This window comes from Grus americana, chromosome 3, assembly GCF_028858705.1.
Source record: "Grus americana isolate bGruAme1 chromosome 3, bGruAme1.mat, whole genome shotgun sequence".
In the NCBI taxonomy this organism is placed as follows: Eukaryota; Metazoa; Chordata; class Aves; order Gruiformes; family Gruidae; genus Grus; species Grus americana.
In genome coordinates this window covers 119,800,955-120,050,364 of record NC_072854.1, presented here as the reverse complement: position 1 = coordinate 120,050,364, position 249,410 = coordinate 119,800,955, and the positions used below count along the sequence as shown (strand labels likewise).

Here is a 249,410-nt window from a genome sequence, read left to right as displayed (position 1 = left end):
CAAAAATGCACCAAATGAAGCTGGAGTTGCTCCTGACAGCACATAGTGTAGGGTAGTGATTTCTTCTGCGCATCCATATCCGTGGCACAGCTTTCTGCCAGGCTGTGCTCTCTTGACTCTGGAGACAGAAAATTGTGCCATCATCTCCATCAGAGCAGTCTCAGGACCAAAATCAGACCTAAACATCTGTATTTGCCAAAAAAGAAAAAAATTAGTAAGTAATAAGCTCAGTTTTTCTTTCCAGGCAGGGCCCCGATATACAGAGCCCATACCAGGGAAGTAGGGCCATATAAATAACATAGGTAGAAAAGAAACGTTAAGTCAGAAATAAAGACTTATGGGTAAATTAAGAAAGAAAACAGCTTCAAGCCTGTCATTTTCAACAAAGAGGTGCTAAGATATGTAATAGTGAAAGAAGGGGCTCTGAAGCAGCAGCCTGAAATTCAACAATTTCTGTGGGAGTACAGCCTGAGCTCTTAGCTCTTGCTGGCTCCGCTTGAGGAGCGTATGTTCAGGCGTTCACTGCCATTTAGGAGAGCTCCCTTTCCCCAAATGCCAGGAGGCATCCCCTGACAGCAGAGATATAAAAAAACCAAAAAGCAAACAAAAATTCCCTCAACCTTCACACACCCCCCAAACTATATTCCTGGAATGTGCAGAAATTACTGTGACTCCCTGCTCACCCTCAGGGAAACAAACAGGATCTCTGGATAAGCACTGGATTTGGTCATGCAGGGATGCAAGGACATAACGCACACCACAATCTGCACTTCCCCAGAGATGCACTCATCAGGATTTGTTTTAGAAGTCACTCATACAGACTAGGGGCTCTGCTTGTCTTGGCACATCAGCTCTTTGCTTTCAGTGCTGGCTCTCCCAGGCACCACGTCTACTTGTGTCGTTGTAGCCTCTGCAGACAGAAGGCTGAAGAGCAAGTCCAGCAGTGCACTCCACGGCTTTCTGCTGCTGCCTTTTCCTGGAGGGCTGCAGTCATCAGATATGAATGGAGACGGGTGGCTCTGCACACCCTGGCTTGACCTCCTCTGAACTCTGTGCACCACATGCCATCCAGTGGACCGCTAGCCATTAAGGGCTGAGCTGAAAATGCTGAAGCAAAATTTGTTAATGCAGCTCTTCAGGGAAGTGCTGGATTAGCCCAGATTAGCAGCTGAGATTGTGGTTGCACATAATGAATAATGTAAAATGGTCTTGTTGTTGTAAATCTGATGTACTACCACATGACTACAGCTGCAGGCACAGCTAGGAATAAAACAGAGTGGATTCAGTTAGAGGGAGGATAAAAACCCACAACAAACAAAAAAAGAATTTCATATACTTCCCAACATGCACTGTAAAATATTGCTTATTCCAATGATATTTAAAACAAAACAATACAGCAATTTCAGCGTGGGAAGCGAAACAGAGTTCACCACTTACAAATAGGGGAAACCATTTTCCTTTGCCTTTCTGTTCACAGTTACACAACTCAGGAAACACCGTATGAGCCTCCAGGAACAGCAATCAGCTATAGCCACCCTTGAAGAGATACTGAAGATACAGCCTAATCATTTTCCATTTAAACAAAAATGCTTTCAGCTAATAAGATTAGTCTATGCATTTTGATAACATGCTTCCTTTCAGACTTAGGTCTTCTATCAACTTAAATGAACCCAACTGCCAATTAAACAACCAGCACAGACGTTCATCAGCCAGCAAGAATAAATATGGGAAAATTAACCACCAGGAAAAAGAAAAGACAGGACAGCTAATGTTTTCCAAACAAACATAAATGAGATTAATTTAGACTGAAATGTGGTCAACATCGTCTTTAGCTATTACACATAGAACCATTCATATTTGGAGAATATGAACCCACAGTCCAGTGATATCAGACATTGCTTACCACAGGCAAACTTCACATGAGCAAGTGCTAACTGATGTAAAACTACATGAGGAATAATTTGTCTAGGGTGACTAGATAAAATGGCAAAGGCATCTGGATACCCTGCGTAGTCAGTGAAGGTAAAAATCGTGTGACTTCAGTGTTCATTCAGAGAAGAGCCCTTCCTTTCTACTCACAGTTTTGCTAGACAGATCAGTCGCAGGGAGCTCCCCAGTTGCTGATCACTACCAAGATTTCCATTCCTGTGCAACCTTATAAAGGATCTTGCCAAACCACAGCCACCAGTTCCTCTACAGCGTATGCTTTAGGTCTGCCGCTGTCTGGGTTTAGGTTGAGACACAGAACTGAACATACATTAATATCGCTTATGCATTATGTGTTGTCAAAGGAGAGAAGATAGACATCCATCTTCATCTTCTGTGATGCTGCTGCACTATCCGGCAGCAGGAAAAGTGAGAACCTGCTGTGTGTTTGCCAGAAATAAGTGGCAAGGCTTTAGGGGAAGGTACTAAAAGGGTTCTAGCCCTTCTGGAGAGAGATTCCTCTGTGAAAAGGATGCACACCCTCCACCAGGAAATTCACTTACTGATCTCACCGGACTCAAAACTTTTCCTGCTCTTTCAGCACTTATATTCAGCCCCTAGATGAGATACACAGACTGAGACTCCACTGCCAGCCACATGCACACATCATTCTTCTATTCCTTTGTGTTATACAATTTACTACTAACACCAGTCGTTTAGATAAGATCAGTTTGTGGATGAAGAACAGCCAAAATATCTGAGGCTGGTGGGAAGAATATAGAAATAAAAAGACTTGGGGCACTTCATTGTAATGGGAGAGATCAGTGGAGAATCCAAGAGAGACTCCAGAGATTTCATCCCACCCAATGATTTAGACTTGATCACATCCTTCGTAGTATGTTTACACACATTACCTGGCACAGTACTATGACAGAAGCATAACTTGATAGAAACAAACTAATGGCTAACTAGCATGGGGAACACTGCCAGCATCAACACGGCAGTTGTTAAGCAGCCAGGAGGCTGGTTCAACAGCAATAAACCAACAGTCCTATATTGCTATCTCATATCTGTGATAGTTTTGGCACATGCAAGGCACTACCAAAAAACCCCAAAACAACAACAACAAAAATCAAAGGGAAAAGAAAATGCTCAACAGCCCAAGCAAAACAAAGTCTTCATATCTAAGTAAATTGTGATACTAAACTGGTTTTCCCCACTCCTTCAAAACCATGATTTGTTTTTTGCCTTTTAAATTGGCTGATTTCAGAAGAAAATAATTTATATTTTTCAAAGTAAGCTTCATCCCCTGTATGCGTATGGAAGAGGAAATAGAAAGTATTATTAATGCTGCTCAGTTCAGAACCTAGATATTCATCTGAAAAAAAGAATAGTACTTTGATTGAGAAAAGATTTATGAACAAGCAAATCAAATGGCACGGAAGTTGCCTAGAAATGAATGCTGCAGCATTTTATATTGCAGCATTCTGAGCTGCCTATGAGCTCTGTACATTTGGGTGATTTTCATTGAAATTCAGTGCACTACATTGCAGGCAGGGAAGGCTGCCAACGATTTTATTTTTAAGATGCAGCAGCTACATGACCCATTTATGCCTTCAACAACTAGCAACTTCTCCCTCAAAAGAAAAAAAAAATAAAATCAACCAGTCCAGATTCGAGTACCTGTCCTGTGTTTTGCTTTCTACCCTTGCCACATAGATGATGTGGAAAAGCAGCAAGGATTGACAGCAGACAGCTACTGAGATCTAGCTGTTTTCCTTCTTCGTTCTTATGTTTTTAATCTCCTTGTGTCCAGAAGAAAAAGTGAAAGACTATGAAAGAATCTACTTTATTAATTGCCAAATAAATTAGCATATGCCTATTATTTGATAGGGCCCTAACAAAACCAGAAATCTTGTCAGACAGCATCAGGATAACAATGGCATTCACCATCCCCTCCAAAATGGCAGGGTCCTCTTCTACTCCCGTACCTCCCAGTTACTGCTTTGGCTGCACGTCAGTCAGCTAGTCCTCTCACTGCAGAGGTGGCAGAGGTCTCAGGAGCCCATTATTTATATAACACTACAGTGGAGGAGAACAGACTGTTCCTCAGGCTTCCTATGGCTCACACTTCCAGGAAGAATTGTACTCACTGCCCACGGGAAAGAAAAAAGGTGGCTTGTCCAATTCCTCAAGCTGGGATGGACATGGCAAAGTCAGAAAACGCAAGGGCTGGGGGTGGAAAAAAAAAATTAGCCCCCCTCAGCTACATGACCAACTGTGCTATGGGAAAGTATGTCTCACTACGCACGTCAATGGGGAAAGCAAAAGTGCTCCTTATGCACCTCTGGGACAAAATTCATCATGACTCCCCACTTGAGTCCCCTAGCACATACACTAATCTAACCCACATTTTTAAAACCAATATTAGTCATGTCAAACCTTTACTCCCCCTCCAATGCCCACACACTCCCCTCTCTTGTAATAAGGTAGACCAAAAGACCTTTTTTATAGTTAGTTTTTCACCCGCTTGGAAACTGTCAGATATATATTTTCAAGCTCCTCTGCACTGCAAGCAGTAAACATGGATTTTTTTTTTTTATTATTATTACTACTACTTTTTTTTTTAAACTTAAAACTGGGACTCCAAGTATTTGTAACTGCAGGAAGAAGCAAAGCTCACAAAAGTTTTTGCAGGAAGCGCAGGTATACATATTTCCACTACTTCAGGACAGAAATCTCAAGAGTTAAACTTTGTGTGTCTGCCAAGTTAAAGCATTCTATCTGATTATTTAACACTGCAGTGGAGAAGTACTCCAAGTCTTCCTAGACAAGAAGAGTGGACACTTGCACCATGATTTACAAGGCATTAACCAGATACACAGCAAAATTCCTGCTGCCAAAGGTGGAACGGCTTGTGGCTATTTATGCACGCTCTAAAACCCCAGAAGACACTCTCGATCAGTAAGTGGGCATGAATGTAAGAGCATCTTAGCAGAAATTAAGGTTACAGATTATCCCAAAACTAGGTATTTGCGTCAGTTTTCTTGCTGCACGACACAGAGCTAAGCCTTATTTATGACCAAATATGTCAAAAGTAATATCACATTTTGGACCAGGTTAACAAGAGAGTACTTATTTGATTTTCTATTGTACTCTACTTCTGTAGAGATGATTTGGACTCAAGTTGAGATTAATACTTCATGATTGCCGCTTCTCTTGACTAGAGCTCCAAGCAAAAAACATTTATATACATACATATACATGCACATATATGAAAGCGTATTAAAACATAAAAATTAGGAAGGCCGTTGCAGTGTCTGACTTCCCAGGAATACATTTAGCTGATGTTGTGAAAACTGACAGGACAACACGAAACAAGGCTAAAGTAAAGCAGTCCAACAGAAACAGAGGGAACCCTCCTAGCTGAAAAGAATCTGACTTAATTCACTTGTTAATTCTTGGAGGTTACTTTGGATCTTTACCATTAGTTCCTATCATTTAAGCAACTAGGCTTGCTTGCCTTTTTTTTTTGTTTGTTTAAAAAAAATCTGAGAGTACAGGAACTATGATTTTTGTTTGTTTGTTTGATTCCAAGAGGGAACTTTCTTAAGGAATAGTAAAACATCTCACCCAAACTCACAAATTTCCCAGTGTCCTGATACAGATCTCAGAGACTCAGTGTTCATTCTCTATCCTTACTCTCAGGGCAGTCTTATGCTCAGAGGCCTTCTGGTCCACAGTCTACAGCTGCAGTTGTGAAAAGCCCCTTACTGCCTCAAATGTTGCTATGTATGAAATGAAAACTGCCTGTATGCTATTTCCCTACCAGACTTTTCCAGCAACTTTCTACTGTGTTTGCCACTGCAGTGGTTCAGAAGCAGCCTTCCTAGGAGCAACAATATACATGCACAATGGGCATCTGAGAATCCAGATAGACTGAACATGACTTGAAGCAGTTCCTTAAAAAGATCAAGGGACATAAAGATCAGTACAACAGGGCTTGGACTAATAATAGTCAATCCACTACTGGGATGAAGTGAATCAGCTCTTCAGAGAGCTCTAAATTTTTTCAGGCTTTCTATACCGCTGAATGCCTTTCACAAAGTCAGAACAAGGCAAGGAGAAAAAGGAGGACACTGACTTTGGATTCAGGATAGGAACTACCAAAGACCCGAAATACAGACAAAATACCTTAGTCACTTTAGAGGAAAAAGCCCAAAAACCTATAGGATGTAAAAATATGTGCCTAAATTCACAAGGTTACTGACAAAGAGGAGTATTTTAAGCCTTTCAAGTAAAATTTTCCAATCTGGACAGAAAGCAGAAGCAACATAGGCAACCAGTTGTAAGAAATAGACTGAAGAATACTCAACAGCCATTTCCCCAACAAATCAATAGGCCTGAAATCCCGGTAATTTATTATGATTGCCCATGAGTTTTTGTGTTCCTGGGGATGCAAGCCAAGGAATTTTGGGGTCTTTGTGCACAGCAACCTGAAAAAGCATCCCCTCTCTGTTTGTAAGACAGTGCTTGCTCTTCTTATTTGCTGTTTTGAGATGGAAGAAGGCAAAGAAAAAGAATGGCATAGACTGCAGCACAAATTATTTCGGTATAGTCTCCAGCAAACAAAACCATCCTTGCTTCGGCTGGCTAAGCCTAGAAATCTCTTGATCAACTGCTGGACCAAACGCACTAAGGAGTCCTTTGAATGGCAAAACTAAGACAATTCTGTGTCCTGTGATCTCTGACTATTCCTTCCATTTCTGTACAACTCTGTTCTCCACAAGTTTCGTGCTTGCCTTTTAAACAGAATTATACCAAGACTTTCCATTAACTTCAAATATACCTATGAAGTATGCTTTAAAAAAAGAAAAAAATCCTTGTAATTGTTATATAACAACTTAAGGCAGCCACTTAATACTCTTATTGAGTAACCTTTAATTTAATGAGCCCATTTCAAGTGTCTAAACACTGAAATTACAGAGCACCAGTTCTTTTCCTCAAAAACCCTGCAGTAATCCTATTTTCATCACATCCTTGGGTGATCAAGTAATGTTTCATTATATGTTAACCTAAAACACACTCTGAAAAGGGAAAAGATCACAAAGCAATAGTCTCAAATGGATTCAATCAAGTTCCTGCAGTGAAACTAGTTTAGTTAATGATTACTTTAATCTTACCCATGTTTCCTTCCATGTTAAACATTCATTTGCTCTATGCTACTAAAACAACAACAACAAAAAGGGCTTTGGCATTTTGGTTTACTTTTTCTTTTCTTCTTTGTGCAAAACTCCCCTATTTTCATTACAAGAACTCTTCAGTAACAAAAATACATTTTATTCCCAAGAAGGCTTTCTTTTAGCAAGTAGATTATACACTACAGCATTGAATTCTGAAAGCTGGTTGAATAGGTTACCTCTATAAATTATGCCTTTAAGATTCCCATATTCAATTAACCAAGCAGGTGGAATGAGATAGCCAGGTAAAATGTAAAGACACCTCTTTTCTTTTTTTTTTGTAAAGAAAAACTGCTGACACATTACACCAATACAGAAGACATCCAAACACTGGATCAGCTACAGAGATAAGATGTCCTGGGATCACTGGAAAATATGAAGTGCATACAAAGAACGCATGCAAAAAATTGGAGTGCTTTTTTTTAGAGGAAACTCTGTTGTCTGGTCCAGCTAGCTGTAAGAGAACTGATAAAAAGCAGCAGGGACAGCCCATCAGGAAGCAAAGAGGCTGGGAGAACACAGGAAGCCAACTAACTACTAATAGCCAACACCTTCCCATTCACAGTAAACTGAGGACATGCACTAGCTTGTGCAGAGCTCAGAGCTCACATCATGTAATCAAAATATATCAGAACCAAGAGGACTGCCTAGACATGAATTACAAAAATACAATGACTAGCGTAGCTCTGGGCCAGCCACAGAAGTGCAGAAACACTCCTGCTGTTGAGTCACAGCAACAGGGAGTTGTGAGTAGGTGTGAAGCAGATAGAAAACCACAAACCTACCACAGGATGATGATTTTCAGAGATGACTAGTGATTTTTGCTATTAAACAGTTTATAAGTGACCAGTAAAAAAATTTCAATGCTGCCATTTCTTTTAAAAAGATAATGCTTGGCACCTTTTGGAGATCAGGTCCCTTTGGCTGTGGTAGGTGACTAAAATCTCAGTCACTCTACCTGTGCAATACAGGAGGTCAAGATGACTCAACATGAGGTGTCTTACAGGACTTACAGCTCATGACCAGCCACTTCCTTTGTGATATGCAAATTTCAGTGTTGAACCACAGTAGCAAGTACCTATCGAAGTGATCCCAGACTTTTTGTACCATTGAAGGATCCATTTTAAAACAGAAAACAAATTATGGGTTAGATGAAGAGGATTTGCTTGAGTCACGGCAATGCCACGTAGCAAGATACTGCTTGCTGCATGTTACATGGCACTGCTCCAAGACTATATGATTACCTTTCACATGACAGAGGCATTGAACACCCATGTAACTTAGTCTTCTGAAGGCCACGACACTCTTGGCTGTGCAATGAAAATAGGTACCAACAGGGAACCTGAAAAAAGTAGTTTTCTCAATTTCTCCAAGTACACAAACCACACCTATGGCTTTTTGCTGCCAGAGATGATTCCTGCTAATCCCACCAAAATTAGGACAGACCAACAGGTGAATCTAGCAAATATATTAGAAAATAAAATAATTGGATCAGGACATTTTCAGACAGTTCACGATGCATTTGCTTGGATAAGGAAAGTGAGTTTAAAATTTTGTCTTAAAAAATAGAAATCCTGAGACATAGTCATGGCCAGATATGAAGGGGAAACTGATGCTTTTGGTAGAAGATGATTTATATATTGCTTTTTTTTTTTTTTAAGTTGAACTCATTAGATACTTATTTTAGATTTAAAACTTACTGTACAGACCAAAAGAAATAGTTCCTGGCATCCCAAAGCAAAAGACTAGCTTGAGGTTTTTAATAAAGATGGAACTCATACCACAGTCATTATGCAAAGAGCTACTTGCATTTATCCTGAATACATTGGTACACTGGAAAATTCAAACCAACCTGGCTCTTGAGCTTTTCTGCCTTTAAAATCACAGAAAAAGGTTGCGTTTTGATAGGTCTCAGAAGAATAGTAGCATCTGGATACGCTCTGCATGACTTCGCATATTACTTTTACCCACTGAAAATGCAAAAAGACTAGACATTTCATATAACGCTTTTCAGCCATCAAGACTTGTTGGATACTAGGATTGTTGAAACATATAGCATAACAGTACCTCCTAAACAGAGGTATTTATTAAAGAAAATGGTTATAAATATAGATCCAAATAAACAGCTTTCAGTGTGAAAAACCCTCCAGCTTTAGCTCCTTTGTTTACCCCATCTAGCTCTTCCTTAGAGCACAGTGTACCACACGGATAGCTAATGGCTGAACATTAATGCAGATTATTACAGAGCACCAATATTGTTAGCTTAAGACTGATTTTATACTTTCCCCTATTGCTGACTGCTCTGGCTTCCCTTTTCTAAAAACAATCCTTGGCCATCATGTCCTGCCCCTAATGTTACTTTTAGTGTGCTGGCTACTTTTCTCTAACTTAATCCATTTCACATCAAAAAACCAAGCAAAGCCAAAAAAACCCACCAGGGAACCCCCAAACCCAAACCATTGTTTATTCCAAAGGGGATAATGAGAAAGAGGAAGGATAGATCAACTGCTGGCATGAGCAATGGCTTAAAGATATCTTTTCAATGAGCGGACATAGCACAGTGGCTAAGGTTAGCACCCCCAACTGGCTGACCCACATCTACTACGCCATGGACTGAAACATCTATGAATTAGCTATTGAAATCCTCAATCTATAGCGCAGTATCGTGTTAGCGTCAATCACTGATGGGCATTAAAAGGTAGCAGGTTAAACAGCTGGAGTTCAGAAATGAAAGCACAGGGACTAGGTGTTTTGCTATTCCCACTCATCCACCAGCACCAAAACATATAGAGAATCCAAGTTCAACAGCTTGTTTTTTTAAAAAGATTTGCCATGAGTCTTGCATATCTCACTTGCCAGTTTTGTGAACTAATATAAGCAACATTGCAGTGTTTCACTGGTGTATTGCGAGTGGGGGAGGAATACTGCTAAGGCCCGAGCTGCTCTGGAAATAGACATGTCCAATACCAAAAGAAATGTAAAATGTACATTTGCAACCCAACTTTATCACCATTCCAAATTTTACAAGCATTTTGTGCAAATTAAACCAAAGGATTCGAAGTGTCTGCCTTACCACAGCAGCCTGACTGCAGTCCCGTGACATGCTGCAGCAAGCCAGAGTAATTGATGACTTAGACTTATCATAGCAACCAATTTTATTTTATTTTTATTTTATTTTGCTAAAACAGGATTGGGTTTGGAAGGATTGGACACCTGCCACTTTCTCTCTCCTTCACTTATTGCCCATCTGCAGCTGACAAAAGTGTTAAAGTATACAAATAACAGAAGGAAGAAAAGCAGCAAAAGCAGAGAAGCAGATCTTTTCTTTGATTTGCATAGTTACTCCAGACAAAAATTCAGCAAAAGGCACAGATTTCCTCTCTCATGCTTCTTTCCCTCGTCCAACAATTTGCCAAAAAGCTACTTCTAGCAGAATGGAGCTTCTCATCCTTTATATCAAGGACATCTCAAAGGTTTCAATCTTTAGTGCAACGTGAACTTCAGTATTAACTTCACACTCAGGTATAGGAGAACTGATATGCGTAGAGCTGCAAAATCCCAAACATCCAGATCAGATGAATGCTTTTTAATTTATAAGGATGTGGATGTAAAGCAGAACATCTCAGGCCCTCTGTTGACAAGACATGAGTTTAGGACTCATAAGACAAATGATCAAATACCACCTCTTCTGACCTAAGGTGTGACCAACTGCATCTTAGATTGGGCCTCCTCTTCTAATCTATCTGGAAGCTGCATCTCTCTACACTCACTCTGTTGTAAGGATTATCTAATAAAGTGAGCTTAACTCTGCCCTTTATTTTATATACAGGCAGTTCTGACTGAAGAACAAGTTAGGTTGTTTTAAACAGAAACAGGAAATATACATGGGGTTTTTTCCTCTCAAAATATTCAGCCTGGTAGTTAAGGCACTTCCACGGACTATTGGATGCTGCTACACAGCACAAGGATTTTAATTAGATTCTGAGGTGAATGTCCTCATCAGTAAATTAACGACTACACCCAAGTGGGTCTCTCCTAACTTCCTTCATCCCCATTTAAAAAACACCCAACCACTAAATAGGGCTTATTTTACTGTATTTATCATAACTTTGGACTTACTTCCTGTAGCGAAGTCCCCACTGTATATTGAAAGATCTGTTAAATTCACCTTGTGGTCTCTTACTACTGGCACTTACATTATGAATAATTCAGGGCTGCTCCTGCCGCAGAGGACAGTACTCCATCATGGGTGGTTTGTTTTGCAGGTGTATTTTTGAAGCTGTGTTTTGCATGCTTGTAACAAGTTAGCACATTGATTTACACAGAGCAACGTGACCATTTTGGCATCAGGAACCTAAACCATCTTAAATACTTGCTATTACAGAAGAGCTAACCAGTCCGGCATACATTTACTATAAAATAAGTTTTCTAAGCAACTTCACCTGTAAATCTTTTGCATTCAGCACTATGACTGTTATCATCTGATTCCGAGAGCTACCGAAGAGAGAGCATTCAGCATGGGTGGGCAGAACAACAAGGACACCTAGAGAATTCAAGAATATAACACGCACATCTTTCCGATTTCTTTCCCTGCTGTCACACGCTAAGCATGTTTGGATCATAAGCTCAGCCTTCCTGCTCTGTCCCCAAAGTGGGTAAAAGCGACCTCTATGACCTCATGGTTCTTATGACCAAAGCAGAGCCTAAAAATCTCTCGCTAAAGCATGACCCAGGGCCTCAGAGACAGTTCATACAAACACTTTTGTATGCCAGCCTACCATTTCAGTATTTTCACCATGGCTTTTAGGTACTGGTATTAGTCAGAACTAGCCCAAGCAAGGCTCAGCCCTACACATACTCCTTCGCAGATCTGAAATCTCAGTTGAGCACTTGCTTGCTTTGTCCTCTTATTTTCTTTTGAGCCAGGATTTTAAATAGTTGCTCCAAATATACACATATCTAAAGAAACACATATTTAGGTATAACTGAGAAATAGTCCTGATAGCATCTATTAAAACTGACAATCCAGATGCAGCCTGACCCAGAAAGCCCTTAAATTGCTGATTGCTAGAAACTAAGAGGTCAGTCCAGAAGAATTCTTGCTACTCTTCCCTCAGCACTTAAAGGCCACTGTAAAGAATAAAGATAATTGTATCTCATCTGAGAGTGTGCCTACTTTGTCTCATCTCCAGTCATACCTTTTGAGGACAGGGACTATCTTTTTGGTCTGTACCTTGCTTTGTGCCTTCTGAACTCAAACAGCGTCAAGGAACAGACCACATGGTGGTAAGGAAGTGTCAGACTTTTCCACACTCCCAGGACAAAGAACAGACAAAAATCACCTTGACATTCCTAAGATCTGAGCCAAATTTTGAGTATTTCCCTTTTTAAAAGTTGGAATAAAATCAGATTTACAGTTTTACCATACAAGTCACTATAATCCCCCAATTAAAAATAAAAAAAGGAAGCAAAAAAAAGCTTAATCAAATGAAAAACAAATACATTAGTTTTCCAAAAGACCAGAATATCAGCAACTCCAGCTCTTGCAAGCTAAGCTGAGCACACAGCACTATGACAATATCCTCCTGGCACATTGTTTAAGGCCAAAAGAAACCAGTAAGTGTTTGTGCAAGCTCTGGGAACACAGCAGTTCCTGCATCTACCGTCTGGCTGAAACTGAGAATCTCTTTGGAAGATACTCTTCAAAAAATCTCTAGGTTCGCCATCAAGGTCTGCACAGAGAGCACAATCTGCCGTACTCTGATGATAACAAGAACCACACAGAACTACAACTGTCTTCAGATTCATCACATGAAGAAGATTCTGTTGAGATAATTTCTTAAACATGATTTATTATCAAACTGCCCCCAAGGATTCTGCCAGGAAGAGGCTGAAGCACAGAGTTTCGGCTTCTGGATGTTTCCTCATGGCAAAAAGTTCATTATCTAAGTGACTTCCCCATAAAGATAAACATCACGTTCAGCTGGACTTCTACTGATAGTCAGATCCCTGGGCAGGACCAATCATTTTTTTCTTAACTATGACAGCTATAAAGAGTACGCCTGTGTAGGAATTTAGACCAGTTCTTGATTAAACATTACTGAATGCAAGTGACAAGCATATCGGACATAGTTTGCCACTCTTTACCAAATAAAGTTTAAGCTTACATACGCAACGCACTGATTTTCTGTTCGGCTTTTCTTTCCACTAAATGCACAGTAAAGACCATAGCGTACTTGTGTCACAAACTATTCTATGTCTTTATTACCTGGAAATATCTATCTAATTCTCTATTCAGTAGCCTTTCTACACAATTATGATAAAATTGAGTGTGTTCTTTCGCCTTGTACAGAAATAATCTTTTGGCCTGTGGCTCCAAATCCACTTGCTCCTCTGCATTTCTTGGCTGTTTTTAAAACTGTGCCTATTACATCTACGAAATTGATTCTGGGCCTTACAATTATGGCTAAGTTTGCTAGTCACTATGCCTACTCATCATTTAGGCTGGCAAATATTCTTTATCTGGAGCTACAAATATAAATACAGATAAGGAAGAAAGACTTGCAATTCTAGCAGCAGCAAGCCAGTGATGAATTGAAAGCAAAACTCATAGTAAACCAGGCAGCCTTGCCACAAGGTCTTACAGCAGAACAAAGAAATATATGACTTCCAAAGCAGATTTGCACATTTATTTTGAATCCTTTAGTATCACCTGCCTGGTACCTTGCAACAAACTTACCAAATCATCCTGGCAAATAAACTCCTATTTCCTAAAAATATAAGTAGTCCTTCTAAGGTTGGTAGGTATATTCAAGAGAGGTTAATATTAACCTGTTAGAAACGCAATTACCTGCGACATCTTTTAGTACGCAAAGCTTCAAACAAAATGTCTGTCACCAAAACGTAAACTCACCTCTGCTTTATCTCAAAGGTGGAACTATTCCTAGCAAAGCTTGATGAAATGTTAAGCCTTGTTTTTTTTGTTCAGTTCACATGGACACCTCTTGGAGACTCAGCGTGTCATAGCTAAAATTATGCCCCCAAAATTTTCAGATACTGCTCACAGGCACTTTAAGGAACTGTGAAGAACCACTCAAGGAATTCCCCCTCCCCCCAAAAATCCTGTCTAATGCCCAAGAGTAATTTTCTTACAATTATTTTTTAAAAATGGTAAGTTCAGGTCTTTTCAATCACTTCATGTTATTGTGGATTTAAACGAGGAAACAAAAAAAGTGAGAAGACAACTGAGTTCTTTCCTTCCCACCCCTCTCAAAATAATCACAAGATTTAAAAAAAAAATAGAGTTTAAGGGTGGAAGGGAAAAATCAGTTATTTAAAATATGAAGAACTAGTAACAGAATTCAGATTGCACACTTACCACAGCAGAGGCTGTACATGCTTGCAAAGCTTTTAAAACAGCAGAACTTCTAATATTACTAAGATTCAATTCTCAGGAAAAAACTAGTAACTGAGGATTGAACTTACAGGTAAACAGAAAAATTTATACTTTTGTGTAGTGCCAAAGATATCTACAAGTCCTCAGCTTTTGTCTTCTGTAACAACACAGGCCCATTATGTCTAGTTTTTTTTAAAACAGAATGATGTGGGGCTATAGTGTTATTAAAAAAAAGCCAAAAGACCCCAAACCTCACCACAATTCTTTTCCTGTAAAGTACATTTTGATATTGTAATTTTTTTTTTCCTTCCCCCAACATAAGTACAACTCCATCTTCCTTCCCTTAACTCAAGCACTAGATTCAGATGTAGTCCTGGGTGACATTATGCCTAAAAGTGTTTTAAGCAACAAAGAATGACCTGTAAAACAGAAAAAACTTGGGTTTTACTCTTGATGTCTTTAGAGCCATTAGTAAAGCAGGCTTTAGATCCCTACCAGCTTACAAAATCAAACCAACCAAACCAGCCACACACTGAAAACCACATTGTCAAGATTACACTGAGCACTCACAGCATCTACTATGGAATTTGCAGACACTTGTGATCCTCTAACTCTGTGTTGCAGGAAACTATATTTTGCCAGCTCACCATAAGATTTTTGGCCTATATTTCACAGCACATACTACATATAAAGTCATACAAGATGTGCATACTTAAATCAGCACTACTTCAAGAAACTTAAGACTTTCATTCTGGGCTTCTATACATACAAATTTATAATAAAGTTAGCAATTGTAACGACCAAACGAAGAACACTGAAACAAACTACTCATTCAAACTATTTGCTGTGGTTTGCTTAAAAAGTTAATTTCATCCTGAACTTAAGAACTGTAATAATGCAATACTAAAGCAATTGCTTAGAACAATTCATCCATGCAACTGTGTATTTTTCTCAGTTAATAACTCTATTGTCTTAAACATAAGCCATGCGTTAGAGAAAGGTATGTGTTGCTACTCATTGCCCATATCTCTTCGTAAACTGGTTCCACACCATGCCAACATGGAGGCAGTCCAGAAACAGAGTGTTTCTCTAGTGGGTAAAACAGCAATCCATGGTTAACCTCAGAAATTCTGTAATGCGTTGTATCTATTCCTTAACATGCACTATATTAAACATAAGAAATAGTGTCAGGCACGATTTATTCATGTACAGGAACAAATTCTTCTCCGGCCCACATAGAGAGAGACTGGAGTGACATCTGCTGTTTCGCATGCAGTTTTCGGAACAAGATTTTTCATTTAGCAGCCATTTTGATTGAACAGATGCAATGGATCTCCTTAACACCTAAAACCAGGACACATGTGCACTCATGCTTCTCTCAGAATGTTGCTATTCTGTTGAACACTGATATAAAGAAGTCCTTGAGGAGATTTTACATTCAGATAGACATCAAGTGCATACAGCTTTTCTTATTTGACACTATAATAGTTCAGTGCTCAAAGGAGGATTTTACACAGCAATTTTCATTATTAAAAATCTAAACTAATTTCTCTGCTGCTTTTCTTTGGAGATGAATACTTTATTTGGAAAGGCCTGCACCATACTGATTAAAAAAAAAAAGATGACTGGATTATTCAACGCAGGGTTTCAATATTCTACTTTCTCAGCATTTTGTATTATATTCTTCTAATTGCCAACACATATAAAACAGTTTATTTCAAAGGCAAGAGACAGCAGGGACATCTTCAACTGTCTTAGCTACTGCCTGATTAATCATGTTTCAGCTGAGAGCAACTTTTAATTAGAAATGTTCCCAGCTGGGGAACATTAACACATTTGAGTGGCCAGACCAAACACTTCAGTGCCTGTGTATAACACTGAAAAAAGCTAATTTATGGACAAATCCATGTTTACAACTAAAACTTCACAACAGGACGGTACAATACCTGACTCAGCAAAGGTATCTGGGCCAAACACAAAGCATGGAAGTCAGTGCAACGCTGATCACAGAACTACATGACGCTGAAGCAATACAGGGACAGACTGTTTCAGGAGACACTTTCTAGAATAATGATTTTAAATACCCAAAAAGAACTCAGGTACAAATTAAAAATCCAATTTTCCTTTTCTGACCCCAAAAAAGAAGAAAAACAGGAGACCAGGGTTAAGACACGTAAAACTAAGTGAATAATTTGTCCTACCTTTGTTAGTTACAGAAGAAATATTTGCTTATTTGCTTAAAAATGAAGTGATGGAAAGCAAAAATGAAAAAAAAGGCTGGCTTAGACAGCCACGCCACACACATCTCCCTTTTTAGTAGGTACAGTGCTGGTGCAAAGGAGATATAGAAAATTCACTTTTTGGAGTCACCTCGTGGATTGCAACACTCACATGATGGCAGAAATGCCGGGGGTCAATCCTCTGTCTGTACCACATACACGCTTACATCCTCAGACCACGCTTAGGGAGGCTTTTACGGGCACGGTGGTCTTCCCATCTGAACTCCAACCAGGGAGCCTCACATGAAGCAGTTCTTGGGCCATTCCCCTCCTCAAAGATACTGGGACACCATCTCAGCCTTCCCAGAAAACGCTTGTTTCAGGAAGCTCCTCAGTCCTGAAGCACACCTTTGAAGCCTGGTTTCTCCACAGGTAGGTCCCAGTGATCTGCCTCTTAAGGAAGCATGGCACCCTGTCACACCTGTCTCAGATAACAGCCATCAGCAACCACACCTTTACACCATCTGCATCCAAGAGAAGCTGGGCTTTTCTTCACCCTTATTGCCTGTTTTTTTGAGGTCAGCCCTCTTGGCTGGTTGATCTCTAGGAGTGGCACATGTCCCTCCCAAAGCGCTCACCCCACAAGCAAAATCTCTTTTTCCCAGCACCTCCTCTAGGATTAGGCTTTGTTAACATCTCCTTGGCTCTTCCCCCCCTTCAAATTGCTTTAAAATCAACAGTTTTCCCACATCCTTCAACAACTAAGAAAGGGCTCCCAAGATGGCATCCTGTGAGGTATTTCAGAGGTGGCAGCAGGAGGAGCTGTGGGGAGAGGCCGGTTCTAGCTGGTTCCAGCCAGTTCTGGCAGCTGCACATCAGCCATGCCAGCAGCATCTCTGGATAAACAAATTTAAAAGGGCAAAACAGCAGCAAGGAGTGAGGGGGGAAAGTGAGAGAAACACAGGAAAAAGAGGTTTATCTCTACCCAGGAGGTTTTTCATCTTGTTTTCTCCCTCTGTCCTGTTGAGGCAGGGAGGGAACGAGCAGCTGGGTGGGCACCTGGCAGCAGGCCACAGGCAAACCCACAGACATTCACCTCCAAAAGCACACTTGGAATCTAATAAAACATACCAGAAACCCTAAGACAAACCCTGCTAGAGCTTAGGGTCCTGGCACATGACCAAGGGGTAATAAACGAGGGTGTAACAGCTTTGCTTCTGCCTCTCGGAGTGACCAAGTCTTTCAAGAACTGGAATTACCAGAATCCCTACAATTCCCTGAAAATCGCTCAGCCATCACCCTTGAGTACACACCATCCAGCAGCAGAAGATCCTGTGTAGCCCTCACACAAGTGATGACTCGGAGTCTTTCTGAGCCATCACTACAGACCGGGGAACTCATTTTTCCCTCCAACCTCCCATTTTTACTTTTTTTTACCCAATACAGATCAGACAAACAATATCATAAACCTTAAGGGAGAAGATCCTAAGGGTTGCTTTTAAAGATTAGAGGGAGCTTCTCCACCTGTAGAAAGACTTAATGTTTTATAAAAAGAAAGTTATTGGTAAGGAATAGCTGTTGATGTTGTGGTATGCCACCACACAAATGCTTAACAGACAACACGTAATTGCATTATAATAACAAGCAGCTAGTATTTAATGTGTATTTAACGTGTACCTGAAGAGAGCTGATGTTGTCAGGACAGAAAAATAACAGACACCAGTAATCAGTTCACAGAAGGCAGACAGTACCCAGCCGAGGCCTTCAAGGCACACGCTGAAAGCTTAAAAGGTTTTCATGTGCAAGCAGATTTGAAAGTCCAAGTTTATGAAGATGTTTGTAGTGAGGTATGAAAATAAAATTCTGCTGGAGGTACATCTACAAGATATTTATATATGTTTAATGTAAAACTAGGTCAAGAATAATGGAAGTCAGCACAGTTAAAGATACAAAGTGCCCAGACCGATCCTGGAACCTATTCTGCAATTAATTTTATTGTTTTATTAGTATCTGGACTAATGACACAGTGGCTCTATATATATACGCAGTGACTACACTTCTGCTCCCAGCATAAAGAATAAATCTGTATATACTTTTGAGCTTATAATAGGCATGACAGTGCAATGTATATAGACAAAAAGTAAAGGTATTTCTTAACTGAAAATTTAATATCATGGTGTTACTGGCCAAAAAATTATTTATTAGCACTGCGCAGCTTGTCTCTGCTAACAAACAGGTAGAAATAACTCATATTTACATTTCTGGATAAAAGCTGCTAAGTTCTTGAAATAAACATTGGAATGTGACTAGCAACTGACTTCTTAAAAAGCCTGTCTGCACAGATTTGGACTCAGCCTCTTTGCAATAAAACCAGACTGTTTCTGCATCTTCACAACAGCAGTAAATGCAAATCCAGTTAAAGTTCCTCCTATGACATTGACTGACTCATGGATATTGATTTTTCTGATACTGAAGAGTGTAGTACTTACATGACTCAGTTCACGCAGCACTGCTGAAAATGTGACAAATACTACATTTTGCTACTCAGCACACCAAAATAAGGGCACAAGTAAGATTGGAAAGTTCAGGTTTTGGGTAACGTGAATTGTTTTGTACATGGTCTGCTGTGCTTGTGATATTCCAAACAGTATTTTTCTTACAAGCTTTGACACCAATAAATACTCTCTTCCCTTACTGGAACAGAATCTAACGCTGTAACATCTGGTTAGCCTAATAATACCCACTTCTGAGAAAAATCAGTGTTATGCTACCAATACAGTAAAGTTAGGTTTCCCCAACTCATAAATCTGTTTCTACCCCATTTTCAAGGATTAGCATCGTATGAACATCTGGTCTGAAACACATGCAGAGCACAGGCTCTGAAGACACAGATGACAGTAAGGATTGCTGAGGTGTCTGACAATGCCGCGCCTAAAGTTCAACCATTCCTGCACAGGGCTTTAAGGTCACGTTTCTCTGGGTGTGCGTACTGAAAATGTGAAGCAATAAATTAGGTTATAATTTAGGTTAACATTTCAGAGGAAAACAAAATGCATCCAGGTTCAATATGCAGGGAGAACTGGGGAGTTCTCTAGCAGACTTAAGGACTCTACATAAATCCTGGCCAATGTTCCCTTAATGAAATGCCTGTAATATTTTAGCAAGGATTTGAGTTTGTTTTGAATTATCTATTTCTTTGTTCCTGTGCAGCAAGTAGTTCTTCACTTTACATCTGGATCTTACTTAGATCTCTTCACCCACAAATCTCCATGCCTTAAGAAGAGTTACCATCTTTTGTTCCCATTTTATAGATAGGGAAATAGACAGAAAAAGACTTCGGATATGGCTCAGTGACTACAAATCCACAAATCAGTAACTGAATCAGTGAAAAGCAGGTATTCTGCACTCTTTGCCAGTGTCAAAACAGTAATGTTTAATGATGTGTCTACTTGAAATAGGATGCAATAATAGAAATACTAAAGATCCCTAAATTAATCAGCATTTTCAGGTCTTTTTCACTTTGAAGTTTTAAATACCAAATGGGAACTGAAACACCAAATGAAAAACTGAAATACTGAACTGAGAAGCAACTATATTAAAGTGGCATCTTACTTAAATATGCTGACCTGAGTGATTATACTATCAGCACTTTTTTTTGCTCCTGCTAGGCCTGGAGCACTAACACAGCTGAGAAGGCTGGAGATGAACATTCTTACTTCTTGTGCATTACCAGTAGAATTATTAAAATTTAAATTAATAGCCTCTGAGCAATCTGTGGAAGTCAAGAGACATGACTGAGGTCACGATCAGAAAACACTTGTCTCTTAATACTTGTGTCATGCTAATTTTTCCTACTGAACAAACTTTAAATTCCAAGGGGAACAGGAATAAAACCAAAGCAGCTTCTCAGAGGACTTACAACTGAGGATATTTCATTTTGTCAATTTCATAACACAGGGGGGAAAAAACCCACCATTTTTGCACCAAAATTTATCAGGAAACATGAAAGTTAAAAGTTAGTTTTATATTGCTCTTAGATTGACAGTCAAAATTTTATTTACTTGCATTTTAAACAGTATCCAGAACTGTATTCCTCCTACATTACCCACTACAGGTAGGGTATACTAACCACTAAAGGTTCAGGAACTGTAGCACCACTGAGAACTGAACCCCAACTGCCCACAAACAGCAGTGCCAGCTGCTTGCTTATCCTTTTCAGTCACACTAGGAGACCAAAAAATCATTCTTATTAAAACCATCTATATATGAAACAATCTTTGGTTCAGGTATAAATTTTTACCTGCTCACCAAAAATTAAATTTATTTTTTTCACAATTTTCTAATGTGTGATTTTTCTTAACACTGTGAGGAGGGGGAAGAATAGAATCAGAGCTAACAAAGGTTTTATAGGAGCTCTGAACCGGCCTCCAGATTCCAAGACAAAAGAACACCAGCAACTACTTCTACTTAAATATTGTTTTAATTTTCACTTCACAGCTGTAGTCACTAAACTCAACATTTTTGCACTGCATAACAAGCTGCTATTATAGGAAGTAAAATACTCTAATTCAACACTCTGAGTTAGAGACTCATAATTAGATGAAGTATATTACCCAGAGTCTTCTGTGCCACCATCATTTGGCTTCATTATTCCTGATGTTTTCATATGGTTCATGGTATATGGGAGGATCAAGATATGAAAGCAGCCTTTTTAGTAACCAGCTTTGAACAGCCTCCATCTCAACCCTTGTAACATTCTTCCACAAATTCCCAAAGGATGCCTCATAGCACTGGAGCAATCATTTCAGGTCATAAAAAGATAAAGAACTTTAAATAACTTTTCATTTTTTCCAGTGAGAAAATTATTATTTATGCTCTTAAAATGAAAAAGACTTTGTACAAAAAGTCTGGAAAGATCTGTTTTTAATTACATATTTCAAAACTGAGTTATACAAGACAATTCCACTGCTCATACTCAGTAAATATATATGAAAAACTTAAGAGACAAGGAAACAAATAAGCAGACTAGTCTGTAACTCGGATGTTTTCTGGAAAAGCATGCCAAACAATCTGTCCCTTGTGACTGAAAACAAAGAGGGAGAAGAAAAGGGGGAAAGAAAATGAGTTTAAGCAAGAAACTGTAACACCCCTTTTGATCTTGCATGCAAACTGAAAATGAGAAGAAGTTTCGATCATTCAGTCAACAGCCTTATTTAAAGATCAAAACAAGCCTGAGCAGCTTAAAACTTTACTTCATTAAAAGAAGAGAAGCCACGCACAGTCAAAGAGTTAATTGAATGGTAAGTGGGACGTTCTTTCTTGCAGCTTTGCTGAAACGATAGAAACATCATTATTTATGAACTGTCCTGTATTCTACAGAAGATAATCGAGGTGCACTTTAGAGAGTTTTCTACAGTCTGCCATTTATTTTCAAATCTTCCATTATCTACCCTCCTACCTTAAGATCTCCAGGCTGAGTTTTAATAATTTGCTAAATAAATTACGTAGGAATTAAAATCTTCCAGTCTCTTAGAAACAGAGAGCGCATATAGTACATGGTGACAAGATCTTCAAAACAAAATTCGAAAAGAAGTGGCTCAAGATATTTGCTAAGGAAAGCCTTCTGTTTACCTACAAAATTAAAAATACCAGTGATGAAGTTCTGCTGCAATATAAAAGTGTTAGAATGTGTAAAGCTTTTGCTGAGACTACACAAATTCTAATCTTTAACATATGTTTTCTCAGCAAGTGAATCCATTTTCCCCTTCCTTTGAAGATGCCACAAGAGCTAACAGAAACATCCAAAACTTTGCTTAATGAAGAGGGAATATCATCCAGGGTTCCTTAAATTCAGCACTCATTTACTGAAGGAGAACATTCAAACCTCCCAGGACACAAGAAACAAGTTTTGAAGTGTCATTCGCTCGTTTGAATATGCTAATTTGAATACTCATATGTTACTGTGATTCACTGTATATTTGGCTAATCATTTAACCATCTTAACAAATGTTAAATATTTGAAAATGTGGGAGGGCACAGTAGATTAACAATCAGAAGGGTACTTAATGGCCAACTGTTTGATTTAAAATTTCTGTCTGTTGTCCATTTTCTAACCATTTAAAATATCTTAACATTTTATATATTACCCTGCTTTCAATCAACTATCTTGCCATGCAACACAATTCACATAAGATCAGAGCTAATTTTGATCTTCAATTACGTATGAGAGATCCAAAATCAGATTGGCTGTCTCCAGAGCTACCTGAAGGCCACTACACTTTGCAACAAAACAGTCCAACGTCAGAAAGTCCACGACCTTTACTGAGGGCGCTTCAGGGCAGCCCTGTATAACAGGGGAGCCAAACTGGCCTTGCAAAAGCCTCCAGTTGAGATTCTCAGTGTTACCATTAATTCCACAGCCACATTTTGAAACTAAATCTGACCAATTAGAGACAGAGGGAAAACCTGATGGAACAAACCAACAGTGTCCATAAACCGTGTCTGTAAGTATTTCTCCACCATCATGATTCAGAGAGCAAGCTACAGACTCCAGGGAACGGCAAAAACCATCAGCAACCAATTGGTATTGTGTCCGAGAACAATCCATGTCTTTAAAACTACTGGCGGACAAACTACAACTCTAAAAAAAAATGAAATTAGAACATTAGAACCCTTACAGAAGTAATTTTATACATACATAGTACCGTTGCTTTTTTTTTTTAAACAGATGATTCAAACTTAACTAAGAAAATTGTTCATGTGATGATTATTCCATAATAGGAAAGATTTCTATCGAAGTCAAAGCTGAGTTCTTAATGATTATTTTTCAGCATAAAAATTCTATACTTTTTAAGCATTAAAATAAAAATGCAAGCATTTACTATAATATCTAAAGAAAGATTAAAAAGTACAAATGCAGTATTAACAAGTCTGAAAGATGTAATTAGCACCGAGTCCTTCAAACAGACCCTTTGTTTTATATTAGTAGACATCAAATATGCAACATTAGCCTAGAAACGTGTTTTAACTGCAGCAGTGATTCTACATCATCTTGTTTCCTAAGCATACCAAGCAGCTTTAAAAAAAACCTTATGTGTTACATACCTTATGTCTTATGTATGAAGCCAAGTGAGTTTCTGTACAGCCGCCTCCTAACAATGCCAAAGGTTCCTTGATTGTTAACTGCAGCACATGTTCTGCAGTTTCACAGGCGCGCTGAAAACCGTATGAATTTATCATTAGACCTACCATGATTAATAGGATTTGCCCCCATTGAAAAAGCTACTGGAATAAGACTTTCAGTAGTTTCTGGCACAGACTTCATAAACTTGAATTACACGTGGATATAAAGCTGCTGACTGATTTCTAAAACCATGTTTACTTAATGAGAAATTGTCTTTATTTGTCCACACTCAGCACAGAAAAGCAGAAATTAAAAAAAAGCTGTATTTTATTCCTTCTTTTTACAAGAGGGTTATATATAAAAAGTCAATTAGTATCAATGACATTTCTAGAGCAACTATTCAATGCAAAACTCTGCTTGACTACAATTGCAGGTATTGCTGCTGGCCTTTTGCTAGGCAATTTTTTCTTTATGCTCTCATAGACTAAGTAATGAGAAGAGAAATGTTTATCCAGAACTGGCCTCAAGAACAGGTAGAAAATGTTTCTGTCTCTAAACAACTTCCCATATTAAAATAGAGGCATTAAATGAACACGAGCACTTCAAGGATTTTGAAATTCTGGAAACAAGGGTTTTCTGAATTGCTTTCTTGAAACTGTATACCTAAACTCTAAACTCCATTTATGTACTGAAAAATCACTTCTCTAAAGTCACCGTATCATTATTTCTCCTTACTTTTTTCCACTCAAAATATGACTTTTCAAGAAAGATTTCAAGAAAATTTGCCTACCTTCAATTCATCCCATGCTGTTTCATTTCTGTTACAGAGTATCAAGCTGCAGACAACTGTATCCTTCGGAATTAGATGCACAAAATGTTTTGAAGCAAAACTCTCAATGCTTACATCTTTCAAACTGCCATAACAACTAGGAGACAACAAATGTATGGAAGCTATAGGCTTTGAACCTGTACAATTAAGAAAAGCAGAGAACAGTATGTATTAGCATCATCAGAACAGGTATCTTGCATTTCATAAAGCATGAACTTTCTCCCTCTTGGCTTTTTAAATTAGACATATTCTTCAATACCTAACATTTCAATCTACACAGGAAGTCACAAACAGGAACCAATATATTTTCAAAGTGTGAGACTTAGTGGTAGTTTAAGATAAAAAAAGTAATCGGCTTATTCTCATTAAAGAGTTTGAAAATAATCTACATTTGCAAAGTTACTCTAATTGGATATTCCTCATGCAGTAATCAGTTATCACATTTGCAGTATATCATTAGAGCCTGCAAAAGACCAATCTCACCTTAAAAAATGGTTTTCAGACTGGAAAAGAACAACTCTTGCTCAGCTGCGAAGGCAGGATACAGCCAGAAATAAAAGAATCCTTACTTTGCAATGACACCAACCTAGGTAGGTTTTCATTAGGAGATGAAATTGTTTAGGACAATTGTTTAGTACAGAAAACTTGCTTGTTACCTGTCATCTGACTCAGGGGTTCCATCAGACATAGCCCAGCTCTGTCCAGAGCGATGACATGGTTCTCTTTCAGATACTGTTTCAGAGATGGATGGATAACTTTCTGGCACACTACAAGGCCAACCTCATCACTAACCAGCTGCTTTCCTATATTAAGCAACTGATTCAGCTCCAACATTTCTAGAGAAATTCCGTGATGGACTGTTATAGTTCCTTCCTCAGGGTTGGACAGGTCTCCTGCCATGGACACACAGAAGAGGGCTACCTTGACCAGGTTTGAACAGGTTCTTTTGACAGTAAGCGGGTTTGCCAAATGAATTTCTGTTGTTTCTATGAGTAGTCCAGGAAGAACTGTAGAATCCGCAACTCTTCTACCTTTCACAGGTACTATTACACACTTTCCTAAAACAGCATTAGTCTCAACATGACATGGAACAGTAAACATAAAAGCCTTTAAAATCAGCGTGGTGAGATGATCGACTTCTGGTTTATTAAGCATGCAAGCAGGCTTACTTGTTAATACGCTACGTACCAAACAAAGAAGAGTCTCAACACTGCTAAAATCCACGGAAACTCGGCAACCACAGGCCTCAGATTTGAGGTAGTCCATACACAAACTCAAAAGATGCTTGCTTATTTTAAGGACAGTGCAAGGTGCCACATTTAGGCTTTTAAAGTTTTCAATCAAACTACAGCAAAGAATGGCAGTAAATAAGCCACAGTCACTGAAGCGGGATATATGGTTCTGTACAGAGGCCGTCAAAACACTTAACACAGGATGACTGACAGAAAGACGACCGAGTATAGCTGAGGATTGTGAAGTTGTGCAAACATAGCCTCCCATGCCATTGTGGAGCTGTTTGAGTCTACCAGCAGGACCATAGCAAGATTTTAATATCCCGCTCAGTAGAGACAGTGACTGACTAACTGCATCTTTAGTTAAAGGTTCACTAATAAATAACGGAGGCTTTTTAGCCTCAAGACGAGACATTTTCAGAGTAAGATTTTAATTCCGGCCAACAAAACTGATTTCATTTTGACTTGGATCTATAATTCATAGCATTTTTAAAATTTAAAGTAGTACATTTTAATTCTTTGCAGCTAAGGATTATTATTTTAAATGTGAAACAGTGCATTCCTGTGACAACTCACAATCTAGCTCTTCACATGAGGCTTGCATCCTATTATGAAATTGATATAGGACAACAGCAGTAAGCTATTTCATTCATGACTATCTTTTTTAGCTTCTGAATGTGATCGAACAGATTTTTTTGCAACAAAGTTGACAAGCATGCTTCCAAAATGGACACCTATAAGTGACAGTCCTGCCACAAGCAGAAAGTTCTTTCTACTCCAGCTAGCTTTCCTCATCTCTTCTTCTGTCAACAGCCACAGATGAAAAGCTTCAAAGCTAGTTATACCTGCAATAAAAACCAGAAAGGTATTAGGATAATCTTACGACAATGTTGCATAGCTTGAACTGCTACTTTATTTTCACAAAAAACTCACATAAGGACAAATACCAAACTATAATGCTTTTTAATTAAGAAAACCTATTCATATTATATATACAAGCACATAGCACACAAATTATACATATTTGTTAATAACTTCAATTCTGACCATCAGTTTATATGCTGTTGTACCTGTAGGTCTAAGTAACAGGCCGCTATAAACTGCACTGAAATGTATGAAATTGTTAAAACTATAGTGATGTTAACCTCTTTTTACTCAAGAGCACAAGAACTGAACTACTCAGCGCTGCTTCCCAGGGAACCACTTCAGCAACAAAAGCTCTTCATGTTCAAACAACTTTAAGAAATCTCTGCCTCTTAAAGAAAGGTTTCTCACTTCAGGATGCTCAACATAGAAATTTTTTTCAGTTCTTAAACACTTCAAAACTTAAAGGGATATTTATTTACATTTCTATGTAATCTCTAAGGTATTTAGACTTCTCATACTTAATTTTGTTTGTTTTCTATTACAATTACCATCCCTACTAACAACACAGAATATGTTACTATGTAAAGCCACAATTATTTCTGCGCAGTTCTGAACCTGAACAGATGTTCTGCAGACCCAGTCACAAGAGTTTGACTGTTGCCTTGATGTTATTGGAGTTTGTTGTTAAATATCTTTAAGACCTATCGTATCATCACTTCATTGCTCCTATCACATGGGATTTAGCAGTAGCTTTTGAGATGTATGATGCATTTTTTGGGTCCACGTAACTACCAGGTTAACTCAGTTACAAAATAAAACTCTGGAAGACTAAAGTTAGAGCAGGAATACTGCATCTGTTAGAAAATTCTCATTTAATTGACTCATCTCCTGCCTCAAAGATACAGATACAACTAATTAGGCAACTTACCCACAATACATAGCACTAATGCTATTTTTCTTTATTTTTGTGATCGCTTTGCATCACGTATGTCACAATCCCAGGTTCTGGAACAAAGTCCTGTGTCTTCACTTGGAAAATAGGACTGGACTTGATGTGAAACCACCCCCAGTGCACCAGCCCAAGGCTAGTTCCCATAACAATCAGAACTTTGTAGTCCTTCCAGATGGTTTTAAGACCCATTGCAAACTGGCATCTACCTAGGTAAAGACAATTTATTATTTTAAATGTATTCTAGAAATCCTTTTTTTTCTCTATAATAATAGCACAGAACAGATGAACCTGAATGTTAATATATTTAATTACAGCGCAGCAGATGATTAAAACACAAAATGACACAAGAAATTCTTACTTTGTGAACTTCAAATAAAAAAGGCTATAAAAATAACCTCAATTCAGACATCTTGAAGTGCTAATTGCTGCATTTACTTCAAGCTTTGGCATGCTAAATCTTAAGGCTTTGTTAGTTTGTTATGTTTATCTAATTACAAATGTTACTGCTTTGGATGGTAAATATTTGAAGTCTAAACCAAAGCAGTTTCAAAATACACCTTTTCCCCCCCCACATAGTTAATAAAATTCAATGACTAACCGAGCTCCTAACAGAATATGGAACTTTTAACTTGCAGGCCACACAAGCTGCAGTGCTGCTGACACGGTTTTACGTTGCCCAGAGCAGCAGCTATGTCTCAATACCTTAGCCCTCTCTGCCCTTGATTTTCAGAAACTACAAGGCATCAGTACAAACATAATAAATACATCCTTGTCTAAAAAGAATGCGTAAGCCCCTACTTTCTGTGGAATTTCATTAAGAGTTACCAACTACAGGAGAGAAAAAGATATGTATACTTAGGTTTTGTATCAAAACAACTTCTCGTTTTAAACGGCTACAAAGGTACAACTCAGAGAGTAAATGTTCCTACACCTGACAGGATGAACTACTAACCACCCTCCTACTAGTAGTATCCTACTAACCCCCACCCATCAAGCTGAGGAGATTCCACAGCTTCACACCACTCGGCTTCACAGCAACTCGGCAGCCCCAAGGCCGGCCGGTATAGGCGTGAGGCAGCCGCGCTCCGCCTGGAAGCTGCTGAGGAGACGCTGTAGCGATCGGCCGCGGCCCGGCCCAAGCAGCTCGTCCCCTGGCGGCAGGGACTCCGGTCACACCGCGACACGTTCCCCAGACGACTCCCCCACACCTACCCCCGCGTCCCAGCGACCTTGCGGCGCGGACGCCTGAGGGGGAGGCGGCTCTCCTCGGGCCAGAGGCGGCCGAGGGGGACCGGCACGGCGGGAGGGAGCGGAGTGAGGAAGAGGGACAGCGCACTGGAAGCTCCTCTCCCCTTTCCTCACGCAGCAAGAGGGGGCGGGCAGGCAGGGAAGGGGCTGCCCGGCCACTCCAGCAGCCCTCTCGGCGAGGGGAGGCGAAGGGAGGACTCGGCTGCCCGACCGTCGGTACCTCAGCGGGACGGGCGCGGGGGTCGCGCGCCCTCCCCCGCGCCTTTGAAGCTCCCACCAGCAGGAAGCGGCCTCGCGCAGCCCGGAAGTGCACCTCGAACCCCGCCTCCCCGCTCGCACGGGGCTGAAGCTAGCGCAGGGGGCGTTCTTCCTCTCGCTCGTCATTGGCTTAGCCCCGCGTCACGTGGCAACGAGGTGCGCGCTCTCGTGGGGCCCGAGTACGCCTCAGCCACCCTCGCGCGATTGCCCTGGCGGCCATTTTTCATTTGGGCAGAGTAGGGCTGGCGGCGGCCATTTTGGATAGGGGAGAAGAAGCTCGTGCTCGGCAGCCATCTTACTTGGGGGCAGAGGAGCCGTTAGAACCGTTGGAGGCAGGCGCGGCGCGGGGAGGAGGTACGGCTCGACTATGGCGGCAACCCCGCAGCAGCCCGGCTGGGACCGGGACGCTCTTGGGGGCAGCGGCCGCTCCTCGGTCTTCAGTCTCGCTTTTTTCTCTAGATAAACGTGTGAGGCGGCGTCCCGGGGCAGCTACTGCTGCCGGCCGGCTCCCGCCGCGCCTCCCTCAGGCGCTGCCTCGGCTGGCTCCCTCCCGCGCCGCCCCTCGTGTCAGCACCCCCTCCCGGCCCGCTGAGGTGCGAGCCTCTAAAGCACCCGCCAAGCTTAAAAATATACGTTTATCCCTCTGATTTTTCTTGTTTAGCTCCTGCTGCGGTCACTCCGCGTTACTTCTGCTCGCACCTGTCTGTGCCTTCCTGCAGGCGGACAACGTTGCCCTGACCAAGTTCAAGAAAACTTCTCTGCCTGACCTTCTAAAACTTTTTCTTAGCTCTTAGTCTATTCTGCGCCTTTTCTGTATTCCCTCTTCTCTCCCCCTACTCTGCAGTCGCTGCCAAGAATATCTTGTATTATATTGATGTGTTAACGCATGGGTTTCTTTTTAATTTTGTGTGTAGTTGCAGAGTTTACAACTGTAGCCAAGAGACCTAATCTGCATACAGAAAATATAACAACTATTTTTTTTTAAGTTTGGTGGAACAGCTGAATGGTGGAACAGCTGAATGTCACAAACTTCAAAAAAAAAATGGTATTTAGCAATGCCAGCACCTGTCTGTAATAAGCATACTGATGTTCCTCAGAGTCTCTCATTCCTCTAGTTCTATGCAGTTATGTGGTGAATGGATAACATTTTTGAAAGTGAATTGTGGAACTTTAAAGGGGAATTGGCAGTTTCTGAATGAAGGAGTGTAGGTAACACTCAAGTGGACTTGTGGGAAGAGTAGTTTCTAAAGGTTAAGTGGAGAAATTGGGAACAGTGGGCCTAAAAATCCTGAAATTGCAAAATGTGAAGATTCTGCTATGTCTTTTCAGAACTAGAAATACTTTACTAAATATGTCAGGAGCTAAGTATTACACCGCTTATCCCAAGCATAGAATCAGCTCTCAGAAACTGACTACGAGAGCGCTGAGTCTGGGCTGGACAGCATTTGATAGCTAAGGACTGGAAAGTTCAGGAAAAAAAAAATCTCTTTTGTGTTGTGATAGTTATTTTTGAACCACAAAACTAGTTAATATTATTCTAGACAATTCCTTAATCAGCATTTGTGTTGCCTTTTTCAGGTGCCCACCTCTCCCTGCACGCGGTAAAGGCACCCAAAGATGGGCAGGGTGTGAATAGTTTGCAGCTGTTGCGTTAGAAGCTGTTGTACCTTCAAGTGGGCATGTGTGGCGGGAGTTTTCAGTTTCTTGTTCCTGAAGTAAAAGGAAGCTGCTACTTTGCTAAGGTAAGATGCTGCTCATCAGCTGGCAGAAAATACTTCAGCTCACTCTCGGGAAGGCCATGTTTCCTGGTTTCTCCTCAGTGTCTACCATTTCACTTAACATCAAATTTAGGAAAGAAAGATATTCTGCCACATTATTTTTGAAGTGTGTCTCCCTCTAGCTACAGGAAATCTATGCATTTAATTGTAAATCATGTTTACTTGTACAGTCTGTGTATTAAAAATGTAGATGTTGCAATACTACAAATACCATATCAAAGCTCTCTCTTTTTTAAAATGTGAGATATATAGTGTCTGAGAATTTTTTCTGCCTTCTCTTCACATTTCCTTATGTACAGTTTCCTTTAGAGAGTCACATTAGTTTGCAAGAGATACTGTATTCCATGAAACAGATTCTTGTTACCAAATAGTAGCAATTGTAATAGGTCTGTATTTCTCGTGTTGGTTTTTTTCAACACAGAAAATGGCAAAGTATTTTGGCTTTTTTCTTGTACAATTGATTGGTGTTTTCCCTCATTTTCTGATGTCTTAGTATTGGGTATCTTTTCATACGTGATAGTTCAGTGACTTTCCTGATGGTTCACACATGAGATGTATTCTTTTTTGCTTTCTGAGGATTTGCTTACAGTGATTGTTTGCTGTATTTCCTTTGTCTTGCCTGTATGGTCAGTGTAAAGGATGGGGTAGTCTGTGAACTCCCAAAGTCCTCTTATTCCCATGAAGAGCAAATTGAACCAAAGGTAACTTTTCTTGTTGTTCTCCCCCCCCCCCCCCATTATTTTATAATTTGGATTTGGAGAGGACTTCTGTCTGCCAGCAGTCCTCCTCACATCAGTAGCAGTAGACATGTTGCAACAGTAGTATTCTGGATGGCAAATTGTTATGAAAATGAGGTTGGTGATGCCGGAATTAGTTCAGTTGATTCATCCCTGTGCTTTGTTCTGAAGCAGGACATGAGCATTTGGAGAAGAGATGATGCTCTGACATGTTTTGTTGCAACTTTTATTCATATTATTGCTACTGCAAGGATTAATGATAAAACAGTAGCAAATATTGTTCTTCAGCTCACAGGCCTGCAGCACCACTGTGAATTGTATGCCATACTGAGCTCAAGAATTACGTGCACTCTAGGTAAACTATGTTCTGGAAGCATGAGGCCAAGTACCTTGTGTTCTACCCTATCCCAAGGTACAGGTAATTCCGTGTAAGTGTTAGGTTTGTTTGTTATTGTCGTTGCTGTTGTAGGAGCTCTTAGTTGATGGTGCACTCCACAGCAAATTGTGTTTGCAATTTCCTAACTTCAGGTTATGATTCTACCTGCTCGGCGAAGAGACTGTAGGATTTAACACACTCCTACTTTTTGCTGTTTCTTGCCTACTGTTTTTTCTATTTTTTTTTTTGGTTGGGGGAGGAGGTAGAGGTCATTAGTAAAGCTCTAGATACTAGCCTTTCATTAAAATTAAAACCCCAATCCTGAAATGCTGCTGAGAACTTTTTTTTTTTTTTAAAAGAGAATCAGCTAAGTCATACGTGTACAGGTTCTGTGGTGTTTTGAAAGGGCTGTGATATGTCTTATTATTTGCTTTTTGTTTTTGCATGGTGGGGTGGGTAGTCCTTCCTTGGAGTTCTTGAACACCAAGAATATAATCTTGTGCACTGTTATAAGGAACTGAGAAGCCCAGTTGGTTTTCACTTGGTGGCTGCCATTTCCCTTTAGCATCTCTTCTGACCTAGTTCTAGTAGCTGCTGTTTCAAGAATTTCTGAGTTTTATCTCCTACTTATTCTTCTTGTAGTTGTTCTACTATGTTTACTTCTATAGAGTAGCACCTTACTACCTGACTGAATTGAAATATGATGTCCCAAGTGGTCCAGAGCACTGTTCTTACATTGTGTTTCTCAAAATTGCTATCGGTAAAGTTGACAAAACTTACTCTGATAAGAGAAAAATGTTTCTAGTGCTGTTTTGTGCCAGGGAGAATGATAGTCATGTGGTGCAAGACATGGTATTCCAGCTTCCGTCTGCATGACTGTTACTTGAAAATTCTATTTGCTCTATATAACTTTCTGCTTACTGTTACTGCGCAGCTGATGAAAGCTCTAACTTTGAGCTTTTTCAGAACATAGTTGAAACATTTTATTAACTATATTAAAGTTTATTTTCAGTAGCTACTTGCAGAATGGTTCTCAGTTCAAACTCATTTTAACCTGGTTACAGTAACAACCGTTTTACTTCTCACTGTTTACAATCCTTTTTCCTATTCCTGTTTCTTACTGCTTGGATATTGATATGATCTGTAGAAAAAAAAAAATTGAACTAACTGGGAGTTTTCCTTGAGCTGGTGTATGGAATTGTGCCCTTGTTACTTTCACATTTTCTCATAGTTGTTTTAAAATCCTGGGTCTCAGCATTTGGATATTTGGAATGGAAGCACTGCGTAGAAGTGTTTATTTAGTTCAAAATGATTACTATTGAATCTTAAGATCAAAATTATCTGTGCTATGCTATGTAGTTGTAAAGCGGGTCTTTATCTTGTTTTGCACTTTTTTGATGTTAAATAAGGATAATGATTGCATTTTGAAATGTGTAAGCGTAGTGCCTGACAGAGACACACATCATCAGCTTGACTTGTATCCTGAAATTTTGACAGCTTTATCGCAGTACTTTGCAATAACTTGAAGTACGCAGTGAGAAATGGGTATGTCTTCCTGCATTCTTGCTATTTTCCTATACCATCTCTTACAAAATTGACCAGATTTGTCCATTATTAATCCTTTAGGAAACTTTAGAGTGTAAAATGCAGCTCTGTTGCCAGTGGAGTTTCTGGTATAGTTCGTCTGTTGCAGGCAGCAGCTACTGACACTTGTTTTCTTTCTTAATTTTGAAGCTTGAACTGTATCGTTTGGGTACTCTATCTTCTGCCAGTATACTGAGACCCTTGCTCACCTGGTTTTCTGTCCAGTTCAAGTCTGTTTCTATCCTGTGTGATAACAGAATGTATCTTAATTTTTTTACTCCTGGATTTTTGTAGGTATTAATTTGGTACCATAGGGCCCATTCCATGTATCTTCTGAATCCTGACATTTTGGGCTTAGCTGGAAAGACTTTCATGAATTTATCCTAATTTTCTGCCTTTTGCCAAGTGAACGTTTAGCTCCCATTTATGTGGAGAATGATGAACTTCCTCAATAGTTTCAGTGATGTGACCGTAATTGTTGCAGTTTGGGGAAAAAAACCCAAATGGTTAAAAACCTGAAATCATTATGGAAGGTGATGAGACTTGTGGTTTGGCTTGCAAGCCAACTTGAAGCTTGTAGTCATTTGAATGTTCTTCTAAGGGGCAGGGGGAAAATCTTAGCAATTAATTGAAGGTTTCTTCTTGCACCCAAGGGAGAGTGTGTTTAACTTCCAGCATGAATTAATGCTTCCTGAGTTACTTGGAATGGTCTGAGGCAGCGTTGGGGTCTGTGCAGCTAAATGTACTTCACTCAATATCCCAAATTAAGCAATCTAAATTCTGTTTGGGGTAAATAAGAGGATGTCAAAATTTCACTTTACTTCTGTGCAACCACAGTAATGCTTTATGTGAAGCTATTATTTTGAAAGAGAAACTAGGCCAGGAGCCATATACATAGGGACCAGTGGTTGAGACAATAGTAAAGGAATATTCCAGGCTTAATTTGCTGCTCCTTGAAAGGCTTCTCGAGGATAAGTTAGGTGGGTTTGTCTCTGTCTTAGTACTGGTCTGAAAAATAGTTCTAATTTTGTATTTCATGTGTTGGATGCTAAGTGGCTGAACAGTTATGAGGTTCACTAAAAGAAACCAACACAGGTAGATAAGCAATTCTCCTTTAAATAAGAGTTTTCCTTGGTTTTCTTAGAGTTTGAAGAACAGCAGTAATGGAAAAAAAAAAGAGTAATAGATTTTAAAAATCCTTCTCAGTTGGCATAGAGATCTGAGTTTTTCTCTAGTGCTGATCACTTTTAATTTATATTTTTATAGGACCAGCTTATACAGACCTATCATGGCATCCAACAAATTTGTTATTAAGGTAAGTAGAATGTCATAGCTTTCATTTAAAAAAAAAATCTGTAATACTACTTAGAATGTATGCATGTTGATTTTAAAAGTTAATGATGAAGAGGTGCATCCTTCAGGCTTCTGGTTATAGTAGCGTATTTTGTATCATCAGCTTTTCTCTCTCTTTGGAAGTAAACTTCTTGAATTGCTGCTGTGTCATGGTAGTATGTGTCTGAGGTCAGCTGAAGATTAAATGTGTAACTAAAAGCGATTATTTGTGTAGTTAGAATTAGAAACTACATGAATTCTCAGTAAAACAGTATTTGCTACCTGAAATAAAATTCAGGGTTGATTCTTCTCTTAGTGTAATCTTGCAATATTATTTGTGTACTTCCCAGATAATCTACCAGTTCCTGGTTTGGGGCATAGCAATGTTCTTAAACTGTTTATCACGCTTGACTCTTTATTTGCATCTTTTTTTGCCTCTTTTTGTGTTTTCAGGGATTAGGTGACTTACATACAATAAAATGCTATTGCAGTTTATTTTGCAAACAGTCTTTGACTTTTGGTTATGTATCGGAAGAGTAATGTTTTTCAAAACATTCTGTAATAAACATAGCACTTCATAATTCTTCTACCGTAACTATATCAGCTTATCAATGAATAAAACTAGTTGTTCAGTAAAAATTGTGAAACCTTCTCTTTTGGGCCCTCTCTCTTGTTTCTGTGTTCTTGTATGTCGTGGGTAGTTTAGGTAATGTATACATTTCAAAGTGGTTAGCGCAATATATTATTCTGTTGGAAGTGTTTTTTTCCCAGGAATTTTCTTAACAGAAGAGACTTTTTTCCTCTGTGGATAAGCTTGGGTATTTTGGAAGGCAGCTACAAAAACCTTCCTGACTGATCAGGCTGTGGAAGCTGTTGAAGCTTGGTTTTGTGGGTAACCAACCTGTTCAACAAGCAGACCAAATACTTATTTTTTGTGTGCTGTGTGTTCTTTTTCAAGGAAAATTGCTGTCATTTAGTTGGACGTTTGCTTTAATTTTTTTGCTGTTTAACATGATTGTAAGCCTTAAATTGACAGTATCATGTCTTTACTATTCACTGCTTCTGAATTGATATAGGAGTTAGGAGAAATATCTTTGATTTTGAGCACATTTTAGCTGATAGTCTGAGTCTATATGCCACTGATGTGGGTAGCAACAGGAGCTGAGGCTGAAGGCATTGTTTTTCTCAGCTGAGAAATCTTGATATCATCAATAATGTAAGACAACAAATGGTGTAAGTTGAAATATCTTCACTAGATAAAAAGCCTTCAGATATTTGATTCCTGGTCTGCATTATTACAGCTTGCTGATTCAGCACGGATACTTTACATTCAGCATGTACCCTGGCAATCACCAAGTAGTTTAATCACTGACTATCTGAGCAAATGGATAGGTTCTCATTGACCATGTGTTTGTAGGTAAGCAATATCACAGATAGAACTTTTGAGAGTGTCCATGAGATAAAGCTTTATTTCCTTTCTGATAGTATTTGAGAAATAAGGATAAGTTTTTTGCATGTACTGAATGCTGAAAATTAACTTTGCTTAGACTAAAATGTATCAAATATACAATGTAAATATGTGATAAGTTGATTGGAATTCACTTTGTGCACAGATGTGTAATATTTTCCTTCTTAGATCAGGGATTTTGTACGTGATTATTCTTTCTTTACATTCACTGAATTTGTATTTAATGTGAATATTCCCTTTTTAAAGACTGTTTGACATAATTTTTTCAAGGAAGATGCCTGTGTAGAAGATTCTCAATTAAAAGGCAGAAAATATTCTCTCTCCTCTCTGCAGGGGGAGTATAGAAAATAATATATTCTCACTTTTAGGTTCCTCGTGTTTGAAATTGATAGGAGTATTTTACTGTGTCTGCAAATATTTCATGCGTGCCTCATCTATATTCTTTACTTTTTAAGTTTTCAGATTTTGTGTATGTTAATCTTTTTGGTTATAGAGCAAAAAGTACAGCTTATCAGTCTTTCAAGTCTTATCTGACTGGAACGTAATTAAAAGGAAAACACCTATAATGTGTTTAATGACTTTGTTTCTTAACGACACATATTTTATACGAGAATCTCTGTGCCTCCCATGTAATGGTCAGTTATTTTCAGTAGAGGGAGTAGTTGGCCTATTTTTGAAAGGCGAGCCCCGGCTTGGTTTTATGGGCAATTAAGAGCGATTGAAATAAAATAATTGATGCAGTAAAATAGCTTTAAACCTTAATACAAAACCTACAGTTAGGTCCTAAACACACTTTCTTCACTTGCCAAGTGACTGGATGCCATAGTGTTGTGATGTGCAATAGATAATATTTTATGCAAGTTAATTTGATCATCGATTTTCAATTTTAGGAAATATTGATACTTCATAAAGTGTTGCATGTTAAAATGTCCCCAAATCTGGAAAATAAGACATATGAATTTAATTAAGCCTTCTCTGTGTGTTGCTAAAATATTTTACTGCTGTTCTGAGAAATAAATCTTCACTTTAATTGGTGAGGCTTAAAGCAAAATCATGAACTCTATATGGATTTGAAAAAATATCACTAGGGCCTTGTTTAAAACTTTGGACAAACTAGAAAGAATTGCTCTTCCAGAGTTGTGTAAATTGACTTTATTCGTACCAAACTGCAGAACTAAATATAGTAATTTTTATGGCTGTAATAGAAAAATTTCATTTACTGTTTTCTGCAATTTGTTCATTTTCCAAACACTGAAGACTTTGAGCTATTGAAATGCAGTAACAACTTAACTCAAAGGGAAGCTTTTTTTACTTAGCTGTTTCCTACTTTGAGAAATTAAGAGCTTTGCTCTGTCTCAGATTTGTAGGCCTTTGCTAGTGCATATCTTAGATTAAGATAATTATCGTTTCAGTGTTCCCTCTGGTCATCCAGCACACTCTGCAATAGATTTTTCAGCAGTGTTCCTTGCTATCAATTTAAATTATTGCATGCTGGAAGTGTATAGGAAACTTTTTGGTCTTTGCTACTTCAAACTTTTTTCTTGCTTTAAATTGCAAGTTCCTTTGAAGCAGCAAGCATATTTTCCTGTTTTGTATTGGGAACAAAGATGGAACTACTGGAAATGATTGGACAAAAATGACAGTATGACTGTAATGTGGTCAATTTTCCCCTTCATTTTGCTTGCATGTGTATCCTTTTTTATGTTGGTGTATCTTCATGTAATCATTAAGATACTGATTTATAACCAAAGACATCTTAACATCTATCTTTGCATACTTTAGAAGTGCCCTATGAAAGAAAGTGAGCGTAGAAAGAATGTTGATTATAGGCCCTAACAGAGGTAGAAGGAAATGGAAAGATTTCTTCCTCAGACAATGTACTAGTATGTACTTACAGCGCTGTACAGGACGTTTTAGGATCTGCTCACAGACCTGTAGAAGGTCCTGCTGTCTCTGATGTGGAATACGAAAATAAGCAGCTTGTTTTGAATGGGCCTTGTTTGATATTTCCATGTGTGTTTAAATATGTTACTGGATTTCTAATGCTAAAGCTTCACCATATCTCTGGCCTTTCCAGAGCTTTCTATTTTTTAACTACCATTTGAAATGTAATACAGTGATAGGATGTTGACAAAGATTTCTGTATCAGATATGTCTGTTTGGATGATTCTTGTGTGACATCTAAGTGGGCTAGACAGATTAAAGTTCACATTTCTGTGAAGTGTGTCCATTGAATTAGCTCATCAATATTTCTGTAAATATTTTGCTCTGTGAGAAAGTGGTGTGTTTGCTGCTTCTTGTGAGTTGTTTGTAGAGAAAAAAACTAGGGAGATGAGTAGGTTTTCTTATCTAATTTTTTCATTTTCTGTGATTGCATGTAATGAGTAATGGAGGACAGTAAATGCATTTTACTGCTATATAAAGTCCATAGGTACATAAATGCAGTGCATAGATACGTGAAAGCGAGAATAAGGAATACTGTTTGGTTTAATTTTTTTTGTATGTTGTGACTGCTTAGAGTTACTAGACTGATACCACAGATGCTTTTTTTACATGCGTAGTTTTGAACTTGTTAGCATACTGATTTCTAGTTTGAAAGCTAGAGTGCTTAATTAATAATAAATACAATGTTTTCTGATGTCCATTTCCCTTCCCTATTGCAAAACTAAGACATTTGTATGTGAAATTCCTGTAGTTGGAGTACTTACAAATGTTTCAATGTAAATGTGCTAAGATGAGGTTTTCAGTGATTAAACAGAATTTGTAAAAGTATTTTAAATCTTAAAAGCAAGATACTGGTGTCCTCCAAACTGATTAAAGGTGGTTGAATTTTACGTGTGTTGTGTGTTCTTATATTTGCTTGTTGGGTCTTAAATTAAGAAATAGCTATATTAACCATTAAGTAGTGGTTTTCTAGAGATGAAGTTCTAAAGCAGCATTGCTCAGAACAACTATAAATATAGGTGGTTGAAATTGTTATTATCAAATAGCGTCATACCTTTCACTCAGCTGTGATGTTCATTTCTATATTAATGCATAAAATATGATACTTGTTTAAAAGGGCTTAAAAGTCCTAAGAAGATAAAAAGAGACTGGGGGGAATATGATTTAAATTGGAAGTAGAATCATAGATGGAGGGACATCTATTTAGTTCTCTTTCTTAACTCTGCCTTTAATTCCCAATTTCATGGGACCAGATATGGAATGACTAAAGTGATGAGTAAATAAGTTCCAGAAGAAAGAAAAGAGGAAGTTGGGAGGTAGCGGGGGGGAGGAAAATTAAGTGTGCGATCTAATTCTAAACCTCCTGGAGTCAGTGGAAGTTTCCTCGCTGACCTCGGAGGATTAATTTTCAAGCCTAGGGAAATGATGAGTGGATGAAGAGTTGAGAGATTAAAGTGTTAGCAGAAGGAGAAAGGAATAGGAAGCCAGAGGGATAAACATCAATAGTGGAAACACTGCTTTCACAGGGATCACTTCAAATAAGGAATAAAAGAATGGTTAAACTTGCATTACTTTTTTTTTTTTTGGTAATTCAAATAAATCTGATTAGTTTTAAAAGTACTAGGTGTGCCAGAAAGTTAGGTTTTTGCTAATTGTGAACACTATACTACTGTGGCAGTGATATGGGATTCTAAATACACACCATACCAAGTGATACTAATCTTTTTTTAGACGTAATTAATTCAAAGATGTAATCTCCATGATATTTGCCATATGCCTTATTTCTGACCAGTGCTACCATATCTTACACCTCCACTGTTCTGCCTCTTGGAGATCTTGGTGGTACTGCCTGCTTGACCCCAGAGTCTAGTAGTAAAGGAGGGATGGGAAACTCAGAAGCAGACTTCAATCTCTCCAAGTCCAGCAAAACATCAGGGCTTAGCAGAGATGCTGCATGGGGTCACTGAATGTCTTTAGGTCCTGGGAGAGGCTTCAGCTTGCGCTGTAGGTGAAATTCTTCAATTCTTTCCACTGAGTTCAGATGGAGGTTAGTAGACTGGGAGGTAAAGGGATCCACATTTCATGTAGTACCTGGTAACGAGATGTGCAAACGGTTTAATGATACAGTGATGCAGATTTTGCTCTTTGCGTTAATATCCTGAAAATTTAATATAAAAATTATTGTATTGTTTCGCATAGCCTCTCCCCACCCTGGGTAATGTAGATGGATTCTAATATGTGGAAATCATCTGAGTATTTGATATATGAGTGTGTTCTAACTGGACTGTGGAGTAAAAGGGAGAAGAGAGACTGACGGCACATTTTTATTCTTTCCTTATGTTTCATCCATGTGGTTCACAACTTCCTTAAAAGGCGTCTATTTTAAAAAGCGAAATTATTGCTTAGTTTCAATTCTCAAATAAAAGCTTAGTTTCTGGACATTTTGTGTTCACTGCAGCACTTATTCAACCGTGACTTTGCAGTATTTTTCTTGACTCAATAGCCAAACTCTTCCTTAAATAATGGTACCACAGGACATGGCACCCTATTTCAGTATGTTGCTACAGTCATTGTTAAGCATGAGCACTGATGATGCTCAACTATTGTGAAAACCTGTTAAACTGCTGATAAAATGATGACTCATGGTCACCTGATGAAAACAGCTTCATTACCATGACTCCAGAAACTTTAGATCCCATGTAAGTGTTTCACTTCCCACACTAGTTCTTCTAAAAGAGATGATGATGCAGTTATTTTCTAACAGTTGACAGCTGCTCAATTAAGCTGTGACAATGTGGTTGGCAAAAACTATAAATTCCAGACTTTTTTAATAATAGTTTAAGGAACTAAAAATCTGTGTGAGCTGTGAAGAAGTCACCAACGTTACTCGCAGTGTTACTTGGAGTGTTTTCTAATCAGATTATACATCTTAGATTTCATTTACCACTACTGAATTAAGATCTTTTTATAGTGGATCTAACCCAAACCTCACCGAAGTCAATGGGCTTTGGATCAGAGCCTGTAGGAGTATATTGGCAGCATGCTGTAGCTTAACTAAGGACATACTAATTTATTTCATCAACAGCCTTCCTCAGTTCGATTTATTTGTCTTTTAAAAATGCAGTCTGTGTATAATGTCACTGTCTAAAGGAGTTAGGTTGGAAAAATACTGAAAAGTGACACAGTCAAATAATAAACTATAAATCAGTTTCAATTTCGATATAGAAAGAGTGAAATAAAAACCCTGGTGTTGCCAACTTGTGATTATCCAGGCACTGTGAAAAGATGGATAAAGTGAAAATAGAATTATGAAAAGACATGAAATTGGACTTAAGGTGTGTATGATTCTATGTTATAAAGCAGAGAAAGGTGCTCAACAAGTAACTGAATGTAAGGCAGTCAGGAATGGTACATTCACTCTCAAATAATGATCAGGAGTTCCATGGGTGATTTTTGCCTTACGCTAGTTTCCCTCTTGACTGGAAATATTTCTATTTCTAACTTGAAATGTTGAGAGACACCATGCTTAAGAAAATCAAAATGTTAAGTGATTTCAAATGTGTATGATTTAAACTTTTGCTAGAATGAATAATGTTGGTGTGTGTATGGAACCAATATAAAAATACTCTTCTCTCTTTCTTTTTAAATGGATGTTGACTAAGTAAAATTCATGCTTTAAAATGTAACATGCAGATTCCTATAGGTTTTTTTAGTTATCTCCATTTCTGTTTGGTTTTTCCATTTATTTTCCAGCTGCCTCATTTCAAACTTAGATGATGAACATTATATATTTATTCTGTGCTAAAAACTGAGCCGCATCTAGTGGAAAAAGAATGATCTGATCAGAATTGAATATTAACTTCAGATATGAAGAAAAAGTAGAAACAAGATAAATTTCTTAGATGCTATAATTTCAATTATACAAACTATGTCAAATTACATAAGGGAAAGTCATGGCTTGTTTGTTGGTTTAGTCTCTGAATCCCTCTTCACCATTTTCATTACCACAAGCAGTGTGATAATGAAGGGGCAAAAAGTTGCAGACCGAATAAAGAAATTTAGTAATAATGTCAGAAATACATTTGGAAAATGAACTACAATATGAATTGGTATCTTAATTGACAAAAAAGAATTTTTACTACTGAGGGCAAGTTCTGTAGAGTTTGTCCATATTCTAGTCCTTCTGCTGTTGTGTATTGTACTAAGCTGTTTTTTAACAGACTGTCTACTTTTGCCTTCATGCGATATTGCTTGGCCAAATGAACAGAAAGAATAAACACCTTTATATAATGAATAAAAATCAGATTAGCTGTGTAGGTTCATTTAGTCATACAAAGAAATGGAAAATGAAGATGGATCTTGACAAGCTATGGTGTCTGTACCTTTGCATATCAAGCTAACCAATTTTTTATTTTATGTAGTATTTTCAATGAGGCTTAACACAAAAGACAACTCTACCTTTGCATTACAAAACACTATTTGTAGCTGAGAGATTTTCACTTGGGGAAAATGGGAAAAGAATAGTTTGTGGTCTAGATCATGTGCAGACAGTTTTGAACCAAAATCTTAACTTCAGTGATTCGAGTGCTTCAAGATGATCTTTTCCTGTTGGCTGTGTATGCTTTGCTAGGGAAGTATGGTCAATTTATGAATCTTTAAGAGCAAGTGTCATCTTTCTTGGTTTTGCATTTTCTTCTCTTTTTAACTTCTTTTATTGAGGCTTCTTTGCTGTTTCAGCTAGCTGTGTGTTTTACAGACGCATCCCCTTGCTTGAAATTCTGAATCTACAAGCTTCAGCAAAACAAAGATTTTATTCCTATCTCTGTGTCACTTGCCATGCGCATGTTAAACAGCATTCAAGTGGAGAATGGCTATAAAGATATTACATCAAATGCACATTGAAGAATAGTTAGTTGTTAGTCTTGAGGGAGAGTGAGGAAAAGAACAGAGGTAAGGAAGAATGACATAATATCACTGGTTTCCTCCCAACAAAATGTGACGCAGCCACAGAACGTTTTCTCAGTGTTTTTGTCTTGTTGGTGACTCTGTCCTCGTTTTGCTCTAAAAACCTGTGCAATAACTAAACTAAGTTCTATCCTACGTGCAAGGTTTCCTTTGCATGGCCCTGCTTAGTTTCCAGGAAGTAGTAAGGTGCCTGGCATATCTGACACCGCTCAGCTGGTGAAACAATAGTTTATATACGATACAGTTAAATACAGCCTTTCAAGTTCAAGCCAATATTCTCCTATTTTAAACTCAGAGGGTTGTTTTTGTTCATTGAATATACCAGTGATTTAATAGCACTCATAATTAACCAAATATACACGGCTGCGGTTTATCCTGCTTTGTATCATACAGATAAAGGCAGATAGAAGCGTATAGCTCCAAACGTAAAATATTTCCCGAACTAAAGAGTCAGGAAAGAACTAAGTCTTGGGCCATTAAAGAGGATCTGTTCAATGCCAAGATCCTAGGATTTGACAGTTGGTAAGGTCATGCAACATGTAACTTTCCCTTCTTTATTTTGACATACCTATAGTACAAAAATAGGAAGGAGAGTAATATAAGTAGCACTACTGTAGTGCCATAATAAGGTAATCTTCAGTAATAGAAAACAAGCTTATAAAGAGTTATTCCCTTTGTGATATTGTCTGTAAGTCTCTGGTTCTTATTTTGCTGGGTGTTAAACTGTCATGTAGTCGCAATCCATGTCTTGGCAAATTTACAATTTAGATGATAGGAGTAAGTCTGATGCACCACAAGTTAAAAATGAAGCCCACAATTTAAAAAAGCAATCAACCAGAACATATTCTCGCCTCAAGTGCTGAATACTGAGTGTTTGTAGTATAATATGTGATAGACTGAATAGCAGTGACTGGTGATTAAGTCATCATTGGCTGCCATGAATGTCCCAGCAGAGAGAAATCTTACAGGAGGATTTGGAATAAATCAACAACATTGGTTTATAGATTTCTTCAGAAAATTGTTAATTTTGACATTAGTTTTAAATCTTTGTATGTCAATGTATGTGTCTTTCAGAAAATGGAATCAAATATTTTATTTTGCTTTTATTGTTTGGTGAAAACCGGGTGTGTTTAGAGATGACCTTGAAAGACTTCAGGAAAATGTTAAGGAAAATGTTTCTTTGCCTATATCCCTTCTTCACCCTGATAATTGGCAGGAATTGTCATTTGATTTGCAGAGTGTTTGGAGGATACAACTAGGGGTACTTGCTGATTACGGACTGAAAAGAGATGTAATTACAGATGCCCAGCATATTCTACATAGTTCAGAAAATTCTTGACTAATTTGAAGCCATTTTCTGTAGGGCTATTAGAGATGGTTCATATGTTGTTGTCGTCATTGTTTTACAGAGGCCTACATTAAGCACGTAGGAACTGTTGGGATTTAGTCTGGTTTTGTAAATTCCTATTTGAACTACGATACAAATTTTGGGAGGGAAAAATCCAGTGATGAAGAATACAATTAAAAATATTGTAAGTTCAGAAGTGAAATGATATTCAGGTATTGTTAGAACCTACCTTTTTATTAGAGTATCATTTGCAAGCATTAAGAAATCTCACAGTACTTCAATCTGTACACCTAGAAAGTCACTGAAAGCTCTGTTGTTGGGAGCTAAACTCTTTGTTAGAGAGTCCAGTCCTGGTGGGATACGATTCTTGCACTCTTCCTTTGATGCAAGATGACGTTTGGTGCAGCTGGCCGATGGTATAAAAGCAGCAGGCGCTACGAAGAAGGTGGTGATAACGTTAGCGATGGAGGAAGCTGCTCTCGGGCCCTGAGTAGAGCAGACGGGGACCCCCGCTGGCGCGGGCGGAGCGGGGCGGGGGGAGCCTTCAGCACCAGGCCCGGCTCGGACAGCGGCTCCCCGAGCTGCGCCTCCCGCCCCGCCGGGGCCTGCGTGCGAGGCTTCATCCAGGCCGGCGTCGCTGGCCCCTGTGGATGGACCTGGGAATCGAGCAATGCTGCTGGCTTTCTGCCTCCCCGGGACGGCTCAGCTAACTAGTTCCCCTCTTCAAAGATCCCCTCAAAAAAGCGGCGTTAGTTCGCATCAGTTCTGCCTAGTTACAGAGCCATACTGCTTCCTTTGAGGAAACTCAGAAGAACCCCTTTCAAGGGTCATTTACTGTTTGTTTTTATAGTGAATTACCCTTCATACATATTTCTTTTCTAATGACTTCTTGATCATTTCTCTAATTTGGGAAGTATACTTTTAAAGACTTTTGGTGACATGTTTATTTTTCTTAAATGCTTATGGAACAGAAACACAACCTCCTGAGGCATGTGTGTCCCAAATGGAATTAGAATGGTCCCACAGTGTTAATTCTGTTCATCCATCATATCTCTGACTTTGTATCTTCTAGCTTTAATCCTGTAATTTTAGAGAAGAAACTGTTTTGAAGAACCTTGCTTTCCATGCATGCATTAAAAATATCAGTAGGGTATAAGCATATGGAAAACTTAATAGGATATTTCTCCTTCTCCCTTCACCTTCGCACATATGCAAATGAACATTAGGGTGGGGGGGTGGTAAGGCAAATAGAACTAGAAATGTGTCTGACCTTTTTACACCCATATTCTTGATTATAACTTTGTACTTTCGGTTTGTCTTTTTTCAGTGAGATCTTAGATCTTTCAGCTATGGGTAGTGGGGTGCACAGATGGATGCTGAAAAGATGATGGCCTCTGCTTTTTATTGCTGACTGTGGAAGGAAATATCAATTAGTGTGAAAAATGTTGAGAATTCTTGTATTGAGTGATTGGAGAAAATAGTTTTTATTTATACTCCATACTTGCCTTTTAAAATTGTATGTTTTATTGCTAGACCTAGAATGGGAAGATGAGGCAGTTTGATATGCTTTAGCTATGTCAGTCTTTAGATGTGTGTGAATTGTAAAGCTGCTAATTGATCTCTCTGTGTTGCAGATAGCTTGCATCTGCTTTTCCCTAATGGCTTCACAGTGCTCTCCTTGGTAAACCATGAGAGCAGTAGAGCTTTGTTTTTTTATTTTAAAAAAACAAAATAACCAAAACAGTTACTGGTAGTTGTAGAAGGCTTTCCAGTGATTTCTAAGTAAATTAGCAACAGCAATTTACAGAAAAAAATTGCTAAAAATCAACAAATTAGAGATTTAAGACATTCATGTACTAGAACTGTGCTATAATAGTTACAGTTGTAGTAATAATAGAGTAATTTACTACCTCTTACATGCTAAGAGAATATGAGTGAAGTTACCATACTTCAGAATGTCTTGGTTTTTAACAATGATGTTTGTTATTTTTAATTTCTTGATTTTTTTTCCAAATTCTTTTCTTTTCTAAACAATGTAAAGGGATGAAAAAATAACTTTTGTGAAATACGAGTCCTCTGTTTACTTTTAGGAAAGCTTTGTTTCAATTTATTTATTAATTACTTTTATAAAAGGGGATAAAGATGTAGGTATATGTATGTTGTAATGCTCATTTTAAGAAACTTAAATCTCAATGCTTCCAATATTGGCAGTCTGGCATTCACTGTAAGTATAGTAGGTTATTTCATGCTGTTTCTCTTTATATTCATGGTTACGATACTGAAATGTTAAGACCACACACAGACAACAAGGTCTCTAGCCACTTACGCATGTAAACAGTCTGGCTTTTTACAAAGTGGAAAAATATTTCTTGTGCAGTATTTTAACATGATCAGCATGTTAAAGCTCAATCTGCAACTGTGTCAACATTTCTTTGGCTGTAACCATTAATTCTGTAGCCGCTTGATAATATGTAAAATGTGAAACTGGTTTGTTTACTACTGGGATTTGTCAGCAATTACTGTCTGCATTTAGCTTAGTTCTTTCAAATAGATAATAGATCAAAGAATTATTTTGCATCATCACTCTGGTTTTAGTAAAACAAAGGATTTTTTTTTTTTCCAGCTGGCTTTAGGCTCTTTAAAGGGACATAGGAGCAATAAATTTCATAAATATTGTTCTTGTACCTGTTTGATCTTAGCAGGCAGAGGTACAATACATTAAATAAGAATCTGAACTACTATTTGACGTGAATTTAGCTATAGGACAGGAACGTACACTTCTTTCAGGCCTCAGTTATTGTAAGACCTGGCATGGCTTCAATACAGCTTTTTGTTTTGTCTGTTTTGTTTATTTTTTGTAATTAATGCACGTTTTCAGCATTCTTATTACTGTTAGGACCTGCAAGTGCATTAGTCACGTGTAATATTATTTAAGCACCATAGCATCTTCATCACAAAGAATTGTGAAGACTACAAGTTCTGATAGACTGTTCTTCATTTGTTTATAGTATGGAGCTGATAAGAGTAAGATGGCCTTAGAAGCATCACATCTAGTCAAATAATAATAGAGTTTATATAGTGTCTTCTGTCTCTGTTCTCAAAGTCTTTATTAATATATTTATGAATTTATTTCCAGTGTATCTCTGAGGTTTTACACTTAATAAAAAACCCCAAAAGCTTACTAGGCATATATACAGAACTTTGGTAAAGGATTTGTTTTGTTTACTTAGAAGTAGACTGTATAATTACTAACTGAAACTTGCCACTGCTCCTGAGAAGATTGCTGTTAATTCCGTGATCTCAGGGGCACTTTGTTAAAATATTTCACCTGAGCTTCTCTTATAAGTTTGTACAAATCTAAAGTATTTGTTTTCCTATTTAAGAGATAAAAATAACAGCATAGTGTAGAATGCATACCAATCCATACAACTGCCACTTTAAAAATCTCAGAGCACAGACAGAATTGCAATATGAATGAGCTAAATTATTGAGGGGAAATTGAGTTTTAGGAATAGTCAGCTGATAGAATAAGCTATTATCTGAAACTCTTAAACCCCGTATTTTTAAAGTCACTATTATAAAGTATTTAATAAAAGTGTCACTGTTATTATAGGAGGTTAGTAAAGCTTTCAGATTGCAGATCACTATCTTTTCATTTTTAAGACTTAAATGCTCTCTGCTACTTAAATTCTGTTACCATTACTGAATACCTCTCAGGCCAAATGTTTTGTATGTGCTAAAAATTGAACAAATCTTTTGCCCAGTAAAAACCAAACATACCATTCTCCCAAACAGCATATAAACAAAGAAAATCAAAGTGTTTCATCATTCAGGTTCAGTTGTCTGGACTGGCTTCATTTCCTTTCATGGAGAAATGATAAATATAAATTACAAAGTGAGGCAACACATGATCTTTATCTGTTAGTTAAAACTAAATTCTTGATACCAGTTTTGTTTTCCAAGATTTTAAACATTTAACTTAAATTGTGAATTCTGTGCAAATAATTTTAGTACAGTAATCAGAACAGAATATTTTTCCAGAACCAGTAGATCACATTCTAGGTGCATATTATAGCATAGTAAAGGAGCTCCTCTAAAACTGTTCCTAACCATTTTGGTGTGTCCCCGTCCGTGTGTCCGTCCCGTCCCGTCCCCCCCCCCCCCAGTGTCAACTGACAACATGTTTGGCCTCTTCAATATATATACGCATACTGTATAGTGTTTATATAACATTTCTATATTAATGTATATATTAATACATATATTAAATAAGTTAATTTTTTCTTGCTTTTTCCCTGCAAATGGTAGATTTTGGACATACCTACCAGCTATGTGTTGTAGTCTTTTGAATGGTAACAAATCACAGGCATTAAGAAGTGACAGTAATTGTAAGTTGAGTTTTGTGATAAGTCCTTTGCTATTGCTTTGGAAATCTCCCCACAAGTTATACACATCTGGGAAAAATCAGTTTACATTTATTCAGTAGATTAAATTTTTCATTAAGAAAACCTTCTACTGAGAGTGAATCTCCTGTGATCTTAGTGGCCCCTGCTGGACTGGAGGTTAGAAGGGTGAAGATGGAGTCTGACTAATTTGAAAGCAAAGAAGAGAAAGGGTGGGATGATTGACTTAAAACAAAAAACCCAATAACAACAAAAGGCAAACAAACCAAAAATGGCTGAAGATCCTTATTATTTATGGGGCAGAGACTGGGGTGTGGCTGGCATGAGAATGGGCTACAGGGATTCAGTAGCTTAGGTGAGGAACAGAGACTGACTGTTATGAGAGCAGTGGAGCAGGAATGAGGAGAAAATTAATGATGGACATCAACATTGGAGCAGGGATGTCAAACTAAAAGTTGACCTAAAAGGCTGAATGGAGAGAAGGTTAGGAACAGGGCAATAGTCTCCTGCTTGCTTTTTCTTTTTCCAAAGTATGGAGCAGGGGGAGTCAAACAGGAATTGGTCATGGCTTGATGATGAAATGAGTATTAAGAGTAGTAAAGGATGTTCAAACTCATGGAAAATCTTGAGTGGCAAGATGAATTGGTTGAAAGACTGGGTTTGGCAGCTTGAAATAGGGAAGAGATTAGGAATATCCAGATGCTGGAAAGTGTCATTTTGGGGGGATGATGGCACAATTGTCTGCTTTATAGTCTGTGATCTCCTTTGCACCCTGGAAGGAGACCCTGAGGCTCCTGAAGTGAAAAAAAGTTGCAAAATGTTTTATCCTTCTCCAGTACTAGTCCAAAGAAAGGATGATGGCTTACTGTACATTAATTGTATTGGTTCAATTGGCAGAGACTTCTGTGGTGCTTCCAATCCTGCTAATTTCCTTGTGGGAGTCAACATGTCACCGTATAGCAGATTTTACTTAACCAGTTTTCTGCCTGCCCTTACCAAGGTCATATTCGGAAACTGTTTAACTTAACAAATCTACCTGCGGTCATCTAGGAGCATGTATGATGTCCTTGGCCTTTTTTGAAGTCTTTCTATAGTATATTTTGATTGTGGTTTTGGTATATCACTGTTTCACTGTGTGCATTTTCCTTACAAAGAGATGAACAGTATCTGAGTAAAGCTGGAAAAATAAAGTTCACTTCAGTGTGGTATTCTTACTGAAGCATATCTTTAAAGGTGTACTTAACTGGCATATAGGTAAGCTATTCCAGGAGTCCATTTTTCAAGATTTTGTTAGAAAGATCAGTCCTGTTCTTGAATATGTATCTCCTTGTTACTCCTACTTTTAATCAGTTAATGGAGGATAAAATAAATGTGGATATTCTCCACACCCTCAGTAAAATAGAGTTTTGCTTTACAAAACAAATCAAGCCGCTTTTAAAATAGAATATCTGTATGAATAGATTTTTAAATTTTGATTTTATTATGGTTTTGTCATCTACTGTTATGTAAAAGGTCTAACATTTTATCTAAAAAGTGTATATTTCTCCTAATGGCTTTTAAACACTTGTATATTTGCCTAAATGTTTCAAAAAGGCTCAGTTGATACAATTGAAGATTTTCGTAGGTGGTTATTTTTCATTGTTTTTCTGTAGTATCAAATACAAATTTTTGGTCTGTGAAGGCTTTTTACTGAATACAATCTATTAATGACCTTTTTTTCTAGTCACGCTTATTCAGTTATTCATGACGTATTGTATGATGTCAAGAAGATGTAACTGTTGTTAAGCTCAGGATGACTTTTTATCTATTAATTTTTAGTGTAACTATTTCAGAGTAAGCTTCAGCCTAATGAAGGAAGGTTGAAGACCATATTGAAAACCTTTAAAGCCAGCAAGATTTGGAGCATCTAGCACTCTTATCATGTGGTAATCATTAATATTAATGAATTAAAATGTTTACACACTCTGGTCTCTAGTGTTCTCTTTGATGTTAATTACTTTACAGTAGATCACACAAATTCATTCTTGGTGTCAGACAAGTAAGGAAATATTTCCTCTTCATATAACTGTGTCCCATAGCAACATAGTAGGACCTGTTAGTTGATTTATAACATGTATTTTTGCTGTGTTTGCTATATACAAATTCTTGTCTTTCTGTCTTTTTAAAAAGCTCCGAGTGGACCTTTGTTACTAAGGTCAAGCAAAAAATAATATAAAGATATAAATACATGGCTATATGTAAGTATAATGAAGCTTAACAACATTCTTGGACATATTAAAGCAAAGTTCCTTTTTTTTTTTTTTGTCCTCCTCTTACTAATGCGAATCAGATAAAACGGACAGTGCATTCACTTGTTCCTGTCTCTGTGGTACTCTGCGTTCCTGATATCCAGGAACTGTAATCTGTCATGTGCTGTCATCTCTGTTTCTTCATTCCTTTTAACAAAGACAGTTGTGAGGCTAGCATACTATCAAGTTTTTTAATCAAAAAAATGTTCTGTTGCTTTGCAAGGGGTAATTCCCTATCTATCTCTAATGTAGGGGTTTTTATCCGTTGAAATCCATGGAAAAAATTTAGGGTTTTTTATTTAATTTATAAAGTGTACTCTTTCCTGCATTGGCTCTTTAAAAAGATGCAGACATGTAGGAAGTGAAAACTCAGCCATAGCAGTCTAGCTCTGCAGATATCGTTGAAGATCCTTATTTGGCAAAGTTTTATCAGCCATTGTCTTTGGGAGGCGCTTTTTGCAGCATGTGAGTGTTCATCCTTTGGTTTTGCTCCTGTGACTTTCACACTTAAAATTGTATGACAGCTGTAGCTTTTTTTAAAGCAATGGAATCACGTTATATTAGCAGCATCTATCATCATGTGTTTTAATATAAAGTTTCTGACTACTGGTAGGCATTGCTTAAGTTCTGTGAGAAATGTTATTGCTGTATACAAAGAGGCCTTTACGTCTTGTCAGCCTGTCTTTTTGAACTTTTTGGGTTTCCGATAACATGGGTACAGGTGAATATTGTAACAGGAAGAAAAGAAACTTTCTGACCTGTAATATGATCTGTCTGTTGGAAGAATGCTTCATACTCTGTTTATCTACTGCCCACAGAGGGTAGAACCTTTACACAGGATACTACTGTTGCACTGCCTTTTGAAGAAAGGAGAAGTGTATTCCCTAAAAATGACCCTGAAATTCATGGCTCAATGTCTTGATGCAAGTGGATTTATGCTATTGAAGCTGATTGCAAAGCTTTAAAATGTTAGTGATATGTTTTCTGGGGTTATTATTCATCTTATTCAACTTTTTCTAAAAAATTAATCAGGAATGTGCAGCTTTTACTGGATCTGTTTGTTTTTACATATGGGCAAGTTTAAAGATTCTGAAGGATCTTTACTGTGAGGGTGGTGAGGCACTGGAACAGGTTGCCCAGAGAGGTTGTGGAGGCCCCATCCCTGGAAGTGTTTAAGACCAGGTTGGATGAGGCTTTGGGCAATGTGGTCTAGTGGAGGGTGTCCCTGCCCGCAGCAGGGGGGTTGGAACTAGATGATCTTTGAGGTCCTTTCCAACCCAAACGATTCTATGATTCTATGATATGTTTTGTCTTCAAGTGCAACAAATTGTCTCTAAACATGTGTCTGTAAACCTCTTCTGCACCTATGTAGAGATGTTACAATGTCAGAATTTGGCCTTGTCTTTTAAAATTTGTTCTTTTCTATTGCTGCTACTATTGTTGGTATCCTTTGTTTCTGTAGCTGAGATGGATTTTTTAATGATAATTAAAAAATATTTTTCTTAAGCAGCTGCAACCAGAAATACATATAGGAATCTTTATTTGTTAAAAGGGATTCTGAAAACAATGTAATTAAACATTAAGACTGTAGTCTTAAAAAACTGCTTCTGTATTATGCCAAATTGATCGTTAGTTCTACTGTTTCTATATGAGTAAAAGTGCCATTGGCAGATATGGTTTACATATAGATTCATGGAGAAGTTCTAAAATGTCCAACATTTTCTTGTAATACTAAACTGTAAGGATATTTAAAGCAGTTATTATTTCATTTCCCATGCATATTGAGTGAGAGTGCTTTTTAAAAATCCCTGGATAGCAGACCTAAATACAAATCTTGAAGCATTAAAATGTCAATGGAAAAGACTCTGGCAGGTTACATTTCTTTCATACTTTTGTGTTTCCTTTGAAAGAAAAACTTTCCTAGATGGTCACTGCAGGGTACTGCATGTGACCAGTAATTTTATGTAAGCATTTAAGTTCATAGCCCCTGTCAGAATTCCTTATTTAGGTTTTGGATTCTTTGCAAAGGGTTTTTCATTTTTTTACCACTATCTTTATACTACTAAATGAATGCAAGTTGAGGGTAAGATTAGCAAGGTCATAGTGAAACTTAAAGCATGATGGACAAAGTATACTTACTGAGGTTGGAACTAGAAATAAACACACAAAGGAAAGTATATGACCGTACTGATAGTTATAAATTAAGTGTCAAGGTTTCAAATCTGGGAAAGTATCATCAGAATTTATAAAGTTCTATTTAAATAGTCCATTCTCTGCACTTCAGACATCTGTTACTGGTTATTGTTTGAGTGACCACCATCTACATTATACAAAAAGGAATGTGTTTTTTGTAAGATCTCTGCTAATGTGGCAGATAAAATCCCAGTGTTTGATAGCAGTGCCAAAGGGCAAAGAGGTGCTGAACAATATTCCTCATCTTTACCATAACTTTGCTTCCTGGAAAAACACTCTTTGACAGTGGGAAAATGAAGACCGAGATAAGGAGGGGTGGAAAGAGGCTTGGGAACTGAGAGTGATATAGACCAGAACTGTACTTCAGCAAGCAGGGAAAAAAGTCTTCTCTTATGCTGATGCACGAATAGTTATTTTTTTGTTGATTACAAATTTGAGTTATATCTCCTTGATACGGTAATAAATTAAAAGGACTAGCAAGTTAAGAAACAGTTGTTTATGTTGTCACGTAGTGTAAACTGGGCCTAGTTTTTACAGCTCTGGCAACTCATCATTGACTTTTTTAAAGAAAAATGCACTGGTTTTATTATTGCAAAATGCTGTATCACTCTAAGAATTTCATTTTTCAGAGGAGCAAAATCAAAACTGATAAAAATTATTTACCCCTTGTGGGATATGAAGCAGTCGACAGTGATGGTTTTCCTGGTTTTATTGATTCTGAGCATCAAACTCCAATGCAGCAGGTAGGGATTTGTTGCATGTACACTGTATTTCTTTCCCCCTTACAGAGGTGAGCAGGTAGATACAGGTTATGCAAAATTCGGTGCAGACATGTTAAGTAATTTAGCTTTAGTTTTCCATTTTAACATACTGCTGGATAAGCATACACATTGCAGTTAAGCAAGATTTCATTCAGCTAGGTGACTTCTTAGATGCTTGTTATTGGATGGCATACCTTACTTCACTGAACTGCTTTCTTCTGTCAGTTTTACTATAGCACTTACTCATTTAGAAGATGCATTAAGGAGGAATTGTGACCCTGGCAGGCGCAGAGAAAGTCTTGAATGATGAACTTAAATTCATGAAAAATGTCATGAAGCATGAGGACACCTATGGCAATTTTTTGCGATAGGCTTACTGATAGAGCAAGGAGAAAAAGAATATGATAAATGTAGAAATATATGTATTTTTGTCTATAAAATGATAAAAAGATGTTAAGGGACTGTTTTACACAAGATTATCATCTTAGGTACAGAAGGTGGGTTTTTTTTCCAGCAGTTTGGCTCAGTATGGGGGGAATCTGGGAGACGAGTGAAGGAGAATTAGTCTCCTGAGGGAGAAAGCACTAGCTTGAGCATGATTCTCTCTCTATTTGTACACAACAGGAGAGGGTACTAAGATGCATTTGTAGAGTTTTGCTGTTTACTAAGATGTCGTTAAAAAGCCAACATTTTTGAAACAGATGCATTAACTTTGAAAACTAATTTTCCAGTTTCATAGTGTTCTTAGCTGCAAAAGAAACAATGGGTTTTAATATAGTTGTCTATTTTAGTTAATTGGTACTCTGCACTGGAATAAGTGCACAGAAAGCCAGATTTTAGCATATGCGTGAATAATAAACTTTGGCAAATCTTCTTTTTAAACTGCCCTAGTTCCATGTATTTGAGAGTGCCTTGTATGATAGGACTAGAAAGTTGTCAGATCAATGTCTAACATCTGGCAGGCAAATTAGCACAAACTCCATTAAGGCAAAATGAATGATGTACAGATTTGTGTAGTACATTGGGAAGAGGTCAAAACACCCATTGTAAGGAGAAGTCATGCATCACAGCCTCCTGGCTTCTTTACAGGAACTGGTGAGTATAAGGAACAGGGAAATCTGGTTGCTATAGCCCATTTAGATTCTCTAGAAGTGATTGACAGGGTGTCTCACCAAAGTTGCTTTTAGTGAGCTGAAAAAGAAGGTCCTTACATAGGTTACCTGACTAAAGGATAAAGGAAGATGGAGGCAGTACTGGAGTCGAACAGGGTACTCTGAGGCAGACACCATTTGTATTAACAAATGACCTGGGAAAGGAGCTGAATAACAAAGGCTTACAATGCAGTATTGCAAAAAATCTCAGACCGTTGACTGACAGGTCAATAAAATGACAGATGAATAGGTAAATGCCCTGTGTGTGGGGGTAAGGGAGAACAGTTCCAAACTTAGATGCAGGTGATGGGTCCTGAACACAGGACCACCACACAGGAATGACTTTGTAAAGTTTATATTTTCTGAAAGCATCAGCTTAATTCACAGCAGCATTTTAAAAAGCCAAGTCAATTTGGGGAATTAGTAGAAACATAAGTAATACCATCACTGCGCCATGGTACAAATTAAGGGCACATCTACTTTTTAAACACTACGTATGCTTGTAATTCTCCTTAGTGGAACTAAGGCAGTTAGTGAGAGGTGTGGAACTTCTTCAGTGTAAGGAACAATTTAACACTCTTCAGCCTGGAAGAGAGAAAGCTGGAGGTGGGTGGGGAATAATAGTGGTCTATTAAATCATGGATGGCGGGAAGAGATAATAAGAAATGACTGTTTTAATTTAACAACTGAGGGTATTTAATTAAACCAATATGATAATTTGAAATGAACTAGAAGATATGATTCCTCATGTGCGTGTGATTAGTTTGTGGAACTGCTTGTCACAGGATATTGTGGATGCAAAAATTCATGCAGTTTTATAAACCAGTTTAACAAATTCTGGGAGAAAACGATCACCGATGACTTCTAAATACAGATACAGTCTATGGAATAGAAACCCCCAGAATGTCATGTTGCCGAATGTCTAATACATCTACTAAGGAAAGTATCATAATTTTTTTCTCTTTTTTAACCTTTTCCTGTAAACATCTACTACTAGTTGCTGTCAGAGCATATGGGTCACTGTGGACCTTTGGATTGACCCAATATAACTTTTTATGTAGTTAACATGTACATTTTGTTACATAAAATCAACACTATTTATCATTTTAAATTATTTTAATGTTTTCCACGTGTGTTAGGATTGCTGCTAATTATTGCTGGAACTTGACTTTTATAAACATAATTGTGGGAAATATTTCCCACATATTCCCAATTAGTAACATAATCCATGGGAAATTTGAAAAAATTGGCTTTGAAATTTAAAGCTTCAACTTATTTTAAATGCATTTCCAAATATCAGTTGAAATACTAGGTACTGATAGTCCTTTTTAACACTACTAAAATTATGTCTTTTTTTTCTTTGAGGCAACAGCTTTTTTGATCTCAGTGAAATAGATAAATATTTTTTGAGAATAATTCAGTCCTCCTTGCCATTCCCCCCCTCCCAGCTTTAAAACAGGACTTGCCTGAAATCTTGGGAGCATGTTGTTTCTATTATACTTCATAATAGGTGAAAATGAGCAATGTGTTACCCATACTGTCTGTACATTTTATTAAAAAGAAGTGTTTTCCCTTGGGTTTTCATTACTTGATTGGCGACATTGATAATACCTATCAATGCACTTAGTGTGAAAAAGAATTACAGAAACTGACAAAACCGATTATAGATTAAACTATGTTTGTTTAAAGTATACACAGGTTGTTTCTTTCTGTGTCCATTCAGTGTTTGTTTTCATGTTAAAAACAATCGTGCTTAGTTTGGATTTTCTTTTCCCCTGGTGGAAGAGACCTGAGTTGATTAACTCATTTTTACAAATCTTTAGAAGAAAAATGGTAGGCAACCCTACCCCCCTCCGCCAAAAAAATGAGTTGTAGAAAGAGGAATATTTGCAGAAGGATTCACTTTTTTTTGGTTACAAATCTTTGATGTGCCTGTTAGGTGCATGTAAATCCTCATTAACGTGTGTACAATCTAATGCTGTATGCACCTATGTTCCTTATAGATAGGTGATGTGTTACTGGGGGCCTCCTGAAGGCCCGATGTTAGAACAGAGTCAGGTGTACTTTTTCAGCTGCATCTGATTTAAGTTAAGATCTAGTCATCTGCCACCTGCTTGTCATTGCCCCATTCTCCTACCAGAGGTTGCCACTTCTTAAGTTGCCTAGGAGAGATTTATGAATAGTCACTCCCTATTTATTTCTATCAAACTCAGTAGTTTTTAGTATGCGTTTTAAAACAGATGTTGTATCAAAACTGGTTTAGTTAGGGGACAGTTGTACCTGTTCAGTTTTGGAAGAAGTAAGATGGAGGCAGAATGAGCAAGGACAGAGAAATGGGGAAATAGCTTCCTTAGCAGGTTAAGTTTTATTCTAAGTGGCCTTTCTGGTGACAAACACCTCCACCAGGATCAGTGGTACATTTGCTCCTGTTCCTTTTCTATCCATTTTTCTTTTTATTTTGCACAAAATCTATTTATTATATACTCTGTTCAATGCTAGATGAAAACAATTTTTTCCCTTGGATCTGGAAAAAAAAATATTCCTTTGCTTTCCAGCTGGTAATTCCTTGAGGTTTTTGCAGATCTGTTTCCATTTTGAAATACCATGTATTCTCCATCCATTTGATTCTGCTTTTTCAGCAGTAAGATTTAGAGCTTCACTTGTTCACTTGAAAGGCTCATCTGTTTCTTCCCTTGTACCTTTGTAGATAAAGCATTGATTATTTTGTTGAGCTGTCCTCTGCTTTATGTTGACTGAATATGCTACCACTTAATACAGAAGGATTTTGTCCAAAGGGTGTCACTTTTGTAATACGCCTTTTTGAGAAGTGAATCACTTTTTTTCTTGCATTACTTCTGAAAAAGCTTTCATGCAGTTCTGAAACTTTCCTGGCTTAGCTTTGTTTCAAAGACAAGTTAGTTAAAATGCAGAGTTAAAAAGTACTTCTTTTATGCACTTGGAAAATGTACCAGTTCAACCATTTAAGCAAATTTAACAATACTAAGAAATTTGGCTTGCTAGTCCTTTTTTTGCAATTGAAAAATACTTTTGCTTTATGTATTTGTCTTAAAGTCTGAGCATGTGTAATCAATGTATCTTTAATCTGTTAAATTATTTTGGCATAAAGATTTAACATCTGCAAATATTTTGTATGGAAACATGGACTGCAGATGTTTGGTTTTCTGTTGCCTCCTGCTTCCCACTTAAGTAGCTGCATGCTGCGGTAGGTTACATCTTTGTGAGAGGGAGGGAAGGAAGTAAATTTTAGGGCAGGTGAGACCTTGTCTCTTAGTATATAAAGGAATCGGAGGCTTTGTGAAATAATTGCAAAGTTGGGGAACGTGGAACAGTTTCCTGTGTGGGACCTGCCCTCGCTTCCCCATTCAGTTTTTGTGAGGGAACTCGGCCCATCCCTGCAGCTGTTGTACGATAAACTCAAGAAATATGTTATTGGATGCATCATATGCTTGAGAACTGCTGCTCCCTTCATCTTAGTAATGTGTGTGTTACCTTACCAAACAAACACTGTGGTTTATCTTTTCTTCACCTTACAAGAATATTGTAAATTGTGTTTTCAGTGCTATCCAATGGCTGGATTTATTTCCTCTGACAGAGTTTACATCAAAAAATACTGAGGGTGGTGTCTTTTTACCTTAATTTTTATTGCACTCAATTTTCGAGTCATGACCAGCATATGCAGAAACACATAAAATCAGGTGGTATGTTACTAACCTCCTTAGCCATCCTGTATGGTGGTTCTTTTTTTATGCTTAACAAATACATCAGTAGCTTGCCAATACATACTTGGTGATCAAGTTTGGCTAATTAATATTAAAATACAGCATGTAGAGCATATATGTGAAAACCTGTAAAAATTATTTAATGAGTTAAAGGTCTGAAATGGTCCTCAGGTCTTTTTATTACTGGCTGTAATTTCTTCAGAAAATTACATTGTCTTTTTACTGTTTGTGATTTTTAGGTTTGTTGGAAGCTCTAGTCATCCCTTCTGTTACTTAGCAGGACTTTAAGCAAGCCCTTTGTGTATTATGAACTTTTAATCTTTCTAATTGTTTTAACCAATTGCTAGGCCTGTGATGGTTAGAAATAGCTAAATTTGAAATTCAGTTTACTTACTGTGAGGAAGTATTGAAGAAGCTGATAGTGAAGTAGGTACTTCTTGGATCTACGGTGCGGACATCAAAGGAAGTAATAGTCATTGTTAGGGTTACCAATTGTCAATATGATATATATGATGATACCTATTATTCTAGTATCTGATGATTACAAAATGAATGATTCGGACGTGCAGAGCTCTTTGTATTGGGTGCCTACTAGTTCCTTTGTCTTTCCACATCGGTAAGAATCCAAACTGCACAGGATGTCCCAAATTCCAGTTTAGCACATTAGTGACAAGGCCATTATTCTCATCATGAATCATTCTCATAATACCAAGCTTTTATTGTTGATAGCTTAGGGTGAGAGCTAGGTAAGGTAGCTGTAGTCTTTTTTGCATCCACTTACCAAGGATCAGGTGATGCACAATAACGTGTTATCCTGTGGCACTCCATTGGTGTGTCCAGGCCAGAATAAATGTTCTTAAGATTTACAATTAAGAACTAACTACATTGTGAATATGTTCAGCTATCCAGTAAATGTGGCATCTCACCCTCCTCAAGGTGTCATAAATGCAGTTTGCTACAGAGATTAGTATTTATTCATGGTTTGCTAGCTATGATTTTAAAGCTTCCATAGTTTTTATAATAATATTTTACGACAAAAGGGTGAAAGCAGCTTGTTGGAATCTGAAATTATCTTTCTGTTATCTTGAACAAATACTGTGCTGCTATTTCTGTTTTTCTGGATCAGTGCTGACACAGGCAGGGACATGGTATATATCCTTTCAAAACAATGTTGAGATTGCACTGTTACTTGGAGACTTTGCCCTGAGGAAAAAACTTGTTTTTTGCAATTGTTTGAGCTCCAGCTACATGGCTCCTTTCAATATGTAGGCTACAAATCCTCCTACGAAATTGGGATCAGACCAGCACAGATTGACAACCTAAATTAAGCTTAATTCTCTCATGCAATTTAGGCCTCTTTTTCAACATTCTACCTGATAGAGCAGTTCTCAGAGACCAGTTCAGATGTTTAGATTAACTAATTACAGTTTAGCCTGACTGTGGGTGATGAACTGAAGGGCTCTGTTTGCACTAAAGCATTCTTATGTTGTTAAAACCATGCAGATCCTTTACCTCAACAGATACTTAGGGTGTTCTTGAAGGAGTTGTCTGGATTAATTTATTTAAAGCTGTTGATTTGGGTGGATCTCTCACAATTACGTGCTTTAACAACAGCATATTAGTCCTTAATTTGAAAGTCTCCAGTATCACACGCAGCTCCATCAGATTTGAAACTACTTGGATTTCTTTACATTTTCCTAAGGGTTGAATCATTCACAAGTATTTCTTGTTTTCTTTTCCCCATCATTTCTTAAGTTTAATATCCTGTCCATCTGCATCTTTTAAGAGTCTAAAATACTGCCTTGATGTCGCGTCCTAGTTTCTTGTGTTCTCAAACCATGTTTCTCAAAAGTTTGTGCTAAAGGCTTGTTCTCTGCTTGCACCTCTTTGCTTGGCATGGGAACATCTGAATGTGATCTTAATGCTCCTAGAGCTCATTGATTGAATTTTCAGATAACTACTCCTTTTCTTCTGCTAAAGCACCATAAAATGAAACACTCCTCCCTTTAGGAATTTCTCATACATAAACTATACTCCTAAAAAAGCAAGCCAACCACTTGCAAAAGATTACTTAGATATAACTTGTATTCAGGTTATAAAAGGGGGAATTTCCTCCCTGCTTTTGGAAACTCTGAATGTATTTTAGGTTGTCCAATTCCTGCTGAATCTGTGTATAATTTAGTATAGCTATCTTTGAGGACAGATCTTCAAGTTAGCCCCCCTTATGCCATTGCTGTTGACGTGCTGCTCCCTTTTTACTCTTGCAGAGTGATCCTACAGATTTTTGAAAGCAAGAGACTAAAAAGATCTAGGCGATGTTAGCTGATGGCTATAATCCTTCTTTAACAAGACCAGCTATTTGTCAAAACTGTTCTGCAACTCTAGTAAATCAAATAGAATCCTGTTTGAGATTTCCGAAGAGCAGCCTGGTGGTTTGCTGGACACTCACGAAACTGCAATATACAACCCAGATACTGTAAAGTTTTCTGAAACTTAGCAGAGCTCAGTCTGTTGGCATGAGTTTTGAGTTACTCTTCCAGTTGTGCACATCTTCCATCATTTCCCCTTTTTGTGATTCAAGATCCTGTAGTCCCATTTTGCATCTAGTACAAGCAGCTGCGGATTCCCCAATAATATAGTGAATGGCTCAGTGTTGAGGATGATTTTGGCTTACAACTCATCTCCTCAGAGTCATGCAATATTTATAACAAATGACAAGCTTTGCAAAATTTCCAGACCCAAGCAGTTCTTATCCAGAAAAGAGAAAAGGTCAAAAATGGAATATATTTTTCCCCCCTCCTGACATTTGCTTCTTATTTCTTAAGTATTCTGAAGAATGGACTTATAAAATTGAAGGTTCCTGCTTGTGGCTTCGTTCAGAGCTTTCTCTCTGGTCTGTTCTGCTCTCTTTCTGAATCAGCTGGTGAGAAGTCCTTTTATAATTGCCAGTTCCTCTTGTTAAGTGACCTTCTGATTAATCTCATGACAGTAAAACCAAGGTGAACTGTTGGTTTCTAAACACTCTCCAGAAATTCAAAGTTGAAAAACCATCTTGCTTTGAACAGTAACTAGAGAGGCGCTATTTCTGTGCAACTTGACTGTATGGGGAAGAAAAATAATATCCTTCCTGCCCCCCCCCTTTTTTTTTCCCCCTAGGAGGAAACCCCCCAAAAAAAACCCAAGCCCTGGAGATTCTGGAAAAAATATGTGGAAGAACTATGCACATATCAAATTTTAACTTTATCTACTTAAAAGAATGAGAAATATACAGTGTCAGGTGTCACCAAACCTCCTTTGCCCCCATATAGCCATCAGCAGTGGGAGTGGCAGAAATAGCTATCCTGACTTTCCTGTTTGTGCAAGTTGAGGCATTTGACTACTGGAAAAGTGTGTCCTACGGTTTGGGAAACTCTGTATGTTACCTTGAATCATAATGCTCCTAGATACATTTGTAAATGGAAGGTAAATTAATTTTGTATAATGACAAATATAGCTCCAGTGCTGTATACTCAGTTGCTTAAATCATTTTTGCCTGTTGCTATTGATGTAGAAGAGAAAAAGTAAAAATATTGAACATCATTGGTGCTAAATGTATAAACAAAAGGAAGACGTCATTTTCTTTGGAATCGGAAAGATAAAGGAGGAGAACAATCTTTTGCTTCTAAAAAGCCTAAAAAAGTGAATACATATAGTCCTAATATAGTTGACACAGTGTATAGACCAATGACAATAGATAATTGTACTTAACACTGTAGATGTTTGAACTTGCGCAATTGAATGTAGAACATTTACTGGTTTTTAGAAAGAACTTGGAGAAAGGATGGAATATATTTTCTGTTTTCCTGTTTAATATAAGACATAAGAATTTTTATTTTTATTCCACAAAATCTCTTAGCCGTGCTTTTGCCACCTGGACACTGATGGATACCTCCTATCAATTATGTCTTCGGAAGCCCTTTTCAGCATCATGACACTTTTGAGTCGTCAATGGGATCTAGTCTATTTTTTTTTAACTACTGATATCATCTGAGAGTGGAATAAAATTATTAGTGTAACTAAATATCACACCTTTTCAGGGAAGAGGTAACAGAGAGAAACAGTCCTTATATGCTTAGCCTGGAAAACTAAAGTTTTACAGCGTAGGGCATGCTTGTCTCCCAGTGGAACTGGGAAACATTTCAAAATTATCTTCAATTAAAATTGATTATAAACAAGGCAGGGTTTATAGGGGAAAGGTATTATCTTTCTGTACACCAAATAATATAACTAACTCCCCAAGCTTTTGCTACTGCAAAGACCATTCTGATCTGAAGCATAGGTGGCAAACTTCAAGCTAACTACTACTATTACCTATATTTGCAGCTATCCTTCTGAAAGTGAAAGCATGTGTGACAGTTGCAGCTCGCCTCCTTCCTGCCTGCCCCCAAAAACTAGCCAAACTATTATATGTTTCCTTTTCAACAAAGCATCAATTAATTCTGACCCTACAGCCCGCATCCGTAGAATAATCACAGAGATGGGAAATGCTAATATGTGTCTTGGGAGGCTAGCTCTCCAGTCCTGTCTGGTTTAATGATACAGCACATTTGGAATGATGTAACTGAATACAAACTCACCATGCTTATCCCCAGCATCCCAAGAATTTTTGTTTATAGTGACTCTTGTTATGTGATTTGAAGTGATGCAGTTTAAAGAAATGTGAGTACCCATATAGAAGCACCCTGATTGTAAAGATGAGTATGGCAATAAAAATTATTTGGTTGTGTTTATCTGCTTATTGGGGGATTTAAGATTCTAATCCACCATCTAATATGTACTTATCCTAGGCCAAGGTTTTAACAGGTGATGAGCAGATGATTTTCCTTGACTGACTGGCCACTTCACATTGGTATTCATTCTGTTTATGTTACAAGTCTGGTTATCTTTTACGTTTGCAGAATCTATGAAGTGTTTGATGTATTTGTATAAACAATTTGATTCCTGAAAATATGTTCTGAATTAGATGCCATTACTGTACAACAATACGCTGACAACATTCTGTGATCATTAAAAGCCCTGTGTTTAATGACAGAGTGAATGTTTACTAGACTGTTACAGTAAATATGTTAACATTAAAATACAGCTTGTAAAAATGAAGAGGTTTTGAATTCTAGAATTATGGAGGATATCAAATTGGTGCATCTGTTTGTCTTTAATTTTTCAGTGAAATGTTTTGCTATTAATTCTTGACAAAAGTGTTTCCCATCAAATCAGGTGTTTGGTCTCAGTTTTGACAATCACACTTCAAAATCATTTCCAGTGCAAATTTTGAGATTGAGGTTGAAAACATAAAATTAAAAATTTCTGTTCTTTTTATTTGGCTTTCAGTTACAGTATTTAGGAGACATGAGTAGCTTCTTGCAGCCACAGTGACTGGAAACACTTTATTTCCTCTATAATAAAAGCTAGTATTTTTGTGGAATTATATGTCTTCAGAATAAAAAGTAAAATTATTTATAAACTTTTATAAGATTATCCAATTTTTTAACATAAACAGTGTACCTCTTTCTTCCACTTCCCTCTGTTTCCCACAGTTACTTGTATTGGAATTTAGTCTATACAGAGAACTATTCCTTTGCTGCTGGAGCAGCTAAAGCTGTATTGAGCTGCTTAGTGTAAATATCCTACATAAAGCTGTACCATGTGAGGGCATATAAAGTATAAATACAGGTGTAGAGTATACAAAGTATTGTATAATTGGAGTGTGCAAAGAAGCCTGCATGGGAGCTGTTGCTTATATCATGTTCAGCACTTAAGAAAAAAAAAAAAAAAAAGGGGTGGGAGGTAACGAGACCCAGAAAGATCTGCATTTATACTCTCATACTCCCTATAATCCTCTTTGTCTGTGACAGTTATGTTTCCTTGTGTCCTGTCCCAAGGCTGTTCTAATTGAGTGGCAAACCTGTTGGCTTTTGGATGTTGGAATAGTTCCACGTATGCTGACTACAAGAAGAATGCTCCGAAAATCAGAGGGGTAGAAATCTTCCGTTGGGAAAGCTTGTCTATTACAAGGATTTACGCATTATTCTTATATATTTGTTTTTCTTTGAAGTACTACAAATGTTTGGTCTGTTTGTAATATTCTTAAAATAATTCTGAACTGTTCCATTATATAGTTTCAAAAATGGTTATTTTCTTTTTTTCCAGTTGTTTCTAGACTGGCAAATGAGACAAATATTGCCATTAAAAAAAAAATTACAAACATGATCTCTTCTTGAAAAACAGGTCTATACATTGCAGCTGTATCTATAAAGTTTCTGTAGTCGACAGAAAATGATGCAAACTAACATGTAGCATTTGATAATTTGAATTTTCTTGATGTATCAAATACTTGTTCATTGTTATAAGTGCTGAACCATGAATAACATACTGGCTTTCTCTTTATATTATGCAATGTCTGCTAACTTTGAAGTTTAGTAGTCAACTCAAAAGTTTGCTGGAGCTGACTAATGATTCACTAGAGATTTTTGAGAGATATTTGTCATCAATTTAAAGCTTGGAGAGGTTTGCTATTGCAGCCATCTGGTATTTCTTGGCTCTCTGGAGGAAAGAGAAGCCTTTTGATAAAATAGATCAAAGCATTCTGTTGTTTCAGTGACTGATACCTATAAGTAACTTAGAAGTTTCTCAAACTAGTTGCACAATGCCTGTCTCATTTGTCAAACTTTTGCATTCTAGTTACGATACAATATTGGTCATGAATTATATTTTGATTATACTTAAATCATTATTTAAATACTTCTGTTCATGGATAATTTACAGATCTATGTGGTTTGTAAACCCAGACATTTCTATTTTACCATATATGCTGTCATGATTAATAAAATCGATGCTAAATCTTGTTGTTCGTTGTACTAACTGTATAGGTGAAGGTACTCTCAAAGACCGTACTTCTGCTGTACCATAAACCTAAGATATAGATGTACCCTTTAAACTGTAGGTGATGTTCAACTATAATGTAAAATTAAGTATCATACTATTTCTAGAACTGATTCTGTTAGCAATTGGAATTCTGGCATGGAGTTTGCAGATGTCTGGCAGTGAAAAGCAAGTGTGGAGAGAGAGAGCGGGAGTTAGGACAGGAAGTGTGTGCCGCAACATCCACTTGAAACCAGACCAATCTAACACTGGATTGTACATACGCGTTTGAGATTTGTCTGGAATCAGGATGTTGTTTCTATTCCGTCAGACATTCCACATGTGCAATTGCCATGACTGCACATGTCCAGTCTTCTCAAAGAGTGAGTTTATTGCATCACAAGCGTGGCACAAGCAGCCAAAACAGAATGATGGAAATTGGCTTTTACCTTGCAAGTTGTTTTTAGTTAAAGGATGTCTGAGTGCGATTTGGTGCTGTGTTACAGTAGAAGAAAGGGAAAGCATTAGCTTGTAATGCACCGTACCTCTGCGCATTAAAAAAGGCAATGTTCTTTTGCTAGGGGTGAGTTAGTGCACAGCGGAACTACGGAGACGTGTTTCTGCTGTTCACCCTTCCTTCTTGTAGAAGGTCATTGTAATGACTGATGTACTGACGGAAGAAAATAATTAAACCTCCTATGTCTCACAATCTTCAATTAAAGCCTATCAAGGAATTTCAGAAATAGTTATGTCTTGAGATGTAGCCTGTATCATCCTAACAACTATATATAGTATTTATTAATAGGTTAGCCTTATTATCATTTAACTATTCAGACTACAGTACTGGCTAACTGACAGACGTCAATGAATATTAGGTAGTTACCACAAGTTTTTCAAATTTGCTGTTCTTTACATTAGGTAGTTCTGAGAGAGGAAGAGACTTCTAAAGAGGCTGAGTTTTTAAGAACTAAATTTAAAATGCAAACTAGATAACTAATATGGTACTAAATTCTCAGAATATGGAATGAAGAGAGTTTGGTGAAGGACGCTTGGCATGTTAAAATTTGCTTGAACTCAGATTTAGAAGTGGCATATAGATAGCAGAAGAAAATTCCATGTACTTGTGCTTGTTATCGTTTAAACTTTTCAGTGAACTATCCAAGATAGGTCTGGTGTGCTTGTTTCTCATTAAGCCCACAAACAATGGTAAATTTGTAATTCCATACTGCATAATCTTCTGCAGTTTTATGTTCTGCCTGCTGTATCTCTGAATCAGATGCATATGCTTACCTGATTGTTTACCTCCTTGTCAGCTCAACATGTGCTTCCTAGCAGCCACAGTTGAGCATTTTTTTTCTTCCTTGTTTTGTTTTTTTTTTTTTCCAGTGTGGTAACTTTGCTGTTTTGGTGGATGTTCATATTTTGCCTCAAGGCTCCAGTAAAGACACCAGCTGGTTTTCAGATCATGAGAAAGAGGTACAACAAATATCAATTCTACTTCAAAAGCATGTGGCTGCAGGGAAAAAGTTGGATTGCCTTGAACTGTTCAGAATTTTTCAGTGTTATGAGAATATTGTTAGTTATACCTAACTGTTGATGGTTGCTGTCGGACCCCTAAGTCAACCATATGTGCTTTTTGGGTCACTAATGACTACTTTCAATTTGCCTTTTTAGTAATTAAACTCTGTGTGTGTGCATACATGCATGTGTGTATGCTGGTTTGATTCTTCTGACTTAACTTTTTAAAATTAAAAGATATTTCTCATGAATGTAAATTATTCTGAGCGATGTAAACCAGATTGTGATAGGTATCACTTTTGCAGAGCTGGTTGATTAAATATTTTTCTATTAACTGTTTTTTTCTCATTCTGAGAAGCGTGAATAGTGTTGCATTTAGAGAGTGCAAGAAAACATAACGAGTATGCATGATATACTGTAGTAGAACCATTGTATCTTATGAAAAGAAACTCCCCAACAACAGATGAAATTTTGGAAAATCAGTGCATCAGTGACCAGCAAAATTATGAATGTAACTTTCATCAGATTCTGCATGGTTTCTGCTACAATCTTGTGATGAGTTACTGGTGGTAGTTTTCCCCTGTTTCAGTCTGTGTGTGGGAACTTGAGAAGTTCCCTGTTGAAAATGAATGCAAGACATGTTTCAGATGCCTGTGGACTTTCCCGCAAGTCTCTGTTACCGTAATTTTCAGCAGATAGCTTTCCTAATAATGGCATAATTAACTTGTCACTACAGAGCATCCCTGTATGTCTCAAAGTAATACATTTAAATAAAATTAAAAGAAACAATAAATCAATATCCTGAGGGAGTGAAAGCAGAATATTTACCCACATGTGGTTCATCCAATTTGAGCTTTATTAAGCAGTGAAAGAAGAAAACAGGGGAAATCTTTTAGACTTCTTTTTTCTGACTAAATGAATAGTCATTAACCCTTCTATTTATAACCGGTTTTACTATCCCGGTTATCTGACTTTTAAGTGTTTTCAAAATGTGTTTTGTAAGACTGCCAAAACAAAAGATATGAATTTCAGGAAATTAGATCATGATTGATTTAATAAAGTGGCATGACAGGGCAGCATTCATTACATTTCTGTGACCGCACATTTTGAGTGAAGTACAAAGGTTGCATATTTTGGACAACTGAGAAGTGTGATTCCAATAACTTTACAATTCGCTTCCTGAAAGTCCTATGCAGAGTCTTTGTTAAAGTGGGAAGAAAAAGGTCAGTAAGGTATTATAGGCACATTATGCTTACGTATTTTTTTATGAGAGCTTATACATATTCATCGCAAGCAGTTTTCTACAATTTTGCTGTGTCCAAATTCTGGAAAATCCTAATGCTAGTGCAGTCATCTTTGCTTGTCAGTGGGAAAAAGCAGATGTCTCTTAGGCCCCTTGTAACACAAACACAATTTCTGCTGATCCCCTGCTTACCCTGAGTGAAAGTCAGCGGCTCTCCAGGGGAGCTGGATCCCCCTGGAAGGACGTTAAGTGGGTGCGTGGGCAGAGACATTGCTACGGAAAAGGGGTGCCGTGTAACGGAGCCGCTTGGCAGTGCCTTTGCTGACCATGCCGTCCAAGAGCTGTGCTGGCCTGTCAGCTGCCAGCTCCTGCGAGAACATGGAGCAGGCTAGGAGCTAAATGAGTGCCCATACGTGTGAGGCTGTTGTAAGGAAATAACAGCGCATGTTGTCTAGCTGGGCATTGTAAAGACCACGGTTTGCACGCTGCTGTCACACGTGTTGTATATAGAGTCATCTTGGGATTGCTGCAGGATGCAAATTGAGGCATTAAGGAGCTTCTCTCTCTTTCTGCCCTTCAAATTTCCCTGCCCTTTCTGTCCTATCTCTTTTCCTCTGGAATAGCAAAGTCAAACTTTTATCTTTGTACTTCAAGAAACATTTATTAAACTGATTTCTATTCAGGTCACTACTGTGATCTCTCCGTACAAATATAGAAGGTCTCGGTTACAAGTTCTTTTTAGTGGTGGAAAGTATGTAGGGACAATTCTTTTGAAGACTGCTCTTGTTTATGCTTTCTAAAATATAGGTCTGTATAGTTCTCTGTGGAGAACTATTTAAATAATATTTCCATAAGCATAACAACTAAAATATTTTTCCATGTAAATTAAGAAAGTACATGCTAATCTTTATTGTTGCAGAAGGAACCAAATGCACACTATGTTTCTGCTGCTTTCTAGACCTTTTCATTCTAACCTGAGTGCACAGTCCTGTGAAGGAATGTGTAATGAGATCACTTTAATGAGTTAAACAGAAGAATAAGCAGATATAGTATTTTATAATTGTACTCTTCAAGCAGAAAGGAAAATGTATTTCTTACTGTAAGGAGAAAATACTGTTTGTGGTTGACCAATACATGAGCATTGCTTTCTTTTAGAGCAATACTTTAAGAATTTGTCGTTCTACATATTTTCTAGATTAATCAAAGGTAAATTTCAAGCCAAGATATTTTAGTTTAGATGGTACTAATATAATTTTGTCTATTGTCCAAACACTGTAGAAAGGTAAAATGATATTTTTGTGTGCCACAGAGTATCATTTCTGTGAGCACAGAGTTATGCACAAGGGAAAATGAGAATGCCGAGGGAAAGTCTCAAATATGTGTGTATGTATTAATCTGAAAACTTATTCTGGTATTCTAGAGATTAATTTTATGGTTTTACTCCAGTTTTTTTTTTCTATGGTTATTCTGGCTCAAGGGTTTGTTCTTCTTGAGATGTATGTGGTTTTTATTGTGTTTTGCTGAAGGAAGTATGAGAGACATGAATGATTATGTTTATGAGCAGAAAAATCAAAATGAAATAGTGGAATTAGGTTGCTGCGACCTAATTAGCTCTGAGTCTTTCCCCCCCAAAATTACACTGAATTGAACAAAATATTTCTTGTGGTTTACAAAGATTCTTGCAGAGAAATCTAGACTCTTTCTAGTGGAAGGTGTCCCTGCCCATGGCAGAGGAGTTGGAACTAAATGATCTTTAAGGTCCCTTCCAACCCAAACCATTCTGTGAAATAGTGTGTTGACAATTCCTGGGAGGATTTTTACTAATATTTTGCTTAAATACCTAATGTTATGATATATTTTTAAGACATTTTTTTCTTACGTTGCATACGAATGAAACTAATTTGTTGTTCAAAAATTATTAGTTTTGTAATATATTGTATTTCATCTGCCAAGTTAAGAATTTCATAATGTACCTCCTTTCTTGTTTTGTAGCAAAATTACTTGATTGCCCTTCCTTGTTCCCATTCATTTCCTAAATTATGCATTTCACACATCTGTGTAATACCTCAGTATTTAATTGCAGATAATGTTTTTCCTTTTTATGTGAAAGGGAGTGATTTTTTTATTAATTTCTGTTGTGTGTCTGTGGACATGTATGTAAATTTAGATCTAAATAGGCCAATGGTTACTCTTTCAGGAGGTCTGCATGCTGCTAGAAGAAGTTGTTGCTTCAAGGGTCAAACACTACTTGCAAGCGCCTAAACGTGGTCAATGGAAATCAATGGAACATGCAACATCTGGTCCTTTGTTTCTTACAGGTAAAATAAATTATTTAACTTATTGTGAAATAGAGTAAGATAAAGTATGGTGGTAACTGCTATTTAGTTTTTCCATGAGAAATTTGCCATAGGGAAAGCCAGTAAGCCTGAAATAGCTGGTGTTTGGGTCTGAAATTACTTCAGCTATGTTATTGAAAAAATTAAGTGGGTTTCAATTTTCTATGTCATTGAAAAATGAACATAACACATGTACTATTTGTATGAGAGTCTATCTCTAGAATTAAAAAGAATAAATGGTATAATCCTGGGTCCTCTAGCACTGATGGAAATCTTGCTAGTTTGTTAAGTCTCCTTTCCACTTGAACATGTAGTGTAGAAGTTTTCAGTTTAGGAATAGTATCTTTACTTCTCCCTCTTCGGACAATCTGTTCAGTCTTAAGAAGCTGTTATGATGTGATAAATGGCATTTGTCTTTTCACAGGTGTTGCTGCAGGTTTGGCAGTAGTGTTGATGACCTTGGGAGTAGTAATAGTGCAGAAAAGAAGAGTAGTAAGAGCATTTATAAAAGCAGAATGTTTTTTTTTAATTACTTATTTTTGTTGTGTGTGTATGAGAGTGGTGAGACTCATAGGTGCAATTTCAGTATGTACATGTTTTAAACTGAAGATGATAGGCTATTAAGGCGCTATAGCTTGTGCTTTAATGTTAGATGAGCTTTGGGGCTAAATGGCTTGCCAGTTTTTGCTTAATGGTATTTCACTAGCTGTTCTGCTCATCACGGTGGGTTTTACAGTTGATAGGCTTATTTGTTGGTGTTATATCACACAAGCAATTTATTTTTAAATAGTTCTTAAGAAATAATGACCTTTTTTTATTACCAGCCTGGAGCATGTTATAAACTTGTCACAGCAAAGATAGGCTGCAGTAGCTGTGTTGGCTATGGTTTCTCACATTTCCTTAGATATATTGAAATAGATCTCCACTGAAATATTAATTCCAAAATGAATATAATTGCATACTTACAATATACAAACAGTATACTGATACAAATTTTTTATTTCAGTGTCTGTTATATTAACAGTTTTAATTCTGAACAAATTCTTTGTCTCTGAAAATGTTTTCAGTTATTGAAAAGGTATATTCCTATAGAATTCTAGTTGAAGGTTGCAGTTTTAAACACTATTATCAATAGTAATAGGTGTTTTGGGCAACCTGGTCTGGTGGAAGGTGTCCCTGCCCATGGCAGGGGGGTTGGAACTAGATGATCTTTGAGGTCCCTTCCAACCCAAACCATTCTATGATTTTAATAAAGAAAGCACAGGTTAAATACTGTATGATTGGCTTATTATCGTGAAATTTTAGGCATATATAGGAGCCAGATTGTTATGGCATGACAGGAGGGGTTTTTTCCACTCACAAAACCACAATACCACATAAATAAAAAGTGCTTCAGGACACTAAAGCATTTTGGAACCGTTTTTTTCCTTGCAAGTTGTAACTACATTTTATCCCTTCAAAATATTATTAATGTTTATAAACGCGTGAACTTTCAGATCCCTTTACTTTCCTGGTTTTGAGTGAACAGATAGAATTTTCTTACAGTGAAAGCAGAAAGACATTACAGAGGGTGGGATCAGAATTTCTGAGATTTGTTGAGGTTTTTCTGTGTTTTCTGTTACTGAGTGATATTTGTTATTACTTATTTTTTAAAGTTTCCTGCCTCAGTACAAAGTGGGTTTTCAAAAACAATGATCTTGTAAGATAAAACTGCTGGACATAATAATTGTTTTTATATATGCAGACAGATGCAACACTAATTTCAGGGTGCTTGTGAGATTTTAGGGTCTTATATCTTTTTTTATATCATGAACTTTTCAGTAAAGATACTGGTATGCTGTCCCAGGGTTGTGAACTGATCTTCTGCTTGACTCTTCCTGAAAATTAAAAACTTAAGGATATGCATTTGAGGAGGTCATCCAGTAATACCTGTGACAGTTTTAGATTAAAGAATATTTACTTTGGATGAGGCAGAATTACTGTTCCATCAGTTTTCTGCAGTTAATCTCACTGTCATTAATTAACACTAAAGAAATAAAGGAAGAAAACAGTCTGTGATAACGAACATTCATGTTGAACTTAATTTCCAAATCTATCTCTCTCCTCTCAGCCTGCTTTGCTCAGGGCTGTAATTTGTAAGAAAGGAGTGCTTTGTTCAAGTCCAAGAATCAAGTTTATTCAAGTTACATTCAAGTCTGTTCTTACCTGAGAAGGAAATAACAAAATAGGTGGGTGTTCACTGGAGCAGCTGGGACCTACCTCTGGGACTGACCCTTTTAGGTGAGCCACAGTCTAATAGTCTTTAGCCGTTAGCATCCCTCAAATGTGACTCTAAATCCTTTTGTATTTTGTGTTCCTCTCTAGGATCACAGGTTCTGTTTGCAGAGTACACAGATACATTTTTGTGTTTTTTCACAAACAGATGAAGTGCAAGATAGCCGGCCAGTGTTTAGCTTAGTGTTTTGTAGTATACAAAGAAATGCGCAAGCTTGGTATGTGGCTAACTACGTACACGTACTGTAGGTGCTGCTGGTGAAATGTTTAAGCTTGCAGCTATTGTTGTGTTTGGAGGTTATTAAAAGTTTTTGAGCTTTTCAAACTGAATGTGGTTTCTTTTGCTCAAAGTTACGCAAGTCTGTGTCTTGAGTTTCACTGCTGTAAAAACCCCACTGTTGTAAGGAAGAGTGTATCTACAGAAGGAACATTAAGATGCTTATTAGCTGATTATTTACTACTTCAAGTATCCCCGTCAGCATTTCACCCTATTTGAACTTGCATCTTTTCAGGTAAATTTTAATTAGTTTGCTCTCCACATTGCAGGATGTATTCAAAATTTATTAGAATTATTATTATTAGGCCAGTATCAGTAAGATTTTAGACAACCTCTAATATCAAAGTATGTTGTATTAGGATTTTCTTCAGAAATAGAAGCCAAGCTACTTTAGTTTGAGTGGATCTTGTTCTGCTGTCTAGATCTGTTGAGCAGAGAAGACTGTTGTTAAGCTGGCTACCGTAACTATTTTGAAGAGAAAATTTTCACCTATCACAATTTCTTTTTAGTATTAATGTTATACTATGTTTAATATTATTTAATACCACCTTTCAGTTTTGTGGCACATAATATAAATATCCATGCATGTTACTTGTTAATTTACATTTCTTTTTCATTTAAGTTACACCCACACAGCAGTGTGTGGTGGGTCGCATACCATCTCATTAGGAAATCTGTGGGTGTTAGACACAGGAGAAGAAAGAAAGAAAGAATGGAAAAATGAGAGAAAGTAGCCAAGACAAGCAAGTTCTTCCTATTCTTCCTTCTGTCTGAGCAATTTCCCCACCCCTCCCAAATGGCCGGTAGGAACTATTTGCCAAAGTAAGCTTTAATTTAGTCTTTGGACATAGGCTTTGGTATAAACTCTCCATTTCCTGTGTTTAATTAATGTCCAAACGTGTTTGATTTTGGATTGTTTTATTTTTTTAAGAGAAATTTGAAGTGAGGTAGATTTTCAAGGATTTAATTTTGCCTGCATCCAATCTGCACAGCCAAAATCACACAAGAAGGGCATCGATCAGGTGTGGTTCACTTGCATTATTTGAAGTTCAGTGAATGTAACCCATCCAATAACAAACCCCATGTATTAGTGAACTTCTCTCATTAAAAAACACCCACTACTTCACTTTAGAAATGTATAAGTTAGAACTTAGTTCTTATATATATGCACCATATGTTTTCACTTTGCACCACTCAGTAACACATACTGGTTTTTAGTGATGATGTCAAGCATCTTAGTGTGTCATAATGCTCAACTACTGTAGACTCAAGCAAGTTAAAAGCAGAGCCTGTGTTTTCATGTTCCATAGAAGGTTGGTGGTTTTGATTAAGAGCAATGAGAATTAAGTAACAAGAGGCTACATAGAGGATCAAGTGGAGATATTTAAAACAGGATAATAACAAAGGGAAGACCATGGAAAATTAAGGAAGAAGGCAAAGTTTACATGGGCACAGAGGAAATAAAAAGAAGGATGTGAAAAGAGGAGAGAAAGTTTGGCTGGTAGAAATGTCTATGTTAGAAATGGAAGGAAGAAGATATCTTGTAAACTGACCTTCTTCCCCCTCTTGAGGGAGGAAAAAGTTAACTATGTTTATCCTACAAGTAATTTTCAGATGTTTTCTTGTTGTTTTTCTTGGCTTGAGGGTGAAACATTTTTGCCTTGATTTCAGATCTTTTTATTGTATGGTCTTTTCTACAGTGAAAATAATCAGAGACCATGCTGTCACATGGCACAATGAGCTCCCAGCTTGATTTTATCTGCTTTCTCTGGGATTGTGTATATTTTTTTAATATTTTTAACTTAGTTTTCTAAGGAAATGGGACTTACTGTGATCATGTTTTCTCGGTGTGTGTCTGTCCATCTTTCCCTCTGTCATTTTTTGCAAATGTGATTGAATTTTATTAACAGGTAGAAGTCTCGGACATTAAATTTTCAGACATTGACTTCTGATAAGCTTACTAAAATGAGAAACTGGAAGAAGTACCAGCACTATTATGAATAGTTCAGCCTTACAAAGATCTGGAGTCAAAGTTCACATCTTATGCATTTCTTTTAATACTAAATAAGGAGCCATTTCATAAGAAAATACATTTCTGTTGCTTATGAAACTATTTTTTGGCTCCTATAAGAACACAAAAAATATACAATAAATCATGATGGTAAATATTCCAAACTGTTTTGGCCTTGCATTTTAATTTGATTGTTAGGATGTTTTTAAGGAAAACACCCTTTTCAGACTGCCCTAGTTTGCTTTACGAGTGTTCACTGTTACTGTAGAACGTGAATTGTGTAAGATGTTTGTAGGGTATGTTCCACATTACAATCCTGTAGCAGCAAAACTGATTTATTCCCACCCTCCCAGCTGCTAACTCTTATTCCTCTGCTGTGAAATAGTGTTTTGTTTGGTTTTAACTAGAGTCATTTCACCTATCTTGCTTAAAGAGCAACCCCACAAAAATTTGATGCATGCAACTGGAGGGAAAGTAAGCTATGGCAGATAAGCTACCATAGGGGACTGAGGAGGACAGAAGTCTCTTAAATGAACTTTGATGTTTGCAGTTGCACGTTATAATTTCTGTCTCTCAAAAGAATTATATTGCAGCTTCTTTACAATGGACTCATTTATGATTTGTGGCCAAGTCCTGCAGATCTTTGTGAACTTTAAACTTACATTCATCTGTCTGTGACAAGAGAGCCTCATAGCTCCCTGAAGTATGCAGTAACTTATGCAATAACTTATGAAAAATGTTTTGATTAGTATGTTGTACTTAATATTTCCTGTATTTGCTTTAGATTACTTTTTTCATTTTTTACAGCCAGCTAATGGGGAATAAAGGCATGTTGTTTTCACCAAAACGTGTTTCTTCTAGAAGATCAAGTTTATATATCTGAATTTTTTGGTGTTCTTTTCTCAGGGTAGAGGATATTTGACAAGAACAAAAAAACCCCATACCGATGCGCTGTTTGGGTATTTTCTTTTTAGTGATGGTTTTTTCCTTACCCTAGATTATAATACAACAGAATTGGGAAAAGCTCCAAGAAGGGCAACAAAGATGATCCAAGATGAGGAAATGCACTACAGGGAACGTACAAAATACAGGGAACAGTTAAGTGTGCTAGGAGTCTTCAGCCTGGAAAATATATGAACTAGGGAGAATGCAAGAGAGATCTACAAAATCATTTCTTCTCCCCTTCTCTTCCAATTTGAGAACTAGAGGGCATCAAACGAAGGTATTGGAAGCTCCATGGTAGTTAGCAGAACTGTGGAACTCTTTGCCAAAGGATAATGGGTATAGTAAAAGCTTGTGCTGAGTCTGCAGAACTGGAAGAGAACATGGGAGAGTAATCCAGGGAGGATACAGAATTCACAAATCTCCTTTGGTTCAATAAAGGCCTGAGCTGAGAGTGCTTCGCGGCTGGGAGAGTATTGGGGAAATAACCATGTGCGCTTTGCTCTTGTATTTAGTCTCCCCTTGTAGCCATTGATAGCGGCTTTTACGTGCAAGGCATTTAGCTATATCGACCTTTAATCTTACCCAGTATGGCCTTTCTTATCATCATACTTCTCTGGAAAAAAGCCTGTGCTATAAACTGAAAACTCATTAATATGTCAGAGAGAGTCAGTGTGTTGCAAAGATTGTCAGAGAAAGTTCTGCACTTTCTAGATTGAAGGATCTAACTTGTCTTCCTGTTATTAAACTGGTATTTGCAGAGGTTTTAGCGATTGCTGTCCCTGTCTTACGTGGGGCAGCTGCAGCACCAGGTGGATTGAATGTGTTAGCCTTATTTCTTACCTAGTTGCAGCTCCCATGTGAAGTTATTTATGGCCTTGGATAGGAAATGAAATAGTGTATTTATTTTAAAGATACCCTTAATAAAGTGTTTTATATAGTTAGTATTGTACTGAAAAGAAATATCTTTTATTTTAAAACAACAGCAGAGGTTTTAATTTGGTGTATTTTTGTGAAAAGAAAGAATTTGGTCTTGGTTTTGAAAACAGCCTTGACCTCTAACCTTTAATTAATATCTGCCTTAATTCATTCTGCTTCTTTCTCTTGCTTCCATCTTGTTTCCATATGATTTTTTTCATTTTATGAAAAGAAGAAAATATTATGAAAATTACTCAAGTATGTGTGTGTGGGGAAAAAAAGTGTGGTGCATTCACAAATGCGGTCAGCTACTGTCTCGTATACCTGTATAAACTCCAAAGGTCTTTCTATAGCATCCGAGTAGATCTGCATAGTAATTTTGCTGTTAGTACTTAAGTTTATGCAAACACATGTATTTATGCAAATTAAAAGTTTTATCTTTGGAGTTTTATAGTTAATCAAAAAATCAATATCCTTTAATCGTGTGTATTTAAAATGTAGAATTATGTCTCCTCTTTCAGTTTATCAAAGCTGGCTGGAAGTTAATAGGCAGTTAATATCTATCAGTTAAAAATGAAGTTTAGGATACTAGTTTGATGCAGATGTTGCAAGTTAGGCAAGATGAACCTCACCTTAATTTCTGATTTGATATTCACTTGAGAATATCAAAGTGACTCTCATCTAGGCCAGGGAACATACAGCTACCTTTTGAAAGAGCCCTTAGCATCTGTTTGTCCCAAGTGGGAATTCAGCATTTTTGGAGTTCACACGGAGTGATTTTGAAAATCTGTCCCTAAGCACTTGCCATGTCTTATTTGCCTGATTCTTTTTTATGTCTTTAGGTACTTTTTCCTGTGTGCTCTGTATAGTTTTTTAAAGCTTCTATAGTCACTTGGTAGCAGGAATATGGAGGATAGAATATCAGTGTACAGCTGCTTAGGACCTGTTTAAGCACTAGGTAAAGTTGGAATAGAATAGGTAGCAGATAGGTTTGGGGGTTTTTTTGAGTGCTTGCTGTTTCAGTTGAAATTTTCTGAAGAATAAGTTTGACTTTAAATTATCTTCTCCCATCCTTTATGAAATTGGCAAATAGGACTTCTGCTAGAAGAATTTTATAGATTCCGTGGTCTGCATTTAATGGATGCTCAAATTCCTTGTATTGGAATGTCTAAAATACCAGAGAAGAAATTATTTGGTCAGTATGACAGACCTGACTTTCTTTAGCTGTCTGACCTTTACAAATATGTGTGTGGGATAGCTCAAAGACTGTTTTGCCTGGAATATGCTACAGATAAAGTAGTGAAGGCAATTTAACAAAATATGTGCATTCTGCTGAAGAAAAGTGTTTGCAAATAATGCCTGAATCTGCTCATATCTTTTGCTGACTAAAATTTTAGTGTAGTATGAATATGCCTTTAGGACTTCATTTTTTTTTCAGCTAGAGTACGTATGATTGCATATATCACTTGCTAACATACACAGTGAGTTGTTTAGATGCGTACCAGGTCTGCCTCTCGTGTGTTACGAAAGCCACGCACACAGCATTCCTGTTGTGCTTGTTGTCCATGTGCAGATAATGTTCTGTGTGCAGATAATGCAGATGTGTGTTTGGGACTTCTGAAAGAAACTCTGAAAACCTCTGTGTGTTACTGGGACAGAGGTTCTATGTATTTAGACCTGAATAATCTCGTTGGGCAGTGCTAGGAGTCATGAGGTTGTTGGTATGTTTTAGCAGGCACGTAAGTGTTTACATCAGGACCATTGTCAGCATCTTAGGCTTGAGGGTTTTTGATGTAACTGCATGGGAGGGGGAAAATAGCTTGATTTAGTAAAAAAACCCCAGAAAACCCAAAACCAAACCCTACTATGAAAATATAGATCATGAAAGTGAATAAAAAGGGAAGTATGATTTCTAAGGGAGATGGAAAGACTGTATCTATTTATAAAAAAATTAACTAAGTTTGATAGTTTCTTTTGCCTTTTAAAAAATTAGTTCAACTGTGTATTAAATGAGATGAAAAAAAAGGATTTGATTTTTATTTTGAGATTAAATGTCAGGTTCCTTTAAAAAAAAAAGTACTCTATTAAATGTGTCTAAAGAGAGCAATATTGTTTTGGTTACAATATAAGCAAGAAAGAATAGGGATTTGAAATAAAACCTAAAAGAAATATGATTTCCCTAGAAATGTTTAAAGGAATTTACTTAATTACAACCAGAAGTTTGACCTGGAAGTGTAACGTTTTGACCTTATAGCTGTCTGGTTTCCTAAATGTGTTGTTTTGCTCTCTTTAAACTGTGAGAAAATCTGTTTTACACATCTTTAACCCTTGCATTCCCTACAAGTCTCAATAGAAAAGTCCCCAAACTATCACTAGCAGTCCAAGAAAAACAAAAATTGTCATTACATTTTAAGAAAAAAAAGTCATTATAGGTGTGTGTTGAACATTGAAGTCCTTTCTATTTTCATTATAACTGTAAGTAATTGTGGGTGCAATTTTGTGGTTAAATACAAATTTCTTTTAAACTTTCCATGTTACCATATTACACAATAATACTCTCCTTTGTTATTTGCTCTTGTTTCATTATCATGTGACAAAGGTAGAGAGAAAATACAACTTTTTAAATTGCAAACATTTTTGTGGGTTTGTTTATATTTGGAAAATGTTTATAAGGCTTTACAGAAATCTGTCCAGATAGCCATGGAAGACCAATTCCTGAAAAAAGTTTTATGCATACTTTCTTTGCGTAAGTAGTTCAGTGAGAGCAGTTCTGTGCATTTGATTTACCATTGGGGTACTAGATATATTGTGTTTATTACACACTGAGTATTTCTATTGACTACAAAGGCACAAGTGACAGACCATAAACAAAACTACACCAGCAAAGCTTTGCAGGGCCTGGGCTCTAATTTCTTAAAAATGTATGGATGTAAATAAAAATTTACTAGTACAGCAAATAATAAAGACATTTACTTGAAAAGAGGAGGGGAAAGAAGTCCAGCACAATCTTGAATGTGCGTTGTGGGCACTCTTTTTCTTTTAAGATATTTAGTTTTCTTTTCCTGTGTGTGCCTGCATGTGGGTCATAGGATGTGGGCAATGCCTGTCTGTTCTTTTCTGTTGTCTTCCCATGGCACAAGACAAGCTCATGGTTCTTGAATTTTTGTATAAAAGACCTTAAATTTGGTATTTAGAATTGCAAAAGAGAATGTTCTGTGTACTCTTTTTTTCACTTAGCATCTGTTACACTGATGCCAGAAACTGCAAGATACTGAGCTGCAGAATTCAGGTGGTCCCTTATAACACTGCGCTCAAGTAAGCTAAAATGAGCAGTTTGTTACAAACCATCTTGCAGTCAGTCTCCATCTCTTTGCACCACAACCAGCGCTTGCTTCACTTCTAGAGCTGAGTGGCGCTGATCAGGTGATCACAATCATGGGCTGGTCTTGGTCTTTTTGGTGGTGGTCTCTTTGCATCAGAGCTTGTGAGAGTAGAAAGAGGTGGAGACTTATTTGGAACTAGAGCCTTTCAGCAGCTGATTTAATTACGGTCTATTTGCCAGCATTTAAAAAGAGAAAGTACAGAAGGCTCCACTGTGGTGACTTTCCACCTATTTGCTGTACTCTAGAATTTCCCTATGTTCTGCGTTCTTACAAACCTAAAAGAGTCTGTTATATGAAAAGACAAAAACCCATGAACCTCTGGCGCCACTTGCTTTGTTCAGACAGCAATGTGAAGCACTTGCTGGTTCAAGTCCACACGTGTGTCTTAGAAGTCAATTTCTTTTGAAGTGTCCCCTAGATGATAGGGTAGAAGAAAAAGAGGAGTCATGACCATCAACATCTACCTCTTAGCTGTCACTGGGCTGTCCTAACAGGAGTCCTCAAAAAACAAAGACAAGAACATTTGTTGCTGCTGTATATCAGGATCAGCTTTGAAGAAACTACCTTTTCACGTTCATGCCATCTTTTTAAAGTTCTGCTGAAGATACCTGCTACAAGTTTTTCTTTCCCTCTCGTTGTTTCCCATCATGTCTCCAGTGGCAGACTGTCGGGCTTTTTTCACGAAACCCATAGGTTTTGTAGCTGTGTGATCCACTATATTCCTGACATCTTTTTGCCTAGAGACCTTGTTATTGGTAGAAGATGAAAGTCTTGTCAGCTGTGGGAGCTATAGGGTTAAACCCCTTTCCTCTTGGGGAAGAATTTTTGCAGAAGTTATTTCCTATTGCCAGGAAAAAAATAGAGCCTGGAGACCCCTGAAGGGTTTGACTGACTTTATTTGAAAATCTTTCAGCATCGTAGTATTGGCACCTGCGATTATGTTGTTCTAATGAACAATAAGGGGAATCAGTCATGTCTGTTAAATTCTGAAAGGTTGAGTTCCACGTTTTGGTTGAGTGTTTGTGCTAGAGTAGACTTTGCTTTGTAGAGATTCCTGATATTTAAAATACAAAATCCTCCCTTTCAAGTATTTCATGGCATCAAAAAAATTCATGAAGCTCATGGATATCCTCAAGGAAACAAAACCACAGAGACCGGCTGAAAGGACTTAACCTTTTTGAGAGAGGCATGTGCTTTAAATGTATGTATTCTCTAGTGCCCTGGACATCAAACTTGTCAGCATCACAGCATCTGTGTTTCATTTTAGCTAGAATCTACCTTAACTTTTATCACTGCGAAGAATTCAGTGATGGAAGTAAGTGACATTGCTCCATTTGGATACAGCTGTGTCTGGCCAGTTTGGGGGAGATGCTGAGCTTGATGTGCAAATGGGGCATCAGATAGTTTTTAACTAAGTGGTTCCTTCGTGACTATGCAGCCACTTTGAAAAGACTTTAGATTCTCTCCTCTTCTGCTGACTTGTCAGACAGTGTTTACCACAGGGTTTGTTTTCCAATTCTTTCTGCCTTTTGGCTGGTAGCAACAGATGCCTTTCTCAGCCTTTGTCTCAGTTGTTGGGCTCGTTCCAGTGGTTAAAGAAGTCCAGGCCTGCGGCTTCCTCTGGAATACAGTTTATATGTTCAAAACAGTGAGTATTCATAAATAGCTTTTAGTTCATGTGTTAAAGCCCATCACATGCAATTAATAATATGGTCACTGAGTCCAAGATCAACAAAAGGGTGAAATCAAATCTTGTCTCCTATTAGAAAACAGTTGTCTGCGATAATGGTACACTGACCATCAAATGTATTGCTCTACATTTATCTGCTTGAATGCATTGGCAGGTGGTGCTAGCTATTATGGCTTATACATTATGAATGGGTATTGAGAGACTGGGTCTTAAGCGCTGTTTGCCAGGACTGGATCAGCCTGCCTTTCCATCTCAAGTATTAGTGAGGGGAAGAAGATCTTTGTCCTTCAGAGCTGGTGTGTTCTCAGGACCTCCATCAGGTGCATCATACATGCTTTTCTTCTCAGTTCTTTCCTCCAGAATACCCATGAGAAATAGGTAAAGAAATGCCTTATCCTAGATCCAGTTTGGCCAGTATAGTTCTGATTTCGGAGTAAATTCTGCACCTCTCCTGCTAGAGGAAAGCCCTGCAACCCTGCTCTTGGATTTCATAAAATGGCTCAGTCCAGTTTCACTGTTAATGACTTATATTCTGAAGGTTTTAGACGTGTGCCATGTCTAGCTATCAATGTTCTGATAGCAGAGGGGTTTCTACTAGGCGTATCTCATCCTGTCTTGATTAGATTCATTTAAAAGTTAATATCTGTCTTCCAGTCAGGGACCCTGTTCCCTGACAGGAACTAAATCTTGTCCCCACATCCTTGATGGGACAGATCTCTCACCTATTTGTGTTGGCAACTGGCCTGTGTTCAGAAGATTTAGCAGATAGAAGAATAGCACTAATACTAATGAAATTGTGAAAGAGTAAGGAGGGAAAAAAAAATCAGTAAACTTTTTTTGTCTATGCTTGGTTTAAACTGACTGTGAGGCACCCTGGTAAATGACAGAGGTGAATTACATCATTGAATTTATTTGCAGGTATAAGAGTTTGCAAGATCAGACCCTGAAGCAATGCTCAACCACTCAATACTGCACCCAAGTTGTTTTGTTTTGTTTGGGTTTTTTTCAGTCCATACTTTATGTATATAAATTTAATGGCCTAAATGTTTTTTTCTTCAGTCTTAAACATTTTTTTAAAAGTTTATGGGCTTTATTTTGCGTTGATCAGTACACATTTTCCTGTGTACCTGCTTGTGATTGTCACTTGAAATAATAAAAAAATAAAATTCTTTGAACTGAAGGCAGAATGGATGGAAAGAGTGGATGCCATCCTCAGCTGTTTAAGTAGTTCTGAAACCCACTATTTGGTGTATAAAAATTTGCACTACGTGAAGATGCTTGTTGTCATTAACTATGAAGTTCAGGTTGTGGGGTTTTTTGTGTGTGTGTCTGAGATAATACAGAAATTCTGTACTGATTCCGAATACCTGAAAAGGCTCAGGAAGTCTCGATAGCTTCTTGTATCTGCTGACCTGTGTCTGCTGTCCCTGGTCTATCCTAGACTTTGACTTAAACTTATGTGCAAACATTTGATTTTGACTGAATTAGAAATGGCAACCTACCTTGGAGGACATGCTATGGACACATACGTTTGTTTTGGGGAAGGAAAGCTGTAGGATTACCAGTAGGTTTAGAATAAAAGGTTCCCTTTTTGTTTTGTTTACAAACGATCAGGAATTTGGATTTGGTGGTGAATAATTTTAGGTGAAGAAATATGACTGCTAAAAAACAATGTAATAATATGTCTGTAGAGCACTTTGAAGATGAAAAGCTTTATATACTGTAAACATTATTACTAGTATAGCTTAATCTGTGTGGAATAATTAATCTAGCATAAGCAAAATGTAGATTATTTTTTTAAATGTACAATGTAGTATTTCAGAAAGTCTAATGCACCTATGTATTTACTTTCACGTTGTAACATAAGAAATTCATCCTCTTATTTTTTTAATATCTCTGTGTTGCAATGATTTACTTTGTTGTTACTTTCCAAATGTAGAGGCAGCCTAATCCAGAACATTGCCTGTGAGAAATGTGCAACATCTAGGCTGGGAGGAAAAATAGGTGTGTTTTTTTTAAAGATGGTATAAAAATGCTGTGTGAGGAGAAATAGGTGCCTGTCAGATATGGAGATGTTTGGGGGGCAGTTGGCCTTCTTAGGCTTGTACTGTGCCTTTGGAGAAGACTTGACTGAATTTAGTTACAGAGCCACGCAGGTGCCAGATTGCGCTGGGAAGTGAACACCTGCCAGGCTGCTCCAGATAACTCGGCGGCTCAGAGGCATTTTCCCAGGCTCCCAGATGAATGGTCCGTAATAGCTGTGGGAGAGGGCTTCCCACTGCTCCACGCTCTACCACAGCCTCTTCTTGGCAGCCTTTGGGAAGCACAAGTCAGCTTGGCTGTGACTCCTTTGGAAAACAAGTGTTGCTGGATAGTCTTACAGTAAAGAGTCAGTGTCTGATACTTCCTCTCGGTGTCCTGGGACTATGAAACATAACAAGCAGGGCGAATTACCATTCCCTTAAAAAGCAGCACTCACTGGTACATATTTCAGCTGAAACTGAAGTGTGGCTTTTCTAGAACCACTTTTATTCAGTCACATTTTGGGTTTCAGGGTCTGTGTATTTTGTTGGGTTTGAGGGGTTTTGTTTGTTTCTTTTTGTTTGTTTTTGGAACCTGATGATTTAGGTGCACAGTTTTGAAGTAAGAAAACCAAAACTCCAAATCATTAACAACAGTTTAATTTTTGCTTCTGTGGTGGTGATCTATGAATGGAACTTTGTCTACGTTGCATGATGAAGAAGAAACTGAAGATTGGGCCAAGTGGGTTTGCTGAGCCTAAGATCAGTGAAATTTCTCTCTGTATTACTGGCTGCAAACCAGCGTTTGTAGTTCGAGGTTCAAACTTGTATGGTGTGCTTAAAAGGAATTAGCACTGGATCATTTGGTACAGATCGCTTGTTCTGTCCTTCCAGATATCATGAACAGGAGCTTTGGTCCTTGCTGAGTATACACTGGCCATCTTCCCTGGAGCATAATCCACAGCTTGCCCAAAGCCAACCTTAGTATATGCCAGTATATAAACAGTGTTGATGGTGGACAAGTCTGGAATTGAGAACAGCCTTAGAGTCACACTGAGTAACTAAGTAGAAAGTTTAAGAAGCTGCAAGGGGCATGAGGTTGTCAGAGAAAAAGGTTTTCTTGTGGGGCTTGTTTTTTAGTTTCTTATTTCATGAAGCAGAATGGTTAATTGGATAATATATTTCTCTTGAAGGAAGCAGAAAGAGGATATCACAGTTTTTATAGTTCTGCGGTAACTCTGGCAACTTTAAAACTAGGGAAGTTTTGCAAACTTCAGCTGACTATGGATTAGATCAGATGTCACATACAAGAGAGTTTCAAAATATTTGATGAGTGTAGCTGTGTGATACTTTCAAAATATAGGTATCTTGAATGTAATGCGTCTTAACGTTTTCTCACAGTTTGCAATAAGAAACAGCAAATCATCTGTTCAGGCTTTTTCAGCAAAGTCAAGCAGTAAATAATCATGGCAACTAAAATTATTTTCTAGTGTTAGTCCCTCTGGGCTGAGCTTATTAGCTCAGGTGCAACTCCCTGTGAAGGCTTTATAAGACTTTCAGACTTGAGCTGACACTGCAATAATAGTGTAGAGGTGTCTTGATCTCTTATGTAATTATTTATTTTGTTAGATTTGAGGTAGGTGTTCACTTCCAGAGACCAGTAGCTAGCTGAATCAAGGGCCTTGAAGAGGAATTTGAAATTTTGTTCAGGCCATTAGTCAATCAAATATGATTAAATACTTAACCTCTCAGAGAATACCAGGATAGCAAGAAAAATAAACAGATAGACATGTCACTGATTCATAGAAGAATTTCAGGAATGAAGTATCACGCTTTTCCCTGTGAAAAGTGAAAGATTCACACTTTTTCATTTTAAGTTCCTCTCAAGAAAAATGCATTTAGAATATCCCAGACAAACGGAGGTGGATAGACTCTTTTAATATTTACTCTCTGTTTGAAGATTTGTTTGCAAAGTTGTAACTTTAGGAATGTTACTTTTTCAGTGTTATGGAGGTCACAGTGGAAGGTGCTATTAGCACACTAACAACTTATATGCAGGGCAAATTCTTTGATTTGGCTAACCCTACTAACAAATCTAAAGAATTGTGGATGCCAAACTGGAAATAGCTAAAAGTAATTTTCTTTAATTGTGCTCATAAATATACAGTTAATGAAGCTGGTGGATTACATCCAAATTTTTCTCCAGCGCTCATCATTTTTAAGGGATGGTTCAACTTGTCACATCTTGACTTGATCTCTAAAGGGAAGTCAAATTTTAGGTATCTTCCTGAGGGGAAGGAAAAAAAGATGGCTGATAAATTTCAAAGGGATTGATTGTGATCAATAACTGTAGTTCTTAATGAGAGGTGATGCTGAACAGCACTTGATGGGGAGCTCCCGGAGATCTCCTACAAGTAGGAGAGTTGTAGACTGTGCAGGAGAGGACATGCATTTTGGGGCTTATACTTAGAAATAAGGCATGCCTTGGCACTTGCTCAGTAGAGATTGAGACTGGAACAAACAAGCTTTCCTTATTTCTTTGTAAATGGTTAGATTAGAAGCATTTCTAACTCTTCTGTGGTAATTGCACCTAGGGTATCTGACTGTCTTGGAAGCAGCAATAATTTAAGTATTGCAAAACCCATCAGAGTTAGGGGAAATAACACTAACTCTCTTTTGCACGTTCATTTTAGTGAGGTGTACAGAGAGACTATGGAGGAGGAGTCACAGATGCTAACTTTTTGCAATTTCAGTGGGAGTTAAATTGCTAAATACCTTTATGAATCAAGCCCTAACTGATTTACTCAGGGTCATTTGGGAATTTAAGTAGAACAAAAGTAAAAGCTGATTTCCTTAGCAGTAGTCTAATAGTCTCTTCGCTGTAATAGAATCCTTTCTATCCTTTTCTTATGCTCCTGATGCACAGGGATTTTTGTTGTTCTCAGGAATAGAAACTGAAGAAGCCTCTGTGTATGTTACAGGTATTTGCTGGGTCAGCCAGACTAGCTCTTGTCTACTCATAGATACTGTGGAGTTTAAATGTATGCATTTCTTACTTAATTCAATGGAATTGTAGATAATTAAGACCTTTCGTGTTTGTTTGTGGAAGGGGGGTTTATAGCCAGCATTTTTTCTATCAGCTTTGAATACGTCACCTTTCCCTAGAAGGCAGTTAAGTAAATGGTCATTTGCAGTGTTCTTGTAGAATAAGTATGAAAACACCACGGTGAACAAGACTCGAGCCTGTAGGACTAGTGATCGTGACATTAGGCTACTAAGCAGATGACATCTCTGATCAAGTAATTGATTTAAATTTATTTCTGTGGTTGGATACCAGAACTTGGTGGTTAGTGATTTGTTTAGATTTTCCCTGTTTCAGATACTAATTTCTTGAGACTTCAGTATGAGCAATTTCTTTTTAAAAATATTCCTTTAAAGTTACGTTTTCTTTTGTATTCTTGAGCTGCTGCTGCTTTCTCTCAATCCTGTCTTTGCAGATGCGCAACACTTTGAAACCAGAATGCCCAAGATACCCTTGCACTTATTATTATCCCTTTGTTTTATGTTGCAGCCAAGAGTCTTCACATTACTGCCTACTTTATGAAGAGATGGGTTAATCTCCGTTGTGCTGTAGGGAAACATTATCGTGGTAAGAAATCAGTTTCTTCTAGTGTTACTTAGAATTTTGCATTTGTGGGAGAAAAAAACAGAACATGAACTAATACTTTGTCAGATTTTGGTCTGCTTAATCAAAATTTCTTTCAGAGCTTGGTTTTGGGTTTGTTTTGGTTTTTTTTCAGAGAATGTTTCAAAAAAAAAAAAGTGTTTCTTAACATATGATGGATTTTTTTTTTTAAACTTTATTTTAAATTTGTGTATGCCTTGCCCCAGGGTAATCAGCTAAGCCACACCGAATTCTGTAAGTATGATGGGACTCAGCATTTTACTGAGTCTCTGCAGGGTGAATCAACCAGAGGTTGCAGCATGAATCACTTCATTATTGCTCGAGTGTCTTGTGACATCAACTGTACAGTACAAGTGTATGCAAGAAAAGGCTTTCATTCACCTCAGTGCTATAAAATCTTTATGTAGGGTGATGTCATTGGACCAGATCTTTTTTTCATGTTTTCTCAAGCCAAGATGCTCTGGAAGGAAGTGATATCAATCCTATCCCACCAACAGCAATAAAAAGGAGCTATAACGATCACTGCCTTTTGTGTTAAGCTTTTCGTATTAAAAAAAGCAATATAAATCAATTAAGTGCCTGAAAAAATATAAAATACTTGAATGGATATTTTTAAAGAATTTCTTATTTTTATAGGAATTCATTATAATAACGAATGTTTAAATACCTCTACAAATGCCAACTAGTTGTTTTCTAAGTCCATAATGGTTGAAGAGATTGGAGTGTTGATTTTAAATATTTCATCAAGCTTGTTCTTCCAGCCTCCTGGAAGAAAAGTTAGAATAGAATAGCAGAGTGTCTGCACTGGTATCTCAACATTGGTTTCTGTCTATTAAATTTGAACATTTTTAAAGCCTCAATGAATACCTAAAGACACTTTCATTTTGTTAGCCAGCAAGTGAGATAGTTCTAAAATGTAACAATAAAAATGTCTAACTGGAATGAACTTGACCTACTAGTGCTGCCAAGAAGAGAGGTTCTGATGCTGCAGTCAAAACTTTGCTTCCACATGAAGTTCCTAACAAGAAATAACTTCATTTTGCTGGATTTCACTCCCAATAAATAGCAAAATAAGCACACATCCTCAAAAAAAGAAATAATTTGACACCACTGTTTCCGTTCTGTAAGACACACCTAGGACTTCACAAACAAAAAACAGACGTTGAGCCTAATAGAAGAAGAATCTTGCATACTTTAATTGGTGATACTCACTCAATATCTAAAGTAAACTTACCTAAGAGGCTATTACTGGAACCCCACATAACAAATTCAGTCCTCGCAACAGTTGTCCAGCTTTTCTTTTGTGGCCCATTTGGAAGATGTCCATAGACTGTTCGCAGTTTGAAAGCCATTGTACTAGACCTTTGCGGGTGGCTTTTCAGATCTTGAGGATATGAGCAGAGAAAGAATAGTCTGGACATAAGGCACAGCATGAATACTTCCTCAGATGTGGTTTCACTAACAGAGTTAATATTTCTGAAAGGGTTATGAAAGGCTCATACTCATTATCAAGTTATAGTAGCTTAACAAGCTGTTGTGCCAGTACAGATGCAGCTGAGGTCTCTGTGTATGCTTTTTCAGCCAATGGCAAATGCAAGATAATGTGTTTGAACATCCCCATCTTTCGTTGTAATGACTCTAGAATCACAGCTGGTATGCACTCAAAAAGGTTTGTCAGATACTAATGGAGATATGCTGCTGTTGGTGAAGCAGCAGTAGCTTGTGGAGAGGCAGTCGCCCATATGGATGACCTGATAGTCACTGGCAAATTGTGTGCATAATGCCTATACTTGATTTGTTATGAGGATATATTGTACCAAAAAAATCTTTGAGGTCAACCTCATGTTTTTTCTGCAAGCCTTGTCTCTTTCTTGTCCCAGAAAATAGGGTGCTATGGCTTGTATTTGAGGTATAACTAACTTTAAAAATTAGTAACTTTCTTTTTATGAAACCAAAACAAAAATCAAAACCAAAAAAATCTAAGCTGAAAGTATGAAGCTAATAATCTGATATATAAAATAACAAAATATCCAGCTATGCTTTACATAGCATTGCTAGGTACTGCATAAAACTTTGTCTGGTCTATTCTAATCTGGGAACCCTTCAATTTTTGATTCTTTGTAAATAGAAACTTTGTGTTCACAACAAACCATGTGATCGTGAGAAAAATACGTAATTCAGTAGCAGTTAACCAATTTGTTTAATTACTTCAAAAATCACTGTAGGCAGAGTTTGAAACACATAGCCTTATGCTGAGTTTTTATGCCAAGTCCTGATTGAATATGTCGTGCTGTATTACAAACATAGTTTACAGCTTTTGTGATGAAAAGACTCATCGCCAGAATAGCATAAAAGAAATCACCGTTAAGTGGTTTGTCTGTTGGTTCTGTCTGATGTATTTGTCTAGAAGTGCAGGTGGACTAATGTGCAGCCATGATGATTCTCTTGGGAACTAAACTTACTCTGACTTATTGATTTTTTTGAATGGTTTAAAAAAAAGCAAAACAAAAGGGGAGATGGTATGTTGAAGAGAGTAGTTAAACTAGTGGAGTGCATGAACTGAGTTAGTGTGCAATTTAAAAAATAAATTGTTTACTAAAATAACATATATGTTTTCATTATGTGTGATTTTGAATATGGTTATAATTTTTGTAATCATCTTTTCAATTATTTTTATATAGAGCTACGTGTGTTTCCAGACAAATTTATAGTCTGTGTCAGTAAACTTGAATCTAATCCAGGTGCTTGGACATGTGAAAATGGTGTATTGGTATGTACAAAACCATTCTATAAATTTTCTGGTTTATTTTATAATGGTAAGATGAATGTTTATATGTAGATGTAGTTATTCACATATTTGTGACTGTCATCTTGAACCAGAAAGTCACATTAGCTGTCAGGCTAAAGTATTCAAAAAGACATTCTGAAGCAGACAAAAATGGGAATTTCTGGAAACTCAGCATTTTCTGAGCCACGTAAGGCTCAGAGAAAAAGACCATGTATTAGACAGCTAGGTATGATTTTAGCACCTTGATTTAAGAATCTTTTTTTTTTCCTTTATATTTTGTCCTTGTAACATTTTACTTGCCAAGATTATAATGGGGCAGTTTTTAATGTCTATGGGTTTCTTGTATGTTTTCCTAGCACTCGTTCTGCAAAACAGTTGAAATGGATCAGTGCTAGCCCTGCTGGGAAAAAAAAAATCCCCAAAAATGTATGGAAAAAAAGACACTGGTGTGTAGTTAAATACGATAAACAATTCTACTTAAATATTTCATCCTGAAGGCTTTATCAGGGTCAAAGGCTTATGAATTTTATGCTGCAGTTAACTGCTGATTGTCTCAGGAGTCCTCACATTGACCCAAGTGGCCTGCTGTACGGCAGGCGGTCTGTTCTGTACTCACAGTAAGAGTCAGTGTTGCACGCTGAGGTCTATGTATGTTTTAGTAGTTTATCTTAGATGTATTAAAGTATATTTGACCCTTGGAAAAAGTTCTACTCATTCAACTTAGTATTTTTTTAGTATCAAGCAGGGTGTTTTTATTTTTTATACTAAATGGAGATTTTATTATCTTGATTCCTAGATTGGTAAGTATTCTTAAATGTCAAAGGATCAAGCAAATGTTTTCTCTCTCAGAAAAAAACCAAACAACAAACGCACAACTAACTGCTTTAGAACTACTTTTCTATTTTGAAAATTATTACTTTCTCAGTATTGTCTTGAAAACTACTTAGATGCTTTAAGTAGAAAATCCTGTCTCTGCATTTTGACTGAGAAATAATTTACCTTTTTTTTTTTCTTGTTTAAGTATCTCTTATGAGATATCCAGTTCCCTCATTTGGTATTTTTACCTTTACATAAAATAAAAGATGAGAAAAGTTTTCTTTAGTTTCTTTCAAATGATTGTGTCTGGTAAAGAGAAGGCAAATGAAAAATATAATGTTACGAACTTTAGCTTGACTATTTCAAAATTTAATCTTGATCTATGGAAACTCCTTGTTGCTTAAAAGGGAGTGTAAACAGTTTCATGTTTAAAAAAAGAATACATCTCTTGGTGGGATCATAACTTAATCAGTAATAAAGTCTTGGGAGTTTGCTTTACTTACAGGTGCAATAGGTGTGCATAGAACTGGCTGGAAGAGTCAGAGTAGCATGTTGGTAGGAGAGAATAAGATAACATTATCGCTAAGCCATCTGTCCTGATTTGAAGAACTAACAAGATACGAAGAGACCCTCAGCAGATGTTTTAAAGTATCTTTTTAATTCTTGCCACTGTAATGTAAAGAGTCCATTCCGGACTGTTTTGTTGATCCAGAATTTCTACAGCACATTAGTAATGAATTTGTCATATACTCAGTTCAGTACTTTGCCAAACTGGGGGAGTGTTTGATCGCCACTGAGAGGTAATTTCAAGTTTTTGGCACTGCAGAAGTAAAGGCTGAGGATCTGCACTTTGTGTGTGTGCTTTTCTCTATGCAATTTAGCAGCGAGTATGCTTGAACTCTAAATGAGACTACAGAAGACCACCCAGAAGACCTTTCCGTTGATACACTCCAGTATATTCTGTCATGGGCTAAAAATGAGGCATATGTTTTGTTTTTCTCTATGTTGTTTGGGTTTGAATAATTTCATAACCTTGCGTGCAAGTTCTTTTATATGTTTAATCAGCTCACACCCTTGGTTTTGAGGGCCTATCTGTGTTTTATAAAAGTAGTTGACTATACGTTAATGGAGACTCTGTCACTTTTCAGTGTTGCTTAATGTCACTGTGATTGACTTAGTCAAGACTTAATCTTTTTTTGTTTAAACTGCTTTTATGCTATTTTACGGTTTGGGTCAAGCTTTCATTCCTCAACTTTGTCAAGAAAAGTCAGTCTGAATGCCCTGCTTTCCCATTACTTGGAACCAGTTTTATGTCAGCCTCATACAGACGCATTTCTTTCACTCATTGCAACTCACTCTTCCTTCACCTATCTTCAGCACTTCATTCTTTGCATTTTCACTGCCTTTGGGGCTATTCTCTGTATCTCTGAAATAGGTGGTGACTGAACTAAGAGTTTCAAGGGATGTAGTCAGATATTAAATGAAATTCTTATGTCCTACATCTTGGGAAAGATCAGAAATAGATTGCTTAGGAGAGATTCACAAGCACAAACCTTAGCATCAATTGCTGAGAGAAGCCATTTGAAGCCTTCTGTGATGCATCTTGTAAGATGAAGGAAAAGGTGGCTTAGGCAGTCTCTGTCAAATTAGCTTTAAGCATAAACTAATAAAAGATTTGAGGGCACTTCTAAGGAGTAGAGCTGAAATAGAAGGAAATCTATTGAGATGTACTTTTCTAAGTTCTAAAATCTATTTAGAAACAGGTGTTCCTGCGGTCATATCTAAAAATCAGGCTGCAGACAGTAATAATCATTTTGGAAGAAGGAAAATCTCTATTAAATAAACAGTACAGCAAGTTATTGAAAATACATGAGCACATTGGAAGTCTCAGGGAAAAGATGGAAGAATAGCCTGGCTGATTAATGCCAAGTTTAAACATAAAACCATTGTTTCCTGTTTTGCCAAACTGTGTTTGTAATCTTGAATGGTTTTATCTTGAAAAAGACGACAGTTTTGGGAACATGGCAAAAGAGGAAACCCAGGGAAATATATGAGAGCTCTGGAGAGATTAGTCATCTTTGTCAATGACGACATTTTCTTGATGATTATTATGTAGAGAGCTAAAATGGAAAATTGGAAATGGGTTATCGGAAGAAACAGTGGAAATGGAAATGGGTGGAAGACTTATTGGAGGCTTGTGAGCATTTGAAAATGTGCTAACAATGGAGTATTCATTGATAACCACATCAGCTTTATACTAGAATCTATGAGAGGAAGCGGTTGTAGGGAAAGCATGAAAGAGGTTAAGCTAATGATGATATTAAAGTGGAAATTTGAAATTACTGTTCTTGTGAAATCAGAAAAGAAAGTGGGGAGTAGGAGATCCTGTCTTGATTAAAATGATCTCAGGGTTTCCACTGACTGAGCCTTGTTAAGTTACAGAGAATATTATACAAAAAGAAAGATTCTTTTCCAAACAGAATATTACTCTTAAAAACAAACAAACCTGCATAAGTACACAAGGAGAAGAAAAGTGCTAAAGATATGCCCGGTGCTTTTTAAATCCTCAACAGAGAAGTATAAGCAAACTATTTAATCTTCTTCTTACATTTCTAATTTTATAAATTTTGTCATTGTAATATACTTCAGGTACACTAGAGAATTCTTTTTCTCAAAACTTGTAAGAGCATAAATTACATGATTTGCTTGGATTTTGATTATGCTGGGAAGAGGCTTCTGGTTCTTTCATAAAAACATGCACTTAGCTGTAATCAACAGGAGACTTTACAGTATATGCTGCTGGAATAGTGTGCCTGTTGGAAGGTAGAATGAAAACTTTTTTCAGATAGCAGCAATTTGTAAAGATTAGTAGAATATTTTATGTGGAATTTAGTTATCTTGAATACTTTAAAGACTCTTATTGTTAAGTGATATCATATTGGGTAGGGGAAGAAGGAAACATTGTGAAATTGCACAATTCACATTGTATAAGTGCTAATCTTGGCGTGGAGCTGTGTGTGTATATATACATATATATAATATCACAGTTAAACTACTATAATGGTGGGCTACCACTGAAAAGGTCAGTCCACGTCCCCTCTAGTTCCAGCTACATACTCCTTTCCTTTCTGGTTACAATGGACCAAGTGATTCTTCAGTTGGGAATGAATTAGTTCATTGACTTGATCCAGCAGAAAATGACTTATTTGTGAAGTTTCTCTCTTTTTTGCTGGAGTATTCGTTTCCCGTCACGTCAGTTCACTGAACCATCTCATCCTGTACCCGCACAGATGCCTATTGTGACACAAAAAATGTTGCAGGAGCACGCAGCCAGGGTTTGGATGAAGAGAGGAGGACCACTCCTTTAGGTAGCAGCTGATAGTTACTCTGGTTTGGAAGTAACATTCAAAACACACGTTAATGTTACATTTGTTGTAATACTTGTCTTGTTGATGGGTTCTGATCTCGTTATCCTTTTTTAAATTTCATAAAACCTAGTTTTTATGTGTTTTCACATAATGTGCTTAATTCTTTTCAGTCATTATAGGAAACATAGCTGGAGGAAAACAACTTAATATTAAGCTGTAGTTTGCTAACTGTATCAACAGAGTTCACTACTTTTTTTCAAAAAGATAGAAGTGGGGGGAAACTGCAGACTAATGAACCATCGCCATGTACCACACAGTGGAACAGGTTAAGGAACTGCTTTTCTCTTTGGTGAGTTTTCCCTTTTGACGCTTACAGCTTTGTCAGTTTTTTTTCTACTCATCCTTCATGTTCTGCTGAAGCTGATGTAAGGCTGATTATACTGAAACATGCAGTCCCTCCTGCCTTCTCATCTCTTAGCCATGGATTCTTGTCCTCAGTGTCTGTCAGTATGGGGAGCTGGGTTAATTCATTGATCCCTCTGAAAACAAGGGTGTTTGATTTTTTTGTTTTGTTTTGGGGTTGGTTTTTTTGTTGTTTGCATGGTTAGCTTTCAGCTGGATCACTTAGGTGAGACTCTCAGTGTGTCTGTGTAAGTGCTAGTGTTGATACAGAGACTTGGCAGGACCATATGTTGGGTAAGGGTGAGATTTCCCTTTCAGTGTCAGGATAGCTTTAAATTAGCTTGAATCATAAGACTGCTCTCTCTGACAAACTACATCACGAAGTAATGATACTAATGTCTTTGACTTGCTCATAAAGAGCAATGCTTCAGCAGTTTTACAATATTCCCTTTTGTCCCAGCTGTCTGCCTCCTCTCCTTGGAGATTACCACTCCTATAGCAGAGTTTGCCAAAAGGGCTGTGTGCCCGCATCTCATCTTGCTGTGTATCATGGTCTTGTGGATTCATGCAAACCAAACTTCTCTGGTTTTTAAGCTAGTGCATTGAATTGTGGGTGGGAGCAGCTGGGGCGTGTGTGTGTGCTCCCTTCTGCCAACCTTGCAGTGGGGTAGGAACCTCCTGCAAAAGGGGAGGGGAGGACACCTGAGAGTGGTAATGCGGTGAATTGCCTAAGTGAGATTTGTCTGAACTTGTCTTAGTTTCTTCTTATAGCTTACAAACTGATTTATTTTCTGCACGGCAAAAGCCTAATAGATGTCTGCTGTTTTTTATATTAATGATCCAGAGAAGTAGACAAATGATGAAATGAAATCAGACACAATTATTTCAATTAGTCAAGACTGGAGTAACCTCATAGAGATGGGTAGAGGGGCACTAGGATTGTAAATGAAAATCATCTGTTGATAAATGCGCAGTATTTTTACTGAAAAGAGCAATTACAGTGTTCATGCATAATGCTGAGTGAATTAACTGTACAATCTTTGGAAAAAGGCCAAGATATTGCAACAAGGAACTGATCTAAAAATCTTTCTCCCATAGCATTATTTATCTGAAGAGCAGACAGAATATTAGAGTATATATGGAATGAAATACAAAGACTTAAATTGTCTTAAAGCCAATAGTTGAATACGTCTTCAATAAATGATAATGTACCTCTCATTGTGCAAAATCCAGATGAAGGATAGCAGAAATACAAAAGGTTCTGTAACTGCAGTATAAATGATTAAGCACATAAAATTATTTCCATATGAAGCAATCTTCAAAAAGTAGGGACAAATTGAATAATCTTTTACTGATTTTGGTAGTTACTGCTTATATGAGTGCTCCAGTTGATTTAAATGTAACTACTTAGCAGCGTTCACAAGATCTCATTTGTCAAAGCCTTGTGGTTATTTAAGATATTATCATCTGTCATCATCCTTTCACCTCCCTCATTTTCCTCTCCCCTCTCACTCTCTTGCTGTCACAGCTTATGCTGGTGGTTAATGTGGATTTGAGCTAAGATTCTGGACTTTGCAGTGAATGGATGTTCTTTCCTCTCTGCAGACTTTGAGAGGACGGGCACCTCCAACAAAGGTGCAGGGTGGGAAGGCTGCAGTGACAATGTTTAAAGCTACAGTGAGCTAAAGGTTTTATTTAGCTGATGTGCATCTGTGAGATTTTGATGACTCTAGGACTTTAAAAGGTTTAAATTACTTCAGTTTTTTTATAATAATTCTCTGTATTCCTGTTGGGCAAAGAATATTTGGCAGATTTTTTTTTTTTAAATTGTTTTAAAGAGCAATCTGTTCCTCAGCCTTTGGCAGAAATGTGTTACGACTAATAGGAATTTCATAACTTGACTGAACAGTAAGCTGAAATATGTGATGCTAAAGTTCACAGAAGGATTTTTGAACAATTTGTAATGATTTGAAATTATTTAGAGGGACAAATCCCTAGTGTGAGCTCAGAAATCGTGGGGGCTTTGGTGGTGGTGGTGGTATTTGTTTTGGAAACCAGGCTAAAATATTGACTAAATTGTTGAACAGTAATTATCTCCTGGGCTGTGCAGTTCTGCCTGTTTTACATATTTTGCTTCCGTATATCCAGCAAGATGAAGAGTATTAGTTATTCTTTCCAAGAGCTTTTACAGTTGTTAAACACTATTGTAATTGTATAAAGAGAACAGTTGGGTTTTAAAATTGATGTATTCTTTTCCAGATTTTTTTTCTGTAAGAATTGAAGTTTTAAAGTATATCATAGAATCACAGAATGGTTTGGGTTGGAAGGGACCTCAAAGATCATCTAGTTCCAACCCCCCTGCCATGGGCAGGGACACCCTCCACTAGACCACGTTGCCCAAAGCCCCATCCAGCCTGGTCTTAAACACTTCCAGGGATGGGGCATCCACAGCTTCTCTGGGCAATCTGTTCCAGTGCCTCACCACCCTCACAGTAAAGAATTTCTTTCTAACATCTAACCTAAATCGACCCTCCTTCAGCTTGAACCCATTACCCCTTGTCCTGTCACTACACTCCCTGATAAACAGCCCCTCACCATCTTTCCTGTAAGCCCCCTTCAGGTACTGGAAGGCCGCAATTAGATCTCCCTGGAGCCTTTTCTTCTCCAGGCTGAACAACCCCAACTCTCTCAGCCTGTCCTCATAGAAGAGGTGCTCCAGCCCTCTGATCAGCTTCATGACCCTCTTCTGGACTCGCTCCAACAGCTCTATGTCTCTCTTGTACTGGGGCCCCCAGAGCTGGACGCAGTACTCCAGGTACGGTCTCACAAGAGTGGAGTAGAGGGGCAGAATCACATGAATCATGTTGTAGACATCATGTATGCTAAGTAATATTCTGATAGTCGTTTAGATATCTGTACTGGTTGACTCTGATATACCGTTTAGATTTGGTAGGCAGATGGAGGATCCTCATGTCAGACTGTTAAAAGCTGTAGTAGAGGATTACAGGAATGCCTTGCTTTTCCAGGTACTCATGATGATTGAGTAGTTGATTCCTTCCCTCATGGTTTGTAGGCTGGAGAAAGGGGTCGAGCTCCACATAAAATTCTATCTTCTTATGCTTTAAAGACTTTTTTACAAAATAATACATGTCTATCTTGCATGCGTGTCCTTTTTCGTAACTACTGAAGGGACAACCCTTAAAATTCATGGGAAAGGCTAGCTCTGAGGATGCTAAGATGTTGGTTTTCTTAAAAAAACCAAAAAATCAGCATCAATATGCTTTACACTTTTCTTCAGTGTCATTGAGAGAAGTTACTTTGGTCGAAAAGCTATTGCCTTTTCCTCTGTTTCTTATCAGTGGACATTTTCTGTGAAGATAGAATCTGAGTCTTGTAGCATCAGTGTATAAAATCAGAATGATTAATAGCTCAATTACTTAACATTAATTTTAACGCTTTTGCCTTCAAGCAAATACATGCAGCATGTATCACGTGCTTCTCAGTATGTAAATAAATCGTTTGTTTCAGGAGCACCTTCTGTGGCTTTAAAAAGGGTTATGTATGTTCTTGCTAGCTGTGTTACAGATGTATATCAATTTTTAAAAAGGCCCCCCTGCAACTTTAGGGGTTTTATGAAGTATCACATTTTTATTAGTCTTATGCCATTTACAGCTTATTGGGATTCCTCTGTTTTCTGTTATCTAGCAAGTGTTCAAATGCAAATTTAGGGAACTCTGAATTTCCTGCATTCAGAATAGTCTGGGATTCCTGCTATATGTAAAATACTATTAAAATCCAGACAAAAGACTTCAAAAGCAAGAAGGCATTTTCCTCATAGAAGTCATATGCTTTGAGCTAATCTGATGATGCTCTGGGGACCTTTGGAGTGTTTGGAATTGCCAGGACTTACGTATTGAATGAGAAACCCGGGTTCACACCTTGTATTTTGAGAAAGTGGAATGTGTATCACAGGGGCTTGTAACAGGTTGGGCCAACTCTTGGACTAAATAGTACAGACCATAGGGACTCTTGAGAAGCAAAAACTGAATAGTTAAGAACCATGGTGTCAAATCAAAATTAATTTTGGTAGTAGTTAATGAAGACTGTTTTGATCCAGGAGTTAAATTTTGCTTTCTGTACTAAGCCGTGGGTAGTTCTGCTCCTCGCTGGAGAGACGCAGTTTTCTCTGGTTGTTTCTCCAATTTCAGTCTTGAAAAGAATGCATTTTTTAAAACCACCAGCATTCTTTAAAAAATACCTATTTCAAATGAAAAATCAGTACTCCCAAGTGTAACATGGAATGATCCTTAATGTTCTTTGCTGGAACTGACATATAGAGCAGTACAGTCCATTTTAAAATGTAGAGCAACATTCTGCAAGCCGAGTTGAGGAACTGCATTTCAGGTTGAGAATAATACCCATTTCTGTACTTGGAAAACTTCTGTGAATGTTTTATGATGTGGTTGGAGTTCATAAGTAGAATTGCTAGGACAGATGCATCACTACATTGGGAACGCTGAAGAATTTGCATCGTGAAATTGCGGGAAGCTCTTCCTTCATGTGGGATGGGAGAGGGCAGACTACTAGACCCAAAGTCCTGTGTCCCTCAGTTTTCTATCAGTTAGATTATAGTGTCTGATTCATCCTTCACTGACAAGCCTCCTCGCTTGCTTCAGGAGCCCTTTTCTGTTTTATCCTGACCGACCTCTCTGATCTGCCAGTCATCTATTAGAACAGTTCTGAAACCTGAAGCTTATCTTAAATGGTTGAGCTCATGATACTGCTTAGAGGAACGTTAAGAGAAATCATGCAATTGCAAGCTCACGTAAAGCTCCCCTAAATAACTGTTTCTGTCTGATTTGGTTTACTAATTTTAATTTTATTCACTTGTGTGTGCCTGGGATAATACTTTATTTCATTACTTTGTCTACATTATTATACTGACTCCCTTCTCGTATGCCACTCTGATACTAAATTTGATTTATTGGACCCACTGATGTTTTCTATTAAGTATTTCTGATGCGCAAGTTGAGCCACATTGATAAATGCAATTCAGAAACAATGTCTGGTTTTAATTATGGTTTTTTGTTAACCAGACACAAAGTTAATTATCCCTTAGTGTTACTTTATTGATACGTAAGCATGTGCAACTGTTATCTTGAGCATGGTAGGAGACAACTAGAAAGTATGAAACCAAGAGGTGGGAAAAGGGGGGCAGCATTGTTCACTTCAAGTATTTTTCTTTCAGCCAGCATCCCAAACCCTAGACTGAAAAGAAAAAAAAAAAAAAAAAAAATCAGTATTTGTATGAGTATTCTTAACAGGCTGAAAAGGCCAAACCTTTCACTCTTCTTTAGGATAATGAGTTGTAAAGATCCTTCACAAGTGCACATCGATGAGTAGTTCTTTTACAGGTATTTAATGCTGTACTGCTGAATTGGGCTGTCCTAGAGAGAGCTGCACATGGCAGGCACCAGATTTACATTTTGGAGGGTTTCTTTTTCATTTTGAGTGAGATAGTAAGTTGAGCAAGATAGTAAAAGAATGAATTTTCAATTTGATAAGCCTTAAAGTGAGTATATTGTGTGCCTAACAGGCATGTTTCTCTGTAGGTCTTAATAGAGGGGTTTTTTTCCCAGACATTTCTTTGGATAAGTATTAAAGATCTTAAAATCAGGTTTTGAGAGGCTAGTATTATGAGCAGGTAGGATGGTAAGATTTTGTAAGCTTCATTTCTACAGGCCCTTCTTTTCTGAGTTTTAGTGACAAAAAGGAGCAGGCTTACCCTAGGATTTTAAGAGCACATATTTCTAATAGAACTTGGCAGTTCAAGGGCTAAAGAAGTATTTTAATCTTTTGTGCCCACCCAGTCTCTATACAAATGTAAATATGTCTGTCTTTAACAATTTGCCAAGAAATGTGGTTTTAATTTGTTAGCAGCAATCCCACTCCCTGCAGCTCTTTCAAAGTCAAGTCACAAGTCTGGCGGTGCTTTGACGTTTTTCTCTGTCATGGTGTCATTGTTTATATGATGTCTGCTTCTGCTGTCCTCCTTTTTATGCCTGGAATATTTTTCTTTAATTATTTCACTGCCTAAAAGGAATTTGGGATTACTAGACAGGATGAGAGCAGATTAGCTTTTTTTCTTTCTTTAACAAGTCCTGAAGTTCCCATAGGAAATAAATAGTATTCTCAAAACAGACAGTGGTTTTTATTTTTTTTAATTAACTAAAATTATTAAGTCTAATAAAGAAAATAAAGGAAGTATCACCAATAATGGCTGAGTGTCTTAGTAGTATATGGAGTGCCCATTGTTGTTATTTATGACTCTCTCTGACTTCTATTGTGGACTTATTCCAGCCTTAGGGAGTTTACATCACTCCTAATAGCAAAAGGCTCTCTGGTTCCCACAGAGTCTTTCAAAGACTGACTCATATGCCTTATGTTAATTGTTCAGCTCTCAAAATACAGCACTTACAGGGTGTGGTTCCAAGGGGAAAATCTACTGTACTTAGAGGGCATGTTCAGAAGTGTTTCACATATAAATCATTTTGATTTTTAATTTTTTTAATGCCTTAACCCTTTTCTGTCACTGCTTTATGTGATAAGTTATTAGAAAACAAAATAAAAGGTTGACGACAGCACAGTGAGGGAATCTGTTAGCCCTTCAACTCTGGACCATTAACTCCAGGCTGACTCAACTCACGAGCGACGTGGCTTCGTCATCTCTGCCTCTCTCCAGGGTCTGCTCTTCACACCCTGGCGTGATGGTACGCTCCAGGCAATGATCGTGCACTGTTCACAATCACATGCAAGTTAGAACTGAGGTTTATTGCTTATCTGCAGTAGTGAGTACGTGTGGATGGGAACTGTCCCCAGCCCTCCTCTGGATTTTATCCACAGTGCTCCTTTCCACCCATTGTTTACCACGTCTACAAGAACTACCTTAGCAGACTGGCGATCCTCACCCAGTGTGCTGTGTTGATGTCCTCAGCTGAGGACTGAAGAAGATTTAATAGAATTAGCCTTAACCATAAAGCAGAATAAGGAAAGTTCAAATGCTGCTGCTTGTGCTTCTGCTGTCTGGCTAAGAAAGAGTGCTCTCCAGCTGCTTTGATGCAGAATGATTGTGCAAGATCCTTCAGTCAGAGTTGTGTGAATGTTACTGGAAGTCAGACTAATTTCTAAAGACTTTACAGTTAAGAGTATGCGTCTTCTCTTAAAATTAGCAAAGCTCTTGAGTATCTTAATAATATTCCCTTCTTTAATAGTTTACAAAATATGAAAATGTATTTAGTCAAATTAGGGGAGTCCATACCTCTAACAAGAATAGAAGCAGCAATTAATCCCTCAGATTAAACTAGTTAAGCTTGATTTCTGAGGCTTAAATCACATTGCATGTATGTCCCATGTGTTTTCTGCCTGCTGTAAACACACATGTTGCAGCATTAGTGGACAGAACTTCATGCATCTATCAATACACACAAACATGTTTGCGTAATTTGCCTCTGAAAGGAAGGCTCAAAACAGCTGTAGTTTTTTAAATTGTGGAAATGGCTTTATTTCTTTGCCTGACTACCCATTTTTCTGCTTACAAAACAGGAAGTTGTTTTCACTGGCTTATTCTTCTGGAAAGAGCGGTGAGGTTTACCCCTTCTCCTTTCAAATTGAAATAAAAATGGGCAGGGCTTGGGCTTAATCCCCTGTAAGTGACAGGTTCCTGAGGGGTGTTCCAGGCAGTGGTCATGTACACGCTTTGGCCTTGTGCCTCCGCAGTCTTTCTCTACCTCCTTCAGTTCTTTTTTACTGCCTAGCTTTACTGTGTGGAGCAAGAAAATGGTCTAAATAAGCACTCCCTACGCTTGATGAGCCCCAGTCAGAAGTTGTATCATGCAGGCTGATGAACAACAGTGGTATGAAATAAAAGGAGATGCACAAAGCCTCTTCTTTTCTTGACTTTGCCACATTTTTTCCCCTCTCCTCCATAGCCTCAGAGATAAAACTTTTTTGAAGTATGTGGTAGTTAGTAGTGAAGTCAGCAAATGGCCCTACTCTCATTGAGATTGTTTCATTGTGAAAGGAAATGCTCACAGCTTGAAGAAAAAGAGCATTTTCCTTCCCTCCCTCTCGCCCCAATCTCATATTATATAAAACCATGGTGCTGCTGTTAGCTGAGACCAGAAAGAATTCCCCTGTTGTCCTGTAGTAGCCAACCACTACAAGCTGCGAGCGCTTGAATGTTAGTATTAAAAGTTTTAACCCTTACCTTCTTAAATGAGCAAATAACACTCTGTATATTTTTTTCAAAGTATGGAAAATTATGGGAATTCTTCTGAGAATAAGTGTATAGACCACTGCGCCAGTCAGTCTCTTCAGGAAAAAAAACTGACAAACATGCTCCTGTCTGCAAGAGACATTCCTGGCATTTGTCACAGTTTGAGCCACAAAGATGTCAAATATTTGCCAACAGTTTCCTCAGACGGTTTGGAAAGCTATGTCCTTTACATTGCAGTCTTGTTTGTTTGCGGTATATTTTAGCATAAAAAAAAAATGTTTGTTGGGAGTCTGAAAGGGGAGGGAACTGACTAGACTACCAAATATTAAAAGATTAAAAATAATTCTGTTTCTCTTAGACTGCTCAGATCAAAATAATGAAGAACATCTGTAAGTCTTAGTATTAGAAATGGAGTTTTATGTTGAATAATCATAGCTTGATGTGTCATGTTTTAAACCTGTATTTTCTTTTGGAGCAGAAAGAAGAACTTTCCAGTGGGACGTCTGAATATTTTACTGAGTCTGCTGAGAACAAGAAGCTTAAGATTAGTCTAGATGAGCAGATAAAGCAAGACATCTTGAAAGAAATGTATGTCACTATTCTTTCTAAGGTGTTAAATTTATAATTTGGTAAAATTTGGGTGTAAATAGAATCTAGCTGATGTAACGCAATTTCAAATAACACAAACTCCTTTACAAAATATTGTTTTAAATTACTAAGAGACTACTACTCTAGTGTGGATAAGCACATAAAATGATCGTTGTTGTTTTGTACAGCCTGAAAAAAGCTATTACAACCCACATAGATATCTCACATAGCACTAGGCAGAATCAAAACAGGGTGTTTTTTCCTTGAATGAAGCTCTGAGCCAAAATAAATATGTGATGTTTGAATCTGGTGAAAAACACTTTGCAAACATATTTTTTTTGTTCATTTTGAGAGTCTGCAGCGTACCGCGATATTAGTCTGGATCTTTGGTCACAGTTAAAGAGTGTCCCTGGTGTAGGGGATGGGGAGGGTTAGTTGGTCAGCTGCATGTTTTAGTGGTCCTCTGCTGTACCAGGATGCCATTCTTACTCGCACAAGCTGCCAGTAGCCCCAAATCAACTGTGGAATCGGGGATTTGCTGTGAACTCTTGCAACTTTTCTTTTTACCCATGTTGTCTCATCTGTGTTGTCTTTAGAAATGAGATTAGATTTGGAGGTATGCCAGCTCTGCCTATTTTGGAAGGGCCCTCTTGCTGAAGAGTTAGATATGCCGACCTGGGAACTGCTCGGCAGCAGCAGCAAAAAGCGGTTTCAGCATGGGACAATCCACAGTAATATCTTTAGGCTCAAAATCTTCCATACGCAGCTTCAGTATTTCTGCATAAAGTTCATCTTACAGCCTATGTGAAATTTAGATTTGTAGGTGAGGAGTGTTTATGTACTGACACTCCATCGTGTCCCTTGTGATCCATTTTCCTGTATAATTCCTTTTAGAATATCATCTACTTGCATTACCTAAGTCCTTCCCAGATGAACGGGCTTGATACTAGATGAGTAGTGGTTAACTTTAAAGTAATGCTTTGAAACGTCCTGGGAAAAATTCCAGAGGAACATTCTAAAACAGAGATTAGAAACTCTCACACAGAGATGTGCACACTGCCTCTCCCTGCCTGCCCCCCCTCTAGTCCTCAGATATACATTATGCATGTGAATATATGGGAATGGTTTGAAATCATTTAGGCACTTATGAAATAACTATTTTATCTAGCCAGTTTGGGAAGGAATTTAATATACTTATGCAGTGTTGACCCTTAACATCTGTAATGAATCCAGTTCTGCCTCTTGGAATAGAATGTGAACTCCTTCATGGCTTAGTCATTAATAAATAGGGTTCCCCTAGTGCAGTGGAAAATCAGATGGATAACACTTGATATTATCCACACCAGACAAACAGTACTGCTTGTCAAGATGATATACAGGGGTTTTTACCACATTCAAAAAGAGGGTTGCCCTAGTGGTGCTTCAGAGTTTGTAAGAAGGGCAGATTGAGGTGGTTAAGATTCTTTTTTAATTTAAAATCAAAATTTCTTCTTATTGCAGTGTGAAAAGGACAAAAACAAAGAAAAGTAGCACGAGCAAACCCCAGATCAGCAAGGGCTCCAAGAAAGTGTGTCTTGGCTCAGTGGACTCGCAGAGAGGGAACAGAAAGAACGACTGTCAAACTTCTCTCAGTCCTCAAGCTGAAGCAAAATGTAGGAGTACAGAACAGCTAAAGGATGGCATAAATACAGCTGAGAGCAGCTTGGAGCTTCCTGGTTTAGAGCTGGAAAATTATGTTAATCGGAGACAGCCAGATGATGTTAGCAGCCAGCAAAAATCTCACTCTGTGGAGCGGTTGAAGTCAAGTCTTCTAAGCGAGAACCTTCTTTGTAGCTCTGAGTCAGCACTGCGAGGTCCAAAACAAAGTCAAAAAGTGACCAAAACACAGGCTCAACAAAAGAGCTGTAGTTCAGAAGAAAAGCTGGAGGATTTCAAAAAAGTATCCTCTGAAGGGACTGCTCTAATTCCTGGCAGTTCAGAAATGAGTAAGTGTGATGATGATTATTTAGGTCCATTCCTGGAGGAGAAGACCCCACTGAATTCCAAGCTGTCTTCTAAACAAGACGCGACAAAGACTCTGTCTGATGAGGAGTCACTAACTTTGAGAAGAAACCTCTCCCGGCCTCTTTCTGTGAGGAACAATATAGTGCAGACAAGCCAAAATGAACCAAGCGCAGCCACTGAAGAATTGCCTGTAATGCCATCATCTTATTCAGAACTGCAGCCTGTGTCTTCGGAGAAGCTTATCCAAAAAAGAAAAAAAGAAGTTGAAAGTGGTCTCAGGAAGTTAAAACTGCGAAGGCTTAAGAAGTCGTAAAGTGTGAAATATGACGGTGATGGCATGGGTGGATGAATTTGTGTCTGGAAAGCATATGCAAAAAGTAGGAAGCAATTCAAAATAATAAGCAATGATAAAAATACAAAGTCAAAATTAGATAAAACCTTTTAAAGAAAATTTAGTTAACAAAGTATCTTAGTTATTTGGAACTGTAATTGAAGATAATTCTTTTAAATCTTTAGGAATTAAGCATAAATATTGTACAAACCAGTGTAGTATTTATAGAAAGAAAAATCTCTTATAATATTTACTAAGCAAAATTTTAGATCAACGTATGTTTTAGTACTATTAAAGTCGTATCAGCTGGTGACAGCAAAAGTTAAAACCACTTTTGTGATCTGTTAGCAGCTGCGGTTATTCAGTGTTTCGCTTGTTGCTGAATGCATAGTTTATTTTAGTAAAAATTAATCCTTTCTCTGTGTTAGGAAGTTTATGGTTTATTCACATGATCTTTATAACAGTAAGGCGAATTGAGGTTGTTTCAAATAAATCTTTAACCAGAATTGAATGTTGCTGATAATTTAAGGCTCACCTTTTCAGCGGGTGTTCAAAATAACTATAAATTGCACTTGTGCAAGTTTTGATATGAATGCATGTTTCTAACCCGAGTTGCAGATACAAGTGATCGCGCGTTCAGGCTTTGGAAAAATGAAGGTTGGTTTTATATGTGCAGTCACCTGGATGTGCAAACATTGCTGTTGGGAAAAGTTCATACGCACACATGCATATGCATCTTCATGCATTCCCATTTCAAAATCAGGCTTTGTTTGTCCTTGCAAGGACATCATGCTGGTTTTCAGGTGTTAGCGATACCAGAGTTATTTGTTATTTTACGATAGAGGTAATTATTAATTGTACAGTGCTTTTTAATACTGCTTTTGTAACTTGTATGCTAATGCGCTCAGGAAATGTAACTTTTTATTTTATGCTTATCTTTTTAAAATGTTTAAAATAAAATTATAAGCAATTTTCTTTCATCACTCTCAAAATCAGTGTGACCACAGACATTTTATGTGGAGCAATTTTGAAAAAATCTTACTGGCATATACTTACAACTGCAGATATCCTCATTTAGGTTAATAAGACGACTCACATCCATAAGCATTAGAGTTAGTAGCGTAATTCGAGTCCTTAGGAGAGTTACCAACTCAGCAGTTGACAGCAAGGCGCTGTCAATTGAACAGCATCTTTCTGCTATAAACAACTTCTGCTTTTGCGATAAATCAAAAAGATTCTGCATGCCTGCTAGAAGACGTTTCCCTTTTTTTCTTTCAGCCTGTTTGCGTGATGTTTCTCACAGTGCTTTGCAATAAGGTTGCTAATGCTTACCAATCTTCAGGCTCTGCAAAAAGGTCTTGCCTAGTAACGAGCAAAACCGAGGCTGCAAATGAACCTGGGTTTGGAGGAGGACTTAGCCTGAGGTATGTTTACTGTTGTCTTTTGTATGGGCTCCAGGTACTGGGCCAGGAAGGGAGTAAAAAGCACCTTTTTGATGAACTTACAAGAGGTATAAGGATGTTTAACTATTTCTCAGAAAAAGTAATTAAGATAGAATCGTTTAATAGTTTATATTAAAGTTTTAGCGTATATTTTCTAGACGGCTTTTTCAAGTGCTTACAGTGAACAAGCTAGTAAAAAGTGGTACAAGCCTATATTCTAGACTGCAGTTTTAACTTTCCATTATTTCTACTTCGCTTTTGCTCGGATCTTTGTGAATTTCCCATGATGTTCTTGGGTGTAAGAGATACCTACAGGAGAGGTTTAGAGGATTATGCAGTAACAGACACATGTTGAATTTACAAAATCACTTCAGTTCTTTCCGTTTCATTCTGGTTAGCAAAAAGACCTTATGCTTGCTTTTCCAAACTGGCAAACGCACTGATTGTGTCTGTGAAAATTGTGGATGGTCTTGAGCAAGTACACCCCAAACTACTGCTAAGAGGTTTGGATTCTGCAGCTTCCCTTCTTCTTGCCTTTCTCCTCTCCAAATCCATTTAACTCAAGTATTAGAAACCAGAGGGCAACCACGTACAGTTTTATCATCGCATGCTGTTATTATATATAATAGTTCAACCTTATAATTACAATTCAGTTTTAATCTTAACCGTGTAACATACCTGCATGCACCCTTACAAATGACTGTCACGCACTTATAGGGGGCTTGGGTAGATGAAGTCATTGTCTATGTAGCTAAAATGCTTGATTTTTTCCTTTAGGATATTTTGTTATGTTACAACGCTGTTTCCCATCACCTCACTGATACACGGGAACATCATCCCTTTAAAACAGAGATCTTGTAACAATAGGAAACGTAGGACTAGATGGATGAAAGGTGCTAGAGCCTGGAGATTCAGAACAGATGCGAGTGGACTTTCTCAAAAGTGCATAGTTGCATCATTCTTACTATAATTACTGACTCATTAGGTTCCTAGGCTTTTTGGAAAGACCCTCTGCTTTCTAGCTGCTTTTTTTAGAGCTTAATTACTTTGAAAAGTTGTCTCTTGGATCCTCTCAGAAATGCGGTTATTCCAGGGAAAAAGCTTAGAATTCATGGTCATTTCTGGATTTTAGATGGTGTTGCTGCTCAAAATTGGTCATTCTTTTGTCTTTGCAGCAGGACTATTATAAAAGTTTCCCTTCTGCAACCCTTATGGATGCTTTACGTGATGCTGTGACATCCAGGCTGTGTTGTTACTATATGCCTGTCTTATCTCTCTACTTGAAGCCCAAGATTGTCTTCTCAGCCTTTGCGTGTAGCTATGATCCACCTGCACACAGGTGACTGGCAGAGATGCGGGCTGACAGGCTCTTGAACCACAAACCTGATTTCCTAAATCGGGTTTAGGGGAAGAGAAATGAAACTGGAAACTGAGCTAGAGTAAAACTAGCAGTTTGCAAGTCTTGGCCTTGGCTTTCTATTACGCATTTGTTTCAGAGCAGCATTAGCATACCTTTCTGTTAAAAATAATAACTCCTTAAGGCTCTGTTCTGAAATTGCCATTGAAACACAGAAACTATTTATTTGGTTGGGTTTTTCCTCTTGTGTGTGTGTGTTTGTTCAGTTGTTTCCTTTTTTTTGTTGTTTTCAAAGCTTCTCTGAACTCCTCTGAAATATATGTGGATCTGAGACTGGCTAAAGCCCACAATGCAGAGCTCACACTGAAAATATACGTGATTATCTTAGAGAAATAACTCTCTATTCCAAACCAGCCAGCTGTGGGTTTTGTGTTGGGGTTTGGTTTTGGTTTTTTTTCTTCTGTGAATCATCTGGTTAATTTGGTCTGTGCTGTTTGCTGATAGTGAAACAGTCCTTTCCTAGCCAAACACTTTCTAATGTGTGCAGACTATCATTTCCATTATTCTTTACATCAAAGTAGTTAAAAATATTTGTTTAGTGAATTTTTGTGTGTAATCACACATCAAAAGCTAGACCAGCCTTTTGCATATTTATTTATAAAGAGGAAGCAGGTGGTGTAAAATCTCCCTTGCACAGTGTTGATTGGTAGGAAGGTTTTAACTATTGCAAGAGTTATTTTGAGTAATAAGCTTTGAGCTAGTTCTGATATCATCTGTCAGGTTGTAGTTCTGCATACCAGGGTCTACAGCGTACGTTAGCGTGTTATTAGTTGCATAGCTGCATTTCTGTGTTACGCTCGAATAATTTCAAGAGCACCAGTTTGTAACAAAAGAGGAAAACTTTAAGAGCGAAAACTTCCCTTGCCACAGAAAGTTTTGACCAAGTGAGGTGTTAAGTAGCCTTCCGAAGGCGTTTATTTTGTCAGTGTGAACTTCCTTCCCTGTTGCTGCTCTGCGTGTGAGTCACGTTGCCCGAGTTTTAGTTGACATTTTTATATCGTCACCTCCTTGGCTTTTGATGGGGAAATGGATCCTTTTTAAGGAAAAAGATGGAGGAAATATTTCTTTTGTTTGCAGTTGGAATAGGAAAGATGTAAAATATAGTTAGGCTATCCCAGATGGCATGTTATGGGTAGTTATCTGCCTGTATTGGTATCTAATAGAATGTTTCATATGGTATTAAAAGCCTCTAATGCAGGCTTGAGCAGAGTTAATAGTATCAGGAGTCTTTTAGCCAGCAGTGGGAAGTGTGGGTTGGCCTCAGAAATTAGCTTTCATAAAAGGCACACTCCTCACTTCTTTGCTTTCTGCTTTTTTCTTCTCTAATAAGCGTTAACTAGCATCCAAAAACTTATGTGAACGAGATGATGTGGGCTGGGGGAACAGCAGCACAGCGAGCCTTTCATCCAAGGGATATCAAAGCGTTCTGCAGCTGAACCTGGGAGGGATGACTATGCAGATTTTGAGAGCTGGGACAGCACTGAGGGTAAGCAGTTTCTTCAAGGGAAAGCAAGCTGCTTAAGGAACTCGTACTGCAAATTCTGTCATTGACTCGTTCAGGTATTTTTTAACACAGTTCTTCCATCGTGTTCATCTTCTCCCCACCCCCCCGATAATTAAAATGGAACCTGGTAGCACGTGACCGTGCCCTTTCCGCAGTGGCAATAAGGTGACATTTGTAGATGGAGACTTTTTGTTTGTTCGTTTGGTGTTGGCTATTGCTGAGAAATTATAAAAGACTTGTGAAAATTATGTAGTGTTATGGGGCATTTCAGCTGTAACCTGGAAATTGCCCAAGGAATTAACCTCCTCTGTCCTACCTCCTTTACTCTCCATCTCAAATATTCCAGAGGTAGGAATTGGTTCCTGTGAGAGCAGACAATGCACCTTTTTTGAATAAGAATTTCACTGATTTGCTCCCATTCTGTTAAAGTTAGATACTTCAGTGTAACTGAGACATAGTACCTTGGTAGTAGGAATCGGTAATCTAGCTTCATAACCATTCTACTTGCTGCCAGAACAATTGTCCTTTTGATTTATGCCTTGGATCTTTAAAGAAAAATGTCTTGAGCTATAGTTCTAGAGATGGGCATGCTCCTTTTTAATATTAATATGATCTCATAGCGCTCAAATGAAAAGAATAGAGATTTATTTCTCCACCCTGTAGAGAAACTGATTGAAACAATTTGCACATCACAGAGAAGGTGCTCACTGGAAGATCGGGGCTGGAGCCCCGGTCTGACGCCCTGTCTGATACCACATCGCTCCACTGCTGCCCCGGAGCTAGGTAAGCCATCTGCTCAACCTGCGTCCGGTGGCCAACACACCGTCCAGAGCCTTCACCCCTTTTCTTCTCCTCCTCCTCACCCCCATCACTGCACAGCTATCTTACTGGTTTTCCCCCTCTTTTAGGAACAATAGCTAACCTTAAAAAGCAAACTCTGTGCACAGTGGTAAACAGTAATCAGGATGGCTACTGGTGTCAATACTGAAAAAGAGGAAGTTGAAAAATTCTAAAATATTCTTAAATTCCCTTAGAAAGGGAGGGGGAGCTTACACAATCACTTCCATCTTCTGGGGAGGAAAAGGCTGAATTTGGTACTTCCCTTGTCAGAACTTCTCATCTTTGCATACACGAATAAAAAAGTTAAGGCCTTGCCTCGTGACTGGTTCCGGAGGGACTCTGCAAGGGCTGTAACCCTTGCTGCGCAGGTGTGTCAGCCGGTCTAAGAACAAGTGCTGTTTCTGTGGAAGGGAAAATAGCTTTGTCAGCAAAATTGCTTGAAAATGCTGGTCTCTTGGTTGGGCCCTAAACTGGTTTATGTTACTCGTGAGGCTTCGGATATGCGAGCGCTGGCTGGCTGTCACTTGCTCCCCTTAGCAATGCAGAAACAGCTGTTCCCAAGGCTGCCTTCCCCCCGCCCCGTGACGTGACTGTATTGGTGTTGGGGCTGATGTAAGGTGCACCATCAGCGCCTTTTCGCTAGTTACCTCTACGTCAGATGGGCCCTTTCCATGCGGAGGTGCAGCGGCTTTGATGTGGCTGTGTTCAGCTCGAGTTGAACCAGAGCCAGATCCGACAGGTTCAATTAGCTGTGGGTAGAGCAAAGCTGGGGGTGCTAAGGCGACTCGTTTTATTTGGGGTTGGTTTTTTTTTTTTAAAGCTCCTCTGTGTAAATGGCAGCTGAGGAAGCACCCGTTTTTCAACTCTTAAATGAAGAAGGATCCAAAGAACAAACACCCGCTTAGCAGTGGGAAACCTCTCCTGACTAAACAGGATGTATCTTCCCAGCGTAGTAAACTGAACGGGCAAAGTATGATTTCCACAAAAACAAATGTGCCTTGGTACTCCAGTGGGAAAGCCTTAAACTTCATGTTTCTATTTATTTTCATATAGCAACCCCCAGCTTAGTGGTGGTTCTGGGCTTTGGAAGGCTGTTGTTGTTTTAAATTCACCCGTGTAAATTTTGAAGCTATCATTGAAATACGAGGATATAATTTAAAAATATCACGATAGCAATTTCACTGAATTCTTTTCCTTCCTCCTGTACAACTTCTGTGGCTCTCATTTTATAACCCTGTGAGGCAGCAATGAAATGAGTTATATGGGGAAAAGTAGGTTGTGTATGGAGAAACCCTGCGGTAGTAAAGCCTCTGCACGGTCAATACGGTACTTTGTAGCGCGGGAAGGCTGGAAATGAAATGAATGAATGAATTCTGTGCTCCAGGCTCTGACAAGTAACCTGAGTTTTGCTCTACAATGAGGCTTCAGAGATCTACACAGCTTTGTCGCTATATGGACCGCTGTAATTAGAATTTGCCTCAGTAGGTTTTGAAGTAGCCTGTCAAGTACATGTTCCCAGGAGTAGTAAAGCCGTTTGGTTTTGGTTATTTAACAGATGGCAGACTCAGATTCATTCCTACAAACTCAGGTATATTTCAGTCATTTGGAAGCGGTAGTGGGTTTCTGCAGCATTGCATTTCAGACCTAGGTGAATGGCAGATGTCAGAAGATGGTCAATTCAACATTGACCGTACAGAAAAGTGTGTGGTTCATAGCAGGAGGAAGACCCTGTTATCTGTAAGTGGCTTTTTAGACATGCTGTGTTTGGTTTATTGCGGATTGTAGAAGTCAGGGAACAAAGGGAAGTAAACAGGCATGGGATGTGTTTATTGAGGAATTACTGGAGTGGTCAGATGACGCTAATCTCGTTGGCTTCCCATTCAGCTGGCAGTAGCTGTATTTACTACAAATGAATTATGGGTGAAAAGGCTTAATTTTGCAGTGGGTTGGTTTGAGCTGAAGTAGAAACAGCAGCCTGAAATATTTTATTTCATTTTTTCAATTGAGTTTATTAAATGCTGTTAATTGTTCCTTTGGCATTGTATTAGCGCCTTACCAAAACAAACCTGCAGCTTCATCAGGAAAGTGTGCTAAAATAACCCCCACTTCTGCACATAGCCCCTGCGTGAGGTAAGCATTAAGAGTCATTGTGTCGAATACTTTCAGAGTTTATTTTCTGCTTTACAAAGCACTTTTTGCCCATGAGAAGTCAGTATAAAGTATGGATCCCTTCCCACCCAGGTCAGCAGTTTCTGTCTTGCCTAGCTCCTTCCATGGGGTTACTGGCTGGTGGCAGCTCATTGGCCCACACAAAGTCAACTTGTTGCACAATTCCAGTCACATCCTCCTCCTCCTGGAAGCACAGGGAGGCACTTGAGCCAAAAGCCACCGTGAACAGGGGACGTGCTGCTTTCAGAGCCCTTCGCACTTTGAGATGTGGTATCACCTGACAAAAACCTGACCCCACCAAAATCAGCAGCAGGTCTTAGAAACATAAACTGGGACCTGCCCCTGTTTTTGCACAACTCACTAGTCATGAGGGCCTCCGAGCTCAATAACCTCCACGCTCTTTTGTGTTTTCATACAAAAAATTTAATAAATATTACTTTTCAAGATTTATTGCCAGGAACAACACATCAAAGATGCATTTTCATATAACACTAATATCACAATACAAGGTATCTTCATGATCTCAGTGGTTAACCACCGAGATGACTATGTTTATAAGCCTTTTGATCTTAACGTCGTAATAGCACTTTGATTTCCTCACTTGTTAAGGCGGGCAGTGTAATCTATGGCAAACCTACACAGTGATCTTACTGGACATTCTACTGTTCAAGTATTCAACAACTAGCTTATTAGAATACTCCCTAAATGCAGTAGATTACAAAAAAAAGTCAAATCTACAAGTGGTTCAGTATTACATATTCATGGTGAGAAAAAATAATCAGAATTTACAAAATAAGATTGCTGTGTTTCCAACTTCACACGCTAATTTGATATTTTAATTACATGCAACCACTCACATTTCATCTACATAAAGTAATAGCTCAGTTTTGTTCCCTTAAACTGCTTCTTAGCAGATTATCTGCCTGTCACTCTTTTTTTTTTTTTCAAGTCTAAAGCAGCAAAAAAAAATTTCTAGTCTAATCATCTAAACTGCCTCAGTCAGTACTTACAAATAGTCTTAAAGTGATACTATGGAAGGTGTTTCAAATGTTTGACATTGTACAAAAACCAGCATCAAGGCATGAAAGCCCATCCTATTAAAAATAAACTATTTTAGAACACCTTAGTTTTGGCATATAGGCAACATGTAACAAGAAAATAAATTCAAAATAGAGAAGCCACAAGCTTACAATGCTATCAAAAACCTTCAACTCTAAACACATACATATAAATAAAAAGGAATGATATTTTAAGGCTCTTGATTATTAAGTTAATAAATCAAATATACACAGTGATTAATAAAAAAAAGAATTATTTACATATCTATACAAACTTCTATTTTTGACACATTTTCCTCTTTAAATTCTTCATTTACCAGCAACTGCTGACAAGTTTCCCCCCACCCGCCCCCAACAAAAATACAATAAAAAAATAAATAATAAACTTTTGATAGTTGCTGTGGTTCCGAGCTGCAAAGGCACTTTCAAATACAGAACTAGTTGTACGTCACCATAAAACCAATATACAAAAAACTCAAATTCAATAAATATAAATAAAACGTATTATTCTAAAGAAACTGTATAAATCGGGACATCTGGCAGAAAAAAAATTAACACTAAGGAAGAGTAGTAAGGCTACGTAATACCTTATGAAACGTTTCCATGATGTATCAGCTACGGCTGAATTTACACGAGGGCACTTTTGACTAGTTTTGCATAGATGTGAAATGCAGCACTTGGTATTCCAGCCAACCACAGCAACTATCATTGCCAGTGTAAGCCAGCTTGTCAAAACTTAAATTAACACAGGGATTCTAAGTAAATAATAGCCTTAGACTCAAATATTACACAACAGTTTAAGAACTACAAGCTCTTGAGTGCCTTTATAATGATATTTAAAGGCCCTGCATGGCAGCACCCCGCTGTCTGCTATACAATGTACTCCATTCGGTTTAGGCTTTGTGCACTTTCCAAGTCTCTGTTGTCTTGTTTATTTGTCCAGTTCGGGTGTTTTGTGGGCGTGCTGTTGGGGGGCTTCTCCTCTCTGTCTACCAAAGTGTACGCTGGCTGCTTGGCAAATCGGGCCTTCTGCTGGTGTTTGTCCATGTCATCTTCCTCCACCTCTGAATTGTGTGTCCTTATTTTGGCGATTTTGGAGTTTTTGTTTTCGTAGTCTTTAATGGGGACAGTATTTGCTCCGTGTTTCTCAATGGGGTTTTTTATCTGGTTCAGCTGCTCCCTTACATTGTTGGTAGTGTTGTCATCAGATGCCGTGTGAGTATGGCTGCTCTGCTTTCTGCGCTTCCGAATGCACCAATAAAAAACAGTTACCAGGCAACAAATCCAGGCTACTGTTAGGACCGAGCTCAGCAACGGCACCAAGAAATCTGGAAGAGATGCAAGACCAGTTAACCCCACTGCAAACCATCTGTGCCAGCCTAGGCTTTCTACAGAGAAAACACATTGCAGTTCTTAAGCCTTATTTTTTCTCTGGGGTCTAGACAGTAACGTAAGGAGAATCTCAGCTCTTTTAGAATACAGGGCGTTTACAGTGAGTTTAGGACGGGGGAGTACTGTTTTGAGAGCCCTGGTGGAAAACGGCTTCCTCCTATGCACAGAGCCAGGGCAGCGCTGGCAGCAGTCAGGCAGGCGTCATTACGCTGCCCAGCCGCGGCTCAGAGGGAGCAGCATCTCCTCCCTGAGGGCAGCGGGCCCCATACCCGCTACGGGCGGCTGCTGGTGCTGTGTGGGCACTTCTGACCTTAATCCTCAATTCATCACGTCTGGACAGTGGCATCGCCAGGTAAATACATACATGGGAGCTCTAAGCCAGCTGCTTGCTTGCTTCTTCCTTATTTCTCCATAAGGAGTGCACAAGAGCAGCAGCCCTTTTAACAGGTTTAGGCCGCTGCTTTAGAGCATTTTTGGAACTTTTTTTTGTTTTTAAAAGTAGTAACATCCTGGTGCAAAGCTTCTTTATTGTTCCCAGTTAACAGGGCCAAGAGGCAGAGATTCTGCTACAAATCTCAAAAGCAAGAAAAGCTTCTCCTGCTTTGAAAGGCTACTCTAGTCACAGCCAGCGTACGAGTTCTTGGAGACAAGGAAAAACTCACCTGTTTTGTTTTTCACTGGTCGCCTTTGCACTCTGACTTCCGCGACTGCAGCAATTAGCGTGTTGTTGCCATCACGCTTACTGACAAGGTCAATAATCTTATCTGTGATGTCCTTGATTGGGTTTTCATCTTCTCCTATATCTTCTGCAGACTACAGGAGAAGAAGTTGTACCATTAACACCAAATGCCAGATCTGATGCATGGGTAATTCTGCTATTTATAAGCTTCCATGATTGGTTACGGCTCTCGGTACTTTCAATACTTAAAAACCAAAACAGAAACAAGCAGAAAGCCTAGCTAACAGGCAGAAACCAATAATGCAGCATTTCTGTCCCCATCTTTAAAAAGACAACAAAAACCTCACCCCGGAAGCACTGCTCAAGCGAGTATAACAGAAAAATGTTCTACTCCCCTATTACAGTTGCTACCAGATGGTAGCTTTCGACTGTGTGCATGTAACCAGGGTTTCCTCCCTGTTCTTAAAGTGAATCAGGATGGAAACTAAACCACAAGAAGTGCTGACAAAGCCAGGAGTTATGATTTTTATGAAATCCACATGTTGCACACACATCCAAGCAGTTAACTACTAAGACATTTAAAAATATTCTAGGAATACTTACAATAGCAACATGTATTTCATTATTCGCCAAGTGTGAAGGCTCACAGGTAATATAGATGGAATATTCAACAGAAACATTCTTCAGAATATTCAGATTCCTCAATTCACTGCAAATGTGCTCTGTGGTAAGCCCCTGGAGGATACAAAAAAAAAGTGTTGGGTTTGTTTTTTTTATACATATATATAATGTGCACAGAAACACACAGATACAAGTTATGGGGTTTTTGTTGGGGTTTTTTTTTTGCCCTGAAGTAAGAGTTCTCAAGGGAAGAGGAAGTAAAATTTGCTCCAAACCAGCTTTTGTTCTTCTCCGGACACAAAAGCAGTCTGTACTAATCCTTCTATACCTCCTGTTTTCTTTGATTATAAGAGAGCATCAGCTTTTACTCTACTTTTACCAGTCAAGAGAGTCATTTCATGCTCTGGAAAGCAAGCATGTGTGTGCCACAGCGAGCCATGTTCTGCTACTTACTGGTGCCATCATTTCTTTGTTAAAGGTAAAGGTGATGTTGGCACAGTTATCTTGGTAGTAAGCGTCAGAATTGCATTTGGTCTTCACAGGTTGTTGATTCGAAGGCCAACACTCCCCCACCGCAGCACAAGGGTGAGTGAAACAGTGGTCGTCTTTGACAGGAACACAGGCGTGTCCAGCTGGGCAATCGTTATGACCTTTGGCATGTATGACGCAAGGTCGAGGACCACACCAAACCTAGAAGGGAATAAATACCAGTAAGAAACCACTGGTTACAGGACAGAAGACAGCATAAGCCAAACCACAGCACAGCGTACCTTAGAACAGGTGACTTTTCCATTCAAACACTGACAGGTATTACAGTCGTCATCCCACTTAGCCCCATCTGGCATTACTCGAACACTGGTAATGCAAGGCCTTCCTGTAACTGCAGAGAGATTGAACAGAATTGTAAACTTAGGAGAAAAACAAGTGGAAAAACCCCACCCCTTTCCTAAGTTCATCTAAGCTTAGTGATAAGTTTACTTCTTCAATAAAGAAAGATACTTGCTGTAAAAAAACCCCACCCCCAAAAAACCCCATCCAGTCACAAACCTGTTAACATGCAATTATACAGCTCTAGCTACAAGTCTTATGACCAGCTATGACATCTGGAATACCTTCTTGGCATCCTGGACCACTACGCCCCGGTGGGCAAATGCAACGGTACCCGTTAATTTCGTCTACACACGTAGCTCCAAAGGCACAGGGTGAAGACTGGCATTCATTGATATCTGTGACGGAAAGGAGAAGAAATAAAAAAGTTACTCTAAAGTATCCTTTTGTTTTGTCAGGAAAAAACCCAACAAACACACAACCATATGAGAGATTGGCCTGCTGGAGCTTTATGTTCATTTTCTAGTGTCTGCTCGGAGATAGATTCTTATTAGCAGCACCAGTATAATCTCAGAGCAAGTTCTTTGAAGTTTCTGCTGTGTGGCACTGAAAGATCAAAACCTGACCCCTATGGCTACTTAAGCTTTTCAAGGGCAAGGATGCATTCCTTCTCACACAAACACACTTCCTCTCCTTTGACATACTCCAGTTTTGTCCCCCTACTAGATTCTTCAACTGACGACAAAGTTAAACCCCTTTCCAGTTGCATTGCTGCTATGAAACTTCTGTTTCCATGGCTGTTATTAAAAAAAAAAGTTTTAGTGTCTTCCTACCTGTAATTATTATTAAATTACAGGGAAGTGCATACATCACCTCAGGGCTTGTAGATGGATTATTCATTGACAAGGTTTTTCTGGCTGGCATGCTTTCATCTCGGGCAGAAGTCTATGCCACACAGACACAGGCTAGCTGGGAAGAGTAGCCTGAGGGGTGCTTTGCCCACTCGGCTGAACCAAGAGGTTTCATCTCCAGCGGAAGGGACTATAAGATTTCTTTCCTTTTTAGTGCGATTCCTGCCCTCCCCAGGCACAGATGCAGAAGTCACAGGACATCTATCATTAATCTGATCTACCACTTAATTAAGATGATTGTCTCACTACATGATTTGCGCAAGGAAAAAAAAAAATCAAGGTAGAATGCCATTGAACACTTACTGATCCTGCAGTCAGGACCTGCGAAGCCTGGAGCACATTCACAGCGGTACCAGTTGTCTCCATCCACACAAGTGCCACTATTATAACTAGAAAGAAAAAGTCATTCTACATGTTAACAAAACTACTACAGATAAAAAAAAAAAATCTAGAATTCTAAAACAAACAAACAAAAAAGCAAAGGAGGAAAGATAAACATATTCAACTTACCAAGGATGAGGACTGCAGTCATTTGTGTCTGCAAAACAAAACCAGCCAACATTAAATATGCGGACCTTGGCTAATGCAACTCTACTGTCAGTAAGGAATGACCAAACTTCCCCTAATGCCCAAGTTACACTTAGCTCAACTTTAACAAAAATATGCTGAAATTCTCTACTAAATTGATTCCAGGCTTCTGCCACAAAATTTGTTAACTCCATGGTGGAACACATGTACACAGGAAGAGATCCTTGTAAAGAATCTAACAGGGGAAAAAAAAAAAAAAAAAAAGAGTGGAAGCAGACAGAGCTGCTCGTAGAAAAAGAATGCAGGAGAAAACAAGACAACATCTGTCTCCACTTAGCTCATTTGCAACTTTCTCATGGCCAGGTCAAGGCTCTATCACATAAAGTCATTAAAAACAAAGATTCAGGTGATGCTAAAGCCTACATCAAACAAGCTTTCCCTTCTGGTTTCAATCTTGACTCCAAGGGCAACAGGATGAGCTAATGTTCTCATCACGCAACACTCTGGAAGAGTTCAAGCAGAGACGACTTACTCTGAGTACACGTGGGTCCTTCCCAGCCCTCCTTACAGACGCAAGTAAAAGAATCCCCGCTGACTACGCAGGTACCACCGTTATGACAGGGGTTTGGCAGGCAGCTGCTGTTCCTTGCTGTAACAGAAATGAAATTTGCCGCTAAGTTGTTAGAAAGCCGTCAAAACTGAGCCAAGAGGAAAAACTGAGGTCACGGATTCAGCACTGCATCTGCTTCCTGGTGATTACGCCAAGTATTTACCTATGTTACAAGTGGCTCCTTCCCATCCTGCAGGACACATGCACTTGAAAGTGTCCCCCTCGTCATAACATGTTCCCCCATTGTTGCACGTTGCCTCATCGCACTGGCTGTCACCTGCAAAGAACCCAAACTATCCTTAATACCAGTGCCTTCTTAACGAAACAAGTTTAAGCAGCCTAACAGAGCACGCCTGTTATGTTTTGGAAATGCTGAACTTACGGGAGTGGCAAGTTTTTCCTTTCCACCCATTTTTACATTCACAGAAGAAGTCGTTGACCAAGTCTCGGCAAGTTCCTCCATTGTGGCAAGGGTTTTTACTGCAGTCATTAATATCTGGATACGTTAAGGAGAGAAAACAAGCTAAGCAGTGCTTACAGAATTGACAAACACTTAATGCTTGAGAGGTGCATGTCCCATCCCTAGTTTTGGCCTGCGTTTCAATCGTGGATTAAAAACTTAAGTCGGTATTTTAAAAAGCTTTAAGTGCTGTCACTGAGATGACAGAATATTCCACCACATCCCTCCAGTTTGTTTTCATTTTGTTTGTCATCTTCTTTCAGTAAAGAAGTGAAAAGGCCTGTTACATAAACTATCCTATCAGTCAAGGGAAAGGAGCCAAACTCTCACTCTTCTAGTCCTGAGACTGACAAAACACAAGCGTGATGTGCAGATATGCCATTCCTGAGATGGTGTTTAACCAAGGGTTTCTTGCAGAAACTTATCCAAAGAGTAAAGCAGAACCAGTAGGCAAGCCAGGTTCTACTCCCAGTCCAGCTTCATAACTTGGGGTTAGTTCCAATACAAAAGTATCAGTGCGGGGGGCAAGGGGGGGGGAAAGAGGAGTCCTTGTCCTCTGTGGCCTTTGAAGCAGAGTTTATGTTGAACTGGCGTTGGTCACTACCATCTTAAAGACAGTACCAGCCCTTCCTTCCTGATGTTTTCCCAAGAGATCTTTCTGCGTGCTGAAGAATGGATAACTTACTTGTTTCACAATATGTTCCTTCCCATCCGTCGCTACAAATACATTTGTAGGAGTTGATGCCATCGATACAAGTGCCGCCATTTTTACAGGGGTTGCTCTCGCAGTCATTAATATCTGCAACAGTTTGGGGGGGGGGGGGGAAGTAAAAATCAAACTAGAAGTACAGCCACCAGAAGTCATCATCTTATTGCAGACTATTTGATGCTACTTCCATTTCTAAGGCCCTTTTGAAAGGAAAGGTTATAAGCAAGATGAGAAATAGTGAAAAACAATGCACAAAATGATGAGCCTGCCACTCAACAATTACTATTAAAAACAAAAAAAATTAGGAGTCCTTAAGATCCACGTTAAGCCCCACTATTAACTACCTCAGACCTTGTATACATAAGGTTTTTAAAAACATACAATTCAAGGCCAGAAGGTTCATTACTGTGAACTTTACCCAAGGCCTAGCAAATTCCAATCTGCCTCACCCAAGCGGGATATGAAAACTTAAAGCAGTTCCAAGGTTCACTGTGTTACAGGAAAGAAACCTTAAAGCCTGGGAGGAAAGGATGGAATCTTTTTCCAAAAATATTAGGGAACGGTAAAACATATCTTTTTAGCTCTTACTCTCATGACAGTAGGTGCCAGTGAATCCTTTGTTGCATTCACAGGTGAATTTTCCACCTGCTTGGCTCTTGCATTTTCCGTGAGGACCACAGACATTTGAAGAAATATAACGAACCCCTTCTGGTGTGCTGTTAGAAGTTACTGCCACAGTACAGCTGTCAATTACTGTAGAAAAAGCAGAGACCTGCGTGAGCATTGCCCATTCTATCTGATTTCTTAAGCTAAGAGCAACATTTCAATTTCCAGTGATGGATGTTTAAAAGACATACATACCATCAAATCAGAATCATCTAGGTTGGAAAAGATCTTTACAATCATTGAGTCCAACCGTTAACCTAACACTGCCAAACATGCTTGCTGCTTTAAAATAAAGAGACTGTACCAACTGTTTGTGCATAAAATAATCACAGCATCTTGTCTGAAGATTGCTGGATCATGTCCGTGGCCTGGAATAAATTCAGCAAAGCGGGCCATTTGTTACATGTGTTTGTCCACACTGACAACACTGTCTTTCAAATAGCTGATGTTTACAAATATTACTCATCACCTCATACAAATAGAGGCATAAGGCACAGGGCAAAACTCAGCCTCCTTTTAGAAGGGCTACTCCACTGATTACATTATCAGACCTGCATTACGGGTCCAGCCGGGGAAGGGACAGAAACTATTGCCAGTCATTCCCGTTCACCTGCAAGGTAACACAAACCTTCACAAGGAGTTGTGCGGCAGTGGTCTTTCAAGTGAGAGCAGTTCTTCCCTTCGTAATCTTCAGGGCAGTTACAGAAATAATCCATAGCGAGATTAAAGCACTGGGCACCGTTCTGGCAAGGATTTGGCTCACAATAATCTATGTCCAGCTGTAAGCAGTGCAGAGAGGGGAAAGGGAAATAAAAAGGGGAGGGGGAAGGGGAGAAACAGAAGTTTTATCATAGTTTTCCCTCACTATGACAGGCAGACATTGTGGAATCTGACCTTTTTATCTGCTGCCTCAATGAATTGTTCATAATGCAGAGTTTAGTTAGACTTGCAACTATTTCAGCAGACAGCGCTCTTGATACTAAACAGCCACTGGAAGTTAATAGTTAGTGCGCAACAAAACCTGACATGCAAACACTTGCAGTCTGTTTAACAAAATGAATCCTCAGCAGCCCGTGAGGGGTTTTTTTGTTGGTTTCCCCCCCCCCGCCCCGGCAATATATATTAATCAAGCACTTTCTTGGCAGACCGACAGCGATATCAAGTACAGCTTTATACTATGGTTCACTGGATGCAAGGCATTCAGCGTACAGATCCCGAGTGCTGGTAGAAACGCCACTGGTGAGGGCCTGCCTTTCACCCATGCTTCTTACCTGACAGAGGTTTCCTGAGAAACCAGCGGGACACAGACATTGGAATCCATTGATTTCATCCTGGCAATGACCCCCATTCATGCAAGGGTTACTTGCACATTCATTGATGTCTTTCTCACAGTGATCTCCTGCATAGCCAGGTGAACAGATACACCGATAACCATTAACCAAGTCCTGGGAAGGAACAAGAAAGTTTAGAGTTAAGGTTTTTTTCCTCCCTCTTTTTTATTTTTTTCCCCTCTTTAATAAAAATATGTCAAAAGGAAAACAAAACCAAAAAAAGAAGAAGGAAGATAGTCCAAAAAAAAATATATCCTCCTATGCTGTCCAATACCAACATAAAATTGACTGAAATTAAAACAAGGCAAGAATATTTGGGGGGGGGGGGGGCACAACACCAAACAACAAACACACACACAAACAACCAATAGTAATTTATGTTCTTAATTTCCAAGTACGATATATTAATCCACAATTTTAAGCGGAATATCTACAGTTGTAGATTTAGCATAACAACCAGCCCATTCACTGGCGACAATAGCAGTGAAAAGGAATCATTTATTGCAATTGTATTTTTTGTTCTTGCTGTTCTACACACATACCCCAACGTGCTGTAGCATGACATAACCCCTCCCCACAACTCAAAGGAATGACAATTTATAACAGCTAATTGCTATTTCCCACACTATTTGTATTTAGACTCAAACGGTTTAGCTACTGTTGCAAGTCTCAGGGAAACCAAAATAAACCAAGAAGGGCTTACCCGACAGGATCCTCCATTCTGACATTGTCCACGACAGTCGTTAATATCTGTAATAAAATTAGCGTGGTTAGAAGGCAAAAATATATTTACATTAGATACAGAGTTCCAGTCTCTCTAAAACTGCAGCTAGATAAACCTTTTGTCAAGTTTCCTGCATGCTTTCCTCGAGATAAGGGTATTATAATGGGTGGGAACCTTTCGTGATTCTTCTGCTAGAGGCAGTGAAACTTCACATCATTGTTTTAGTCACTTTATCAGAATATAGCTATGTTATGGACTAATGAGTTTGATAAAATCGTGTATTTTCATTCCACATCAAGTACTCTCTCTCTAAAAACATCAACCGCTGGGACTGTGCCGGATGTTGAAATCCGGGCTTAGAACTTGGTGGCATACATACATACACGCACACGGCTGGCCTTTAATAAACCCAGGGATATAGACACTTACTTATATCACAGTTGTGGCCAGACCAGCCAGTAATGCAGTCACAGTAGTAGCTGCCAATCAGGTTCCTGCAGGAGTTGGCATTGACACAGGGTTTGCCCTCGCATTCATTCGCATCTGAAAAAACAATGTGAATAGCCAAATGCAGGGCTTGTAGGGCAGGGAGGGAGAAGGAAAAAAAAGCCTACAGCCAGTTTTTCACAGCAATGATCAGTAGTTCATTCAGCTCTAAGACGAACTTGTAATATACAGCATGGATTAGTGTGAATTGAACCAACAAAAGTCAATCGTACATCAGTCTCTGAAGTCTCTTTCAATTTCTCTGCAATTAGAACATACAGGCTATGCTAATTATTTGATAATTACCCAGCCAATCATTAAGAGCAACCTCCCCCCACACATACATCTCAACCGAGCATTTTGAAAGAGTGCTGCAGCCTGGTCATTGGGATTAGTGTGTTGTGTAAAGAATGCAGACAGCTCATTCTTCCTGAGATCATCCACATTTTGGAACCCAGCTGTGAACTCCTTGGTCTGGAGGAGTTGACATGGCTGAAGAGATACGGCAACTTTCTCACAGGCTAAAGGAAGAAATACATGTGGGGGCAGGACTGAAGGCATATACATGAACCCTCCCCACTTTGGTTCATTTACGGTTTAAAGTACGTCTGTTTGGCTTAGTTAACCATTTCCTTCAACTACTAGCATGCATCAGCAAAACGACGACAGAGGGAAACCACTCTATGCTTTGAGACACCAGTCCTGCAAATGCTGACACTTAATATTCTCAAAGTGCCAGAATATGTCCATAGGCTTCAGAACTATAAACATGCCTAACGCAAAGGGCACGACTGCCCTTGCCTGCTGCACTATGATCCCTTTTGCATTTATCTTCCACCCCCCCAGAGCAATGCTGGATGAAGAGAAAAGCAGTTCTCACCTAGCTGACACGTTTTGCCAGTCCACTGAGGTGGGCAAATACACTTAAATCCATCAACTAGATCTTGGCAAGTTCCTCCATGACCACAGGGATTTGGAGAACAATCATCAATATCTGTAATGCAGAATAGGGAGAGGCTCAGCTCTGTTACCAAAACAGGCAATGTCAGTAACTGACAAATTTGACAAATGGTCACTGCTACTAGGATTTGCCCTGAGGAACAGAGAGGCAACAGGACTTCTGCTTGGAATTTTTAAGTCCACTCTGATTTCAGCAAAAGCCTCCGTTAAAAGTAATAGTGTGAAAGGGGGTACAGAGCACAGGGGAAGAAGTGGCCTTTTTGCACGTGGAAGTCAGACTTTGATCCAGCAAGTCTCTCAAAATGGTATTTTAACAACTTGCCAGAATCCTACAAAAATTCAGTGTTCTGCTGCTTTCAAGAAGCTGTCGGCTATTCTGTCCCCTTGCATTTAACAAAAACCTTGGTATGAAGGAGAAGAGGTGCACCATGGTATAAATGGCTGCCAAGAACCAATGCTAAAGCTGGGAAAGGTTAAATAGGCTGCCCTGTAAGATTATCAGGAATTCGAAAGACCTATCTAAACCAGCAAACTAGCACATTTTTAATACAATTTTGAAAGGGCTTACTATCAGTGCAGGTTGGTCCAGCCCAGCCAGGCGCACACACACATTCAAATCCCGTAGACGTCTCTAAGCAGCTTCCTCCATTGTGACAAGGATCGGAGAGGCAGGCATGCTCCGCTGCACCAGGACAGAAGTACATCATGGTAGAGACTATAGCAACATCACCAGAAGCCACCCCTTGCTCCCTCTGCACGATTCTGCTCTGGATGCAGCCTCATTACGCTTGATGTATTGCACTCCTGTGATTTGCTGTGAATCAAAAAGCTACTAGCCAACAGGAAGTCATCTTCCATGCTAAAGCCATCACCATGCTGCCTTGCACCTGCTTCAGAGCCAGACAAGGTAACTTGGAGTGGTCTCTCTGGTGAGCAGAAGGCTGATGTTCAGAGATACCAATCATTCATGATGAAGCACGAACAAGCAAGTCTCGATCTTTGTAGCCAGCCCTGACTTCATAATTAATACTAGAAATTGACTTTTCCCCCCAACCTCATAAAATATATCCAAAGCCAGCCACTAAAAGCTGGCAAGAATTAACTGCCAAGCGGCAGCTCAGCAGCTGCATCAAACACTTACCAATTTCACAGTTCTGTCCCGAGTAGCCCTCGGGGCAGGAACATTGGTATTTATCAGGGCCAGTGTTGCTGCAGGTACCACCATTCAAACAGGGTGGGTGGGTTCCACAGTAGTTCAGATCTGCAAGAGGTGAGGAGCATTAAAGCCACAGTTGAACAGGAACATCACCACGTGCATGCTTTGTTCCATATTCTAGAGCCTTTACAGAATGTATCTGCGCACAAGAGTAAGACAGGACAATGTGCAAAATTAAGCACATACGCTAACAACGCCAGAACAGCAGAGGAAGCAATGCTAAGTAGCTGAAGGACAAAAAACTCCCACCATGTTTCAAGAGGCTCGCTCACCCAGTCTCGTGTGCACTCTCTCCTTGCTAAGTCTGCCGGTGTTAAAATTCAAGTGTTACACTTGGCTATCCATAAGATTAGCATACCTTTGTCACAGAGCTGACCACCCCAGTTGGTTTCACAGAGACATTGCCATGGTTCAATGCAAGTGCCATGGACACATCCTGGGTGTGGAATGCACTTATCACAGTACTGGCCTTGCCATCCATACTGACACCTTCGTTTAAAAAAGGGGGGAAAAAAAAAAAAAAAAAAAGAAAATCAGAACAGGGAAACAAACCAAAAACCTGTTAGAATTGCTCTGTGTAGATGCGAGTGTGGAACTCCAAAGCTTGCAGAAAGACTGGGGAGGTGGGGGAGAAGGGCAGGACGAGGGGAGGGGAGAAGCCATTCAAGGTTTGTTTGATGGTTTTTTGTAAACAAACATTTTAGTAGTTTTGCCAAGGTCTCTGTAGCCAGCCTCCTGACAAAAGAATAACTGTTCGAGAGAACCAGCATGAGGCCGTTCAGCACAATAATACTCTTTTGGAGCCTCATACAAATGTGGCAGAGAGGGTGGGTGTGCACTACAAATCAATCTCTGGACTTTGACAGAGTGCTTTATAAATTGAGGGGGGGGAAGAAAAAGTCAGTGGAAACAATAGTTATCCAGAGACCCTCATGAATACAAGGTTCCAGGCATTTCAGCCATGCTGGGTTTTCAGGAAGACAAACAAAACCATAAACGCCAAATCTGAGCCCTCGGCAAGGCACTGGCAAAGCACGAGGAGCTCTCTGCTCCATCGGAAGCTAACCTTATTCGGAACTAGAACACATACACAGCAAGATTGCACTGGGCCACAGTAAGGGACAAAAGAGAACAGCACACATCAGGATTTTACACAAGTTCAAAGAAGATCAGTTGTCAGTGTATTTCAGAGTTTGACTTATGCTAATGTCTTTTCAGGGAATCATTAAAACATATCCAGTTCTAGAGAAACTTTAATCTCATATCTGGAAAAGAATTTATTATTATTTAAATTATTTATTACCACTATCAATGAACTACCTGAATTCTGTACTTAAAAGGAAGATGTTCTTTTAAAGTAAAGCCCCTTTAAGGGAAAGCTCATTTTGGCTTTCATTTAGTTCTCACTAGCAAGGCAGACCAAGGATTCTTCAAATTAAACTGGATCTATAGATAGAAACAAGGAAAACAAGTTGAAAATGAAAAGCAAGGGTTTGTTGAGGTACTGTATTTCATTAACAGGTCCTGAGAGTAATTGATCAGCAGCAATTATGCACTAAGCTGTCACTAAATTATGAAAACAAGCCTCATCTGTACAGAAGTCAGCTAAGCTTTCTATTTATAAAACCCCCCACCATTCTTCTACTGGCAATTTCTTCTCATGGGAAAAAGCAAGAGGGATCTATCCACTGGGTAATCACACACAGCTAGTGGTAAGGCTGACTTCCCTTCTAAAAAATCTCAGGTGACAAACTGCATCCTAATTAACTTTTTTTTTTTTAACTAGCTATTTCAATAGCAGCCTATTCAAAGTCAATGGGAAATTCTTATTAGTTTGTGTGGTTGGGGGGGGAAGCTAGTACAACTTATGCATCTTTGTGTGCAAAGAACATGAAAGAAAACCAGATCAGGCAAAGCAACCTCTCTCAAGTAGCTCTTGGAAAATCCTTCTGTATAGGGAATATAATAAGAATGCACAAAGATCAAAATTTGGGAACATACCCTTTTAATTTGTGTTGCATTCAAAGCAATTTGCCTGTGATCTTGCACACAAGTGAAAACTAAGGGGCCTCACCTGCAAAGCCAGGTATCCAAATCGAGAATTTTACTCCTTTCTGCCAAATCAAAGGGATGTTTTTTTGTTTTCTTTAAAGCAAGCGTATAGAGAAACAAGTAATTAAAAAAACCCAAAACACACAGGAAAAGAGAGCCATGAGCTTTCCTCAGACATCAGCTTCAAAGTGTAACAAACAAAATTGGGTAAGACTATGGGCATTAAAAAAAAGCTAGATATCAATTCCAAAAAAAAAAATTCATGGTAACAATTCTTGTTTAATAATATGTATGCAGCAGTTTCTCATGAGAAATTTAAAGTTAGCTTTCCTTGTATAGTGATTCATGAGTAAATATGGTTTTGTTGGCTGGCTTGCATTAAAGAAAGTGACTTGCACCAAAAGGGAAAAGGATATTTTAAGAATGTTTGCAAGTTGTCTATTGTACCAGAACCCAGAGCAGTTTCTGCTGGGATGTTATTTTTAAACCCTGTTGCATTTGTAACATACAGGCTACATGACTCATCAAAACTTAAAAGAAAATAAAATCTTGTTTCTCTGTTCACTTTAAAGATATTGGTCTAACTTGGCAAGCAGCAGTTATCTGAAAGCACCAGAAGGACAGCATTGTTTCAAGACTATGCAAATCAAGTGTGGGAAAGTTGCACCTTAAGTAAATAAGGGCACTAGCGCATGTCTGGGCAGTGAGTGGGAGGTAAGAGACTTAGAAAGAGAAAGGAAAGAAAAAAATCTGGAAACAAAGCCTGTTGTTCTGACTAGGAGACAGCAACCCCTACAAGGCATGTTTATTCTGATGACAGAAGCACAAATCACTGGTAGCCTTGACTGATATACTCCTCTCGCCATCTGGCCTCCCCAATACTTCTACTACTTGCTAAGCTTTTTTTTTTTTTTTTTTTTTAATTAAAAAAAGATTTAGATTTGGTGTTCTGGGGGTTAACCAGCTTATATCAGTGCTGCTAAACATTAAAGAAATCATTGAACAACCCGCAACAGTCCATCCCGCAGCTTGACTTTCACTTTGCCTTGTCTCTTGTGGAGGATGAGAAGTTACTTCCTACCTTACTTTCAGAATGTTCCTTGATGATTTTTTTTGTTTTGGTTTTGAAGCACAGATTACAGGGCCAGAGAGAGAGAACAAACCACTGTGACTATTTAGCCTGACTTCTTATATTATATAGTTTGTCAAACACCCCAGATTTAGTTCTTGTTTGAACTACAGCTTATCTAGAAGGAAAAGCAGTCTACTTCATGCAAAGGTTTCCAGCAATAGATAATCCACCAATATGTTTTTGTTAGGCAGAAAAATTACTGTCTGTTCCTTCAGACTTCTGAGTTTTAATTGTGAATACCCAAGCTTCACTTTTAACCCTTCCTATAGGGGATCGATATGAACATTTTGTGATCTAAGAAGCCCTCAGTTCCCTATCACATATAAACAGAAATGATAAAGGGTTACGTGAAGCAACTTACAACTTGTGTATTGATAAAGGGTGTCCCCATTTAATAGCCATTAACCCTCTGTTAGTAAGGGAGAAAACTTCCCTGTGATGTAAATATATGCTATGTATTTTGAGGCATTCCAAATATTTAATTGTTGCGTTATGGATAAACTCTGCTTTTCATTGTCTCCTTGCCAGAACAGAATGGACTTCAAAGCATGGGAGCAAAATTCTACATTCATCAGAGCCTACTGACAAGATTTCATCCCAGCTATTAACCTCTCAACACTCAGAGCCTGGCTCACAATGGTAAAGGAACCGAGAGATTTAACTAATCCCATTCTAAAGAATGCTTGACTTTTGCCCACTGATGGAAGAAACCAGGGGGTGGGAGGAAGGAAGGGGGAAACAGTGAAAGGGAGAAGAGGAGAGAAAAGCCACACTGTACTTCAAGCTTGTAGTTGAAAAAGCCTATTAATCAGGCTGTTGAAAAAAAAACCCAACAAAAAAACAAACCCACAACCCAAAACAAAAAACATACCCACAAAACATTTGCACTATTTATGCAGAAACAATTAGTTAGTGCTCATTAGGCAGCATTCACACGATTTATTCCATACCCTCCTCCCCCCCAGTGCCACCATTTGACAAACCAAAAGCTTCTTAAAATTATCAGTGCATTGAAAGCCTGCTCCCCTCCTTATTCTGGGCAAGTCAGCATGAATAATGTGCCTTGGTCAAAAACATGACTCCAAAAACACCCTCCCTCCCCAATCCTATTGTGTTTAGCATCACTTGCTTAATTATTTGGGGGGGGAAACAAGGAGGGAGCGGGAGCATTTACCTGCACTCTCCTGGAATTGTGCAAGAACCATGCTTAGGGCTACATCCCTGACGACAAATAGCTGTTAAAACAAAAAAAGAAGAGTATCAGCATGCTGCCTGCTTCCTGCATCTTCACACTCGTGGGAATGTTTTAATCTCTAACCAGCATTGTAATCCTACTAAATCCATGGTTTTAACAAGTCTCTCCTATCAAGTCTACTGGAAGGAAAACCAAGGTAGGTGGCTCCCTGTGATAGGAAATCTATCAGCTAGCTTTGCAGAGGAATGGTACCTAACACTGTTCAAAGAGTTCTTTCTATGCAAGAAAAGCCATCTCGCCTTAGAGAGCTCAAGTCACTTTGAGTCTACAGGTTTCCTTTCTCTGTCTTTTGCAGGTGAACTGGCCACTCTTCCTCACTTTACATCCAATTCAAAGCAACTGTAAACTACTCTGGATTTACTTTTGAGCCATATCTCTGAACATACAGGATATTAAGATGAGCGTCGATTCAAATTGCAGGTAAACTCAGTCAGCAAGACATGCTGATAGTCTGTTGCTATTCAGAGTCCTGCCTTCTCCTTCTGAAATTACCTAGGAAGTTGCCATTCCCTAATAAACATGTTAAACATCATCTCAGGTAGAACAAACAGCCTGGGACTTTTCAAACACCAAAGCTTTACACTTGCCAGGTCAGCTCTAAAGCGAGTCTCTCCTTCCTGCTTGTCTTGAAGTTCTGCACCAAAGGGGAAATCCTTTTTGAAGTCAGCAGCAGAACTCCCATTGAAGTCAATGGGCTGGGTTTTCTTCCCAAGGGCAAAGATGCGGATAATCAGAGAAATAACACATCTGCTAAGTGCCCAGTACTTGTCAGACCTCACCAAGATTTTAAACCAAGGCAGAAACTAGTCTTCTCCTCCCCCTAGTGCTCTGTGTAAAGAGTTAGTCGCTGTCCCATCAAGTCCTTAGCCCTGTTGGCTGCACAACCTGACCACTGAATTGCAGCCTGGATACAATGCACTCAAATCCCACCCAAGCCTGCTGATCATTTGGGGGTCGAGGGTTCATCACAAACCTTTGTTGCATTCTGGTCCCATCCAGCCTTCCAAGCAGGTTTTGTTGCCATTCTGGTCACAGGTATGGTGAGTGAAGAAATCATCTCTTGGTCGACAAAACTTGTTGCAGCCAAAGCCGTAGTAATGCTCTGCACAAGTCACACGGATTTGATACTCAAAGTGGGCAACTCCTGCATTATGTTTCAAAGTCTGCCACTGACGGCTTGGATTGATCATGCCAGAGTGGGATGCCTTCTCAATAATGCGATCGGGATCTAGAAGTCAGAAGAGATGTCAGAGTTAAAATTTCGTTTAGGTATCATTACCTCCCACATCATAGCTCTCTAGCTTCGCAGGCAAGACTCTCTGAGACAGCCAGTTGACTTTATTAATTTTCTGTTTTAGAGAGCAAGATAAGGCTGCCCTGCAGCTACAAACCATTAACTGAAACATGCATGCAGCATTATCAAACAGAACAAAGCTTGAAATCAAACGGGACTGTTAGGTTACTGCCAATCACTTATCTCTTTTGCACTGTAAGGACATCCAATAACAATCATACAGTTCGTGATTAAAGAAAATTCAGCTGCTTTTACTTCTAGCTCAAATAGTTTGGTACATAATGTGGTTTTCCAGGCTTCTCCATTCATGATACTAGTTTTGTTTTTAACTGGAATATTTACAAAAACATCGTACTACAATAGCCTAAAAAAGCAATGTCCACAAACTGAATGTAAGCACCACGAAAGGTCTGCAGCCTTCTGGGACTCTGGCGTAAACACTAAATTGAAAACTAGCAACTCTGGCATTCGGATGACATCAGCGATCGCACCAGGTTTTGGCCAAGAAATACCATGGAAATTCTCTCTTCAGATGTTAGCTGACACTAAAAAGTCAAGACTACTAGAGCTCAAAGCAGAGAACTTAAATTACTGCATATATGTGCTCCAGATCCCCCTTCTCTCTATAGAGCATTTCAAAGTTTAGACTTTCTACTTGACATTTAGTTCCAGCAAAACTCTTCCGGCTTAGAGCACCCCACAACCATCTAAATTATGGCTTGAAATAATAATATTTCACATTAGCTCGGAACATTGTACACATCTGTGGCATTTCACTTTGTAGTCCAGGTCTTGTGACTTAAATGATCTGACACTGCCTTACGACCTGCTGCTAGCAAGCACTTGACTGCCAAGTGAAAGTTTATCATGAAACAGCCAAAATATCTGTGCAGACATAGTACAAAAAACAAGAATAAGTACCAGGCTATACTGTTCTGTATATGGGAGCACAATCCAGTGACAGAAGAATTTAGGTAGAAGGGCAGTTTGCCAACGATGTGTTAGAAAGTAGCGTGTGAAGTACTGGCACATTGGAGTGTTAAGAATTAAAACGTACTGATGCTGTGCTTGTTCTTCCAACAATTACAAAAGAAGGTTTGGGGATTTTACATAAAATGCAGAGCTGAAGACTAATGAAGTTGCTACATAAAGCTTAAGATGACATATAGGCAGTTTTTAATCTAAAATACTTTTAAACGTATTGCTAAGGACCTTTGATTTGTAGCTTTCAAAAAGAACTTCCAAACAGGCTTCTCAAGCCTCAGATAGATACACATTATCAATTCACCACTAGATCCTGCCTGCTTGTCTGCAGTTTTGAATAAAGTCAAGTCAAAGTACTTGCTGCACAACCACAGAAACGTGTCAATACATACACACTGTAAGCATTACCCCTTTTTGGGGGGTATTCTTGGCTTGAGACTACAGCATTCATTAAGTGTTTACAGTGTGAAATTAAGGGCAACAACTTCTTATTCACCTTCTGGTATTTCTGGTTCTATAATACTTTCCATTTAAATCAGTTTTTATTATTCATTGGCACTAAGCCCCCAACCCCACATCTATGCACAAGACTTTCAAATGCATGCAGGCCTTTATTAATTTAAATCCCATTCACAAGTAATGTAGACGCCTAAGGACTTTTCCATACTGGTATATCCAGAGCAATATCATGTCCTGTACTGTGCAGGTGTAAGGCTCTTAGATCTCATCAACAAGATTACTGACTAATTCTAAGAGGTACTTAAGCAGATGCATATCTATTCGCCTTGAATGGGGCTAGTCAAGCGATTATAGTTCCACTCATGCGTGCTGGAGATGGCTTTGCTGCGCTTGCCAAGATTACACCCCGATCTACAGCACAGTTGGAAAGCAAACGCATTTCCCCAAATACCAAGATGCATAAAGACATCCTGTTTCTTGCAAGTAAAACAACTCTATCTTTTTCTGCTGTAAGTGGCAGAAGAAAAGGGGAACGACACTCAATTTAGTTTTGCAAACCACCCCCCCACATACACACTCGCTTTTCCAGTCTTTTCCTGTTCCCCGTTGGGAACATACCACTGACAACTATTTCAGTCCTTGGCACCAGAAAAACAGTCGCCTTGGAAAAAAAGAGATCTTTCCTCTTGCCTCTGCCAGCTCATTAGGAAGCATGTCCTTGCTGTACATCTATGACATCTCACTCCAGCCACCGGCTCTTTTGAGCCCTTAACCACAGGCTGAACTCAAATGGAAACATCCTTATTAGTCCACTGGACTTTATTTTTTTAAGGGCCCAGATGAAAACCAGCTGGATCACGGCTAAAATGCCTTTCATTTGATACACGTGATAAAGCTACCACCATACATTTAAATTTGAGTAAGGTCTCACAGACTTAAGATCCCTTTCCATTAGCCATCACCCATAGCTTTCACAATGAAGTATTGGCATGTTCCTTCTTGTACAAAAATTTCTCCACCCTTCCCTATTCCCACCTGTCAGTATGCACTTACACAAGCATGGTGACCCAGACTTCAGGGAAGGCATTGCAACAACTCTTCCATTCTTAGCCCACACCAACGATGTTTTAAGTTTTATAGTAAGCAATCCCAAAGCAGCATTAAATAGTGAATAAAAAGTAGTAGTCAGCCAGGCTTGAGAGAAAGTAATCTTCCTAACTCCCCTGACATCATCTGACCCAGAATCCTGTGCTTTGATTGAAATGTTAGAAGAAATACTAACTGATTAGAAATTGATGAAGTGGAAGAGAGAGGCTTTCCATGCATCTTTAGCTTCCACTCTGCACTTCACTGTCATAGAGTTTGTTGGTTTCATTCACTTTCTGTGGCTACACTTCAGAGCTATTAATCTGTCTTTTTACTCGGTGAGCAACTGTATCAAAGGTTTCAGGCACAGGGAAATTGGCTATTTTGACTGCCCTCCTTTGCTTTCCAGCGGTCCAATTTCTGGAAATTATAACTACCCATCATCAGGAAGCAAACGACAACAACAAAAAAAGCCCAGACTCCTCTAAGCAGTTTGGGTGGCCAAGGACACCACAGTTATTTTTGAAAGTCTTTGTTTCAGACAACTTCCAGCTATGGCTTGGTTTACATTGTGCTGAAGTCTCTTATGCCCGACTGGAATTCACATGCAACTGATACCAGTAATTTACAATAGCTCTTTGACATAGTTTGAGATGCAATGTCAGCCCCATTAACTTTATGTATGAAGCGACAGTAGCAAGATGGCATCTAGACAAGAACCAGAGTAAGAAAACCATTTAAGTTGAGTCTTGGCTCCAACAAAGCACAATTCTCATCAACTTCAACAGGGCCAAAATTTAACTGCAAGCCACTCTTGGAAGTGAGACAAGAGAGAGTATGTGGTAAAGGGAACGTAGGAGGAGTGGAATGTAGAGGGGGGGGAAGGAAGCATCCATTCTAGGATCTCCTAAGGACTGCATTGATCAGAGGATGCTAGAGCTATTGAAAAGCTACACAAAACCTACTAAACCTAGTTTGGGGTTTGGTTTTTTTTAGGGTTTGTTTTGTTTTTTTTGGTTTTTTTTTGAGAGTTCTCACAGAGTCCTTACAATTCAGTGGTAAATAGGGTAAAAGAAAATCCTGGACATCAAAAAATGCTCATCACTTTATATGATTACAATTGTTTAGTTGTAATGATTTTATTAACTAGTTCTTCAAGACTTATTCTTCAACTATGGGAAAGCTGCCTGTAAGTAAAGTGATGCAGTACAAAGGAAAAGCTTTGTGTAGTGCAGTGACTGAAGTGACCTACAGTTGGATATGTGACAGCAAAGCTAGAGGAGGAATGCAAATCAGGAACATATGTAAGAACATGTCTGCACTTGGTCAAATCCACTGCTGAGAAATGAGGCAATTTTGTCTGAAGACAATTGTACTTCCAGAACATGAAAGCCAAGAAAGGGTTCATTGTGCAGCTTTGGAAATGCAGTTGTTTCATGAAAAAAGATGAGCTCTAATAATAGTAAAAGTGGCAGAGACCCAGTCTGAAAAAAACCTCACAGATTCTACTGTAAACAAGACCTTCATTTTGAATTCAGGGATCTTCCATTTTTAATACAACTCTGCTGCAGTAGCAATCTATTTTCCGCTCCCCCATAAAACACTCCACAGTCAAAAGCCAAGAAGTCTCCCAGCCACTGCTTTAATGTGGCCGGTTGTAACAAACCGTGGCCATCACTGACAGGTTACACGAATCGTTTGCAATGGACAGCTTCTCTTCTAGAACTAATAGGATATCCCATATATATTAAAAAAATAAATAAATTAAAAAGCAGATCTGTGCAGAAAGTTTCCCAGACTCAAAGGCCACTCCCAAGCAGTGTACTTGTTACAAATTAAAAACATAAAGCCACAGCACTGTACACATTTCTACAAGGCCTTTCTTTCTTGAAGTCCGTTTCATTACTGTGCAGCTGTCACCTGGCATTCCAAAGTGGACTACAAGAAGCTGTTACAAGATTTGTGTAAGATGGGCCATAGTGCTGCTGCTTCCTTGTTCAAGGAAAAGGCTTGTTGTGTCAACAAAAGGTTTATGAGTTAGATTCATAGTTTCTCCTGTGGCTTTTACCACACACTTTTAAAGCCTTAGATTGAAAATAGAGCTAATTTTGCCTACTTCAGTAACAGCAGAACAGCTCATGTGCCAAGAGTCTTTATACAGCTTCCTCCAGTCATCAGGAAAAAGCTTAGCACAAAGTTTCTGAAACCAACCAAAGACATTCCAGGCCAGAGATTCCCACCCTTGATTTCCAGTCAGCTCTACCAGGTGGTGTCTGATAAATATTTTTCAGGCCCTGAATATAAGTCCCTAGACATTCAACTCCCAAGGAAGAGCTTGTAGTCACTCCTGTTTCTCATCTCCAGTCATTAGACGGGTATCTACACCAAGTCTTATGGAGAATTTTATTTTTTTTTAAAGCAGCATGTTCAATTTTGAGAAGTACTTAGTTTATAGAGAGGTCCCAAGTCAACAAGACTTAGGCTTCTGAATATCACTCTTAATAAAATAAAATAAAAAAAAATCCAAACAAAAAACCTGAATAACCCCCTTGGCTTTTATTCTCCCTAAGGAGAAAGAGGGAATTAACAGCATCTATTTTTAGGCATCAAACTGTTGGTGCCTAGGTGAGCAAGCTACTCACCCTCTACAGGCAATGTGAAGGAGACAGGCTGCTGCAGAGCCTGGAGTAGTTGCTCTGAATTGTCTGGGGGAGAGCTTTTCCCCCTCCTCATGCCCCACTCACAGTGGGCTAGTTAGACTGCCAAAGGCCTTTCAATGGACAGGAAATCAAGGTGTTCTAAGTAATAAACCAAAGGAATGAATACTTACTAGTAGAGTTATCATTGTAATCCCATGCCTCAACAAGCAGTGTGTAGGATCTCTGCAAAAGAGAAATAAATGTTAGTTTCAAAGTCACACATGATTGGTAGGGAAAAAAAAAATTAATTGCAAAAAAAAAAAAAATCCTAGTCTCTGCCCTAAAACAGAATACTTGAAAACACAAATAGGTAATAGATTATACTTGAGACAAACATGATCTTCTTGAAACCCCATAAGCTACCTTATCCAGTCTGACTTAGAAGACCTTTCACCTTGGATAGCTCATGTTTGTCATCATTAATGAATCTTATGTACTTAACCAGGAAGTACAGCCTTTGACACTATGCTGTAGCCACAATAAAGCATGTGCTAAAGAATTGCACATGGAAGACAGAAAACACCGGGCTGGCATAGCAGCATCAAAAAACAAACAAAAAACCCAACCCAACACCCCCACCCTCAAAAACTGCTTCAAAAGAATTTTAGTTACAGAAAAGTAGTCTTAATGTCCCTTCCCCCAACCATCCTGAAAGCAAGAAGTGTTGCTAAGATTACTGTGCTCTGCCTTGACAGCACAATCTCTAGGGACTTTGCTTTTCAGCACCCCCTTTGAAAGCTTTGTCTGCATGAGGGCCATCGCAGCTCCCACAAGTATCAGGTAACCAAGAACTGATGGATATGGGAAGGGGGCGGGGTGAGAGAGAAGCATTGTAAAACAAAGGCTAAGATCAGACTATGTGGAAGAGCAGGGAAAGGGAAGGCGCACTATCCACCCCGTGTCACATTTACAGACGCACTAATCTGCCAATGAGCTCGCTAGCACTCCAGTAATAATAATCATAAGCATAAACTAACTGAAGTGACTCCGTGGGTTGGAAAGATGCCAGCTATTACATCTAAGCCACCTTTATCTCCAATCCTAACTTGAGAACAAGAGCCATTAAAACGTCTTCTCCTCCCTCAGCTTTACTCTGAGATATTATTATCCAGGCTGTATCTTTCAAAACTGCCGTTTACCTAGCCATATCCAAACTTACAGAATGATTCAAAAATAAAACAAAACACACCCCACTCCAAAAAACAAACTGAGGTAAAATAAGGAAAAAATATGACTTGAAAAGTAAAAGAGTATAATAATAACTATCAATGAGGCAATAAGTGTAATCGCTTTCTGCTGAGTGGAACAATAATAGAATAAATAAAAACTTTCCATAAAGGGTTTTGATGATTTGCCATAGAAGCTGTGTATCGTAAGGTTTATTTCTTCTTAACTGTATATGTGCTCAGTCACAGTCTGCTCATTTGTGGTCTGCAACACTTAACACCTTTTCTGTAATAGAAACCAAAATACAATTCTGAGAGTAAGCTGCTACAAGGTGCAAGTGTAAGGCAGACCTCAAATTCCTTAAGAAGAGCGGGGGGGGCGGGGGAGAAAAAAAAAAAAAGAGTTGAAGTAGACTGCTTTCTCACGACTGGACACAGCATGCAGCCTCTGAATGAAAACCTAGTTTGTGATGGACACCGACTTGGAATATAGCCTAAATATGTTTCATATTCAAAGCAGACTAGGATTCCATTTCGTTCACTGATAACTGTGGGAAAATGCTTCCAAAAGTAAGCAAAGCTGGGCAAGCTCAGACATGCGCCCAAACTTCTATGCAGAGGCTCCACTGGCCCAAACCACTTCTGGTTAATATTTTATGAAAGTTACATGTTATTTGTTACTATTCTAGACCAAGTTGTCAACTTGAAAGAAACTCGGAAAATAAAGTAAAACACAATGTGATCATTTAACACTGTTTAAAGCAGATTTAAGAAGTCCTTACACAAGTCAGAGGTTAAAAAAAAACCAAAACAAAACCAGAATAGAGCTCCTGACCCATATTACAGATATAGATAGTGCAATCTTGGGTGCTTCCTCATTGGTTTAATTACCAACACTGAGAAGCACAAGCACGACATGTTACTGCAAGCTTGAAAAAAAATATTATGATATAGAGAATGAATTATGGCAACTAGCAGTACTTCCAATAAAGTTAAGGATGTTTTCCTTTCGGCCTTGCATAATTGTTTTGGAAGATATTTTGTCTAAACTCATAGCAACAGTTCCCGGTTGGTTCTCAGGACTGTTTACCAACACACCTAGCCCTTAAGGAAAGGAAAGGCTGAATCCTAGCTTTAAGTGCTACTGTTGCTAGATACTTGTGTGACCACTTTCCAACACCACACAGCAGTTTGTTTAAAGAGAGGAGTCACTTCTGCTTAACTGGATGGAAACAAAATGCAGGGGGAAAAGATCTACCCTAGCAATTCCCTTGTTCCTATGTGCCCCCTCTCACCTCATCTGAATATTTTAAATGAAGAATCCCCATCCTGAAAAGGGATGACACAAAGAATGGCAGTTTAATCTTCTGGCTCTGTCCCTCTCAGCACGGGGCAAAGAAAGGACAAGACTTTGTGTTCAAGATGGGACACTTCTAAACAAAAGGCACAGAGACACCCGCAGCCCCACAATAACAGCAGCAAGCCCCCCTTGACAATCCAACTATTGCACACCTCTAGCCAATTCCACACCCCCTGCCCCCCCCCAAGAAAAATTCTGTGCAAAGACTGCACTGTTGAGATTTTTTTTTTTTTTTGAAAGTGCATATCATCCCCACTCTATAGATCAACAATTCAGATATCTCAGGAATGACTACTTACAGCGTGGAGGTTTAAGTTTTCCCATGCCCATAGATGACCTCTGCCCATCTTTGAATAAATATATATATCCAGACACAAGAATTCCACATCATGCACCTTATTCCATCAAAGCAATGACCTAGGCAACAAGGCAGCAGTGAACTTTCCAGAGTCACACCCAATTAGCCACTGTAAACCTGAGCTTGACCAGAAGGCAGGGATTCTGGCTTGAGAGGAAAGGCAGCTTGAAAGGAACAGCAAGCCGGCACAGTCTGCAGAACGTCTACAGTCTAATCAGCCCAGAGGACTAAAAGGCAGCATGGTCAAATTTAAGCAAACCTCCTATGAGTTAAGCTATGTGAGAATGGAAATGGTTAAGTTCACACTCCAAAAAACAAAGCAAGCACCAATGTGCAAGGGCTATTCTCCCCAGTGACAAAGCACCAGGGTTTAGTCTTGATGCATTGATAATACAACTCAAGTAAGACTTTGAAGACCCTGAAACCCACCAGAAACTGTCCCTTTTAAGGGTCTCAAAGGGCAATGAAACTTCTTTTCTGGTTATTTAAATGAAATACTAGCAGCTCCATGGAAGCAGAAGGTGTTTAAAGCTGTCAGCTTGATTACCTTCTTCTCTCCCTTCATCCAGACATCCACCCAGAAGAGGTGGGTTTGTACTTTGGCTTCTAAAGGCATTCTACAAGTCACTGGGACAGAGCAAGATTAAAACTTCAGGCTCATTAGTGAAAGGACTGCCTCCTTTTTGAAAGGGGTTGCAACTAGTCAAACTTCTTTCCCTCCTATCCTTGTGGTTAAGCCATGCAAGAGCTTTGCTGAGCATGTGAAACCATGACTAGACAAATGCAGTGGGAAGTTTGCATTCTGAATGCTGTGCCTGCTCCTCCTCTGCCAAACAAGGAGAGCAGGTTAAACCCAGCAATGTTCTCCTCACACTCTGCCAGTCATGCACAGCTGTGAAGACCAGTTTGAGAACAGTGCTCGCATCCTGCCTGCATCCTAGGGAAGAAGGCTAGGAGACTGGCACACTGCCACAGCAAATTGCTAAGAGCTCTAGTAATCCCTCCTCCCTTCAGCTGGGAGGGGGTGAGATAGGGAAGAGGAAAAAACTGAGAAGTATTTCAAAGCGTGCAAGGACCAGGGAGGAGGGCATCTCCAAGCAGAGTTAAGGCTAGTCACAAAACCACTTCCTCTAAACGTCAGCAGGACTCTCACTTGGGTACCTTGTTGCCACATGACAAGTCATGATGACGCTATACAGATGCACCGCAACATCGTGCCATGGTCAACCAGTCAACTTTGACAACAGACTATTCCTTCAAAGGAATTGAAGACAACCAGTTCCTCATCCAGAGGAGATACAGATGTACGTGGGAAAAGAAGGGAAACTACCTCACCCTCTTAACCCTTTGCTGAATGCAACATCATCAGGAAGCTCTCCTTTGGGCTAGCCTACATAAGACTAATGCAACACTCTATAAAGCTGTTGTTTATATACACGGGGTTGAGAGAGCAGAGTCTAAGCTGTAACAATCTCACGCCTCAGAGTCCATGGCAGAGAGGAGCTAGGCTGAATCTCAAACAGGCAGCCCAGCCAAGAGTCTCATCAGAATATGCCCACATGAAAACAGAGCACACTGTTCCTTTAGTCTTCATTTTGAGTAGTTTCTTGATTGCTGTTAGTGCCGGTAAACACTTCATTGCCACATAAAGGAGAAGACATGAAAACAAATTTAACTATATTAGCAGCTTCCAGGAGAAACTTCCCCCCCCATTCTGCCTTGGCAGAAGCCAAGACAGTAACCAAAGTCAAGACCTTCTCTGCGATGCAACTGCCACCCTCCTGCCAAATGATGAAGGACACAAAAGTACCGCTATCCAAACTATGCATACGCTTAAGCATCCAGTAAACCAGGCTGATCTCTGATCTGGCAAGCCTGCTGGAATAATGAGTATCCTGTGAATACATAATGTGCTGAAGTTGCCATTGTGTGAAGTAAGTCCATGGTTTGTCTGGGAGCCGAGCAATGCTGAGTCTACTGCTGCTTCCTGTTGCTTGTCCTGTATTAGCATTATTTTTGGATAGGCCCCATTATGTTCTGTAATCCTCACTGCAGTCAGTACGGCCACACTATTGTTCTTGGTTAATATTAGCAGTCAATGCCTCTGTCTGGGTGGCCGGACTGCAATGTATTCCAATCATAAAACTAGCATGTGTTAACTGAACAATGTACTGGAATAGAACGGGGAGACTTGGGGTTCTCCCTCCTCCCCTCCTTTAAAAAAAAAAAAAGAAAAAAGAAAAGAAGAGAAAACAGTATAGCATCTCATTTTTTCTTTCTTTTGAAACTAATGATTTTAAGCTATCTCAGCTACCAGGGTGCATCGTACGACAACAGCATTTTAATCAGCACCTTATCTCATTATGGAGTTATTTTCTCACGGAGCCCCACTTGTCAAAGACTAGCAGGTAGGCCAAGATGTCAACGGTTGCTTTCAACCTTCCCCCAACAAGCAGATTACCTGCTCTTATCAGTCCCCCTACCTGTTTAAAGCATCCCACTGATAATTAAATGCACCAGTTACAAAAGGGTGGCAAGGTTAATAGACAGAATACCTAGTAGCCAGCCAAGCAAAACAGTCAGGTTCACATAGAGCAAGCCTGAACAAGAAGCCTTTCTACTTATTTACCTAAGTGCATAAGAACTGGGTTGAGCTGGTAAAGGACTCTGGATGTTTGACTATTTACAAACCACTTTAACCACTTCTATCCACATTTTACAGTTTCTTCTGAATACTACAAGAATAATGAGCATAATTTATACTACAGAACAGTGACCACAGAACCATGAGCTCCACAGACTAACAAGAAATGAACGCAACAGCTTCTAGTTTTGACATCTTTCCCCATGTTAAGGCATATGGGTTACCAGCTAAAATTATTAGAACTGTGCCAGTTAACATAAAACTTCTGTTCACCAGCAGAAATGCAAAGTCAAGTTTAGCTTGACTTTTCAAAACCAATCCTGTTATTAGTATTACCTAGACAGAAATACTTTTAAGAACTGTAGCTTAAGGTTTTTGCATGTACTGCAGGGCATCACACTTAAGAACTGAAGTTCGAATAAGTGCCATGTATGACAGTGCAAGCCTCTTGTATAGCACATCATCTCAATTAGCTAAGGCCCAACTTTACTAGCTTCAGAACCAGTTTACTTCTATTCCAGTCTTCAGTCCACAATGAAGCGCTAAGTGTCCTTGAGTTAACTAGAATTTTAAGCATAAAGTACCAATTTTATGCAATTCATTTACAGACATGCAGACTTCCAGCTGCATAAATAAGCTGACAGTGCTGGATGTACGTAGTCTGAGAAAGTTTAGGAATAGGCTTCAATGCCAGGCCCAATCCAGCTGCCACTGAAGTTAAACTGGAGCAGGCCTTTATCACAACAAAAGTTCTGGGAGCAGGCAGGATGAGGATTTATTTTTAGACATATTATGGTAATACAGTCAAGTAGATTTACCAGGAAGATGAAGTTCTGAACTGACTGGAACATAAATAACTCTTAACAACATGCAAGAAGTCCAAAACCTCTGAATGGATGCATCACTTCTCTGCAGTCCCGGGAAAAAACAGCCTTGTGGATGCTAATTATGCTTCAGATGTCACTTAATACTCTCAGCTCCTTTTTGGATAGTAATCCTAGGCAAAACATTGCACTTTGAGTGCTGAAGATTAATTCTTAAATTATTAGTCAACCATAAATGACACAGCATGGATTTGATTAATATGCATATTATAAAAATTTCTTCTGATCTGCCCATGCTCCAAGATGACTATGCAGGCACTCTAAGAAAAGATTGAATAATATCTAGCATTTGCTTCTACAACTTTTTGAAAAGTTAACTGGAGGGAAAAATAAAATAAAAAACACTTTAGTTTTATGACAGTGACCTACTTTTTTTTTTTTAAAATAAAAATAGCAGCTGAATGAAGTGATATTTTTCTGTCAGATTCAAAAGGCTGTTACTTTAATATCAGCTGTAGATTAGTATTTTGGAAACCTCTTGTGTCAAGACAGGGAAAAAGTTCATGAAGCTTAAAAAACACTAAAGCTCTTTCATTATCTCTTTCTAGCCAGAAAAAACAACGCCTACCCAGAAAACATATTTTATGTCTTCAGGAACCAGTAGCAGTAAGATTTTTCATTAAAAAGGGGAAAGGCTGACTATTTAATATTTTTTTTTGGAGTAAGGCTGAAATAAGATGTTCCAAACTCTTTTTAATTGTATTTTATGCTAAAGAGATTTAGATGCTGGAGGGGTTTTTTCCACCTCACTAGTTTCCCGGTGTGTTGGTGCAATTGGCTCCAATATTAAATAATTACAAGGATCATAATTTCAGGATAAACAAGTTGTTTGAAATTGGAGCTATGCATACCAAAGGAATTGCCAAGTTTGACCTCCTTTTTACTCAGAGTCTCGCCAAACCCCCAAAAGATCCTTCTTTACATAAAAGCAAAGTTTAGTGCTAAGCTTTGCTTAGTTAATTCACGCACAGATCCTTTAAGGTCTAGCACACATCACATTTTGGATTCTTTAAGAAAGGCAATAGATTTGATTTACATCAGAGAAGAGCATGTGTCTACCATGAAACAAAACTTGTTGAAACAGACTTTGACAAGTGGAACATGGAAATTCTTTTGTACCATACTTCTCTAAATGGCTTCGTAAGCCAAGTTTGCCTGTCAACAAAGTCCCTGAAGTCTCAAAATGAATGCAAGAAGCAAGCCTACGTGTTTTGGGTTTGTTTTTTTTTTTTTTTTTTAATCATCATCACTATTGTTTCAATTTACTGAAGAATTGCTAGCTACTGCAGGGGCAGCTTTCTGATGCACTCTAATTCTTTATGCTGGTCTGTGGCCCTGTTTCCTAGCAACTTACTCAAACCTCCCATCACTTAAATTAATTTATAGCCCACCATCTCCCCACCCATTACTCACAGGGGTACGTATCAAAACTGACAAGAGCAAACCACATAAGTTATTAATAAGACTCTGACACTTCAAATCTACATTACAACTACAAGCCAAATCTAACAATCCATTTAAAGCACACCATTCTCTTTTCTTCCTCTCTTGTGTGATGAATAAAGACCTCTAATGTAATATAACTATTTTTCAGAAATGGCATAAGGGGGCACCTTGACATGGGAAGAGATTTATTTATTTAAGTAGTCAAGGCAACAGGACTTCCTAATCTTACTGACTTGAGCTGGAACATCCAAGAAAAGCCTCCCTCAGACAGTAGAACACAAACAATAAAAATTTATCCTCATCTCTGAATATGTAAGTGCAATACGATTAACATTTCAGTCTAGCTCCTATTACCCTTGCTGTAATTTTCATTTGGCTGTATTCAAAGACAACTCTCAAGATTAGCCACATTGGTAAATGCAATGCTAGTCTCAAGCTTTTACTAAAGTCAACAGTATTCACCCGTCTAAAGAAATTCTTTTAAGCTCTGAAATTGCAGCATCAGATTTGAGTTGACTAATTAAGTTTACCACTTTATCTGTAGAGATTTTGAAATGCCTAGAGTGATTTGTATACACAATTTTCGTACAAATAAGAGCTTTGCCACATTAGATATTCTTTTGTTCAAATGCCATTTGAAAGTCACAATGGCTAGCATAAAAGCTGGGTCCTATGGAAGTTAAAGCTGGGAGGCAGGCTTGATAATTGCAAACAGACTATCATCACAATCTCAAAAAGTGCATTTCTGCATGGGAATATGCAAGAGTTTATTCCAAAAAAATTCCAGTCTTGGAAACCAGAGTGTCTGAAGTCGTTGAGTTTTACATATTTGAAAGGCTGCACTGGAGTTTTGCTGCTGCAGGATTCCAGTGCTCAATTAGATTCAGCAGGACAATAGAAGCATTTCTTTTAACTAAGATGCAGGCAAGCTTAAGAAACTTCTCCCAGGGTCCCCACACACCCTCAAACCCACCCTCTACGTACAGATTTCCCTTCCCAATCCTATGGAGGGAGGGGCTGTTAGAAGGAACATGTTCAATATTCGCATCATTTTTATATACATACACATATCTTCAGATTCAAGGCACTCTAGTTACTGGGAGCAGGCAAGGGGGCTAGATGAGCCTGACTTTTCTGAAAAAAGTCAAAATCTGCAACACAAGCACTGCAGCCATTGGCAGAGTTTCAAATACCTCAGATTTTTACAAAGCCCTTTATCCCTTTGATGGCATATTTGATAACAGTTTTATCTCATTTCATGATAGAAAAAAAAAAAAGAGAAAGAAAAGAGAAAGAAAGGAAGGACTTGTACTTCCAACAGAGAATACTTTTGTTAACTCTGCTATTGTAGTTTGTAATACTATCTCCTTAAAAACACAGACTTGATTTCACCCTTATGCATCTCCAGCCCTCAATACTCCAGAAGTCACAACTGACAGAAGAAGGCAGGTAGGAGGCAGCACAGGACATTTCAAGAACACATGGCTGCCTGCAGCACTTGGCTGTAGGACTACAAAGTGGGTGCCTACATGACAACTGGAGCAGAAATGCTTCTGGGGTGGGCCTTCACCCCAGAAAAGGTCCAGGCCCTCCCAGCAACCAGTCCTTATATGACTAGGAAGGGCCAAGCTTTGGAGGGAGCGGAAAGTCTACTCATGCTTCCACCTCGCCAGCAGTGATAGTGACAGAGGATAGCATACAAGATTCACCCCTCCCCAGCGCGCATGTGAGAGCCCTCCTTCCCCTTGCAAAAATGACCTTAGGCATCTAGGTTAGGATGACTGGATTTTCAAAACTGCTGAGCACCAACATATCCCAAGGCAGTTGGTGGGAAATTGTCTGCTCAGCGCCTTTGGAGAAGGGAAAGGGGGAAAAAACAGTTTTGTTTCCTAGGTGATAGCTAAATACAAGTTTTAGGAGCATAAATTTGGGAGTTTTCAGCTTTCATACCATAGCATCCCAGAGAGCCAACACAACAGATAAAGTGTTACGTATGCGTAACAGCCCCCCACACCAGTCATCCTCAGTTTTCACTTGCCCACAGGCAGCACTGCTGGGCACAAAACAATGCATCTCCTGGCATCCCAGGCCATGGCAGTCTTCTACATCCAGAAACCCTATGGCCCTCAAGCCTGCATCTGTGGGACTGTCCTGGGTGGTGGCCATTTTGGAAAGATGGTCCTCAGTTTCTGTGCAGCGAGTAGAGGACTCCTCTGCAGAGCTGACCATATCAGAGCTTCAACCCTCTTGAGCACCCCAGAAGATAAAAGCAGCACTGAAGTCTAAGCAAGTGTTTTTTACATGACCAACAACAAAGCAGGCTTCAGCTAATGAAGGGGTCACCCATCCTCTAGCAAATACCGGTCAGCCTTGTAGAGTGGTGAGAGAGAGTGGGCAACGCTGGGAAAGTGCCTGGCAAAGAGCCCCACTTCCTTCAGCCATCAGCTTTTGCACAGAACTAGAGGGAAGCCAGAATCTATGGACCGCAGAGGCAAGTAGCCAGGAAAAGTTATGCTGTGGGGAGAAGTAGGTGAAATGGACCAAAAGCTAAGGCCAGGCTTTCCTCGGTCTTTACCTTCTAGACTCTGCAAGTACCTCAAAACATAGCAAGTTTCCCAGGAAAGCTGGCATCTACTTCACCAAGAGCAGCAACAGCAGTTCCCATCAACACCAAGCAGTGCAGCGAGATTTCCCCTTGGGAGAAGCAGGAAGCCTTCCCAAACACGCTCCAGGGAAGGAGGCCAGCTATGACACACACTTTTCACACGGGATCCCTCTACAGCCCCTAACCCACTGCTCTTTTGGCTTAAGCCCAAGACTTCACTGGTTAGGAAAAAGGAAAAAAAAAAAAGTTTAAAAAAAATAAATGAACTTCTGACCTTCTAAGTCTCAAGAGACTTATTCATGCTGTAAAGTGCAGAGATACTGGGTTTGCTTCCCTGACCCATTTAGATCCCCCTCACTGCACATCTGACTTTCAAATTTAACAGGCTGTGCATTGTGAGCCCCAGGGAACAAAAACAAAACACCACCACATTTTACTCATTTCTGCACTGCGGATTCCCGATGCTCTTGCCAAGATGCCTGCTCCCTCCCCAATCCTTGTTCCTTCTCCCCCTATGCAAGAAGTTAGAGCTCAGCTCGCTATGGCCATCTCAAACAGCACTGTCCAACAGAAGCAAAGCCAGAGCAGGCCACGCAACTCACCGGCCAGGCGAAGCTGAAAGGGATAACAATCCGGTTCTTTTCATTGTTCCGGTTGTACTTCAAATTGAAGGTATTTCCTCCGATGACAGGAGTGGATTTGGATCCAAAGCTGCAAGGACCGCCAGCAGTGACCCGTGATTGATACTCCTTCAGGCAAACTTTAAAATAGGTATCACACTCGTCTCTGGTGCATTTTCTATCTCCTGGGTTTCGGGTGCCATCACAGCAATTTCCATTTTGCAGTTCACCATTCACGTTTTGCATGGATAAGATCTCCAACTCAAACTGTCCCGACGCTAAAGTCACCTGTTAATCCCAAGAAAGAACCGGAGGAGAAAAAAAAAAAAAAAAAAAGAAAACCAAAACAAGAAAAGTTACCTCACTTTTTCCCCCAAACACAATCTACAACTCTGCAGACAAGAGAAAGTAATTTTAAGTGTACTTTCAAGAACCACGCGCATTACATTAAAAAAACCACTCCAAAAAACACGCCAAGCTTTTCCCTATCAGACATCCATGAGAAAGGCTCATAAATCATCCCAACCAAATAATGCCTTTAATGCTAAAAAGGAACCTTTAAGTGCCAACTCCCAAAAACACTGTGTGTGTGGAAGGCTTCTAAATCGTTAGGAAATAAAACCAAACCAAACCAGAGTAGATACACAAGGGCAAACCCAACAAAACGATGCAGCTACACCACCCTGGAAATGCAACCCCTCTGCCTTCTCTGAGGTGCAGCTGAGACAGGGAAAATAACCTCTCGGCTCAAGGCTGCCCAGCTGAGATTCAGACCTTGCTCATTCGTCACTTCATGAGTGCAATTAGCCCTAGTTTTTTTTTTTTTTTTAAAAAAAAGGAAAAAGAAGTCATTTCGGAAAAAAAGCGATTTGCAGTAATTGCATTTTTATTTCCAGGGAATTAAGTCTTGCTGCAAGGAGAACTTTTGCGTTTGCGATCTCTGCAGAAAAGTTAGCAGCAGTAACTCCACTCTCGCTGCAGAAGCTTTGCAAAAGCGCCTTGTGCACCACTGAAGGTCCTGGTTTTTTAAAAGCCACCTACCGCAATCACTGCGGGAGCCGCGTTTCGCAGAAAAGCGGCAAAATTCCTACAACCCGCTCTGCGCCGCGGACTCGAGAGCCTAATTCAGGCTCGTTGAAGTTTTTCCCCCCTCTCCCTCCCTCCTCTCCCCTCCCGCGAGGGGCTGCAGCCCGGGAGGACGCGCGGCGCCCAGGTACGTACCTTTGCCCGCAGCCCCAGCAGGGCTAGGAGGAGAACGAGGGAGCACGCCGCCGCGGCTGCCCGCCGGGGCGCACGCATGCCGCCGTCGCCGCCGCGCTGCCCGCCTGCAGGCCACCGCCGCCGCTCGCTCGCTCCGAGACGGGACGGGGAGGGCCAGGAGGGGAGGAGGAGGAGGCGCCGCCGCTGCTGCTGCCCGCCGCCGCCGCCCCGCTCTAATATACCGCGCCGGCCGCGGCGCGCACCCGCGCCGAACAACGCCGCTTTTCAGGCGCTTTCAATAGCGCCCCGGTCTTCAATGCAAAGCAGCCCAGCCTCCTTTTATTCTCCTTATTCTCTCGCCTCCCTCTTTTCTTTCCCTTTTCTTTTCTCTCTCGCTCTCCTTTTTTTTTTTTTTTTATTATTGCGATTATTATCCCGATCCTTTTATTTCTTTCAGGTCGCCGGTCGCCAGCCACCGCGCGGTGGAGGCGCGGCGAGCCCCCCGCCCCCCCGAGACACACACACACACACACGCACACACACGCACATGCAGCACACACACCGCCCGGGAGCCGGCCGCCCGTCTGGGAAACCCGCCGCCGCTCGGCTTCATCTAGCCCACGGCGGCAGGCGGGGAGGCCGCCCGCCCGCGCATGCGTCTATCCATATGCATGAGGGGGGAAGGAGGCGGGAGGCAAGGAGGGAGGGGAATGGCAGGAGTAGGGGAAGGCAGGTACCGGCAGGAGAGGAGGCGGAGGAGGTGGCGGCGAAGAAGAGGGTGCAGAGAGGAGGGTTAGCTGGCCGCGGGCGGGAGCGAGCCGCGGACGGTGGCTGCTGCTCCTCCTGAGGGAACTGGCAGGCTTCGGCCTCAGGCCGCCCCGAAGGTCGCAGCCCGCTGCACCGCCCCGTCCCGCCTCCCTCGGGAAGCCCCGTTCCGCAGGTGCTTCCCGGGCGACCTGGAGCAGCAACCTGTCGCGGCCTCGCTGAGGCGGCCCAGGACCAGCGGGCGGGCGCGTTCCCTCGGCGGCGCTCGCGGCTGAGGCAGCGCCGCGTGGAGGAGGCGGCTTTTCCCGCCCGCCGCTCGCTGAGGTGACTGTGCGGGTCCTCCCTACTCGGGAGCGGAGCGGGAGCCGTAGCCCTTTCCTCCTCACCTCCTCGAGGCTGGTTGAAGCAAAAATAAAGATTTTGGGGTCGCTTTTGCAGTGAAAACTTTCTCGGCCGGCGGTAGCCTGCAGCCTTCCTGCCCCGCTTTACCTGAGACAGTGCAGCCGTTACGGGGTGGGGGCGCGCGCGCTCGTGCGCTCGTGGCGCGACCGTTGAGGGACCGTTAAGGGGGCGGCGGGGCCGCTGAGGTGACGGCGCTCCCCGAGAGCGGGTTTGCGCTCCCTGAGGGGGAAGGACGGACGGACGGGCGGACGCGTCTCTGAGGTAGTGGCCGCTGCCCTGGCCAGAGGCTCTCCTGAGGGAAGCGGAGGTGGCAGTCGCCTCTGTGGGACTCGTCCCCTCAACATGAGGCCACACCGCCAAGGATCTCCCGCGATTCTGGAAGGAAAGTGCTGGATGCAGGGTGCTTCTCTCAGCCACAGCTCCAGGCTGATTAATCCGGGGAAGACGGCACTGGCTGAGGTCAGAGGCTCGGTCAGGCTCGCCTACTCCTCGTGCTGGAGACGCCCGTCACAGCTGCCCAGCTTCCAAGTGAGTGCTGGGGTTTGTCAGCCACGTTCTTTCAGGGTGTGGAGGCACATAACCAAGTGGTTACCTGTGGGACTCATTGCCACAGGACACTCAGGAGCCCAACAGTTTGCAAGCAGCAAAAAGTGTTCAGACTAGGTCCCAGGGGAAAAGCCGCACATCACAGGGCATTGAACAACAACAAAAACAAACAAAACCCCACAACCAAAAACCACCCCAACTTTGCCCCTGGTTTGGGAAGTCCCTGAGACGCTGATCTAGAAGTTGGGCGAGTGTGCTGGGAACTGTCACTGCATCACTGTTCCTTTCCTCCTGAGGCGCTGGAGACAGGAACCTGGCCTACATGACGTTTGGTCTGACCCAGAAGAGCTATTCTTACGTCCCTATCCCCTATTCTGCCCTGAACTAACACAGTAGATGTGTAAATGTCTATTTCATACACCAGAATGGGTGATACAGAGGAAAAGATTTCTGACCTAATTTTATCTCCTTTGTTTTCATTTCCTATGGCAAAAGCAAAGTGCATGCTTGTTCTTGGCTGTGGTAAGGTCCATCCTGTTACGGAGTGTCTAAGGCTGTGAAGCCAGTGGTACTCGTGCCCTTAACGCTAGAACCATGCTCATACTTTCATCAGACTCCTGCAGATCACTTCCCATTTGTGAGTTCAAAACCTAGATTTCACACCAGCAATTTTGGCATGCCTGTGAGGTGTGTGGTTGCTGAATACTCCTTCCAGCCTCCTTCAGCTCAGAAGTTCTAACAGCATCAGTTGTTCCTTACTTGGAGCCATTAACTTTTCTTAGGCTGGTAAACCTTCATTGTGTTTTATCCACAAAGTGGGTGCAGTTTGGTGATATGAGAACCAGTGCCTCTCTTCTTTTTTTCAGTGGGTGTTGGTTAGCTTCCACAGCCTATTTAAATGTTACTCATTCACAAGTGCCACACATGTGCTCCTCTGGGCCTTTATATACCCTGATGCCTGCTGGTATGCTCCATACCTCTAGGGCAGGTCTGGAGTTGGCCTTTCTGCAAAAGGTTACTCCACCTGTTTGACTCCGGTGCTTAGGAAATCCAGAGTTCTGGTTCCCACAGTGCTTGTGACTCAGCAGTGTAGCTGCCCTTAAACAGAATTACTCGTCCAACAACTTAAAATGCTTTGCAAGCACTAATGAATTAAGCCTCCCAATGTCTTGAGACGCGAAGTATTACTGATAGGTAAACCAAGGCAGAGGGTGAATCATGTGCAGAAGTGCACTGCAAACCCTCTCCCTCGCAGCCCTGAAAGAAATTTTGACCTCATGGAAGTCGAGTAAAATCCCCTTAATTTATCAAGGCCAGAATTTCACCCTTGAAGTCCTATCTCCTGCTTTTCTTCACTGACCTCTCAAGGCCAGATCTTTAGCCACTGCACAGCAGCACTGAAAACCAATTGAGCACAGTGCATTACATAGCCTCAGGATCTTTTTAAAATGCCCATTTCACTACATACACAGCGATGTACAAATTGCTGCATGTGCACAGGGGGCCTGAATTGTAGTTGCTTTGAGTAGCCTGAGACTGGCACATGTAAAATTCCTGCCAGAATGCTCTGTTTGCGTATGTCCATGTCTCACAAGGTACGGAGCCAACTTGTCTTCCTTTGAGGCCGGTGAAGAACTTTTCAATGTCTGGCACTCAGCTTTTTACATTGCGTAAAGTTACTTCCTGCTAATCTTCCTATTCTGACATAATTAGATTACATCCACATTAGAAACTGTTATAAACATCTAGTGTGCCAAGGTCCAGCATTACAGACAGTACTTCGCTTCAGACCTGAATCAGTTCCCTAATATAGAATTAGATCCAGCTTCACTGAAGCCACTGGGAGAACGCCTAGGACTTCGGTGGAACAAGGATCACAGCCTTTAGAGGGAGCGCCTGGCTTATGAGGGTCAGGTGTCATGAAGTCAATTCTTTGTGTTAGGAAAGTTGTAATTTCCTTTTAAAGCTCAGTGACTCATTGAATCATGGCTGTGAACAATCCCACAGGATTTCCTTAGATTTGTGATACCTGAAGGTAAGCTTGGAATGGTGGCCCTGGAAAAATTCTTTGTTCAGGGACCTGATCCATCTCATTTTCAAGTTAGTGACTAAACTTCTGTTACTACTGTAATGCGGATCGTGACGGTTGCATGATTGTGGGGGCCTGATCCTGCATCAGCCTTCAATATACCAGTATAAAGGGCTACCAAGAAAGAATGGGTTGAAATGTGGAATCTGTAGTCATAAAGAATTTGTAAAGCTTGACAGCCTCATTTCACAGCAAATGGAGAGGCTAGAGGAGCCCTTTGTTTGTCCGTAGATTTTTATAAAAGTGGTTTTGCTTCTCGAAATTAGCCACCCTCTAAACTTCATTTGCTGTAGTTTTAGATATAATTCTGGACAAACTGAGTGAAAGAGCAAAAATTTCATCCACTTGGATAATCCTTTATCTGGGAGTTAAGCTTCCCTGTTGCATGGAGGAGAACATATCACTACCGTCAATCACGGATGAGTGAGCTTTTAGATAAGGCCTTTCCTATAATACACCCATAACACTTTATTTTCCTCTTGCTGTACTGGAACTGACCTCCCCACTTGGGCGAGTGTCGCGGAGGCAGAGATAGGGACTGTGCTGTGCTGCTTGGTTGACACACATTTCAGAGCAACACATTCCAGCAGATGAACCCATTTGCACAGCTGAGTGATCTAAACTTAGAAAGCTAATTTCTCTAATTACAAAGTGAGACTGAACTCCTGTAAAGCTTTTCATCACCTGAGTGGAATGGGAACTGCACTTCCATAATCATTTAATGTTTAGAAACTAATTAGAAAGCGTTTTGTAGAGAGGCCACACCCCATGTTAGACTGTTTCACAAATGGATTGGGAGAGAAAACTACCTCTGATGAGAAAGTTGAGCAAGTGGCAGAGGTTAGGAAAAAAAGTAGAGTTTACCAAACAGTGATCAGTGCATTCCTACTTCCATAAAAGCTTCAGTTCTTCAGAGTCAGGCAATTTATTAAAGCTATATCTCTAGGCAAAGTTTTCCAAATGTGACAAAAGATTTTGGAGAAGAAGATGCTCTGGTACCAGAGACCCACATCCAATTTGCTCCTACAAGCACTTACTTTCCTCTTTCCCTGGAGCATGTCCTTAAGAGAATTAAAATTTCAAAGCCCTGTTGTGTATATGGTGCATGTGCGTTTTGTGCCTTTGAAATTCCCACCTTAGTATTTCTGTACCTTAGCTCTCTGGAATTAAAATGAGGCACTAAATCTAATTCAGAGGATACTCTGAGAACAATAAAAAATACAGACATTGGGGTACTCAGAAAGGACTGTGGTGAGAACCAGTAAAGTCTCCGAAAGAGTTAAAAGTTGTAGAGCCAAAAAATATGTCTATTGTAGAGCTTTTAAGTTTTATCCAGCTGTAATTAACTGAATCCATAACATTATTGCTTTCTGTCACAGCTTAAAATTGAGACCTTACTCCATTCCAGAGAACAGTACTGTTTCACCTTCAGTTTCCTTTATTTATATGCATATAAAACCTACTTTCTGGTTGTTTCTCTGTTAACCCTTCAAGGATCGGGTGCCTCCATGTTAACCTGTGAACCCAAGTCCTTTGTCTTTCATTTATCCTCCCCAGTGGTGGGATTCCTAAACACTAGTGATTTGATCTCAAATCCCTGCTTTCTGAAAACGGGGAGAGCTGAGACTACAGTTTCAGGTCTGAGTAGGGGTAGAGCTTATCAAGCTAGAGTAGCTTCCAGTAGGTGTAAAGACTATGACACTGAGCAGTGCTGGCATGTCTGTCACGGACAAGATGACACTTTCATTTGATAAGCAGTAACCTCAGCTATTCTTGTCAGTTGTAGAAAAGACTGCACTGAAACCTAGGCTGAGCCCTGTCTCCAATAAACAACAGATGCTTTTAAGAGAGCTCCAAGTTTCTAGTAGGGTTTTCCTCACAGCTTTCTGCAAGGGTGCTTCTTTTAGCCAATTTTATTAAGTGCTCAGATCAAGTTTCATTTTCTTGTTATGAAAGCATCAAAATATCTCAAGTTTTCTTTTCATGTAGCTTGTTTTCTCTTCATTGTTAAATGCATATGATTGTATGTGTTCAGTATGTTCTCAATCACAAACTATCCTAATGGAGCAAGACTGAAGAATACAGGGGTGTCATTTAGCTAAGAAAATTACTAAAATAAAGAGGGCTGCAATTAGCAAATTTAAATTTGGGTGTACAGTATATGACTTCTTGCCCTTGCCCGCCATTGTTCTATGGCTGATCTAATATTCTGGGCCTTGCGTTTACTTAGTCCTGCATGAGAGATATAAGGGGAGTTGCTTCATTCGGCATGAAGAAGCCTTTAGAGGAGTTAGGATTACTATTACTAAAATCCAGATTCAGCCCAAAATATAAATGTGCCTAATCAAGGAACGAAAAACCTTAACTTAGGGATGTGCTTCAGTAACTTGCTGGAATGACCAGTGAGTTGAGCCTCAAAATTGGGTGGGTAGGAGTGACCCTGCTAATCTACAGTGGAAACGTTTCTCCAGGGAGTTAGGGGTACATATAGCAGCACAATAGCCTGTGTTTATCTAGTCCCTTCCCTGGCAGAAGGAACCTTTTTGTATCAGCTAAATATTTTTAGATAAAGCACAGACCCCAGAGGGTGGTTACCATCCTTGGTGGTACAGATAAAGACAAGGTCCTCAGCAAAGGGGCTAAAAATGGCTTTCTCTGTGTCCATCCTTTACACAGGAATTTTAAAAAAACCCAAACCTTGACCATTATGCATGTTACAACACTGGCACGCTGATGTTACTTGTATGTGCATTGATGGCTTTTCTGTCGCTGATGATGCAGTGAGGGATGTGAAACGACTATATGTTAGAGCCAGCAGCATTCAGAAGAGTCTGAGTCTGTTTTGATTTGGGAGTTTTGGTGTTGAAACGCTGCATTTTGAATAGGGTCCATATTAACTTCAGCAGTTAATCACTTGAGCCTCTCCCAGTCCCGCTCTGGAGTTACCTGTGATCAAAATGCTTGCAACTAGAGCAGCATGTTGCATCTCACAACATTTGCAAACACACAGGAGGTGATTTTCCCTTCAGTTGCTCCTGATCTCAGCCCTCAGTCATGGACCACTCCAAGTGTGATGAAGGACATCCCCAATTTGTGGCACTGTGTCAACAAGACACGTTTAGTGAATACCTGAAAGAAAAAGAGCCTGGCTGTAGAATTGGACCCTTAAAACCAATTATTTTCTTTGAAGGTAATGGCATTACCCAGTGTGCATCCACTTTATGTCTAAAAAGGGCCACAGACTCTCACAGATCCACAATCTGTGTGTTGCCCTGAATTGTTGGGGTTTTTTTATATATAATGATGATTTTTATTTACTGTGGCAGAGGGGAACGAATGAGGATCTGCCACAACTTGAATAGAAGCAATTCCACACCTGTCCCTTTAAATGCACATTTGTGGTTGGCTGCCTTTTATTGTCCTCCCTGCTCTGGGGCTGCAGGGGAGCGTGTGTGTGTGTGTGTGTGTGTGTGTGTAGAAGGATTTCCCGGCCTAGTGGGTGACCCCTCATCTTGTCGCTCCAAGCAGTGGCTTCCCTCCTCTCCTTTCTTTCCAATATTTATTGGAAGCACGTGCTAAGGAATCTGTGAGCCTGCAATGTTAATGAGTGCGTGGCACAGAGCAGAGCAGGGCACCAGATGCAAAGGGACAGGCGCGTTTCCTAATGAGGGAGTCCCAAGACCCATCTGTTGAGTCTCGTGGGCCCTCAATGAAGTTAGCTGCGCAAGGTTGCCAGAGGAGGTTTTTTTCTCTAATGCTTTTAGTTCTCAACAAGTGCAATCCTGTATAGAGCAGCATGTCATGGGGTTAGGCTTTGTTGTTACTAGCAGATAATGTGACTTTGAAAAGAACGCCCCCACCCCAGCTGAAAGGAGGATAACCCTCCTCTACCCCCTTCCTTTCCATCCTCCTTGCTCAGATCAATAACAGGTCCCTAGGCACAAAGCCTGCATTCTTTTATTCTCAAATTAGAGCAGCTGCAGCAGCAACACCACAGCTCATTGGAAACCTATTAGCTTTTGAAAGACTTAATCCAGTTTGAAAATAACTAGTGTTTCTCAATCCTTCATGCACTCACTCCTGTAAGAGGCAATATTCTTAGGCTGCATTGAGAGTGGACTGGGCTTATTATTATAATAACCTGCATCTCTCTCGGTGTCCCAAAGGGGCAACAAAGAAGGCAAAATGTCAGTTTCCCAGATTCACGCAGCCTAAGAACATCGGATTTACTCTGCCATATCACACCCTATCATTGAGCCATGCCGCCTACCATCCTGCCTTCAATAGTGACCAATACCTTGTGATTCACTCTCCAATTTCATAGTTTTTAAGGCCAGAAGGGACTATTATGATAATCTATTTGACCTCCTGCACAACACAGACATTAGAATTTCATCCTAGGTGGGATAAAAGCTGGGAGCAGCTGCATTCTTTGATGCTGCTCTGTTGGGCAACAGTGGAAACGAGGGCTTTTTTGGGGGTACTTTTTGCTATAAGGGGAATTTCTTGTTTTTAAGAACATTAAACACAGAGCTTTGTGAATGGGAGCCTTGTGCACGCTCAGCAAATGCCTTGCTTTGGAGTTAGGAGAGCTGATTTTAGTTGAAAGGGTTTGCTCACCTGTCTTGGTTTCTTGTTTAGCTTTTGTATATAATCACCCCTTTTTTGTGGATCTCCCTGCAGCAACCCTGTTAGCTAGTTACTCCCATTTTAAAGGTGGGGATCTGAACTTCAGCAAGTGCTATGCCCTTCAGAGACATTTAGGCCACAAATGCCTTGTGAAGATCATAGCAGTGAGGAAACAAAGTTTTCTTGAACAGGGTCCTTAATCTCGTGCCCCAAGTCACGTTGGAAATCTGTAGATGATCAAGGAGCTTGTTTTCTCATTTTTTCTTGAGTCTCAGCTTAATGTGTTTGCTGGGACATCCTTCTCTGCTCAGTCTTTTCCTGTACTGTGCCAGTCCTAAGGCTTTCCTGTGAGTGCTGCCAACTGTTATCGGTAGTGACGGTACAGATATTTTGCCAGTAGTAGCTGGGTTAGGACCACCAACTGACTTCCTGAAGGCCACTGAACAGCAACAGCTTTTGATTTCTACTGACCTGGACCAGACTCAGTGTGGTGACCTAGAGCTAAGGGGCTCAGTATCTCATTACTAATCCCTTGAGCTAGCCAATTCCTTCCACCAAGTCGATGTTTTCTAAAGTGTTAAAAGACTTTTCCTGCCTGCCTGCCTATTAAACCCTGCTCTTCTGTCCGTGTCCTTGGATCAGCCTAATCACTGAAGTGGATCAGTTTCAAGTCTTAACGATGCAAGCTGTGGTACTGACAATGCAGAAGATGGCAGGCAGTGCAGCTGAAGCACTGCATTGCAGGCAGTGGGACAGACACTGCTCTTAGGAGTCTGCTTTGGGGTAACCCCAATCTGCTGCTTTTGTAATGCATTGCCAGCTGGGATGCTGTGGTGTTTCCTGCTTTTAACTTATTTATCTGAGATTTATGTAATTTATATATGTTTCTAGAAAATTTAAATCTAGAAAAAAGAAACCAGGTGTTTCCCTGGATCATACACTGGCATTACTATTTGGGTACCTCAAGTACTAATTCTCTTTGATATTTTAATCTCACTTTCTGAGACAGGGAACCTGGCTTCACAGAGTGAACCACACAGAGTGCCTTCACTATGTTCTAATGTATCCTTATTATTAAAGTCTTATATTTTAAAGATACAGAGAAATGTGTTTCAAAAGAGTGCTTACAGAAAGCCACTATGTTTTATATTAGAATCTGCAATAGCCTCATCCACATACCTTAGTAGGAAACGGCTTCCATTTTCTTAATTTTAGATTGGATACAAAGCATCTTAGAAGTTCCAATCTTCTATATATGTTGCTCCTCTTCCAGCAAAGCTTCTTCATAATTCATATAGGCTTACAAGGGCAGACATATACATTGCTCCATGTGTTTGCTTTTTTTACCCCTCATATATATCTGTGCATGAAAAAGGGGAGCTATTCTCAGACATTTTAGTTACTCATCCTTGATAACTGTTTTCTTAATATTTACTCTGGTGAAGTGGCCATAGCTTTGTTTTTATGAGGAAGTAAGCAAAGTAGGAACACTGTTTCCCCCACTACTTAGGCAGCTCTACATGTGGCAGCAGTGTCTGTGTGTGCACATGCACTTGAATACAAATTTCCCTCATCAATTTTTTCTTAAACCGAAAATTATTCACAGAGAGCATGTCTGCCTTTGAATGCATATAGTACACCAGGCTGCAGATGAAAAGAGCATAAATCTCCCAGCTTCTACACTGCTCTTATAGTAGGAGTTGTGTATTTGCCAAGGGATACTAACCACATTTGCCCTTACTTTCAGTCTGTGGATCAGGATACTCTAATTCTAGGCTATCTCATTAAGAATATTCTCACAATAGCTAATTAGTCTCTAGAATCTTAGGAGGTTGCTCCAACTTTCCAACAGTGGCGATGTCAGTTAATACTCTGTTACCATCTGAAACTAAGTTCTTAATGTGGAGCTTGACATGAAGGCCCATGTGTAGTAAAGACACAGAAGCAAAATCTAACTGTGTCCTTCCTCTTGCTAGCACTTTGTTTATCTGAATTGTTTCCCAAGTTAACTCCTGTGGCCTAACCCCACAGAAGAGAAGATCTAATCTTTAATTGTCCTCTGGGACTATTCCTGCAAGGTCCTTGAAGAATATATCCTGTTTCCCAGTCAAAGAGTCGTTCCAAGGATGTGTCCTGTCTTCTCTTCTCATTTGAAGATTGTTTACCTGTTATTTATGAACTGTGTTTTGTCTATGGACTATTCCTAGTGTGGTGGCATTGTGATGCTTATTAGAGAGGGAGGAAGGATTAAAATGGCTCAGACTTTACATTCAACATCACATATTGTATGCAGAAGGATTTACAGTCATATTACAAATGCACCAAAGCCCAGCCAACCCTTGGAGGCAGCAGGAATTCTGCTATCAGTGGAAGACAGATTGGGTCTGTAATAGAGAAAGAGAATTCATAATTACCTGTTCTGGTGATGTCTTAGAGCAGCATGGTATATGTTGTCGAGTGTCAGCTGTGGAACAAAATATCGACCGTTTCAGGATAGTGCTAAAATAAAAGCAATTCAAGGATCAAATTAAGCATGAGTGTAAATATTCTAACTCAGCTGTAGCAAACAGAATGCTCTCATTTATGCCAGCTAGGATTACAGTTTGGCAATTTTATTCTAGTATGAAGAGGTCACTTATTGTTTCAAAGAGGGTTTTCCTGAAAGGAAGACAACCAGCGCTGAAGAGCTGAAAGCACTGGGCTGTGCTCATTTGGATTAAAAATAGGTATTTTGGACCAGCGGAGCTTCAAAATAAGCAAATTCGCAAACCAAACAGTTTTCCTTTTGCTAGCCGAAAAGGAAACCGCACATCCAGGAGGAATGTAGATCAAAGCAAACTCTGCAAATGATGCAGAAACACATAAAATAACAAACAAGGCTGGTGGGAAGAGGGGAGCTTTTGTAAGGAGATAGGTCTGTTCATATTACACTGAAACCAAATGCAAGATTGCTAAAGAAGATACTCGAGAGGGGCATATAAGGCTATAGATTTTTCTCCTCAGAGGATTTTTTCCAGCCTGTTTTTGCATGTCTGTTGCATCTGCAAAGTAACATATAAGGGACATACTCAGCACTGGATCTCACTGATATCAACTTTTGCCTTTCACCACTCTATCTTATCTCTTGCTTTCCTTCTCTCACTAGCTTCCCTGAGCCTCCCTCTGCCTAAAGTCTGTGGCAAAACATGTTTGTTTTACTGCCTGCCCATAATGCTGTTAAAGTACATCATCAAGTCATCCTCCATAACTAAAATTTCCATATTTAGGTAGTTTAACTTTCAAAACAGAACAATTCTGAGTCTATATAGGTATTAGATGGTTAAATTGGAATGCATTTGTTTAATGTGTTCTATATATTAGAGTACAAATCTACCTCAGAACTGTTTTTAATAGAAAATATGAAGAGAAAGTTATTGCTAAATATTTTTAAACTCATTGCTTTACTTACATTTAAGTAAATATGTTGCTGTAATAATCAAGGCTTGTAAAAATTGAATTGATAGGGATTTGGCAATTGTTACTGTGAAGTTGCTTTTTAGCTTAATGACTTGTCCAGTCCTTTCCTGAATGCAGCTTCATGAAGTGATGGGCATCTAAGTCCTGAACTCCTCAGGGTTTTGATTCACAGAATTCTTGATACAAGAGAAAGGACCTTGCAGAAGGGAGAAAAGTCCTTTGCCCAACAGCCATGAAGACACTGGGATTTCTGGGATAGCTGGCTTCTCTTCTGTGGGTCCTGCAGATCTCTCCCTGTCTCTTTTGTCCTGCTAGCTCCTTCCACGTGCCTCTCCAGCTGAAGAAGCTGCATGTGTGGCACCTACCTCACCTTTGGTAGGAAACAACTCTTTTCTTGTGCAGAAGCTAATTTTTTCATCTAGGCCAACAAGTGAGAAGGCAACACTTTACGAGCCACATTTCTTTACACAGAACTGAATGTGTTTCTTACCTCTCACCCCCATCTCTTACTTCGGCAGCCACATACCTTTGGAAAGTACCCTGGTCCATATTGCCTAAGGCTGGAGCAGATCGGGTTCCCCAGGGCTCTATAGATGTGAGGACAGGACACAAGCTGGATTGATGCTGTCCTGGTAGTTGGAAAGATTCTATTTCTTTCTTTTTTTTTTTTTTTTTTTTTAATATAAAGCAGCCCCTTTTCTCTCTGCTTCCCAGAGCAGCCTGCCATCAGGAAGGGCAGGCCCCACTGCACCCATCCTGTACAGGTCATAGGATATACGTCGCACCTTCCCATCTTCCCCTTGGCTGTGCACAAAAAGATGCCTGGTCATTGTGTGAAGGGCAGGTTACTGTAGAAATGCTACTCTTCTGAAGACTGTCACTGGGAGAGCTATGGGGTAGGTGGAAAAAAATGCTTTCCTAGAGGCTTGTTTGTGCCAGACGAAGATTTCCTCTAGCAATTTTTTATTTCTCTAGGACTCTGGGATTGTTTGCCAGTTGTTTGAACTTTTTTTAACACGGCTACTTTTAGCCTGAATGGAGACTAGTGAAAGTTTGAGCTCTATATCTGGGGAAGCTCATTTCTGTGTGAGCGGTAGACCAGTCAATAGGCTCCACGTATCAGATTGTTAGACAAAAGGGCAGCCTGCAGCAAAAGGGATGTTTGTACTGTGGCCAGAGACTTCCTTAAAAATAATAGTCAGGGGTAAACACTATCAATTCACAAGTTAGATGCTTGTAAAAAAAATGTCAGCCCCTTTGCTAACCCATTAAGAAGGGAAATAAGACTTGACAGTTCACTATGCTGTGATTTTAAGCATGAAGTTTCCCTTAGAAAGAGTGCTTATGGTGCTCTGTAGGCAGGGTGAGTGCACTGCAGTCATTGATGGCAAGTGATTGGGAAGATTTGTTGCTCTACAGAAGTTTGTGCGTGGCTTGGTTTTAGGTTGTTTCAACCTATCCACAAGTGATAAAATGCAAAGCTGTCAAACCTGAACTGGCAAAATAAAGCTGGCCTTCTAAAGAGAGTATGTCCATACAGTGACTTCTGGTTTTCTACTCAAATGTGGTCTTTATTTTTGTGACTTCAGGTTACAAAAAATTGGCAGAGGAGGTGTTGAAAGAGGATTATCCCCAAGCCCACGCTAGCTTTGCTGAGGGAAACTTGCTACCAGAGGAGGATTTTTGCAAAATTTATTCCCAATGTAATGCCTTCCAAGTACAGAAGAAATTTACATTTGTGACCTCCTTTGTTCTTGGTAGATGTATGGCCAGCAGATGTGAACTTCAGTCAGCAGTCTGCATCCAGTGACTAACTGGGTGATCCTAGTCACCAGAAGAGAAGATGCTGGACTTGCAGAGTTTTGGGAGGAACCTTGATGAAAGGCATGGAGTAGACCAGCCCTCAAGCAGGCTGGACAACTTCTGAGTAATTTTATACAGAGTCCAGGAGTTTTATACTGTCCCACTGTATTTAACTGACCTCAGATACATGGAAAGTCATATTGGAATTGGAATTTTTTTAAGGACGACAAATCTCTTCATGAAGACCTTGTACAGACATGAAGAGTGAAAGGCTGATTCCTGTGAGACAGCTTCCAGTATGGTTGTGATGGTTGTGTTTAGCACTGATAACTGGTATCAGAGATCAATTATATTAATCAGGAGACAATCCCTACTCCATAAAATTGAGTTTAAGTAGTTGGGATAGAACAACAGCATAGAGACATAAAGTGAATTAAAGTGCGTAAGAAAGCCTTCTTAGGAATAAGCACTTAGCCTAGACCTTGCATAAAACCAACCCAGGCAGGAAATGAAATATATAATTTAACATGAAACTGAAGACATCAATTGTCCGAAGTTCTTTTGCTGAAATACCTTGCTGTGTGCCCCACGGATTGACTACAAGGCTAGTCTTTCATTTTGATGACTCAGCCAGTGTTGATAAACACAGCTTGAAAACCGATCTAAAAGGACCTGTGGGGCTTTTATTTTACACATTTTTCATCAGGACACAGCTTTCTAAAACATGATTAAATATTTGATAACTTTGACCACGATTAAAACTGATTAGTCTATAATTCAAGGTTTTTCCAAAGAAAATAAACAATTGCCCCCAAACTTCCGGAAGCTCAAAAGTCTGTAAAGAAGATCCTTAAACATTAGAAACAGCTGCTTTTACATAACCATTAATATAGCTATTGCTTTTATTACAGTATGGTTCCTTCACAGTATCTGTTACATTTACATATGTTAGCAGAAGAATTGTATTCTCACTCAAAATAGTCATTGGCTTCTTGTCAACAAAAAGCTATAATCAGAATAATTTTCATGTAAGCAGCACTTTTACAATGAAAGTCCTGCATTCAACATATTTCTAACAACTCTGAGCTTGAAAGGGACTGTTTTTAAAAAAGGAAAATGCTATTAATATCACTTTATAATAGAGAAGTCAGTTACATAAGAAGGAAAGCAATAGAGAAGCACAAACACTGTCATACCAGATAAGATAGCCAGTGCGATAACATTTGTCGGTGTTGGTTAGTACAATGGGCAAAGACATTAGAAAGCAATTAACTATTTGCCTAAAGGAAAAAAGTATCCTGAGCCTTTAGTTAGTAGTTTGGATCAGAGTCACAGGGCTTTATAACCATTTAGTTGTATTTTCTCATAAAGAACACTAATTCATTTTGAAATGCAGCATTTTTGGTTTCCCAGTTGTTCTTCTGGCAGAGGGTTCCACAGATTCATTATTCATATTGAGACTTTTCTTAAATCACTTTTAAACATTATTTTTCTACTTCATTGGCAGAACCTTTGTCTTTTGTTATGAGAGAGGCTGAAGAGGACATGGCTCACCTTCTGTATGTTTGATCTGTTATGTAACTCTCATCTCATTTTCATTTAACAATGATAATCCTAGTGTTTTCAGCCTTTTTTTCCCAGATATTTCTGGAAGCTTCTAGGCACTTCACTTGCCAATCTCTGGACCCCTCGTTTCTGCTCTCTTCTCTCCTTCCTATGGATTCAGTATTTCAGACAAGGAACTTACGTAGTGACACTATTGTAATAGGAAAGTAATAAAATCTATACTAAATGCCCATATATTATAAACAACCGTCTAGACAAGATTTTACAACACTTATCTCATTCAAGGCTTGTATTTTTTTAGGTTTAGACTATCAAAGTAGAAGTATGATGAATTCTGTTGCTAAGGAAATGATGGCTTAGCTGAGCCAGGTAGGCATGTTGTGCTGCTACTACTTAATAATTACAACTGAGTGAAAATAAAGATATTTAAATTACAGGAGAGCTACAACACTGAGCATGACTTTTCAGCCTGAGCATGATCCTTCACATTGCTGCTGGAGGTAAATTGATAGTGACTGATAGCAAGGTGGTACTGAAAATCTGTTGGTTCAGGGCCTGTGGTCTTCTACAGGATGATCACATTACAATTTTAATGTTTCCTATAAATTTGGGTATCTTTAATTCTGAAGTATGTGTTTTAGGAAGGCTTGCACTCTCCATATCTCAGTGTCTTGCTGCTGACATGGAGCTTTAGGCAGTGTGAATGGCTCATTTCAAGTGATCTTGGTCTATGGTGAAAAGAACAGGAACAAGTCCAGTACACACAGAACAACTGTCTTCTGTTTACTGAGTCAAAGCTGTAAAACCATAAAGGGAGCAAAAGCTGAAATCAAAGGAAATAGAAATAACGGAGTGGGAAGGGAAAAGGAACTTTTGAAGAACTTTTGAAGGTTCTTCTGTATGCAACAGAGATCTGGGTTCCGGCAATGGGGGAAAGGCATTAAGTCATTCTTCCAAAACTTTGCTTGATGCAAGAACCCCTTTGTTTAAGTTTGAATTTGAGGCTCTTGGAGGTGAAGACATTATTTATCAGCAAGAATCCACCTACACCTTCCCTCCCTCTCAACTTTCAGCTTGATTCATCAAAGCCAAAAAGTATCCTTACATGATGATAAGTATACTCTACGACTGCTAGCTGAAGCTGGGGTCCTCCCTTGTAAGATGCAGGAAAAGCTTTCTTAAGTTTTATTCTTAAAAAGAAAATGCTTTCAGTGTTCCTGGTGGAGACTTCCCACTCATTGAAAACTACTGCTTCCTTGGAAAATCTTTGGTCTTTTAGAGCATTTTAAAGCAGATACTCTTAGGAAATGCTATTGCTTTGGGGCATCTGGCTTGTAATCAGTCAGTCCTTTTAGAGCCTAACTCTTCTGTCATGACACCGACCCAGAGCATGTCTAGTGTGGTCCTGGGGAGCCATGTGCCTTATATGTCCATTGCAACTTGCAGGAGGTCAAGTAGGGGGAAGCCGAAGGATTTGTGCAAATGGTAGAGCCAAGCAGAAGGTCAGGGATGGCATTTTGTGGCCATGGGAAAGAGACAGCTCTTTCTCCTGGGTCGGGATGAGTCTCCGTCAGTGCCGAGTCTCAAAGGATCATGGGGCTCCCATGGCTGGCACCCAGTGTTCTTAATTTTGTGGTGAATAAGAGCCCTGAAAGCACATAATTTAATCCGCCTGAAGATAATTGTTGAAATAAATCATTCTCTTGTTTAAAGAATAAATCTTCAGCAAGTTTCAAGAGAGCCTACAGCACTGCTGATTTTAATCATTACTCTGCATAGGGAAGTGTCTATACTGCTTAGTGTTTCCAAACCAGCAGTGCTGCTATTAAAAAGTCAGGCCTGGATTTAGAAGCTATCACAATTCAAACAAAAGTTTTTGGGAGATTCCTGAATTCACAGCTGAAAGAGGAGAAGCCTGGTGAGCAGAGACTCCACGGTCGTCGTCAGGTTTAACCAACCAGTAAGCCACACTGCCATTTGGTGCCTCAGTTTCCATGTCTGAACACTGGGTACTGTGACCAGTGCTCTGTAGCACATTGCCGCTCTGGAGGAGAGAAGTCCTTCAGGAGAGATGGGTATTTTTGTTTGTTGGTGTTGATGGGCTGTTGCTGGAATATGGGTTGCGTATGACAGGAAATGTGCTGTGGTGTGTCAGACTGTACCACAGAGAATGATTCCAGTCAATGGTGGGTGATTTTTATCAGACTGCCCTGTGGTCATCCAGTGGGCTCCCCAGGGCTCTGCTGGGGAGTTTCTTGCTCAATAGCATGTCCTGCTTTGGTTGAAATTTTTCAGGGTTTGGCTGGTCCACAAGGGATTTTTTTGGGGTGTGAAAAGGATTGGTTTGGGTGAGATGCATTCTAGCAAAGTAGAAATTACACTGGTCAGCTGAGGTCTGGAGAACCATGCTTCACTAAACCTCCTTGCTCTTGATTTGAGAGCTGCACTGTGACAGAGATGGTTCACTACAGAGGCAGGATGTGGGCTGCCATGACTAGATAAGGTGTTTGTGACCAACCATGGGTGAGGTAGGGTTTGGATAGACTCGAGTTTCTTTTGAGGCTTGATTGTTCAGTTAGCACTTGGAAATTCAGTTGCTGCTATGACAGCATTCTTGGTACTCTGTCTGGTTAGTTAAAAGGTGTTGTTCAGCTTATTTCTGATCCTTATGTTAAGTTAAAGAGCAGAGATATTGGGCCATTTGTACAGAAACTATGAATCCATGGTGGATTGCAGGCAGGTTCCTGCTACTTACCCATTTTCTTCCTGGCCACTGGTTGAACACCCAGAGAAAGTTGGTGATCTTGATATTCTCCCATGTTTTCGATCATTTCTCCCTTTTCTTGGAGAGTACTTGGGGATCTTATTTCTGGAGCTTTCTGGGAGTAATGGACACTGCTCTGGTCTTTTCCACTGCAAACAATCCCATTTCTCCCTGTCTTCCAACCTGCGAAGTACTTACTGCTCTACTGAAGCTGATTGTAGTGTTAAAAAATAAATTCATACAGCTTTTGGCACAGCACCATTTAAGTAATTCTACGTGGTTGGGAATTAATTCACTGTGCCATTTAAGCTACTTTGAAGAAGAAGGGATCTAGCTACATTTTATTTTGGTTGTATTTTGTATGAAATGTGTGGAGTTATTGGAACCAGATACATTAATTTTGTCCTAGGCTGATGTACACCAGTTAAAAATTTATCCCCTGGCATATGGAATCAAAAGCTGAGGGTTTTCCCAGATACAGATGCCACCCAGCTCCCTCAATTCTAGGTATCCTAGCCCCCTGGTATGTTACTATGTCTAATCAATATGAAAACGCTGGGTCCCAGTGCTATTTCCATCAAGTCATCCATTTTAAAGGTCTTAGAACTTGCTTTTGTCTGAAGTGAAATATTTGTCACATGTTATTAGAAGGGACCTTACTGTGTAGTAAATCAGGAGTAACCAGAAGGATTTAAACCATTGTTAAATATCATAGAATCATAGAATAGTTTGGGCTGGAAGGGACCATTAAAGATCATCTAGTCCAACCCCCTGCCACGGGCAAGGTCATCTTCAACTAGATCAGGTTGCTCAGAGCCCAGTCCAACCTGGCCTTGAATGTTTCCAGGGATGGGGCATCTACCACCTCTCTGGGCAACCTGTTATAGTGTTTCACCACCCTCAGCGTAAAAAAATTCTTCCTTATATCTAGTCTAAATCTACCCTCTTTTAGTTTATATGCAAGTGTGGATATGTTTAGCTCCACAAGTGGTGTGGGTGTAAACAGTATGTCATGAACCATTCTATTGTGTCTGAGTTACAATAATATACATAAATCACAGAAGTATCACATGTCATAAGCACAGGCTTTCATAGGCAATCATTCTTACAAATTTTCATTTGCAGAAAATCTTGAGAGCCATAGATGTTGTTCAAAGTTAAAAAAAAAAAGTAATCTACTTACAGTATTTGTAAATCAGCCTTGAGAGAATAAATTGTAAAAGAAACAGCACCAAAGCAGAAGTGTGACATTTCCAGCTATCTTTAGAGAGGTCTGTTCTACAATACATTTCAGGTGACAAAACACAAATATGATGCACAGTGCCAAATGGAAACAAAGAATAGATCCTCTGCTGCTGGGAATAAAAGAAGACTATAGTAATGTGATTATGGTAATGGTCAACAAGTCATAGTCTTGTGCTTTTGTTCACTGTAATTAACTTCTTGGAATGGCACAGTCGCTTTCTCTGTGCTCATCAGATGGCCCTGCTTTTGTGTCCGCAGTCTGTTATTTCTCCTGCAGGGACTGCAAGCCTCCAAGTGCATTACTAAATGAATTCATGGCTGGAACAAAGATTCAGTAGTAGAATAGAGATTGATATCTTTTGTTGTCAGACATTCAATACCATATAGCAATCCAATTACTTAAGCTGTTTCTATCAGTCTTATTACGGCTCACTATTGAGGCATGCTTTAAAGCTGGATAATTCTGTCTTGCAAGAATGTAGTGGAACAGATTAGAGCTTTAATGAGAAGGCTTTCTGTGGGCTACACTTCCATTGTATGTGTTGGGATTGAGGAATCATACCTAGGCAAAGGCCCGGAGTCACTGTTGCAAAGACCGATCAAAGGGAAGCCTGAAATCTGTACAATTGCTTGAAGAAATTTTATGGGTTATAAAAAAATAAAATAAAAACTGGCAAGATTTCTGTCTGTTATTGCCTATCTGATGAGAATCTGTGGTACACTGGGAAAAGGAAACTGCTTATTGGAATTCAGATTGTGGAATGGATATCTCATTTTGTGTTTGAACTTTTCCTCCACTGTGCTATAGGTCAAATTCTGTGCTTAGCTGTAGCATTTTAGGAATGCTGGCAGCATAAGTTCAACACAAGACATATTCTGCATACAACTACCCAGGATAGATGTTTGGAGAGGAGGGTTTCTAGTGCACAAACACACAGCAGGAAAGAAAGCTTCAATAATTGCATGTAGAAGAGGAAAGATTAGACTAGCAAGTCAGCCTTCCCAGGTCTGCATCCTTGCTCATGCTCTCTGTAGCACAAAGCAGGGTAGACTGAGTCCCAAGACAGCAGAAAGCTGGAATCAGTAAGACCTCAAAACTGAGGCTGAGGTGTAGAAGTGGAAAATAGTTATTTTTCTGTGAGAAAAAAAAATAAAATCAACATTATAAATATAAACAAATCTATTTACTTTGCAAATATTTTGAGGGGAGTTTGAATATGTAAACACACCTAAGCTTATTGTGGCAAACACAAGAAGTAAAGACTTGGGAGATGCCAGGCTAAGTTTGTATGTCCAGCAAGACAACTTGACTGCTTCTTGAATGTATGATTTCTGATGGCCTTTTAAAACATGATAAAAGTCTCCAGCTCTCTTCTAGGCCTCAGCAGAAACATCTGTGCTTTAAGTCAACACAGGTTGGACAGAAGCACCTAGGAACTGTTAAGGTTGAAGTAAATTGGAAACACAGATTAGAGTGCTTTTGTATGGAATACATACAGCTTGGTGTCATTTAGGAAAATAAGTATATCTAGACTTGTCTGAAATTCCGCCTCTCTAGATCACTATCCTTTAATAACTGAGGGTATGTTTTATTTTTTGGTATGATAAATGTGCCAAAGCAAACGCTCGGTGTGAGTGGCAAAGCTATGTAATTTCTGCAGGGCAACATTGATTTCCAGCAATTTGAGGATATGGCCTATTTTTCCTATTTGCAAAGAAATGTGTATGATTTATAATTTCATTATAATAAGCCTGATTTTCTGTTTCTTATGGCGGTTTTACACTATCAACAGCTAAATATTTCCTCATCAGGGACAAAGTTACAAAGTATTACAATGCACACATATTGTCTGACTGTAATATTTTCAAAGCAATTATAAAGACATTTTCCAAAGGAATTTGTATTAGAGCTAGGATAAAGATGTTGGGGTGTGAACTTAAGTCTGAGGAACACCTGAAAGTTTATCTATGCATGTAGATTTGTTTTCAGAAACTGTTTGCATTTCTATGTATAGACCACAAACACTGCTTTTCTTCAACAATAAAGGTATGACTCGATTCTGGGCAGAAGCTAAACTTTATTTTGTAGCCTCATTTGCCTGATGCGGATCGAAGTTAATGTTTCATGAGGCAAAGGATAGCACCTGTTCATTCCAGGAACAGTTAGTGCTAAGATATTTGTTTTGGGTCAGAGTTAAGGTGATTTTGTGCTGAATTATCAGTTTCTTTCTCACTCAGGAGTGCAAGGGGCAATTAAAGATTTAGGGTGGCCTGCTCTTTATTCTGTTCATTGTTGACTTGTACGAGTGATGTCTACAGTAACTACTTTCTTGTAATTTATTTACTCTATTTAGGAATGAGGGGTTTGGGCTTGGGATCTTCCAAGGGGAGCTTTTTATGTGCATTTTCATTTATTTTGTCTAAATACATTGAAACCTCCAGGCCAGATACTCAGCTGGTGTAAATCAGCTTAGTTCCATTGACGTCAGTGGAGTGGCGCCAGAGGCAGATCTGACCCACTTCTTTAATCTGATCTCTTGTCCATCCCATTTATTTCAGGTTACATCAGAGTGAGCAGAGCCTTACCTCATTCACCATGAACTTGATATAGGTACAACCTTGCAAGTTTTGGCAAAGGACAGTCATCACGGAGAAACATGGAAAAAGCAAGAGTAGCGTCCAGTCCTCTGCCATGCAGAAATTGCTTGGAGCCAAGGTGTCTGACAGACCCAGCTTTGCTTAATTTCAGAATGTGTGACATAGAAAATTCCAACTTGCTCGTAATAAATTATGTTAAAGAGAGTTTCCCACAAAACATTAACCTAATACAACATTTATGTGGTCTAAATACCTATTAACTAATTAGTAATATTCATTCAGTGTTCAGGATGCTCTAAGCCACTACAGCAAGCTGTGAGTCTTCAGAAACCTCAGCATCCCAGCTGTCAAGGCTGTGCTGGTACCCACCTTAGAAATTTCCAAGGGAATTGAGATTTAAGTTTGCAGTCACACCTTGGGTCTGGCACCTCTAACTTGTTCCTTATTTTTTTTCTTGGTTTTTACTGTGATTTGCCCTTGGGTCTGTTCCCTGCCATTGTCCTCTCAGATCAGTATTGGGTGGTTAGACTGAGCATTATCTTCATATCGCATACTACTCTTCCAATGAATCTCTGTATCTGATCTCTTCGACTGCTTGAGTGAGCACATTTGAAGGTTCAGGGGGTTGTTTGTTGGAGGACAATGGAGGTGCCAATACAGAGCTGAAGAACTCGTTTTTTTCCATTAATCTGAACCGATGATTGAACTGACTCTTGGATCTTCTGCTTATTCTCAAACAATAATTTTATTCAAATATTGTAGTAGCTTCCAGGGACACTTTCCCAGGAGTATAAACTATCATGTGCTTGGGCTCTCTGAGTTTTGTGTACTGAAAGAAGTTGCCTGCCTCTAAAAGTTTACATTGAAGTCTTCATTTTTTTCTGTCCCATAACCTTGCAGTGAGTGTACACTCTTAAGAAGCCCCAGGAACATGTTTTTATCACAGCGGATACTTTCTCTTGGTCCTGCTACACAATATATCTCTCTAATTTATCTACCTCAATGCTTAGTTTACATTTCCTTAGTACAGAGAAGAGTTTTGCTTTTTTGTTGGCTGTTTCCTATGGTCATTGCTACTACTGACAAGGTAGCACAAGTATTGCTTTTCCTGGGATCAAACTATCTTGCACATTTGTGTTCAACTTTTAAGTAAAACGATCTCTTTTCTCAGCAGTCAGTTGATCCTCTGCAGCATTATCTAATGTCCTACAACCTTTTCTGAGCTAGTTATGCAGTGACCATTGACTTTGTACTGGACTTTCTCCAGTACCTCCCTTCAAGAATTTGCAAATGCCAAAATGATGTGAGCCATTGCCGTTGTGGTATCTTTTTCCAAATACTGGATGTTGTCTTGGCTTCTCTTATTCACAAACTATGTCTTGTTTTTACAGACTCTGATATTTTTGCCACAGGTCTCTTTTTCTGTATGTTGTCTTTCTTATCTGTCAGAACTGTCCCTGCCCCTGAGTTTCAGTTTGGGTAGAGTGGCTTCCTTTTCTTGGCAAGTTCTAGTTGGATTATTCATAAATCTTTTAACAATATTTCTCTCTCTCTTTTTCCCCCCTACACTATAATATCAACTTGTCCCTCATACCAGCTTGTGTTTTCAGCTATCAATTTGTAACAGAATATTTCCATCTTTTTTTCTGTTTCAGTATAGTACTCCTGTACATTTAATAGTCTGCCTCCCCTGCCTGAGTTAACTAAACTATGTAAATCATCTATGGCTTCAGAATCAGCCATTACCTGAAAGGAGACCACATTCCTGTTGGCTAGGAAGGAAAGTTACTGCTTAAACTTCCCTTTTCTCTACTTTGTCTTCCTGAAGGACTTTGACTTTGGTGGGATTTTTAAATTCTTCTTTCTTCCACAAAGAATATTTTCTTTGTTCACTTTATTCCTATTATTTTATAGTTCTCAGAAGTTGCTCCAAATAAGGGGAGACAGTACTCTGCATAACCAACAGCCTCCTTCACTCCTAATAGCAACATCACTTAATGCTGGAGCCTGATTTGCTAATAAGAGTCTGACAGATATCTGATCCTATTGAATGTTCAGTTACCATGAGCCTTAAATGTGCCATTTAGGCACTTAAACTCTGGGGTATGCATACTCCTTATGTTGTATGGCCACTGGGCTCCTTTTTGTTTTTCTCCTTAGAAACCAGGGTAAGTGACCCCTGCCTAAACCTGAAGAAGCCAGAGTAGTATCTCAAACCTTTTCTTCTGCCCTTTTATATCATTACTCTTTTCAATGCAGAAGAAAAATAGAGCCGCATACATCTCTCCTCTCTCTCCAACAAGCTTTTCTCTTCCCTGCATTCATCAGTGCAGTCTCCACTGTGTCCAGAGAAGCCAAGCTGGATGGCAGGTTTGCTGTTAGAGATAGTCTCACTGCATGTGTAGAAGGGAAAATCCATTTTAACAAGAACCCTAAATGTACTGGTAAACTTCAGTGAGTGCACAGAAAACAAGATAAAAAATCACGGTTGTGGAGGTCAGATGTTCAAGGTCTTCTGTTCTTACAGAAGGCTGTACAGTTTTTTGTGGAGTATACACTTAGGAGCTTTGCTGGATGATGGCCTTATTAAACTTGAGTAAACTAAATAAATGAAGCAAGCACAAAAATCAATTAATTTTTGCAATATGCTTGAGAGAAAAGCAAGTAGGCAGCTTTTCTCTTTTAAGAAAAAAAAGAGGAAGAAAAATGAAGCAAGTAACGGCTCTTGGGAGCAAGTAGCAAAGCAGACCCAAAATTCAAAAGATTTTTGTTCTGGGCTTTGTCTATTCCACTGACATTTTGCTTTTTAAATGTTTTTCATAGGATGTTGTGCTTATTTTATTCATTTTTGTAGAGTACTTTCATAAACAGAATGCAGTCAAATCACAGTGAAGTTAGGCCAAAGTTGGGACAATATTGAGTTCAAGAGGTACATCAGAAATTTAGTGAAGATGCAAATATATATCTGCATCTCGTCAAAAGTTACTCTTAACAAGGAAACATAACTAAATTAATGGATTTTAGATGAGAAGGAAACTCAAGATTATCTAATATGACTATGTGTATTTTGCATGCCATAGAATTCCACTCAGTTATCTCTGTGAAACTATTTCCTGCCAGATAGGGGGCTAAATCGTACCTCTGCTAACTTTAACTACTTCGGTTTCAGACCAGTAGCACTCTCCAAAGATGTAGTCTGACTTGGCTGTTGTAGGTTTACTGCATAAAGACCTAATGGTTCCGAAGTCCATGAAACCTGAAATGAGTGGTAAATATATATACTCCTTTTGTAATCTCACAATCCGAGAGATTGCTCAAGATAGGGATGAAAGGAGGCAAAGGAAAATCAATGTTTAACTTGGAAATATTTGTCAGTTAACAAGTCACAAGGAAGTGAGTACCTTTAACACCTAAGATAGTTGAAGTAGAAATTTAATTTACACTTAATTTATACTTCTTTTGTTTTTTGGTGGTGGTAGTATTTTAAAAATAAGTGAGCCGAGACAAAAAGTCCTCCTCAAAAGTCCTTTTGAGCTTTGTTACCATTGCATTTCCTAAGTTTAGGAATATTCTCTAAATGTATTTGAAGACATTTACTTTATAGAAAGCCACCAATCCAAACTCTGACAACACTTAAATGCATACTGAAATCCATCCTTCTTATGGACAACATGTAATTGTGTGCACAAACACCTATTCTGAATAGGGATGCTTTCCTGAACTGGAGATATACCTTATGTGTTTCAACTATTTTAAGGGAGTTCTATTTTCTGGCATTTTGCTGCTTTGCTTCCTTTTTTCCCTTCAAAACCGCATCTGCTTTAACATCCTGTTGAGTTTAAAAGTATATTCTTTTACATTCTCACAAGCTCTTAGTTTTCAAGATCTGGAATTCCTTATACAAGGAAATCTGCTGGGAATCTATAAGAGCTCTGTGTCTATCCTATGATAGGATATCTACTTCACCCTCTAGTTCTGTATCTCAGGTCTTTGTCATACTGAAAAAGTGTAAACATCTTAATCCCTCTGAGAGAGGAGTCTCTCAGGTATTTCCTTATTGATCAGTACTGTAAAGCGTTGATCTCTGTCTAAGGGGCACATCGATCTGTCTTGTCTAGAGTAGCTGAAAGGTCTTTATGCATTGAATTTTCTCAGTAGTGCTATAAAATAACACATCTTGGCGAGTGAAGCCAGCCTGTTAATGTATGGATTTTCTGCCTTGAGTGATTTTCTAAAATCAATAACTCATTAAAAAGAAAAAAGCCCAATTCTCACAATTCATATCCATGCAAATAACAGACTGACTTCAGCAACAGTGCTCAACTGAATTATAACACTGGGTTTGGAGGATCATGTGTTGTTTGTTCGGATGCCTGATTGCAGTTTCATTTTTGCTTGGTTCTTCTTGGAAAACACTATTTTAACAACATTATCCATTCATTAATTCTTAAGACTAATGCTCTGTTGGCAGAATGGTTAAACAGTTACTAAAAATAAGGTCTGCTGGTGAATCCTTTAAAAATACGACTACATCCCCAGCAAGTAACTCACTTTCAGCAAAGAATGCAAGCATAAACCTTTTTCAAAATCACAATCTTTAGAAATCCTTTATGCATACTGTAATTCCTCAAAAGAAGTGTCAGATAACTTGGGAGGGGAGGAAGCTTTCCATCCCAAGTGTGTAAAGCATTGCAGTCTTTAATTTATTGACTGAATTGATCTGACTTTTAAAAGACTCCCCAACTTGGCATCAGTATTCTGTTTATCTCACATGCAATGAATCTGTCCTTCTGCCCTGTGTGTAAGTACTTAATAGCTGTTAACTTAAGAGGACAAGCCTTGCTGGATCCATAAGTATTGTACTTCAAGGTACATTTGGATTAAAGCTTTCTTTTTCTTCTGCTCAGTTCTCAAGTTGCTGCACTACCTGATCTTTTTGACTTTCTTAGTGGCTTGGAAACCATATCAGATGTTTTTCAGAGTGTTAATCCTTTTTTCAGGGTGATTTTTCTTGCACCCAGATGTATTAATTCAAAATTTTTGTTTTTTCAAGTGCAGTGACAGGATTTAGAATGCTCCACGGGATGCTGAAGTCAGCCACTTTCATAAAACTTTTCTGTATGATGCATGTCAGCAGCACAGCTTCAAGGAGTGTCTTCTAATTTTGCTTTCCGCTTAGCATGAGTTTAAAAGGTGTCTCAGAACGCCTCTGAATGCGGCAGTGTTAGTGTATGTGATCTGGGAATAAAAAGAGAACGCAGGAGGGGGGAAAGGAAGGTAACTGTGGAAGATGAACTGGTTCCAAAGGACACCTTCAAGCAGATGGTGGCAAAAGAATAAAATTAGGTAGATTTAACTTTAGTGTGAGAAAGAGCAAACCTTGCATGTCAGCAGGGACTCATATGGTTTAATAAATTACTGGAAGGTTAGGAGAATGGGACATGCCCTCTTTGGAAGAGTCTGTGAAAGATCTGAGGGAATCTTGAGCCTGGTAATAAATTTCTCGATCTCAAATGAAAAATGCAGCCAGTAGTGTGACAAAGCATTCTTGAATGACTGTGTACTGGATTCCTAGCCCTTTGAGGCCAATGGAAGAACTGACAGAGCAGGAATAGTCCAGCCAAGCGATTAAAATCAGAAACTATCCTGTTTTGTAAAAAAACATAAGGAGCTGTTCCAGGAGCAGCAGAAGCTCAGTTTCCTATGGAACCATATCCTCTGTCTCCCATACACCTTCTTCCCAGAACCACTAATGACCAGGAGTGCACAAGGCAGCTTCTGCTGCATCTGCTATGGAGCTATGCATGTACAGAGTTGAAGGCTGGAAATAAGCTGATTAGTACTGATTGGTCAAGTAACCATTGATCCTACACCTTCAAGGAGATTTTCCTCAGCTGGGGCCACTAATTTAGATCTCTTTCCTCTGTGCAATGACAAGACCTGTAGGAACATAATTATCTCCAAGTCTTTTGCTTCTCCCCTGACAACTTGCATTGAAATGTGCCAGTGGGTTTGAAAGTTATTAGGGGGAGACATGAACAGACAGATGACATGACTGCATAAGCCTCATTTCCTAAGGAAATCAAGTGGAAATGTTTGTATAGTTTATATACAACACAATACGGTTTGCGTCTGTCATTTTACATTGAAGGTTGTTGTAATTATTGTGCTTCGTCTAATCTAAAGTTTCTAAAAATACTGCTTTGGACCTTTGTGAATTGTTTTCATGCATCTCATAGGAACCTAGGACTGGAAGGGGCATCCTGGGTCATTGTGTCCAGGCTCCTACTGAGCTATATGAACTGTAAGAGTTGAAAGAGAAAAGTAGTATATGATAAACTTCTGGTTGGTACAGTGGGAAAGTTAATGAGACAAATGAAAACTTCCGTGTGGCCTTTACAAAGCTGGAAGTCGCAGCATGGGGCAGTCCCCTTGCAAATCTTGGGTCATTAGCTTATATTCTGCAGTAACTGTAAAGGATGAGGATGAGGATGAATTAATTTTCCCTTTTAAGCACAGGAGTATGAAGTATTCACATTTTCTTCAGAAAATCCTGGGGAAGAGATTGCCAGATTTTTTCATGTATAAAAGGAGCTTTAAAATGTTTAACTTGTTTACACAGAGGAAATTATTTGATCCAGGGAGAGGAGAGACATCCCTTAGCTTTTAAATGTGCTTGAATGACAGTAAGGCATGTTCAGCATTCTGTAGGATTTTCTTAAACAAAACAAGAACCTGGAAGTCCCTCCATGGAATAAGGCAACAGGTAAAAGAAGGATGGCAGTTTCTTATATCACATGGGAATAATACTATCAGATTATTTCTGCGGTTATGTTATAATGCTAGAAAGAGAATATGATTATATATATGTATATAAAACCCACAAATGCTTGTGTTTCAGAATTTGTGCTGTTTGCCTGAAGACTTTAGCTATGCACTGATTGTATTAAAGGTGCTTCTTTAGTATATGTAGATACTTGCAGACTGTTAAGGACACTTCTAGAATATTTATATTCTAGAATATCTAGATTGTTTCAAATCTTGGTGATAAAATGTCCTCTATATAGAGTTATAAAAGATGCAGCTGTTCAGAAAAAGGTACAGCCTGATAGGAGTAGAAGGACAATAGTTTATGTGACAGTTTCCAGAAAATAAACAGAAAACAAAATAACACTTTGAAAATCTAAGTTTTGCAGTATTTAAACTGTGTTCAAAAATAGAAGGATCCTTTTGGAATTATTTTAAATCATTTCCCTTTTTGAACGTAGAGTCAATACATAATTAAAGCATTGACATTTAAAATGTTTTGTATGGAGTAGCTTTAGCATAAACTGGGAAGACCACTGACTTCAGTGCTGCCTTTGGCTTGATTTGGCTGTGTTGCAATTTTACACCTATTTGCCCTTACATCAGAGTTTGATCCAGCAAGAGTAATTTAGGCTCATCTAGCAAAATGCTTGAGGTTGTGAGTAGTTTTAAGCATTTGAACAGACTCTTTGACTTTGGTTGCACTGTTTGTATCCTAGAATATGACGTGTATGCTTAAATACTTCATTGGGTTTGTCCTTTGTCTTAAACCTGAGCTCTGAGCACAGGTAGGACTGATGGTGATAGACTGAGCTCCATCAGCCTCGTGCCATGATCACATGCACCCAGAACTGAAGTGTGCAGTGAACTGCATTCTGTGGGCAGTCCATGAAATCATAATAAGAAAGATGGAAGTTGCAGCTTTATTTCAGAAAAGCCCATTTGCTATAAAAAATTACATGCTTTAGTAGAATTAGGCAGTTTTAAAAAGTCATTCCAGGGTCTGAATCATTAAACTTTGGACCTTTAAAAATATTTAACTGTTAAACTCCTGACTGAATGAAAACCTATTTCTGGAATGTTGTAGTTACTTTTGGTTTAAGGTGTTTGGAATGAGCCTAGTCTTTTAAACACTATGTTAATGCTTTCAGTATGTTAATTTTTAACAAAGAGGTTTTCTTCATGAAAAGCACATTTTCTGCCCAACAGAATTTGATAGTGTTTTCCATTAAAACTTTGAATACTGCTAAATTTGACATTGCTGCTAAGTTTACTCAGTCAGGCTCAGCCTTTAGAAAAAAGTCTTCTAACTAGAGGGGGTAAAGGTTATTAAAAATCTATCACCTAATGGAGGGATCCAGACTGATGAAGGTTGCCCTTCATCACTCTGTTGCGATGACTTTAAGCAGGTGTGACTCATTCGAATGGCTCTTTGGCTGTCATGCTGCTTTGGAAAACCAGTGCACCAGCTGGCTTTTGCCTTAGTGTTCTGCTGTAAGCCTCACCAACACCCATTTCTAAGCCCACCTTATCCTTTACTCATCTAATCTTACATCTAATCTTAAATTGTAAATATTATGCCACGGTCAGCATTCTGAATGATCCCAGCCTGTCACTGCTCATCTTTGTCCAACCACCAGCAGCTAAATCCCCTTCCCCAGGCGCCTATGCTGTACCAGGGCTTTGTCATTGTAGCTGAGCAGGCATGCTGAGATTTTTCCCCCAGTTTTTATTTGGGTAAGTACATTATCTCCCTTACTTCTGCTGGATCAAGCTCAACGTTGCCTTTGTATAAAATATGGCTCAGTCCTGCTTGCTTCGTTCACCTCAGTGTGGAATTTAGTTGATGAGTGGAACTAGTAAAAAGACTGAATTCAGTTGGCCAAATCCTGATTTCAGTTACCATTACATAAACTGCACTGATTCTACCGAAGTCAATAGAAAAAACCCAGAATGAATAGATTATATTGACTTCTGTGATAAGTGCAAATGCAATTAAAAATTCTTTTTATCATTAGGTATCACAGTGCCATACAAAAGCACTTACATTATGCATCATCAACTTTTGAAGAAACTGAGTCCCAGAAGTATGCCCATGGTCCCATAGCGTGTCAGAGCTACAGCTGAAAATTCTTTCCCTACCAGGTGCCTTTACCTACTGGATTCTGTTGGGTTTTGAGGGAAATATTTGCATAAAGTAAAAAGTAGTTGTGTCTATACATCACACTCAGACAGGGGAAATTCTTGTTGAAGTTTTGTCATCTGCATTTAAGACACTTTAAAATGATTATAAATAGCAAGAGAGCATCACTGTAAGCTTTATCCTTATGTTATATTAGCACAATAATTGACAGCCCTATTCCCCAAATGGTGTTTAATATAGGCAATACATTGAGAGGAAAAAGTATATTCGCTTGACGTTCATTACTGTATTTACAATACTGCTTTCCCATGCTTATTTTAGGGTCATTTGGGAAAAAGTTTTAACTCCAAAAAAATGAATGCATTGCTATTCTGGGAGTTAGATTGTCACTTAATAAATATATTTCTGATAATAAAAATCGGTGTCGTTTTCCTTGCAGGGACTTATTCGGAAGAAAGTTAATAAAAACTTCATGGAAAAACTAGCATCACAGCTTTTTTTTTTGTTTTGTTTTGTTTTGTTTTGTTTGAAATTCCTACAGGAAAGTTAACTGAATGCAAAAGTATCAAGAGAGAGAGAAACATTCTATGGTCGTTAAAACCCAAAGGTAAGATTCTTTTAGTAAAGATACTATTTAGCAAGGTAGCTCTGATGAACCTTTTAAATATCTTTCAAGAACAAAGACTTAACTGGCCCTGCTGATGGGAAAGTCATAATGTGGCTTTTTTCCTGACCACTTTCTATTCTTTGCATGTGTGACAGGTGTCAATGAAGTTGAAAAGTGTCCATTTCCCAGCAGGATGCTGGCTGTTCCCCAAAATGCCTGGGCAGTTTATAGAGGCCCTAATATCTCCTGATCATGACTGAAGGATTTGTAGAGAAAGCATCCTGCAGGGTAGAGGCCTGCTGCCTTTGAATAGAGGGCAGCCAGCAGCTCTACAGGCCGCAGCAAGACATGCCACTGTACCATCAGGAAACTTTGATTTATTATCTGAGAAATTCACCATCCATCTGCATGAAGAGGTCACAGAAGCAACTTTCCTAATGTGAATCTGAGACCCCCATTATTTCCCACTTATTACTACAAGCATGAAAAATTGTTCCAACTGAGAAAGTTGGACTTTCAGGACTTGTTGCCATGGCTGAATTTATAGGAATATTTAGGAGCAAAGCTTAGTGGGTTTTTCTGAACCTATAAACTCCAACAATTTTCACAGGTTTTTGCTAATTAATGCCACCACTGTGGAAATGGAAGCAGTTCTGCAAACAAGCTGCGACAAATGGGATTTTTATTGCCAGTGGAAAAGCCTAGGGAATAATTAGCAGGTCCATAGAGATCTCTTGATTACAGACATCTGCATTGGTAATGTCCAGACAAAAAGATCGCTGAGGGAAACGTTTAGGGATTTTCACCTTAGGGCACATTTATGTTGTCAGCTACACCCTTCAAACTGCAGTCAGACAAATGTGGGAAAATATTTTGTGAAATGTTAGACCAATGAACCTGATGTTGACTAATCTGGAGTGGGGAAACAGGCTTTGCTTTCCAAAGTACTGTCCAGCAGCCAAGACTTGCAGATGTAATATTTTGATATCTCATTAAACTTGATTTCACAGAGATATTTCTCAGTGCTGCATTTGAGTTGCTGTGTGTTGCCTAAGATGCTTTTGCAGTTGTCGCTACTTTGTTGAATAGGATGAAGAGGAAACAACAAGACTGATTATTAAAAACCACATGACTCCTTAAAAATGAAGCTCTGAAAAAAAGAATTCATGTCAACATAGGATTTATTAGTGCAGGTTGAAGAGTAACTTGATTTGGGATTTTCCTGCTCTCGCCAAAGTGATTCACAATATAAATCATGAATCTACTTATAGAAGCAGTTGAGGTTTTGTCTTTTTTTAAAGAGCACACTTTTAAACTGGCTAATAATATATTAATTTCAGGCTTTTGAAGCAGAAGTTTAAGCTAAGGGTTTTTAAAAACTTGCCCCAGACCTAGACTGGTTCCTGTTGTATTAAATGCAATATAAATCCCAAACAAAACTCATTCCTTTCCTGAAGAATTTACAGTGTAAAGATTTGGTTGCTTTTACCAATTGTGACTGGATATGGAATTTTAAATGAATTGAATTTACAATGTCTTTGATTTTAAAATATCTGTGACACAATGTAGGTCTGTCTTGCTTAAAATCTGTCTGTGACAGGATCTTCACTCCCACAAGCCTTGCAGCAGAAAATGCCCTTAAATTTGTATTTAAACCTATCCTTCTCCAGGAAAAACATTAAGCAAATGATAAATTTTAAGGTACATTTCAGTCCCAGTGGCACCATTTATCCTACTCACTGGTCAGGCAGTCACTTACAACAAAGTACTAACCAGACCTAATTCTGATGGCAACGAGAAGGAAGACTAATTCTTCTGGCTTTTAAGCCGCTATGCACATGGTACATATGTAGAGCTGCACCCAGTAATGCACCAACATATGAAGCATGGGCTAATCACCAGCATCAGGCTGTTGGCTCCTGAAGTCCTCCATCAAAAGGATACATCAAGTGCTGGCACTTTGAGGATGTGGATTTGAACTACCAATTGTGCCGTCGAATAAACATTTCTTTTCCCATACCTGTTTTTCAGAGTAGAAAATTGGGTTGGATATTTCCCAAGATCTCTCTTTGCTTGCTTTTCTGGTCTCTCTGTAAGGAGGGCTGGGGGTGGAAGGAATGAAGGGTTGGGAAGGAAGGAGAATTCGGAATTGCTGAAGAGACTTTTGTTCTCAAATAACTGGAACCCGTATAACACGTACACATATATTCATAGGCACTGAGTACTAGAACCCATCCCTTGCTACTGTCTTACCCAGGATATTTAGAGAGATATGAAGTAACCTCAGAATGAGGTTTATAATAACCTTATTCTGACTCCTTACGAAGTCTTTCCACAAGTTCTCAACATGTCTATGATCACACATATCTTATTGTCACTGCCTTGGAAAGTCCCCAGAGAAGTTGCTTCAGAGAGGTGTTACTGGTCAGGATGTGGGCTGCAATAATGCTGATTTTCTGGATCATGGGCACTTTTTTTTGGGTGCAAGTGAAAGGACACTACAGCTTACAGTGTCAAGCAGACAGGACTTTCATTTATTACTGGGGTAGTCTTTCAAACTATAGACTACTTAGACATATAATTCAGATGACTTTGAGCTCAAACTTGGTGCATTTTTCAGCTTTATGTAAGGAAATGGTTTACAGCGGTTAAAGGTATGAGTGTGTGGCATGTATATCTGCTGTTCAGAAATATGAAATGAATTCCTGTAAATAAGGTATTTAAATATAAATGTGTTTGACTGTTTTCTAATGAGCCTTGTTCACAGGCCCTGCAGGGTTAATTAGGTTCTTAGATCTTATCTTTACTCTATTACACAAAAGGCAAAAACCTCTACAGGACCTGAATCCACTCAGAAAGAGCAAATAAACTAGCTCTAAATGATCACAAACTGACCAAGCTTTTCTGCTTCAGCTCCCTGTATGCCTTCAGGCAATTGGGATTTAAAAGCACTGAGATTACAGGACCATAAAAATACACATTTACATTTACATGTGGTCACATGCAAAATTTAAGATTTAGAGAAAGCCACAAAGGGAATGTTTAACATAAGTAGCCAGGCACAAGCTGAATTAATGACACAGCAGCCCCAGCAGAAACACAAGAAAAACATGTAAACCTTCATCTATTATTAGTTGCTGTAGCCCACACTCCAGAGCACAAGGACGCATGGTGATTAAAGTCTGTTCTTTTCCACTACATCTTTTAGCTGCCATGTGAGTGGGAGCTGGGCAAGTGCTGAAGTGTATGGAGTTCACATATGAGAGACCTTGTTTTGAATTTTGTTTCTTTGTTGGATGATTAAATCACTAATAATATTAAAAGGGCAGCCAGAACCCTCTCCTGACCGCTGACCAGGTGGGGAGATTCTGCAGGAGGACTCTCCAAGCTATGTCAGACACCCTGGCCACATTGTGAGGGCTGGCAGAAGGCTGGAGATGGGTCTCAGGATGTGCATCGCCTCCTCCTAGCACTGATGTGAAATATTTGCATTCCTGCAGCCCCTGGCAGGCATTGCAGACCTCTCGCACCAAGCCTTGCACATCTGCTACAGGCAAACCCTTCCCTTAAAAGTTGCGCATTGTAATGTAATGCAGGCACACTTCTGATGGAAAGCTTCAGGAATAGACTGGAGTTTTTTTCCACATGTTGGTACAGCACCTAGCATACTGGATTTCAGGGCTGATGTGTTAGCTTCTTGATGCAAGTGCAGCACAAGTAAATGCTAGATGTGAAAAGAAACAAATTTTCTTTTTAGGTTTTTTTTCTTGCCTTGACTCTGTTGTCTTAGCAGGGTATAGGTATTTTTTCACAGGAGTGTTCCATCTGGGAATAAGCACTAGAATGGTTTATTTTAAGCAAATCTGAGTTCTGGTTGTGTAATTATGGATCTGGTCACATGCACAAAAGGAGAGTGGAGGAGTTCCCAGGGGAAAAGTAATGAAGTCTGTTTGTCTTGTGAAAGCTGTGTTGTATTATAATATAGCAAATGATAGAATGAGAATTTCTCATGCAGGACATTATTCAGAAATTAATTTCAACTGACAGATAAGATTCAGAAACTAGTTGTCCAGTTGCAAAGCAAATTTTTTCCCCACAGAAGTGTTTGCTTAGTTCCTTTGCATATTCCAAACTACTCACCACCTTAGGCAGAGTCTGATCCTCAGCTGGTCTAGCTCAGCACAATAATGGAGATCAATAGCAGTGCTACTTTATACCAGCCCTGTATTTAGAATGCTAATTGTTTAATCTTGCAAAGTGGAACATATTGTATTATTTATATCACAGTGGTAGGAAGCTCAAGCTATGGAGAGGGATCCTACCACATTAGACACTGCACAAACAAAGGGAAAAAAGGACATTCCCTTATGCTTGCACTTGTTTTTTTGCACCTATTAGACTAATTGAAACCTGTGGAACTACTGGTGTGCTGAAAGTTAAGCATATGCAGAAATCCTTATGGGATGGGGCAATAAAGACATGGATTGTAAGACTGAGAAAAGAAGAAAAACCAGAAGGTCATGTTATTTTATCTCTCACTGGAGTTTTCTCCTAGGATTTGTTATGATTTACTGTCATTACATATTATGTAAACAGTCACTGTTTCCATGAAGTGGGAGGTCCTGTTAATCTTCTGAGTAGCTATTCAGCATTGTTTTGTGAGTTTAACTAGTAACGTACATCCTCACTGTAATGGAATGATCAAGAATCTGTATACCCCGTAGCCTCAGGTTATGGCTCTGACCCTATTAATTGTGTAGGTGGGTCTCCCTATTAAGTCAGACAGTAAAGCCAAGGGAAGTCTGAGGCGATTTCCCTGCTTCCTGCTGTTGTTTCCTCTGAAGTGGATGCTCTTGACTCATCAAGATTAGCAACTGCCAAGCCCCAGGGCCCATGAAAATACTCTGGAAGGATACTTTCTTTTTGACATTTAGGAAAAGACTGAAAGACAGGTGTTTTTAAAAATATTAAATGGAGAAAGAAGACTCCCTTTTTTCCCTGCTTTCTTCTAAATCCTTTACAAAACTGCATTTACTTCATCCCCTTCCAGAAGAACCTGTATTATTTAGTCATACAGGCTGTCCACAATTTCTTCAACAGCAAAGGTAAATCAATTCCAGCAAATGCATTGCATATAACCCTTTGTATGCACTAACTGTTAGTTCTTTTGGGGTCTAGTTTCTGCTTAAAAAGAAAATAAACACATGCAGCAATTCTTGTGTCCTCAAACTGTTCTGCCAGCATATAGGGTACTGAATACTTTGTGAGATGCTATTCCCTTTCCAGGCGAACATAGGCTTTCTATGGTAGTATTCAGCCACTTTACCAAAATACAAGCCTCCCCTCAATTTACTGAGGGCTACATGACTAGAAGTCATCTGATACTTCAACAATCTGAGAAACCCAGCAGTGATACCTTTTGGGGATGTCACAAGGGCAGTAGAGTTTGTCAAAGTTGAAAATACCAAACATGCTGCATAATCCCTATCTGCTATGTAAAGGTGACATTTATAAGGACGTATTTCCACAGTTTACTCAGGTTTGTGAATCTCCATTAGCTTGGAAAAGCTCAGCTGAACCCAAATCCTATATCATATACAAAATTACTGATTTAGATACAAAGAGTACTATATGTGTTTTCCTCTTGTTGAAAAGCCCTGCCTTTTCAGGTTTGGTCCCTCACCTCTGCCCACAGTCTCACTAACATCAGTAGGAGACTTCCTAGCATGTCTGAGAGTAATTTATTAATTCTTCTTTCCAGGAGTGATTCCTTCAGTGCTGCCATTCCAGGTGTCTCCTTCCATACAATTTGCTACACCGGAGCAGATCCTCTGGCCGTGTTTCCTGTCATTAGGAGTTGCCCCAGCTAGATGTCTGCGAGGAGGCAGTAAGTAATCCACAACAGTCCTCTGCTCACCCACTTAGCTGCCAAACATGCACATTTCACTGGTTCCTTGCAAACACTTTCCTGTTGTGAAAATGCGATATGCCTGACTAGGTAGGCCAACAGCTGTGTGATTGTCCATCTGCTGGTCTACCAGATTAAGTATTAGCCCTTATGTCTTCTTTAAAGCAATGAATTTTCTCCAAATATGGTTCTCAAAGAAGAACATTTCTTCTTCCTCTTCTTCTACACCAGATATCCTGTCAGACAAATGGTACAGATGGGCAGGATTGGAATTTAAGCACACAACTGGCAAAAAGTAGAGCTTATTATTTGGGTTGATTTTTTAATGTAATTGCTCTTCACTGGTAAATGAAAAAAAGTGCATAATTACAGTGAGATGACTACACAGTGTTAGTGAGGGAATCCTGTGTGCGTCTGCAGGGTGAAGGCATCTTGGCTGTTAGCTGGTCAAATCTGCCCAGGAGACATACTTTTCACAGAATTTCTTCCATGAGAAATCTTTCAGCTTCATATGGCTTTTGTTGCTACTTCTGATGTACACTGACAATATACATTTGTTATAGATGTTGCTAGAATTTTTAGTTTCTATAGATGGGTAAGTTTAAGCTGAGTGTGGGGTTTTTTCCAGCTAACAGAGAAAAATATTTGAAATAGATTTAAGAAGTAGACAGAGTCATTCTTAATTTGTTTCTTTAGGGTTTCATTTTGCTCATGCAAGTTATTCGTAACTCCCACTGAAGCCAATAAATTCCTAGTCCTTCATGGCAGGAAAGGCACTGAAGTCAATGGGAATTACTTGTATCCTGCAGTGGGGGAATAAGCCTCCTGGGAAACTGTGAATCTCCTGTTTGCCATAAGCAATCCATTACTGCACTGTCAGTAGTAAATCATTCCAGGATTTGTAGGAATCCCTATTATTACTTAAGTGTACCTATGCTTTCATTCTCACTCCTTTCTAATATAAAAGTGACTGATGTGAGTTGGGAAACGATGTTAATACATAGATTTCTGCTGACACTTGGTTTATGGCTTGTCCTTCATTGCCTGTATTATAGCACTTGTTGCCCTGAGAGTCAGTGTTACGTCCAGGCCTGCTGCAGATCTCCTCTCCTCAGAATTTCACCCATTGCTCGTGAGAATTTCAACTTCTGGATAAATAAATGTTTTGGGTCAGGTCTTAAAAACACAGAAGTCCTTATTCACATGTTGTTTTTGGAACATGCCCATGTCTTAGTGGAACTCTCATACCACAATAGCTGATGGAAGAAATAGAGAAATGTAACTTCATGTCTTGGCTTTGAGGGTCAGAGGGGAGGGGAGGAGATGGGAGAAGGAGTAGACAGATCCAGTGACTGAGCTTTCCCTGCAGAGGAATAAAAAGGGTTTAGTAGTGACAGTAAGAGGAACAAGCACAGTGTCAAATGCATGCGTCTTCCAAAGAGCTAAAAATCATATCAGGCTAAAACAAACTTATGTAGCAGCTCAGGAGGGGCTGCAATAAGCTGAGCTCCCCCTATCCTGTCCCTTTTGGCCTTTTGTTCTGGGAACAGATGTCCCTTCTCTCCCAACTGTCTTATAGTTTCAGAATGAAGTACTTGGGCTCTGCACTTTTTATTCATGGTTGCCTTCATAGGCTTTTCTATTCCCTGGCTGTGAAAATAACTTCATTGTTATTCTTCTAATTATCAGTCTCTTCCTCTATTGCCTCTGTGAAAAAAAAAAAAAAAAAAAGAAAAAAGACTGGGCTTTGCTGAGTTGTTGGGCCTATATTGGACAATCCCCACTGGCCAGATATTTAATGCTTTCCAATTTTCCATCTGCACACAAGCAGAAGAGGTTTCTAGAGCAGAATACTTCCTGTCTTCAGCCTAATAAATTATGTGGCACTTTACAGACAGAAACAGTTTGAAGCCATCTTTAAATAACAGAATTGGAAATTGATCTGGGAAAACAAATGAGAGCCGAGAAAACCTTTGGGATAAAGTGCTTAGCTTTTCATGCCATCAAGAGAGATAAGGTTTTGTTAAATTTATTCATTTTAACAGGTGGTTTTGACAGTGCCAAAGATCTTTTCCACACTCATGTTAGTGAACTATGTCTCATATTACAACATTCTTCATTCTCTTCTGGACCCCTTAAAATAGGAAGGTAAAGATTGACTGATCAGATATCCAGAACAGGCTTCTGGGATTTGGAAAAAATTGTGAATGGGAAAAATCATGTGTGATTGGTGGGCAAGCAGAGGGTGTTTGTATAGAACTGTGGTCACTGTGGGCTCAGGTTTGGCGCTTTCACCCTGTGAATGGGTGCCTCTGTGAAGTCCCAATGGAGAGAGACACACAGCTTTGTAATCACAGATGGGACAGGCTGTTCAAGGTAGAGGTCTTTCTGGCTAATTAGCAGAGCTTCACAAAATTTTAATGAAGGCCGGTAAAAAGACTTGAATAAGAGAAATCCTTGAAAACCTTCTAGTTGTCTATGCAGACAATTAGGGAAGCATTGACAGTTGATTTTCTTGGCAACTGAATAAAAAAAGCTAGGTTTAGGTCACATATTAAGCTTATGGTTTAAAAAAAGAGCCTACAGTTATAAACCACCTTGCAATGGCTTTAATAATGTGATTTATATGCCATTAATTTTTTAAAAAATACCAAATGACTCAGACACATGATCAAGTCCTTATGAGATATAAAACAGCCATAAGCTGATTGACTTCCTGTTGAAGAGTTCTTTGCCTCTCTCATCCTCCAAGCAGCAAGAACCCATGTGATTAAATGCTACGTTTCATAGAACAGTGAGATTCTTTTGCATATGTTTTTTTGCAATTATTAGTATTTTGCTTTAGGCAGCCTTTCAAATGCTTGCAGTATGGGATTGTAGCAGTATGAAATCTGGCAGTGCCCTAGTGATCTGACACTTGTTGCTTCCATTCTGTTATCTTCTATGAAACACTAACTTGTTCATGGGGAGACTGTAGAATATTGATCAGAGCACAGAATCATTAACAGAAAGTAGTTTTCCACATCCTGCCACATAGCTGCTCATGCAGTTGATGTTCAACTTTGGTAGTGTAGCATTTGGGATGTGGAAGTCTGTTTTAATCAAATATTACAAAACAAGGGCAAAATCCCCAGCTCCTGCAAATGCCCTGGCATTTGCTAATTTCCCTTCAGCTACATTGTTTTTTCACTCTCTGAAGAACCTTGTCCCTGAAGCTTATAAATTGAGATAAATACTAGGTCTTACTACAGAGCTTTCCAGTGATCAGTTGGAAGCCTGAGGTCCCCTGACTCCATCTGGGTAATAAACTGCAGATGCTGGATGCCTCTCCACCTGATGAGCTGTCAATGTGCTGGATAGATGAGCTGTCAGGAAACTAAAGAGGTTTCAGGTTGAAATGTTTCTTGATTTTTTTGTCTTCATAAAAAAAAAAAGAAAAAAGGAAAAGATGTAAAATTGATTCTGTGGAATGTCTTGATTTCACCAAATCAGCATTTTTTCCAACCAGTATTGGTTCTAAGAGAAGACAGAAGCCCCGTGAGTTCAGCTGAATTTTAGAACACTTGTACTGCTTTTGAGTGAGGAGGGTTTGGGGGCTCGGCGGCTAGAGATTGCTTGGTTGCATTGCACAGACAGCATGGTTCAGTGGTGAGTCATGAAGCAGCAAGGAAATAGGGGGAGAGTTCAGTGGGTAGGGTAAAGGCCTTGAAGATGGAAAAGTTAGTGCTAGCAGGGACTCATTTCAGGATCCCTGAAACACTTGGCACTGTAGGCTTTTAATGTATATGGTTACGAGGTGGGTGTTACATGGAAATCAACGAATGAAGTGGTTGGTTTAAGTACAGAGTGCTAATGTAACAGACAGTGGGTATGGTTTTTGGAGTTTCCATTAAGGGACTGATAGCGGAAAATGTGGCACAGATTAGTCACTGTGCTGGAGATACTAATTTCAAATGCTTTGCTCTATTTGGTTTCTATCTGCTGCTGTCTCGATCACTAGTTAGGAAACATTCATGTGAAGGACCTTAAGCAGATGGAACTGGATCTTGCCTCTCTAGAACACAATGGGAGCAATGCTGTTTATTTCATTAAGAATTAGACTGGGTCTTTAGGAATAGAGAGTTTAATTACTACTAAAATGGAATGGATCCAGCCCACAAATTTTTTCCTCAGCTTTGAAAATCTCTCCAGTAAAGGCAAAGATGTTTTTAAACAGAACAAAGCATCCACAAAAAGCTTGAAAAGTTCCATCTCTAAATCTGTCCTTCAAGCGTGAAGGTGGCCCTAGCAGATATGTTTAATAGCTAGCAGCCAGGATATGGTAAGTCTCACAGCCATGCTTTTGGGCCAGTTGACAGCAGAATAGAGTTCCCGTGTGAATGCTGAGTGCTCCAGCTAGCTCTGTCGAGCCAATCCATTTCTTCAAAGACTAGACAGTGCTGAACTTAGTAACATGAAAAATGTGACTTTTTTAAATTCTATTTTAAGTCCACAGCTGGATTTTCAGTCAATTAGGATGTTTCTTTTCTTGTGCTTTCTGGTTAAAATATTACCTTAAGTCAACCAACTTATGTTTTAGTCCACTCTTAAAATATGTAAAGTCAGGTTTGCATTTTTATGAATTTTCAAGACCAAACTTTTATTTCTGACTTATTTACATAATTTTTGCAAATGGCTAGTGATCAGGATCTGAAGTTTCTCTTCTAAACATTTGCTGATTCTCACGAGGATGGAATACTCAGCTAAAGTATCATTTTTAATGTCAGTGAGTTCTTGCAAGTCCTCCAAATAACTGCAAATTTCAGTTCAGATTGTACCTCTATCTAAAATGGTCCTGACTTAGAAAAAAAACTTATTAGCATTATGAGAGAGCTCAAAAGAACCTTTTGGGATCAAATTTAGCCTGTAGAACTATATTTTGGTTTTCTATTACAGGGCACATCATGTTGGTCTGGTTTTCCCAGGGTTTCAGTCGAACTGTTTGCCAGCAGGCAATTTGAGTTAGACTGCATCTCAAATCAGTGCATTTCCTTATAAAGCACTGAGAAAACTTTGTATCTTCTGCTACAAACAAATACATCCTAACAGAATTCATTTTCTAACAGCATTTCCTTTTCCTCAGAGTAAAAATTAAGGGTGAAAAAGGAAGGCACCTAAGTAACACTGGGTTCATATTCTAGTGAGATTGTCAAAGTTTCTTTGGTAGCCCATGGTCCTAGCACGCCTCACCTGAACAGCTGTAGGGCTACGCTTAAGAATCCACCTCTTGATGCTTCTGAAGTAAACACCATTTACCACTCTGTCACTACCTTCCTTCTTTATTGTTGGCTGGGAATTTTTTTGTGATATACCTATGGTATCATGTCCAGGTCTAAGACTTCTTGATTTGGCTGACATCAGTTTTTTCTTTCATTAATCCAAGATTGTTGTCTACATTGAGACTTTGGTGCTACAGATTACTGTATTTTGACAATTTGTTTACACATCCTGTCTGGGACAGTTCTAATTAGTGATAGCTGAGTGACAGATGGAAGGGTTGCACAGCCTTGGACTTGAACTATTTGGGGTCTGGTCTACAGAGATTTGACACACATTTTATTGCAGGGTTAAAGAAAGGGAACTATATTCTGCAGCACTCTGAAATTATAGTTTGGGGTATTAAGAATAACACTTGCTAGGTAACTTTGCTTTGTTTCATCTTTCTCTGTACATGCCTAGAAATCACACAGCACCATGTTTTACCATAAATGTAAAAGCTAATAGATGTGTATTTCTCTATCCAGTTACATGAAAGTGTTAGTTTCATGTGCCAGAGTTAAGAAAGCAAGAAAGGAAGACAGAAAGAGATAAAGGGAAAAAAAGAGAACGTGAGAAAGGGTGGTGGGAGAGAGGAGGAAAGGTAGAGAAACCAACCTATTTTGTGTTCATTTAGGAACCAGAATATTTGCTTTCTAATAATGTTCGTTGTCCCAGACACATGCACCATCTTTTGAAAGAGAAGTGTCTTTGAAGATAAGTCCGGTTCAGAGGTTTGTGCATGTCTGTAATGGGAGCATTCTAAATGACCTTTAACGCAAGGTTAATAGCTACCTATACTTTTTCATTTTCTCAGCTATGCAGTGGAGAGATTATAAAGTACGAAGAGATTATTATCCCAGATAATTGATGGAGATAGAAAAGGTGAGAATGTATATTATATCCTATAGCATCACTGTACACAGAGTACACCAGAGTAGCAAGCAGCGAGAATAGCTGAGTACATAGCATTTCCTGTTATGTTTCAGGGAAATAATTCCAAAATCCACCGTATTTTCCACACTTTGAAAGACCGAGGAGATTTGCAAGAAGGCTGTAGGTCTTAGCACAAGTCCAGAAAAAGAATGGCCCACAGGGCCTGTTTCTACTCAGGACTACTCTGTAATTCCAGTTAGGATCTCTGTTTCTGGCCACATGAGCAATAGCCATTGACTGACACTGCGACATCTCTGAGGTATCACATGTCCAGTTTGGCTGCAGACCCCTCTCAGTCCTTTGTGGAATAGAGCAGGGCTCTTGTCCGAATGGAGAGGTTAAGGGAAACAGCCGTGATACATGATAACAAATAAACATGACACATTAGCTGGCATTAATAGCAAAGGAGAGGCTGTCTCTAAGCCCCTAAGTGACTCCCTCCTTGCACCTGTAAATCAAAGCATGGTTGCCTGAGCCTTATTATTTTGGTGCAGAGGGGTAACATACTTATTGCAAGACTGTGGAGTAGTAAAAGGAAGTCCATACTGTTTAAGCATAGCCATTGGAATAGCATATAGCACTGACCTTTCTACCATTCTTTCTCTGCAGTTTTGGTGCTCTTTCTGTCTCTTTTCAATATGGGTAAGACAGATCACAAATGTGGAAAAATCAATAACAGTGCTCAAAGTGTCAACATATTTAACACTTTGTTCTGGCAAAATCAAAGCATGGGAAGAGAGATAATTTAATATTGAAAAACAGTGAAATTCTTAAGGAAAAAATGGCACTAATGGGCCTTATTGGCCCTGCCTGCCTTCCCTGGAGCTTCCACTCATGTTCCTGCACATGGCTAAAGGCTCCGGCTCAGCCCATCTAGGGCTGTCACCCGCTACCCCAGTGATGCCATAGGATGCTGCCCTGCAGCTCTGTCACAGTCCTGCCGTGCCTGGCCACAGGCCCTGCTGCACCAGGCCCAACTTGCAGTCTAATGGCCTGGCCTGGCCTCAGCTCTCCATGAACTTGGCTGGTGGTCCGGGCTCTGGGCTGCCCCTGAGCTGTCACCCTAGACCTGCCCTGCTCCACATTGCTGGCTTGTCCCCTGGCTATGTCACCATGCTCAGCTCCTGGTCCCTTAGGGAGTAACTGGCCCTCACTGCACCTTGACATGGCACTTTCCTTCCCTTGTTCTCAGGGCTGGGCTGAATTGTTCGTTCTCAGCCTGCAGAGTGCAGGTCCAGTGTTCCAAAACATTTAAGCTGTGAGGTGCCTCCTTTCTGGGTAAGAGGCATTACTTCTTTTGCTGAAGGTAGTGGTGTCTTCATCGTTTGTGTATGCAGTTCATGACAGGTATGTAACCTCCTCTGTGAGTCAACTTCCAGGAAAACAGTGCAAGAATTCCAGGTGGATTGTGGATACGATTCATGGGAAGGTGTATTTGTTACGTCTTCAGGGTATTCATCAGAAAACTTCTCTGAAAATGTTTCTGCTGTTCCAGCTTTGTTAATTTTGCCTGATTATTAAACCATCAGTGTTTGTAATATTGAGGGTTGCCAAACAGTGAACAAGCTTTTGGCGTGGTCTCGCGTCGTTTTTTACTTTACACTGGCAAGTATTTAATTGTTTGGGAGTTAGTCCAACGTACACTGCCCTTCCCATTATTGATTGCTAGAGCAGCCAACATGTTTTGTAACTGCCTGTTTTAAAGACCGACAACTGCATTTGAAGTGTATAGTCTGTATTTTGTCAGCTGCAGCAGGGAAACATCTTTGGAACTGGATCACATAATGCACAGACCTGATAGATGGACTCAATTAAATCAACAATAATATAGCAGTTGGCACACTCAGTGTAGCTACTCTGATCCCACTCTAAAATTTTTCCAAATCCTTTTTATTCTCCAAGCCTCTGATCGAAACTTTAGGCCCTTTATAACCTTAATTCAAACATCACTTCAGAGGTTAACACATTTGAACTCCCTAAGCAATGCTTTTAACTTCTATCCTGTGGTCAATAAGAGGCTAACTCTATCTGTAAACAGTGTCAGATGGTGTCTCACACGTTGCACTTAAGAAACCTTACTCCTGATAGTTCCTTGACCTTGGTGGCCTTGCAGACTGGCCAGCTTAAATGACACTGAACAGGGTACCAACGGAGAGATCACACACTTGATACCGTAAAGCTGACAGCAAACTGACAGCGGTCAGGGTGTGAGGAAGGAGGCAGGAGAGCATCTGAGGGAAATGAACAATGAAGTCTGTCCCAAAGCAGCAGGTTAAGATAATTATAAGATATTTTTATGGCCACATCCCTATACTTTTTCTGTTGACCATATATTAGCTACATGCATGTATTCTAGAGAATCAGAAAAGAAGATTTATTCCTGGTGGTTACTCTTTTCCTTTTGTGCCTGGCAGTGTTGTAAATTACAATAATGTTAGGAATTACTTGGACCAGAAACAGTATTACTGTAGAGCAACACCCTCATTGGCAAACAAAGGCTGGATCTTCAGCTGGTATAAATATGGGAAGATTTTGTGACATCTGTGAGTGTTAAGTTAGTTTGTACTAGCTGAGGATCTAGTCCAAAGAAGCAGAGAGAGGAATGCAGCATTCAGTTCCTATTGCAAATCCTCTAAAAGAAAAGTGACTACAGGCATGATAAAGCTGAAATTGTATGAGAGGATTCAGGTTTGTTATTTCAAGGCACTTGGTTACTACACAAAATTGTTCACAAAGTAGTGTGCAATGTACCAGTATCCAAGACTGAAGAGTGAAGGCTTTTCATCTTGCTTTGATGAGGATGACAGCACAAAATTTGGGGCAATGTAGAGTCAAGCCCTTTTCATTCTTCAGAAAGTAGTACCTTAGAAAGTGCTGGATGTAATCCCTCCACATCCAATTTCTATCCCTAGATCTCATGCCAGATTTGTACTGGGTGATTTGTATCCGTTGCAAATATCATATGCTCTGCAGCTGATGTGCTCCTACTGTAGATGCAGCCCCATTAGCAAAGCTCTGTTATATATCCCTTTGTCAAGAGCTGAACTAGAACATGGACAGTTTTGCTGCTATAAATAAGGCTGTAGAAGCAGCTTCTGAAACCCAGCTGTATCCATCAGGATCACTTCTTTTCATGCACCTGATGGATCTAGCTATGTTGACACAAGTCTGTAATACACATGCAGCCTACGATCTATTTCTAGGCTCTTGAGCACAGAAAATATTTATTACACATGCCTCTGTTCCGCAACAGCATACATTTTTCTGTTATATATTGTGGGAACAACTTCAGCATGCAGTACCTAAAAGTTTACATATGCTGAGCTGGTGGGAAGGATGAGAGCAGGGGGGAGATATGTTTCTGCCATGCTGACATATTTCACAGGCTCCCATTTCTTAGTGTTCACAACTGCAAATTGTTTGATCACTGAGTTGTTGTAGTTCAAGTTTGCAGAGAATAATACAGTGAAAAAGACTGATTTTTTTTTTTCTCTTCTTCCCTTGCTTGGACCATGTGAGGCCTGTGAGCTCTTCAGATTTAGTTCTTTGAAATTAATCAAAGTATCCAGGGGGACTACATGACAGAAAAATAGGGGTTTGTTTCCAAGCTGCAAGATACTTTCAAATTGCATACAATGTCTATCTGCCTATTTGTGGGTGAAGGGAATGAATGTGGAAAATTAGACAGCCAAGTTTCAGAAATGATTGAACTGAGATTAACTGGCTAAAGACAGTTAAATCTTGAATCAAGGGCTTATGATGGCAACTATTGGACTAGCTTAAAGTGACAAGTAGAGGAGTGTGGTGATTGTCACCTTTTTCAAGTATTAAATTTGAAGATGCTGAGTCAAGATGATGAAGTTTTTTGGTATTTTCCCCTCCTACTTGCTCCTTCATATTTATTACACATTGGGTTACAATGGTTGCCATAACTTGGGTTATTCCTTCTTTGAATACAGTTGCCCAGAAATTCTCTCTGTAGTTGATGCTGTCAGAGGCAGGTAAACTGTTTATACAGCTGATTCCTGTTTAGTGGGTATAATGTTACTGTTATTTATTTTGTAGGAAAACAGTGAAGTTTTTGTTTAACTCCAAGTTTATTTTCTTAGGGAGCAGCTGAAAAGCTTAAATAATAGTAAATCCCTGATTTTGGTTTTCCAGATATTTTACCTTTGGAAAATCTCATTTCCAAATATCTTTAGAGATGTTTGCTTGTGGGAAATTTTCAAAGATTTGACTTTGCTGATGCACATGTCTCCAAAGTTTTGACAAAATCTTTTTTGAAATATCTTCAATTTATTCCCCAAATGGAGAAACGGCAATATTTTCATCACCTGATTAATTTTTTCCATGTTACTCATGACCAAATGACAGGTTCATTGATCAATTCTTTTGTCTATAAACATAGTTTAAACATCACTTTTAAATGGAAAAGATAGACCAAACAATCTGATAAGGATTCCTGATTGTGTACACTGCATGTCTCCTTGTAATTGCATAGCTCTGGACTCACTGGTTGCAGTACCTTTATTATTAATAACATAAATAGACTCTCCATTCTGTGTTTCTGCAGTTTCTCTGCTGGATTGAATTCAGCATGCAATTTTGTAGGTCTTTCGCTATAGTCTATACCTAGATCATCTATGTCTCCACTTCCAAATTCACTCCTTTTTGCTGAAAGGATGCATGGAGCCCAGAGGTGCATTGTGTTCCTTGTCACCCAGGCGTGTTCTGTAGTGCACAAATAAAAGGTGTATCACAAGACAGTGATCCCTCAGAAGATGTTGTGCAAGCTACTTTCTGATCAAATAAAAAATATTTGCCTCCAAACACTGACAATCAAAACAAAGAAAGGGAGAAAAGTGTTCTCTCTCATTTATTCTTAAAATGGCACAGTGAAGAGAGCCCATAGCTCCATCTGCCAATCGATACAAAGCAGTCTTATGTCAGTGTTTGAAATTAAACCCTGGTCAGGCTAATCACTTAATTACAGGGCCACCTTTTCCTTTTTGAATGTATTTTTTTCAATCCTTCCATTCTGAAATGGCCTAGTTTAGGACTAAAAACAGCATGGCAGGAACTAGAGAGATGCAGAACTTTGAGATGGATTTTGTTCTTTTACTGGTACTTTTCACTGAAGTGAGCTTATGAGTTTTGAGCTAATCTCTAATGAGCACTATGACCTAGCTAGAGACGAGAGGTCTATTTTACCTTACCCTTGTGAAGGTTAGAGCCTGACCTAGGATAACGGACTTCAGTGCCTCTCCGTGATGTGTGTTCAGAGGGGATGGGTGAAATCAAGTAACAGCAGCTGTATATGAATGGCAGAGGTAGCCTGACTTCCCCGGGAGGAGAGGAAGGTTTCAACCATCCAGGATAAGTGTCAAATGTTTTTCTCACCAGGGAACTCAAAATAGACACCATGACAGTCCTTGTCCCATGTTACCTTGCTGCTTGAGAAAATGTAAAGTAACAGCCCTAAGCTGGCCTGGAATTCCCCACTTGATGCTTTAGGCATTTCCTTGATGAGTGGAGGAGAGATTTGATTGTATCTATCTTTGAAAGGTGATAGAAGTACTCCAGAAAAGCATGTGCCAATTACATGCATTAATGTTTCCAGGAAAAAACAATTCTCAGCTGAGGATATTGTGCAGACAACATCTCCCATCAAAGCACAGAACATAAAACAGGATAGCAGGGTCTGACGTGAACGAGTGATGACTAAAGGGAGATAGATACCTGCAGTGTCTTGTGAACTTCCCAGGGCCTGTCACTGAGAGGCAAAGGCTGTTTAGTGGATAAAGCTGGTGTCCCTGAATCCCTGACCTCAACAGATTTTGCCTTCGTTACATAAGAGTGAGAGTGCTGCCTCTAAAATAAGAAAGGGGAAGTTATTGTGATCACTTCTGACAGCTACATGCAGGAGTTACACAGGGACATTTGACCTCTAGTTGTTTTGAGCAGTGAGGACTCTGTTTTACATATCAGGCCTTTGGAAAGTACCCAAAATTTGAATTTAGTTGTGAAAATTGGGGTTTATATACCTGTGAAAAGATATAGTTATGTTCTGTATTGACATATGAAGTGACTAGTACTTCTTAGTTTATCTGTCCTTTTATATAATAGTAAGAATTAACACAAATACATAGGGAAGATGTGGCTTTTTCTCTAGTCTCTTAGAGAGTTGCACTAGAGATTAATTAACCAAAGGAAAAATCCTGGGATCTGGCCCTTTGCTGGCATAATTCAATATAGATTTCAATGTATATCAGTTCAGCATCTGATCCCTTCTGCCAGGAGAAGAAGGATTTTATGTCCACCAAGGGTCTGTAACCCTTCAAAATTCTGTCAACAGTCAACAAATTGCAGTTAGGGTAAAAAAATTGTTGAAAACTGTGAACTCCAGAAGCAGCCACAAGTGTGTGCAGCTTTAGAGATAAAACTCTTCCCTTTTTTCATATAACAACTCTTGTTCAGTGTCGGAAGAAAGCAGCTCGTTCTGAGACACTTTACTGTTATCCTGTGTTATGTTCCAGAGGGGTGAGTGTTTAGTCCAGGATGTTGGCATGGCTTGTTGGGACAGGCTTGCAGTCTCTGGCGTTTACCTCTGCTTTTCCTCACGGAGGATTTCTGGAGAAGAGTGACGGGTGTAAGAAGCATCCAGCCAGCCTGTTCTACCTGTTACATCCCTGGGTATAGCTCCAGTTGTGGGCAGTGCTGCATTCTCCCTTTCAGATGCAGAGATTGGGTCAGTCTTAAGAGATTCAGTGCACAGTGAAACACAAATACATCTGCCCTTGGCTTGCGTGACTTGGCAAAGCCGAATTGCCTTCAGTGAAGCTGTGTGGGTTTATAGCGGCTGAAGAACTGGCCCAATAGAACACGGAGAGCTTCCTACTGCAGATGAAGCAATTCACCACCCACTTCTATTATTAGCAGTTGAAGGCTTTTTGAATCAGGAAGAATGGCAAAATTGACTTCCTTTTTGTTAGGCCCTGAAGTAAAAAATGGGCTGTTGTCATGAGCAATGTTGAAAAATACCTCCTGATTTTGAGAAAATATACAGCTGTTGACTTGTATTAATTATTTACCAGCATATTAAGCAGCCATTACTGATGATGGGGATATGTGGAATGTTAGTATATGTTAGGCTGAGAGATTAATTTAGGGAAATAACAACATATTTCTGAAAATGACATTAAAGCTTTGGACTGCCCTGCACTACAATATGACACGAACTGGGACCAAGAGCCTGAGAATCTGAATTCAATTTGTGACTCTGTCACTGACACCCTGTGTGACCTCAGGCAACTTATATAAGCTCTGTGTGCCCTGTTTCCCTTTTGTTAATGGAGAAGAAAAGAAAAACTTTCTGTTTCTCATGTTTGCCTGCTTAGAGTTGGGGCCACTCGTTCTTTCTGTACCACACCGAAAAGAATGAGGCCCAAGTCTCTTTGTGAGGGGCCCAGGGCTCTACCATAGAAGTAATTTTAAAAAGAACAAATTCTGTCATATCTGGAATGTTGAATCCCAATGCAAAATTAGAACAAGGCAACTCTGGGCTTGTACACACAATGCTGGTTTTTTTTATTACTACTTCAATCACTCATTATTTTTAAACCTAATACAACGATGTTTACAAAATAAATGACTACATATTTTATTGTCACCAGCAAAGTGCTAAAAGGAGAAGAAAAGAAATCATGTAGAGACCTTCTCCAGTGGGAGATCTCTTCGAGAGAGACCTGTAGAATCGGGTCCAGCATTTACCCAGTGCTGAACAGTTTAAAGCACAAATGCTTTAAGTTCTCACGGTTGTAGGGACTGAGTGCTGCCTTGCTCTGAAAGCACAAGGGCGCAGTTCTTCTTCTGCACTTCTACGAAGCCTTGGAAGTTCTCTCTCATGATTTTCTTGGTGTGTGCCCCACAAGCCCAACCTCCCTGCTGGGCTTGGGAGTCACAGCTCCATGCCACTTGCAACTGCATTGCCTGTGATCCAGCAAATTGTATGTGTTCCCTTGGGGCCCGGGTGTTTAAGAAACATGTCTTCTTTCCCTTCAGAGATGCTAAATAGCTGTATAGAGCGACCTAAGTCAGTATATCATGAGATTCCCTTGGATGCACAATCGGCCGTCTGCCCTGGATACAGATGGTAAGGGATGAGAGTAAATCCCTGAGGGTAAAGACCCATATGCCCATGTGTGTTTGCCAGTCGTACAGAGGGTCACCCGCTGCAGCACGTCTTTAAAAACTTATCATTAAGCCCGTCTCCTTTGTGAACTTTCTCATTATCATTTCATTGTGCTGTGCAGTTCTGGCCTGGCGCAATGAATATTGACTTCATGCTTGCTTTTCTAATTGAATTACAGGGGAGCAGGCTGAGCCACTGAAGTTTCCTGCCTGCAGTCCTGCTTCCCTGGCAGCCAACTGAATAGAGGCTGAAAGAAAAGCTGTTTGCTTGGGCATTATGGATAACAGAGACCTGTCACAAAGCTGCTACAATGATTTATTAAAAGACAGAAGAAAATGAGAGAGTCTTGCTCACTTTCAGCACCAGCTGTTTGCTTTGCTTTCTCTTTCTTTCTTTCTTTCTTTCTTTCTTTCTCCTTCCTCCCTTCCTCCCTTCCTCCCTTCCTCCCTTCCTCCCTTCCCCCTTTCCCCCTTTCCCCCTTTCCCCCTTCCCCCTTTCCCCCTTTCTCTTCTTTCTCTTCTTTCTCTTCTTTCTCTTCTTTCTCTTTCATCATCTCTTTCTTTCTTCCTCTCCCTCCTCTTCTCTCTTTCTCTCGTTCTCTCTTTCTCTCTCTCCTCTTCCTAGTTTTATTAAAAATAGAAAGAAAAAGAGAAAAACACTTACATTGAGCAAATGCTTCAAGCAAAAGGAATAATTTTCCAATCCCTAAGTAACATTCCTTGCCTAAGACAGATTTGTTTATCATTATGGTCAATTCATAACAAAGAATACAAGCATGTCACTGCAACTGCTCCAGCAAACAACATCCCGTAAATGTCTATAGTGTGTTAGCAAGTCTTATGTGGAAGACCATACTGGAAAAAACCCTGGACTCCGTAGTTTACCTTTTCTTCCATTGAATTTAATTTGTCAGACTCTTACTGATGTAATCAGGAATGGAGTAAAGCCAGGTCTCAGTGGCTTTGTAAACACCACATTATATTATGTAGTTAGCCAACAACTCAATTTACAGTGATGCAGCACAACAGGAGGGCTCTAAGGGTTGCTCATGGAGCTGCTGTTACCAAAAAGACCCACAGCTCAGCTCATGGTGCCTGACCAACACAGGGATCACACTCTTGTGTTGGGTCATCTCCCACGACACTTTGAATTGCCTTTTCTGTTTCTATATAGTTTGCACTTTTTTGTTTGTTTGTTGTTTTTTGTTGTTTTTTTTTTAAAAAACTTTTTAAAAGTTTAATTCTACATAAATAATAAGATCAAGAAGCATAATTCTATTGAGTTACTTAAGTAAAATCTTTAGCTCAAGGCTGTTGGACTAGGGCAACAGCTGTTTTTGCTTTTCATTAAAATCTGTGCTGTTTTATATTCCTTATGGTTTACTAAAGGTGGTGTTTCTGAAGTTTTGGTAGGGAGAGAAAAGATCTTCATACTCAGGTCTGGTTATGGCTAGGCCACGTAAAAAGTTTCCCTCCAGGCTGTTGCCTTACAAGAAGTTGGGCTTTCCCATGAGAATTTGGGAAGGAGGCCTTTCTTCTTTCAACATCCGCTTCCTTGGATACATTTTCACTCCTTCAAATCAGAAGGTTTTTGTCCAGAGAAAGCTGTGTGCCCTCCCATCTCCATCTGCAGTCCATCCTCTGTTCTTCATAATGCAGCAACTCAGCCATCTGCTGAGGATCCTTCTTACTCAACCTGCCTCTCTGGCACTGTGGGTCAGCCTGTGCTGCTCCCTTGTCTCCAGATAGAAGCTGTGGTGCAGAGTTCACCTTCCTGCTCCCCTCTTGGGGCACAAGAAGGAGGATTTGGCCTTCTATCAACCTCAGTCTAACTGGTTGGTTATTTATTATAGTGTACATTGCAGAGGATTTATTATATAATGCTTGTCTCAAGTTTCTCTCAGAGACACGTCAGAAGTACCTTCAGTGGAATCAGTGTGCTAGACAGCTAGAAAATTGTTGCTGTCTCAATTCTGAGACTGTTTACAGGGAGAACTTACAGTAAGGAACACTTAGCAACTGTTTATTTGAGTGTATGGATTTGAAAATCATAGGAAAATTGTCTAGGATATTTTGAGGAAAAATAAATGGGTTCTTAAAGATTTTATGGTCTTATAATTGATAAAAAATCTGTTTTACTTTAAGTTTGATATACTATTAATTAAAAAAAACAGGATAGTGTTCAGCTCTTTTCAAATTACTTATTCAGAGCTGACTTTTCTCAGAGCTGAATTTTGTTCCTTTCTTCCATTACCATGTTATTACCTAAATGTACTCTTTGCTTGATCATGTAATTATTGTTATCTTTCCTGATTGATTCCCTGTCTATCTTGTTGTTCTGTATTATTTACTTTCTCAGTTTTTATGGCCTTTCACTTTACCTTTCACAATTTTTTAAATCTTCTTTTGTCCAATTCTAGTTAGCCTTAGCATGGAAGGTTGCAATAAATTACTAAAGAAAAACCTCACTTTTCAGTAGCTGGCATTTTCCTTAATGTTAATTTAACCCTTCACAGTGATTAATCAGGAATTAATCTTTGTTTGGAATAAGTTTATTGGACACTGCTCTTTTGTAGCCACTAAGCTGCTTGCAAATAAAAGGGAGGGTTTTTTAGCGACCTCATTGAAGAAAGGGCAACAGGTGGATTTATTCTCAGGTTTACATGACTTGAAAGGGTAAACATGAAGCTTCAGCCAATGCTTTGCCTTTTACAGAACACTTCCATGGGGCTTATGTGTGTTTGTTTGGTAGGTGCACTCCAGGTTGAAACAGAATGGCTATTGACTGAAGTTGAAAGGCCTTGTAATTTAATAAATTACTTTCTGGCATTTGAATGATTAATATTTATTGGGAAAAAGTAGATGGTTAAGTTAATTCTCTGATCTGTCTTGTCCAGTTCCTGATTTTTGCAGATATCTGCTTGTGTGGCCATCAGTAAATCATTTCCTCTTTCTCAGTCTTCTACTATTTGTTTCCCTGCCTTGTGTCATTTGTTTTTAAGTCTTATGGGGTACTGTCCATTAAGCACTTGTCATTAAATACTTGTATTATGAGGTTCCCATTTCAGTTGGTGGCACTAAAATACGAACAGTTAATGCCATTGTAGTAGTAGTCTGGTTTATAAACTGTAACATATGTATTTTATATCTTGTATTACATTGTAATAACAACAAATAGCAGTGTGAGTACTTGTGTTAATGGACACAGGCATGTGCACATATACACAGCAACAGCCAGGTTCTTGGGCTGTATTGAGATGCAGACTTATGTAGCTTCCCCTACATAAAACTAGGCACATTTCAAAGATTGTATTTGCCAGGGAGTTATGGTCACATAACAGAAAATTTCTATATGCAAGTAAAAGGAGTCATTTCCTCACCTCAGTCCGTGCTGGAACTAGAACCTCAATTGGTACTGGAATCAGTACTGTTCCCACAGGGGCTTGACTGCCCTGCTGGTTACTGTCTCTGGCAAAACTCCTTTTAACTTCACTGGGACCAGGATTTCATCCACATGTTTTGGAATTTCTATAAAGAAAGGCTATTGGCGGTGCATATATCTGGGAGCAAAATGTAGTCATTGGCACCTAGGATTTAAAAACCATGGCATGAGAACCATAAGCAGTTAATGCACTGAAAAATGGTAGTACAATTTCAGTAGAGAAAGGATTTAAGTAAACAATAACAATCTTTCACTATGTTTATCTTAGCTATGTCATAGATTAAAGAATTGAATATAGTTTTTTTCATGGCTAACTTGTTGGCTGGAGTAACAATTGAGCCTTTGAAGCAACACAAATGATTCTGACCTTTTGCTTAGATTTGGGGTCACTGTAGAAAGGAAGTTTTATAAGCCACCTACACACTATTTCTGCCTGGAATTGGTGAGAGAATCTTTCTGGATTATGGGCATTTCAAACCCATGAACCAGCTTAACTTTCCAATTCATTGCATGAAGCACAAGACAGGAACTGCTTTGTGTGGCACTCTCATATCAAGACTGGTCCCCATAAATCTAGATGAATGTATTTCTGAATGACTTGCTACAGTTCAACCACAAGATCTGGGCTGGAGGCCGTGACCACTAAGTGAAGTGCTTTGGCCTATGTTATTCAGGAGGTCAGGTCTGAAGATCATGATGCTTCCTCAAAAGGCTGTGAATCTTTACATTGTATATTACTCTGTGTAATGAAAGTGTGCAAGAAGATTTTTAATTGCTAGTAATTTATTTTCAGCAACAGAAATTATTGTGACTTCCCAAAGTTTGGTATGTTTTCTGAAGGAGACAGAAGGAAAACAATTCCTTCAACTTTGAAAAGCACAATGCTTTGACAAGTTTTTCTTTATGTTGGCAGGGATCCTATGTCAGAGTGAGTCCTCTGAAAGGCAACCAAATTGCCCACCACAGACAACTATGATGAATAACATTCCCCGTGTTTGCAAAAAGCATTGCTTACAGTACCCCATACAATCCCAGCATCCTGCAACTTGTGGTGCATTTGGTTTTTATTTGATTTTTACAAGCTTTTATTGCCGTTCAGCAAAATCAGTCCTTGAGAGCAAGGGATACTTTGTCAAGTCAAGACTCCAGCTGTGTGAGTATGAGTCTGCTCTGCTCATTCTGGAGTAATTGTGAGTAACGCCGTGGATAAACCACTCCCATGAGCAGAACAGGGAACTTGGCTGGCAGGTGCTGGTCGGAGCTCTGTTACTGGCCTGTCAGCTCATCTTAGACATGTAACCTCATTTATTAGTTGCTTTCTTTTCCTCCTTCCTTTTGTCCTGTTCGCCCACACTGTCCTGTCCCTGAAGCAGACCTCTTTTCTTTATATTTGTACGGTACTTAACAGAAGAGTCCTTCTCTATGTTGCAGGTTTAGAACAGCTCCAAAGACAACCCTCAAGAGGTGCTGCCCAAACCAGCAGCACACATGGCCCTGTATGCAGGTGCATGCTCTGTGGGTTACCATGTGGCCCCACAGCCTGGACCTCTTTGCACAGCAGGCTGGTGGAAGGAGGGAGGTGTGAGATGGGGCACCCTCTGCTTGCTGCTGCACCAAAGGGCTATGTGCTACTGCAAAATGGAAAACAATTCTTTCTGGGTATCACAGCTGTTATCTCTGGTGGCAGCTAAGCTGGTGCAGCACTTCCAAAGTTGTTTGCTGCCTTTTCCTAAAATACAGTAGCAGGTAAATCCTTATGTTGCTTCCAGAACAAGGAGGCACAACTTTGTCAGATCTCTGGCATTCAGAACTCCCTGGAGGTTTATTAGTCTGACATCATCGTGTGGGAAACATCTTAAGAGGCTTTGAATCACCAAAGCAACCTCTCATTTTTAAAAATTAAAATTATATACAGTGCCCTCTGAATACAAGTATACGAATGTTTATCAATCCATTTAATTAAATACGTCTTTCTTAATTTAACAAGCTTTGCTCAGCAGGGTAGTGATAAATGCATACAATTTCACACTCCCGACAGGCATGTTTAAAAAGAAGGGAGGGAAGAAGAAAAAAAAAAGAAAAAAAAGCAACAAAGCTCCCTAAATGGTAATTCAACTTAATTTTTTAACAAGACTGTTTTGGTTTCAGAATGATTCCATGACCTACAGCAATGATCAAAGTGGTGCCGTAGTGGTGAGTCTCATGTAGCTAGAGTACTACTGAGTGTGCTGTTGCAGGCTCTGCAGTGTTTAAACAATCTAGCAACCAGGTGCTTCGTTTTCCTCTGCATCACTGCTGCTGGACTGACTGGATGCTCAGGTCCTTTAGCACACTAGCACACAGCTTAATCAGGACCATAAGAGGTACAGAGAAGGGGTGATAGAATAGAAAGATAAGGGTTTTAGGTGTTTGAAAGATTGCCAAAATTTACGTTTTTGGGCCATGAGTTAAATATTTGTAGCTGGCCTGGGTTGTTCCATATCGTTTAGATATTTTTTTGTCTAATGGACTTGAGTTAATACTTAATAGGAATGATGTCTTGTAATCAGAAGAGCAATTCCATTTCACACTAAAGGGAAGAGCTGGCTCTGCATGCTTTGCATCTGTTAGATTAAAGAGCTGGAGGACAATCTGTGGCATCACTATCTTGGTACATATTGTAAACAATCCCCACAGTGGTGCTTATGTAATATACTCCATAACCTTTGCAATCATTTCTCAGAGGAGTGTTTCAAGACACAAAGACTGGAGAAATTTAGAGAAGCTGGTGTGTTTTCTCACTATACATGAAAACTCGTTCGATACTGGCATAGAATTGCTCCGTGCTTAGACCATTTATTAAAGTCTAGACGCAACATAAAAGCATTTAAATTGGTTCCAGTTGTCTCTAGTAAAAACTTTAGCTTGAGCTGGGAATTGATTGGTGAATCTCAGCGTAATTAAAATTGACTGTTAAAGTTTCTCCCGCTTAATTGGTAACACTTTCTTTGGAAGTCAGTGAGTTAAGATTCTTGCTGGATCATTTAAAGGAGTTTCTGTGTATATGATCAGAACTCAAATGCAGTTTTATGGGGAGGTTTACAGTTATGTTCCACCCTGGTGGTCCTTCATCCTGTATCTTTCCTATTTAAGATTTATGCTGTCATTCACCACAGCGTAATTGTGTTTTGATAAAAATGAAACGATTGCTGACGCATTTCAGACTGAAAACTGGTGATATTTTGAAGCTTTCAGTAAGCTGATCTGAAATACTGTGCTGCTCAAAGCCTCTGTCTCCCTGCATGTCTTTATTTTTAATTCCAGCATTTGTTAGTCGGTTTTGTATGGATTCTGATAGGCACCTATAACTACTCCCTGAGTGCCCTGCCAGTGGTGTGTTATTCAGCATGCCTAATGGCTGTCCCATGCAAACTTTTTCATTCTTTCTTTAGGAGGAGAAATGCCTGCAGTGGTAGTCCTCTGGTTTAGATTTTTTAAAATTACATAGGTTTACAATTACGCAGGTTGCTACATTTTATGTTAAAGCCAGTTCAAAAAAGCACATCTTATCCTTTGAGTACCAGACAGCTAGGGTTGTAGTGGCTTTTAGCTACCTAAGGATATCCTTCCACAGTCTTGGTACGGACCCAATTCTGGAGGTTGGTGTTATTTAGGATCGTACTACCGGACGTACTTAGCTCTCTCTAAACATAAGCTGTCTTGTCCTGACTAGCCATGGACTTAATCACAGCATTAACTGTTCTCATGAATCAGGCAGTAGAGATACACTTAATTCTCCGTACAGTCACAGTATTTTTAGTGCATCACAGCCAGTGCTTATCATTAGTAAAATGTAAATGTGTCAGGGGATCATATTATATCCATAGTTATGTGCACTTGTCCTGCTTTCAGCTGGGATAGAGTTAATTTTCTTTCCAGTAGCTGGTAATAGTGCTGTGCTTTGGATTTAGGATGAGAATAATGTTGATAATACACTGATGTTTTAGTTGTTGCTAGGTAGTTGTAGTGCATTTGTGCATCACTTGTTTTATATGTATATATAAAATTATTATTATCATTTGTTATCTTATTAAACTGTATCTCAGCCCTTGAGGGTTTTTTTCCCATTCTCCTCCCCATCCCCTTGTGGAGGGATACAGAAGTATTGTCACTAACTAGACTTAAGATGGGGAGCTTTCATAACAGCAATTAATGTCATACAGAAAAGGCAGGAAGACACTCAGGTTACCTGGCTGGAGAGTGATGCACTTACACAGTTGGAAATTGTTTTGGAGGACACCGTTAGGTACTTGCCAACATTTGGTAATGCATGCAGAATCCATCACAGTGTGATAGAAAGAGTTTATTGAACCTTGTTAGCTTGCCATCACAACCATGAAAGCTGAGGCCAGTTAAAATTTTACACGCCTCGGTATCGCTGCTAATGCATGCATGTATATATAAATATGTATCTTAAACACTTCCTGTGCCACCATGATGGGCTCAGCAGTGTCTGGTGAACAGGAGATCAAACACTGTGGTCCATGCAGCTGGTGCCAGGGCATCCTGAGGCCAAGCCCTGAAAGTTTAAGACGTGTCCAAGAATAACATGCAGGTATGAACCCAAGCCATTGAAATCACTGGGGGTATTTTGTTAGTATCCATGGATTGCAGATGGGCAGTGTGGGTCCATCAGGCTAGTTGAGTCAACGTCCTTCATTTCAGCTGATTCTAACAAAAGCATTTTGGAGTGATGTAAGGTGTAGTTTAGCGTTAAATGAATGCTTAAATCCTCTCACAAGTCATTCTGCCACCCTGAACAAGGGCCTCTGGCAACAGAATTCCAGAGCTGCGTAAATTAGATCTGGACTTCAGAAATGATTTCCATTATGCTAAGGTTAAGCTGCCTAAATAGTCCTTGCTAGAGCAGCTACATACTGCAGTGCTTGTGTTCTATAACAGTTACATGCATTATACTGTATTCCTTTCAAAGCCATAGAGCCAAATCCTAGCTCAGCTTCAAGCCACCAAACAAACAATGACCTAAAAAAAAATGTAAGTATTATATTTTGAGGTGTATGTGCCATTTATGCAGACACAGTTGTCTTTCATTACTTCCATCAACTTTAGATAAATACATTTCTTTAGTAAGTTACAATACCATCTTTATACCTCTCAGTTAAATTAATGCTAAGAAAGGGAACCCAGGTATTACCATGGACAGAATCTAGGCCTGTAATTTTAACAGTCCTGTAAAATGTATTAAGAGGGATTCCTGAATGAGATTTGTTTCTTCTCTTGCTCGTGCCATTGCAGGGTCGTTCCCAGTGGCTACCTCATGGCTGTCCTTTTCTGTATGTACATTTATATGTACTCATATATAGAATCATAGAATGAGTTGGGTTGGAAGGGGCCTTTAAAGATTATCTAGTCCAATCCCCAAAATCATCTAGGTCAACCCCTACACATACACACACACTCAAAGACAAGCTTGCACACTTACGTATTTACATCATTGGGCTGTTAAACTGTACTCAGATTGAAGAATTATTTCAGCTCTGGAGACAAAGAAACACAAAAGCTGTGTGACAGTATATGGGCCCTGCCATCCTTGACAATGATCCCTTAGTTACTCAGTGTATGAGTGAAATCTTTTTGGATTTAAAGTCTATCCCTAGTATACGAAAAGATGAGTTTGGCCATTTTCTCCGCTTTTGACAGAGGATCAGTGGGAGAAAGTAGTGATGAGCATGCCCAAAGAGATTGCTTTAAGCATATTTGATTTTCTTTTCATGTATGCCACATGATCCAAGGCCTTTTAAGCAGCAAGGTCATTTAAGTGTGCCATGCCAGAGGTTTGCCATTTTCCCCTCATTCAGTTTCTTAAATCTTATTGTCAGCCATGTTCCCTTTGACTAGCAGAGCAGCTGCTTGGGGTCTGCTTGTGTGGTTATAATCCCATTAAAAAGCCCTTCATTATGTTGCTAATATATTTATAAAGAAACTAGTCACCTGGGATTAACGGTTGATTCTTCTCCCTGGACATACTGTACTGAAACAGAATTATTCCCGATCCCCCACCTTGTTAGATACAACCAGTTGCATTTGTCATGGTGCCAAATTGGCTGAAATAGATTAGTAATTAATGCAGAACATGCTTTCCTGTGTTTGTAAAGTACTTGTAATCATCACTGACAATCATATTCTCATCAGCTCTTTCCTGATAGCGCTGAGATGGCAGATATGCTGGGGCTTTGGGAGCTTATGGTCTTTCATGGGAAATATGAAAGGCATTAAAAGAACATCCTGACAGAGCAGGTGAGGAGTCTGACAAAAAAAGAGCCCTTAAAAGCCATTTCAAAAGATATTAGCCTGTAGGTTTTTCTCAGCCATTTCCAAGCACGCAAAGCTAAGGAAGACAAAGTAACTGTTGGGGGGGATTTGCAAAATCACTGGATACATCCGTGATGTGATTTATAGATGTGATTGCAACTATAGGGACACTTCTGAAGTCACTTTCGACTGGTCAGAGTGGGGTACTGATCACAACAAAGCAGGGGTCATGCAGATTCAGCCAAGGCTGCAAAACCCACCTGGGATGGCTGAGTAAGTGCTCAGGCATTTATCCTGTGGTGAGGCTACTGCCTTTATGTGGCCATCAGTACTTTACTGGGCTGCTCCCAGAAGAGTTGTAGTGATTCTGCCAGATTGCATTGGCTCTCTTTGTGCAGCCACAGTTTACAGGCAGGGTCTTTTTCACTTTCAACATCATCTGAGGGCTCACCAGCAGTCTGCCTCTCCGTGACAGGAATCTCTGACCTGCTTCAAAGAACTTTTTCTGGGACCTTAATGAAGCCAAATTACCACCCCAAAACTTCTCTCTATCTAGGATGGCCAGCTTCAGAGCAAGAGGCTTCTTACAACTCTAGCCATCTGGAAAGATTTTCCTTTATCTCTTCATCAGCTCTTCATCTCAGTTGAAATCATATCTCTCTTTCCTTACCTCTATTTCATAAGTTCCTTCTGCTCCTGCTCTTGGCTTCTATCTGTATATATAGCATTTATGTTGTAAAGCATTTTCAAATCCAGGATTGGGCAATTTTATTTTGTTTCAAGTGATGTTGTAGGATGAGCTCAACTTGCGTTAAACTGTGTTCTGAACAAGCGGCAGAATGACCCTCTGCAGAAGGCAGTGGGCTAGCTGTTAATAAGTCTGGGTGTAATACCCTCCTTTGCGATGGTCCTTAACCCAGGGCAGGTCACAAAAGTGCTGTGTGCTTCACTTGTCCATATATAAGAGAGGTAATACAGTAGTATTACCTACTAAAACTTGACCTACATTAAATGGGTAGTTTTTCCAGTTGTTGGGGCAGATACATGATATATGTGTTTTACTAGTGCCTAGCACAATAGCATGGGCTCCTGACCTAACTAAGACTGGGTTGTGGCTGTCTGCTCCTCTGAAGGCAAGAGGGTCAAGGGAATAGCTAGCCCTGCTCTGGGAAGCAGAGCAGCCCAGCCTAAGGAATGATCAGCCTGAGATGGGATACCTCAGGTGGCTGAGGGCTGAATACTGTGCTCGCAAAAGCAGCTCCACTGTAAGAGTATCAGAGCCACATAGACCCCAGTATAGGCCTGTCTTATGGAAGTCCATCTCTCTTGAATCTTTGTTTTTGATTCCTGCTAACCATGCTTTTCTCTGTGCACATTCCTATACTGTTCTTAAAACTGGGCTGTGTCCCTCTGAAATGCAGTGACTGAGCCAGCTAGTCTACAGGAGCAGAACATCACTTAAATACCTCTATTGTATTTTAAGCCCTGTTGTGATGTGGAAATTTGTGACAGAAAAGTACAGTTTTGGAGGACTATACTAAAAGCATTGCCTATAGCTGGAGCAGTGAATTGTGGGGGTACAATGCACACAGGAGAAGAACAAAGCATTCTGCAAAAAAGTAGTAATTCCAAAGTGCAATCTAGCTGCTTTTAACCAAAATGTCTAATATATGGCTTGCCAGTGGCTTCAGTCTCTCTTTTCATTTCCTCTTAGGGGAAACGGTTCGTTGGAACTGTTCTGCTCTCCTTGCACTGCTATGTTGGCAGCGAAACCCGCAGAGCCAGCTTCAGGAGCCTCCTGCCAAAGGTGTTAGGAAAGAGTGGTTCGTGTCAGTGAGCTGGGGTAACTCCCAGGTCCCCGAGTACAGCACAGCGTGTAGGGCTTCAGTTATCTCAAATCTGTCATAAAGTCCCCAGGAGGTCCTGAGTCAGGGACACAATTCTGAGTAAAATTGAGGCAGTTCTTAATTGCACTGGGAGGTCAAACCACTCTTGCTGGCCACCAGGACTTGAGGTCACAAAAAAACTGTCTTTTACCCAAGCCAGACACTCTTCAGTCATGGTCTGAGTGCAGCTTGGTGGAAGCAGGAGATCCAGCCCAAAGGTCTGTTCAAATGTTTCCATTTCATGTGGCTTGGTATTGTAACATTCTCCCGTGGTTCTAGCAAGTTGTGTAAAATTGTGAAGCCAAAGCAGCATTCTTCCTTTAAAGTTTCAAAATTAAGAAAAACGGTTGTGGGGTTGGAAACTTGGGAGAGATGTGCTGTGGTTATCTACTGGTCCAAGAATAAAATTCCTATGGCTTTGTACAAAAGCACGGAGTAGTTGTCTGTTAAAAAATAAAAAAAAAAATAATGAATTCAAGTCAGGACACCTTTTTAGTGGCAGCTGGACAACATTTAGAGGATCCAAGAGGCCACACATTTCCTTCTGATATGCCTCTCTGCTTTTCCAGTAAGTCCAAGAAGTGCAAATCAGAATTTTTGCCAGGGGAACTGGACAGACGAGAGGAGCAGCATGCATATAGCTCACATAGCCTGCAGCTGGGCTTTGAAAGGAAATATATCTTTTACATGGGAAGAGTATGGGTATGCAGCTGTCCAGACTAGAGTGTCAACCACACGGGGCCTTTTGGGCCGGGACAAATAAGATGATCACATTTGCAGCCAGAATATGTTGCAGCATCCTTGAGGGCACCCTATCTGCCTCAAAGGCCCAGAGTTGGACTGACTGTGACCTTACTGGTGGGTCTGGCAGGACATATCCTAGCAATGGTTATGTTTTGAACATGAAGGGTTCAGTGGCTTCTAGTTGCTTTACCCAGAAGGAAGGGGCCAGACTCTTGTCTTTGTGGGATAAAGGAGGTTACACATTAGCTACACATGAACAGGGCAATCCATTTATATAGGGGGAATCCAGACTCACTATGGGATTGATAAATGACTCAGAGAATGAGTAAAAATAGTTGGAAAAGCTTTTAAGTTTTGTTTAAATTTAACCATCAGAAGTCAAAACATTAGAGAGTGTTTAGAGAAGTGCCTGAAACTTGGAGACCCTGAGAAGAACCAGAAAGGGAATCAAAGAGCCTGGCAAAAAAATCCCCAAAAAACCCTCAATGACAACAAAAAAACCCCAACAAAAATGCAAGAGAAAGAGATTAAGATTAAACAAACCCATCTGAATAAAGCTAATCAGCTGAGATCCTGCTCTGTTGAGATCAACTGGATGTGTATTAGGGCCTCAAGATGTTGCTGGAAGGGAGCCAAAAAAAGAGAAAATCTTTATGTTTTGGGTTGGCTGGAGAAGCCTAAACCAGGCCAGATTGGGCGATATCAGTGGAGCCTGCTGTATAGGAAGAAGTAAAGTGGTGGTGCTGGGGTGCTGCATGTAGAGGAAGGGAGAAATGGTAAGGGCTCCAACCAGCTACGTATGGTAAAACTGAATAATAGAGTGGCCAAAGGGAAAGGAGTTTTTGGCAAAGGCTGGAGTATTTATGGGAATCCAAGTAGGAGTTTGGAGTATTAATATTTACTGCAGTGCTGTCAGTTGTCAGTGCTAAGAAATCTTCAGTTATATCATGACAACCTGTTTTTGTTCCAGTGGCCATAACTCAACGTGCTATGCAGCTCCCCTGCCTCCCTTGGTTCTCAAGTCACACATGGCGGCTGATTAACTTGTTCAGTACCAGCTGCTCGGTGTCAGTCTTGCAGATCAATGGTGATCTGGGTGAAGAACAGATTTTGGCTGCTACAGGGCCTCTTGCTGAGCCAGAGTTTCTCCTTCCTTTTAGGTCCCGCTAAAAGATTCCTGTGGTGCCAAAGAAAATAATGATAATGTTAAGAAACAGAGACTTGGCTGTTAGGATATTTGTTGCACTCATTTTCTTTTGATATAAAATGAAAAAAAAAAAAGTAAGTGAATTTGGTTTGTTTATCCTTTGTTTATATGATTACTTCTGTTATCACTGCTAACATTGACCACTGGAACCTCTGGGCCGGGATTGCTCTTTGCATTTAGGGTCCTGAGCTAGATTTCCTTGACTCCAAGATCAAACCCTCAGGCTGAATATTAAGGAATTCCTGCAAAGATTTGCATGTGCTTCATTTTACATGCTGGGCCCAGCTGTTGAGCCTGGTGATGGCAAGGAGCCCTCTTTCTCCTCTGCATGGGATTTTCAGACTGCCAGACCCTGCACGAGGGAAGAGCAGATGTGACCGGCCTGTTTCTCCCTCGTGCTCGCGCAGAGCAGGGAGTGAGCGGTGCTGCAGCTCCACCCTCCATAGCATGCCAGCACAGCCGAGCCAGTGAAGAGAGCGGGAAGTTGTCTACTAAGAAATCAGAACTAACCCAATACACATCATCCCAGAAGGGACTTGTCCCTTTCCACTGTTTTCTGCTTGCCTTGCCTGTGGCTTGGTGCAGCTATAACATGCCATATGTGTGGGCTTGGTTGCAGAGTGCCTGTATTACCCGCTGTCTGTGGCTTTGTTGAATCTGAAAGGGCTACTCATGGTGTGTAATGTTAAAAATGTGTGTCAGTCTTCACAGGGTCAGGAGCTAGGTCTGTTCAGGCGTGTTACACATCATAGGTCTCCGTTGTCTTATATTCTACAAATACAATTTATCCTGGAAAACTGAAGAGTCAGCGGTGCCAAGAAAACATCAGATAATCTGAAATGTATCTACCTTTATGAGAAGACCATTGTAGAATGTGTAGAGGAAAGAACTCCAAAAGTAATTCCTCATTTCTCATCTAATGGCTTTAATTAACCTGAACAGTTATGCTCTTGAATTGTGCATACTTCAGGGACCAGCTCGATGGCACTCTTCCTGCTGCTAGGAGAGTAGGAGCATGACAGTTCAGTTATTGCTGTGCATTGTTAATATGGTTGATTTTGGTCCTGCTCCAAAAGAACCACTAAGCAATCATGGAAAATGAAGGGTAACACATTTTTAGAAGGATTCTGGATAATTTTGGCTATAAAACAGGCTGCATAATCTTGGCAAAAAGTGGATGAATTCATTATCTGCAAATAGTGGAAAATATTATAAATGGCAGTAAATGAAATAAATGGGTGTTTCCACTGTAATATGCTATTCTCTGAGCCACCCAGAAAGAATACAGCTTGGTTTACTGGGTGGGTAGTCCTAGATGAAGTGAAAGATCATGTTCGTATGCTCAAATACTTGTTTGGGAGTGAGATATTTTATGCCTTTGTTATAGAGCGAAATCTATACATTTTACATTTAAAAAGCTATATTTTATGGCCACATATGGATGTTGGAGTGAAGCTAAAGGTCTAGATGTGCCGTATATCTCTTTGCATTCCTCAGCTAACCTCATTTTCATTTGCTCTACTACACCTTGAGGGTTTGGAGAACTCAGTGACTCACTCTAATGGAAAGTCACCGACCCTCCTTATTAGAAGAAATTGATCTTTGGTATATTTTGGATTAGTTTACGGGCCAGCACTCTTGCTGTGAACACATGGAATTAAAGTCCTGACAGTTTTTAATAGAAAAAAATGTTGCCTGCTAACGAACAGGATTTGACTGGATGCTCTTCATTCCCATTTCTTTGGCCTTGGGATAGATCCTCCTTTTTGAGATTCCCTTCGTAGCAAAGTGCCTAAGCCCATGTGTATCTCTGAGCACGTGACTATTCCCAGCAGCATTTGTAGGCCTAAGGTTACTCACGTCTGAAAGTGTTTTGCTGGATAAGAAGGTAATGCTTGCCTCAGACAAATCGGACTTGACTGCCTGCAGTAACTGTAAAGATAGTGGACTTTGAGGGAGGCTGCAGTCACACCAATGAAAGCTCTGCACCATGCTCAGGGAAGGCAATCATGGGTCCTGCATTTTGTCATTCATTTCAGTAGGGTCAAGGTTTAACTGCTCATGTCAGAGTGCCCCTGGGTAACTCCAGCATTTTAGTGGGAGCCAGCACCAAGGATGAATTGGAAGGCTGTGCCATATTTTTGTTATTAACACCCAGAGCCTTTATCAAGCAGAGCTGTTGGGTTTGTCCTTTTGCCCTGCAGTCAGGTACAAAGGCATGGTGTCAGGTTTTGTTGATTGGAGGGTTGTTTTTTTATAGTATTTGTAGGTTGTTATTTTTACATCTTAATCCATCAGATGGTTCCTGTTCTGGATGATACTTCTGCTCCAGTGCTTCCTTCTATTTTGCTTAAATAAAAGCTACCTCCATATTGCCTGTGTTATATACCTGTTAAAAAAGGCATTTCCTCCTAGTCTTTGATAAGATCATGGACATTACCACAGCAGCTTAGCCACCCCTTTTCCCAGTAGCAAATACTATTACAATTTACTGTTTTGCAAAGAAAAAAATGCATACAAAACCAAACAACTGTCTTCACTCATGCTTATATCTGGCTTTTTATATACATATGCATATACTTTTATATATGCATATGTATATATATTTATATATATTATAAGTTTGTGCACATGTATATTTGAGTACGTATATCTAAATGATTTTAATTAGGTAAGCTTAAGAAGCTCTTACCAGCTTCAGAGATATTACTAACTCTACTGGTATTTTTACTTTAAGGATAGTTTAAATGTATGGCCACTGCTTGTATACATTTACGTGCTATGCTATGCATGGACAAATCTCTGTTCTCATGCCATGTCTGCTTTTGCAGCCATGCTTCTGCATTTATAAACAGCTGCACTCATAATCCTGTGAGTACAAATAATTGCAACTAAAGAGGTGAGCATTTATAGCTGGCCTTTTCAAAGGAGTCCAAGGGAGTTAAGTACCCAAATCTCATTGAATTTGGTTACCTAATTCCTGTGGCTTCTTTGAAAATTCCAGCCTTAAATAACTATCATCTTAATTAACTAATTCAATCAACTATCTGTGAACCAAGCAGCGTAGTAGAGACGTAACATGCTAAACCTAGTCAGTTTTGGTTGCACAGTAGCTACCTGAAAACTTTTCAATTGAAACTTCACTGTCTTTATTATTGGCTACCATTATGAAGTACTTTCAGCGAATCAAACTGCAACATGTAACATAAGCATTGCCATCCATCCTAATTTTTAGTGTGGCTCTCAGGGTCTTTGAGTTCACTAATTTAGGTGTTTAGACTTGCTAACAAGGATGGACGGTAAACTTCACAGGCTTCCTTTAGGCATCATCTCCACCTTTAGATGCTCCTGGGAATTCCTTGTTGAGACTACAGAAGGGATAGCTCCTGTGAAGGTTCCCACGTCGGACAAACACTGAGCCGTATCAGTGCCACTTTGCAGTCTGTACTTTGTGGCACCTTAATCCGTGGAGAGACGTCTGCGTTTGATGAGGTTGCTGTTCAAGGAAAAAACAAACAGCAAACAAAGGAAAAAACATGGAATGAAAAGCATCTGAGTCTTTGCATTACTCTGCCCAATACTTATTTCTATTCCATAATAGCTTTGCCTTCTTGCATTTTTTTTTTTAATCCGTGTTTCAAAAAACTTTGATGTGGGTTTTTTTTATTTTCTTCTTTGAAAGCTTATTCTGCTCAGTATGGAAAGCTGCAGTTTTAACAGTTCCCCTGTTTGTTCAGAAATAGTATCATTCATATTTGGCATCAGAAGGAAGACTATACTGAAGTCCAAATTTACTCCTATTAAATTAAACCTAATTGAAAAAAGGCAAAGGCATTCATTAACTAGTTAAACAAATAGTATTAAATTTATTTTTTTATTTAAAAGAAGAAAGAAAGCAGCTTTAACTGAAGAAACGTAAGTGGAAGAGTAGCTATTAAAACATGTGATGGAAGAAGTACACGTTGTTGAAAACTTAAGAAGAAACCACAAACATGTATAACAATAAAAGAAATGTACCTTCTTGGCTGCTTCTCTTCTCTGTTATTGTGTCAGATGTTTCTGATTTGAATAAGAGCTTTCCTTCATGTCCCTGAGTTTCTCCTTCCATTTGACTTTACATTGAAGTCATAAACCTGTTGTCATGGAAACAACTGTGACATCACAGATGTAGCATTAACTTCACCACAGGGCAAAATAATGAATGTGATGGCCTGTGAGGAGAACCTTTGTTTGAACCAAAAGCCAAGCTTATCCGAATCTTGGCCTAGAGCCCAGTACCCCTAGAGCCTTTAGTGGGATCTCAGCCCTATGTTGTAGGCACAGAACAAACACCGCCTTGTAGCAGAGACCCTCTCTCGAAGCTGATGGTCTCTGTGGACAGGACATGACACAGAAGAAAGGAAGCATTATCAGCTGTGTTTTAAGATTGGAAAACTGAGGAAGAGAGAGAGTAAGCAACTTTACCCCAGGTCACAGAGTGGATTTGAGGCAGAGCCCAGAACTGTGCTCAGATAACTCAGCAGGAGCTGCTGGAGATGCTGAAATGCAGGAGCCAGAGCCTGTTTTCACATATCAGTTCCTGGAAGTCTTTCCCAAGCTCTCTTCAAATCTGAGAAAATATGCAAAAGGCAATAGAGCTTGGTACAAGTTGAAACATCGCTGCAAGCCTTTTAAAAAGTTCAAAATGTCTTTGCCCTCTAGGAAAGTTTGTTTTAGGAAGGTATATATCTCCAGAACCACATGTGGGGTAAAATCTTTCATGGCAACGTTCCCATATTCTTCCATGGGCCTGTCTGTGGCTTTTAAAGAGCAACAACCAACACCTTGAGTTGCTTTCAAATGTAAAGAAGAACAGATCTTTCATAGAGCATAAACATAATAGCTGTTATGGCCAACCCGACAAACTAAATGGTTTCAGCGATTCATGAGTTTTGCTTGCATTATGTTAATGACATTAAGAGGTAAGACGTTCATCTGAATCTTTGATTGCTGCTGCTGTCAAGGGGTGGCACTGACTGCTTGGCTGTGCCTTTGTGACCAGCAGATTGATTACAGCAATGCACCCGATGTCAGACTGCTCTTTAAGATCACCTACAAGTTAAAGCTGGCGCGGTGTGTCACAGGTGACCTGTTTTTGCGAATAGCTACAAGTGGATTACTCCAGAGTGGTATAAGCTCCACTTGCCTCATACTTTCAGGAGGAAATCACCATTTGGACATTGGCCCACCAACCTGTCTCCCTGCTGTAGCTAGCTGAGGTATCAGGTCAGATTCTTCTCTGAAGTCAGCATGATGGCAGTGACTCTGACTAGATAAGGTATGTTTGCCCACTGTCTTACCCCCACAGACATGCAAAGCCTCCAGCTTTATGAGTTACGTGGAAGGGTGCCATACCACACCCATGGATTTGAACTTCCGTTGACTTTAATGAGAGCTGTGTGGCTAAATCCCACGCAACTCTCAAACTGGAGGGGTTAAATCCATTTCGATTTTGCCTGTTAGTCTGTGGTTGAAAAAAAAAAAATCCCATGTGTTTTAAATTGTTTTAACTGATAAGTCTGGCCAGCAATGGAGAGTAAATCATGGTATCAGGGCACACCCACAACCTAGCTTGATATATGTCTACATTTTAAAGTGACATAAATGAGTCATGAGAGCAGAGCTTTAATTAAAAGAATTGGAAGTATCAGAATTTTCTTAAATCTTTTTCAAAAAACACTCACCCCTCCACTACACTTTTGTGGGGCAATGAACAACTGTGATTTGTATAATGGAATTTTAAGGACAGTTTAGCTTTTGTACTGTGAATGCTGAAGTTTTATTAAGATACACAAAATCTAAAGCTGGTATGTTTATCCCAGTAATTGTTTTATCATCTTAAGTTATCAATCTTTGTGACTGTGATACCCATCATATTGGAAGAGGCTTGTGTAACACATGACAGAAAAATAAAGACATGTCAAAAACACAATCAGAGTATCACAGTACTTCAGGCCAAACCACATATTCATTAATCAAGCAAAAGTCTTTATGAAGGTGTGTACAGCAATGACTTGGTGAAAGCTGAGGAGTCATGTTAATTCTTGATTTAATAAAATGGTGGCTGGAATAAAATCCTGTTGTTTAAAGTCTAAATTCTCAGTGGAGCCACCTTGTCAAAATATAATAGTCTGATTTGCCATGAAGTGTCAAACAGTGAAATGTATCAATCACAAAACCGAATAAACACAATAAAAACATGATGTTATTAGACAATCAGAAATAAAAAAAGAAAGAAATTATTTAAAAACTAGTTTACATGTGCAAAACTGAGTTTCAGTTGAGTGGTATCCACCATTCATTTATATTTGGTTTATGACAATATTTAGTGCCCGGGGTTTACCATGGAAAATATTTATCAAGAGCAAATGTTAAACTAAAAATTTTGAACAGAAATCCAAACAATATGCCCATTAGATTTTAATATTCCACATTTAGAGATTTCAGCTTAAATGCAGATTGCTTATTTATATGGACAAAAAAGCACCTCTAGAATTAGAATTGATCATGACAACATTAGAGAGGGAATACTGAGCCTCCAGGCTTAAGGCAATACCTGACTGTAAAGACAAGGATGAGTCCTCTGTCGGAATTAAATTACTGCATGTTGCATCAACTGAGACTGTATCAGTTCCTCAGGAAGATCAAATGCTGACCACTCTGAGAGACAGTATATGATGCCAAGCAGATTGGGCCAAATCTTATACTGAATATTTGTAAAGAAGTGTTTGTCAGATAGGCTTAGAAATTTCAGAATTGTAATGAGAAAGGTACATTACAAATTTGAAGTAAATAATGTGAAAGTTTAAATGGAGAGACACTGTTATGAATTTATTTGCTCACCTATAATTAAGGCTTATTTTTTTCCTGCAGCAAAGATTCTTTCTTTAACATGCATAGTCATTGTACTGTGTAATGTATTTTATAGACCGTGGTGGTATTCCTTGTCAGCTAGAAGAGCAGTGCCAGCTTGAGCAGCCACCCAGCAGTGTTGGAACTAGCAAAGAGTTGCATTTTCCCAACTCCTTGTATGACCTGCAAAACTGTGTGAGAGATCAGCACAGAGAGGTACTGAACCAGTTCAAAGTGAGAATCTGTTTTGATCGTCTTGGCCTTTGGGAAATGTATCTCTGTCCTGGAAAGCTGGGCTGATTATATACCCACAGCTCTGCAGCCAACCCTTCAGACCAAACATTGTCTCTATGAGCATGTCTTTCAGAGCCCCCAAACTATGCTAATTTTATTACTAAAGTTAAACAGATATGTGTCAATTTAAGGGACTTTGCTATCAGTTCCTATAGAAGCGTCTGTGTGGATTGGACATAGATGAAAACATTGCCAGTTGGACAGAGGAGAAGAGGGCGTGGAAATATTTCTTTTTGGTTAAGAGCAGTTCTTCCCTGCTTACTTTCCTTTGCTAGTCTTTACATAGGAACTAGAGGAGTCTCTGTATTTCATCATTACTGTGTACTAGGGAAAAGGATTATCTGGAAATCGAACATCTTTGCTAAAATGCTTTTATGGCTTGGAGTATCTAATGGCAGTATTCATGAGAGCCGAATCATCGTGAAGGAAAAACAAAGACCCGTCAGAAACAGGAAACTCATTTCTTGTATGCTAGTGGCTGTGCCAACATGTATGATGTCCATGAAGTGCACCCCAAAGGTTATAATTTTTATAGGAAAAGCAATGTATTTATATTGTAACCATCACTGCGCTAAGTAACTCACCATGTAGGACTGTGCCAGTTACAGCAACTCGTACTAGGCAGTTATAGCTACAGCTTCATATCTTGGACTTGCATATGGCCATATGAAAGTAATTTTTATTTTTGTTTGCCATTTTGTGAAATAGAAGCAAGTATTGCATTCCCAACTTCTTCTTGCTTGTGCTATGGATTTATCTTAGTTCATCCTGGGGTTATAAGGCCCCACCTAGAAGTCTGGCTTGTAGCCAACACTAGAGGGGAGGCTGTGGAGCAAACTTCAAGAGCATTGTTGAGGTGTTTATTTTCCTTTACAGGGAGAGGGTCAAAGAAAAAAAAATACATGGGAACCCAAAAGAACATATTGAAGGCTGGTTTGGGGCACCAAAAATTACCTGATGGCTCAAAGGCAGCAATTTTCACAATAAAGGTCCTGAAAGGAAATCATGGGGTTAAAGAAATGACTCTCTAAGCCAAGGAGAAAGATGGTCTGGCAGAAGACACTTGCAGGGAACAGAGAGGGAAGACTTAACAGAAGAGCATTTAAAAAGGCCATACTGCAATTTTTGGATTTCAGGAAGAAACTTTTGGTCCTGTGAACAAGCCTAGCTAACTATTTTGCTAAATAACCGAACTAAACAGAGAGACTAAAATGGTTCTCAGGCATATAATTTTAAAAAGTACTTTGCCTTTGTCTTGTTTCAGAAGCAAAAGGGTGGCCATTATCACATTCAAATGCTGTTTTCGACAAACATGGGATAACTCAATTTCTCTCCTCTTCATTTGTTTTTTTAGCAAAACAAGTTTCATGTGGCTTCCGTAATGAATGAGCTGGAGCGAATCAGTAAAGGTGACTGTGTTTTTCCTACTGCAAAATGTGTATTAACACAATGCATTGTGGAGAGCTTGGTCAGTTTGGGTTTAAAGACTCATGAAAGTTTTCAAGATTAGAAAGGATGTAAGTTGGAAGCAGAATTATTGTTTCTGACTGACAACCAGTCTGGATATTCTTAATACAAAATCAAAGTATCTGCATATAGTTTTGTTCACCAGTATGGCTATTCTATTTTAAATTGACTCTCTGCCTTTTCTCTGAAACAGCTTTCACGTGTAGAAGGTCTCTAAAAGGGTGGGAGTCCAAAAAAAAACCCCAAAACCCCAACCCCCCCCCCCCAAAAAAAAAAAAACCACCAAAGATCTGTTCCCTAGTTTGATACTGTATAGAAGAAAGGAATTGGCTAAATACATAATGAAAAACTTAGAAATAAAACCCACAACACTCAAGCCTTATCCCCCAAATAGCAACATAAACACTGAAGTCCACACGAGGACTGATCAGCTATCATCTTGTATTGCATTCTTTTGACAAATCCACAGTTCAGTGATGGACGATGTCAGTTGCTCCTGAAACAATTATCTGTGCAGGCTGTGGGAAACACTTCTTGGAAGTCAAGAGTATCATTTCGGTCTTCCCATGAAGGAGACGGCTTTTTTCTCAGAGCTGAGATGGAAAGGATCAGGTGATGGTTCACTCTGTTGACAGAGATCCTTGGTCATGTCATTTAAGGGCTGTCTGTAACCTGATTTACATGAATGTAAATCAGGAATTGCCTCCAATGAAACACAGGAAGCAAGTGTTGTATAAACAGTCAGCCTGCTTTTTTTCTCCTACATCAATTTTCTGTCTGTAAAGTGGAGGGTATTCACGATTCTTTTCTTCAATGGGTTCTTGATTGCTTGTGCAGAGGGGAAATGCTATGGTGATAATCTTCAAAACAAAGCCTACAATTTCCACTTTTTTTTTTTTTGTTTTCATGTTAATAGACTTATTTCATTACTTTATGTAAAGAGAAGTTCTTCTGGTGGTTTTATCCATAATTAATCACAGTGTTTCTGGCTTAAAAATCACTTCCTTTGTATGTGTAGCTGTTCATTATTGCCCTTTAGTTAGTTCCATACAATGTTTTAAATTCTGGGTAAGTCAATGATTTTTTGTTTAGCAAAAGGTATGCTTAGACCAACGCCCTGAACTCCACAGAGACACCATCCCAAATTAATTCTCCAGGTTGCAGCTGCATGATCTTGCTAAAGAAGTGAGTAATATTTTGACATTTAATATTAAATGAGTTATCTTTGAAAAATGCTTCCCTGCCCCTGGTGTACCTCAGGCAAATGGAAACATGCTTAACGTGCATAATGAAACCTTGGTAATGGAAAAAATGGGGAATTGAAACAACCTATCAGCATCTAGAATCTGCAGGACAGAAAAACTGATGGTAAAACAATGGTGAGGTTAAGACATAAACTAATCAAATTGATTGCATTTAATAGGAGCCCTCTTAACAATACAGCTGTGATTATTCTTAATCCTCTGCAAGTCTATAAAAAGATTTTTGGCAAGTGTTTCATTGTTCAGTGTTGAGAATTAGTTTGTGAGATTTTCAATATCACCGAGCACACCAGGTTTTCCAGCAACTGACTTCAGGGAGAATTCTGTGCTTTTCAATTCTTTTTCCTCAAAGAGCACTTGCTGTTCATGGAATTATCTCATCTTATTTAGGCCACCAAATTGTACCAGTATTTCCAAAATTTACTTTTAATTTTAAAAAATAAGCAATCCACTGATGTCGCTTGAGGAGTTTTCAGGAATTGTGATTGTTCACGAACAAGCCCTGAGATTATGGTGGGAATAGTTTGAATGTCATTGCTTATCTGTCAAGTATGCACTTGGCTTAAAAGGCAGAGGTTAAGAAAAAAGTAGAGGTCTGAAGTAAGTGTATAACAATTTTTCTGAAATATATATCGTCATCACTCCTTGAGGACATTTTGCATAATTCACTAATTGTGAGCAATTCAGCTTTCTCAAGCCTTTGCCAATGAAGCCTTTATACCATCACATGCCATCATTTGTCTGCAGCTATATCTAGCTTTATCTGCATACATCAATGCTATGTTTCCGGTAAAGAACATTATTGCATATGCATATGCATGACTCAGAAACCTGTGGTCTTTATGTTATTAGCAACTCTCTCAACAGAAGAAATGACTCATCTTTTAAAAAAAAAAGTCTGTATCAGAATATCTGAAATTGTTGCAGGGATTTTAAAGAAGTTAAAGGCTCAGTTCTCTAAGAGGTTGAATCCTGAATAGGCTTCAACAGACTGAGCAGGTCTAATTCCCATTCTTTTCCTGAATGGTTGTGATTGTTGACTACTATACCACTTCGGGCCATTAGGGAGTTCAGCTCTTCCTCTTCTGCTGGTCTATGCTAGATAATTTTCCCTCAAGTTAATTGATTGCCAATCAATTTGAGGTAATTTAGACAGCTGTAATGACTATTCCCCAGAGGCTTGTTCAATGCTGCAGATATTTACTGTTTACCCTAATCGCCTAATGGGCAAGCAGCTAGTTTAAGATAGAAAAAACACCATATAGGCAAATCTTACAATTCTTGCCTGCATATGCACAGTCTTCCAAGGAAAGGGTGTTTTCAGCAGGCAGGAGGAATAGATGGTGTGAAATACTATAGATCATGAAAAGCATAGTCCCCACCAAACAGGAAGCTGCATAGTCTGTTCCATTTTTGAAGTAATTGGTTAATGTTGCAGAAGGAAAAGCAAAAAAGTTTCTGAAGTTCTTAACATTAAAAGAAAATTGCCTTGCTGAGACATACACTTTTATCCAGAATATTTAAAGTAAAGCAAAGGTCCTGTCACTGTTTGTTATATAAAATTTATGATGTCTGCAATATAAATCTAAACAAGGAGGAAAGGCTGAGTGCAAAATTAACAAATTGTGGCCCTTATGGATTATATTAGTCAGGAAATAAGAGAATTACATGATACAGTGAGTAAGCTGCTTGGCTTTCAGGCCTGGAGCTGTTCATTTTTAATAACAGCAAAAAAAAAAAAAAAAATTAGAAATGTGCTGGGGGGAGCAGACCCTTGGTGTTCATGGAAAATAACCTAGAGCGTTTCACTGCCCATGCTCTGGCCCACTGGTATGCACTGGGAGAGCTGGAGTCCCTCAGTGAGAGAGGAGAAAACATTGCATAGGGAAAAGGGCGTGCACTGCTACTGCCTGCCCTGTCCCTCGCAGTGGACAGTCAGGGATCGACTGCTGCCAGTGCCTCAAACTTTGAGAGCCATTTGGGAATTTCAGATGAATGTGGGAGAGTGGAAACATTCTGGCAGACCCACTGAGAACATTGAAAGCAAACTGGGTCACGCAGGGTCTCAATTTAAAACATAATTGGTGGTGAATGTGAACATGCACCCAAGTCTAGAGGCCACAGCTGCTGAATCCTGCTCAAGTACCACTTCTTTGGTGATCCCTGTGAGAAACCAATGAGCTAACAGAAACAAAGTGGATGCTAGATAAGGCTAGCAGTGGGGAATGTATATTCTTACATTACACTTCTGATACTATTGCAAAAGAACTAGTATGTCTTCAGGTTACTCCGTTCAAAATAAAAACAAAATAGTAGAGGATGTTATTTTGCTTTAATACTGGTCAATATGTAAATAATTTCCATTTTCTTTTCTGATTATATTTCTGCAGTCAAGGATTAAGTAGGATTTAAGTATTTAATTTTATGACAACTAGAGTCTTTTTTTTCCTGTTTGTCTTAGGGCAAGTTTGTCACCGATTCCCTTTTTACTTATTATGATGGAAGATAGATTTAGTAGGACAGCAACAGTATGTAGAAAAAGAAGCATGCTTTTACCTACAGAACTTACTGCCTAATGGGAAAGGAATTCTTAGCAGGGCTAAGGATAGGACAGTGCATCATTTAGAAGCAAAGAGGGCATTAAACACCCTAAATCACATACCTGTAAAGCAATGCAGTGCCACTGGGAAATGCATCTGGCAACAAAAGTCTGGGCTGCTTCAATAGATGAAAATGAAACATTCCCTCAGTCCTGAATTGAAAGATGCAGTAGATAGCTCTGCAACAGATTTCTTTCAGCCAGTTTTTCATTTTGATTTGGTTTGAGAACTCTTGTAGAAATGCTAGGAATTCTCACAGGCAGAAATAAATACAGTGGGTCCTGGGTTTGGCCTGTAGGTCCAAGCTTAATAATAATTTTAACAGTAATAATCTGATGCCAAACCTTGAATCCATTAGAAAAAATGCATAATCCTTTTTTTTTTGTGAAAATAGCCTAACTGACCTCTGGGCCTGCTTTGTAATTATCATGGCCAGTTAAAATTTTGCATTGCATTAAATTTCACCCTGCTGCACCAGCACAGTCCAGGGGTCATTTTCAAGAAACCTCAGCGTTTTCATAGTTGAAACACAGCTGTATTAGAGACAATGTGTTTCCTTCCTGCCCTAACTGGACAATTCTGCCCCCCATCCCAATAATATTTCAAATACCAGTGTGCTAATTGTATCCCACTGCTGACTTTTTAATGGCTTCACTTCCATATTGTGTCTTGCATCAACAGGGTCTCCAGACACTGTGCTGACTGAAGTCTCAATCCCTTATTCACATGAGTAATCTGCATTCATACAAGTAGTCACATTGACGTAAGTCACAGAATCCGGTGATGCTGAGTAGATGTTTGTGTTACAGGGAAAGTTGTCTGTGGCATGGTCCAGACATGTTACGGTATGTATATCATTAAGTCAAGAACATTCTGTGAGGACTGGCAGTGTTTCAGACTCACCTTTTCAATGATAAATTCCTTCCTCTTGTCTTCACTTAGACTCTGATGCAAAGTTATTATTGGCTGAGCGAGTAATAGCAGCAGTTGATTCAAAATAATACCAAATCAGAAGTACAAGGTTTTCATTCACCAATTGCTTTGTACATTACCTGTACAGCTAAGCATGGTTATTCCTTGTTTTTTATCATGCAAAGAGTGACATATATCTGGAAGGTGAAAGACTCAAGTGTTAAGGTATAAAAGCTTGTGCAGGAACTTCTTCATTAAGGTAAATTTCACCTAAAATTATCACAGAGAATTCTGAAATGGCAAATGGGAGTGGTTATCAAGAAATATTTCTTGGACATTTTATTTTTCTTTTCCTAATGAAAACCTGCATGAGTTTTGCACTCCTGAAGATTCATCAAGAAAACTTTAAATTATAACAGTTGAGGTTTTTGCATTCTGGGGGCAATTTTTTTTTCTCCTTTTTTTTAGCACATCATTTTGAGAAGTGTGGAGAGTTTTGTTAAGTATTTTGATATTAAATGGATTGGGTTTTTTCCAGTCCAGTAAAATAACAAAGAGATAAAATTCTCTGCCCGTAAGTGTATCTTCCTTTAGCAAATGGGCATATGGTCAGTGATTTAGATGGCATTGATGACATAAAACAAGGATTGACTGTTATTAATTTACTCTTATCACCTCCACATAAGAAAGAATACCCTTTAAGTGTGTGCTGTCAGACATGCCTGTTGTGTGTAATTCTCTCACTACACCCACAGAAGGTCCACAGCTATCAGTAAACTGTGTTCCTTACTACTTTTCTGAAGTGGCTGAGAAGACCATGTCATGCATGATGCTGTGCATGATACCTCTGTGATTTGATTTCCTTTCTGAGGAGATTTCCATAAAGAAAGATCCTTGCAGAAGGTGATCACGTAGTCTTGCAAAGAAAAGATGTTAAGGATTATGCAAAGAGGTAGAAACCTGCACAGCTTCTCCTCAGCAAAGCTGCCTACCGCATTTCTGTAAAATTAGAGTGGATTTGCTTCCCTTTGCTGCATCATACAGGGTGGAACCAAAGTCGCTCTTTAGCTCTTGAAATCTTAAGGTTGCTGCTTTTGTATCATCACTTTCTGGGGATATGACATCTTGTAGTCATGATGTGTCACAAGAAATATTTTTTGTAGAGGTGGAAGAATTAATGCTTTTCTTCATATTTTGCTCACTGAACCAAACTATTAGCAAATAATTTGATTGAGCGGGAACTGAAGCAGACATTTTCTGTGTCTTGTAAGAAAATGTGAACCTCTCAAATTACATCCATATTTTGGCATGAAATGGAATATATATTTTGGATTACAGTATGACTTTACCCTGCACTTTCTTTTTGTTCTAAGGATATTTTGAAACAAAAGGTAGTGCTTTGAAATGAAAATACATTGAAATTCCATTATTTCTTTTTTTTTTCATTAGTATGACTAAATGAAATATTTTGGTATTTCTGGACTGGGTTTTGAAATTTTGAAAATATTTTCCTCTGGTGAATCTGATAAATAGTCTGGGAAAAAAAAAATCATGGATAGTTAATCCTTCTATTCATCTCCATTCAAAATCATGCAGTTCAAATTTTAAACATTTGCAAATTATTGTGAGTCACTGAAATATGACAACTGAGTAGTAGACTAATACTTATAATCCTTTGTAAGAAAAATAATGTATGTCTATTGGAATATCATTTTTTAATGCAGGAGTTAAGGTCATTTAAAAATAATAGGAAAAATTCAATGGGAAAAAATAATAGAAAATTAAATGTGTTTGAGAAAAGAGGAGATTTTCAGGGAAAACTTAGCCAAATTTCAGGAGGAAAATTTTAGCAAGTGTAGTCATTTGAGCTAGCTTTAATTTCAAATATGAAGAGCAGTGAGGGGCAGAGGCCCAAGGTGGACTTTTGCTTGCCTTCTCCTCTAGGTTACATTATTCCAAGTATTACGGAGAGCTGCTTGTGCTGCTGACTAGCTGCTATTGGCCCATAAAATGTCCAGGCAAGGTATGCCTCTGAATGTTGCCTGTCACCTCCTTGTGCAGCATACCCGTGGTCAAAGGAACAGCTGTCGTTTGGGTACTGCTGAATGAAAATCAGAGAAACAGTCACAAGAAATATCAGTGGATGCACTGATAAGCAGTGTGTTACAATGGATGTGGCACTGTAATGTGTGGGACTTAGGGTTTATTTTTAACTTCTTCACTCTCATAGAATCATAGAATCATCTGTTGCATGAACTTCAGCCCACCTGCATTCTTCTTCTCTGAGTTTGATCAAAATTACTTGCATCTGCCTACTCTGTGGATGCCTCCTCTTTTGGGCTTTTAACATCTTTTGGGGTTTCCAGGAGCTACTCTCATTTCAATAATAATAAAAACTGTCATTATTACTCTTTTGTCATACTTCAGCCCTTCATACTTCAGGAGCCCTTCACTGGTTTCTCATGGTAACTTAGGGCCCTGACCCAATGCCAAAAGGGAAAAGTCAAATCAACATCATTGAATCTTCAGGGTCCGTTGCAAAGAAGTCTGGACAATAACAATAGTATTTTATGGTTTACAGACTCTGGGATTATATCCTGTTTGAAATTTGTAGTTTCCCCTTGGCCTCCACATTTATGCTGACATATCTGATGAATGAACTTGGCCTATCTTCTTTTTAAGAATTTGATTCTAAGTCCTGGCCGAGGACTGGCATAATTTCAGAAAGTTGTTAGTTACACACTTTTGCATTTTAGCTGTGTTTCAGGTGCTTGTGTAGACCTGAGAAATGGTCTTCACCATGTCTTTGATACATTTGGTCTCATAATTCTTTTGTGGGGTAAATCTCTGTTCTTAATTTCCATTCTGCAAAAGCCAAGGGACAAAGATGTGGCAGGAGTTTGTGGAGGAGATGGGTTTTGCAGCCAGTCTTTGGTGGCTCTGTAGTTCCCAGGCCTTTACAGCTGTGTGTCCGGCAGTCCTTCCTTGGACAAAGCACCCATTTTGGTTATTAATAGTGTTGAGGGAACTTGGGCTGAGGCAGGACTCGAGGAACTGGCACAATAACCCTAAATCCTGCCTGAGCAAACTTAGAAATGTCATTGTGGGAAAAATGTTATGAAAGCAATTACTCTACCTGCTCATTAAGTGCGTGTGTGTGGGAAGCTGGGGTGGGCAGTGGGGCTGGGTGTGACAGGAGGCCGCCAGAAGAGACATGCATGGCCAATGGCAGCAGAGAGGGGAAAAGCAGGTGCAGCCCTAAAGGCTGAGAGATGTGACTCTGGCACACCTGAGAGGGAGGCAACCTTGAAAGGAGTGAGAGAGGAGAGTTAAAATCAAGCAACATTGGCAGGCAATTTGCCCTGAGGGCCAAGCACGAAGCAAAGGAGATGGGGGTGGCACAGACAGGTTTCTTTCTCTTATCTCTCTGCCCCCTGCCTTCCACCCCCACCCCATGCACTTACTGCGTGTTATGGGGTGTAAACAAATCTATTTAGTCTGGAAAAAAAATCTTCTTTTTTTTCCATCCTGAAATTTGGTTGGGCTTGGTTCTTTTTTAATGGTAACGAGGAAGAAGTAGTCATGTTCAGGGACATTTGGCACACTTTAAAATGTTTTTTTTCAGACCTTTTTTATTTGTGGAAAGTTCCTCCAAACTAATAAAAGCAATGACCTCCTCAAGGGACTTTCATTAACACCCTTTTACCTTTACTGTACCACTTTATAGTATCCTCTCCCCGGCATTTTCAGAATAATTTAGGGCCCTGACCCAAAGCCAGTGGGAAGAGTCATATCAGCTTCAGTGAATTAGGTCCTTAGAGTCCTTTGCACGGCTGCCAACTCACTAAAAAGGGTGTAATATGCAGGCTAATAAGCTACTTAAAAAACATAATGTGAGCATAATTCTCCACTTCATTACGTTGGTTTTACATGCCACTAAAGCCAATAGAGTTACACTGGTGGAAAACCAGGGTCACAGAATGGAGGCTCACCCCCTATATTAGCCTTTTAAAACTGGTTTCAAAGATCAGAGGCAGTTACTCTGTATCATATACTAGTGTTGGGCCTGATCCAAAGCTCACTGTACTCAACTGGAGTTGTTCCATCAGGCCCTAGGGATATATATGTCTATGTGTGCAGATGTATATATGTCTCTGTGTCAATCTATCTGTGCAATTTATCTATTTTTACCATGCTCATCGCTGGAGTGACTAAGAGCCTGGGTGACTGAGGTTAAGCAATATGTAAAGTCCCCAAAGCCTTGATCTAATATATACTTGCTGATCCTGTAATATAAAAATAAATGTAGGTTAGTGTATAATCTGTGGGACATATACAGTCAAGCATGCAGAACACACAGAAAGAGCAGAGCTGTTTCCCATCCAGTTGGACAGGTTATGCCATTGGCAGGACATAGCAAGCTGCTGCCAAAAAGGCATCACCCATTTTTTAATTCTCAGACTCTGTTTTTATATGCTGCTGATGGATATCGGATGAATTGCTCATTGTAAATCAATAATACTTCATCTTCAGATTAATGATGAACTAAAACTGTTTCTAATAAATGTTTAAATGCTTAGCATTTTTTAGAAACCAAGCCTTTTTTGAAGAATCCTTTTTTTTTTTTTTTCCCCCTGTCAGGCAAGAATGGTATAAAATCTTTTTCGATAACCCTGTGAATTGTCAAAAAGTAAAAGATTAAATGTACGGGCATGTATTCTAGCTCTTTGATTTATAATTTCAAGTGCGTAGAACCATGTTGTGCAGACAACAGAATCATAACAATCAGTACATAAGATGCGGTATCTGTTGATGAAAACGAATGCCCTTCAGAAGAGCGATCACACTGTTAAATAATAGTGCTGTAGCATAGCTGTGATGTTATTACTCTGCTTCAGATTGTGTGCTACTGAAAAAGACCTGGGGAAACTGCAAAGGGGAAAAAAGTTGTCATAGTATGCCTCTTGGTAGTTTCTGAGCCTGAAGTTTTGCTCATGAAAAAAACCCCAAGTTATTGGTTCTTTTGTAGTTTTGTATGTAGGAATTCTTTCTGTGAAGTAATGAAAGATGAGGGTGAGAGACGGACTTAAAATGAATGAGGCAGAAACAATTCATTTTTATAAAGAACAAATGTTTTATCCTCCAGAGGATCTATGTGAAGTGAAATTGTATGTCAGAAGTAGCAGAGCAATGCAGTGGTTGGTAAACTGCAAACCTTTGCTGTTCATCAAACAAAGAAAAGCAATGAAATGTTCTTAGAATTTCCTTTTTACTGTGTGAGGAATGAAAACAGCCCAAAATAATGTGGTGGATGAACTGTATACACCGGGCAATAAACTAAACTTCCTGTCTCTAACAAAAGGCTTCTCTTTATAAAGTGCCAGCACTTTTAACTGCAAAACATCGGTATCCAATTCTCCTTTAGCTATTTAAGAATGTTCTCTGAGAAGTTTCTAGTTTGGCATTTAAATTTTTGGATATTTTTTTTAGAAACATAAGCTGCTGATAGATGAAGAGCATAAGCTGTACTGTTTGGAGCCCTGGATTGCAAACATTTTGGAGAGCAAACCACTGTCAACCTCTGATCCATCTTGCAGACCCCCTGCACAACTGCATAGAAATGAATTTATGTATTTTATTCTTTCATGAGTTTTTGTGGAATGACTGCAGACCTACTCAAGTATTTCATAGTTCAAGCTATATCAGCTTGGAACTATATCAGCTTGGAGGTTCTTTTCCCCCTTCCTGATCACACAAATAATTCATATCTTTCTGTCAATCTTGCAAACAATCATGTTTAGCTACTAATGGCTTCTAGTGTCTCCTATTGGAAGAAAACATTATATCTCTTCCATCAGTTGCCTGTCAGCTGACAGGGCTCTATCCTTTACCTCAATGGTAGACTGACCTTTTTTCCTGAAGAATATCAGAACTTATTCTCATTTAGGGTTGTAGATGTGTATACTCATGGTTGTACATGTAATTCCCCCTCAAATGGTTATTCTGTTTTCCAGAAATAATATGGGAGACAGATGTATACGGCTGAAGACTAAAGTCTGCCTGTTCAAGTAACGATCAAAAAATTTAGTCCATTATCTCACAGTGATGGTTTTGGAGATGCTGACATCTGTTTTCTGTAGGCAGCACAAAAGTCTACCAGTTTTTGTCACCACAGCAGCAGAGGTGACTGCTAGTTGTATGGAATCCAAGGGGCAATCCAGATTTGCACACGGGCCTAACTTGGATACACATGAACATCTCCATGTGTGGATTTTTGGTTCACCATCTTCAAGTGATGCACACAGCTGAATTAAACCCTAAACTGGCAAACGAAGAGTTGTCAGGAGCGACTGGGAAAGGGCAGAAGGGCTCAGTCAGTGGTGAGTGGCAACACCTGGAGTGGCTAACAGTTTAAATAGGCACACCTGCAGAGGGACTGGCTTTTTCTCCTGGAGAAGTGTCCTCAGAGCTGCTCTTCTAAGAGAAGGTTTGGGTTGTGTTTTAGGAACAAGTTTGGCACAGAAAAGAGCCCTGTTTTGGGTCAGTAGTCTTCAGCTTGATGTTTTATTGAAGAACTAAGTTGTTTTAAGATGCATCTATGTGGGGCTGTAGTTTCTATGGCTGGTATACATGGTAAGTGTTTTGCAGTTTCACTGACCTGTGTGGGAGAGAACTTGAAAGCATGTATGTATTGTGTCTGGAGTTGCTGAGGATGAATTATTTTGTGGTTTTGTGTGTTGTTTGTTTTGTTGGGTTTTGGGGTCTTTTGTTGTTGTTTTTCCTTGTGTGGTTTGCACTTAAGTTGATACCTAGAAATTGTAGAGTTACAGGTTGGTTATGTGCTGGCTGGAGGGCTGAGTTGCAAAGAGGCAGACTAGGGTAGACCTGGAGCAGTGGTTATCAGCAGGCTGAGATCAGCTTGGTCTCTAACTGCAAAGAGTTGGTATTCTGTAGCTTCTCCAAAGCTTAGATTGCTCATAGTACTGGTGCTGGGCTTGGGCTGACCTTCTGGAGTCAGGGACTCCTTGTATCCCTGACTTCTTAATGGGATCTGCATTCTCCTGGGAGGCAGCCTGTGAGCACTGTGGACAGATTTGCAAAGACTCTATGTACAGGCTGGTGAGGCCAAAGTATTGTTACATGGTTGTGCTAGTGCAGTGTACAAGATGACTCCAGGTAAATAGCCCTGATAAGAGTGCTTAAATGTTAACAGGCTTTTTGCTCACTTTAGAGGAGATAGAGGCCTTTTTGCAAAAGGGTGTAACACATACTTAATGACTGCTTAATTCCCATGTGCTCCAGGAAAGAAACTGTGAAGAAGAGCATGCTGTCATGCTATCTTTAACTTGCTCATCTTCACTTCTTTTTTAATTTGTGTTTTCTTTCTTTGTGTTATTTCTACATAGCTGTCATGAGGAGGGAAGATTCCCCTCTGTTCCCTCATTTATGTCTGTGAAGGAATTACAGAGGTGTTTGAACAAGGGATTATCATTGCTTGGGTGGGGGGGGGAAGGACACATGACAACTCAGAAATGTGTTTTCCTTTTCATATTAGAAACTAAGCCTGAGGGTAGAAACCTAGTGGGACGTGCTGCCCCTCTCAGAGGTAAGAACATGCGAACATGTTATTTCCGCAAGAGGCAGCAGGTCCTGCTGAATTTGGAGCTGGTGGGAGTGGGAGCCTTCTCCTGATCCACTAATTAGTCTCTGATGTTCTTTGGCTTGCTGTTCAAAATAATGATGTCTGCTTGGGCCCTTGTGCCACAGGCTGCTGATCCTGCCCTAAGTGATGCATGGCTTTGTGTCTTGCAGGCCTGCCCCAGTCGATTCACTAGGCGTGGTACCTCTGCAATGCAAGGCCCTAAATGAGGGTGCTGCAGGCTTTTCACTGGCTTGTGAGTTCAGGTGTCCATCCTCTGAGTACATGTGCTGCATACTGAATTGCTGGGAGTGCTTGTAGCAGGGAAAAGGTGTGGTACTCGGGGCACTGGGGAGGCAGCATCTCCTGCCCTTGCCTTTGTTGGGAGTGGAACAGTTGTTTGTTTCCTTGCATCTGTGAAGTCCAGTGCTTTGAAAATGTGTGGACGGCATATGCAGCTGTACGCCAAAGAGGGACCACTTCACTTCCCTATGCAACTGATTTCTTCAGACACTATTTAAGGGACTAGATTTTGACCTCCTGTACACCCATATTAGTTGACACTGGTGAGAGTTGCTCTTTATTCACACATGTGAGACCAGGTTCAGTTGCAATCTCTTGGTTTAACAGCAAAAAAAGACTATCTAGCAGCATTCCTACTCAACTGAAATCTTCAGAGATTCATATGTTTGGCTCACCATGCCTTGATGTTAATCTGCTGTTGGAATATTTATGGGAAAGAACAGCCAAGCGACTGAAGAATATAAGAAATCTTAGTTTGTCTGGCACAGACTAGCCTGCCACCATAAAAGATGAAAACAGAAGAGAGGAGGTAGGAGGAGTCCACTCAGCTGTTTCAGTTTTCAGCATGCAGTCTGAGCTGGCTTCCTTTTATCAGGGAAAGCTAAGAAAAGTAGAACAGTGTTGCCACTCTGTAAAAAACACTTTTAAAAAAAGCTAGGTCAACCAATTGACCTAGGGGTCTGTTGTGATGGGTGTTAATGTGTGTATTAATGATAAAGAGATAGTATTAATATAGTTTCAAAGTGTTTCATATTTAAATGTGGCTCCAAGTTTGTTGTGCATAACAGGACAAATATAACTAAGGTGGGGCTGAGCACAAGAGCTGGATTCCAGCTCCTTTTAGGAAGCCAAAATAAACACTTAAGTCCATGTGAAATGTTGTATTTGTTTTTGTGCTAATTATCTAGAGTTTCTGATGCTGGCTTTTAAAAGGGTGGGGGGAAGACGGTGAAATATCCAGAAAGCATACTGATGGCAATACTGTGGGCTTTATCCTGATCTTGATGTGTAAATCATGTTTGACTCTTTAGAAGTTCAGGATGAGGGTTTCCTGGCCTTTCTCACCAGGCTATATTAGGGTAGACGAGTTTTTAAAAAAGTGAAACACCAGAAGTCACTGGGTGGATGCTAAAGTGAGGATCTGGTTGTCAGGCTTCTCATTGCTAGTTGCTCTGCTGCATGATTTAGAGCAAGTCTCTGTGCCTTCGTTTCCCATTTGTCCTTTGTCTTGATACTGCCAGCTCTGAACTATTTATTTGCCTTGTGGTACTATTTGTAGGCATAGTCTCTTCAAATTCACTCCACATTTATTTTATTCCTCCCTCTCTGTTACTTAGCATATCTTTTTCTAGCTCTACATATTCTGCTTTTGTGCAGTGAGCTCTGCCTGTGTGTTCAGTGTTGGCATTCTTGTTTGCTTAGATTGTAAACTCTTTGGAGCAGATTGGTTTGCCCATTGCCTTTGTTTTATGTTATCCCTTGTAATAAACAGTATTGCTAATAAGGGATGATTGTTACCTCAAATAGCTTTTTAAAAAAAAAAAAAAACAAACAACAAAACAAAAAGAAACCCCCACAACCCAACTATGGTGTAATCCCATACTTCACTGTATTTGATGACAGCACTTAAAGGTTTAGGATTTGCATCACTGAAGCTTTTATAATGCCTCATGCAGCAGGACTCTGGCTTTCTTTAGAGTCTCAAGGTGCTACTGTTATACTACTAACACAGTGCTTGTAAAACAAAAATGTTTAAAGTTACTTTCTGTTCTTGGTGTGTTGTCTCCTAAAAACAAACCCTCCTCTCCATTTCTGCTTGTTTTTTGTGGCAGTAAAAGCTTACTGATATGCGTTAAGCTCTGTAGAGACACTTTAATTACTGTACATCTGAATGGCTGTCACATTAGGAGTTAAAGATCTCTATTTCAAGGAAAGAAGCATTTTTATGTTTCTAATATAAATGAGTATGCTTCAGCCTTTTTACCAAATTCAAACTGCATGGAAGGGTATTTTATAATAGGCTAAGAAGGCAATATAAAATTAAGTAAAGCTGGGTCTGGTGCCTAAAAATATTTGGCAGAATTCCCTGGAAAGCCACATTTGAACATTTTTAATATATATTACAAGGCAGACAAGAATAATTATCTTCTCTTGAAGTTCCCCAAGTGAGAGAAGTGTATTGTAATGCCCTTTGAAAGAAAATAATATAAGTTGCCAAATGATTATGTTTTGGAATTCTTCCCCACTCCCTCTCTTGCACCCATCTGATTGTATGCAAGAGAGGAAGAATATGGTACAAATGAAGCTGCTGTTTGTACCTTCCTTTTTAAAAGATAAAACTTAGCACCTTTAAGTAGATGTACCTGTCAAGGTACAGGGTAACCTTTGTAAAAAAAAAAAAAATTAAGGCAAGTATTTCTAAATGACTAAAGCATGGCACTGCTTAAGATGAGGCAACTCTTTCTTAGAGTTTTATGTTGTGAATTATTGGGAAAATTCAAGTAACATTATTCTGATTATTTTTTTCTCCCCGCTTCAAAACCAGGGATGTAAAAGCCTTTCTGATTTGGTTCTTTAGATACAGACAACATGAATAGCAAAGTCTTAGCAGTGGGAGCTGAGACAAAATAGGGTTAAGTGAACCTCTAGCAACCATTGGTATTTTAAAGAGACCTTGGTAAATGCCAGCTCTCAAAAATTAAGTTGTCCCTGTGAAAATCCCTGTAGAGATGGAAAAAGGGAGGGACATATCTTTAGATAAGAAAGAGAGCTTTCTTAAAACATGGAGATCCTTTTAGAGTCAGTAGAAAGACTCTTAGTGCCAGATATCATTTTCTCTTTTGTCTCATTGTCCCTGTTAATAGACAGTTACGAGGCAGGGCGATTGTGCCAGCATCTTCCTGTGGAGCTTATCTTGTCCATCATAGTCTAGTGATGAGGAGTGTAGAGGTAGCTAGAGTAAATGAACCAAAACATGATTCTTGGAAACTAACTTAGATGCAAACTTTACAGTTAATTTCAGTGTGTTCGGCTTCAAATCTATGGTGCATGAGGAAAACCTGAGTCCTGATACTGAATTCCTAGAGGGAGAGAGAGGCATGGGCTCATGAAATGAACATGGGGATAGAGGGGGCTGAGGGAGAGGCCAAATTCTCTGCTGTTGTAGGCTGGAATTGCTGTTACTTGGATAAGATAAATTTCTTCTGATTTATACCAGCCAAGAAAGGTCCTGCAGGGTCTTGAGAGAGCTGCAGATATGTGATCCTGCAAGTGAAGAAAGAAAACTAGGAATATATGGAGGGACAGCGAGAGATAGTTTGGCAGCAGTGTGTAAAGTCAGAAACAGGGTGGGAGGCAAAGCTGTGATGGGAGTGCTGAGGCTGAGCAATCCTACCCTGGGAAATCTGCCTGACTGAGGGACTGCAAGCTGCTTTCTTAATTATTTATTTTTTCAGACCAGAGGATGTGAAGTTAGACTCTCTTATTTCAAGGGGGAGGTGGGAAAGCTGAAGGAGAATTGTGTTTATTTGATTTAGTGGAATCTTTCATATGAAATATGTGCATGTGGTTTGTGTACATCTATTTCAATGAAGATGATTCAATTAGTCAGGTGTTCAGGAGACATTATTTAGATCTCTTGGGAAATGTTGGTATACTGTCTTCCAAATGAGTGTCCTCATGCCTGGCCTGTTGTACAGAGATAGGGTACTTTGGGAACATCTGCAAAATTAACTTTTAGAGATGTTCTAATTTAATCTGGATGGGACCAGTAAAACTGTGGTTTCATTTTATGGGTAACAAATTGATCCTTGGAATACTTCTCTGTTGCAGTCAAACATGGTGCTGTGAGTGTGTAACTCTATCTCCCTCTGGCACTGATGACAGTGTTGCTGAAGCAGCATGGAGCTCAGAACAGCCTGATCACCATATATTTATCCTTCTCCTTGGGAAGGTTTTGCAGTTGACATCAAGCTCCATTTTGCAGCTGTAGTTCAGCATGTGCCATAGTTGTATTCTGAGCACATATAGCCATACCATCTATTAAAGTTTTGTCTGGGAAGTTGGCTCAGGCTTGTCATTCTTGGTTATATGGGAGGACTAACTGTCCTCGTGCAAATTACTGTGATTTATGTTGCGCATGGCATTAGAGGTACTGCAACTGTATGCTGTTAATTGCTGTTATGGACTCATCTCAATAAGCTTTTGGTGAATTGATTCCTGTAGGCTGCTGGTACTCGGGAAGGTGAGGGATGAGGCACTGTGGTTGAGAGGGAAGGCTTGGTGGTGATGACAACTTCATTCTTCCTTTCCTCTCCTGCTCTGTTGGTAGAGCACAGTGTATTGGAATAGATCTAAAGACACTTTGCAGTTCTTAAATGGTAGGCATAACTCAGAGGCCAAAATGCAGTGCATGAGAATCCAGTCCTTCAGGCAACTGGGTCTTGCGGAGAATTGGAGGAGGTGGTGCTTTCACCCTCTTTCTGGAAGGTAAAGCAATTGGGTGCTTTCCACCTATGCCAAGTCTGCCATGTGTAACTCTTATACCTCTCTCTGCTCCAAACTTTCATTGGCTTAAGGAAGAGAGATTCTACAGCTGGCTGAGAGTGCAAGAGCTCAGCTGCCTTAGCGGTGCCACTACACTGGCCACTGTACATTTTTTCAAGTCCATTTTTTTTAATGTGACAGATCAGAGCTTGAAAAACAGGACATCTTGGAACATAAACTAGATGAAAACATGCTACAATGAAAATGAAAAAAAATCATTTTACTGCTGATTGAAAATTGGGACCAGATGAAGCCTCTAGGGCCCTGGGCATTTAATTTACTGAGTTGGTTGCTCCTCTGTGAAACCAGCATCAGTCTGCGTTCTCTGCTCATAAGTGATATCTTTGTTTGTTAGTATTTGACATAATTGGTTGAAGAAAATAATGAGATGGATTGTTTTGGTTTTCTTGTTTGCATAAGCTTTACATACAAGCGATTTACTTTGCAAGCCACTATGATAGGGTGTCGGTAGTTTACATGGCCAAGAAATTTCTGGAGAACAAAGCTATCTAATGAAGTGTTGCTCTGAATCTGGAGACTAGCTTTCTAAATAAACAGGTTAATGCAGCTTGGCAAAGGGTTTTTTTTGTTGTTGTTGTTTTCCCTCCATTTGCATGCATATGAGTTTTATCAACCAGAGCCAGAAAGAAAAGTTGCGTTGCAATCTAGCCTACTTGTTCTCTTTCTGTGAAGTAAACACACCTTTTCCTAGGGACTCCTTGCCTAAGACTTTCCTTGTGTGGTGCTCACTGACTCAGCACCTCTTTAGTTTGTGGTCATGTATATATACATATCTCTCAGTTTATTTGGTTGTCAGTCTAGAAGATGGCAGGATTATAATAGACTTCACACAGCTAAATGTCATTCTCCTTTGAAAATGAATTCTTCTTTGATTTTTTTAAAAAAAAAAGTTGTCCAAATCAGTTGTCCAGATATCAAACTGAACTGCTTTTTTTGTACTGTTTTCAGATCTGCTTCTCTCTGTGAAATTTGACTTAGTCTGGAATACCTGTGACTTAGAATTAATTATGGTTGCAAATCAGGTAACAAGAGAACCTCCCTCAATATTTGCATTTGTTTGCAGTATTTTATATGGAGCATTTTTTGAGGCAAGTTTTTGGTGGTGGTCTTTTAGGGGAGTTAGGGTCTCAAGGAATTTTAAAAACATATCTTCAACAGCCTTCGTGAGGATTTTATGTACTTAAAGGCAAACAAACAAAAACCTCTTTACATGTGTAATGAGTAATAAGAAATGGAAACACACTTAGCTGTAGAGGAAGTGGGTTTTTCATACCATGGTTAATGTGGACTCTCTTAAAAAAATTCTACTTCCAAATCAATAATTTTTTTAACTCTTGCCGAATATGTTTCAGTGAAAATATTGATTCAGACGTGCTGAAACTCTTTATTTGGAGAAAGTAATTTTGCTTTGTGTAGTGCAACTAAAAGGCAAAGTAAAAGTTTGCTTTGACTTATTGGAAAAATATCTTGAAATAAGAAGTCAGGAGGATATTACTGAAATAAGACATTTGTACTTTTTTAATATTAAACATTGGTAAAACAGATATCTCTCACCCCAAAAGAATAAAGCTTTTTTTCTGGAAAGCAATTTCTTGCTGAGATATTTGATGAGTGTTGAGCAAATGTACAGTCCTAGCCTGGTATATTGTCAGGTTCTGAACTATGGTGGTGGTTTCCAGCCTTGGGAACTGAACGCTAGCCAGGCTTTTAGGACTGAGGAGCTCATGTGTATTGGGAAGAAGTAGTGATGGAAGGCACAGAGTATGTCACTGGGTGACTTCTTCCTTCACTCTAGTCTGAACAGTGAGCAGTATGGCTGATAGGACCGGGAATAAGCCACCTATATTGGAAGAGACATATCTAAGAAAAGATGGCAAAAGAGAAGAATACATGATATTTAGGGAGGGGTGTGAGAAAGATCCCCTCTACCACTGAACAAGCACAAGATAAATGCTTTCTCAGTCTCAGTGCAGTTACTGTTATGTGTGAGCCCTGCCAGTGTATGCTTTTTGCACTTGTACGCAATACGTTGGTATCTGCACTGGCTTAAATAGATATCTGACTTGCAAGATGTGTATATGCAACAGACTAAGCACATGGTCATGGACTCTATATGGAGCTCTCCAAACATGCAGGCATGTAGGTGTTTGTGCTGAGCCCTTGAGTACCAAGGAAAGTCACACTTTTCCTTCTCCATTTGATCCAGGGGATGAGGATGATGCACACCTGGCATGTGTCCAGACTGAAAAGGTGCAGTGAGAGCTCTTCAGCCTTCCTGCTGTGATTTCTTCCCAAGTGTTTCTGCTGATACAGAGTGTGAGCAAATTGCACTCACAGGAGAAAATTAAGCCCACTCAAAGTGCTTGTGTGTGCATAACACTTTTAAACAGAAAAGCTTGAGAACTGTTTTCTTTTGACTTTGTTCTGGTTAAGTTTAATGTGGTCCTCTGTAAAGAAAACAAAAAGTCTGGAAACCCAAATCTCCAGGAGACTCTGCTCTATTAGATAATTTGAAAATCCTTAATGATCACACACATAGATCTGAGAGATCTCAGGCATGCAGCTGTAGTCTCAGAGCACTGGCTATATTTGCCATCTGTCTCTAACCAAGCAGATTTTGGCTAGATATTCTGCTTCATATAGCTGAGTGTTACTCGTTTTGTTCCTCATCACCTCTAGACTGGGCTTTCCAAGAAGATTGATGGAACCTGAGAGAAATAATCCTTTGCCCTTCTGAAGAAAGCAGTATAATGTCATGGCAGTTATATTAGATCAAGTTGGTGGTGTTCTAATGTTTGCTGTTTCTTTTCTGGGCTGAAACTCCCATTCAGTCTAAAAATGCAGTGGTATACTTCTGTTCATTAGTATTAGAATTGCTTGTGTGTCTGTTTTAACCCCGAACCCGTGCAACCTTCTCACTGGTGGAAGGGCAGAAAGAAAAACTATATTGGTATTCTGCTGGCTAATATGGCACTCTTAGAATGTCATTAAACTGTTGGGGGAATAAAAAAAAGGATGAATCACTGTGAATATCTCCTCAGTCTCCTAATTGCCAGTGGGTTAGAGGAATGTGTATTGATTTGGGCAGTGGAAGAAACTTTTGGTTTTCATTATAGCCTGTAAACATCTTGGGCTGAAAGCCTCAAGAGTGCTATCATCTCCTACTGCATATATGTATTCTACCAGGTGAGTTTTGAAATAGAGATTTCTATGATGACTGTTTACAGTTTTCAGTGAAATCAGAGATGACTGGGCAACAGCATGCCAAACTCTCCCTTCTCCTGGGCTGAAGCACATGGATGGAGTTTGAAGCTGAGATTTTTAATTTTATTTTTTTTAAAATTGTGCTTACCTTCTTCATTACTATGACATCAGTAGAAAGGTGGCATTTATCTACCTTGCTTTTTGTTGACATCAGTGGGTTTCAGTCAGGTCTTAAAAATTAATATGGCCGTAACTATTAATAAGGGGCTAATGCTGACAAACTGCTGGTGGGGAAAATGATGAGGTAATTATTAAGGTGTACATTTACTTGATTTTTTTCAGATTTGGCATCAGTTATATAGGGGAAAGGTGTATGTGGGGTGGATCGTGTGCTTATTGCCAGGTTTTGAATGAGCTGACACCTCTGTAAGGTCATAATACTTAATTTCTGTCCCTCCTTTAAGAGTGGAAGTGATAATCTTCTGTAAGAGGTTCATTATTTTAAAGACTAACTTGCCTGTAAGTTGGAACAAAAACTTAATGTTAGTAAAGCAATTTCAACAGTCTGACATTTGTTCTAGATCAAGTGAAAACTTAATTTGTTTTCAAACTGCTGACTTCATACACTTCTATTTTTCAGTGATTATTTTTTAAGAAATATGTACAAAAATTGAAATTAATATTTCTGGATGAAACATGTCTACTTATTTTTTTCAGAGGGAGGCCATTTCTGTGAACAGAACTCTGCTGTTCTCAAAAAACAATATTCATGGTGAAAATAACTTTCATACAGTACAGACAACTTGTGCGCTGTGACTTGATTCCTTCAGTTTTCAGTTTACACATACTGCTATGCTGCTCTTCCTGCAGGAATTCTTCTATAGTTTGCTTTTCACTTTTATCTCTTTGCTTGTGGTGATTATTTCTTATTAAAATGTTCACATCAACAAAGCAATTCTCAGTAATTTCCAAGTTGCTTTGGATTTGCTAGTGAGTAGTCTGGTGCAGTAGGAATGTATCAGTAGATCAAAGTGGTCAGTGCTGAGCCCCTTGAGTCTCTGCTGTATGTGCATCAGTGCTGAGTGGGGGATATACTTTGGACTGAATATATCCCCATGCTTGTGGTCCAGAACTTTTGAGGGAAGGTACCTAGCTTGTACACCACACTAAACCCCACACTAAGGCAAGCCTGGATGTGACCAGTGGGGACAGTTGGTGGATTTGCTTTGAAATTGCACTGTTGCTCTGAACACAAATGCTGAAATGGATGCAATGGTTCATTCTCATGATTGCCATCTATGGTGTGTGGACTAAAGCCTAGTGGTAGATACCATGTTCTGTGTCTTCTGGAAACCAGACTACAGCTAACTAATAATATCCTTGGGTTCATTGGCCTGTGTGTATCAAATACTTCCTGTAAAGGTAAAAGGAAATCCATCCTTGCTTGTTAGAGACAGGGAGCTCTGTCAGTCCACTGGGCTATCAATGGCAGTGGTGGATATGATGTCTTTGATTCAGCATGCTGGGCCATGTTTCCAGTTAGCTGGGAGACAATCAAGTCAGCTCTTTTTCTGTGGGTTTTAAAATCCCATAATAATAATTCCAAAAAGCCACAATTGCTGGGGTTTCATTGTGCAGACCCACAAGGTGTGTCTTCCCTGTACAAGGAACCTACACAACCAACACTCGGGTTTGTGCCAGTATCAAGTGATTCCACTGCTGAGCCCTACCTCTGTTGCTTTCTGTGTCTGCCTCTGCCTGTGTGTGGCTGGGGACATCCTATACTTGGGTTCTTTTTCTGTCAACCAGGGGAGAACTTCCTTCTCATTTGGAAAAGATTTAAGAAATGGAGGATGACAAGTACTTCAGTGACTCTTCCCCCTTCCCTTCCCGCCTGTTCTCATGGTTGAATTTTTTAACCTATTTGAAAGCAATACTTAGGTAATAAACTGAACCTCTAGCTACATAAGCTATTATGGGCTTAAAAAGCTTTCAGAATTGCATTACAAACTTTGAGTAGTAGGAGGGTTCAAACTCAAGTGTGGTGACCATCCACAGGCTGGTGTGAAATGAAGATGGATGTGGTCACAGTCCTTGCCTCAAGGGAACTTTGGTCTGAAAGTAGCGAAGGAGAAGGGTTGGGGTGACTTGCACAGAAGTAATGCAGTGAGTCATCAGCCAAGTTAGACTTAGATCCTGCATTTTCTGCCTCTTAGCTCCACTGTCTTCATGTTGTCCTATGTTGTTCTGCTTTCTTTAAAATTGGCAGAATTGGCCTTTTAAAGTTCTTATTTAGGCTACCTCCTCTTCTCCTACTTCTTCGGTAGTCAGCATTGATCAGGTAGAACCATAGAATGGTTTGGGTTGGAAGGGACATTTAAAGGTCATCTAGTCCAACCCCCCTGCGATGAGCAGGGACATATTCAACTAGATCAGGCTGCTCAAAGCTCCTGATGGTAGTGTTCATCTACCACACTTCCCATGATTTTTTCACTGTGGTCCTTACTGAGCTATCAGTTTCCAGCCGTCTCCTTCCTTGAACCTAGGGAGCAGGATGTGAGTGCTTGCTTATAGACTGTTCCTTTCTCTTCTGGACTGATTCAAGAGCTGCAAATTGAGTTCTGTCTTTCTGCACCTGTGAAATGTGGGCTCCTCTTGGTAAGCACCATACACAATAGCATTGACCCATATAAACTCTCATGCAGCTTAGAGTGGAGAACTTGTATGTGGAAAGCAGGGAGAGGGGGTGGAGTGAGAAATATGGGTGCACTTTCTCGCTTTGCAACAGTCTTCCTGGGTGGCCTTGAACATATCACTTACATCTTTCCCTTCTTTCCTGCCCCTCCTTTCCTTCCTTGCACTTCAGACTCCCACCTGTGAAATGAGGATGGTAAAACTTCCTCTCACCCTTCCTCTGGCTTAATCATTCATATGGTCAGCTCTCCTCAGCTGACGCTCTCTCTACAGTGCTACAGCACTAAAATCAATGAGGTTGACCTTGGTTGTGAGCTGAAGGGTTGAAATAATGCATGTAACATAAATGTTCAGAAGCTGGAATTTACTGTAGGTTTGAGGGATGGGATTTTCGGTTTCTGAAGATCATATCCATATATCAGGGAGACTTATCAGATTGATTGCTTATATACCCTAGGAAATTCAAATTTTAAGCCGTATTCAGGTCTCCGAATCAGTGATTTGACTTCAGAAGTACTCAACACCTAGCAGTGAATATGGTAGATGTGAATTAGGGGGGCTCAACATCTTTGCAGTCATCACAGGTTTAGAGATGGACTCAGCCTTACTGTAGATGCACGAGGTTGCAGGGTGGTGGTGGTTCTGTTTTCTTTTTCTCTTAAACTAGTGCTTCAATTCAAAATGTAACTTGTTCACAAGGACAAAGCACATGTACCAAGAGACTTGATTCATCAGTAGATTCCAGACTGCCGAATGCATTTGGTGGTCTTGATTATGGTCCAACAGAGAAAGTCAGAGAGCTGACAGTGTGCGTATATATTTTCACACACAGATATTTTGGCATTTTAGCTAACTGTCTGTGTTCACTCAGTTGAAATGTGGACCGAGTTGCTGCAGGAGCGAGGGGGTGGTCCCAGCAGGTCAGAGTTCGGGTTAGTGGTAGGGCAGGGTGGGGAAGTTTGGATTGCAGCTGCCTACACAAAATTTGACCTCAGATTAACCAGACAGCTTCAGTTTCCACTGCTGCTGTCCCAAAGCCTCTATGAGCAAAAATAACCAAAGTACAATAAAAGAAAATAGATTTTTGGAATTTGTACAAAATGGGGCAGGAAAACTTAAAATGAATTATCTCTTTCTTTGACTAGTACCTGCTGACAGCTGAAAGCAAATGTTAGATATTCTGAGGCTAGTACAACAAGAGTGCGTGCACACATCAGTGCTAAACAGGTTAGACAAGATCATGTACCGATGTTAATCAACAGGTCTCTGTTGAAGTTGTGCCAATTTACACCAGTTAAGGATATAATCCCCGAATGTA

At 39.4% G+C, this 249,410-nt stretch overlaps 5 protein-coding genes across 12 annotated transcripts; 1 reads left to right on the top strand and 4 right to left on the bottom strand.

Annotated features, from left to right (window-relative positions):
- Positions 1 to 21,687: 21,687 nt before the first annotated feature.
- MKKS (MKKS centrosomal shuttling protein) lies at positions 21,688 to 26,380 on the bottom strand. Its single transcript, XM_054819939.1, has 4 exons — positions 25,390 to 26,380; positions 24,695 to 24,870; positions 23,886 to 23,996; positions 21,688 to 23,421 (listed from the first exon to the last, which is right to left on the bottom strand). The coding sequence occupies exons 1-4, from the start codon at positions 26,378 to 26,380 to the stop codon at positions 22,981 to 22,983; spliced, it is 1,719 nt and encodes a 572-aa protein (XP_054675914.1). The 3' UTR covers positions 21,688 to 22,980.
- A 71-nt stretch (positions 26,381 to 26,451) lies between these two features.
- On the bottom strand, positions 26,452 to 26,760 carry LOC129204288 (uncharacterized). The gene has a single exon (XM_054819949.1). It carries the CDS (start codon positions 26,758 to 26,760, stop codon positions 26,611 to 26,613), a length of 150 nt encoding a protein of 49 aa, XP_054675924.1. The 3' UTR covers positions 26,452 to 26,610.
- Positions 26,452 to 28,982, bottom strand: LOC129204287 (uncharacterized). Its single transcript, XM_054819948.1, has 3 exons — positions 28,766 to 28,982; positions 27,761 to 27,990; positions 26,452 to 26,810 (listed from the first exon to the last, which is right to left on the bottom strand). The coding sequence occupies exons 1-2, from the start codon at positions 28,773 to 28,775 to the stop codon at positions 27,782 to 27,784; spliced, it is 219 nt and encodes a 72-aa protein (XP_054675923.1). The 5' UTR covers positions 28,776 to 28,982; the 3' UTR covers positions 26,452 to 26,810; positions 27,761 to 27,781.
- Positions 28,983 to 29,535: 553 nt separating this feature from the next.
- SLX4IP (SLX4 interacting protein) lies at positions 29,536 to 108,117 on the top strand. Of its 8 annotated transcripts, XM_054819941.1 has the most exons (10): positions 29,603 to 29,644; positions 29,750 to 29,883; positions 30,869 to 31,032; positions 35,032 to 35,080; positions 67,642 to 67,731; positions 71,214 to 71,334; positions 88,440 to 88,517; positions 91,235 to 91,323; positions 104,678 to 104,790; positions 106,291 to 108,117. In XM_054819941.1, exons 4-10 carry the CDS (start codon positions 35,054 to 35,056, stop codon positions 107,105 to 107,107), a joined length of 1,335 nt encoding a protein of 444 aa, XP_054675916.1. In that variant the 5' UTR covers positions 29,603 to 29,644; positions 29,750 to 29,883; positions 30,869 to 31,032; positions 35,032 to 35,053; the 3' UTR covers positions 107,108 to 108,117. The 8 variants fall into 8 exon arrangements, with proteins under 8 accessions (XP_054675918.1, XP_054675915.1, XP_054675920.1 ...); XM_054819943.1 differs by lacking the exon at positions 29,750 to 29,883 and having other exon boundaries at positions 29,536 to 29,644; positions 104,681 to 104,790; XM_054819940.1 differs by lacking the exon at positions 29,750 to 29,883 and having other exon boundaries at positions 29,536 to 29,644.
- Positions 108,118 to 114,930: 6,813 nt separating this feature from the next.
- Positions 114,931 to 151,758, bottom strand: JAG1 (jagged canonical Notch ligand 1). Its single transcript, XM_054822015.1, has 26 exons — positions 150,942 to 151,758; positions 149,703 to 150,008; positions 138,769 to 138,820; positions 133,089 to 133,343; positions 132,035 to 132,095; positions 128,035 to 128,165; positions 127,602 to 127,721; positions 127,029 to 127,142; positions 126,381 to 126,494; positions 125,444 to 125,557; positions 124,994 to 125,040; positions 124,231 to 124,404; positions 123,588 to 123,738; positions 122,882 to 123,046; positions 122,270 to 122,383; positions 121,507 to 121,620; positions 121,288 to 121,401; positions 121,047 to 121,163; positions 120,497 to 120,524; positions 120,290 to 120,375; positions 119,360 to 119,473; positions 119,018 to 119,127; positions 118,701 to 118,937; positions 118,230 to 118,361; positions 117,610 to 117,760; positions 114,931 to 116,883 (listed from the first exon to the last, which is right to left on the bottom strand). The coding sequence occupies exons 1-26, from the start codon at positions 151,017 to 151,019 to the stop codon at positions 116,426 to 116,428; spliced, it is 3,657 nt and encodes a 1,218-aa protein (XP_054677990.1). The 5' UTR covers positions 151,020 to 151,758; the 3' UTR covers positions 114,931 to 116,425.
- Between the last annotated feature and the right edge of the window lie 97,652 nt (positions 151,759 to 249,410).

Excerpts from the sequence above, each read along its gene's own strand:
- JAG1 (XM_054822015.1), bottom strand. The coding sequence starts at position 151,019 with ATGCGTGCGCCCCGGCGGGCAGCCGCGGCGGCGTGCTCCCTCGTTCTC. Across the intron at positions 138,821-149,702 it reads CTTTCAGCTTCGCCTGGCCG|AGATCCTACACACTGCTTGT; the intron begins GTGAGTTGCGTG and ends TCTCTTTTGCAG. Across the intron at positions 120,376-120,496 it reads GACTGCAGTCCTCATCCTTG|TTATAATAGTGGCACTTGTG; the intron begins GTAAGTTGAATA and ends TTTTCTTTCTAG.
- SLX4IP (XM_054819940.1), top strand. The coding sequence starts at position 35,054 with ATGGCATCCAACAAATTTGTTATTAAG. Across the intron at positions 88,518-91,234 it reads TGTAGGGAAACATTATCGTG|AGCTACGTGTGTTTCCAGAC; the intron begins GTAAGAAATCAG and ends ATTTTTATATAG. Across the intron at positions 91,324-104,677 it reads CATGTGAAAATGGTGTATTG|CAGAAAGAAGAACTTTCCAG; the intron begins GTATGTACAAAA and ends TTTCTTTTGGAG.
- LOC129204288 (XM_054819949.1), bottom strand. The coding sequence starts at position 26,760 with ATGAGGAAAGCTAGCTGGAGTAGAAAGAACTTTCTGCTTGTGGCAGGA.
- MKKS (XM_054819939.1), bottom strand. The coding sequence starts at position 26,380 with ATGTCTCGTCTTGAGGCTAAAAAGCCTCCGTTATTTATTAGTGAACCT. Across the intron at positions 24,871-25,389 it reads ACCCCTGAGTCAGATGACAG|GTTCAAAGCCTATAGCTTCC; the intron begins GTAACAAGCAAG and ends TTAATTGTACAG. Across the intron at positions 23,422-23,885 it reads CTTCATACATAAGACATAAG|AGTTGTAGTTTGTCCGCCAG; the intron begins GTATGTAACACA and ends ATTTTTTTTTAG.